Source organism: Ammospiza caudacuta, chromosome 9 (assembly GCF_027887145.1).
Source record: "Ammospiza caudacuta isolate bAmmCau1 chromosome 9, bAmmCau1.pri, whole genome shotgun sequence".
Lineage (NCBI taxonomy): Eukaryota > Metazoa > Chordata > Aves > Passeriformes > Passerellidae > Ammospiza > Ammospiza caudacuta.
In genome coordinates, this window is record NC_080601.1 from 17,704,989 (window position 1) to 17,948,781 (window position 243,793).

The 243,793-nt window shown below is 40.4% G+C and overlaps 7 protein-coding genes across 10 annotated transcripts in view; 4 read left to right on the forward strand and 3 right to left on the reverse strand.

Moving 5' to 3' along the window:
* Nucleotides 1-10,012, reverse strand: part of VDAC2 (voltage dependent anion channel 2) — a 13,753-nt gene extending 3,741 nt beyond the window's left edge. The window contains exons 1-7 of the mRNA XM_058810953.1: nucleotides 9,788-10,012; nucleotides 6,035-6,106; nucleotides 5,026-5,075; nucleotides 2,636-2,788; nucleotides 2,494-2,546; nucleotides 1,831-2,058; nucleotides 556-706 (exon numbers count right to left, since the gene is read on the reverse strand). Of these exons, the coding sequence (XP_058666936.1) occupies nucleotides 556-706; nucleotides 1,831-2,058; nucleotides 2,494-2,546; nucleotides 2,636-2,788; nucleotides 5,026-5,075; nucleotides 6,035-6,106; nucleotides 9,788-9,971 (891 nt within the window). The 5' untranslated portion in view covers nucleotides 9,972-10,012. The remainder of the gene's footprint in view (nucleotides 1-555; nucleotides 707-1,830; nucleotides 2,059-2,493; nucleotides 2,547-2,635; nucleotides 2,789-5,025; nucleotides 5,076-6,034; nucleotides 6,107-9,787) is intronic.
* Nucleotides 10,013-25,363: 15,351 nt separating this feature from the next.
* Nucleotides 25,364-42,644, reverse strand: SAMD8 (sterile alpha motif domain containing 8). Its single transcript, XM_058810361.1, has 7 exons — nucleotides 42,493-42,644; nucleotides 41,122-41,274; nucleotides 34,373-34,979; nucleotides 32,527-32,622; nucleotides 31,720-31,837; nucleotides 30,768-30,918; nucleotides 25,364-29,869 (listed from the first exon to the last, which is right to left on the reverse strand). The coding sequence occupies exons 3-7, from the start codon at nucleotides 34,945-34,947 to the stop codon at nucleotides 29,565-29,567; spliced, it is 1,245 nt and encodes a 414-aa protein (XP_058666344.1). The 5' UTR covers nucleotides 34,948-34,979; nucleotides 41,122-41,274; nucleotides 42,493-42,644; the 3' UTR covers nucleotides 25,364-29,564.
* Nucleotides 42,645-48,583: 5,939 nt separating this feature from the next.
* DUSP13A (dual specificity phosphatase 13A) lies at nucleotides 48,584-51,285 on the forward strand. Its single transcript, XM_058810298.1, has 3 exons — nucleotides 48,584-48,815; nucleotides 49,100-49,317; nucleotides 50,066-51,285. Exons 1-3 carry the CDS (start codon nucleotides 48,655-48,657, stop codon nucleotides 50,308-50,310), a joined length of 624 nt encoding a protein of 207 aa, XP_058666281.1. The 5' UTR covers nucleotides 48,584-48,654; the 3' UTR covers nucleotides 50,311-51,285.
* LOC131561144 (dual specificity protein phosphatase 13-like) lies at nucleotides 48,663-76,722 on the forward strand. 3 transcript variants are annotated; one of them, XM_058810300.1, is made up of 5 exons: nucleotides 48,663-48,815; nucleotides 59,383-59,411; nucleotides 73,047-73,242; nucleotides 74,364-74,584; nucleotides 75,708-76,722. In XM_058810300.1, the coding sequence occupies exons 3-5, from the start codon at nucleotides 73,076-73,078 to the stop codon at nucleotides 75,932-75,934; spliced, it is 615 nt and encodes a 204-aa protein (XP_058666283.1). In that variant the 5' UTR covers nucleotides 48,663-48,815; nucleotides 59,383-59,411; nucleotides 73,047-73,075; the 3' UTR covers nucleotides 75,935-76,722. The 3 variants fall into 3 exon arrangements, with proteins under 3 accessions (XP_058666283.1, XP_058666284.1, XP_058666282.1); XM_058810301.1 differs by lacking the exon at nucleotides 48,663-48,815 and adding an exon at nucleotides 58,523-58,646 and having other exon boundaries at nucleotides 73,067-73,242; XM_058810299.1 differs by lacking the exon at nucleotides 48,663-48,815 and adding an exon at nucleotides 58,533-58,646.
* Nucleotides 76,723-78,552: 1,830 nt separating this feature from the next.
* Nucleotides 78,553-102,516, forward strand: LOC131561336 (dual specificity protein phosphatase 13-like). The gene is made up of 4 exons (XM_058810609.1): nucleotides 78,553-78,758; nucleotides 92,457-92,648; nucleotides 93,331-93,551; nucleotides 102,160-102,516. Exons 2-4 carry the CDS (start codon nucleotides 92,458-92,460, stop codon nucleotides 102,372-102,374), a joined length of 627 nt encoding a protein of 208 aa, XP_058666592.1. The 5' UTR covers nucleotides 78,553-78,758; nucleotide 92,457; the 3' UTR covers nucleotides 102,375-102,516.
* A 17,412-nt stretch (nucleotides 102,517-119,928) lies between these two features.
* On the forward strand, nucleotides 119,929-146,370 carry DUSP29 (dual specificity phosphatase 29). The gene is made up of 4 exons (XM_058810176.1): nucleotides 119,929-120,116; nucleotides 127,236-127,449; nucleotides 137,240-137,460; nucleotides 142,730-146,370. The coding sequence occupies exons 2-4, from the start codon at nucleotides 127,265-127,267 to the stop codon at nucleotides 142,975-142,977; spliced, it is 654 nt and encodes a 217-aa protein (XP_058666159.1). The 5' UTR covers nucleotides 119,929-120,116; nucleotides 127,236-127,264; the 3' UTR covers nucleotides 142,978-146,370.
* Nucleotides 146,371-147,346: 976 nt separating this feature from the next.
* KAT6B (lysine acetyltransferase 6B) lies at nucleotides 147,347-240,396 on the reverse strand. Of its 2 annotated transcripts, none has more exons than XM_058810175.1 (16): nucleotides 239,532-240,396; nucleotides 199,028-199,136; nucleotides 193,447-193,562; nucleotides 193,208-193,289; nucleotides 192,083-192,215; nucleotides 188,087-188,142; nucleotides 186,165-186,286; nucleotides 184,698-184,813; nucleotides 182,598-182,739; nucleotides 179,400-179,561; nucleotides 176,995-177,088; nucleotides 155,935-156,166; nucleotides 154,057-154,216; nucleotides 153,194-153,460; nucleotides 151,693-151,993; nucleotides 147,347-150,023 (listed from the first exon to the last, which is right to left on the reverse strand). In XM_058810175.1, exons 1-16 carry the CDS (start codon nucleotides 240,150-240,152, stop codon nucleotides 147,538-147,540), a joined length of 5,199 nt encoding a protein of 1,732 aa, XP_058666158.1. In that variant the 5' UTR covers nucleotides 240,153-240,396; the 3' UTR covers nucleotides 147,347-147,537. The 2 variants fall into 2 exon arrangements, with proteins under 2 accessions (XP_058666158.1, XP_058666157.1); XM_058810174.1 differs by having other exon boundaries at nucleotides 187,760-188,142.
* Between the last annotated feature and the right edge of the window lie 3,397 nt (nucleotides 240,397-243,793).

Below are 243,793 nucleotides of genomic sequence, written 5' to 3' on the forward strand. Positions count from 1 at the left end.
CATGAGAGGATTCCTCCATGTCCATATTACACAGGAATTAGTATCTTGTCAGTCACACAGCAAACATTGGGTAATATCATCATAAACAATATATACAAAATTATTTATCTCACTTTGCATCACTTCCCCTACAAAATGATTCCAACTTTGTAACATAAAGGAAACCTTGCTGCTTATCAACTTTTAACCAGTATTGCCAGAGTTCTTACAGAATGTGACAGAGCTCCCCAAAAACTGGTTTAAAAAAATTGTGTAAACTTACAGAACCAGACACAAACATTTTTTTAAAATTGTGTTTTTTCTAAACTGTGTTTTTCATTTTATAAGTACATTAGGATCTCCAACATAAGCACATGTGACAGTCAGATTCTATGAGACTTTGCTGTAAGCAACATGACAGAATTTAAATACTGCTGGTTTAATTATAATTGCCTGGACTGTAAGAGTAATTCCTACAAGGCCTCCCAGCCTATTCTGTACTAATAACACAGGGATTCACAGCAACTGAAAATACACTGTACTTTGCACAACCCTTCAGGTTACAGCCGTACTTACTGAAAGAGAAGCAGTGGGATCCAACTTGTACTTAGCTGCAAAGCCAAAGCGAGTGCTGTTGCTACCTGCTGTCCAAGCCAGGTTTATAGCAGTTTCAAGAGACTCACTCACTTTTTGGTAAATTGACCCACCAAATTCGGAACCATCATTGCTGCATAAATTAAGAGAAAAGTTAGTTTTCCATTTGCATAATCCACTCCAGAAGTAGTAAAAAAAAAAAGGGGATTTACAAAAAAGATTTTTATTCAAATAAGAATTTGAAAATTTGAGTTATTTCAGATTTTTTGAAAAGAGAAGGGGAGATGAACAAAGGCTTTAGGGCAAAATTAAACTACAGTAATTCATGGAAATAAAAAGGTATTTTAGAGTGCTACAGCTAATTCTCATGTTAATTGCCAAGCAAAGTCCTTGAACAAAATTCTAGATCAAATCCTTACAAACTGACCAATATGTGTTAATGGTTACAAAATGGGCCTTCTGCACTTACGATTATTGAATATGTGAAGCTCCTAGAGAACTGAATGACCTTTCAAAAATCTGTCACAACGTTTTACATTAGCAAACTGAAATGGAATTCTTACAGCTCAGACTCTAAAGTATTTTATAGTTTTCTGCTATACTCCTCAATTTCCCTGAATTCAGAGAGACAATAATCCCCGTGCTTTCCCAAAAGCAAAACTAGAACTCCACCAATTTTATTTACTTGGATTGAAAACATCATGTTTTTCAGTAAGTCTTGATCAGATTGCTCTGGAGTAAGATCTAAAGGCAGCAAGTCTGAAGAAAGATGTCTTACACTTGTTTACACTGTTTCATGTAAGATGAACCTCCACAAGCAAGATGAACCTCCACAAAAAAGCCCAGAAGCAATGCTCTAGTCTTGCTCTAAAACTACTACAGCATTAATGCAACATTAATTACTACCTCTAACAAATCTACTGCCCTTAAATTGTAAACTGATACTATTCAATATAATAGGATAGGATAGCCAGAAAAAGCATTATGATCAGTTCTGCATAACTGAAGCACTGCACTTCCATTCTGCATGTACTTAAGTATCTGTACCACATATGCTGCAAGTGCTGACCAGTCCCTTGGGTTTCATTTTGAAAGAGAGATACAAAACATCATTTACATTAATTTTGAGTTTCCTATTGAAAAATGCACTCCATTAATGGCCTTGTAAGCACCTCTTGATATTTCAAGCATTTGTATTTTGACTAGAAGTTAAAGAAAGCCTGCTTCTGGAAAGCTGGAGAAGTTTTCAGTACTTACACATTAGTGTGCAGTTGGAAGTCTCCAGTCTTGTAACCCACAGAGAAATTATTTCTTGTCAATTTTGATTTGGCAGTATCAAAAGTCATCTGATAACCAGCAAGCCAGCCTTCATAACCAAAGACAGCTGAACCATGGACTGCAGGCCCAGCAAAATCAAAGTCAACATCACAGCCAAGGTTTATGCATTCACGTTTATATGCTGACTTAATTTTACCACTTTTCTTTCTGAAACAGAGAGAAGAGTTATGTTAAGCATACATGATCTTCCTCAATGATCAGTAAGATTCAAGCCCTATGACTCTACACAACATATCTACAAGTCTTGCACATGCATCCCCTGGACCAGGCAAAAGTAGAGCCAGCCAATTCAGACCCGCCAGGGCTATGGCAAGCAGGCATTTTCTGATGAGTGCAGCAACAGTTTCATGTTTCCTGCAATCTTCCAGTATTTCTATCCCAGAAAATAAGCAAAGTTGTGAAATGTGCAATACTAACCCCACAGTGATGTCATGGTAAAGAGCAGAAGCCTTTAGCGTTGTAATTTGCTATGCTGGATCAATAGCAAACCATACAAAAAGCTCTGTCAATACCACAGACCAGATCAATGGACCATGGGTGCTGTGACTCCCTAAGTAAGGTAAAAATGTTAACAATTCTTACCCCGTATTTGGTGAGAAAGTTGTATCAAATGTCACCTTCAAGCCTTTGGCAAGCTAATTGAAGGGGGAAGAAGATAAGATAAAGCTATAAATTCAGTTCTTACACAGAGGTAAAACCAATAAATATTTTCCTAATCTATTACCTGATCTTCAATTGCAATTTCTGTTCCCAGAGTGTTATCTGTGTTCCATTTTTCTGTAAAAGTCAGACCATACTCAGCCCACTTGTATTTGGTCTCCAAGCTTCCATTCACTTTTCCAGTGTCTGTGTTCGATGAACCAGATGTTGTGAATTCCTAAAAAGCACAGAAGATACTATGTAATGCTTTCAGGATCACATGTGTTTCCTTCAGCAAGCACCAAGATCTTATTACATGGAAAAAATTTAAAATCACTAGACAACTTGCAGGGGAGAAGGGAGACTAGCACAGCCAAGAAGAATTAATGACTCATGCCCACATGGAGGACTCTCCACAACCCCCATCTCAACTGCAGTGTTCTTGCCACTATTACAAAATGTACAGGTGGCAAATTAACTCCAAAGCAAGACAGTAGCCACCACAAGGACTTTCCTCTAAAGCAGCAACAAGTTCTTGAAATGTAATGTTCAGTCTGATACTCCCAGTGAGCAACTTAAAAATCAAACCAAGAGCCAAGAACATATTAGGCACGTATTACAACTCGAGTAAAATTCTTTAAGATAACATAAGTATTTTGTGATTTTGACATACACATATGTATTTTGTGATTTAGTGTATTTTTTACATTTTACAGTGTGCAACTGTAAAAGGTCACAGAATGGCATCATTTTTCAAACTGGGGGTGGGATGGGTGGTTTGGTTTTTTGTTTGGGTTGGGGTTTTAACTGTTTTTTAAAGAGCTCTTAGTCTGCCCAATGCACCAGCCTTTCACACTAGCCATAGGCACAGCTACTCTTTTCTCTGTTTCTAATGCACCTATAAAATTCCTATTGCCCTGGCACCTTGGTTCAATGAAACACGGAAATAATGTTTCAAGTGGGAGCTTAGCAAACAGGCTGGGTTTATAGTATGGTATGATCTGACCTGAAATTCTTCAAAGTAACTTAGAAATCAACAGTATCACTCACATTTCTTTATTAAAGGAAGTAAACGCTGATGTCTCTCACTATTTGGATTCTCACAAAGAACAGAATGAATAGTTTCTGTGTACCACTATCCAAAATCTGAAGGTAATTAGAAGTGAAAGCCAGGTTCGCAAATATCTTTTAAAGAGCTCTTTCCAGTGAAGTGTTATTGCCCTTATGATTTAAGAAGTCAATTATTTCAACTTTTTAAAACATATAAACAAACATTTTTATCTCTGTCTTCCTCCATACACTATTTTCAAACAAACTTTCCCACTCACCTTCCCCAGAAGGAAACAGATTTGAAATTGCAAGTCCTTAGGCACTCTTAGTAAAAGCTCCAGGAGCACAAAACAAACATGACTGAGACTGTTCATTAATGGTGGCTGATCAAATCTGATCATGTCCAAGACATTTATCTGTATGATGTTAGTGACACCATACACAGTTGCATAATTCTAGCAGGTCTATTTCTTGGCAAGGGATGGGAACTACACAAATACCTTCAGCTTTAACTTCCTGCTTTGTGCTATTCCTACTGCACAGGGTCTATGTGGCTGTAACCATTGGGGCAATAGCTTCAGGAGAAACCAATGATTATATTATCTTCTTATCTCTGCTTTAAAACATCTGTAGTACATATATGGCAGCAGTTTCTCCTCCTGGGAAGGATGGCTTGTAACTGATACGGGATTCACTTTAGGGCTTGGATTTTTCATAGAGTTTTTTTACCAGCATAAATGGTAGTCCTCCAAAGAAACAAGCTACAGTAAGAACAACTACCTCTGTAATAGTAAGGGCTCTTGCAAACTGTGTTTCGGTTGGCATACAGACTTGTAGAAAAAACAGAGCATACAACCCCATGAACCTTGTTTGTAACAGTAAGTTACAGTACTCAGGCTCCAGTTATGGGGAGAAAAAAAAAAACTACCATTGTATTCTGCAAAGTCTGCTATAGAAATAGATAAAAGTCACAGTGAGCACTGCTTGCATGGTAAGACATCTTGCATGGAACACTACTGCAGCGCTTAAGTACCTAGAAGAGCCAAAGATTCAACATTCTTATTCAATGCCAACTACTTCATACAAAAACCAAGATGCCAGAATTTTCCACCAAACAGTACCAAAGGGACTTCAGAAATAAAATCTGTATACTATAACTGGTATATTAAAATCCTTTATTTGTTTACCTTCACATGTAAGACCAGGGATAATTAATAAGCCCTTTTATTATAAGAAGATTACTAAACAAGGTAATATTCCTGATACATTCAGAACTTTAAGGGCTTCTGATATTATTTAACACCAGATATTTATCATTCATATAGCCTATAAAATACTTAACAGTATCTGAAATGTGCCCCTTTTAACTAAGTATCAGAACATAGCTAGAAAAATATATAATGAATAAAAGTTACTTAAACTCACCACTCCACTTGCAGATTTTGTTTTCACATCCAGTTTCACCAACCCAAAGCCTTAATAAACAGAAGTCAAAGTTACATGATTAACTAAGGCCCTGCACATTTTTGAACAAGCTGATCTTTCAGGCTCAGCAGTGTCCTACATAAATATGTATAAACAGCTATAGACTGACTTCAGCATACAGGTACCACAGCAGGTAAAGGAGGCCTCTCCAAAATAAGGCAGGGAAGTGCCTCTCAGTTCTGCATGAGTATATTTAACTATCAAATGATGCTTCTAAAAGGAAATACATTTTCTGTCCCTGGAATGGAACAGTTTTTATATAATAGTCAATGCCTTTTAAAGAGCTATCCCAACCCATAAACCACCTCTTTCTGCACAAAGACAAAATATGTCAAAGTAAAAAACTGTAAAAGCAAAGTCATTGGGAAATACAGAACCAATGGAATATAAGCAGGTTTTGTGAGAGTGTCAATTCACATTGCTATCCAGAGAGACAAGCAACAGTCTTAGTAAAAAACCCCCACATTTCCAAAGACCAGAAAGAAAGAGCACTGTAACAAAGAATGATTTAACTATGCAGCTATCTGGTATTAAAGCATTTTAAGATGTGGAAGGATTCTTTATCCCAACAGCCATTCCTTTTTCTAGTCCAAAAAAGGCTACATTAGACTGGTATATAACTCTTTCTATATCAACAAATGTTGTGGCACAGACAGAGCAGTAAACAAAGTGCTGCTAAGTTAAACTACACTTGCTGCTGGCATTCTTGCATACTTGTACACCTCTGACATTTATATGGCTCAAGCAGTGAGACTTAACAGCCTTCACATCAAAACAAGCCACAAAAAGCCTTCCACGATCAGTTTGTTGGTGGTAAAGATAAAAAACACAGCACACCTTCCTCCTCCCCAAGAACACTGGCATTTGATCATTAAATTTTCCATACAGACTTAAAAAGGCAATTCACTGTTGCACTTCAAACACCACTTAGAAAAGGTATTATTCTTACCATATCCTTTATTGAAGATATCTCTGGCAGGTTTGCCAAGGTCTACATATGCTGGAGGAATCGCCATTGGAGCTGAAAGGTAAAGGGTTAATTAATAATGAACCTTCTGCCACTGCACACATGAAAAAATGCTACCACAATTCTTTCAAGACAATCTTTAAGGCAGATTCTGCTACATAAAAACAATTAATAATTACATATTTAAAATTAATAGATACAATACTACAGTATTCTGTGAAATGCAGGTTTTCACTGAAGGTCACTGTGAACACGAGATGTTTTCTCGGCTTATGCAGAGAAGAGGCACGGCAGAGAAAAGGCATTACAAGACCATCCAGTTCTTAACTTTTCAGGTAGATTTATCCATACGTCTTTCATTACCAGGAATTAATTAATAACTCACATTTCCAGAGTTGGCATCGTCACTGCCAAAAACATGGACACTAGAAATCTAAAAACCTGTAATGCAGACAGTTATTCCCTGAAGTTCCACAAAGTCAAAGTTGACACATGCTTATGAAAACTACCTCAAAGTACTCACAAGGTTTTAGTTTTGAAAATGTAAAGAGAGAGCTCTTTATCTGCTCTCCAACATCATTTTTGCCCCATATTTTACATAAAAGACATACAATTTTATAAGAAAGATCTAATACCATTAACCAGCAATCAACCTAATAACATACAAGAGTTTAAGCTTGGGAAGTTGTCCTGTTAGTTTAGAACATCCAAGTAGGAGAAGTGTGGGGTCTGGGAGAAGACATCTCCTTACAAGTGCCTTTCTCAGACAGGGAGCCTCTGGTAGCCCTGCTGTTAAAGAACCTGCCAGTGCAGATGAGCTGCGGCCCCACGGACAGACAGCTGGCTAAGGTCTCGGGGAGGCCCCTATCGCTCTCCTCCCTGGGAACACGCACTCTTATCTGCCCTTCCTTCACACACTGTTTTCCCATGATTTCAACAGCAAGAGGCTGCTGTTACAGAGGCCCTGTATTTTAAAGTTGTGACATATAGCAAACAGAGGATATTAATAACTCCCCCCAAACTGTGGAAGAGGGGAAATGAAACTAACTAGACAAGGCCATGAAAAGGCTAAACAAATGCAAACAAAAAATCTTATCTTCTCAAACTGATTGGTCACATTGGTTTAGCTGAGAGACTCAGAGTAACATAATTGACTTTTTATCTTCCTTTAGTGCGGTGGATTGATTTTTTTTCTTTTTAAGTAAATGAAAAAACTATCTTTAGAACTTGAAAAATAACAATGGCAGTGTTCTCACATGTTAACTTCCAAACCCTAATTACATCTACCATATGCGGCCAAATTGTATTAAAAAAAAACCAAAATTAAAAAAAAAAAAAAAACCACCCAAAAAAAAAAACAAACACAAAAAAAAAAAAAAAAAAAAAAAAAACAAAACAAAACAAAACAAAAAACCAGAAAAAAAACCAACTACAAACTACTTTAGCAATCAACGGGAAGGCAGAAGACTGTTCCTTATTTTTCTACAACTCATAATGCAGATTTCCAGAGTACCCTACTTCAGCTCCCTATTGCCCTAAGGGGATAATTTCAACTTCCTCTAAGAAACAATATTTACACTCAGTTTCACACCCATACACACAAATTCAGAAAAACTTCTTTAGCAAAGATATCTAAACTCTACAACCAAGTCACTATATCAAGACATCTATCACTTGCTCAAGAACAAGTCTGGTTTCCACGGAGTTAAACTAAACATTTTTTTAAAGAGACATGAAAATGGCTTAAAGCATCTGACGCATAAAGAAGCTTAGCCCAAGTTCAAGTTCATAGAAGAACAGACCGTGATCCCAGTGACAAGCCACTGAATGGCTCCTATTATTTATTCCATAGAAAGCAGCAGCTGATAGACCAATTACAAGGGAGTGTGAGAACTCTGGCCTGCAGAGTTCTGCTGTACAGCGCCCCTACAATTCAGCAGTTGAACATCTTACACAGAAGGTTTAGCTACACATTTCCTCTATGAGTGCATATCACCTCTAACTAGCATTGCCAGAAAAATAATTATTTCTAGTTTTGGAGTTTTATATTAGCCTTTACCACAGACTTGCTTTTACAGTATAAATAAATGAGCTTTTCCCTTTTGTTTTCATTGTTTCCAAGCTGACTAGACAACCAGTACAGATAAGAGATTTATGCTAAGCAGAAATGTCCTGAGAAGGTAACAAACTTGTATCAGCATCAAAATTTAGAGGATTATTACAGTAAAAAGGATGCTACCGTTTTATCTGGCCTAGTTAAGCATCCTTACCACTTCAGGGAAACCAACCAGTATTTGTCAGACATTCCAGTCTACAGATACAAGTTGTGTGATAAAATGTTGAAAGGGAGTACAACTGTCACTCTGCTGTTCTAATAATATACTGTAATACTGACAGGGATGGATGAGGACAAAACAGGAAACCAAGAGTTAATTTTGGATATACTAAATGCCTGATAAACCAGTGGCACCGTCAGAACACTCATTAAATGATAACAGGGCCATAAAAAATCAGTCCTGTGTCCTTCAATGTTAGACAGGTTCGCAAATTCTTAAAATGACAAATAATTTTTTCCAACCCTATTTTGAAGCATCTTTCACTTAAAAACTACTAATTAGAAGTCACTAAACAATTAGCATCATTTAGCAACTAAAGGTTTGCTTTAAAAACTGTAAAATAATAGACCTGAAGTACAGAATATACTTGAGCCAAGTGAGAGCTCCACCCTAATCTTTGTTTCATGCCACCATGATGAAAAAAATTTAATTAATCTGTTACTCGGGAGACACAACCATGCTTTCTTCTGCGATAAAAAGAAAAAATAAGTCACCCCAAGAACAGAAAAATGCATTAATGTTATTGGAATTACTACATCAGAGTTCTCCTTGGAGGCAGTATTTCAAAACTCTCACAGTCGTCAATTAAAAAATGCCACAGGCCTCTATTAGGATTTCTAACACTTTTAAGATCTCAAGATATTCAAGATCAAACTAGAAACCATATCAGCCTATAATAGATTTTTTAAAGATCTGTACTCACGTAATTTAGAAAAGCAACAACTACGCCAAAATTATCCCAGTATCTCAATAAATAGCAGCAGAAAAATTAAGGTTACTTAAAAATTAATTTGTTAAAATATACCCGACACACGGTGACCTTCAGGCTTACACTGATAGTGCAGAGAGCTTTAAAAAAAGCCACCTCCTTACCCTTGTATTAACCGTCCCTCTATTCACAGACCGGAGGTGGACAAGCAAGTCTAATATCGGCCAGGCCAATGCAGAAACTTAAAGGACAAGATCTGGAAATGGACTACGGGCTCGGGAAGCGAGGCGGAGGGAGTAAGGCAGCGCCTCCCGGAGGGGAAGGGCAGCGAGGGGCGAGCGGGATGCGGCCGCAGCGCGGGCCGGGCCGAGCGGCGGCCCCAGGCCGGGCGCCAGGCGCGCCGCCCGCCCCGCCGCAAGGTGAACCGACCCGCTCGGCGCGGCCATCTTGGGCATCCCGGCCTGACCCGCCCGCCCCGCCGCGCCTCGCGCAACCGAGCCCGGCCGCGGGGACAGCGGCCACGGAGAGCCCCCCGCCCGCCCCGCGAACCCGGGAGCGCTGGGACGAGCCCGCGGCCCCGCAACCCCCGGCCCACGAGGCCCCGGACCCGCTCGCCGCCAGGCGAGCCCCGCCCGTCCCCCCCCTCCCCCCCCGTTGCCCCGCGGGGCCGGTAGCGGCCGGGGCCGGCACCTGCTTGTGCTGGTTGTGGCCGGTCGTCGGGGCAGGTGGGCTCGGGCCGGTCACGGGGGGGTGCAGTGGTGCGGCAGACCGCGCTGCTGCAGCTTTGGGCACTGGAGGGCGAAGTGAAGGAGACACCAGTCCGCCCGCCCGCCGCTGGCGTCCCGCAGGACCCCGGGCTGCCCGGGCCGCCCATCCTGCCGCCTGTCCCGCCCGCCGCGCCACACTACCACTGGCCCCGCGGCAGCCGCCGCCGCCCGCGGCCTAGAGCTCGGGGGGCCGCGGGCGGCGCCGCAGCCCCGAACCTAAAGCCGGACCGCGGCGCCGCGGCCCGGCAGGCGCTCGGCCGGGCAGCCCCGGCGGCGGCAGGGGCCTGCGGGAAGGCGGGCCGTGCGAAGGGGCGAGGCCGGGCGGGGCCGGTGCACTCGGGCGGGCGGAGCGGCTGGAGCCGCCCGCGGGGCAGGAGGAGCTCCGCAGCGGCCGCAGCGGCCGCGCCCGGGATCCTTCCGCCCCGGGGCCTGCTGGGCAACGTTCTTCTCTCCTTGGAGACGGGCGGCCGCCGGCCGTACAAACAACAGCAGCCGCGCGCCGCTGCCCTTCCTGAGAGGCTACCGGTCACCCTCTCGGGGCCCACCCGCCTCCCGGCCTGGCACACGGACTGCAGCCGCCCTTCAGCCGCGGAGAGCCGGGGCCTTTGCGCTGGTGGCGCTTGCCGGGCACAGCCCCTGCTCCTCGTTACACTCCCCAGGAGCCCTTTCCTGCTCCAGGGAACAGCGGCCGCGGAGCTCGGGGTTATGACGCAGTGCCCGGCATCGCTCCGCAGGGCTGCTCGCCTATGCTGCCCCACTGAGCACAGCACAGCTCACACGCTCCGCTGCTGCCCCAAGGCCGCAGACACACAGGGACATCTGCAGGATGGCTGTCCCATTGCTGCTCTGGCAGTTCTAGCCCATCTAACCAGGTTTCGTGCCTCCTGCAGACAAGTTACCACAGACTTTCCAAATGCCTAAGCTCCGTTTTTACCTCTTCCAGTCACCACCCACAGACGCCCCCCCCCCCCCCCCCCCTCCATAAGAGCACAGCATGTCTCAGGCCAAGAGAAGCAATGACCCTCAAAGCTTTCCTAGGTAGTGCTGTCTGACCATAAATCATAGCTGGAAACCACAGGCACACGACTATTGTGCAGCAGCTACTGCAGAGCTCTGCAGGAGGAATCACCGAGTCACCAATGCAGACCATTGCAAGGCCAAGGAACCGCACAACAGCCATTTCTAAAATTCATATTCTTCTCTCCTTGCTTGGATTATGACATGATCTCAAATTCCTCAAGAAAGTGAAATTCATTTACAAATAAAAAAAATATATTTGTGTGATATGAAAAATACATAATAACACAATTCATTTCCCAGAACACATGGTACAACAGTAATTATCCAGGATATTAAGAATAGAGCAGATTAGCAGCAAGGCCCAACATAATGCCAGTCAGCACCTTCTTGCTATAGCAAAAGATAAGCAACAGATTTTCTTTGTGTGTGTGCAAGTCCATTGCTTTCACACCAAAAGACCCAAGAGATGTTTCATTCTGACAGTTTTAAGTAACACAGTTTGGCATTGCACTGATAAATTCGTGTTGATGAATCAAGAAGGAAAGCCACATACCAAGAAATAACAGTAGGAAAAGAAACCCAGTGTGTCTTACTGTACATGGAAACATACATTAGGAATAAACAGAGATCTGATTAAGTAAAAATAGATTGTGGAATAGGTTGCTCATTATTTAAAGACATGCATTTATTATTCATACCAGTACTATAAATCCATTCTGGATAAAAGTTCTGTTGCTTATAGGACACATCAGCATTCTGCTTTTTCCCCCCCCAATTTAAAGATTAATATTTTAGTAATGGTTTGGCTTTATTTTTAGCAATCTAGGAAAGCAATTGCTGCCCTGCCCTGAGAAAAAAAATCAATCAATCACTTGCTTTGTGAGACAAGGCAAAAGCAATAATCTGAGACAGACAACAGCACACAAACTCCTCTGCATTCCGGGGTTCTGTAGCAACAGCCTCTGCCTGCCAGTGTTTGTTACTCACTCTTGCCCTGCCCCTGCCTTGTACAACCATGCCTTATTCTTCTCAGCATATCTGCTAAAGCTCAGAGCACCAAAAAGGCACAGCTTCAGGCCTGCAATAGCAAGCCTTCTGAATTACTCTGGACCTTCCTTCTTAGGAATCCCCTCATACCATTTAGTGCACACACTCCTATGTAGGTGCACTTCCTGTGAATGGGCTGGTTTTCTGTTGAAATTCAGCAGCTCTCAGGTTTAGGGGCCAGTTGCAGTTGAACTGTTACCATTTTGTGTGAATACAGCCATATTTGTGTATAACTGACACCAGATCACCTGTTTTACTGGCACCACTTGGAGAAAAACAACCCACAGGTCACTGCAAGTTTACTGCCATTTGAACACAAACTCTGCTTCTCTCTCCACAGTTTATAATCACAATTACCACAGTAGTGTGTATGAGCAACAACAAGAGAGCAAGTGCCTACAGTACATCCCAGTGTCCAGCACACAGTTCAGATAACTTACATTCACTTCTGACAGGAGCCTGAAGTCATTGTTTGCTCTCCCCTCCGGATGCAGATCTCCAGTTGATGATTCAGTGGAGAAGCCTTAATAAAGGTCTAGCAATGAACAGCTGCCTCATTCTGAAACAAGCTTCTTTAGGGCATATAGCATACAGTTTCACATTATGAAACTGTAACCAGCAGGGAAAGGGTGGAAAACAGTTGAAGCTACCAAGAAACAAATTCAGAACAAACAAAGCCAAGGGTTTTTTCCAGGATGGGAGGGGATTGACTGGATGCCTTAATATTGGGCTGAAATTCTTTTTGTAAAACTATGGTGAAGGTGTATTTGATATATCAAACTCTGGTTTTTTCCCTGTAGTTCACAGAATGCATTGGGTAGATGCAGTGTTCTAACTACAGCAGAACCATCAGTGTTGAAATAAGCAGATGTTGCAGTAGCTGTGATCCAATGAAAAGTTTAAACAGAGAGAAATGAGAAACCTTTCCCTAGGAACAGAGGAAGAAAATCTCTGTTCCCAGAGATGGATTAAAAGAACTTTTGTTTTTATGCTAGAACAGCTCATCCTTAAAAATAGCACCCCAATAAGCTGACATGGCCCATGAATGCAGCTGTGGGAAGGCTGCAAAAAAGATGGGAGGGGCTTCACGATTGCAGATTTCCAGGCGGCTGCTATTCATGGAAATTAAAAGCCAGGAGAGAACTGTTTACTGTGGAGGAGTCTCCATAGCATTGCAAGAGAGACTCTCCTCTCTAAGAGAACTGAAGACTATTTTAGAGGTTATAAACTGACTGAAAGTCCCAGGTTTTTTGTCTTCATGTTGCCAGCAGGAAAGAAAAGAGAGTGTGGAGGGAGGAGAATTGTTCTGAAGGTTTATTCTGATTTTCTTATAATTTTTCTTTTAATTTTGTTAATAAATTTTTCTTTATACCCTTTAAAGTTTTGAGCCTGTTTTGCCCTCCTCCTCCTAATACATATCTCAGAGCAGGAAATGAGTAAATAATTTCTAGTGCATGGGCATTTAGCCAGCATTAGACCCATTACAGAAAGTAAACAGAAACCAAATTTGAGAAAGTCAACAAGGGAGCCCGCTTGTTTGCAATACCTACTAAGACTAATGGAGACACAGAGCACCTTACAACTACATAACTAATGAAAGGTGATTGTCCAGAGCTCTACAAGCTAAGCAAACTAAAAATCCAATCCTACCTGTGGTGACACTGTGGCCTTTGGAGATTCTGCACACTCTTCTAGTACATGTTCAATACTAAAGCATCTTATTCCCAAATAAATAATAAGAAGGATGTGGAAAAGGTTCTGTTGAAGAGCAAGAAGAAACTGAAATATAAAACAACCCCATGCAGAAGAGCCTGTACTTACTCATTCTTCTGAATTTTGATTGATTATAATATTTTCCTTAAATTTTCTTTTTCTTGCAGTTTTCATTGCCTTCTTGGTTTTGGGGCTTTTTTATCTTCAAAGAATAAGACATTTTTGATATTCCTGATAGATTTACAAACCATCAGGTATCCTGACACCTAGAAATAAGTTAATTAATAGGCTTCATTCCTTGCAGGAGATAAATTCAAGAAAGGGTGGGGCAATCACACAATTAGATGCTGAGCTCTAAGCAAAACACAACAATTAATGCAAAGCACACTGAGAAGCTCAAAGAGATATGCCCAGATATGATGGCATAAGCGTTCCAAATCACTTATGCCAAACAATAGGTTGGAGAGATTGGTGCAACAGTTCTCACCTGAAATAAATATGAGACCAGTTACTCAGCTACTGTATTGTTGACATTCCTGATCATGGTGAAGGCTGTAGCAGTTACTGTGTCAAATGGATGCATGGCACTTAGTTTTAGAGGTTACAAATTTTTCTGTTGTAAGAAATTGACTGAGGATTATTACAGGTCTTAGAAAACCCAGGACACTTTACACCAAAGGAATTAACGCTGCAGAGCAAAAGGCCTCCAAGACTGTATTTGCCTTGCTGAAAAGAATTAGGTTGCCTCCAGGACACTGCTTTTCTCCTTGTATAGCTTGACCCAGTGAGGGACACAGGTGCACAAGATGTTGAGCAATGTTTCTATGGCCTTGTCTCTCACTGAAGCCACTCCAGGGTTAAACCTAAATGTTTTAAATAACAACTTGGTGGAAACAAAGCAAAGCTGAGCCATGGAGGAGGAACATGCACGGGACTGTGCTCAAGAGTTTTGTTCTGTGTTCAGAAGGGGGCTTGGAGAGGGGGAGTAGAGAACAGGCAAATCCCTCTCCAAAGAAAAAAAGTGCAATCCTGGCTTCACAACCTTTCACATTATTTACAGGGTGTCCTTATTGTGCTCAGAATATTCTGATGATGGTCATTATTGTAAACTGCTCTGATGTACAGCTCTAAACCTGAGAATATCTCTACAGTAACAGCACGTTGGCCATTTGCTTTTGAAGGACTAAGTTTCCCTCTTTAAAAAACTAACAGTGCTAAAATCCTAATAATATTTGCCGTCATACCAATCTTCAATCAATTTCTCCCTGCAAGTAGGTCTTTCTTAAGGTCACCTCTCTTTCTAAGGTGCCTGTTTGTGGCAGGCTTTACAAGCACAGCAGGTGACGGCAGGCCATGTACAACAGCCAGGCTGGGGGGCTCAGGCTGCTGGAACCTGAGCTCCTGCCCCAGATGGGCTCCAGGGACTTCGAGGAAGCTCCAGCCGGGCCAGGCTGCCTGAGCTGAGACACGGATCGTGCCTTGGCTCCGGAGGCCGAAAGGCACCATCGCCTCTGGCTGGGGGAAGGAAGATCCATGGGTCAGAGGGGAAAGCAGGAGGTTCTTGGAAGCAGATGTGCTGTGGGAAGGATGCTGGTGCTGTGGGACAGGACGAGGCTGAGCTGGCCGGCGGGTCCCGCAGCTGCGGCGGCTGTCGCGCTCGGCTTTGGGTGCGATGCCCGGGACCGGCCGTGAGCTGATCCACGGCCTTAAGGAGCGCGGCGTGGCCCCGGTTTTATCTGCGGGAATGCAGGGTGAAGTACCGGCCGAACGCTGCCGCTCTGTGCTGCAGCCCCGTCAGGGCCGGCGCTTCTCTGAGCGCTTCATTCCCGTCACTCCCTGACATTCCCGTCATTCCCCGGGCGCTGCCTTGCGGGAGCGCGGCAGCAGCAGCGGAGGCCAGGCGTTCCCGGCCGGCTGCGCCAGCGAGACGGTGCCGGGGGTGCCGAGAGACAGCCCAGGCACAGCGGGAGCTCGGGCTCACGGCACCGCCCTTCTAAAGCGGACTGACGGGCCGCAGCACACCGGGTGTTCTTGCGCTCCCGGACAGCGCCCACGGGGCTGACGGAAAACCCATTGGTCTGGGATCGGCTGCACTTTGCCCGGAGCAAGCTGACATGCTGCTTACCTGCGAGGGGAGGCTTGTCGTGATAGGACAAACCTACAAGAAGTCATTTATCTACAGCTGTATTCTGACAGCACTCATGCAAAGAAATATAAAAGTAGCGAATTTACTACTTTTTCTGCCTGCATGATTTTCTTGAAAAACTGTGTAGTCCACACCCTTCCACGGCATGTGGAACGTAAGCAGACTTTGCCAGCAATTGTGATTCATCCAGTCCTTTAATGGTTGCATTTTCATTTGAATATGAGATAATAGAACACACACCCTCACCCTCACACACACACATACACACACACACACACGTTAAAAAAAAAGGACCTGTGGCAGATTTTTCCTCTTTCACAGAAATTTGAGTGTATATGTACAGTCATGTTCTAGTTAGTGTCCAGGTGCTCAGTGCTGGACTCAACGCAGCACAGCTCATGATAGTGGTTCTTATAATTAGATCCACCTAATCACCACCAGTAAATGTCTTATTTTAGTAATACCTTATTTCATTGATTCATTTTTATTTCATCACATTGGAGAGTCTAGTCCAGAAATTTGTGTAAGTCAGAACATATTTTCTGAAGTTTTAATTAAACTGTTCAGTGCTTTATAAGGAAAAATGCTGTTTGCCCAATTGAAATAGTTCTTAAAATGATTTGAGACAGCTCTGTGTATTTCATGTTGAGGTGGGTATTTCAGATATCACATGAAAAAATTGCCCTTTTGCTGTCTAGTAAAATTCACCCACTCAACCTATAAACTTGAGGAGCATCTCCCCTGGTACATTCTGGCAATTGATTTCTGTTGAGGGTGTACTGATGGAGGCACACACTTAATCTCTGGTCTTAATGTAATTGGTCTCAGCCATCTCCCCAGAGCACCTGTGCACACTGCATCCCACAGCTGAAACAGTGAAATGAGATTTCTCATTTAACCCTGCATTGTAAATTTGGCTGTGGTGCTGAGCAGAAAGGACAGTCCCTACATGTAACTATTCAGGAGCATAAGAACTCTAAATGCCTTCTCTGTTCAGGAGGAAAAAGAAAAGGGTTCAAAATCCAAAGGCAGAAGCATGAGTAAGTACAAATACAAGGGAATTATGAACTGTGACAGGACTAAGGGCAAAGGTGTCTGCTGACAAGAATGAAGAAATCAGGGCTTTACTACAGGTTTACCTCAAGCAATTAATTTCACTTCTCTTTAAGAATCTTTGTCCTTCTGCAAAAAGGGAGTAATGGCATTGACCTCTTTTGTACAGCCCAGCACAAAGTGAACATTGAAAAAACTGTCCTGCTTTCCAACCCTTACATAACTGCAACTTTTATTTTTTAAGGTCACATTGAAAAACTTGCCTACCCAGGTGTAAGACTATCACAGCATGTAATAGAAAGACAGATAAGATATTGCTTAAAAATATACACACACTAAATTCTTCCACGTTCAAAGGAAACAAGAGAGGTACAACAATATGACATATCACAGTCTAAAGAGGCCATATTGTTTGTATACAGCCAAACCACCAGGACAAATCATGCACCATTCTAAAATAAAACTAAACCACTTCCTAGTGTCCCTTTCCTGTTTGGAAGGAAGACATGTCTAGGCAGACCTATTTCACACCCTCAGAACACATTCACCACATTTTTACAATTCAGACATTTCAAAAATTTCTCCTACACTATGGTTTGGAGAGACATTTGTCTGATGCTGCTGCCTACCAGTAGAAGTAGCTATTGCTAAAAATTGCTGCCTTTCAGATACAATATGCTGCAGGGACTTGAAAAGCCTGTGCTGTGGAAAATGGACAGTGTGATGTTACAGATGGGCTCACAGGTGCAAGCTGTGGAAAATTTCAGTGTCACTCACTTCATCTGTGTCACTTACAACCAGAACCCAGGACAGATCTTTAGGACAAAGCTCTACAAGCAATGATCCACAAAATACATATTTCTCAAAAATGTCACTGAGGGCTGTCAACCAAACAGGACATGGGCCAATGATTCAATTAACCCAGCAACAGATTAAGGAAGTAATAAACATTAAGAGGCTAGCCAGGACATATATAGAGAAATAGCACGTGGTTCATTGATCATAAGGAGTGATCACAAGGAAGGAATCCTTTCAGAGAGAGAAGTGAGCCTTTGCTCCATTTTTGTCATGCAGAGATAAAGTCTTCTGGTAGGATGTTTTCAGATCCAGGATGAAAGTTTCCACGCAACTCACACAATTCAAACAGAAAATATAACCTTAAGAAATAGAATATAGCAAAGAACTACAATTCAATTGAATAAATTATTATATACATTTTAACTTCACATTTCCAGCTGCATTTTGATTAAAAGTTAGGTACACACTGTGTTAAGTTCATGAATGTAGTAAAAGTATATATTTTGAAACAAGTTGAACATTTTTTTCTGAAATAGCTTCCAACATTTTAGAAAATTACCAAACATATTATAAACCCTGCTGTTCTGCAGTGGTTGTCTACAAATGTATTTTCCATGTGAACATCAATAGCTTGGTTGTGCTTCCTAAGTGACACTGACATTGGAGTATTACAGTCATCCAGCACATCCAAGGGTCTCCTTGTGTGAATCCATGCATTTTTGTTTGACAGGGCCCATGAAACTGAGAAATAGAAATGGTTTTGGTATGCTTCAGTAAATGTATATTTGACTTTGTGCATTTCAGGAGTTGAGAAACTTAGAAACTTTTCTCTCTATTGTCTTATTTGCACTAAATACTAAATGTCTTATTTGCACTAAAGACCTGACTTCTCAGGTCTTCAGTCCCATGTGCCAAACTGATTTAAGCTATCCCACCTCAGGTATCCTTGTGAAAAAAAAAAAAAAATTACTTCAATACTTCTATTCTTCTTGCAGGCTTGGAGATTCAACCAACCCACAGAAATTATAATTCTGAGTCAGGCTTCAGGTGTTGGGCTTTCTTGATAATACAGCTTTTCCCTATTTCTCCTGGTAAGAGGGACAAAATTTGTAACTTTTTATGACTGTAATAGAAAGCTACTAATTAGAATAACCTAGATAGATTAATTATTTCAGAGAAAAAAAAGGAAAAAAAGATCTTGCTGTACCAAGGTTCCAAGTAACAGAAGAAATAGAAATTCAGCTATGCAGGGAGTCTCATGGTTGGTGTTGGCAATTCTGTATTTCCAGTATCATTAAATCAGCAGCTACCCAAAAGTCATCCTTCAATGTGTTAGATCCATCCACCAAGATTAGACATTCATAGGAGAAGACTGTAATGAGATCAGAAGATAATAACATAAGATTTATTATACAGAATACTAAAATAGAAGCTAGAGAATGACAAAGATAAAGCTTGTGAAATGCTTTACATGGAGATCTTGGTTCTGTTTAGACACAGGAAACAGCTCCATCAAGCAGCAGCCAAACATGCCTCAGCTTAGTGGCATCATCATCCAGAGTCCTGCCATCACTAAAAATTCACCCAGCAGCAGTAAATTAAATATCTACACTTTGCAAGTGTAAATAAAGAGGGTTTTTTCAAACACTTTCAAGCCAGTAAGGGCCGAAGAATCTACCCTTTGAAAATCAAACCCTGTGATATCCAATATTTCTGACAATTTCTCAGGTTATGAAAAAGAAGCAACAAAAACAAAACCAAAAATCCTAAAATAAAGATGGCTTTTGCATTAATCAAATGCAGTTCCAGGCTGTATATCCACAAGCCCAGCCAGGATGACTGATTCAGATACAGTGAACTTCTGCACTTTGTGCCGTTATATAGCTGCAAACATTTGTTCAGCACTATAGCATATGATTAGCTGCACTAAGTGCCAAATATAACATGAGTCATGTTGTGTAGGACTTCATCCTGGGGTGTCTCAGCTGAGCTGGGGTCATGCCCAGGAGGGGCACATTCTGTTCCAGGCTTTCAGCCTCCAGCACCATTTTCAATGTAGTTGGCAGCTTTCTTCTGACACAAGTTGCAGTTACAGTGGTGTGAAGTGTTGCTGTGGATGCTTTCTGATACATCTGCCTTCCTGTGCAGCATCCAACCTGCCAACCAATGCACAGCCTTGTCTTCTCCATGCCTCTGCAGCTGGCACTGCCTGCAGCTCCCATCCCATCAGGCTCTGTCAGCTGGCTTAGACTGCCCCATGCATGGGACCAAGAACAATTGCACAAACATTGTTTTCCTCTCTCTCTTAGTTTTTTGGGTTTGATTTTTTTGGACGAGTAGAGGGGGAGGAGGCTGGGTTTTGTTTTGGGGTTTTTTTGTATGTGATTTTTTTTTAGTTTTACTCAGTTCCTCATTCCAGGCAGCTTTATTAGTAATGTGTTTATTTTCTTTTGTTGTAGTCCTGATTTCTTACAGCTCAGGGAATTTATGTATAGGAGATTTATTTGAAGATATTCTCAGTCTTTTAAATAAGCTCTCTGGGAAGCCAGGGCAGTATAATGGGCTTGTCTGATTAAGCCCACTGCAATATTTGGCATGCCTGGGACCTGCTGTGCTTTCATTTTCCACGAGGATGAATCTCAGATGTGCTTTGAAATCCTCAGAGCAGGATACAGATGTTCAAGTGACAAAAGCCAGTGCTCAGAAATCCTACTGCACAAGGATACTTCTTTTGGCAGGATCCTGGCACTCAAGCTGTTATTCTGACCTGCTGGCCGTCTGCTTTCCATTAATCACTTCTGGCAGAAGAAAAGGCCTTCCAAAAATCTTTCACCTTTGGCCTATACTGAGGCAGCAAACAGGATGCAGCAGCACACAAGGTTTGTGCCAGACAGATCCTCAGCCTGAGAGCACAGTTCTGAGGTTTTGCCATGAGATTCCCCACAGGTCTGTCCTGGAAGACTCAGCAATCTTATCAGCCACACCCCATCTTAGGTTTCTTTATCTAAATAGGGTGGTAGTCCTCAGTTACCCTGCCTGTGTTTGTAGCAAGCTGACAAGTTAGTTCATGCCTAGCACAGATCCTGCAGGACAACGTCCCAGGGAAGATGATTAGAAGATGGATAATGCCATACAAGCTTTTTCTTAAGGCTTTTGTGACTGAGGGAAGAAAAGGAGGGAAGGGAATCAAGAAAATATGGATCTGAATCCAAGTCAACTTCAGCCTTTTCTTTTCTGCACTTGGGAACATTAATGTACAAAAATCTTTAGAGAAAACTGAACTCTTCTTAGTGATCTAAAACAGAAAAATCCTTTCAAGAACACCACATATTACTAACCATTAAGCTAAAACATTTAAGAAAGTCAGCACTCTTGATTAAAGACCCCAAAATACCTTTATTTTGCTCCTGATAAATGTCTTCAAAAGCACTGAATGAATTTATATATCTGTCACTCCACCCTCAGTTAAGCTCCCTCATTTCTTACAAAGGGAAGTAAGAATTCCTCCTTTCTAAGCCAGCAACTTTGTTACCTGTCTGAGAATGAATTCTCACAGTTCTTCAGTGGTCAGACTGGCGTTTGAGATACCAAGGACCTGCATCCCAAGCACCTACTGCCCCCCAGGATCCCAATGGGTTTATACTCCCACATCTTGCACAGCTGGGTCTGGTGACCAGTGCATCTTAAGAGCTGAAACAAGAATAACAATGATAATGGTATGTGCATTTAGCCTTATGTGGGGGATTTCTTCCGATTAACTCAAAGAGCAGAGACGGGTCCTTAATCTTTGTGCAGCTCTAGGTGTAAATTCTTCCTACATCTGACATGGCAGCATTGGATTAGCTGGAACTGAACTTTGAACATCTGGGCAGAATGTGAATAAAGGTAATCTCAGGCTATGGTCTTCCTCTGGATGACATGCTCACCACACCATGTGCTACTGTGGCTTCCCATGGTGCTGCAGTGTCTGGGCTGTTCTGTCATTTAGTGCCAGCTCTCCCATGCCATAAGAAAAGCAGAGCAGGGACTTGTATTTATAAATAGTATATGGAACACCAAGGGCAAATCAACAGCCATCAGATGATAAAGTCCACATCCCCCTGGAAAGCAAAAGTGAAAATGACACAGGCTGTGAACCATCTGTGAGCCACACCAGCCAGGGCAGGTGCATTTGCATGTGGTAGAGATAATGCCTGAGGAGGAGCCTGCCTGTGGATTTGGCTGTTACTGTCCTGTAGGAGGCTGTTCCTGGAAGATGATAAAAGAATTCTGGCATATAAACCCCATTGCTGGTCAATGTGCACCCATCAGTACAGCCCTGACTCTGTCATGCCCTCACACCAGCCTGTCCCTGCAGCCTGAATCCCAGCCCAAATCATCAACACAGCATTTCTGCAGTGCTGGGATGAGATAGCACCTGAGTGGTGGTATTCTAGGTTCCAGCTTGCCAGAAGCACACACCAGCCTTTAACTAAAGCTCTGGTTTTCAGTTGTGGCAACCCACAGCTTGGGGAAACAGCCTGATTAAGAGAAAACCAGAACAACCGAACAGAAGGGCACCTTTGGGTAGGAGTCATCTCCAGAGCAGAGAGACCCTCAGCAAGGGCCACCTTCAGCAGAGCCTGCTGCAAACCTCCCTCCTTTCTCCTCTGCTTTCTCCTCATGATCATCCCATAGAGCCTGCAGGAGAGCAGGTGCTTTTCTAGGAATTTCCAGCCTCCTGACTGACAGCCTGCACCTGTGCCATGCAGGGCTGTTACATTCCCAGGGGGCTATTTTTAATTGGCAGGACAGAAACAAGAGGTAGAGCCTTTGGCCAAGTGTTGCAACCCTATTACTCACAGATTGAATCACTTTTTGGCACCCTCATTAAAGCACTTGCTTTGCTGTCTTTTGAGGAGCACTGGTACTGAGCAGTGCCCCACAGCACCCTGTAGTGCTGTTTGCTGGTGTGGGAGTGGGACAGCTTCAAATCACTCAGCAGGACACTGAGCTAAGGCACCATCCTCCACAGCCTGGTCAGTGTCTCACAAAAGAAGTCAGAGCTTGCCAAGATACACTGGAACTCACTGGGAAGCAAAATAAGGACTGTAAGAACCCAGGCCCAGTCTGGGCACTGACTAAAGCTTGGCTGGAGCCTGAAGCAAAAGAACGTTTGGGGTTTTACAGAAGATGAAGTTTGTGCTTTATGTTTTTATTGCTGCCTTCTCTCTCCATAACTTGGGCTCATCTGTAGGTCAAACTGCCACTTGGAGCAAACGAAATTCAGGTGTGCCTCTGAAAGGCCCTTTGGAGCCCAGTGCTGCCACAATCCTGCTCCTCCAGCACAGCAGGACGTGCTCCCTTTACCTTCTGCCATAACATGAAATGCAGCTTGGGTCCGAGCTTGGAGCACGAGAGGATGGACTCAACATCACTCATTGTACTTCTGGCAGAATCACGCACAGAAGTTCTTATGATGTGTCACAGGACAGCCTATGTAAACAACAGTCACATCAGGTTATTGTTCTGTACAGATTCAGTATTACAAACTTCCCTGCAGTACTAAAAAAAACACTAAGGAACCTTTTTTGAAGTGCCATTAGGATACAGAAGTCTTATCTACTTAACTTTGCCAAAAATACCCCACAAACCCCTAACATCACAAAATAATTTGAATCCAAAAACTCTGGAAGGGGCCTTTGTGATGAGACTTTTAATGAAGTTGTAAATACAGCAAAATTGCAGGGTAATGTTATCAGCCCCTTTCTGGAGCTTCTATTCACACATCAGAGATCCCTTAGTGGACAGCACTTCTTGAATATTTTTTGTACTCGACAGGAGCTTCACTGTCCACTCTCCTTCACAATATTTATGAATTGTTATTTCCTACATTGCCTAAAGACCCTTCTTCAGTGTTACCCTAAGAAAAGCAAACTTGCTGCCTGCTGTTTTCTCTTCTTCCTTCCTTCTGCCTCTTTCTTTTTAGGGCTGTTAACCTCCAATTAGAGTACTTGAGAATCTGTCAGTGATCAACAGACAGACTCAGTTTTGAAGACTTCATGTAGCAGAGTGAGGGGGTAAAAAAGTGATTTTTAAAAAATATTTAAATTGAATGATGAATCTTTGTTTGAAAAGCATTGCCTCTTTCAAATTGATCTTGCATTCTGTGGCATTAGAACTTGAAAAGAGCCTTTTGATAAACTAATGACACTATTAGAAAAAAAACAGAACTGTTACCAAATTGGCTGTCAATATTTTGCCCACATCAAATCATTTCTATGAATAGTCCAGTGAGTACCTATCCTATCCTAGTATCAGACTTCAGTACAATTTTGATAGCAACAGGAATTTAGTATTTGGCAGCTGTTTCCCTGTTCCAGGGAAAACCTGCAATTTTACCAGAATCTCTCACAGATCAGTGCCAAAAGAAAAAGCAAACCCCTTACAGGTAGCTGAAAACTTAAGACCACAGCTGCAAACCTATAATCCCTGCATCACCCAGAACAGTTACTTCTCCAGTAATGATTTGAAGTATATACACATACTTATAACAAATTCCCACAGCATGTGCCAATTATATTTTGTCAGCATGACTTACTTCCATACTGAAGCAAAACCTCATAACACCACCACACCTGTGCTCAGGAATACTTTCACAGTCACAGTGCTAACAATGAGCCATCATTTTGCATATAAAATACATCAAGCATTTGTCATCTTTCAAATATTTTATTTTAGTATTTTTAAATATGTTTAACACAACAAAGATATAAAACAATATATTAATTCAATCTGAGTTTAGAATCAAAACAATATTTACTTATTTACAGTATTCTACACTTCACTGGCATACCTTCTAGCCATTAGATAACACTGTTTTCTCAGTCAGGACAAAACTGAAGTAACAGATCCATGTGAAAAGCCAGGCTTCTACATCCTTATTAAGTACCATGTAGAATGCAGTTTGTGGTTTCTCAAATTTGACAAAATCTCTTCTTTTTTGATAAAAGTGAATTGAAAGAGCAAAACTAAGTTACAGTTAATCTTTCTAACTACACAGGGCCAATAAGTCAGGTTACTGTGCTCCACATTTTATCACCTTAAGTTCTCACACACTTATTACAAACTGGCTTTTAAAATGTGCATGTCACTGAATTATGTACATAATACTCACTGTAAATTTGTTAGGACATGAGTGGTAAGTCTGCAGGATACTGCTATATGGAAGGTTCAGTGTTCAATAGGTTCAATACTGTAGTTTTTGAGGAGTTGTAAGGGTTTTTCTGTGGTTTTCTTCATATAATGAACAAGACATCAGTATGTTCACTCCAAAGAACTTTTTCTCCCAGGAATACGGTTTCAATTAGAACAGTGACAAGGTCAAAGATAAATCAGAAATATTTTGTATTTTATAACTTTATAAACCAGTGGTCTATCAACCCTTATTGTTGAAGTCTAATGCACAAAATAATTCAGAGGGTAAGCTGTCTCACTGCTAGGACTTCTGTCAAATATACTTCTCTCTTGGAAAGACTATGCTGGTATCTGCAGTTACAGGTCAGATTTCTAAAAAGGTTATAAAAAAGAATCTGTACTGCCTGTAGATCACTGCAAATCCTCCCTAACTCTTCAGTAGAAACTACATGGACAGGATGTAAAACTATCACAGTTGGTTTACATTCCCTTTGTAACACTCTAGGTCCATAAAATCTACTGTTTAGGTTTTTTGTTGTTGGTTTGTTTTTGTTTTTTTTCCCATGACTGATGTTTAAAAACCAAAAGGGCTTTCATACATCAGAAAACTAGCTAAACAGTAATGGACAAGTCTAGCACTAAGCATGCAGGCAATGGTTAAAAAGCAAGGAGGTATTAACTGCTGCAAAACACTTTTACTGGTGTCTGAGCCCAACTCCTTCCTCTTTACTCTCTTTTTGGCACTACACAAGATACAGCTGTACAGAAAAGATTATAGGAACCTGTGCTTTTATCCTCCTTAGAGGGTTTCAGTAATTCTAAATTACATTATTTAACATGCTTGTATCAAAAATAACCTTTTGCCCCCAAATAATTTAACTGACCATTACTACTTAAAGCAGTTAATTATCAAGGTTTTATTCATTCTTTTGGTTTTTGACAGTTTCTTCTTTCAGAACCCAGTTATGTAGAAATTTCTTTGAAATCGGAATGTTTTCTTCTCCAGTAGATAGGAGGGGAGACATCAGAGAAAATCAAAAAGAAAGTGACATTACCTATTCCCATTACTGTAGGAGGATACCACATAGTATGCACTGGGCCTTATCCAAAAAATGTTTAAACTAAAATGGTAACACTCACTGAAGTGAAGAGTATTTAGTAATTTGCTTGAAGTTAAGCATACAAGTCAAGCAGGGCACTTATGGGATCCAATTCTTGCTAGTCTTGGACATTTAAAAACTTCAGGCCTATCTACATTTCTGTAGTGACATTTTGTGTGTTACCATGTTTGCCACTGGACATGCAGATAAATTGCATATATGGAAGCTTTCTATAGCATTGTTCAAGATCAGCTGGAGAACCTTGCTTAAAGATCCTTTAATAAGTTTTTGTCAGTGTAATCAGAATTTGTTAAAAACCACATCTATGAAGGTCTAATTCTGTGCAGGTGTAATGTCATAACCCACTTTAGGGATCTTTCAGAAATGAAAAATTAAAGGCAAAAGGTTTAGGAAAGCTATTATAAGAAACTGTGTCATAAGGTACAAATAAATCAAAGAAAAAGGATGGGGGAAGAGCCTGTGTGTCTATCATTTGCAGGTATGTGCATAAATATCCCCAAACTTATTAGGAAGAGCTCAACCCTATTGCAAAGTCTCAAATATTACTAAATTTGCTAAGCTAGCAAAAAAAAGTGACCCTCCCCTTCTTTTGTATATATGGTTACTAATTTCAGACTTTGCTACTTGATTCATTTGTGCACTCTGTAGTACTAATGTTGTTGAGACACTTGCACTTGCTGGCATTACACAGTAATTCATTAATTATTCTGGGTTCAGATTATGTGGGCACTCACACAGACCACAGAAGACAACTTAGCACAAAAGAGGTGCAACATGTTAAAGGAGAGCAGTGGTGGCATGTGAACATAAAGGAAGACATCCCTGAACATACTAAGCAATTAATCCAAGGCCCAAGGTGCTCTGCTGCCTTTACTTTGAAATGTTTGTCAGCAACAGAAGCAGCAAAATGCTTTTAAAACACTGACTCACAAGGAGGTACAAAATGTTAAACCTATCAGTTACCTGCAACTTGTTTCCATCTAATTAACAATAAAGCTTACATTCCCAACCTTACAGACTGACCTCTGCCCTCTTGCAAGCAAGATCACATTTTTCTGTCTTCTATCACCTTCAAGCTTTCCTCTTGCATGTTTACAGACAGACACAATGAACTTCCAAAACAGCTGAGGACAATTACCCTGACAATGTTTCAATCCACTCCATTGCTAACAAAACCAACCATTTTATATTAGTTATCCTGTACTTAGGTATCTAGCATCAAGGGAAACAGCACAAAAGAACAAGCTTCTTTTAAAAAACATGATAGACAAGGCTGATTTAAAACAGAATTTACTTAAAGGAATTTGAAAATTAAATTAGAACAAAGAATCCTTACGTTTCAATGTATATGAACTTCATTACAAAAAGAAAAATTGAAATGATAGCTTTACTTTCTGTAAACATTGTTACACTGGGCTGTACTTGAAAATTCTCCTGCATGACTAAGTTGCAGAATAGTATTTCAGTTTAGATGCAGTTATGCCAGTTACTACTCAAATGGTTATTTTCAGAATCAACTGCTTTGCAAGTTTAATTGCATGCCTCTCCATATAACTCAGATTACAATCTTGCCCATCCTGAGATGTTTCCTAGAGTTTAGAAAAAGAGCACTCATAACTGTGTGCATTGCAAAAGCAAATATAAGTTAACAAATAGAGCTCTTTCATTATAAAGTCTCAAGAGGAATGTTCAAATTGCCTTTCTGAAATCAGAAAGTTAAGAGCAGCAAATGGCAAGTCTTTAAATCTTTCAGAATATTTTCTCCTTTTTTTTAAAGTGTAAGCATACTCCCCCAATTTGGATGGCAAAAGCCATCAGGTTATGGTAGATTGAACAATATATTATTAAATCTGCAATTTTGCTAAAAAATTGGAATGTTATAAATATAAAAATCTCTGTAATAGTACAGTGTACATGTGCTCATTACAGTTGACAGAGATACTCCAAGATGCATAATTATTCTGTGGAATAGGAGCTAAATTAAGTTACAAAAATAATATCTACCATGAAGATTGTAAGGTAGTCAAGTTATTACAATCAAGGTATATAAAAGGAACACAATACAGCAAGGAGTAGCCCACAGTAGGTTACAAGCCTCCAAACACAAAACCTTGCAAATTCCAAATGGATTCATTTCTGTGCACACACAAGTACAAAGTGCCCATTAAGTCAGCTTGTACCAAGCTGGGAATTATTTGTGTAACTTTCTAAAGCTGATTTACACTACATTTGCGCATTTGAACTTGCAATAATCAAATTAAAATGTCTATGCCATTTTTATGATTTTGTACCTATCAGTTTTCATTTAGCACAAATGTAATTTCAAGGCTCTACAGACAACATTAGTATTGTTCCCTTACAATCCACTGCCCAAGAGACCAGCAACCCTTGTGTGACCCTGCTCATGCATTATGGACTGAGTGTTGCTTTGAGGTTTTGGGGGATGCTTTGTTGTGGGCTGTGGTTTAGTTTTTTTCAACAAGCAAAACTCAACTGTTTATGGTATCTTTCAGGGTAGTAAATGAGCAACTTAAATTAAGAACTAGCCTCTTTTCATAGTTGTTAGAAAAACATATACTGTGTGTTTATATATATAACCAAACATACTGTGCATATATATATCCAGAGATAGTCACCATATTGTTGACACCAGAGTGCTAAAACATACATCAACATGAGCACTATTTCCAATACTCACTATTACTACTATTCCTGAAAGAGTTACTACATGCATTTCCCCATCCATTTACAGGACAGTAAGATACACGAAGACAACTGTTCTTTTTTCCCAACATTAAAGAACTGCTCCTGAAAAGCATGCATGAGTTTGGGTATAAAGCAATTAAGACCACACAAAAGTTACTTTGTGCCTTTAAACTCACTAAAGTTTACTTCCAGTGGATGTTCCCCTTACTGTAACTCATTTAAACACAAAAGGGAAAACTTTCAAGTGCTAGAACAACCATACAGACAACAGATAGACTAGACTAAATAAGTTCTCATTTAAAAAAATATCATCACTGCACAGCCACAAGGCAGACTTTCTTTTTTGGCAACCTGTATGCAGACCATTTATACTGTCAAGACTTGTAATTTAACAGTTAAGAGAACCTCTCAGCATGGAACTATACTGTTTTCTTCATTATGACACAGACCTCCTCAATTTTTAAATATACACAGTTTGTTTTAAAAATTACATGTACGACTGCTTTCAAAGAAAGGCTTTATAAAGTTTTAAATTTTTTGTCAGTATATGTAAAGGCTGGCACTTGGGTAACAAAGATTATCTGGACCTGTAAAGGGTGTGTTATATTCAATATATATTTCAGGTTAATGTTCCATAAACATTCACACAGAACCTTGCCAAGGGTAACAGTATTCTGGTTTATATTCATGCTTCACTAATAGCATTTACCCATCCCTGCATTGTTTTCTGTTTTCACAAGGAGAAAACAAAACACATCCCTATAAAGTATGGAAACCCCATTTTATGGCTAAGAATCCAAGAAACAAGGCAAGGAGGAGATCATGGAGTGAAAAATGTTACTTGACTTGCCCCTTGTAGCTAGCCTTGTAGGACCTTAGTCATAATGCTTCATAAAAATCTGAACTGACCCACACAGTCTTCAACCAATTAATCTTTTTAGTATAGTAGGTTTTGAAAAGGGCCAGCAATACTCATTGGGAACAGTACCATTAACATTGCATTCAAAAAAAGAAAACATAGGAAACCATATCCTTGCCCTCCTACTCTGATGATATGCTCTAGTATTAGCCAATGTATGGTAATACAAAAAGAGCCTTGTTGTAATGTAAAAGGCAATGAAGACATCTATAGAATAATGTTCATGTGCAGCCAAAATGAAGAAGATTCCAAAGAGATTCAGGACCCAGGACAAGGTGTGCAAGAAGTTCCAGCTCCTTGGCGTATCTAAGAGAAAACAGAAAGTGATTAACCTTGACTGTCTCAAAATGCAGGCCCAGACATTCCAAACTTTTATACAGATTTTTCATCCAAAAATGAGATGAAGTTATTCTCTTCATTCAAAAATGTTGTATACAGGTCTAATAAATCCAACAAAAGCAACCACAAAAGTTATATATGTCTATAAGTTCATGACTTCATTTACAAATGCATTTCTGGATTAACAAGAGCATCCTTAAATGGTTTAGCACTCTGCAAATCAGAATTCTTTGTTCAACCAACTTTTTAATAAAAATCATGTCTTTTCTATGTTACAAGGAGGAAGATGTAATGAAAGCTACATTACTGTGATTGCAGTCATTACATCATAGCTGAACTCGAAGGAATAATCTTTGCTTGCTGTAACATGTATCAAATCCCTGTTGGTGTTTACAGAAGGGTACTGCTGTTTCATATATTCTCACTTGCCATGGGGCTTGGTGCTTGGCTTTATGGATTATACTAAATATACAGAAAACTCGCCAGATTTTGGCTGGCAGGAGTCAGTGGCAGGGACCTAGGGAAGGGAAGAGTAACAGACACCCCTAAGTATCTTCCCAAGTATTCTCCCAGCAGCAAGCCAGGAAGCCTTTCTAATTTCTTGGCTCACATGTCCATTGAAAAGTGCCTTATTCATTCCCCCATGGAAGGAGGTGGTGTTCCTTTCCTCACTGTGCCTTGGCTGTCACAAACTTGACAAAGAGCAATCTGAATTTGTATTTGTTTGCTTAAATGTTACACTTTGAACTTTTTGAGAAGGTCAAGGAGCAGATATTCTTAATACTTAAGGACATTCAAATGTTTACACTCTCACACCTCTGTACATACTCTTAGGGACATTTGAGTATTGACACTCTGTACTCACATTCTGTGACAAAGAAGTTGAGCATGGTCAGGACAACAGTGTGACCACTGAACATGTAATCTCCACATGTATGCACTCCAGTCAGAGTCATTCCAAAACCACTCCAAATTGCAAATGCCCGCTGGAGTTTGGCCCAAACATTGCCATACAACTGCAAAACAGTGATATTAACCTTTACTAAGTTCCAACTCCACGGCCCAAACAGTAGATCCCTAAAGTGAGCTCTACTGCACTATGTTTGTTTAATACTATTTATCAGGTTGTGTCTTTTATTAAAATGCAGGTTACACATCTTTGGATTTCACTGTGGCAATGAGTCACATTAGTAACTGCAATTAGTAATTGCATTCATCATACCTCTTATGAATACTGGAATTTAGAGCAAGTATTTTTTCTTGCAAGTGATTTACCCACAGAGCTTGCCACCTTTTTTTGAATGTGTTCAGTCTCCCAAATGTATCATTATCAAGCTTTCCATTTGTTCAGCTCAAACCTCTCCTAACTAAAAGTTAGGAAGAAACCATAAAATCCCATGTTCTAAGAATATCCCTTCTGAGAAGGGGTGAAATAGTAGTAGTTTGTTGGGTTTTCTTCCAAAACCATGCAACAAACAAGACAGAGAAACAATTACTTCCCTTTCAGTCTTTCTTTATGAATTTAGTAGCTTAAGTGCACACACCTCTTTGAATTTCTCTGTTTTACAGTGCGAAACATTCTGAACACCTTTCCCCAAATAGCCATATACTCTCCAGAGTGGCAAGTGCTTCTAGGATCCCTAGGGATGTTTGCCTGCCTATGGCAATAAATGCAAGGACAAGGAAACAGGAGAGAAATATGATGTTCTTAAAAAACATACGTCTAACACTATGGTTGCAACAAGCTCATTCATGTCTTAAGTATTTTTTTACAAAAAGAAACAGGAAAAATAATGTAAAGCACTTGAAGTTTTTACCTTTCCAGTACACTGCAAGTGCTGTCCTGGCACGGAGAGTGAGGTAACAAACATTGTAATGCAGCGTAATAGAAACACTGTCCCCATGAGGCTGCACAGCCTGCGCAGCAGAATGGATCTGGGAAAAGTACACAGGAACTGAGATCAGGGAAGTGATGATAGAAACATTTCACCTCACCCCAACTTAATCCCATTAAGTCCTGACATCATCACTGAAAGTTTCACAACAATTTCTTTTTTCCAATTAAGTAGTACTGTAAAAATAAGGTTCCACATGGCAGGGTGAGACATTGTAGCAAGCTTACTGTCACCAAAAGGTACAGCTCCACTCTGCAGCTACTCCCGTGCTAGCTTTGGCACTCATACCTTCTGTTGGCAAACTGGTAAAATCAATGAACCAGTGAAAATTTAACTTAAGATACGCATGCACACAAAAGCATTTTCTATCCCTCTGTGAAAGCAAATTGCCAGGCTGGCTCAGACATCCTGTGGTAATCCATTCCTGTGGCACTTTCTTATATACAAAGCTGTTATAGCATGAGTGTATATACTGACAACTCTCTGAAATACCTATGTTCTGAAGGAAATTACTTATAAATATGGTAGAAAAGTGAATTCAGATTACTCCTTTGAAAGATTCACAAGCCATCAATCTTGATGAAATCCTCCCTAATCCATTTTAACAGACATACTAGGAGTTGACAAGATTCTTACAGAATGGAACTTCTTAAACAATCATAATAAATTCTTGTTATGGTCTTTTCTCAGCATCAAAGGAGCAGTTAATTTGGATTTTGTAAAATCTACCTGTGTTTGTGAAGCAGAAGAACCAAGAGCCAAATGTAGCAAAGAATTACACCACATACTTCAGTCATAGCAAAAGCCCATGGTATCCTAGGGACGCTAAAACAAAAAGACAAAGCAGAAAGTTAATACAAAGGCTTAATTTTTTTCCTAGTCTTGGTATTGAAAATAAGGGCATGTGAGGTTCTAACCTCAAAACTTATTTGCATTCATCTCACAACAGTATAAGCTACAGTAAAAAATACTTTTGTTAGACTGAATGAAATACAGAATTTGAAATATATTCAGTTATGTTATCTCCTTCCTAATAATGTGCTTTCAGTTTCCACAGATTTCACTAAGGGAAAATCTCTAGTATGCTCTCTTAATTCACATGTGACATACTAACAGGATGTGTTCCTCCACTATTGTTTCACAACAACCTTTTTCATTCAGACAAAAACTTGCATCATGTAAATTATGCTGCTTATGCTTGCAAGAATGCCATGTCAATGCAATGAATTAGATACTGCAAGGCCAAAAATATTAAACACAGCAATGAAGCAGAACTGCACAGAAAAGTATCAGGGAAAATAAAAATTGTTTTCAAAACTTCAATAATAATCACTATATTAAAACATTTCAGCCTTCCCTGTCAAAAGACCTTCTTGCACTCATAAGGCACCAGTAACAATTTCCACTCTTCAGTTGCCAAAATACAGATCTACAGATTTCAAGGGGCTGCTCCTTGTACTTTTGTGCTCCCCCTGATACAAAGGGGTAGCAAAGCACCACTCAAACATGAGCTCTGTAGTAATCCTCTGTCACTGTTCTGTGAGCTGCTGCTTTCTGGCCTCCCCCATCCTCCTGCACACTGAATACCCAGGGAGCACCCTGGGAACAAAATCCAATAATGCCACAGCTCCTGTTCTCTCCGCCCTCTTCCACTCTGCTGGATGTGGTCTGTCCTTCATGAGTTATATATACATTTATGGAGGATTCTGCACTCTCACTCAAAAGATTAGAGTCTTACTGACTTCTTGAAAGCCATAAATGAAAATGGAAACTACTGGCAAGAACAGGAAGATCACAAAGGCTGAACTTTATAACAGTTTAGCTCATCTTTTAAAACTCCCTAGGCAGTTAAGTTCTCCATGGTGCAAGTGCTCTTTCTCAAAGGGAACATTTATTCTCTATTAAAGCTGTTGTCAATGACTAGAGTTCGACCTTTGCCATTTTGTCTCTTCTTTGCCTAAAGTGAAATATTTTCTTTTAAAAAATGAGCAGGTACTGCATAAGTCACAACAGTGGTTTAATAACCTGTTAAAAGAGATGCTGGTCTTTTCATTCAGCTTGAGTTTCCCTAGACCATCTTCAGCAAGCTGACAGTGGGAAGACAGTGAAAATACAGTACCAATGCTGTTCCCTTTCAGTTTTCTTGCTCACTCACAGATCGAAACATTCCTTCATCCGAAGTTTTTTTTTATATCAAGACACATTAAGCTTCATGGCAGAAACTGGATTTCAGAAAATGCATATGGCTGCATATCTATGCCAGCTGACCATCACACTTTTTACCAGAATGCAAGGATGGACAAATTTCTGTGTTGTAATGAGTTTAAGATGTAAAACTAAATATAAACTAGATAGAACAACAGCTCAATTTATTTTCCCCTAAACCCAAATCTCTGCATCTACCTGAACCACATTTCTTTTAGCAGAAGGACTTACTAGACTTTTATTACTATTTTGCAGAGGCATTTCTAGAGCACATGAAACTTTCTTCTAGAGCATATGATGAAAACAGATAAAAGACAGCCTGTATTTTAACCATCACATTACTATTGTGTTTAGAAAGAAAATGTCTTACCTATCTAGAAATATGTCCGGCAGAGGTGGATATGTTTGCATGTCAGGTACTCGCTCGTGTACTATCACCATGACAAATGATGTAAAGCCAAACACTATGAAGACATACACACAACTTAAAACTGTCTTCCAGTACTCTGGGTCCAGTCTTCGTGTGGCATGTTTGTTTTTTCCGTTTGCATATTGATACTGATCACCATTCAAGTCAGTCATTGGTCCATCATAGTCCCGAGGTACCTCACCATTACAAAACCAATCTCCCCCCTGTAGTGAACCAGCCGGGCACACCGTGCCAGCATGACCATCGCTGGTGTAACCCAGCTCTTCCAGGACATCAACGTGCTGCTTCTGCAGTTTGCGTATGGACAACATCAGCCTCTTGATATCCCCCAAGATTTTGATTTCCAGAGGAGGAGATCGCAAGTCATACTCAGTAAGTGTCAGCAGGGTAATTCCATCCAGCCTGTGTCTGTTGCACAAAAGATCCACGTACTCACAGAAGCCTTCCTCCTTCAGCCACCTGGCCACGTTCTTGGTGGTCCAGCGCCGAATGCAGAGCTGGGAACTGCCCGCCATCCTGCCCCTGATCCGCCACTCACGCTCACCTGCTGCACAGCCAAGAGATAGAGACACAACACCAGAGGGTTCAACACACACCACTGAAACGCCAGTGTCTCCTGTGCCATTTCAGATGCTCAATTAGCCCAAGACATTTTACATAAGAGATAGCTAAAAAACAGACCTAATTTCTAAGGCAAGTATTACAAAAATGCTTTTTTTTTGTTCAAGAAAAACTAAATTAAGATTATCTCATTTGCTCCTAAATAGAAACCTAAAGTTTCCAAGAAGCAGAATATTTCCTAGACGTATCCAGTATACTGTTCTAATTTTGTTGCAAATAAATAAATAAATCCTGCTTTGTTAATTACATTAGGCAATGAAAATCAAATACTACTCTTTAAATACCAGCTTAATCATTAGACTTTTCCACTGTTTGCAGTTCATCAACTACACGAGGAAGTACAGCCAGCAAATACACAAAACTGAATTAAAGCTGAAATAATACATTTCAATACAGTCCAATATATCCCACTGTTTTAAAATACGACTGAAGCTTTGATGACATGACATTCCCCCACTCCTTCCAAGTAAACCTAAGTCTAGATATCTGCAACAGTATTGGAAGTATGCTAGTTGTATGATGATGGTACAACCATCCTATTTCTTTGTTTGATCTCAATAATTAAGATAGATACTTACTGAATTGTGAATCCTTTAAAATGCTCAGCTTTCAAAAATAGCATTACTAGAAATGAAGTACTGGTTTAAGCTTCAAAGCATTTTTTAAATGGATATGGTAATAGATAGCATAGTAACACACCAAAAACAGAAGAGAGGTATTCTCTCGATACAGATTTCTCAATAATTGTGTTCCTGACTCTAGAATATTGCATGAAGGAAGGAGAGTCAGCTCAGCAACATTTTAGTCACATGGTGGTGACAAGTCACCAGAAAAACAACCAAGAAAAAAGTTAACCACAGGACATTATGTGGAACATGACAGAACTCTGAAAGGTTACCAGTGAAGTAAAAGTACTAAAGTGTTTATGCAATATTGAAGACCCACAGCAGTAGAGAATGGATTTGTGCATAATTTATATTTGGTGGCTCATGTACAGCTACCATCTAAGAAACAGCTACAATTTCACAGCTCTTTTGTACTCGAAAAAACAGTCTAATTAACTAAAATGCTTCAATCATGCCAACCAAATCTCAGAAAATACAAGGCACTACAATACACTACTGCCACATACATCATTCAAGGCTTTCAGAATGAAAGCAAAGAAACAGTGTATTTAATCTATTATTTAGCTGCTGTCTATAGTAAACTGGTACTCAAATCCATCATGAATATTCACCAGTTCTGCAACTTTTTCAGGGGCACAGCTCCTCCAAAAACAGAATGTCTTTCCTTTTCACTTTTTTTTTAAGGAGGTACAGTACCTATTGTGCTCTTAATATAATTACTGGATGCAACTTTTTCTTCTGGCTTTCATCTAACAGAACCACAAAGTATTTTATACTATGTCAGAAAAGATTCAATTTGCCAAATGAGATTTCCCAGCAGTGCAAAAGCAATATTTTAGAAGAAAAATGAGCACACAAATCACACTTACCCTTCTAAAATAATTAAGGGCATAATACATCTGAAGATATTCTCTCAGGAATATATGAAAACTTGTATATGAAAAGTATATGAAAAACTTGTACTTAATTAATTGCTAAAATTTCTCAATACCTCATATACAGTCAATAAGTATATAAGCTTTAACACCTTGATTTAAATAGTTGCCCAAAATCAAAAAAAACCCAAACTACTAGAATATCTGCATATGCTATATGCTTCCTTCTCCATATGAAAGGGTGTTTTCTCATGAAATAAATTATGATATTTAATTTCATTAAATGTCCTGGCTCACTCCCCCTGCAGTGGGATGGGTGGGGGGAGAACTGTAAAAAGGCAAACCCAAGCAGTTGAGGTAGGAACAGTTTAATAATGGTAATAAAGTAAAATACAGTAATAATTACGGTGAAAATAACAAAAAGAGAGAAGAACAACACCCAAGAAAGACAAATGATGCACATTACAACTGCTCAGCACCTGCTGACCTTTGTCTAGCCAGTTTCCCAGCAGTGGCTGGCCCCTCTGGGCCAATCTTCCCCCTCCATTTATACACCAAGCAGGGCATTCCATGGTATGGAATGTTCCTTGGGCCAGGTTCAGGTCAGCTGTCCTGGCTGTGTCTCTACCATCTTCTTCTGCCCCTCCTCACTGGCAGAACAGGGGAAAATAAAAAACTCCTTGACTTAGGGTCAGCACCACTGAGCAACATCTAAAACATGAGTGTATTGTCAACATTGTTCTTATACTAATCCAAAACATCCAGTAAAAATAAACAAACTTGAGTTGCCAAACTGAACTTCCAGCTTTCTTTACTCAGAAAAACAGATTACATACAGAAAAGAAAAGAAGTTGTTAATCACAGTGAGTTTTATAACATAGTAATCATCATGGGTTTTCTAAAAGCAGTGAATGTAAACTCATCACACAAACACACTCAACTTACTGATACTGTCTTCTAACCAAAGCAGCTTCTGAGGACAAAGGCAGGAAACTGTTCCTAACCTAAGAGAATTCTATCCACTTGTTACAAGTCAAGTAGCCTAACAGCAGCCTAGTCTTCCTTCATCTGGCATTGCTGGAATAAAAATCAACCCTTATCAAAGGTGTAATAAAAGTAACCTTACAACACTGAATCAGCACACCCATCAAAGGTCACTATGGGCTGGGCCTGGGAGAAAGTCTACATTAACCTCAAGATGCAACTGATAGGACCTGCTCTGTTTTTAAACACTGTCAACGAAAGTACACTTAACCAACTGGAAAAGACAAAGAAATGACCACAAAACACAAATTAAAAATATTACACAGAGCAGGTAGCTAATTTCATCTCAACAGCAACAGGTAAACTCATTTTTCAATGACAAAGCAACTTTTTAAATCCTGAAACTGCCTTCCCTTTCAGACTACTCAATTGGTGACACTTGTGTGGTTTAAAGGGTAAAAGGCACTCTCCCTAATAATTGGAACACCTGGAATACATACAGAACCCTGTGTGAAACTGCTCCTTTTTGAAGCTGAAGAATGCTGCATAACTCTTACACCACTAGACTGCTATGTAAGAATAACGCAGCAGAGGCCAAGTCCCCTAGATAACTGCAGCTCTCTTCTGAAAGGAAACAGCTCTGGAAACTACTTTGCCTTCCATATTACTAGTTTTATCACTGAACCAAATAATGGGTAACATTACTTAATGATGAATAACACACATGAGTAACACAAAGCAAGCACAGACCTAAGCGTCAGAGGGTAAAATATACTTTTCACCTGACATCAGCAATGTCTGTAGCTAGTTAGTGGATTATTTTCCTGGTACTGTGACTTAACACTTAGCAAGCCTGTCAACAGTATGTGTTGTGTGTCCCATTTTCTTGCACCAGCCTTTCAATTAACAGCATGAGCACAATGCATATGAACTGCATATGTATAAACATTTACTTTTTTAAAAGAAAAACATTACTTTGTAAGCCATAAACATTCCTACAATTTGGCTGTGGCATCTTAAGAAATAAGATGCCTCTGAGGGGCTGACTATACCCTAGCTGACAGCAAAATTTCCTAGATGTATATCTAGAGAAAATTAACCTCCCTTAACACGATTGCCCATGATTCTATCATGTTCCCATCTACTGAACTGCTGCCAGTCAGCCATTAATTCCCTAACTTTCCTAGCTTACAGACTTTGAGACTGTATATTGAGGTAAAAACGTGGGAAGTTGAATCTGCTTATCACTACTCTAGCCAAGGAAAAGCAGCATTAATATCACAGTAACATTAGGCTGCAAACTTGATTAGAGCAGTCATAGCTGAAGGGTTAAACAACCTAGTTAGGTCTGCAGCAGTTAGCAGAGCGCTGACTGGTTTTGTTTATTCTAGACACATATGCAAAATCTCTACTGGCACCATGACTGCTTTACCACCTGCCCTCAGGTACATGGGAGAGCCTTGCCCCTTGATTTTTTCCCCCTGGATTCCCCACCATCCTGGAGAGCAATTTTAGGAAGGATGCTGAACAACTACCAGATCTCAAGTGATTTAACCTACATTTCTGTGTGAAGGTTTCAAGCTGCAGTTTGGAAACAGGCCATCCCAACTCGGCCCCCCTTCACTGGGTCTGCTGGCCTAGGAGCACATCCCACACCTCAGGGGAGAGGCTGTTCCCTGCACAGGCTGCCACTTCACCCATCTTGGTGGCCTTGGTTCCCCAGCACAAAAAAGCTACACAAAAACACGTGCTGAGCCAGCCTGCAATAATAAGGCTACTGTCACACACCAACTTAGCAATGCTGTGCTGGAAAAAGAACACACAGCACTGCCTTGTTATGCAGCACAAGGCTCAGCTACTCTGCTGACTCTGACTTACATGAGAAGCTTGTCACCTGCTCTTCCTGGAAACTCTAAATTCTTCAGTGCTTATTTAAAGCAAATAGCACCAAAGATTTCACTGCCATATAGCATACAGTGGCTTAGTCCTTACTTCCTAAATGCCACCAGATACATATAATACAGGAGGTGTCTTGTAAGCAGAAGGACAGAAAGAACACATGCAAAAACAATACATGATTTTTCAAGTTTTGAAATACAATGGCTATCATACTACATATAAAATTGATCAAACACAGCACAATGCCCACCATGAGACAACATATGGTATTTTCCTGAAGCAAGAATACAATCATTTCAAATGCATAAATATTGCTGTAAAACTTGCATTGAGTTTTAAATAGTGACTTTGGTACCATAAGTGAGATGATCAGCAGTAGCTTAACTGTACTCAGATGTCTTAGTGCTATGTATGAAGGTAAGATAAGAAATCTCAAAGTAACACTAGCTTAGTCTTAGGTTTTAAGCCATCAAGGAAGATGAGCTTTTTGAGAATTATTTATTGAAGTGCAGCTTGTGGATCAAATATTAGCTGTATATTCTTAGCAGAGTCTTTCTGTTGAGACACCTCCATGCAAGAGTGACAGCAGCTACTACAGAAAGTCCTGAAAGTTAAACATGTTTGTCTTAAGAAGCACCAAGTACAGTTACATATTGCATCAAAATGAACAGAATACAAGCTGCTCCCTGACTCCCACACCTCATTAAGCCAAACAGGTTGTGTTATACTCAAGTGAACACTAAGAGCAGCTCAGCTCCTAATCTACTAACCAGCTAACAAAACAAATTTTTATACTACTGCCATAATTCAAGGCACACACAAGTGATTTTTAAACAACTGATCAAGTACTCCACCACTTATCTTAGGATGCCATTCACAGTACTTCACTGCTATTTGACTAAGTTCTTGAACATTTTACATGCTAAATATCAAGTGTCAAATATTTTTCTTCTGGTTTCAAGTAGTGTATCCCTTCTGTGACAGAACGTTGGCTGCTCTTTATCCCCATACAACTTAGGAGTAACAACTCAAGTTTCTTTCTCCCCTTTTCTTTCCACACCCTCATCTTACAATGGAGATAGGAGAAGACATGAACAAACTCTCCATCCAAATGAAAACCAGAACAATATCTGAAGTGAAACTATGTTTCATCTTACTCTCCACAAGTATTTACAATCTGATCTTTCTGGTCTAGTGAAAATCTAATAGCCTTCCTCATTTTAGATGCATTGAAATAGGGAAGAAATAAAACTACTTCTAAAAGGCATGTGATTATCAAAAAAACATACACAGTGTAATATGGTTAGTGGACCTCAACCAGCTAAGTGGGCTGCAAAAGCACGCTCTGTACAAAGAAAAGCGATACTACAGAACTCAAAAGATTACAGTTCCTACACCAACCTGTATTTTAATAGTATCTACTAAAATAAACCCCCAACCAGCCAGCAAAAACACCACCACACAGAAGAGCAAACAAGGTAATTTAAAATTCTTGTGCTTTACAAAGGTACAGGACATTTCCTTCACATCTAAGCAGTACTTACACAACAAAACCTTACAAAACCTTACAAAATTCCTTTCACCTGGTATAAAAATCACTTCACACTACTCCTACAGGTTAGTTCCACCTTTCTTCAACATCACAGAAAGCAAAAGGAAGAAAAAGACACAGCCATTTCCTTACCTCTGATATTCAGCAAGAAGCACCCCCTACCAAAGAGGAGGGGCACTTAAATGCCAGGAAATGTCTTCTGAGCTCTTGCCACTCCAGAGCACAGCATGATCAGCTGCTCTGTGGAGGTGGCACAGACGCCGTGTCCAGCTGCACAAGGGAGCTCTGTGGAGACACAGCAGACATTACCAAGTTGAATCTTGCCATCAAGTCATCTTAGAACACAGAATGAGCACTGCACATCAAAAAATTTTATAATATTAATTTTGCAAACTGAAGCCTCAAATACAAAACCATGAGACCACTTCAACTTATTCCAAACGTTAACATTAACACTACCTTTCATTTGCCTCTTCCACTAACTTAGGCAGATGGAAAAAGCTACCTTTTTGAAGTGTTGGGGTTTTTACTAGCAATCAGCATAACTAAGTGAATAAGGCCACATAATGCATCAGTAATATAGATTTAAGAGACTGAGTGGGTAACAGTTCCAGCAGCTTCAACTTCTTTATGCTCAGGCCCTGAACTTGCACAAACACTCTCCCCACAGGCAGATCCCACCATTTAACCCTGAAACTCGAAGAGGACACATGCAAACCCGTAACCGCACTGTTCCATGATGCCTTCTTAATAATCAAATCCTACACACTCAACAGCATTTTTATTCAAAACTGAACATTTTGTCCTCATAAAACACACCAATTTTATTTTAAAAAGTAACAAGAATATCTATTTTGACCGGTACAACCGTTTCGTTATCTGACTGTAAGACTGACACAAAGCATCTTTTCCAGGAACGATGTGTTCGCTGCGGAGGCTGACGCGGGATCACAAACCGCACGGGTCCCCTCTGCCCCCAGGCCCCACAACAAACCGCACAGGGCCCCTCTGTCCCGGCCCCCGCTCGATGCCGTCCCACACCTTCACACGCCTCTCCTAACGAGGCCGGCAAAGTTCCCCGAGAGCGGCACAGCCGGGCTCAAGGGCTGACCCCTCCAGCGCGAAGCCCGCCGGCGACGCGGCCCCAGCGCGCAGCTGGTGCTCCCGGGCCGGGCGCTCACGCTCGCCAGCGATGTGCCGGGCCGGGCGGGCGCGCTAACCACGGCGGAGCGGATTTTAGCGCGGACACACAGCACGGGCGGCTCGTCCGCCCCCCGGAAGGCGAAGCTGCTCTCCTCCCGCACAGCCTCTACGGCGGGGCAGCCCTTTCGCCCGAGACCCGCAGGGCCCGCCCGCACCCCTGGGGTTGACGCCGCAGCGGGGGCAGCGATGGGGACCCGGCGGGCTCCCGCCTGCGGGGCGGCCCCGCGGGAAGGAAGGAAGGATGGAAGGGTCCCCGCTCCGGGCCTCCCGGGAAGGGCCCCGCGGCTCGCCCCGCCTCACCTGCCGCCGAGTGGCGGGGCCGCCGCGCCGGCCCTGGGCGCTGCGGCAGCGGATCCTCCGCGCCCTGCCGGTGCCTCTGCCCGTGCCTCTCCTCGGCAGCGGCGGCGGCCACCGCCACCCCCCATCCCCCGTCCGGAAGCGGCGGCGGCAGCGCTGGCAGGCGGCGGCGGAAGGGGCGGGACGGGACGGAAGGACAGGGCCCCTGCCAGGAGGGGCTTCGAGCCGTGCTAGAGGTTTGGAATCGGTGGATCGGCAAATATTCCCATCTTTCAGCTCAAAGCATACGCAAGGACAGAATAACAGAGGAAACTTATAGGGCCTTCGTACTGTCAGCCTCATAGCAGGCAGTCATTACAAAACATTTCAGTTGCACCATTGCTCTTTACTGATGTCTGTATAAAAAGAATAAAACTGGCTGTCAGCACTTGGCCGGCAGCGCTCAGTCATTGCGTGGGGATCCAAAGCACAGATGTGAGCAGCGCACATGATTTAGGAAAGCTTCAGCATGGCACCGTAACTTTAGGAACTCCATAGCCTACAAACAACACAGGTGGAGGGGATAGAAGGAGACAGACAAACGAGAAGCAAATTGCTCCAGAAATAAATTTATTTTGGATACCCACTGTCTGGGGTAGATGCCAGCCCTTTGCAACTGTTTGAGTAACAGTCAGAATTTGTTTTGTTGATGATGTAATTACTATGAGGTCCAAAACAATCTTAAGTTGTAGCTTCAGTTGAAATAAAAAGGAGGTGCCAGTGTATCCATGAAGTTAATGACACGGCCTTTTTGCCTTTTCAGAGAAAGTGGCCGCCGGATCCTTGTTCTAAAAATGTATTGCAAAGTTTATATGCTGCTAATTGTGAAACAAGAAAATTTGCATTTCAAAATTCTTCAAAGCTAAGTCAAGTTGTCGAGTCATCAAGCAATCCTATGCAAATATGCACTCTTGTGCTATCTCAATTGTAATGGACTGTATATCTGCCTGATATTCAGAAGAGAAACTGTGAAGAAGATCTCAAGGCGTGAGAACATCTGCTCCTTTCCACAAGCCTTGGTTCAAAGATGCTTATCTCTATGCAGTCTGTTCTGTCCCGCTTTTGTTTTTTACACTAAATGATCTGTAGTTTCCCCAAATGAGTTGCTGAAGTTGGAGGGTGTGTTCCTCCGTCTTTGCTAGTTTAGCAGCATCTGCAAACAATGTAGGAATCAAGCGCAATTTCAGTCCTCACAATGTTTTCCTTCTTTGCCGTTAGCAGCATCTGCAAACAATGTAGGAATCAAGCGCAATTTCAGTCCTCACAATGTTTTCCTTCTTTGCCGTTAACGCACTAAATGAAAAACTGACGAATCTGAATCCACCAGTGACAAACACAAACATGTAAATCTGAAAAAAATCAAATGGACCTTGTCTTCCTGTTTATAATGGATCAATTAATAAAGCTGGTTGAAAATTGAAGTAATTTTGCTTACTCCAGTAATTTTTCTTACTTACACATATTTATATTCAAAAACCCCTAGCATGTATCTGACAAGGAAAACAAAATTACAGGAGGGCAAGGCAAGTAAATTAAATGAGATTTTGTGCTTCTCTATTTATGTGCATTCTCTACTGTTTTTTACATTAATTCCTCTCCACCAACTGCCAGTCAATCACAACTTTTTGCACACTTCCAAGTGCCAAGTTGGTACAGTCTACAATACATGGCTGCATTTGCTTCTATCTGAACAACTGGTTTAAACCAAAAATGTAAAAATAAGCACAAACTAAAATTAAAAATTGCTGCAAAAACAACTGTAGCAGGCTACGGAGCTGTCTTATCATAGAATAGGTCACTGTGACAGCCTTAAGCACGTGCCCTGAAGCTAGCTCACCATTTGAGATCTCATTCTTTCCAGGAGAGGTACCAGGAAACTGCTGCTTTGTTCACAGTGCTATGGCTTTGTTGTTTTATTTTACATATAAACATGCACTAGGGTCTACCAGCTCACCAGATTCCAGGAAGGAAACAAAAACGGAAGCAGAAGTTTCCTAACCCTGCTTCCCTGTGCTGTGGCAAAACCAGCAATCCACCTAAATGTTACATTCCAAATTCTGTCTCCAGACTTTTAGTCTGGGTTGGAAAATGAGCTGGATTTAGACATGCATGTTACTCCAGGACTATCTGAAGTTTACAGGTCCTAAGGTGTGTTATTCCAGCAACAGATTTCCATGCAGGGACCCCCTGACCAAGAGCTGCATCCAGAGCAAAGGTGAAGCAGACAGACAGACAGACAGACATATAGAGAGGAGAGCAGTCCAGGCCTGGCTGTGGAGGCTGCTGGGCTGGTTTGCAGAAGCGATTTGCCCAGTGACAGGACAAGGAGCAATGGCCATAAGCAAAGGCACAAGAAGTTCCACCTCAGTGTGAGGAAGAGCTTCTTTATGTGGAGGTTGGAAGAGCACTGGAACAGGCTGCCCAGCGAGAGCATGGAGTCTCCTCTGGACACATTCCAAACACACCTGAATGGTTCCAGTGTCACCTGCTCTAGGTGACCCTGCCTTGGCAGAGAGGTTGGACTGGATGATCTCCACGGATCCCTTCCAACTCTAATTAATCTCTGATTCTGTGAGCCTCAGCACTGGAAAAAGGCTTGATGGTCAGTTTCTATCTCAAGTTATCACTGCTAATGTCATTTTTCTGCTCTAATTTCATCATCTAGGAAATATTTTGAAAATTACTAAATAAGATCGCAAAGAAAAGTAAAGAACATAATTTAAAACTTGTAACACTTAGATATGTAGTAGCTGCTTAGTTGTTGCACTTCAAAACTGAAAACTACTTCTCCTTGCTAACATTTGATGCTCTTTAAAAGGGTGAATTATCTAAATAGTTGGTGCTTTATTTAACAGAAATTTCCAATAAACCTCATTCTGTCACTTTGACTTATGCCACTTCATGCCATGTGACATGAAGGCATTGATGTAAGTTTGACAGGCAGTGCCAGTGCTGACAAGTCAGTTTGAGAATTTATGACAAATTATATGATACAGATATTTTTAAAACAACTGTGGATTGCCAAGGAAAAAAAGAATGTTAAATGTGTAATAACACTGATGTATCTTTAGATTGAAAACAATTTATTCAATTCAAATGGTTATATTGATTTAATGTTCAGGCTGACAATGCAATAAAAGAAAGGAAATTTATATTGAAAATTCCCAACTAGCTTAGATTACAATGTATTATAGAGCAAAGGAAAATTAGATGTGTTAATGTAATGGGCTTTTTTTATTTTTTAAAACATTGTCATTAAGTAATATTGTTAGCATATAATAATTTGAAATAATCTATCTCAAACGTTAAGGACCTACACAGAAAAAAAAAAAGGGCGTCTGCTGAACAGAGAATTAATTGCTTATGAAAATTCTTATTCAGCAAAGAATACAACATGGCAAGGGGGGTATCTTTCACTAGAAGTGCTAGTTGATTTAAATAATGTTTTTTCCTTTTTCTGGGGTGGGGTTATTGGTAATCTCATTTTTCTACAGATCAAGTCCTGCCTTATAATTTCTTCACAATCTCTGTACTTCAGTTGAAGCATACTTAGGTCAGTCGTGTGAACTTTCACACACATCTGTTTTATCTTCAAATGTCTTAATTCTGTAATGGAAGAATAAGAGATTGAATGCCTAAGGACTAACCAAAGTAGTGAACCATAATCATTTTTCTAAGACAGAAAACATGCTTATTAGAAGAGAATAATAAAGGAAAAAAGAAAAATAATAAACTCCATGTCCTCAGTAGACAAAATTGTTCCATGTGTGAAAAACTTTGTGGTGGATCACCAGAAAATGTGTCGCACTTACTCACTCAGTGTAGCTCAAAATGTACCAGAGTTCAAATACTTCTATTCTTCTTCAGTAGTTAACCATCCTAAAAATCAATCCTGAAAACAGGCTAATGAGTGAAATGAGAAAAACCCTTTTGCAGCTGGAGATACTGAATCTATAAAATCCTAACTGAACTGTCATGCTGTAACATTTTCACTATAAAAACTGCTTTCTTTTAGGGTATGTGAAAGGTGTCTGGTTTTGCCTCTTTTTTTCAGTAGAGAGATGGCATGGCATCAGTTAGAACTGGTATGAGTATTTCCAAGGGAAGAAATAGAAGAGCCACCATGAATTTCCTGTTTCCAACTGCTGCACAATTTCCTGGCAATGCCATGTGCTACTAGAGCACCCCATGGCAATTTACACTGCTGCCACCTAATACATTATTAGCCAGGGACTGCTTGATTTAGATTATTGTACCAAGTGCTACCTTCTAAGCAATCACAAAGGCACAGTCTGGTTACAATGATGTCTGTTGCATGTTCCAAGATTAGGCATGCATTAATTTCAGCTAAAATAGCAGCTGTTTACTGTTCATATATAATTGCACACAAATGTTTGGTTTAGAGTTGCCCAGCATTCAAACAGCCAGATGAACCACCAAATGATTGGAATCTCAAAAAGTATTTCCTGCACAGAGTGCTAAATTTGCCTCCCTTCAGTGTGGCCATATATCAGTCTTGCTTTCTACATCCTTTCTTAGCAGATGTTGAAAGGGCCAGAAAAGAAGCACAGATGTAGAGGCAAATCCATCTGAAAGCCAGGTCTCTGCCTCCTGTCTGTTTCAAAGGCAACTCCTGGCTAAAAAAGTTCAGTGACTTTACCAAAGCCACATTTGCAGACTGTTAAATGTTTAGAAGATGTTAGATATAGAATGGCAAAGTTTTGAAATAGATGGATGCTATGCATACAAATGTTCGAGGCACAAAAGACTTGGGGATTACTTTTCTGGAGTTTCTGCTTTTCTGTCACCTTTCATAGCACAGATGAACTTTGAGTTCTTAGTCATTGCAACTGGTGAATTCTTAGTCATTGCAGTTGGTGGAGAGGCCAATAAAAGTTTTACAGCTGAAAAGGGCTAGACCTAGCCATGAGTTTCGTCTTTTTCACAGAACTTGATTAGCAACAAATGGGCTGGGGTTACATTTATAAAAAACTGATAGTAAAGCCTCACCTTGAGTCTCCACCCAGAAACCTGAGCAAAGTAAACTAAATTGAATTGAAATGAAGGTGGCTCAGACCTGACCACGAATTCCTCCTATTCATGACCTTTTTTTCTACAGGGGAAACTCTTAGCAATAAGCTTCTCCTCTTGGGTCACCTTCTCTCCTGGACTGCCAGGCTTACAGAGGAAAAGCATCACCATTTTTTTTGTTCTACCTTGTAGCTCCACTAACAATTTTGCAGCCCCTGCTAGGAGTCATCCTGCAGAAGCATAGGCACTGCTGTACTTGAAAAGACGCACTAATACTACAATTCCATATAGACTGGGTCTGCAATTTATGGCTCACCAGACTTTCCTATATAAACTAACTCAGTGGCTTACAAGTTTCACCTGATAACCATTACACTCCTGGCTTTTGTTCTCTTATCAACAGAAGAGGGAGGTATCATGCAATGTGTGGCAGGTGTACTGTATTAAGCCAGTGAAGGACTGCAATAGAAAATATTAAAATTAAGTACAGTTATGTCAGATAATTTCACTTTGTGAAAAAACAGTAGCTTCAAGAAATAAATTTCCCTTGATTATCAGTGGCATCATCATCATCATCCACTTGGTATTTAACCTCCTGGTGAAATACCTATTGGTGTATTTCTGACCCTTTCACCTCTGACTAAATGACGGACAATTGTTACTGGGACAGGTTGCTATTTTTCCTGTATCAGGTTTTAATTGCTAGTGATGAATGCCCAGATCTCGGTGGCTGTGTGGAGACACGGCTGGGGACAGTCACACAGGGTTAGTGCGTGTCCTGGGGGCAGGGGCTGTGCCACACGGGCAAGGCTGCTGCGTGGTAGAACAGTGCGGCTCTGGAGACGAGCCCAGAGAGGCAGGCTGGACCCAGCAATGCCCAGTTTGGTACCCGCATGTGTTTGCAGCGGCTGTGGCGGTCGGGGCAGGGCAGAGGCGAGCGGCCAGCCCTGGGACAGGCATGCCTGGCTGCCCGCACCTGCCCCAGCCCGTCTCGCAGCGCCCCCGGCACCGAGCGGGGCTGGCAGCGCCCCTGTGCCGCCCTGTGCCCTTGCTCCGGCCGGCGGGAGGGAGCGGCGTCTCGCCCCGGATCTCAGCATGGCTGGCGCAGGGGCGCCGGACAGCCCGGACCCTGAAGGCGCTGGGACATGCCCGGAGGATGTCCCCTCCCTCAAGGAAATAGAGCAGCTCCTGAACACTGGGCGGCCCTCTTGCAATCACGTTGATGAAGTATGGCCTAATCTCTTCTTAGGGGACCTGTAAGTACAGCTTTATGGACATACCTCTGCCATACCTTCTGTTAGTGTGCCTCATGGGTGCGGCTTTAGACAGTTCATAGTTTTGTTAATTGCTGTCGTTTACGCTGCAGACAGCACGATTTCCGAGATAAAATTATGACTGAGCTGGTATTCCCTTCTCCATTAGCCCTTAGAATCGATGCATAGGCTGGTCCTCCAGCAGTGGTTTGGGAGATGCAATCTCAGTGCTTCTGCTCTGTGAATATCACTGCACCCATCTTGATTTGTCTTTGTCTTTTCCTTAGAGTAACAGCAAACAATAGATTTGTTTTGTGGAAGATGGGTGTGACCCATGTTTTAAATGCTGCCCATGGCACATCATACAGCCACGGAGGCCAGGACTTTTATGGAGCAACCATTGATTATTATGGTGTACCAGCCCATGACCTGCCAAGCTTTGATATCAGCCAGTTCTTTTTCTCTGCTGCACAATTTATCCACAATGCCTTGAACACACCAGGAGGTATGGAATGATTGTTGGTCACATTTTGATGCATGTCAGCAGCCTCATGTAACAGGTCAGCTCCACAAAGCTCAGTGGTGGACAAGTCACTGCATGGTGTCCTACCAGGTGCTGGTCACCTGTACGGTGGGTGGCAGGAGAAGGCAGTGCTGTGTATGTGGATATAGCTCTGACTAGATCCCAAAGAGCTGATGTGACAAAACAGATGAACTGTGCAGGAGAGAGCCTGGGAGGGAGAGAGAGAATAATTTGGAAGGTAAAGCTCATTCGAAAGTGGAGAAGCAAAAACATGCATTGGAAATGGACACCCTCTTTTGAGACTGTCTTATTGCAAGAACAAATGAATAAAAAGACTAATGTCCTGATTTCTGCAATCACCTGTATAAAGAGGTTCCTAGGTTGCAGATGAGTCTCTTGTGTGAACAGAGCCTGCAAGGCTGGGCCTCCAAGAAGCAGATTTTAGTATTCTTCCTTGCATAAGCCAGCCTGCTGAAACTAATGGGTCTTCTTTTCCTCATGGTCCAAACAGAACAGCTTCATTACTCTGAGAGAGTTTTCTTTGATTTACCAGTATTTCTGAAATCAGTTTGGGGTCTCATGGCATTTCTCATACAAGTGACTGTAACAATGGCAAATTAGACTTAACTAATTAGCAGTTCACGTGATTTATCAGAAGAGAAAAACATTTAAATTAAACTTCATCCACTGTATTGCTTCTCTTGATGGTTGCATTTTTTTTTTTTACTAGCCAAAATATTGGTACACTGTGCAGTTGGAGTAAGCAGATCAGCTTCTCTAGTCCTAGCATATCTCATGATAAATCACCACCTCCCGTTAGTTGAAGCCATCAAGACAGTGAAGGAGCATCGATGGATTTCACCCAACCGTGGTTTTCTGAAGCACCTGCAAAACCTGGATGCTCAGCTACGGCAGAGGAAGGACTGGAACAAAGGAGGGACTGCTGAACAGGCAACCCCATCTACATTCACTTGACTGAGTTTCACCCTTCAGAACAGCTGTGCACATTACAAAAATGAAGACAATTATGCATAGACATAATTGGCCAAGAGAACAATAAATGGATTAATTCTGATAGCTCAGTTCCTCCAAAACCAGCACAGCCAGCAGCAGCACCATTACCACTGCACAGGGTGGAACTGCTGTGCCTTGAGAGGTGCTACTGGATGAATCCGCTGGAGTGGTTAAGACAGACCAAGTTTGTCCCTGGTTTCTGCTTGTGCCAGGGGCAAGTTCAATATTTGCATCTAGCTGTAAAGGATGTTTGAGTCCCCTTTATTTGGGAGTGTAACATAATAATCTTTCTCAGTTTGGTTACAATTCTCACATGCATGTTCTCCTGAGAAAAAAATAGTGTTTCAGTTTCAGGCCTGATGATGTGACAAGGACAGTTTATTAAGAGCCCAGGCACTCCTACAGAAACGTTCCTCTATTTCTGGTCTGCTAAATATTATGGTGTGTCAGCCACAAGACTCACACCATCAGAATAAATGTTTGTGATACTTCTGCAGCCTAGGTCAGCAAACCCCACGAGTCTTTTCTTGTTAAATATGTTTTCAAAAAGATAATGTATATCATGTAGTATATTGAGGATGTTAAAAAGACTATGTCATGTCTTCAAAGCATTTTGTAAGTTGGACTCCTCAGTTGTCTTGCACTCCAAATTATCCCAAATCAGTTCTGTGTCAGTGGCTTTGGATCACCTGTGGTTTAATATCAGGTAGACATTTAGCTTACATCAGTGGCTTGGCCTAATTGATACAAATTAGTTTTAAGATGTTTTGAGGATGTCAGTTTTCCTGTCACCAGTTAATCAGTACTTAAACCAATGTGATTTTTAATACAGCAACAGCATTTGAAATTCATGCTACCACTCTGCCTTAAAATTAGCTTGTTACCTTGTGGTGAACCATGAAGTGATGATCAAATTTGGTTTTGCCCTTTGCTGCTGGTTGGATTTATTGATTAGTTGACCTTAAAAGATTTCCTGACAGATTAAGTAAATACATTCCTGCTTGCTTGTTTGCATTTGAAGCATCAGTTCTGATAATTTTATTCTCTGCTGTAAGAGACTTGCAAGGTTATTAGAAGACTAATATAATGGTGACTTGGGAGCTGAACCTCTTCCTTTCCAGACCACATTTCCTTATTCATTCTTTCAGAGGTTATAACATGAATGCTGATTCTGCCTAGCATTTAGGGGAATGTAGAAATCCCTCCCTATTTCACTGTACACAAGTGCTTTGCAAAATAAGCACATTTAAGATCCTTTCAGACATCAGTTTGACTGTTGAGATTTTCCTAAATGTTGCAAAAGAGCTCCACTGATCAGTGAAAGATCAAATAGGAAATCACATTTTAAAACCTAACAGTACTAGGACAATCTTTATACCTCACAAAGCAGCAAAGCAGTGGAGGAGGAGCTTTGTTTGCTTTGAAGTTCACCATAAAAATTAATAGGTATTTATATGAGTTAATATTTCATTATAATTTATACTTCATTCACATTACAGTAGGTTTTAGTCTGGAAACCTTTTGAAGACACAGCATTGAAAAATCTGAAATTCATGTGAGTGAAATAATGCATCTTAATGGCTTTAGGCTGGGCAACATTAGACATATGTGAGCAAGATTAATGGAATCCTCCCATCAGGATAATGTTTTGCATGCCTCTGAGCATCTGTCCTACAAAGCCACAGCTGTGAAAGCTGCTCCTGTTGTAAATTAGTACCTGCTCTTGAAGATACTGCTGATCCTGGGAGAGTATTGTTTCACCAGGGGCAGGGAAGGGAACAACAGAGTGAAGCTGAGCCAGTTGGGCATCCATGCCACCAATGGCATGGTAGTGATCTTGTAAGCATGACTTACCTCAGTGGAAGGATTGAATTAGGTAGAAACTTTTTTCAAGGGCATTGTCAAATCACAGAAGTGCTTTTAATCTGTGGAGTCAGTGTTGCTTATATTTCCTGCCTGCCTCTATTGTGTCTTTATATACAGATTTACTTTGAGTGCACATTTGTGCAGGGGGAAAACTTCCAGTCAACATAAGCAAAAGCAGAAGAATAGTTCCTGTAACTTCTTAAAACAGAAAGCATTGTCTGCTGCAATGTGCTAAGAGGAAAAGGGACCTCCTCACCTGTCAATTACACTATCCATAATTCACATCATGATGTGACATGACATTAGTACTTCACTGCTTTCCACTATCAGCATAAAAACTTGTATTTTGAACGTTAGTTTGGCAAGTTATATTAAGGAACCAAAATGAAGGAAAAATACTGCCTCCCCAGTGGCACTTCATTCAGAAAATACACATTTGTCAAGAGGGTCTACACAACCTGGGAGAAGGTGCAAGTGAGAGGAACTGTCCCCACTACAGCTCTGGCAGACTTAAATCTGTTTACAGCAATCACAAAACCAGTGTCACCTGAAGGGACCCATGTAGAGTTCCAGTGAAAACATCTCTTCCTTTTATTTTCCAGTACAAGAACCGAGGGCATCAGATGAAGTCATTAGAAATCAGGTCTGAAAGAAAGGGAGGGGTTTTCATGAGCTGTGTAACACTTGCCACAGGGTGCTGCAGAGAGTAAAAGCCTATAGACATTGAAGTGGAAATCTTTGAGGGACAGAAATCCATTCAGGGTTACCAAATACTTAGAAACTCCATCCAGATCAGCAAGCTTATAAACTGCAGCTGGAAGCTGGGAGAGTGTTATTATTATTATATACACAAATATAATTCATGCTTGTGTGTTCTTACATTCACTTTCAGCCAGAGTCAAGCACAAGACAGAGGGCTTGGTGAACCTTGGGTAAGGCCCAGGACCAGTGTTCTCATGGTGTTTATTTTGAACTCGCCCTCAAGCTGTGCTGTCCCCTCTTTCCTGGTAGCTTATTATTAGAACTGGGTCACATGAGGCACTTGGGACTGCGTCTCGGTTGCACTGACATTTCTTTCACAGGGAAAGCTCTGTGCTGGCAGGAACAGCACCATAGCTTATGTGAGGATGGGAGTAGCATTTTTTTGCATAAGATTCACTTAAAGCAGAAGGTTCATTTTTCTGGCTGTTCCCCATTGCATCAGGGACGTAGTGCTGAGCTAATCCAGGGAGGCGTCAAGGCACGAGCTGTATTTAGAGTCAGCCACCTGCTTGGGAACATCAAGCTGCAGGAAGAGCCTGCTTCAGCAAAACCTTCCCTGTGCATTCCACAGCAGCGGCTGCCAGCAGGCCCTCCCTGCTCTGCCTGACTCTGCATGAGGCCTCCAAAGGGGTCAGCACCTGAAGACAGACCCTGTCAGCCCAGGAGTGTCTGAGCCTGGCACTCCCTCTGCCCAGGAACTGCCAGATATTTTGGACAGCTGCAAGGTGGAATTAAATCACGTGGGTGAAGAGTGGCCTAATCTCTACATAGGCAATATGTAAGTGTTATTTGAGGCTGAGCTGTTCTGAAGGGCTGGGGAATACAGTGCTCATTAACATATGCTGTCCAACTTTATATAATTAGCATTGGTAAACTTCATTGCCTTAAAATAGACAAGATTAGCACAGAAGAAAGCAAAAGGACTATCCATTAAAGAAAGAACCTACTGCACAGAAAAACAATTTAAAAGAGAATTTGACTCTTTTTATTGCTTTGTATTAATTTATAATTGTGCAACATATGGATTTTATAAATGCTACAGCATTTACCATACAAAGCACAAGACAGGCTCATGGTCCTAAGCAGCCTTAAAATTGAACAATTGGTTTTTACCTTTTTTGGTGTAATTTTAACTAGAATGGAAATTTCCACATTAAAAAGTATTCTGATTTTTGGCTGTTTATATGACAGCTTGATTTGCAGTTGAAATTTTGACAAATCTGTGGATATTCTGAATGCCAGCAGACTTCACTATTTCTGAAAACTGTGCAGATGTGTGTTTCACTCTGAGGATAGAGAAAGCATGCAGTCATCTGCACTCAACAGGCCTAGTGCCCAGTGTTATGCCAAAACAAGGGTTTTTTCACCATCATCAGGTTGCAAACTTGTTGAAATATCTAGAAATTACAATAATTCCTACAGGAGAGAAACAGTGGATTCTAAAAACCCTGCTGATTGCCCACTGATTACAGCTAAAGTGGCCATTCTTTTAGCCATGAAAAAGCAAAGCCAAAAAATGAGCTAGGTGACACGGGGGGAATAATCTGCATTTACAAAACTTGGTTTTACAGATGGCTGCCTGCTTCCCGATGTGCCTGGCTGGAGCGTGGCAGCCGGCAGGTGGCCCTGTGCCCTGCGGCTGGGGACAGCCAGCAGCTCGGGGCCCTGGCCGGAGCCTGGCTGTGCTCGGGCAGAAGCCACAACCATGGGCAGCGCTTTGCTGAACTCCTGCCTTGGCCAGGAGAGTGCGAAACCGACCCTTGCCTTTCCGGTTAAACCTTGTAACTACACTTGGAAATTAACTCTATTACTTCTTAGAACCATGTGCAGAAATAGGGATTTGTAGAATTGAGCCTGACAGGTACTACAGGCAAAGATTTAAGACAAACATCACTGAAATGGTGTTCTCTTAACAGCAACATTTGATTTTAGACAGCCTTTTATGTGCAGTCTCAAGACCTCCTTTAAATGCCTGTGAATATACATGTTCCAAACTATGCTCGAATGTTTCTTTCAATCACATTCTGTCTTGTAGGGGGAAAGAAGTGGTTGAGAATATAATGACAAAATATGTAGATAACAACAGTGTGTATGTGTAGTAAGGAAAAGATGAACTTTGAGAACATTCAGCTAACAGAAATAAAAATGTAAACAGGTTTCTTTGTTAATGGAACAGCTGATCACTAATATCAGCTTAAATACAAGTTACAGACTCCAAACAGTGAAACTGGAAGGTGATCGAGTACTACAGATGGAATTTTCTTCATTGTGCCAACATCAATAAAACAAATAGGAACAACACCTGAGAATGAGGTTTCATGGGCTCTTCATGAGATAGGAATGGAGAGAGTATGTGCATTTAGGGCCCAACCCAGTACTCAGTGAAGTTAATAAACAATGGATGTTTCTGTTACTGAGCAAACCCATGCCAGCATCAGGACTTGTGCCAGAGCTAAAATAACCCAGAGCAGTACCATACACTGTCACGTCTTGTTTCTGTGGAACCATTTATGTGCAGTTTCTGAGCAGCTACTTGGAAATCAAAGATCAATCTAGAATTAATGCTGTATTTTATAAGAAATATTTCTCCATATGCCTTTATCAGAAATCTGATGTTCAGCATCTTTAAACAAGTTAAATATATCATAAAATAAAGTAAGGATGGCTGACTTAACATGATGACTTTCATCCTGGAGGACTTTGAAGTTGTCAACAAACTGATTATTAAATATTTGTCTGGCTATCAGCCATTGCTGATATACAAGGCCAAGGCCAAGGCCAAGACCCTTTGGGTTTAAAGGTACAATGTTTTCTGAAGTGCTGTATAAGCAGCTGAGGGCACAATACGTAAAATATCCTGCAGAAGTCAAACTTTATGCTGATCTTAAGCAGGTAGGTTTATTAACTGGAGTTTAACAGGATCAGCAAAGCTAATATCACTTCAGCAAAGAAACATTGTACAGTTAGAAGCTATGCTAAAACCTTAGTGTGTTCAACATACATATTTCAAGTCCAGTTATAGAGCTACCTCCTGAGGTGAATTTGTGTAGGTTGTTTGGACTAGCAGTCCTCAATGAGATTTTGGCCAACTGAAGTCAGTAAAACTTGTTAAACTTACTTCTTTTCAAAAGTGAAATAACTTGGAATTCTGCATTTCCAGATATGAGTATATACAGAAATTGCAACCTTGTATCATTCTTCTACTACTTTACTTTTTCTTACATTTCTCAAAGGGGAAAAAATGTCTCAGAGTGTGGTGGACACTGGGCTCTACAGACAGGAATGCATTACAAGGCAACAAGATAATCTGAGCTACTTGTTATCATGAGCTTTCATAGTGGACACAGTCGACTTTGACCTTGTTGCACATTTCTGTACATTCTGTGTGCATTAACAAGGGCAAATGGCGAATCCCCATCCCAAAGGTAAACTGCTGCTCTTACACAGCACTCGCATTAAGCAATCACAAATTACTTTAGCAGCATTAACTAAATGTCACTCAACCACTCAGGTAAGCCTAATTATCCACTTACAGACATTGTCTTCATTGGCATGTGGGAAAACAGCAGGATCCAGAGAGATTAGGAGTGACCAACAAAACCATATCCACACCAGTGGCAAGGATCACACATAGAGACTAGTAACCATCAGAATGTATCATCTGTCACAGGAGAGAAAGAAGAAAAGCAATTATAAAAGGGAAGACAGTTTTGAGCTCTCAGTCAGAAATCACAAATTTTTTTTTCAGTTTTTTCTGTATTGATTTGTCAGAGTGCACAACAAAAATAACTAAAAATAGTTATTTTCTCATTTGAGAAATAGCCAAAAGCTGCAAAGAGCTATTGCAGAGACATGCCAGTTGGCCATTTACAAAGCCTAATGCCATGTGTTTTCTTCTGTTTCTGGACTCAGATCTCTAGTAACAAAAAGCAGTTCTTGATTTATGAAAGGGCTGTATGTAATACCCTGGAGGCTACTTTATCTCAGCTGCTGTAAATTGGATCTCTGAGATGAGATGAGATGCGAGTGAGGCAAAAGTACAAACTTAGGCAATCTGTGACCATAGCACTGTTCTGTGCAGCCTGGAACAGCACTATGTGTATTCCTTTGTGTTCTGAAAGGAAAAATTTTTATTTGCTGTATTCTTAGAAAAAGCAGATCTGCTTCCTTTATGCTGGCTTACCTTATGCTATTCTGCCACTTTCCTCTAGGCAATGCTATCCAAAGAGTTACCCAGTCATGTGCAATTCCATCAAGTTGCAGGGTTTACATACTGAACTCAGATACAGTATGCACCTACATAAACTCTAAACTCATGAAATTAAAAGAACACAAAGCAACAAAGAGAAATGTCAGACAAACAATCTGAGTATGAGATAAAGATGAAAGGAACATTACCTAAAGCTTTAACATCAAATCTATTTTTCCTCTCTGTTTAGGGTATAGAATGTTTCTGAATTTTGCATGCTCATTTCATTCCTCAATCTGTTTGTCAAATGAGGGCAGCAAATGTGCTAGGTACTCCTTTGGGATACATTCCTTATTTGCTGTCCATTCTGCTCATTAAAACGCTCAAAACTCAACTCCAAGAGAAAATAGGCCCCTGTTTAAAATTAAAGCTCTTAAGTATATCCCTGGACACAAAAAGATGCTAACCTGTTTTGCTGATTTGGATCAGCAGATGAAAAGGGGAAAATATTACCCAACCCGCACAAGTCACCCAGATGGGAGACAGTTTTCTACACTGGTGACAATAGATGCTCAATGGCTGAGGACTCTCCAGAGGTAACTTCTTTCTGCCATGCCCTCTGCCCAGCTCTGTCCCAGCTTTATGGACCTGAGAATTATTGCAAATACAAAAAATTTTCAGCCATAAATTAGACATTTCTCACATGCTCAAAATTTCCCATTCCCACCAAAATTCTTATTACTTGAACATTGCTGTGCCTTTAGCACTAGTGAACATGGAAAGAGACAAGTTATTTAATTTTAATGGAATATTTCATAAATGAACTGCTCTTTAAAGCCTATTCTGCTGGCTCAGAAGGCAGATTTCTCTCAGTACCCTGTCTTATGTCAATGTCTTGCCAAGGAGAGGGGACTGTAAAGAAAAAATTGAAACTTTTTTGAACTGTTGAAATGACTACCCAAATTGGCATGCTAAGATAGACCACCCCAGGGTAATTCTCATCTTAGAGCATTTGTTTGGAAAATAAACTGTAGTTTTACTCTGAAGTCCTAAATATGCAGAGGTAAAATACCTGGGGAAAGTTGCTGGTGGCAATTCAGCATCTCAGCAGAATTGCCACCAGAGTTCTCTTGCCACATGCATGCATTTCTGGAGAAGGTAATGCAGTGCTGCATCAGAACACCAAAGCTGGGGCCACACCAGCCCTTGTGGACACTCCCACCCCAAGCCAGCAGTGTAACCCGGGGGTGAGTCTGCCCTCCTGTTTCCAGAAGGAGACGTGTGCCAAGGACAGTATGGCCTAAGAGGCATGCACTGCTGGCAGGCTCTCAAGTGTCAAAATAGAGCCAGCGCTGCCGGCCGCACAGATCCTGTGCTCCACAGCCACACACAGACAAGGAAAACAATCCAGTTGTTGGGTGGAAAAAGCAGCTTCCCAGGATTGCTCTGACCATGGTGTGATTGTGATCAATCCACATTGGCAAGTACCACCTTTCCACGTGTGTTTCACCTCCTGCAGGCTGCCTGCGGAGAGCAGCCCGGGCAGGCTGATGCATGCTTGTTATTGCCGGCGTAAATATCTCTGCCTTGTGCTATTGTGGCACAAAGCAGCTGGACCATTTGAAAATCATTTAAAAAGCACTATAAAGTTAGGGCTCCAGTGCTCTTATTTTATGGCTTTCACGAGCAGCCATTGCCTAGAGAGAAATTATCCTCTTTATTTTCAAGGCTAAAGGTTCTTTTAACATTCATCAAAATCAAAGTGCACCCTTGGTAACACATAGAGCTGTTACTTATTTAGTACTGACTCTACTTTCTGCATAATATCACATTTGAGATCTCAGTTCTTCATATACAACTCATTTCATTGTGTCTGCTGTTGTTTTCACCAAGTGAATTTGCACAGTTTCAAGAGAGGCTGGATGATGCCCTGAAACATATTCTTTCCATAATTCTTTTTTTTTTTTTTTTTTTTTTTAATGGTTAGAACAACAGCCTGGAGTGTTTTTGTTTCTGATATTTCTATAAAAATGTCCAATTACCTTTAAGCAATGGATTTGCACAGACCAATTAAGCACTGTAAGTGAAAGATTTTCAAGGGCAGAAATAATACTTAGATGCATAACCTGATAGACTCACTTTAAAACATCTCTTCCCTGTGTATATTAAAAATCTGTCATTAATAATTTTATTTCTTTCCATTCTTGTTTTCACAGACAATTTCTTTACCAAACTGAAGAAAACGGTGAGTGAACCAATGCAGCATGAAAAAATGCAAACAGTACAAAAAGAAAGCCATTTTTTAGAAAAAACCCCACAGCTGTATCAACCATACTTACAGCTCATCTCTGAAGGGCTTAGGAAGAGACACTGCATGAAAGCATCCATTGGCCACAGAGGTGGCAAGTGGGAATGGTTAGGCCCTGCACATGCTCTGTGCTGCAGCTCAAAAGACCCACTGTGTGCCCTCTGTTATTTAACCTGCCTTACATATCTGTAAGAGACTGGTCACCTTATTATCCAGACATCAAATACAGACTGAAGATAAACATTTACAAAGTCATAACCTTAGCTCTGTTCTCATGGTTCCCTCTTTGGCCAGGATTTTGCCTCTATGTTCTCTGGGGACAGCAGGCTCATTCCTGTGAAAAAGGCAGCACTCTTTCCGATCCCTGCAAGGGGCGTGGTGGTGCTGATAGATCCTGCTGTGAAAGCATGTGCAGCCACACAGAGCAGCTGTAAAGCCAAGATGCACCATCCTGCCTGCAGGGGATGTAACCAGGCATAAGGCAAGGCTGCCTGTGTGCAAGGGAGCTCCATCCCCATACCAGCACCTCTGAGAGCAGAGAGAGTTTGAGTTTTTAATGGCAGAGATTTTGCCTGTCATCACCCAGTCTGTGATCCATCAAGGGAGTGGTTAATCTAATAGAGGGATGGGATGAAGTTGCTTGGTAATCACTATTGCTTCTGACCCTAGAAAGGCAGAAAATGGGACAGGCATAACAGACATCTTTATGGAAGAAGGAGGTGGGACAGACTAAGTCAGGATAAGAAAAGCACCTCAGCTCTGTGACACATTTTTCTGTTCCAACAGTCAGCAGCCACCTTCCTGTGCCTGACAGTCTCAGAAATAGAGAGAAGGGCCCAATTAAGCTCACATAGCTATGGGCCCCTGCTTTTCAGAACAGATTAGATTTTTGGGTTAAGACTGACCCATCCAATCTCAGCCCTTACTTGTGGCAATAGTGAAAAGTTGCAGGAGAAGAGCAGAGGTCAGTGTAGCCTCTCAAGACCTGATCCAGCACCATGAGTGAGATGATGTCACCTGTGCAGGGGGTCCCTCCCTTTGGAGCTGACATGTACATGTGTTTGTTCCTTCTCAGGCATATACACCTTGCTCAACAGAACAAAAATTAAAAACTCAGAGTTTTTACCTGGTAGAATAGAATTGAAAATCCCTTAACCCATTAGAATAGAAATAGGAAATCCCTTCTACCCAGTGATTTCAAATTCCTGGACAGCCCTTACTTTGTGGATAAACTACCTGAGGTAAATAGTTTCTCAGTATTATTTTCTCTATAAAAGATAGCAAATTGACACTTGCAGTCAATGCTTTAGTGCTGAAAGGGGAGAATTTTCCTTTCAAGCACTGAAGGGGAGCAGGTGTCTAGAGAGTGTTGTTTTCTCCATACACACATATCTCCTAACACCTCCATCTCTAAAGTCTTTCTCACCTCCCATCCAGAGCAGGATTAAGCATGCCCTGGAGCTGTTTTGACCTAGATGATCAGTCGCTGAAAGCCTGGCAAAAGGACCCAGGTTGTAGGATGTCATGCATGAGCTAAATTCAAAGTAATTTTGTGCTCAGTTTAAACTATTAATTTCAAGGAAGGCTTAATTTACCTTTAAATAACAGGTGGGACCCCATAACTCAGAGGTGGGCAGCCAAAGGGCAAAAGAAGGCTCCTGGATTCTGGCAGTGTTCTTGTGGTGTTGCCAGCAGCTGCAGACCTTCCATCATTTGTTTTCCTCACAAAATGAAGCTGCTAATCGCAGAATCAAGCTGAGACCAAAGTAATTTTATGAAAAGAAGCAACACAAGAGAGAATATATTAAAAATCCAAATAGGATCAGAATCTGGAAAGGTGTGAAGGCATTAGGATCTGTTTTAGCATGGGACAAGGGTGTTCCTGCCCAGGTGATGGGCACCTGTATTATCAGTTCCTTTTCCATCATCATCATCTCAGCAGTTGAAAGTTGCTGTAAGCATTTTGCTTTTGCTTCTTCACTCTTGCTGCCTTGTCATTCTCCTCCATGTTTTCACTGTGAAATGAACCTTGGTTCATAATGACAAATGTATTGCCAGCCTGGGAGGCAGATTCTGGATGTTTGGTGCGCATTTTATAGAATTCAGTATTTAGTAATGAGTAGTGTAGACACAGCATTCATAAGACAAGTGGGAAGAGCCAATTCAGGGTGGGCCTGAAGGACTGGTTCCATCAGGCCAGATCAGAGTCTAGAGAAAGCCAGCATAAGAAACAGGACATCTGTGTATCCTCCAGCTTTTGGCTTTCAACAGATTAGTTATTTCTTAAACCTCTTGATACTTTTAATTATTACAGACTGAATAGAAGAACTGGTCCTAGCACAAAAGTTCCTAATTTACCTTATGCCCCCAACAAGCCCCTTGCCTCCATCATTCCAAGGAGAGATGAAGGTTGTGGGGGAAAAAAAGTAAAGGAGGAATGAAGGCTGGGTGAGAAAAAAAGGTGAATGGATAGCTGAGGAGCAGGCTGGATGGGTGAGGAGGGAGGCTGGATGGATGAGGAGGAAGGCTGGATGGATGAGGAGGAAGGCTGGGTGGATGAGGAGGAAGGCTGGGTGGATGAGGAATAGGCTGGGTGGACAAGGAGCAAGCTGGTGCTGGATGAGCCTCTGGGGAGGCCACTGCCACAGGGCAGCACAGCTGCCATGACCCCATGAGCTTTGTCCCCTCACCAGACAAACTGCAAGGGCACTGCTGAACGTCCTCCATGTCTCAGTGAGGGAGGGCCAGGCCGGTGAGGCCAGGCCAGGCCAGGCCATGCGGGGAGCAGCAGCATGGCAGGGCCAGGACCAGGACCAGGGCCAGGGCCCACCAGGCCTACACAGTGCTGCCTTGCACAATTAACTTCTACCAGTTCACGAGCTCCAGGTGAACAATAATCTTTGTGAGTTTTCCACAGCTTTCTTTTATCTGTCAGAAGAATGGAGGGGAACCACCACACTGGCTGCTGAGGAGGAATGTCTCTGGGTAACTCCAAACCCCCAGCCAGTCTGGTTGTACTTTCCAAACCAATTTCTGTTCTTGTAGAGGGTTTATTTCCCTTAAGAAAAGTATTTGAAGTGAAAGCAGCTGGGGAGAGAGCATGAACAGCACAGACTCTTCCCTTCCAGCCCTCTTCCAAAGCCCCAGCAGCTCCTGTGACACCCATACTGACATTAAGTAAGTCAGGATAAGAAAAGCTCCTCACCCATTGCATTGAAGGATCAGTTTTCCCAGGAGAGCAGGCAGGAGGGACACGGATTTGACCACAGTGCCCAGCTCAGCAACACAGTGCCACAGCCTGTTAGCACCCAGGCGTGCCCTCCTGCCCAGCTGCTGTCCCTCGTGTCTCCCACTGTTCCCAAAAGCCAGAGCAGTGTCCTCTAGCTGGGCTCTTTTCCTACTATGGCTGGAGGAACAGGAAATGGGAAGAGAACCGTATTTGGAAGAAGACAGTACAAAAGACTAAAGTAATCACCCTGCTTTTTACTTTAGGTGAGTGCATTATGTCTTGGACTGGTTTGTACAACAGATTGTGCCAGCAGAACAAAACCAGGCCAAACTGAACAGTGTACAGGAAAAAATGAGCACTGCCACAGGCTTTTCTTATACACAGAACCTACATAGGAAAGGATATGGTGTAGATCTTTTGATGTATACACTCAGGTCAATACCAACCTAATTAATTCCGTATATTTCACATTTTTCTTCCATCCAACGTGCAGTTTCTTGCAAGTTCTCCCTTTAAATGCCAGTCAGGAGTGTATTCCGTTCTGTGAGGCCCATCTCTGTGTATTTTTAAATCCCCCAACATTGTTTTTTCCTGCCATCTTGTGGCAGCAGGAAAAATCACAGCGTTTCACAGGCCGCAGCGCTGCCCACTGGCCTAAGAAAAGGGTTGTCAGTATAACAGTCTAATCTAGAATTAGATTAGTTGGCATCACTGCAAAAAAATACAGCTCCTCTTGCATATTTGAAAGCTTGACTAATTTTTCCAGCTCCACTAGTTGATCTTGTAGCAGGGTTTCTTTGGTTATCCCAGAGCAAAGTGTCTGTTTTTGTAGACCTTTGTGTTTTCTGCTGCCTATAAAGAGCAAAGGAGAGTTGCATAACAGGTGAGACTTAATTATGTTATGACAAGACTTCATCAAGTGAACCCTAAATATTTTGAAAAGGCTCCTTTTGCCAGTGTTGCTCTCAGGTCTTCATAGCTCCTTAACAAAGCCATCTTTGTTTCCTATCAAACCATAGGAAAATCTTGTCTGATAGGCATGTAAAGCTTTTCCTTTTACTGCAACCAGTATTGCTGTCTGGTCTCTCAATGTAAACACCACAAAACCTGCCCAAACATCCTGCATTATTTCCTTAATTCTAAACCAAAACATTTTCATTTTTTGTTAAAAATGCATGTAAGATTTATATAAGACTGAATCTAGGTTCCTGGGTTTTTCCCTCTTTTCCTGCAATTGCACAGAGGATTTTTGAAAATGAATACTTGTGATCTCAACTGTCCTGCCACAATAGCTCTTCCCAGACAGATGAGGTAAAAATATGAAAATTATATATGATATTTTTTAAAAATTCAAAAAGAAAAAAATGCCAGAATTTTCCTTTAAAATAAATGCAAAATTCAGGGTCAGTAAAAAAAACTAGTCACTACTAAGAAAATTTCCAGCCTGCAAAGAGAGTGTTAATAAAAGCTGTTCAAAGCTTTGTTCATTTTCACTGGCACCCGCAAAAATGACTGCTTGGATTGCAGGCTCAGGAGAGAAAGGATGTCAGTGCTATTTATAGCTCACAGGTGACTCCCATTGCCATTGTACCTGAGAATGTCGCAGTCCTTAGTGCATTCCTGCCCCCAGCAGCTTTCTCGGGCAGGGGACAGCCTTCCCAAGGCTGTGCTGAAGGCACAGAGGTTTGCTTTGGGAAAATGGACCGTTCTGTTTGGGTGTTCCCAAAGTGTCTGCTGTAAACCACCTGCAGCAGGCACAGCCTCCAGCAAGGACAAGCTCCTTCCTTCTAGCTCTGCTCAGCTCTCCCTCTTGGGAGCCCTGAGGCTGCTGCTTTGCTGGAGGCTCTTCTCCCCTCCATCTCCTACCTGCCAGCCTTGCCATCCACCTACATTCCACACCTAGGGCATGAAACAGAATCAGAAAAACAACAGCATAAAACCTGGCTGGATATAGTGAAACCTAGCAATAAAATGAAAACACTCTCCAAAAATTTGCTGGGACAAAACAAGCCTTGCTTCTGCCCTGCCTGACCAACTGCAAGGCTTGCATAGCTTCAGTCTCAGAAGTGGGGCAGCACCGTGCTGCCTGCTTCTCACAGAGGTATTGCAGCAGGGAAACTCCTTCCCAGTGACCCTGGGCTTTGGAGCTTCAGGGAGCAGAGCACATCCCCACTGCCCTCAGCCTTCATCCTTCACAGCCTGGAGAGGCAGCTGCACACCCTGCTTTGTCCACAGCCCCTGTGAGGCAGCTCCTACTTCACTCTGATTTACCTGGCACCCTGGTACCAGGGAGGTGCAACAGAAAAACCACTCACTTGTATTTCTTCAAATTTAAGATAAGAAATGAGGAGCATATACTCATTAGACACATAATCAAAAGCAGCAAGAGACAGGAAATCCCAGTTCTGTGTCTTAATGTCTCCTTTTAGTTATTGTCATGTGCTCATCAGTGGTCAATTCCTTTGTGACATACAATCAGTCTTCTTAAAAGATGACTTAATCAAAATCAAATAATGTTTTTAAAGTCAGCACTTGAAAAAAAAATCAAAAGAAAAACATTCCCCTCTGCCCCAACAAGCTGAGAATGTCACTGGAAAGCTCTATGATATGCCTGAAAAACTCAAGTGCCAAAATAGATCTACTGCAGAGTTTTGAAGTTTGCTCTTGATTCCATAGCAAAGAATTTGTACAGCTTTGTCAGCCTTAGAAAAAGGTGCCTTTTTTGTATGTACCCTTTCAAGAAAGGCAAAGCAAGGAGAGCACTTCTCTACTTATGTTAAAAGTGCCGGTAGAGACAGCTCAAAGCTACCCTGCCAAACGACTGAGGAATATCAAAACCCTTTTCTCATGCCTTCAAATATTCTGAAATCTTGCAAACCTGACAGAGTTGTCAATTTTGTATTGATAACAGCAGTCATATATAAATCATTTGAGGAGTAAATCAAGGAGAAGAAAAAAACCCGTTTAATCCACAGTCACACAAATCCATACTGCCTGCAGAAGTTGAAGTGCTTTGGAGGCCCTTTTAATAGCAATATATTAACATCCTTGTTTGTCTTTCCTGAAGCTTGCAAGACATTATTTCCCCACATGCCTCTCTCAGCCTGGCCTCTTTGACACCATTTTTATCAGAACTGACCATAACTTACACCTATCGACAGCCTGTGACGCCAGTGAAGTCTTGGCACAGCACTGGCTGTGACAGCACTCACTGAACTGTTATCAATATCAAGGTCATTTTGTTTTTCTTGCTCTCATTGCAGCTGCAGCTTCTCTGCCCTCAGGGCATGAGCTGCCCAAGAAAGCTTTCTAAGCTCCTCAGAAGCCACAGCCTCTCTGCTCCATTACTGGTGTTATGTAAGATTAGAGTGAAGTTTCTACTATTAGAAGCAGTTAGCTGCATGGTGATTGTGTGCTCCCCTGACTACAGCATCCAGCACAGTTATGGCTGCTGGCAGCAGGACTTAAGACTAGACAATTTTAATTCAGGGAGAAGCATTAGCACAGTTGAGATGCATTAAAAAAAAAAAAAAAAAAAATCAGTAGTTTTGGGGGGCTTGAATTCCAAGCTGTACCCTGGACAGAAATGCCCCAGAGGAGAAATAAAGGGGAAAGCACCACCCTAGGCTCGAAGATATCCACAGGCACTTGGAAATTGTGCAAGGAGCCTGTGGAGGGCAGCGCTGTCTTGCTGGGGATGGTTCATTCCATAGCTTAGAGATGCCAGCTGCTAAGGTAATACTTATTTTTTTATCTCTTTTGAATCTGAAAGCTGCAGATGTAAAAGCTGGCGTCAAGCCACAGCCATGACCTGTCACTGCCGGCAGGACCCCCTATTTTTCCAACCAGTGCCTCCATTTTTAAGCCATCCTTTCCTGCAGCCTTAGCCACGTCCATGGGCAAGTGCTCCTTCCTAGGCTGCGTGACTCAGGAGGGTTGGGGGAGGTGGGAGAGGGCAACACAAAGGTTCTCCCCCTTGGAATTACAATTTTGGGAAAATATGTGCAGGTCTATTACACTGCGAAAAAGAGGAAATGCTCTCCAGGAGCACTTCTGTAAGGTAGCACCCCTTCCCAAAAACTAGCAAGGTGCAGGTGAAGCTCACCCCACTGAGCTCAGCAAGCGTGCCCCTCCCGGGGGCTTGCCCTGTCCAAGGACAATAGTGGCAGTGTGACCTGGGGTGGGGCTGCTGGGGGGCCTCACTGGGGCTCCCTGCCTCACTCAGAGGCCCCTCTGAGCTGGGATGCTTGGGCTCCACCTCCACCTACATGCCTGTGTCTAGCCATGCACCCCCTTGTCTTCCCACTTCATCTGGGACCTGCTTCACCTCCAGGAGCTCTTCTGGCTATCCAAACCCTCTCTGAGGCTGATTCCTAGCACCTGCCCTGCGATCACTCCCTCTACTGAAATGGCCTTGTGCATTCCTGCTTTGCCCAGGTGGAGGCAGCTGCTGTGGAGCACAGCCCCTGCAGCACCATGGGCAGCCCTACACAGGAACAGGAGGGCTCACAGAGGAAGGAGCCTTTAGCTTTCCAACCCAGCTCAGACTCCTTGCAAGCAGAAGTTGGTACCTTCCAGCTCAGTTTGGAGAAGTGAGGGGGCCCCATCATAAATACACAAGGCCCCATGTGAATGGAGATGTCAGGAGGGAGACCAAGCGGTGACGAGGTGTGAAGACTCAGATTTTCTCCCACCCTGTAAAACACGGTTGCCAGTGTAGGGTGAGGGGCATCTGCAATGTGAGCTGGGCTGGGCTGAGGGGGAAGTCATGGAGGAGGCTTGGAGGGCTGCTCCTGCTCTTTCCTGACACTGCGGTTAAAGGGCAGGCTGTGTTTTCCAGAGCCCTCCATCTGGCATCTCTCCCAGGTAGTAAATTCTCTTAAAACCTGAACCAAACAGAGCTTTAATTGTACATTCTGCTTTTCTCTTCACTCCAAAATAATGGCAATAGCATTTATATAGTGCTGCATTGAACATGAACCTGCACAGAGGCTGAGGGACCAATTCTACTTTCCATTATTCAGGGGCACTGCCTCTGGTGAGGCAGATCAGAGTTTGAACACTGAGCTGGAGCAGTGAACTTCTACTATTCCCTGCTGTTTGACTGTGGGCAAAATAAAAGGCCATAATATATGATGCAGTCAGCCAAGAAAGCAATATTGCTCTGCCATGTGCACAGTCTACACCAAGACAAGTCCAGGATCTCATTTCTAAATTCCCATAGGTACCTCATTTAAACCATCAGCCATAACCTGCTTCTCATTTTCACTACCACTTGGTATTAGAGCTGCAGTGAACTGCTGGTGAGAGATTCTAATTCCTGCAAACAAGCCCCTGTAGGCTTGCAAGGAAAACAGAGAGTTCCCCTCTTGGTTGCCTGCTAGGTTCCCATCTGGCTGTTTTAACTTTGCTATTGCTTTTAAATGTGCCTGTTTCTGCACACCAAGCTTTCAGCTCTACCTCAAGAGACTCCTGGGCTCTCTTAGCGTCAAATCCTGACCAAAGCGTAGAGACACAGACTGGGTCTTCTTAACAAAAAGGAAGATCATATTTCATGTTACAGTATCTAAAAGATTCATTCCACTAACATGATCATTTCCTCGTGAAACACACTTCTTTCCATCTGGAATTTTCCATCAGGAGGACAAAGAACCATAGTGTTAAACATTACCTGAGAGAAAAGAGCAAGGAGTGTAAAAGAAGAGTGCAGAGATGCTTGCTGAGAAAAAAGAGAAGAAAAAACAGAGTAGATGGCATTTTCAAATGCATCGAGAGGCTGGTTTTTAATTTTTTTCCCTTCCACATGAATTATATAGTGACCCCATGCTTTGGAATTTTGAACCATTTAGTTTGTCAGGGTTTTGATACAGGGAATTTAGGATATTTGGCTGCAGGAGCTTTCTGTATCATGTTATTGTTAGGTAGTGTTTGTGCTATTGTAGTATCCAGAGGCCTTGCTGTGCCTGAGGCTCTCAATAATCTCATGTAAGGACTTGTTACTGAAAGACACCTGTCCCCATCTGGGCTATCAGCATAACCACAGGCATAGCTGTGCCAGCCAGGAAGGTGCTAGCAAAAGGGAAGGAGGAAAGATGATTTGGGTCCAACTAATGTCCTGTCAGACTCCTCTTGGGACTTCAGACATTCATTTAATCTCTCTGCATCTCAGTTCCATCTTGAGGAGACAAGGGAACAACCATGGCAAAATGGCAGGGAGTTACAGAAGTGAAAATTTGGGTTAGGCAAATAGGTGGCTATTCAGTCTGTGTTCATTGTTAGTGAAATAAAACATATTTTTCTCAACCAGGAGCAAGCCATTTCATCTTGTTTAATGCTTTAAAATACTTTATGCAATGCAGGAGAACAAATTGCAAAACAAAGTAACTGAATAGAAAAATGGAAATGGTAATTTTTTTTGAAATAGCAAAATTAACTATTTAATATCTGCAATATTTGAGTGTTTGCATTTTTACTCCCAAAACTTTGCTGAGTTTTTTTCCACTAGAATCTTCTAATGCAATGCAAATCTATTAAGTGCTTTAGCCAATTCAAGTCACTAGGGGGTTTATGTGGGTTTTCTTTTTTCTTTTTTTTCCAGAGATGTTCAATAGAAAAGGGCAATCATTTCCACCATAGAGAAAGGAAGGAAAAAAAATAAACCAAACCAATAAACGAAAAAACAAACCAAAAAGCTTTGCAGACTGTAGTATTCTAGTGGCTAGACAATACTGGGGAGATACAAATCTCCACTAGGTTGTTGTAGACAAGGTCCTGGCATGACTGAGTCCCTCAGGAGCTGTCCCAGCTGCATGCAGACAGCATGGAGTCATCCACAGCCCTTCCTGGGTGCTCCCTGCAGCCAGGCAATGTCCCCCACGGCCACCTGCAGCCTGGGCTTCCAGGGCAACTTCTGGACCACTGGGGAAACCCAGGCCCCACAGGCCAGACAGGGGTCAAAGCTGGCCCTGGCCATTTGGGCTGTACCCCAGTGCTCCAGGTGGGTGGGAAATGATGCAAAATGACAAGACAGTTTTAAAGCTTGTGTGCTACCTTGTATTCTGTGGATTGCCATTAAAGTCTCTGTCCAGCCTCTAAAGTCTCCCATAGGTTGAATTGTTTTGTTTCTGTTGTTTTACTTTTAAGCAGAAAAAAATAGGAAAGAAAGATAGAATGATAAGAAAGAATGATAAGAAAGAGAGATAAGCAAGATGAAAGAAGGAAGGAAAGAGAAAAAGCAAGAAAGAGAAAAAAAGAGAAAGAAAGAGAGAGAAAGAAAGAGAAAGAGAGAGAGAAAGAAAGCAAGAGAGAGAGAAAGAGAGAAAGCAAGAAAGAGAGAAAGAGAGAGAGAGAGAGAGAGAAAGAAAGAAAGAAAGAAAGAAAGAAAGAAAGAAAGAAAGAAAGAAAGAAAGAAAGAAAGAAAAGAAAGAAAGAGGCTAATGAGATGGCTACAGTTTAAAAGAAAAGTAATCCTATCCAACTTGCATGGTTTAGATCTCTGCAGAAAATGTTAGTGGCCTTGTAAGACAGAATTTTTCCCTCTGGTACAGGGATTCCTGCCCTCCTACTGTCACTGTTTTCAACTAGAGCAGCTTCTGGGAGCCACCCAGAGGGAGAAGCTTAGAGAAATGTAATCAGTGGCAGCACTTTTGCTACCTCTGCAGTATCTTAAAGTAGAAGGTGGGGGAAAACCTTCACCAAAGTCCCTGGCCTTCAATTAAAAAATTCATATTGCTTTCCTCATTAGTGCAATCATCTGCTATAGCTATTTCCAGGCTTACCCTGAAGGCCCTGCAGAGCACTCCAATTTCAGGCAGTGCAGCGCAGGCGGGAGCTGTTCTCTTGGGAGGAGCCGTGCTTGTGTTGACACAAGGAGCTCACTTGTCTGACATCAGGCATGTGAATAAAACAATGCTGTTACACCTTTTGGAAAGAGGATTGCTCTATGAAATGGAGCTCTGTTGCAAAGCATTTCCCTGGCTGCAAAGGCCAGAGTCATCTGTGAAGTGTCACTAGCACCAAAATGACTCAATTTTGGGAGAACCTCCTCAAAGTCAGGTCTTGAATAGGTGGCCACACAATCTAATTATCTTTGCTCATCATCTCCATTACTGTAACTAGCTGAGAGGCTACAATAGAAGTTTAAAGCAGCAGGGTCTAGGAGAAATGAAAGTTTGGTATCTATCTGCTCCACAACTTCAGCCCTTAAGCATTTGCAGCAACTCAGAGTCAGCCACACTCCTTGAAAGTGAGCCCATGGTCCTATTAATCTCCTGATGTAGAAGCTGTATTATCTTATTCTTGATTTTCTTTAACTGCTTCAGCTTAATGTTCTGTGTTGGTGGAAGTACAAACAGGTCATCATGAAGATGCTAGCAGTAGCTCTTGAGCACAGTGCATGACTTTCACAAGGCAGTAAAACTTGTAGGGCAATGCACACTATCTCTTTCTGTGCTATTCTTCATGCTAATCTGGGCTAGGATTGCACAACATACTCCTTTACCAAAGCTCTTGATCTTATATTATCTGCCCTGAAAAATTCATAGGATTTTATCTCTATATTTCTCTCTACCTCCCTGCAGTTCTTCCTCCATCATTAAAAGTAAAACCAGTCTTCTTTTTTCTATGTCTCCCATCATCTTTATTGTGCTTTTCATATCTTGCTTATTAAGTAGTTACCCTAGGGAGACCTCTTTCTTATTGGAACATACAAAAAGCTATAACTGCACTTAACATTTGTAGGGAGGAGGAGGGAGGAAGGGGCAAAGGAAGCAAATTTAGACTGAGGACTCAGAAATATATGTGTATGTTCAGTAATATGCCTCACATCAACTCCACTTCCTTTTCTCTAAGCAAAAATATATTCTCCCTTGTTTTCTGCTTATTCCCCAAATCAGCTTACACTGTTAAAATAATGTACATGGACAAAGTTGTTGTTTTAGGAGCAACATCTGTATGGCTGCTGCTGCTGTGGGGCAGGGGAAGACCAGATGACTTCTGAAGGTCCATCTACGCTTGTTTTCTAAAATTGCTGAGAAAATAAACCCAAACTTTAGATTTAGGCATTCAGGCATTAGAGTGAAAGCTGATGCCATATCAGAATAAACACCATTTACCCTACTTTGGGAAGAGTTCTAGTGTGCCTTCCACATTGATTATGACTTGAGTAAGAACAAGCAACCAAATAAAGCTCACGAATAGTTTCAGGGGGCAAGAATGGCAATTCAGGATAATGAGACCCAGGCAGGAGAAATGTTTCTAAAGTCTCAAAGGAGGGACTGCTTGGATATCTTGCTCTTGACTGAGCTTTGCTTCTAGCTGAACCATCTGACCTGGGCTTGCTGGGTCTAAACCAGCAAACAGCATTGCAAAAGGGTTGCCCATATTCCACAGCATGATTTGTGAGGGTTCAGAGGTCTGTGATCTCAGAGACCTGTGAAGGAGCCCTAGATGGATTCTCAACAGGACAACAATGCCAGAACTTTTAGCCCTATAATTTCAAAAATACTATTTTTTTCTCACATCCTGGGTAAGTATCCTGCCCCTCAGACAAGAAAAATGGCCCCTCTCTGGAGGGAAGTAGCTATCACATTATTTATACAAAGTGGAACAGCTCCCAGAGGAGAGATTGAGATAGACAGGCACAAGAATACCAGCATAGCTGAGTGTCCAGGGATATTCAACTGAGAGAGAAAAAACTAGTTCAAATCCTCTCAATTTCTCTTTCTACATACAGACATATACAATATATATATGTTTATAGATGCATGTGAAAATCCTTTCCTATGTATACATGTATGTATGTGTGTAGGTGTGTTTAAATGCATCACTATAAATGAAATAATATTGTATGTACACATTGTTTCTATGTGTGTACACATGCACCATACAGATGGTGCTCACATACACATCATAAGATTTTCACTGTGGCCCTAGAAACTTTGTAAGTCAATTAACTGATACATTCAAAAACTTCCAGTTTTAACTAATCAGAATCAAGTGTATACAAATACTCTGGTAGCACTTTAACAAAAAGAGAAATGTTACCTGTGCCTACAAGGTTCATCCAGTCTGCATTCAGGTGGTGCAGATGTTCTTTACCAATAGTGTTACTGGACAAGAAATTAAATCACATTATCTTATGCTGCTCTCTCAGGGGAAAAATTACATGTCTGTAGAGTCCTACCCCTGAGTCAGTCCTGCTCTCTGGATGCTTTTAGCAACACCTGCCGGCCCTGCTGCACACACTAGTTCTAATAATGTAATCCTATTTGGAGGGTAATGAACAGGTCTACTTTCTAGGGAATAGTATTTCTGTATGAAAATTTCCTTTCAATTCATTTCAGAAAACCTGTCTCTGATACAGCCTGAGTGCATGCAAAGGAACAGCAGGATGCTTCGCACCAGAGACTCTTCACCTCTGACTAGGAGCCCTGCCTACGAAACACCGTCACTAACAGATCTCCAGCAGCTCCTGTGGCTCAGAGGAGGCTCTGACAATCATGTGGACCAAGTCTGGCCAAATATCTACGTGGGAGATGCGTAAGAACATATGGTCCTATTGTAAACTGTTATCAGTCCCTGGGAGGAGGAGGAGGAAAGGGCATGGTACTACTGGGGAGCAGCTTTTGGGTCTTCAGGAATGTTTTTGTGATACAGGCTTCCAAACTGATGATGTAAAGAGCTTGGATGTCAAGAAACATATAACATGTAAAATGGTGACTTACTCCTAGCATGTCTGATTTGGTTTTTTATATTTTTTGAGCCACCATGAATTTAGCAGGGTAAAAATTATTTGTATTCTAGACTAAAGTCTTCAAAAACCTATGCCAAATTGATGTCAATTCTGAGATGTCTTATGTGGCCTGGAAATTGTGGCCTCTAAGGCAGCAGACAAGAGGCCAGTAGACCTAACACTCAGATAGGGGTAGCAAGATTAAAACCCAGAAGGAGGAGTACCCAAATGAATTGTGCAATAGTGATCTTGACATTCCAAATCCAAGCTTTCTTTCCAAGATGATAAAACTGAAAATATCAAACATTAATTTCATGCAAATACCTTATTCTTGTGACCAATAATATTTATTGCTATTTCCTTCCAATTGGATTACTGCAGATTACCTAGATCATTAGCTCATTTTCCCCAGCTCCTCCTCCTCATGAATATATCAGTTAAGGTTCAGAATCCTGTTGAATGGCTATAGTCCTAGTTTATGGTGGGAGGTGGGGTTCACCTAGCTGGTGAACACATTGCATCCACTTCATGTCCAAACCAGGAACAAGATGTTGCTGCATCAGTGCATACTCTCACTCTTGAGACGAGGTACACTGCAATGAGAGATTAGCTCTAAAAATTCCTAAATAAATATTTAAGGAAAATCTTGACGACTTCATACAGTAAGCCATGTTCCCAGGGATTATCTGCTGGGAGGCATTTGCTTAACTAACAGTAACCCAGTGGCAAGTCTGTGCTCCCGCTGTTCTCCACCCCTCCATATGACATTCATGTGCAAAGCACTATGTGCTTCTTGAGATTTGCTCCTCTGTGAGCAGGGTGCAGTTCCTGCATCCTTCCATAGTGGGAGCAGGCACTAACTTTAAACCATGCTATTTTTGCAGAATGTTAGGAGCGTTGCCAATGTGCCCTTCATGTCTTTCAACAGGTGGGCTGCTAGGAGCAAAGCTACACTTCAAAGCCTCAAAATTACTCATATCCTTAATGCAGCAGATGGACCATATAACATTGACACGGGAGCCAAATATTATGCAGATCTGCAAATAGAGTACTATGGAATAGAAGCATTTGATGATCCTGCCTTCGATTTAAGTGTCTTCTTCTATGATGCTGCCAATTTCATACGCAAGGCCCTAAACTCTTCAGGAGGTAAGAGAGAAGCAAAGATAAACTTTGAGGGGAAATTTCGACACAAGCCAAATGACTTTTCATTGCAGTAACAGGCACCAACAGAGCTCACAATCAGCATATGGTTCAAGGCAGCACAGACAAAGCCACTGAGCAGAGGATGGAGAAGGGTGCCTATGCCATGTGCTGCAGGGAAGGTGGCTGTGCCAGGTCCCCAGGAGCTGCAGAAGACTGCCTGCTCCCAGCCCAGCCTGGTGGAAAGAAGGGCAAGCTCTGAGACTGGAGTGTAGAGGGAAGGGCAGAGGTTATGGCACTGCAGATGCTGCGCCATGGGCCCATCCTGTAGGGATCAGCAGGATCTGTGTGCTCCCACACGTCCCTCCCACCCCTTGTACACTGCCAGGGGCTCCAGCTGGGGATCCTGCCCTGCATGCTGCTCCTGCTCCCTGGGAGAGCAGCAGCACTTCAGTGCTGGCTCGAATGCTTCACACGCTCAAGTACTTCACAGAATTGCAGCTTTATTCAGCCTGTCTATTAAGCTAGAGAAGCAGCAGAAGTTAATGAACTAAGTCAAAAACTACGAGCCTGACCTGCAGCCTGCTGAATTTTTGTCAGCAGAGTTTGGATTAGGGCCTAGTTATCATAATTTCCATTTGTTCCAGAGTTTGCTCTGACTCTGACTGGCTGCAGGATCTGCTGCTTTCACTGGAGTGCTTTATTAAATCCTCAGTTATAGCTCACACTGGGCTGCTGAGATACAGTAAATTACAACTCCATTTTTACAGGCAGACTATCGCACAGAGTTTGTGGGACTTGCCAGTGATCATAGTCAGGGCTGGGCCAAAGTTTTCTGCCAAAACTTTTTTTTTCCACAGAAAACTATACTAACAAGTTTAGTCACAGAAAGCTTCTCCTTCCACAGAAAATTTCAACTATTTCACTCTTAGGCCTAAATTAGATGCAGGAGGTTAGTATGAAATACCAGCTTGCCTGAGAGGTGATCTTCCTGAAAGCATGAAGATCCACTAATTGTCACCATTGTTTTCTTGACTTGTTTCTACTGCTTTTTTTCTCCTCCCTTTGTCTTATCCACTTTAGAAATGATAAAGCACACTCACCTTGCTGTGCCTATTTGTTTGTGCAGGTAAGGTGTTCGTTCATTGTGCCATGGGAGTGAGCCGCTCAGCAACTTTAGTGCTTGCCTTTCTAATGATCCATGAAAACATGACACTCGTGGATGCCCTGAAGACAGTGAGCACTCACAGAAACATCTGCCCAAATATGGGGTTCCTCAGCCAGCTCCGGGACTTGGACATTAAACTGAATGAAGAGAGGAAAAAACACAAAGCATCTGCCACCACAGGCCCATAATAGAATATTGCTGAAAGAAAGAGGACAAAATCCTGCCTGCATCTCCTCTAGATGAACTGCATTTATAAATTTAGGACACAAGTTTATGGGACACCAGGACGCATGCTATTAATAAAAGTAGATTTTGCTTGATCTTTCCATTTTGCAAAGCCTTCCTAGATTTATATTTATGATTGCTTGTATACTCTATCCTTCACTCTCCACCTTAAAACATTGCAGTCTGCTAGCTTAAAAGAAAAAAAAAAAAAAAAAAAAGAAAAAGAAAGAAAAAAGAGAAAGAGATCAGGTTCCACTTCAGAAATAGCTGTGTTTCAGCAACTAGTGGAGCTCATATCACTTTATGAAGTGCTAGGCTATTTGAGGTGAAAGATGCCATATTATTTATGCTACAATAATGCTTAGAAGTTTTCTTATGAACCTGCCCCCCACCCCTTCACTCCCTGTATCTCAGAGGGTTTGTATTTTGAGACTTGAATCTGGCACTGGTTAGTTCTTGCTTTTACAATTGGTGGAGCTCCTGAGTTGGGGTAAGAGGCTGTTTAAAGGCAGAGCAGCTGGGAAAACAACGTAAGCCACTCTAAGAAATTATTCCAGGTATCTCTACAGGCCTTTCCTTTTGGCTGTTCATTAGAGCTTTTTTCCTCCATGTAAATACATTTCCTTGAGGGGGTATTCAAATATTGTTCATCTTACATACTAAAAATCATCCAGGAAATGCTGCAGAAAATGCTTCTAAAGAAGAAGGTGGGTTACCAGCTAAGGCTGGTGCAGGAAAATATTTGACAAAGTTCAATGTATCCCAAATTTGTCTAGTAGTTCAAAATTACAAAACTTGGGATTTTCTTTCTCAAAAATAAAAGGTTATTAACATTGCAACATCATATTCTGTGGCAGTTGCTTTTGTGAGGTGGACTGAAGTGAAAACTGAAGACACACAGGAATGGCAAGGGAGGTGTTGACAGGCATCAGGCTTTCATCTTTGTGTCTCTGGGCCACCATAAGAGCACTCAATAGCTACTGTCATCTGATGGATCAGTGCTGCCTGGAAACTATGTGAAGCACATCTGGCTTTTGGTTCCCAGCGGACAAGCATTTGCAGCACAAAGCCAGCTCCAAAGCCAGCTGGGGATGGCAGTTTGTATTCCTAGTACCAAACTCAGGAATGTAGAGGCTTGAAAACAACCCCATTATGTGAGCTGGTTACTCAAAAACAGCACAGCAGCAAGGGAAAACATTCCTTGACATTTCCAGCATTGTCTACAAGGCTAATTTCTGCCTTCAGGAAAAACAACTCAGCACCTTTTATAATGCTCTTAGGTGATACCTACATCTTCTCTGTAGGCTAGACTAGAGGAGTCAGAGCACAAAGCAGAGTATTTGGCACTGAGGATCTGACCATCATACCAAGGATGTCTCAGGGGACTTTACTTTGGACTAACCCTGTAGATTGGACATCCCTGAGCAGCAGTAGAGCAGTACAGGAACATTTCTTTGCTTTAGTTCCCTGCATAAGGAAACCATTTTATAAGCTCTAGGGCTGCTCTACAAAGGCAACAAACCCTCAGTAAGTAGGAATAGCCAAATTAAAAGTATGCTCCAGGCCCAAATCAAAATTTAATACGAATGTTTCCATTACCAATTAAATCTCACAAAGTGATTCAAACTTAGAGAACAAGTCAGGAAAAACCCCCAGTGTATATGTCTATAGAGATGCCTCCAGCCTCAAGCAGAACTATATTTTCTTATCCTTTCCCCTCTCAAAAGCAGGAATCAACCAGCCATTTTCGGGATGGAGCAAAGGGCAGAGCTCAGGAGTCAGTGAGGATATACTAAAACAGGGGCATATTAAACACATTTCACAGGATACAAACTTACCCTGCTTTTAAAACACTGACTGGAACAACTGGAAATCTGGAGCTTACTCTGATGGTAAAAATACTGTAAACACAGCAAAGTAACAGACAGAATGCAACTTCTCAGGCGGCATTGCCTTGCGGGCGGTTTTTCTCCCAAAGGCATGCTCCGCATCCCATCCCATATCATCCCGCATCCCGCATCCCATCCCATCCCATATCATCCCAATCCCATCCCGCATCCCTCTCCACATCGCATCGCATCCCACCCGCGCCCGCGGCTCCGGCTGCCGCCGCCAGGTGGCGCGGTCGGCCCGGCGCGCTCCCGGTCGGCCGGGATTGTGCCGGGAGGGTCCCGGCGGGGCCGCGCCGAGCGGCGGGCGCTGCCACCCAGCCCCGGACCCGCTTTGGCCGCTCTGTTCCGAGTTCGGGTCAAATCCCGGGGAAAGCGGTGTAGGCGATGCGGGGCCTGTGCTCGGGAACGCGCTCGCCCTGTCTCGCCGCGGGCGGCCCGCGCCGCCTGGCAGGCTCGGGCACGGCAGGGACGGACCCGCTGCCTCCCACACGGGCTAAGGCCGGCCATCCCCTCACGGCTCTCAGCCGGGCTGGGCAGCAGCTGCCCTGCAAGGAGCAGTCGGGGCACCGCGCGCTGGCGGGGCAGCCCTCGGGCTCCGTGTCCCGGCAGCGGCCGCGCCCCCGGCCGGTCAGAGCCGCTGGCACCGCCTGAGCTCCGGCGTCCTCCACAGCCCTGCCCCGCAGCTGCCTCACCCCGGCTGCTGCTGCAGGTCCAAACAGGGTAGCGGAGCACGAGTTACAATTAACAGAATTAAAAATAGGCCTTGAATAAACTGAACACCCGGAGAGGCTAGAAATTTGCTGTGCAGGTGGCACGTTAGGAGCAAAGTGAGTGGTATTATTCAAACAAAGGTAATCCAAGACACCGCAGCGCGGGAGCTTCGACTACCTGTAAGGCAAGTACCTTTAATCTTGTTTGCAAACCAGCCCCGGTGCGGGCAGCGCCGGCACCGAGCAGTGCGAGCCCCAGAGCAGCTCCGCCAGCAGCGGCCCCCGGCAGGGCCAGCCCGGAGCTGGGCCCTCGTGCTCAGCAACTCCAATATTTGTGAAATTCCAGTTTGCTTTCCAGCTGCACTTACGGGCTGAGGATCTCTCTCTGAAAAAGATGCTAAAAAAAAAAAAAAAAAGCCCATTTTATTTAAATACCAATCTGGCTTGTGTTTAAATTTCTTACAGATCTATCTTTAAGATAATAGCCATGAAACACTGGATGTGGGTTTCCTTCCTCTCAGCTGATGTTCACAAGTCGATCCTGGGAAAGGAGAGACTGTCCAGCCAGTTACACTGGAGAAAATGTGAAACAGACTATGAATAAAATGCTGTGCAGTTCAAAAACAAAACCTGGGAGAAACAAAATGAAAGAGTAAGCAGTTTGGAGGGGGTGGGTGTATTTTATTTTAATACTAACTCTTTATAGTTTGGGCTATTTATGGATTATTTATAACTAGGATCGAATTTTCAGACAGAAATGGAATTTTTAATATCAGCAGTCTTCCTCAGAAAATTTTTATTGAGGAAACATGCTTGTTTGGCTGTGGAAGCCATTGTGATGATTGGAGTAAAAGACTACAGAAGGAGAAGACTGGGTTAAATTAATTCCTTCTAAATACCTACCAGAAGACTTGCTGTCTGTATAGGGAGCTGGAGACTGAATTGTACCAGGGTAAAAAGGATAGCATGGCTATTTATAGCGCTGCCTTCAACACCATAGGAATTCAAAGGAAAACTCCAACTCAGCACACAGTCCTCTCATCATCTTCTTCTGTCAAGATTAAATGGGGCCCGAGATAATTTCCCCTACAAATCCTTTCTAGGAAGGATCTGTTCCTTTGTGCAACAAGGAACTACCATGGTACAAATCACTCCAGAGGCCAAGTCCTCCTCACCCAGCCAAATGTCACCACTTTCCTTTTGGTAGTCTGAGGAAGAGGAGAAAAAGACCCTTAGAAGCCTCAGCACTTAAACAGGAAAGACCAAAACATTTTGCCTGCTGTGCATCCTTTCTCCCTGTACTGCCCCCTGCCCTGCTCACACCGGCTGCTCTGGGAGACTTGCAAACAGAAGGGCAAATGTAGCTCCAGCACAATCCCAGTGCCAGGCAGCAAAGAGAGGAACAGGAGCACAGTACTGGCACACAGTCATGGTCATTCTGGTGTCACTTCAGAGGAGGCCCTTACCCTGAGTGCCCCTCTTGCCTCTGCAGAACCATCCATCTCTGGGGAGGAATGGGCTCCAGTAGGTGTGTGGGACACCTATTTATCAGTAGAAATTAGCTCTAATATTGAGAGTACAAATGAAAGCAGCTTTGGAAAGGGTATTAGCAGAAACCCGACTGCCACTCTAAAAAAAAGATACACTCCTGGAGTTCCTTAGCTCCACTCTTCTTTTAGCATCATGGTGCCTTAGATCTTTCCTTCTCATCTTCCACCTTCCAGTTTCTTTTTAATAAGAGCTGCTTTTTCATTCTTCACAAAGTGCTACATACTCTCAATGCTCCTCTTTTGTAATTCTGTTACCAAGCTGTCTGCTAGGTGGGGAGCAGAAGGTGCAGGACTTGGTGCTGCCTTTGAGGTACAGGTAATTATTATGTGCATCTGTTATTGTGATTGCTGCCTCAACAGGTGGAAAACATGCTGTTCTCTGATAGATTTGCAGCACTCCATGCTCCTGCCTTGTCTTTTCTCTAAAGCCAGTCGTGTGGTGTTCCTAAAATAATAAACACAGCCTCACTGCTGCCACAAAAACCCCTGGTAAATATATTTTTATGGGAATGAAGTATTAAAGGATTTGAACACTTACTCACTGAAAGCAAAATATGAGCAGTAAGGTTGGGTAAAGATTCAAAGGCTGGTTTGCTTCCTTTCCCTGGGGCACATCAAGGCTGTACTGTTTGCACTTCAGAGATGGATAGTGGGGAATTACTTAACCTGAAATGATGGAAACAATTCAGACTATAATAATACAGCATAAGAGTTTCTCATATTACATCTATTCCCCATACTGCTGGCTATACTCTGCCTTCAGATTCACGTGCACAACTCTCATTGGAATCTGGAGGAGCTGTATTTGAAGCCAAAATGTATTTCATTGTCTTTCTGAAGTCTCTCTGCAGCTTAGTGGCTAAATTCTGAGCTCAAGAGCTGGGAACAAAGCTTGTCTAAACATTTCCCAGTGTCTGTCTCTGTGAGATTCCCATCTGTTGTGTTTTATTTTGAATTTCATCTTCCTACTTTCCTAAAAACACAAAGCAGAAACACACATTTCCTCTGCCCTGGAGTGCAGGAGTCACCTAATTTCCCAGCAGGTTCTCTTAACAACATACAGTGAATCCAAGTTTGTCTAAAATTGCTACAAGCCCTTTGTGGAGAAGAAAGGGAGGAGACCAGAAATGTGGGCCAAGTTTCTGAGTGTTGTGAAAAGCCCCTGCCCCCCAAAGGGACTCCATTTCCTGTTTCCCCTCTCCCAAAAATGTCACCTGGGCTTGGGTTTTGTTAAAAGAAATATACATTGCCAAGTCCAGGATCTGGGTCTTTGGTTTGTGCTTCCTGCTGACACTGCAGAGACTACAAGAGCCATGAAAGCTGAGTCTGACTTTGGGGATTCACATTTGCAATAGCAGAACAAATTAAATGGAGAGCATGTTAAGTGAGTTGGGAGATTGTTGTTGACCAACAAATCTTCATTAAGTTCCCACACCAAGCTGTGCTGCACCTCTAATGAAACTGATCATTGTTTTTCCTTCTATGTTTCAACTATTTGCCACCAGGTTTGAGAGAAATTCAGACTTGCTTAAGGTTTAATTAGAAATAAAACACAATATGAATCCATCTTGCTCCATACATGCACCCAGTTTGGAACGGTTGGCGCATCTTTCAAATAGGCCAAGTTTCATTCTGTTCCCCACCTGTACTTACTGCCTTTTTTATTTACTGCCAGTGACTCATGGAGACTTTGTTCACAGGTTTATGGTGACTTTCTGGATCACTGGTTTGCATCACCAGATGTTTCAGCTCAGGAGTTGCCAGCATGAACCCCAAGAGTTCATATGACTTGCACCTCCCAAGAGCTAAGCCTGTGCCCAGAATAACAAGCTTTCATGGGATTACAGCAAAGTCCTGTTCTGATGATTTTTGTGACTGAAGTGAGGCTACCACAGCTGGGCCTCTGGAAGCTTTCCCTGCAGACCATTAGAGCAATCTGGCTCCATAGGTATAGCTCAGATACCAAGTTACTCTGCTGTATGGCTTTAAAAACACTCTGTCCAGTTTAGGAGAGAGGTTTAAGGGAAAAATACAAAGTGAACAGGAGGAAGTACTCAGCAGTACTGAGAATGACACAGCCTAAGCAGAGCAGGATTCTCTGCTCCAGATTGTTTTTGCCATGAGGGAAGAAACAATTACTGTCTCTTTTAAGTATAACATAAGAAACAAAATGTACATGCAAATATAGTAAAAATGGGGAAGTTAGCCTTCAGTATTATCCTTTGACAGATACCCTTCATGGTGGCCAAACTACTTGTTGGCCATGGAGCTTGGCCATGCCCCATACCACACTGTCCTCTGAGTCAGATAACACTCAAAAAATTTAGATGGCCCTCAACTTTTTCCATACATAAAAGAACATATCAATTATTTGGATCTATGCAGTAGCACCCCAACACACAAACTTATGGGTTTCCGGCACACGGGCACTGCAGCCTCCCCTTCACAAAGGTTCCTGTTGTGTCCCAGCTTGCACTGAAGAGTGCAACCACAACAGCTGTCTTTTAATAGGATTTGATTTCTTTTTTTTTTTGGGTTTGGATTTTTGGGGGTTTTTTGGTTTTTTTTTTTTTTTTTTTTTTTTTTGTTTTGTTTTATTTTGTTTTTGTATTAGAAATTACCTGTTGGCTATTCTATGGAAGAAAATATGTTCTGTTTTTGTAGTGGGTGATCTTTGACATTTGGGGACATATTTTTAACTGCTAGTTTGTTTTAGAAAAATGGTAAGAGTTAACCTGGAGGACAAATTATCAGAAATACCTATAATCCCAAGAGCTGACACAATTGCTGGGAAATTCTAGACCTCAAATCAGCTCTGCTATAGAATATGATGAATTTCTATTTTTTCCCCTCCACAGACTTAGTAGCAAGATTTTACAATAAGAAGAAAGCAATTTGCTTAGCTGACTTGGTATTTAATCTTCCCTTGCATCTCTTAGACTATACACACATAAGCAAGCAAGTTTCAGCTGTGTTCAGTCCCACTCTGACCTCTGTACTAACTTGATTTACTGGTTTTAGTTCTCAAATAGTGTATTACGTTATAACTCAAAGGATCTGATTAGAGCTAGCCGGTATTTTAATGATTTATGAGAGGCATCTGCGACTGCATGGGTAGCATATACATTGTGTCACTGCTGTAGGAGGAATTTGCATTGATCATACCAGCATGCTCCAAGACAAGAGCGTGTCAAATTCCTATCAGCCTGAGTTCACAAACTGCATCTGACAGGTGGCCAAGCTTGCACTGGGACTGACCATAGTTCTCATGGTGGGAATAAAACAAACCAGCTGGATTGTTTCTAGCCATTGCATTATGAGCAGATTTCCATTCCTTTCTGTTGTTCTGTCTTGCAGTGCTTAAGAAGGTGTTTATCCTTCCCAGTTTTGTAGCCAGAAACCTGGGCCACAGGAACTTGCAATCAGCTCTGTCTGTGGTTTATCCTTCTGCCAGAAGACACTGGTGTGAAATATAGGCTACTGGAACTAACCTTCCAGACCTCTCCACGTCTTGCCATGGCTATCAAATTGCTAGCAAGTCTCAGATCAGAGAGGCTGGGGTGTGAGAAAGATCAAGAAACAATTAAACAGCACAGTTGCTTTAAAGCCATAATGTCCCTGCATTTAATAAGAGATTATACTAATTTTTTTAAAATAACTATAATAAAAAGACTTTGCAAACACAGAAAGAATTGTTTTAGGAGCACAGTGATAAAAGGTTCTTATTCTTGGTTTGACTTTATGTGTTCTGAATTCTCTTTTGAGTATTGAAGTCAATATCTGCCCAAGCATTCCTAAAATCCTTGTACCCAAGAGCATGGAAGTCCAACCTTGATGGTTACTCACCTCCTGTTGTTAGCTGCCTTTTACTCACTTGTGGTGAGTAAAGGCTTTTGACTCACGTTAAACCCAACAGCAACTCTTCACTCAGGTCCAGCTATCGTTGCCACTCTGCCCTTCAGCTGCCTCCAGCTCAGACCTGGGGAGAGATACAGAAAAATCATCAAGCTTAACTTCACCATCTGCCCCTGTGCAGTGGAAACAGCCCTGTTCCTCACAGGATCACTGAAGTAACATGTATGAAAGTCATTCCAGTGCCCAAGAAACACCAGGGAATCTTGGCTGTCTGCCTCCTGCTGTTTCCCATCTTACTCCCTAGCAGGTTACTCAACCCTCCTGCTATGCCAGTGTAGGGAGTAAGTGTCTGCTCTCTCCTCTAAGCTGGGTAGCATAGAGCTGTCTTTGTGGTGCTGGTAGAGACCACAGGACAAGAACAAAGAGCAGTGAAACTTCTAATGCCCTCAAACAGAAGAGACACAAGAAAAAAAAAAAAAAAGAAAAAGCAATATATTGTTTTTAAGATAGAAGAACATACCAGAGCTAGTCACAGGGGAGAAAGGCTTTGCATTGTGCCATCCTTTTGGTTAGATCCTTGGGGCAGAAACCATTTGTAATGGGATTCTTTGAATTCTGAAGCCTGATGTTTTCAGTTCTGGGCTGGAGGACACTGCTGTATTAGTTATTGTTAACAGCAGCCTCATTCACCTTCAGATGTGGGCTGCTAAACTCTCTTGGGCCACAGTATGATGACCTAAGGGACTGCATTCCAACTGGGTTTTGTGCAAGGCACAGCACAGGAAATCCTTGGTGTTTAAACCTTGCCAAAGCAGGAAAGAAACATGACTTCAGGTCATATAGAAAGTGACCTGGGAAAATTAGATGAGGCTAGATTAAGAATATGCAACATGGAGTAAATCTGAGGAATGAAACCATAGCTGAGAGACTGGAAAAAACACCCAAGTGACACTTTGTCCTTCTTTGAGCAAGCTGGATGCAGGACGCCCAGCAACCCACCTGGCTTTCTCACATTGTGTTCAGTTGGACATGTGCTGTCCAGATCAACACCCCTTACACAGCAGACTGTATACAGAACAGTGTAGGACTTGGGCTCTGTGGTAGTTGCAATTTCAGCCCCAACAGCCATGGAGATGGAGCAGAGCTTGGGCTACAGCAGGAACAGGCTCTGTCTCCCACACAGTGACAGTGTGAGGCTGAAGAGCATCACAAAGGTGAGTCTCCAAGCCACCAGGTCTGCATCAGAGAACAGATTCAGCACATTTCAGGCCATCTGTGAATAAATCCAAGCTTGTATGTCTCCCCAGGGTCATGCTGTACTAACGTCATCCAGTAACAAAAGCAACACATGCTCCCTGCAAGTGCAGGCAGCAAATACTGGTAAAGCATTGCTACAAGCCATGAGAAAGCAGCTAGGATTTATGTTGTTCAGGAGGGGTGAGGACTTTGGAGTAGTTGTACCAAAAAACCAGTGTCAGCCAGACAACCCAGCTGGTTCTGACTGGCAGCTCCAAGAGAAAAAGCGGCACATGTTGCTCCTTATTTAGAGCAACCTGCATCAACTTGCCAGCCTGTCTTTCAGAAATGTTTCATCCTTCAACTTTTCAGTAAGCTTCTGAGGGTGCTTTTAGGAGGAAAAACAGAGTTTACCAATTCAGGGAATACCAGTTTTCACCCCCAACACGTTATTGCTGGAGGCAAGAGAGATACAGTGATGTAACAATTCATGAGCCCAGAAGAGCCAGCCTTAACACAGAACAACTAAATTTTAGGTAAGCTTGTCTTCAAGTGTAAGCATAGTGATATCAAGAGTGTTTCATAGCATGTCTAAGAACCGTTTAGTGCTATAATGCTATAGATTGGAATTTCTGTTTTCTTAAGAAGTAGTGAAAAATGTCAGTATTGAATGGAGGAAGGAGTCAGAGACTGTCAGAACTGACAGTGAAGTCTGATGGCTGAAGTCCATTGCAGGAGAAGACACCAGCAAAAATATTTGAGTAGGAGCAGTAGCCTGGCTGGGAGCTATAGAGACTCTCAAATGTGGGCATGGTGCTGTAGTCATAAATAGCATGGAGATGTGGGAGATGCATTTTGAACCAGCTGCTGTCTTTGGGTCATATGAAGTGTGTCTGCTGGTCTGCCAGATCAGGTTGGGTTAACGGGGTAAGGATGCAGTTGGCAGCTGAGAGCAGAGGTACCAATGGGCTCCAGAGGGCCTGGTCTTGCAGCTGAACTGTGCTCACAGCCAAAAGTCACATCTTTGCTGGGCCTAGGGCTGGAAGGGAACCAACTTTGCTTTACTTGCTGTTGCTTGCCAATAGCCAAGTTCAGGTCCTTAGAGCTCTACAGTGCTCTTGCTCCAGTTGAAGACTTCATGAACACCTAGTGCTGGGAGCAACACAACTCCCTGTACACCCTTAAACTCTCTGTTTCCCTGAATATGCAATGACATCATTACCACCTGAGGGCCCAAACTCTGCTCTTGGCAGGTAAAAGCCTTTTGGGTAACCTAACATTGGGGTTCTTGCTCTCAATGCATATTTATGTAATGATTGCTGGATGGCTGTAATTAAATGACTGTAAAGTACTACCTAAAATGCACCAGTAATAAATTCTTAATAGCTGATGCTATAACAGGCAGTTACACAAAAGAATATATCGTAACATGCAGATTGTTAACAGTGTCTGGGCCTGTTTAGTGCTCAGCTTTAAATAGTTACAATGCACACCATTAAAGAGCATGTAAAATTTGTAACTAGTAAATAAAAAGTCCAATTCAGAATCAAAATATACCCAAGCTTCAGTGGTGAAGAGGGCACAGAAGAGCTTGGGGTGGATAAACTACCTCTTACCTCTACAATCCTTGTGGTGGTGCTACCTATCAGCCATGGATTCTGTAAAGCATACTTCATGTACATTCCTCTGCCTGGCAGAGATTCTGTCCATGCCTCTGTCCTGACTCATAAACATGGTTAGGATCCCACTTACATTACAAATGTGTGATCAGGTACAGCAACCCATGGTTTTGCATTTTGTGAGGAAAGGATGGGTCAGGGGAAATTAATTTTTTTGCTCATATTTTTCACTTCTCTTATCCACTCAAAGCTGCTGTAAGGGAAATAACTCTACAGAGTTGGTTTCCCATGGCTAAAGAATAAAATAAACATACCTTCAAGACCCAGAAGAGTTAACAAAATCAGCAGGTGGCCAGGTTTTGCACACTTGGTACAACATTGCTGCACATCAAAGGATGGCTCAGTCTGTCTAGCCACTGTCAGGAGCTGCACACATGGCTGGTAAATACAAATGTACTAACCAGCTGATGACAAGAGAATATTTTATACTACAGTCACAAAAAAAAAAACCAACTCCAAGGCCACCCTGCCTTGGGGCCTGCATGCTAATGTACATCCTGAAACAGTCAAGACTATTAGGTTTGAGAACTACAGCCTGGGCCACAGACATGCTATGAAAAAATTAGACATTTTTGAGGCTTCTGAGGCCTGGCAATCCATAACATCAGTGGAAACAGCGGTAAATTCAACATATTTGAGAATCAGGATGGGTTGATTAAATTGTTCCTTACATTTGAGTTGTGCTTTGTATCAAAAATGTAGCTGCTGATTTCCCTGGATGGCACACAGAGAAAATTTTCCTTTGACAGTGGGGAAGCATCATAATTCCTCTAAAGTTAGGACAGAAAATGTTCACTAATGCAGTACTGAGAGGAAGAAAAGTCAAATGTTTTTGCCTTCTGCTGCCCAAAGCTGTCCAGACTAAATTTCTTTCTGTAAAGAAAAATTTAGTCTGCTCCTCAGCAGAGGCCCTGTGTGAGCTATGGAGAGCAAGTCCACCTAATGGATTTTGCCTCATCCCACCAAGTGGGTGCATTGCTCTAAATGCATAGCTGGGTTACACTTATGGGTCTGGAAGCCTCCACTAAATTTGGAAGTGCTGTTCAGATTACATCCTCCAGCTGCTGAAGAGATTTTGTTACAAACAGTTGGCTACTCAAATACCTTGTGCCTCCCTAGACACTGCCTCTGTCTCCGCTTTCAAGTCCAGCCAGCCCTACCTCAGTCATTGCAGTTTGATTCATACCATCTATATCTCGTAGTGCTCCTAGCAATTGATAAATTATGACTCCAGTGAGACTATTGGGTTAAATGCTAAGGAAGAAAGAATGATGACAGTAATACTTGTCATATGTGTGGCCGTGTAGCAACACAAAACCTCTCTCAAACATAGGTTAGCTTGGAGGAGCCTTTTCAGGGGATAGGCTTTCTGAGAAATGTTTATGGCTTTTGAATACATGATAGACATGAACTTGACATGACCTACTTGGCCAAGCCCTGAGCTTCAGCCTGGTCTTTTACCACCACAAATCAGTGTATTCGAAGTATAGCCAGACTGATATCTTCACTGGGACGGCAAGGTTATAGCACATAGCAGCTTGAGAAAAGACAGGATGGAGGCCGCTTTGTCCTCAGGATTTAAAGACTTGCAAATATTTTTACTAATGTCAGAAGAAAAATGGCTAAGTTCTACCCATACAGAAAAGCCAACATAGGCCCTGGGATGATTAAAATATTTGACACTTGATTGAAATGAGTACATTAACATTTTTCTAGTATACACAGATCCCTCCTTTATCTTGGCATTGGAAAATGCAAGTTAAAACAGAGGTTGTAAAGGCTTTCTACTAAATATCCTAGACACAAGAGTTGCTTTTTCCTCCTGACTTACCACAGCATCACGCTGCAGGATTTTCTGCTGCTTCATCTCAGCCTTCATTCCATCCTCTCAATTTGATCTTGTATCAAGGTAATGTTAAATTGTCAAATTGCGCTGACTTTTCATTTTGTTATTTAATTAAATATCGTGGAATTGGAGAAATTGGATAAAAGGTGGCATATGTTTCCAAGGACTGAGACACCTGTAAAGGAACCTGAAGTCTCTAAAGGCCCTCTCCCCAGCACAGCACTGAATAGCACCAATTCTGTTACAGATAAAGCTGCAGTCAGTGAATTAACTGAAACCCAACCAAAGGTGTATGCAGTCCGTAGGGGCATTCCCTACTGGGCAGATGGGAATCCTAGTCAGGAAGGAGATGTTATCTGGGACCACTCACAGGGCCACTTTCCTTTCTTCCTGGGATAGTTGATATATAAGGAACCATTGACCTGGTTGCTCTCATCACCCAACTGCAGCAAAGCCACTAACAGTCCAGGGAGGTGGCTACAGGGGCAGGCAGGGATGGTGGCACAAACAGCCTGTGTCACACTCTGGGTCACTCTGCATCATCAGAGTGACCTGCTTGCAATAGGCCTCTGGTTGCAATCCTCCTGCTAGTTGTAATTAAGGAATTCTATTGCATAGTACACATACAATTACAGTTGCAGTACCTGCTAATTCAAAATTAATATAAACATAATGGCAAAATTTCTCCTATGTAATTGAATAATTACCATAATACAACTCCAGCAGAGGAAAGATCAGGAATGTCTCATGTCATCATCATCCAGCATCATCATCCAGAAACCAGCATTTTAAAACTGTATTGCCTGTTCATACAACACACATCTTAGAAACAGATCCACTACAAAAAGTCAGTATAGAAGAAGTGAGCTGAGAATCATTACAACCATATTTTTTAAATTAACAGCCATCACATTATTACAAATAACCTTTTTCCTTTCACACTAATTTTTTTTAATCTATCCATGTTCATTATAAAGCATTACACATTACATAGCATTGTTTTCCTTAAACATGTCATTTTAGTAATGACACTTGATTGTATAAATTTAGTGAGTTAAGATGATATACTGATGCCAGAACTGAGTACTCATTTATTCAGAAAAAAAAAAAATGTTTTTCTGTCTGTAAATTTTCTATGTAAAGCCATTCTTTTTTCAGTGCATTCAATATTCACCATATTAGTTGAATAGTCCTACTGAGGCCTCTCTGATTTTGAATAATTCACAGCCTGTTAGTTACAGTCATTTCACATTTGAAATTTGAACTCTAGTCCTTCCTTTTTATTGGATGTAGACTTTACACAAACTGATGCTATTCTCCAATTAAAAAAATGTGACCAGAATGAAAATGAAATAAGTTATAAGTTATGAAATAAGTTATGCTCCCTTTTAGAAACAAAACAAAACAGTCTTTGAAGGAGCCCTTTTCCTTAGGTGCACTATATGTCACAGTTATCTGCCCAGCTCCTATGAGGCTTAGGAAAGCAAGGCTGACAGCAGCCTTCAGTCCTCTGAGGTAATAGGAAAATCAAAGTATTTATACAGTGGAGAGGGCAAGGGAGAAGGATAACAGGCAGTACTGAATAAGAAAAAACCAAAACAGCTTAAAGCAACTTTACAGGGAGTGAGAAGTGGCCTGGAGTGGCCATTAGACACACTGCAAGGAATTAGGTACATCAAAAAAGGGGAACATTTGCTGCAGATATTATGAGGTGGGAAGGATTGGAGAAAGTTGTTATTCTTGAAAATACTTAATGAACTGGCAGATGGCCCTGTGATCATGGCACAGGAAATCCAAGCCCCATTTCTGCTGCAGATCTCCTGTGTGGGCTCAGAGAGGTGTCCAAGATCACCAGCAGGAGCCAGGCAGAGCTGGCACAGGGGACACTGGGGTGGCCAGTGTCAATGCAGCAGTCAAAATCAATGGCAAATGCCTGTTCCAGTAGGGAATTCCTCCATGCCCCCTCTTGCATAAAGCCATCCAAAATGGGCAAGAGCATCTGCTTTTGTTTTCCCAGCAAAAGCTGACACTGGAGGAGATATGCACATTTGGGAGGGGAGCACATTCCACGGTGGAGCTCTTTGTAATGCTCTTGTAACAATGCAAGACCATTCTGGGAACATCACTTGGTGAAAGCTTACTGTACCCAAGAGGCCAGAGCTGCCATGGAGGTGGCAGGAGAAGGTGTACAGAAATGACAGAGGGCTCCTCTTGACAGCTGGGTGGCAAGGCAGATCACCTCATGCATGGCAGAAGGGTGACTTGTAGGGACCATTCTGTGGCCTGACACTTCCCTCCTTCTTTTCTATGGATATTTCAGGGAATTAGTTGCTTCATTTGCCCTTCAGCAAGGCACATATTAATATGAAGGTGCAATGAGCTCCCACAGCAGACTAGTCTTCAGAGCCTCTTGCTCAGTCTTTGTGCATGCAAAATAAAATTACACCAAAGTGTGAACTTAGGGCTAGAGAAAATACCTGGGTGGGAAACTAGGAGAACATTTCACCACAGTGTGTGCGTGAAAAGAAATGGCCAATGAAGGTGCTTGACCTTAAATACAACCTATTCGTTAACAATAGATAGGTTCAGCAGAAAGATGCAAGATTTCAGGTTTGCTGTCCTGGACTGTTTTACCCCAAACCACCCCTCAAATCATTTATGTAGAAGACATGCTTCAGGCAGTACCAGAGCAAGGCTTTGACTCACTACAACTTCACCCATGTCCTAGACAGGTGTTTCTATTCCAAGGCTCATGAGTTGACAGACTTCCTACTATCTCTGTAATACAGAGATTTGGGTCATTTTTAGAACATACAAGAAAAGAAGTATAATATTTTCTTAGAACAGAACCCTGGGAAAAATGTAATTTCTATTACCCTCTTAAAAAATCCTCCCAACAGTTCAAATCCACAACTAACACTGTAGAGGAACCACTATTTCAAAAGAAATGTACCATATGGAAACAGAGTAATTCCAAAGATAAAGTGATGCCTAAAAAAAAGTGTTTCTCCTTGTAACTGAAGTACTTGCTTCAAGATTAGAAATGGGATAGTTCTTGGAGGGAGCAGAGAGGAGAGTAATGCAAATTAAAACAACTTACTAAAAAAAATTAGTCCATGCTCGTATAAATGCTCAGCTGGAATCACTGTAACTCATCCACATTTTTCTAACATGAACATTTCTCATGAGGACAACCAGTATGGCCCGTAAATACCATTGGAAAGAACCAAACTACTTCTTTCAGAGTTTTCCCCATTGAAGTTGACAATTAATTAACCAGTGAATAAGATTTTGCATGACCGATTCTACTCTGTCCAGATCAGTTTGTTGAGCAAATCAGAAGACAAATCAGATTAAGTATATATAAGAAAGCCCTAGTTACCTGGTTAAAGGAAAACTTCAGCATACCAGGTTAATTCTTTGTTTCTACACCCTTTGAGTAGATATATTTAAACAAGACATTTTCCATAGCATTACCTCTTTCCATGTGAAAGCAGAAGCCTTGTGCTGGCACATCAAGGGCTGGGCTTTTTCTCTGTGCTAATAATAGCATGTAGAACTCCAGAACAGTAGTAGGAACTTCCCCATTTCCTATAAAGAAAATAATCTTTAAAAATATAATGAAGTTTAAATAAACTTTTTGACAAGGTAAGAGGAAGGAAGGAACCTGTCAGAAATATCTCTGGCTGGTGGTGAATATCTTCTCTCACCTTTCAGGATGGCCTGGGACTCCTTGTGCAGCCAGGACTTACGGCGGCCTAGGATAAGAAGTGCCTCAAGCGGGATGCCCGACTGTGGGAGCAGCACTGGGACACCGTCCCTGGAGGAGCTGCGGCGCCTGCTCTGCACACGCACACACCCCACAGGGCACGTGGATGAAGTCTGGCCAAACCTTTATGTGGGAGACCTGTAAGAGACAGGAAGGGCTGAAGGTTATTGCAACTCTTCCCCCAAATCTTCCACTCTTTATTTAAAAACAGAGAGCTAGGCAGTAATCTGGGACCTCTCACAACAGATCTGAGTGTTGAACAAGATTGAACTATGCATAGGATGCTGTAGCATAGAGAAAATGCATCCCAGCTGACTAAATATCTCCTGCCTCCTGGTTTCTCCTCCTGCATTAGTGCAGGAGTGACACACTGCAGCAGCCCACTGGAGCTGTGGCATTGCTACTTCAGGCAGTCATGCCAAAGCTGGGTGAAACAGGATCGAGCTCATTTTTCTCCTCCTCACTTTGCCAGATGGCATCAGTCCTCTGAACTGATGAATACTCAGCAGAGGTGACTTGGTGAGAAAGTCTTTGAAATCAGAAAACCCTTAGCTTGTGCAGAAATATCTCCACCACCACCTTTCATCAACTGAGAACCATCTAAACATATGTTTGGGAAAAAACTGAGGGAAATCTAAGAGTTAGTTTCTTAACAAGTCATTTCTGTCTTAAAGCATTCTGATGAACACTTTGAACCTGATCAACCTGTCAATAAAATAGCCATTACCACTTGCTGCAGTTGTAACAAACTCCCCATCAGCAGCATGTTCTTCCCTGCGTGGCAATGCAGCAGGCAAATCTAATTCCCCATCTTTCCTCCAGGTACGTTGCTCGCGACAAGGCGCAGCTGAGCCGCCTGGGCATCTCCCACGTGGTGAACGCCGCTGCCGGGAGGTTCCGCATCAACACCGGGCCCAAGTTCTACAGCGACCTGCCTGTGCATTACTATGGAGTAGAAGCAGAGGACAACCCCAACTTTGATCTCAGCATTCACTTCTATCCAGTTGCTCACTACATCAGAGAAGCACTGAATTCCCCAAGAGGTAGCTAGACTATCTGTGCATGTTGCATATTTTCTGCATAGTAGATAAGCAGGGAAAGGTATTAAATATTATTTAACATAGACCAACTCACCTGCATGTGGGTAAGAATGCAGATATCCAAATAAAGTAGCATCCTACCTGCCTCCTCAACTCCTACTGGTAGTTCTGTTTCACTGAAACAGGGAAGGATGCACTAAACAGGCTTTTAAAGGGGTTCTCCCTATGCCTAGTATTATTCATCAGCAAAAGACAAAACAGCAAGTGTCCTTCATTACCTACAGTGACACACTGCCCTGGGAAGAAGCACATTATTTGATATTTTCAAATTAGTGATGGGATTTAAAAAAAGACAAGGGCAAGTGTAATATTTGAATATGAAGATTCAACTACAATGCTACAATCTGTGCAAGTCCTACAAACAATAGGGAAGAACTTACAAGAAAGCAATTCTATAGAAGGGAGCAAGCAACATCACCAGCCTAGAATAATGTCATGCTGTTGCTAGAAAATAGGAAGACAACCCACTAAAGCCTTAGATTCACTAAATACGTGCCAGGTGCAACACCAGAGGCTTGGGGCCAATGGGAGATCATTATTATTAAGGGCAAGCCTTCACAAAAGCAAGTCATCGCTGTGCCATAAAACTGTACAGATACTACTCAAAAGTAAGTGATTTAATAACAGTTGCACACTCAGTAAAACTGTTTGCTTGCATCATGGTGAGCTTTAATTGCAATCAGGTTCCTAAAGTACTAACTACCCAGCTTAATTGTATGCATTGGTAGATCTGATCCACACCCTACTAGCTACGAAGGGCAGGCACAGTAACTGCAAACAGTGTACCTTCATGCTAGGTACCTGTGCATTTCCTGCTCTTTGGAGGGCTTGCTCTGTTCTGTTAGAAAATATTTGCCCTTGTGCAACTTAGGGCTGCATTTGGGGAATTTGGATTTTCACCCATTTTTATTACAGCATACGCTATTTGCAATTGAAGTCATTATTGGCAGTGCTCCAGAGAAAGGTAAGATCCAAAATCTATTCATGTGTGTAAAAGCAAAGTTCCAAGTCAATTGACTAAAGACTGAAAACAGCAGATGAATTGTAGAAGCCACAATAGCAAACAAAACTAGTGCTTTGCAAAATGCATGCCGAAATACTAAGTTATGAATGCAGAACAAGTTACAGCTCAAGGCATATTTGTCCCTGCTCCCATGCTTTTAGTATTGTTTTACTGAACTCCATATGGAAGTAGAGTTCTGGGAATGGAGACAAGGTGAAATTTAATCATACGCTGTCCAGCTGTTGCTGACATTCATCATTTTAAGGAAAGACCAACAGTTTAGAAAATATATAAACAAGATGTTCTGGAAGCATAATTTTCTGAGGTACAGAAATTTAGCAGCTAAATACCCATGACCTGTGCAGGGATGAGACAGGGAGAGGATTGTTATTCACATCATTTAGAAGAAGAAAAAAACTGGTGTTTATTATAAGCAGTGAAATTGAGCAACAAAACAAAATATACCAGGTGACAAGAGGCCTGTCCATATTAAATACAGGATGTAACAAGGTACTACTGCTTGGTTGAGAAGTCATTTAAGACTACTGCTTAACTGTTACAAGCAAATTCAACATCAATTTTTTTCTTTAACATAAATATATTACCCTTTTTACCTAAGAGGACGAGTCAAAGTTAAGACTGTATGAGGCACAAATGTATTTAAAACTAAGAAGCAAGTACTCATTAGAATTAGATAAGAACTGTTATTTCCATCATGCTTGAAAAAGAAATCTGATGCTTTATACCACAAGTCCAGAAAACAGCATAGACAGATTTATTCCAGATTCCTACCTTAGCTGAACAGAATATTATCTTTGATGATGTTAGGAGTTCATTTTTAAGGCAGTTTCTTAAAATGGAGGTGTCAGAGTGTGAGCAAAAGGAAGCAGAGACTTGCTCCTACTTGGGAGCTGTTCCTGTCATAGTGGTCAGCGGCTGCATTGCACTCTGACTTCCTTCATAGTCTTTGTTGCAGAAATTAGACAACATGTGCACTACTATTGCAGCCATGCCACATCAGCATTATTTTATGATCCCTACTTCCTTGACTGCCTTTCCTTCAGCACAGCCTGGCAGTTTCTTTGCCATGTAACAGAGCTGTTTGGGAAGGCTCAGACGAGAGTGAACAGATGCACAATCTGTCCCCTTTCCTACAAGGAAAAATATGGACTTGGGAAAGTATTAGCCTTCTCCCTCATGGTCAACCTCAAAGGACAACACCTTGAATATCAATCTTGACCCTTTGAATGGCCACCTGTGCAATTTGCATTTCTCTGGAGTGCAGCTAAACCTGAAGTAAATCAGCGAGGCTTTGTGAAGTCTAACAGAAGGAGGAAGGAAAGAGAACTTGATGAAAGCATGTCATGAAAATGATTAAACTAAGACTGTGCTGAGAGAAAGATTCCCAAGTAGAGAGCTTTGCCTTTTATTGACCTCTGAACATGTTTAAAACAATCAGGTTAAAACCACCCATTAAAAGCTTGAAATGGCAGACTCTCAAAGTCATTTCCCTTCCTCCATTTCAGTAGAGCAAATGAAAAGCTAGGCTCCCTCTCCTGTCACCTTCTTGTTGTGGGAGTTATGAAAGCTGCTTAACTTTGGAGAAAAGGGTCTTCTTGCTTGCCTCCACTGTGTGTGCATTACACACATCAGTCTGACCTCCCACTCTGCAGCAGATGACAACTCTTACCTGCTCTGACTTGCCACTATTTAAAGCTCTCTGTAGGCTTCTTGCTATTTTCAGCTGTGACAAAACAGATACTGGATTAATCAGGAAATAGGCAGTGGATCTGCACCTGGCTAAAATCTAACAGGAGATGAGAAAATAGTAGAACAAGCCTCTAGGGCCTATTAGCCCAGCTGAGCTCTCCTGCTGAGCAGAATACTTCAGCTGGATCCAATGGAGTGAAGGCAGCTGGGACATTGACTATGGGTGACAGATCTGGAGCCTCATCTTAAGCCAAATTGAATCCATCCTGCAAGAAAGCAAGGGCTAGTTTAGGACATTTATCTCATTTAATGATGATTAGTAAAAGGACAATAAGTTATTATGTGTTTTAATGACTGATCTTGTTCAACAACATTGAATTTCCTAACTTGAATTTGGCCAACAAAGTTGAATGTACAAACTTTATCCCTAGTGCAAACCCTTTGATGTTAGTAGAGTTACAGCAGGCATGAGCTGGATAGAATATCCATAATCCGCTGTTAAAAACCAAGTATTATTGTTCTGCACAAATCCCAGACAGATGACAGTTATTGTCTGCCTCTGCAAAAAGTAGCTTGAGATGTGTGGTGCAAAATTTCAAATAAGGATTGCAAGATTTAATAATGCCAGAAGCTAAGTGCCCCTACTTCTCCTCAGTTAATCCCATTATTCCTAAGGGATCCTGTTTCATGTTCAGAGAGGAGGTTGCAACATGGTCCCCTAATGTGGGACCAGTCCAACTTCTTTTTGCACTGTATGTTAAATCAGATGGGGGTAGGGAAGACAGAGTTGGAAGCTGACAGCTCATGGCAGGGATTCTGTGGTGTGGGAGATGTGGTTATAACCTCCTTGCCTACAAAACGGCAAGGGAGCTCTGTGAGCGCTGCTCCCCGTGGCTGTGCTCCAGCAGCCACCAGCAATCCCAGCCTGAGTGCTGGGACCTCTCAGCTGCCTCCTGTGTGGGGCCAATGGAAAGGCTGGAATCACCCACCGCAGCCAGCCCACCACAGCCAGCCCACGATGGAACGGCTGGAATCACCCACCACAGCCAGCCCACCACAGCCAGCCCATGAGGGAACAGCTGGAATCACCCACCACAGCCAGCCCATGAGGGAACAGCTGGAATCACCCACCACAGCCAGCCCATGAGGGAACAGCTGGAATCACCCACCACAGCCAGCCCATGAGGGAACAGCTGGAATCACCCACCACAGCCAGCCCATGAGGGAACAGCTGGAATCACCCACCACAGCCAGCCCACGATGGAACGGCTGGAATCACCAACGCAGCCAGCCCAAGATGGAACAGCTGGAATCACCCACCACAGCCAGCCCATGAGGGAATGACTGGAATCGCTCACCACAGCCAGCCCACGAGGGAACGGCTGGGATCACCCACTACAGCCAGCCCACGATGGAAGGGCTGGAATCACCCACCACAGCCAGCCCACGAGGGAACGGCTGGGATCACCCACCACAGCCAGCCCATGATGGAAGGGCTGGAATCACCCACCACAGCCAGCCCATGATGGAAGGGCTGGAATCACCCACTACAGCCAGCCCAAGATGGAAGGGCTGGAATCACCCACCACAGCCAGCCCAAGATGGAAGGGCTGGAATCACCCACCACAGCCAGCCCATGAGGGAACAGCTGGAATCACCCACCACAGCCAGCCCATGATGGAAGGGCTGGAATCACCCACCACAGCCAGCCCATGATGGAAGGGCTGGAATCACCCACCACAGCCAGCCCAAGATGGAAGGGCTGGAATCACCCACTACAGCCAGCCCAAGATGGAAGGGCTGGAATCACCCACCACAGCCAGCCCATGAGGGAACAGCTGGAATCGCCCACCACAGCCAGCCCGCGGAGCAGACTGCCTCAGGCGCTGGTCACATGCAGGATGCCACCAGGGGTTCAGAGTGTCACTTCACCCATTTGCAGCCACTGCTAAGAGACGAGGGTCTGACCCTGTAAACAGAACCAAATAGCAACACAGCTTTTGTTTCCTTACTCAAGTTTAACATTCAATTTGTTTGCTAAAAATAATCAGACAGTAAATTCAAATCTGCTTTCATTAGAGCAATTTTACATTAATTAAATCATTTCACATGACTGATTTATCTGCAACAAACAAGTCATTTTATTGTCAGTGTACCAGCATTTATCATAGCCCTTGTTTCACTATGCACAGAGGTTAACAGTGTTTGAATACATATTGCACTTGTAAAAGAGATAATCTACCTAATCCTCATGGGAACAGGTGATTAGAGAACCATGCAGATTAGGACCAAGGTCAGTACTTGGGGCTTGTCCAGGTTTTTGCTGAGACACCTTCTAAAGCACTTTGCTGATAGAAGAGAACTCTTCTGAAGTGCAGATAAGCCAGAGAAACAGGGAAGAAAAATCAGTGCATTCTTTTTGGACACAGTCTTCTCTTAGACACAAACACAAAACAATAGAGAGCCAGCCTGTACAAGCAGGAGTCTGGCATTTGTTCTGCTTTCTGTGCCTCCATCAAAAACACAACAGGCAATATTTAACAGCCACATTTATACCTGTGCTCAGTTGAGTCTTCAGTTCAAGACTGCTAGTGGGGCAGAACATTTTCAAAGGCAGAAGCCTTCATACAGATGAGGGGGGAAGGACTCAAACAATTTTACAAAAACTAGATTCAGAACATCAAGTCTCCCATCTCCCATCCAGTTTATGCACAAATTTAGATTTAATTTCAAAATATATAGTGATGCAAAATCAAATCTAACATCAAGGCCAGTTCTTTCTGGTATTTTTTTCTCTTTTTTTCCCTTATAATGCAGTTCAAGCCATAAATTCTTTTTGTTTTAGTTTGAGAGTGCTGGTAGCTTAGAAGTTTTCAGACAAAGACAAAAAAAACCCAAAAAAACCCCAAAAAAACCCCCAAAAAAACCAACCAAACAAAACCCCCAAAAAAACCAAACAACCCAACCAAATGAAAAAGAGTCGTTCTGATTCTGAGAAAAATTTCAGAACATTTTGTTTCTTGGCTTCTGTTATGAGAAAAATTTCAGAACATTTTGTTTCTTGGCTTCTGTTATTTGGGGTGCACATTTTGGGTGAATATCTGGATTTCCCATTCCTGCCAACACACTGCATTTAGGCCTCCTGCAAACTACTGAGGTAAAGATTTTTCAAAAATCTTGTGGCCTAGCCCTTTTTGCAGTATTCTTCAAAGTGAAATTGTTCTCCTGATTCCTTTATGCTCCTCTGAAAATCTCAGACCAGGGTTACTTGGATCCCAAGTGCCTCCTCTGGGGAAGATAATGCAGCATACATACCCTACACGGCTGGTGGAAAGGCTAATGGAAGCGCAGCACACTGAATAAGAAGTCTGATGGAAGTTCAAACTAGCATTATCTTTTAGCAGGGGTGCAAAACATTTCTCCATATGCCCATAAAAAGCAGGACTTTACTTCCAAGAATTTACATGAAGTTAATGGAATTGACAGACATAAGCAATTTAACTGGAAGAAGGGCATCAGTATCTCAGTAAATTCTATGAAACTGCATCTGGATGAGAAAACAGAAATAGAAATTCTGCAAACTGGCCTTACATTGGAAAACCTCTTCCTTCTCCCAAAGGTTTTGGTGCCTGGTCCAAGTCTGCTGTCACCAGAGCTGTTTTTGCCACTTCCTTAGAGACTATATTTGTCCCTTTATTTCTACTGAAGACGTGTCTATCTTTAGAGCTGTGCTCAGATTTCTCATGCCAGGATAATGAGAGGTGGCTGTGTCACATACATTGTGGAATTCAACACTTCTCTCAACCTGCTGGCCAGAGCAGCTTTTCACAACACATGCTCACCCTCTCTGAGCATGTGGCTGTGCCATCATCATTAGTCAGAACTAGAATGGTTGCTAAATACATACTGTGTCATAAACAGAATGGGATTTAAGATTAAAAGCTGTGCACAAAGTACCCAGAATTAACACCTAGGGCGATGGGGGCAATCAGTCTGAGGGTTTTGTCTGGATCTAGGCTTATCATTCAACAAGGATATTTTTGTCTTGCTCCCTAGTAATAGAGAAATTAAGATGCTGTAAGCACAAACAAAACAAGGAACTCGTCATGAAAAGCTGTCTGTTCTTTCTACCTCTCCTTACATTTTGTGGAGAAGCAGCATTTGAGATAATCTATTCCATGTCAAGAGGAAAAAAGTAACATGGGATTGTCGTCGCTGATTTTTCATCTTTTCTGGATATAAACTGTACAGCCACTAAATTGCATTTTGTACAGCTATACAATGAATCAACAGGAGACCACACATGTGACAGTCTAAAAAAAAAAACTTAAAAAAGTAGAAAATACTTTGTTTCAAACTTGTGAAGATTTCCAGTGAAGAAATGTTCAGAAGTTTCCATGCTAAAAAGACATTTTCTTCAGCTGTTTTAATGGGAGGTTGTTCGTTTGGTAGTCAGAAGTTAATATCTGCTTCTAATCACTTGTTACTCTACTAATGCTGAGTTGCTGGGTCACAGTCTCTGTGAGAAAAATAGACCTGATTGCAGCAAAGGACAAGAGAACTTGAAAATGTTCAGGCATGATTATAATTGAGTAGAACAGTTATACAGCAATTGAGTTTCACTCTCAATTAAAAATTTCTCATTTATCTTACCATGTTTGTGAAAGTTGAAGCATTTTACAATATTTACAGGATGCAAATTTTCAGCTTTTGGAATGAGCTCTTTGTTTATATCTAGAGGGAAAGGATCACAAACCTGAATTCTTCCATCTGAGGGCAAAATTTTCCTTTAATTAAAAAACTTTCTTTAATTTCAAGTAAGACCATTTAAAAATATTCATCTCCTTCCAATGGATCAAAGTCACACATTAGAAACCTAGGAGGCAGTTGCAATACAGAATTGAGCTTCTTAGGCTGCTTCCATTCATGATCACCGCAGGAAAACCAAAAGCAGAGCAGGGGGAAGGAGGGAGTTACCCTGCTGGATCTCTGGAAGGTGTTCCCTGAGGCTCACTTACAGCAACAGAGGAAGGATTCATCATGTTACTCTTAATGAACTCCTAATGAAGATGCACACCTTGTACTGAAATCTCTGGAAAACTAAAAACATTTCATACACTGTCTTCCTATGGTCACTTAATAAACAGGGGGAAATAGAGGCATTAGGGAAGGACAGTGATTAGTATGGGGTAGGCTACAGAAATAAAAATGCATAAGTGAGCTGGTGCAAATGCCATATACAAACAGCTGTTCTTAATGATAACGCCTATTTTCTTCACACTCTTGCAAAAAAGCCTGAGCAGCAGTCAGCACCCTCAGAAAGCATTTCTGCCCTAAGCAAGAAGAAAGAAGAATTTGTGGAAAACCAGGAGTGTTGCTGTAACAGCACTGAGCAATCCTGAGCATTGCACTTCTGAAATCCCAAGTTTCCAGGCCCCTCTAGTAGTAAGTAACCTGCCAAGGCTGCTTCCCACAGCACGGCCATCAAGCGTGAACTCATGAAACTTTGCCAGCAAGTACATCACTCCCAAAACCACACATGAGCAAGCAGGGACACAACGGATGGCAGGCTGGGCAGGAGGGATAAGAGTGTGCTGTCAGGCTGACAGCTAACCTCAAACAAGCAACCATGGATCCTGGAACACAATTAGGAATTTTCTGTCCGCAGTCAGTAAAAAACCCATGTTCCCCAACCAGGGGAACTGTGCCAGGGCTGCTCTATAAGGCTGTACACACCTGCTTGCCCATCTCTAATACCAGCTTCCATCACTGCTCCAGCACAATAACCCCCACCATGAGGCATGCTGGCATAATTGCAACTCTCTCTCCTTTTCCTAGGCAAAGTTCTGGTTCACTGTGCAATGGGAATCAGTCGGTCTGCAACTCTGGTCCTGGCTTTCCTAATGATCTGTGAAGGTCTGTCCCTCACCGCCGCCATTCAGACTGTGCGCTCCCACAGAGGCATCTGCCCCAACTCCGGCTTCCTCCAGCAGCTTCGGGACTTGGACCTCCGGTTAGGGAGGGGCTCAGGCAGAGGAGCAGAGGCCTGCTAGTGCCAAGAAGCAGCTTTGTCTCCTGGCACCAGCCCAAGAGATGCTGCCCTCTCTGAAGAGTGCAAGGATGCTGTCAGGACTGCTCTGTAGCTGCATGGAGAAACTCTGGGGAAAGGCTGAGCATGAGCAAACTCTTAGGAACTGTCAGGCATGTATTCTTTGCATAAGCACACTAATTGGAAAGCAAATGGAATAAAGAAAGATTCAAGCTGGCAGTTTTGCTCACCTGGGCCTGTTTATTTAACTACCTGTTGGGCAGGGCACAGGGAGCAGCTGGGTTTTCATATAGAATTAAAAGTCAGCACAGTCAACTTGAAAAAATACTTCTTACTTGCTTATAATTGCATTTATTTGGCAAGAGGGAAAATGACTAAACTAGTAAAATAAAAGGAAAGCATAAGGCTTTTAAGCAAATCTTTAACATTTCACATCCAGCTGGCTTAGGGTGAGACTGCAGGTTTTGCAAGCTGACATGGTCCTTTGGTCTGACGTGGTGACACTAGTCAGGATCCAATTCAGACCATGGGCTCCCTCTGCTACAAGCCATGGAGGTTTTTGCTGGACCTTCACAAGTCCTTTTTGCTTCAAATCTGTGGCAAATACTCAGAATTTAAGGACCATGAAATCCTCAGGAGCCAACTCGAGCTCTGAAGCAGACGCTGCACCCTGGGGCCCAGCTGTCGACAGCTTCTCTGCTGGTCAGAGAGAGGAAGGTGTCCCCTTGCACGCATGGAGCAAGGAGCACGCCCAGGGCACACTGCCCACTGGCACACTGCAGGGCAGCACAGTGCCAGACAAATATCCTCCTCTGAGCTTGCAACCCGACACTTGAAATCACATTCCCCAGATTTCCCTGTTTTAATGGAAAGTCAGAACCTAGTGTCGTCATGTCAGAGCAAAAATGAGCAATGCCTCTAACAAATCCAAAGCAGCAGCTCTGCATTTCAATTACTCTTTTACGCCCAATTGGCCACATTTAATCTTGTGAAGAACTCGAAGCAGATATTTGCTTCAGTGCAATTACAGCCACATACAGAACATTGGCAAATGCAAACAATATAGAATTTCCACTTGACGGCAGATTAATTTGGTGTGATGTTTTCCCTCGAGAAGTCTTAAAGGCTCTCAGTTCTGAAAGTACCCTGCAGTTTGTATTTATAGCACCATGGATGTTGAACAGAAAGAGGGAAGCATATACTTCTTCTGAACTGAAGTTTCTTTTACCTCCATACATTAAAAATATTAACTGAGCATAGCACACCTTCGCTGCATTTCTCATAATGCAATATGGAAACATGATTTCCCTGCAGAGTCTATAGAGGAATTCAGGTGGTATTTCCACTTTCATAAACATATTAAGCAAAGCATAGCAATGCTACAGACTAATTTCCTCTCAGGGAACAAAGGCACAGGTCTTCCCTCCAGAAAGGGTCCCATCCTTTGAGACTGGAGTAAGCAGTCAGAAGCAAGGTCATAGCTAATGATGGAAAAAATCAGGTTATAGTTTTCACAGGCCGCTTATTGCCTGCCACAGCAAGGAGATTAGATTTCAGTACACATGATGACTGAACCACTCGTGGCACTTGGGTCTCTTCCACCTTGGTCTGTCTGGGGATTCTTTTTTATTGCAGACCATGCTGAAGCTGTTTTCTGAGTGGTGCTTTCAGTTGCCTTACTAACCACTCCCTTCAAGCCTCTGTAACTCGACCCATGCCAATCCCTATATTAAAGCACAAGGGGTGTATGCAACACAACAGTCCAAAATCCCCATGCATTGAGCCCATCAGGACAGGTCATAATTTCCAGTGCATTGCACATCTGGAAACATATGTGGCTGCAGGGTAGAACTTAAATGAACAACTTGTGAGATTGACTGAGCCTAAAGTTACCCCAGATGAGGCCAGCAGGCCATTGCATGACTATTTTAGCCAGCCAGGGCAGGCTATAGATTTCCCTGCCACCCATGACTTGCAGCTGGGATCAGTACATCTGTCTGGAGCTACAGTGTGCCAGGTAAGCTAGGGCTCTGGCAGAGCAGGGCTTCTGGCTCTTGTCAGCATTACAGGTGTACAGTAGAAGCTTCCTCTTCAAAATGGGGAAAAACCCAACCAAACAATAAAAACAAGAGGACCAAAAAACTCAAGGCCAAAGAGAATAATCCAATCTCAGAACAAAAAAATTCTTTTCTAGATGTGCCTGAGCTATTCTAAGTGCTTTGCATAGCTGTGAAGTATAGACAGTGAGAGGCAGGTCCCCCATCTCCTTCCAGGTTCTCCACCCTTCAGGAGACAATGCTCCTGAACCCACCATTAGCTCCCTCTCTGTGAGGGTGGCAGCACCATGGAGTGGCCTAGCAGGGGCACAGGGGCAGGGTCTGTATTGATGACAATTGAGTCCTAACCTCTGACCCACATGTCCTGCAAACTGAGGTTTATTGCCTCTGTGCTTAGTTAAACAAAAGCCTCTTAAAATTGCAGCTGAAATCAAGGCAGAATGAAAACAATATTGTTGCAGATACATCTTGTGGTATAATTTCAAGACCCAGAGTTGTAAACCACCAGCTCAGTCTGAGAACTGAGGAAAAACTTCCTTCCCCCACAGCCACCCATGCTAGCATGAGGTGTTCAGTCCTGGCTGCAGCTGCCCATTGCAGTGCTGTCGAGTCAGCTGGAAGGAGCCCCACTCAGCCCTGCAGGTTTGGTGCCTCTGTAGCACTTGCCCAGTGCCCTGGTAAAACATTTCCTGCCCAAGCCACATCAGTTGAGGCCACAGGCAGGGTGGACACAATTGGAACAGCAGAGATGTTAATGGGCAGTGGCAGTGACACTGCTACCATTTCCATGAACACCCGTACCTGGTGCAGAGCAAATGCTCAGGTTTATTTATGAACACCTGCCCATTCTGTCCTTGTGAAGGAGAAGCTTTGAGCATTTTGGTGGAGTTGGTATGCCTCCCTCACAAAAACTCTGCCAGGAAGGATAGGTGCCTTAGCCCCCTTTTGCAGACAGGACACCTGAAGTTTGCCTGAGCTGCAGCAGGATATTTGGGGAAAAGCACAAGAGGATTGCTCCCCAGCCTCCAGAACTGGCACAAAAGCATGAGAGGAGTTTTCTCACTTGAGGTATCTTGCCTTCACTAACTTTTCCTCTCAGACTTGCAGCAGTGATACAGAGAGTATTGCCATGAGCATGTCTGCACTGTGTTATTTATCCTTTGGATTTGTGCTTAGGGTTTTATTTGTAAAAGGAAAATGAGGCCATAAATCTGCTGTGCAAGGAGCCAAGGGAAGAGAGGACAGAAATTTTCAACAAGTTTCATGCAAAGAGATGGTGCCAAGGACAGGTTTCCCACTGAAAGAAATGCCAGCTGGGATATTGTCCAGGTACTCACCATGTGTAGTGGCAACAGCCGAGAGTGTCAGCCTTTTTCTCGCAGGTGCATTCATTCATTCCTCCTTGCACAGGTAGCTTTGGAGTTGCTGCAGCAAGGATGGCTCTCCTATGGGAGCATCTTGATCCTTAGCTTTTGCTTTCAGCACACACAGGACTGCTCTTTGGGTACAGCACCCTAAATTACCCCCCATGGCTGTAAACAAGGGTGGAGGGGAGCAGTGTCGAGCAGACCCCAGTTCTGCATTACACTGCCCTGTTCCAAGTTAGCCCATGGCTCCAATTCCACTTTAACCTTGGCACTGCCCACCAAGCCCAGGCAACATTCTCCAGCATTGCCCTGATGCCTAGACCAGATCTGCCCAGCTGCTGCCAGCCCCACCACAATTGCAAAGCACTGTCAAGCCCACTTGTGAGACTTGATCCTCCTCCTATTGTCTTTTGTCCTGTATTTTTCTGATAACAATGAGATGCATTACTGTGGCAAGGGGCTTCAAAACAGCTTGTGCTTTGCAAATTTACTTCGTAGTCTAAGGTTCAAGCAGTATGTGCCATTTCTGAAGCCAAGTCAAACAGGAATCTAGGGCCTATGGGACTTTCAACATTTAAGTTTTCTTTAGGCTACAATTATTTTGCTTAGAACCTAGACCCTTGATCTGTTGCAGGAGGCTGCAGTTTAATAGAGTCAAACAGTTTGCTCTTTGCAATGTACTATTTGCAGTATAAGTATCATTGAGTTACGCTGCTCCCCCTCACCACTGCCTCCTGGAACCTCAACTGTTTATATACAGAAAGCACTCTCAGGAAGCACTCTTAAAAATACCCAGCAATGTTAGCTGAGGATTTGGCTTTGTCTCTCCTCCGCCTGCTTCTGCCTCCATAACATCCTTCCGTCATCTTGATGCTCAACAGCCCCAGCTGTTCAAGCAAACTTTTCCCTTCCTCATTCTCTAAAAATTGTCCTTTTTCTTCCTCCTCTGCCAGTAGCTATTCTCCAACCTGCCTCAGAGCAGCTTCTGTGATATTGCCCTATCTCGTCTTATCTAGATTTTTCTCATTTGATTACTAAATTAAAGTCCCTGACAATTTCTCCAAACTTTTGAGCTCTGCCCACATTTCAAACAATAAGGTGGTGGCAACTGAGGGTGATAACAGTACCTGAAAAAGAATCACATCCTTTACCTTACTTTGTAAAGGGGCATCTGAATATTGCAAAACAAGATGCAGTATTCTCCACAGTTTAACCTTTGAAGCAACTCTCAGGGAAGTTACTCTGAAGATAAAGGCATATCCCAATGGAAATATCATTTCAAATAAAAGTATTTTCACAATAGTACAAATAGAAAAACTGCACAAATAAGTCCAGTCAGCTGATAAAAACATCAGTTTTTAAACATTAAATTCAAAAGCAAGACTGGGATTCAGCTCACACTTCTGATCTGTCTGTTGCTTAAGATGTGGGCAGAGCCTCCTCTCACACAAAATGTTACTTCTCAAGGAACAGGGTCTCCAATCGCTGCCAGTCATCGTCATGACCACAAAGATCTTCCAGCACATTATGCAGACATCTAGACAGACCAAGTTCATAGCACCACAAAGGATCTTTGATGCTTCTGTCTATCCACACATCAGCTGTTGAGTTGAATGTTTCTCTTCTGTAGGTATTCAGCTGGCAGACACCAAAAATGAAAGCTCAGTAATTCTGCTGTTGTAGAGAATAAGATCTAGTGTAGTTATTTCCAGAGTAAAACACTTCTGACAGTTGCTGCTCTACAAACCATTTTCTATGAAAACAAAGCATCTAATTCCTCCTAATTCAATAACAGTTATAACTCATCAATTAATCTAATATTAAATATAAAAAATGAAATATTCATAAACATTTACAACCAAAATGATCCATCAAAGCCCTTAAGATTGCTTTTGGAAGATCAACGGCTCTTCAACAAAAATTCCCAAGAAGCACAGAACTATAAGTGAGACACTGAAAATTTTTGCATCAACATCATTTAAGTTGCTTAAAATGAATAAATAAATAAATCAGTTCTTTACAAAAACCCCACCCATCATTTGAAAACCATCAGCCAGTTAAGAGTAAGCAAGAAATTATTTGCTCAGCTCTGGCGACAATTGGCTGTTACTGGAGTTATTCTGACACATTGTTTTCAAGAACATCTGTTTCTACTCTGACTCCTTTAACTTTCAGATGTGAAAAACAAAAGCTCGTTTTCAAGCCATGTCTCCCATCTTCAGTTGGCAACAGTTGCATGATTATGAAGTTATTGTTGTGCTGGGTGATCTGTTTGTCAGTTTATATTTTCCTATCATATCTATTTTTAGCTATTCATTAGTATTACTTGGAGCCTCTCCTATAAATCCTAAACATTTTTAGCACATCTTGACAATTCATCAAATGGAGCCAACCTCCAAGGAAAGGAAACCAAAACCACTTCCCCTGCTCAGCTGAATGAGATTCAGATCCTTGTCTTTTAAACTTGAAACTCAACATTTTCCCATCTGCTCTTTATACACAACAGCCCTTTGCTCTGCATCAGTATTTTATTCTCCATTCATAACTTTTTACTTCCCTCCAGAGGTTTCCTGATGCTTTTAGTCTGCTGGACTCATAGAAGACTTGGATTTTGGAGGGTTTCTCCCCCCACACTCCATTGAAGGGGAAAAATAATCATTCAGCAATGAATGGCCACTTTTCATTGCTCATTCACAAGAGAGACACATCAGGATCCCAGGGCTGGACTCAAAGACAATTTTCTTTGCTATTCTCACTAGAGGGAAAAACATTTTATCAGAGGCTATTCAAACAAAGAATATTTGGAGAATTAAATTTACTTTTTGCTCTATTCATTGACTTGCATTTCCAATCCTCTGTGTATGTGTGACTATCAAAAAGCTGCACAGTTTTCATGGCTATGGCCATGCTTGGAGGTACCAGTACATGTGACTTGGCTGGGTCACCCATGCAGAGAACATTTCTACAATGGCCAACAAGATGAAGATTTAAAGAAATAATAACCAGAAGATGTTCCCTAGCCAAGGGCTTTGCAGAAGGAAAATCTGCACTGGTGAAGACCTCCTCTCTTCATCCAGGCAGCACTTGGCTGCAGGGAGAGGCTGCATCCCAGCTCCTGGATCCTGGGACCAAATACTGTCACAGGCCAGGGGAGACTGCTCTCCTCCTCCCCAGCTGTCCTAGGAAGTCTCAGCTTTGCAACCCCTGCACAGGTGAAAGCTAAGGAACACATTTCTCAGATGCAACTGCTAATTGTCTGCAGGTAATTTGCTTATACCTGACTAGAATACAAAACTGATTAAAAACCAGTGACCATCTTTTTCATTTCCTACATATTTGAATTAATCAAAGGAGACATAATGTAACAAGAAATGAAAACTGTACCAAGGAAAACAGTTCTGACATGCATGTTAGTGTCAGAGTGCTTTTAATTTAAACAGCTCATCTGATCAGGCAGAATAGCAGGATGTGGCTCTTCAGGGAGGTAGGGAGTGCTTGGGAGAAGTCAGTAACACAAAGGAGTATCTAGATGTTTACAGCCAAAATTGTTTTCTGTCAATTCACACCATTCTTCAATTTGCCTGATGTCTTTTCCTACTGTCAATTTTTTTTGCAAGAAAAAAAAATTAGTTTATATTTGGTTATACCTCCATGTGGTTACATGCTGATTTTACCATCACTATTAACCTCCAGCAAGTCCTCCAGTTTCTAACCCAGCCTGTTTCACACTAGACATATGTCAACTTCACAGCATCTCTGCTATGCCACTTCCTTTTGGCCAGATGTCACGTACCAGTGCCGTAGCAGAATGACTGGACAGCCATCCAAAAGCATTTTAACAGACAAATACTAAAATATCTTTCTCAGGCTGGTCACTCAGTCATCCCATTGCTCAGAAATGTTTGCCTGCCAAACAATGTACTGGTCTGCTAAAAAATAAAGTAATTTTGGGCTACTTGGGAAAAATATCTCAAAAAAAATCGACATATTCCAGTAGTTTTCCCATGCAATGTATTGGGAGAGCACTTCAAGAACTCTGTAACTATGCTGGCAGAACATTGCACCACAGAATATCAACTTACAATGTAGAAGTTATATTTTGAAAAGAAAAAAGCAAACTATGCAGGCACAATGATTCAGAGATGAGAGATTACAACAGCAAACCCAAGCTTGTCAAAGAAAGCACCATCATGTCAGCATCCCCTCCCCATTCAAACCACTCTTCTCATGAAAAGAAGTATGCCAAATGCTTTACAATTCTTTCAAATTAAAACAACAAGATTAAACTGAAGATTGACACAAACTACAAGGTTCAAATTCTATCCAGATTTCCCTTAGCACTAGACACTTACAACTCTGACTTCTTAAAAATTTATTATGGTAATGGCAGTCTTGAATCCTGGCTAGACTCAGATACATGCAAATAACCTCTGTATGTACCTAAGCAAGAACTGTATTTCTGCCAGCCACAGATGTTTAGAACTCTTGTATCACACACATACACATCCCTGCCCATTGTGAGAATGCCCTTATAAAGCATGGGATTTTATTATTTGTCTTAAAGTTCATTGTTTTCATTATTTTCTTGACAAGGGCAGTAAACTTAAATTCCACCTCCACTTCCTTGTCAAGGAAAGCTGAGAATCTCTGGTAGATTTAGGAGTATGTACCATGTTACAAGACATGGAAAAAAAGCTCCAAGAGTAGAGTCCTGCCACCTGGCACACCATGTCCTAGGGCTAAAGCAGCTGGGAGCATATGCTGTTTCATTGATTTGGCTATGCCTTATAACGAGCGGTGCCAGGGAAGGATGTATACACACATATATATTACAGCATCATCAACATCCGTGACATTGGGACACTTAAGAAATCTTTTCATTTACCAATGCCTCCAGTTCCTGCTTTGTTAGCTCTGGGAAGGAGCAATCCTCTGTGAGCTGTTGGTCACACTAAGTTCCCTACTCAAACCAAGATGATTCCCACCAGAAAGTGGAAATTTGACCAAGCCCTGTGTTATCACATACAAACTGATGGAACAAATCCCTGTTTCAGTTTGAAGGAGATTGTTTCCTAACAGAGCCATAGCCAATCAATTTTTTTTAAACATATGGAAAGACTGTAGAATAATATGATTTATTCAAGGCTTTAGTCTTCCAAAGGCAGATTTAGCTACATTAGCCCATAAGATGCATGAATTGCCCAATTTTGGAGCTATCCCTTTAGCAGTGTTGTTTATACACACTCGCATGGGTGCTCAGCTGCAAAAGCAGAGAGAAAGTTTCGCGCCACTAAAAAGTAAAGATTGTAATATGAACCACTGCATAGTCTAAAGGAACTCATCAGTAACAATGAAAACATCGTAATTTGGTTTAGTAACTGATGGGATAAATATTCCATAGCATCAGGAAACATAACTCAGAAACAGAAAGCACTTGCAATCACACTCCACCCCAGCAGGATGCAGGAGCTTGGGCCCCAGCACCACCAGGACCAGGAGCTCGCAGCAGGGCCAGGCACCCAGTGTGTGCTGAGCCACCCCCTGAGCCTGCCTCACAGGAGAGCCTCCTCTCACCCCCACGGCCCTCAGCACAGAAACAACAGACACACAAACGCAGCAGGAGAAAGAGAGAGACAGGAGAAGGGGGCAGGGCACAGTGGGGACCCCAGGAGGACAGAACCCCTGAGTCACTCCTGTGAGTCTCAGCTCATCTTCTCCAAAGGCCTGAACTCCCACCAGAAAACAAAGATGCTTTGCCCAGGTTGCTTCTTACAAACATAAATTCAGATTTGATGCTTTCACTGTCCTCTCATGGCTGCCCAAAGGACTTAGAGTTCAGGCTGAAGACTTTTAGTAATTTCTGCCACGGCAGCATAGCAGGGCTCTGGAGACACTGATGGTATTTATAGCAGCCTAGAAATTGTACCTCTTCTCACCAGCTGAACCAGTTCCCTGAGCTGACTGCTGCAGCTAATTGAAAGAAGACTGTCATGTACCATCAGCTAAATTTACAGCTGGTCCTCACGATTGGGTTTGCTGACTGCATTGTGACAGCAGTGTCTAAAGGGAGGTCATCTTCATTTCTACGTTTTCTCTCTAGGAACAAGAGCTTCTTCTGTATCTGCACCGCTAGGTTTCTATTTATAGGCTTGAACCCTGTGATGTAATCTTCCTTTTTGTTTCCAAGGAAACAATATTTCATGTATTCTACTTTCAAGTTTTTCTTCCTTTAGGTTTTCCCCCGTCCACCTGCTCTCTTCCTCTCTCTTTAAAGAGACAAGTAAATAGGTAAAACCTGTATTTATCTTTGGCATGCCATGTAGTTCTCTTTCTCTAAAACCAGACTTATTCATAGCACTAAACAATTCAAGATATTTCAAAAATATGCTTAGCAATAATTTTATGCAGCATTTATACCTATTACTTTTCTGATAGCAAAAGAGCTATAATTGCATTAGGCAGCAACTCCTGTTGATAGTTCAAATTTTTCAAATACTTAGGGTCTACATCTCATCCCCAAGTCCTCTTCTCCTGCAAAGATCCTATAAAAGCATCTTACTGACTGTCCAGCCAGTTTTGCCCCAGTTTCACTCCTTAAAAGTTCCTGATGGCCAGTCCTGTCCCCTGGCATCCCCTTTCTGGCAGCAAGTCATCTCCTGACACCTCTTTCCATGCTCCTTTTTGCCACTGGGTTGTGCTCTCAGGTCTGTGGTGGCTTGGAGATAATTTTCATTCAAGCGAAAATCCTCTACATTAATATTCTTTTATAATAATTTAAAATTTTAAAATAATAACTTTACTGTCTGTAAGTCAGAAAAATACAGAGGACCAACTGCATAATTTACAGTGAAATCAGCATTTGTAACAGATGGAGTAAGGTGTGTTGAATGGATAGTTGCACAAGTGCAGGTGCTTCATGTCTTACTGGAAAAGCAGCAGGTCAAGTTAATAGCTTGTCTCTAAATTTTCAGCATGTGTTTATGTCTATGGGTTGAAAAATGTGGGAGAGACTGGCTGTTTTAACAAGAGACTATTTTAACACTGCAGAAAAACTAAGAGCAACACTGCTCATAAATGTAGGTGATTAATTCTGACTGGGAAAACTACTCTCATTTTTATTACTACTGCCTTGTGCCTCCATGATATAAAAACAATAAATGAGTTGGACTGGTGATATTCTGCTCAAGGAACAACAAAGTAACAGACAAGATTTTTTTAAGGACTGCCCACTTCAGAACATAGAGCATGTAAAATTCCAAGCGAAAGAAGAGGATGTGGACCAAGAACACTCAATAACAATTTATGTGGTGAAGGGGAGAAAAGGTGTTAAAGCATGATAAAGATATCACAGATATAGATACAAATTTTATGCTGTCAAAGAAATTATGAAAGTAAGCATGGAAATGACCTTTAGTCAGAGTCTTGCATTTTGGGTCATGTCATAGACTGGTACCCATCCCTTCCTGTATCAGTTCCAAGGAAGGCCAGGCTCTGTTGAAAGGTATGTGATCTTGATTCAGAGGCAACAAGTCTTTCCACAACATCTCTGGCTCATCACATAAAAGGATGTGCAATGGGAACATTTACATGATCTAGACCTCTGCCAATATCTCTGGATTCTTTTCAAAAATTCATCACAGTCTTTCCTCAGATCCCAAAAATAAGGGTTTCCCACACTCTGCAGTCCTACTGGAAGTTATTCCAGGAAGCCACTTGTCTCCTCTTTACACCTCCAAAGCTTTTGTAGTTTTTTCCCAAAAGACCATGTTTGTTATCAAGCTTCCCTATCTCCTAATCTGGCCATGACTTAGTAGCTTGTCCATGCTCTCTCCTTCCTAATGGTTACTCAGACTCAAGAACCTCAGTAAAAATCACATTTGACAGGCATGGGAAAAGTAGCAAGGTTCAGGTGTTTGTCACTAGGTTTTGTTAGTTTATTTCTGAAATAGAATATTTCTGGTAGCTGAAATGCAGAGCACATTTCATGGTCTGGCAACGCATTGCTTTAGAGATTGTGGCTCTGTAAAAAAAGCCTTATGAAGTTTGTTTGCTTCTCAAAGACAATCCTTGGCACTGGACAGGTCCTGTTGGGTCTCAGTAAATCAAAAGCTTATTTGATGTCAGTGAAACTAAGATGCAACTGCTGTTTTGCTCCAGGTTGTCAAAAAGCTTCTCAGTAATCACTTTCAGTCAGAATAGATGCTCAATTGTTCTTTCCTGCTGCAAGGGGGGAAAAAACAGCAGCTTGCTCTTCCTCAATAATTCCCTCATATTTCATTTTTAATCTCTTAAGCAAATTACAAGTGAAGACCTTTGATGTATGCGCCAAACTCATTCATTTCTCAGTACTTGCTGGACTAGAGAGGATCTCCCGTTCTTATGCATGTGGATGATAATAACAACTTCAAAGCCCCCAGGCATGTGTTAGCTCTCCCCAATTTCCTTTATAAGCATGCATTTCATGGGCCAACACCAGTTAAGAACCATATGCAGCTGTACTTGAATGCCATCTATTAAGGCAGTCTTGCTATCTCTCTCATAATGTAACAACCCTATTTCTGATTTGCAGATCTACTCAGTCTGGATTTTGCATTTTTCCTGAAATGAAGTACCTAATTTCCAGCATTTATGGTGTTCTGAGCTTAAAATAGTCTGGAACATGATCAAACTCAGAGCAAAAAGTCATTAAAAGGCACTTGCCCTGAGGTGGTTTGGAGCATTCCTGGTGGATTATGAAGCACTGCTTTGCTGTTGTGGGGTTTTATGACATGAAGTGCAGCCGATTACTTCTAGAAGGACAGTAGGTCATAGCCATATGGTACCACAGGACCAGATGTTCCAAGTACAGCAGAACAGCTGCACCTGAGCAGTGGCTGGGTAAACTTCTCCAAGCTTGCTAAGGAAGAATGAAAGGGGACATATTTCAAACCAGTTAGTGTTACAGTTGTTATCATTATTTAGTTTGTCCAACTCATTATCAGAACACTTGGAGGCAAAGACCATAGAAGAGTTAAAGAGAATATAATGTAGTCACATAAATAAGAAAAACCACCATCAGAGATAATTTACACTGGAAGAAAATAAATAGTTTTGGAAAAGATGTAAAACTTCAGGCTTTCAGCCAAGCTTTATCTAAGGAGGTGGAATGGAAAGAGTAAACAGTTTTTCACTAGGGCAGAAAATTTATCCCATAAGTGGGGAGCACAGATTTCATGTGATTTCCTTTAACGGGTTTGTTACTGACCACAGTCAGTGGAACAGACACCAGACCAATGGCACCAGCACAGCAACTCTGGCGTTTCCCCATTTGCCCTGCCAGCAAGCCAGAAGCCTGTACCAAGTGGACTGCAAACATCAATCCAATTTCTGTCTCCTGGCTCTATTTAAGTCTAGATTTGGCACTCCATATACCATGAGATTACTCTGACCTGAAACCTGCTCTCAGCATGTCTGGACAATTTTTCTGATCAGAGTTACGTACTATGTATCTATTTGTGTTTATTTTTTTAAGTGTGCTATGCTTAGGAAATAGGTTGGACCAGACATTTTTGGAACCTCTGCAGCAATCTGTTATTAATAATACAGAGAAGTAGAAGAAAAAGAGCTTCTTATCCCCATGAATAGCAAGAGCAGAAACAGACCATGGCAGTTTCCCAATTCTCTTGTCAAGAGAATTAGGTGCAATTCTCTGTGTGTTACTGTGGTAAATTAGGGACAAAACCCACTTGATTTTTGGCAATGCTGTTTTCTTTAGAGGTCAGTTTAAGCACTGACCAATTGCAGATGCCCCATTCTGGGGCCTGAGGATGCTCTGCACAGCACAGAATGAAGTACTCACTAGGTACTCTCTATAGGATTCCTCTGTAGGTGCTCTCCTTGCAGAGCTTTCTCTTAGCAGTGACTGAGCAACAGGAGAGTCAGCAGTTTGGGGCCCCAGGCTCTCCCTGTTCCCAGCATTCTTGGTTAAAGGGAGGTAACAAGGAAGACCTCATCCCTATTTTCCACATTACTATGCCTTGGGATCTATACTCCATTTCAACACAAATCTCCCAGAACATTTTTTCTGCTGACAGTGAGAGGAAAAGCAGAACAGTGAACAAAATGCCTTTCAGAGCCCTGGCCCCAGCCTCACCCCACAAACTCAGGGAGACTTGTTGGGGATTGGGGTCCTGCTTTCCTAATCCCCAGGGAACTTGCTTTGTCCCTGTCTCACATAGTCTCTTACAAACACAGGCACTACACTGGGCTCTTAGCCTGGCCACAGAGATAGCAAGAGAAACACCAGTCAGTAAATTTGACTCCTATCAGGTCAAATCCAAATTACCCTCTTGACAATACTGCCTAAGAAGCTCATAAAACAATGTGCCTGCTTGTTATATTACTTGGACAAACAGCATCAACCTTTATCTACAAGAACGTTTGCTTACTGAGTAAAAAAAGAAAACCACAAAATATGAAGTAACACACCACAAGTCTTTAATTTCTGGTGGACCTTTAAGTTCCTCCTATTTTCAGACTTTTAGGAATGCTCCTTAATGTGTCAACTTAAAACATCAGCCATTGAAATCCTTACTCAGTGAGGTAAAGCTACCCCTTTGATTTGATTTGCAGAATGGCCTCACAAGTCAACATAATTCTGATTCCCCTGCTGATAGCAGCAACACAGCCGACGTCTGGCTGAAATGAAGTAATGAACACAACAGACAGTGCTTATTAAAGAATCAAATAAAACTCTGAATACATCAATCAAAAATAAGCATACAACCAATATTTTCTGGCAATCCAGAGCTGGGAGATGAAGAGGGAAGCACAAACTCAGGCTCAAACAGTAGGTTACTTAGGGCAGCAATTGTCATTTTTGTTTTATGGGTCCGCAGTGCCTGTCTCAGCAGAGCCCCAACCCTGATGGGGGCCATTAAGCAATACTTCAGTATAAAGAGAAATTAAATGAGTAACGCCCAGCAAGATACTCCTGCACGCAAGGTATTGTCAGACAAGTTTTATGTAGAGCTTTATAAACGCCAGTTGACTTCAGCAAGAATCAAGGGCATGCAGCATTTTGTGAGGAGGGTGCAGTCACTTAAAGCATTTCTCTCTATCTGCAGTAATCAAAACAAGTTATAGCCAGGCTACAACTATATGTCTAGTTTGAAGACTGCTTGTCTGTGTGAGACAGAACCATCTGGATTTACTTTACAGTTAACTTTAAAATATATATATCAGATTTCTTAACTTTTGCCAAACAACTGGAAACATAATGGTTTCTGCATGCTGTTAGCATCTCACTACAGCTGCAAATGTCCATTAGGACAATCTTATATAATTATATACTTATTCTTCCCATGAAATTGTTAAAAACCCAGCTTTTCCAAATAAGAGCATATTTTGTAGCAAAGAGGAAATCTTCCAGTTCACCAGGTTGGAATGGGGGAGGGAAGTCTTCTAAAGCAGAACTTTACTCAAAGCTTTTTCTTTAAACTAACATAAAAATTACAAGTCTTAGTGTGTCAGATTTTTTCAACTTTACCTCTAGTGTGCTCCAGCCAGAAATCTACCATTTCTTTCCCTTTCCTTTGTGGAAGAAGTTCATTCCTTCTAAGATTTTTTTTTCCAAAGAAAAAAAGTAGTTTTCCCCCCCCCCCGCCTTTTTCCAACTCTTCCCTGTGGATGGGACTTTAGTTCTCATCCTTACCACAGTTCCATACTCTTGTTCAACAAAAAGTGTCAGTGGCACCTGGTGCCACTGGGTGACTGCCCTTGGGAGCTGATCCCCAACAGCAGGGATCTGCACACAGAACATGAGCAGGCTGGATGCAGGCAAGGCTCCAGGAATGGGGGGTGATCTGTGTGTTCAAAGCACCATCATCAGTTTTGCTACAATTTTCAGAAATTACCAATAACACAGTACATGTCAGTTTTTAGGAATCCAAGGTAACCATTCAACTTTCCAGAAGGCAGGTGCTTACCTCTTCCAAAATAAGAGCCTTCCTGCTGTGTTTTCTATGTGTCCAGGCACAAAGCACTCCAAGTCATTGGCTACTCTCAAAACATCTCAGCAGCTCAGATTTTTTAGTTAACAAAAACAAAACTAATGGAAACACAAACAACTATTCCTAAAAATTGGACACAATCCTGTGCAATGTGCTCTGCAATGACCTTGCCAGAACAGGGAGATTGGACAGATGACCACTGTGGTTCTTCCAATCTTACCCATTCTTTTCCAGGAGGTGACTAACCTTTCTGCACGTATTCTCAGGACCCTACAGAGAAAAGGTAACAAGGGCTCATATTGTTTTGACAGCCATTCAGACATAAAAACCACTTCTTTTTCAGTTGCCTGCCTGAAAATAAATACTACAAAATGCTGTAATGCTATTGACCTCATCAGAAAGACAACCTTGGTCAGAGACAAGCAACAGACCACTGCCCATCCTTGGGGCACACAGACCTCACAGAGCAGCCTCCTCTCACCAGCACTGCCAGTCTGCTGGATCATCTTACCCATGTTACCCATACTGCTAGTTTCTGTTATATGGGCTCTGTATCTCATCCTCCACAAAGTTTCTCTGTTATCAGTATAGAAATAATTTGCACAACAACTTTACAAGTTATCTTAGAAAGCACAGCAGGTTTCTAGCATCCAAGGTCTTTCTCATTTTAAGAGTGACTATCTAAATAATTGGCAGGGAGGAACTTGGCTGCTCTATAATGCAGAAACTTGGCTAGAGTGATACTGTTAGCATGAAACAGCAGCAGATCCAATGCCCAGAACTTGAACTGAAACTGTTTGTTATTACTTCACATCTGTACTGCAGCATTAGCCACAGGCCATGACCAAGTCTGGCCCTGGTCCTTCTGGGACGAACTTCTATATTTTAAACAGACAGGGGATGACAAAGGTGATTGAAAGGATTTAATGCAACATTAAAAATAACTGACAGAGTCAGGAATTTGTGTCTCACTGAAAATTAATGGCAACTACCATAGGACTCGGGTACTTTGGAAAAAAATGGTCAGGCATCCTGAAACCTTGGTAGGACACAGGCATTTGCAATCACAGAAGACTCTGTTCTTGCAAGAAATGAAAAAAGTTCCACAAGAGGTTTCTATCAATAACTGGCTGCTTTTTGCAGGCACTGGTGCAACAGTAGAGAGCACTGTGAGGCAGAAAGATAGGTAAGCAGTGATTGCAGGTCTGCTCAGAGATATCATTTCCAGGATGGTCAATTCAACAGAACCAAAAAGGTCCAGGTACCAAAGGGCTGCTTCCAGTATCACACACTTGCCCTGACTAGTCTCTTTGCCTCTTTTTCCCACTCTCAGGCAGAAGGCAAAGATCTGAAGAGGTTATTTTAAGAAATATCAATTCTCACATGACAGCTGGATCTTAGACGCAAGCCTAGCTCCAGCAGCACCAAAATCTCCTCCTAATGCTGTGGTTCCGGTTGCAGCTCTAGGGAGGGTTTGCTGCAGAACAAATGCCCAGGCAGAGGATGTCATGTGTGATCCCCAAGCCCTTCAGCCCTGTGGCCATGAGGGCCACAGCAGATGAAGTACTGGAGTGGTAGAGGCTCTGACACCAGGGGACCCAGCTTTGATCTTTGATGAACCTGGCTGTGATTTACCAGAAGAAGTTTTAGGCTTTCTTCAGCAGGAAGTCATGGAGCTCTTCAGGGAAGTAGAGAATTTTTCAAAGGCTGGAGGGCATGCCTCTGCTTTTTTTTGGCAAGCTGTCACCAGAACTGAGCCATGCTGAGCACTTTGTTGCTCTTAGCAAAGAAAGGCATTTCATAAGTTAGATGGGTACTGGAAGTGTTGGCACTGGAGAAAACCAAAACAAGAAGCAGGGGAAGATGGCTTTCTGGTGGAGCTCAAGCAAGAGAAAAGGACCTTGTCAGGATGCCACCTCTCCCACTGCCCATTGCTGTGCCAGTGCCAAGTCACTTGTGCACAGCATGACAGGAAACAGCAGTGCAGTGCTCCTTACCCGTATGCAGCAGTAAACATCACATCGGCCTTGACAAGAGGACAACATCAAAGATTATATTTGTTATATTATAGTCAACATGCAGGCATCATGTTATCTTAGTCACACCAAGACTAGGTAACTAAACTGCCAGGTCTAATGTTTCAGGTCACATCAGGGAATAGTTTTACCAGCAGATGTAAAGATCGTCATTTGGAGTGGGCAGCACTCAAGGTCAGAGTCAGCAAATCCTCCTCTAAAAATAGACTCTACTTGCACAGTTAGTGAGGCTTCTTTTGTCGTTCTGCTGCACTTCACAGGACCCAGTTACTTACTGCACCCACCTAAGCCTACAGGTAAGGCTAAGCAATTTGCATTTCCTGCTGTACTTCTGCTCCTTTTTCCTTCCTTTTGTAACCTGGTTTAGTAAAGCAGGGACTTAGTAAAGCAGCCCAAGAACTGGAAAACTTGCCGAGGTAACTATTCATTTCATTAGCTTGTTGCAGAGAAAAAAAAAATAATTATTACAGATTCAAAAAGGTTTTGAAAGTATAATGTATAATTTTAGAAATTTTAGAAAACCAAACTTGTTGTGTTACGGAAATCACTTTATAAATTAGGAAATTCGGTGCAGAAAGCGTAATTATCTTGGAGATAATTTCATTGTAAAAGTTAGGGAATGAAAATGTAATTCTTAAGGACTTTAATATCTGTCCCAGAATATTTTGCTTATTCTTCAGTAATTGCTCCACCCTCTAGTCAAATCTAGCTTTTCCAATTGAATTAAAAAAATCTCTCAGATGATGCTGTGTTTTAAGTTTCCTTGGACATTCTAATAATGTTTAATAAAATCTCAGTTTAATCTGTTTTCAATTAACCAGTCCACTCAACAATAAAGAATGAGGGCAAAAATAAGTTTTTAAAAAGTCATATGTGGCTTAGAAATTCATTGAAATAACTGGTTAGTTTTGAATATTCACAGCAGGAGGTTCTGGGAAATAATTGCACAGAGGCTACAATTATTCTGGTTTTAAGCTGTTTAAAGATGACTGCAATAGATGAACTATTTTATATGCTTTAAGCATAAGAATGCAGGGCTAAAAGAAAGGAACTGAAGTAAATGAATTTTGGTGAAGACTTGGACAGGAATAGGGAACACAGGATTGTACTTTTTCCTTAAGTATCCTGCAAATCCAGTTTTGGAATTTGGCAAATTCTTTTTGGGGTATTTCAGAAAAATATTTTTGAAAGACTTCTCCATCACAAGAAGTATTTGTAAAAAAGTAACCTTTTTGGCCTAGTGTTAGGGAAAAAATCCCCAACAAAACAAAGCAAGACATAACCCCACCCAAGGAGCTTTTGCCACAGCTCGTTGCAGTGCCCTGGGGTGTAACAAGTGTGAGGTTACAGGGGAAGCACACGGCTCTTCATGGCTGCTGACAGCCTTCCCAGGCTGAGCAAAACAGCATGGGGTGGTGTATCAGGGAGCACCATTCTCAGTGCATTGCATTAAATCATCTGACAGAGCGAGCTTTTGTCACTGCAGTGACCAGCTCTCAGCTCAGCTGATGTACTTTGAGTTACAAAAAGCTTAGAAACCAAAGCACTGTTTACCCTCCTCCCAAGTGCAAACACTGTGCTCCAGACATGTGCATTGGCTTCTGCAGGAACTTTCCAGTTTATAAAACAACCCTCTGCTTAGTCATACTCAAAAAGGGCAAGCACTTTTTCACCCTGAAGGGAGGTATGTGTCTGGCATGTGGGCTGGAAATGGAAGAACGGAACATTTCTTAAAAATTCAAGAACTTGCTGAGTAGATCCTCCCTCACTGTTTCTGTAGATTCTCAGTCATTAGGTCTGATTTTTTTTTCTGAATTCAGCACTGAGCTTACTCAAAGACTGGTTACTAAACTAGATTCAGGTCTTCTGCATGTTTTTTGGAAGTGTAGAACTAGTGTAGGTATTCTCCATCCTTACCTTCTCTTGGGTCCTTCCCTCTTGTACAGACTTGTTACGAACATTGTTCCTCACATTGTTCCTCCATGAGTTCTTACCTAAGGTGGTTATTAAACTGAAGGAAGGAAGGAAGTAAATATAAAACCATTAGTTTTGCAGTTGTCTGTAAGGCAAAGTCTCAGTTTTTACTCCCAGGAGAGTAGAAGTCCAACAACTTGAATGGTGTTAAATTCTGCCTGATAAATAAAAACATTCAAATAAGTCTGCCCTGTATCCAAGATCAGAAAAGAAAATAGATTACTTTCTTAGTAACAAGCTCTTCATGCACAGAAATGATTTCTCAATAAAAGTTCAGGGGTTTTTTCCTCTTTTTTGTTCTTCTGCTGGATTTAGTGTTCATGGCAGTAGATTAACTACTTTAATTCCTATGTTTGAGGGTGAAGCTACCAAATAATTTCAAGGGCACTGTGTTTATCTCCTGTTGCACTGGGGTGGATATAAAGCCCTGTAGATATGTCATTACTTTTGTGGAATCCCCATCAAAAGCTCAGCACTGATAGGTAGTTCTCTTTGCTTCCCTTGGCATCTGGGAAAAGACTTCTGATGATATCACAGTTCCACTCCTTTTTCAGAGCTGACAACAGGTAAGAGGGAAATCTGAAAGCATCAGAACACGAATAAGATTAAAATCTGCCTCCACATTTACAAACAGGTTATATATTTAGGTGTTTGCTAAATGCTAAAATCTTTCACTTCCCAGCTAAACCAGGTGAATTTGTGATAGTCTGGTATTTTCAGGGAGAAGTTGCTTATAGACAACTCTGAGTACAAAACCAAGGCTTGTACACATATGCACATCAAATTAAATTTAATAAAGCCAGCATCAAAATCACCACTAGCACGAGTGATCAATGCCATAAGAGCTGGGAGAACTTCAAGAGCAGGACACGTGGGTGGCAAAGAATATAAACTATTCTGCTGTATAAATATGGACTGAAGTGGGCATTAAGGCAAGGAAACCCTGTGCCCTGCATGACAGAACAGCTAATACTTCTAAAGAAAAGAGTAAGGACAATTGTCTTCTCTCCATTTTTCTTCCCAGTTTTTACTTGTTTAGCCTCTCCCATTGCATATTTATGCCAAGGCCACCAGGCTCTGACTTTATTGAAGATCTGAAGCTTCAGGCACACAAATAAAGCTACAAGTTGGCAGCAGAGTACCTATAGTGGGGACAACAGCAGTGATGGAGGAACCCCTTGTGCCAGGGAGGGGTTCAGAAAAGGAAAGGATATATAGGCCCTTGCACAGAAACAAGGCAAATGCAGTCCTTGGCTGTGCATGCCTGATTTTTTTCTAAGTCTCTACAGCTGACTTGGATCCTAACTCCCAGGCATAAAACTTGCCAAATTGTTTGGCATCTTTATACACAGCACTAGGGCTTGCACAGCACATTGAGCAGAAAATATTAATATTAAGAAGCACAGTATTTTGTAATGTAGCTAATGACTTAGAGCTTTCAGTCTCAAAGTACTCAGAAACTTCCACTACACATGGAAAACCAGCATTAGAAATGTACCCAGCACCACCAAGGCTCTGATGTTCACATCTAGATAAAAAGCTGAGTTTACCTCCCCCATCTGTGGGAATACCAAACTGTAGAGCTCATGACTGACATTTCCAAAAGCATTAACTCATCCCTACAAATTTTGTGGTGGGACTGGACATCCCTTCAATTGAACAGATTTGAAAATGGGCCACTACATTCTGTGACTTCATAGGGCCTTACTGGGAATTTTGGGTTAATTTGAGTAGTTCAAGGGACTCCAAACATGGCACAGAAGGCAAATCTTTCACTGCCATATTGGTGCTCCCGCCACTAGACTGTGTGCTCTGTCATGGTCTGAATTAAACAGCAGATAGACTGGCAGATTTGTTTTTTTTTTTTTTTTCCCTTGCACTTTATTTCCTCCTTCCCTGCTTTGTTAAAAATAAAATAAGCTAAAGAGCTGTATAAGAAATTCCATCTGGCAGCTGTAGAGGAGATAGTGAACATAAAGAAGAGATTCCTTTGCTGTGCCTAATGCATGCTGCTTATCCAAATTAGCCACACAATTACTTCTATCAATGCAAAACTAGTTTAATGTTTTTTTTCCTAGTGCACAGCACTTGAGAATGACTTAAAATGCAGTGTAATTTGCCACAGTGTATGTCCTGAAGTGGCTCACTAATGAAAAGAGGATTAACTCTCCATTATTCTGAATTACCATTTTGTGAAATCACTAACAATATTTTCATTTATATACATATAACCCAAGGGGGACAAATATTCCATCCATCCAAGCGATTAACAAATAAAATTTATTAGATAACATGCACTTTGGTCTTATTTATGAAGAGAAAGATTAGGGTATAAAAATACAGATGACTGGATTTTTATCATCCTTGTTCTGATAATACCCTTAAGTCCATGACAGCAGAAGTGGGGAGCAGTTCGGTGCTGTGTGCACACTGCAGTGAGGGCAGAACCCACAGGATGCCAGACCCAGCAGGCACAGTGTCACAGGGTCATCTTCAGCACCTCTGGGGCCCCACTGAGGTGTGCCCCACACCCAGCTCTGGCACAGAGAGGCAACAGGGAGGTCCCACCAGCTCACACAGCCTGCCCTTGGCACAGGACAGCAGAATGAGAGGGAAGCTGTGCTCTGGGCACAGGGGAAGGGTGGGATGAGCTACAGATCGCCCTGCCTCACTGGGAGGGAACTCCTGGCCTCAGATACAGGGCTCTGTTCCTCAGTATGCCCTGAAGCTGCGCTCAGACCCTCCTGCTGGGGAGAACCCTCTGGGACAAGGGCAGCTCCACAGCCAGCTGACTTTTCATCCCTCCCCCAGGAAATAAAACGGCTGTCCTGAAGCAGCAGTTCCAGGAGCAGGCAGGGTGCAGAGTTCTTTATGCAATGGACATTAGGACAGTCCCTACTCCAGAGAGCTTCCACATGACCCTGGGATTAGCTCAGTTGGTCAGAGCAAGGTGCTAATAATGCCAGGCTCACAGTCTCCATGTGAGCCATTCACTTACAATGATTCTTGTGGGTCCCATCCAAGTCAGGCTGTTCTGTGATCTAAGGTTCTGTGTCCCCACACAGTGCAGTGCCATGAGGTGACTGCCAAGCTAGCACAGCACTGGTGCATCATCCAGCCTGCACTAACTCATCTACAGCCCACATGAAGCACCACAAGGGGTGGGAGCCTGCTCCAACAAGCCTGTGCAGAGGTAACCCTGCAATCTGGCTGCCATCTGACTGCACTGGGTGAGCGCTCTGCAAGACATGGTCTCCTCTCCACACAAATCTGCCAGAGAAATCTGAGATTTCCCTGCCTGGGTTTGTGCTAAACATTCATCTCCTATACCCACAACAGCATTAAGAACAACCCCACAAAAAAAATCTAATCTACTTTTCACTCTTTATTCCAAGAGGGCTGGCCTAGGAAATAGCCTTCCTGGAGCTGTGTTTGGTGTATGTAAAACAACTAATACGAGATGGGGTTAAGCATCTTTGATTCCTGGGAAGATGCAAGCCCTTCTGCCCCCAACCAAATGCTTCATGGCGATTATTTCCAGAGTTGAAATAGCAAACCAGCCCTTTTGCCCCCTTTTCCCTCCTCCTATTTAAACTCTGTTACTTCTTACATAGTCTAGAGTCAAATCTGAAATACATGGTTTATTAGAGGAATTTCAGCTGATGCTTTCCTGTGCTCTAATTCAATTTAAAAATCCCTGCAGCAGATAACATTGGCAAGGCAAAAAAGAACATAGCATACTTGAAAGTTCAGGGAGCATGTGGCTTCCCAGGACAGACAGAAACAAGGATTTCTCAGCAGTGGTCGAGCTTTCAGAGTGTTAACCAAGCTCAAACTGTGCCGGTGTTCCAGTACCACAAACGATCATTTGCAGATGTAATTGCCCTGTTCTGAGGTGTAACAAATCAATGCACTGTGGCCACCAACTGTGATTACTGATTACATTGTGCTTTCTCTTCTTCCTTTCCTCCATCCCGAATAAAAGTAGTCAGTCCTTCAGCATCAAGGCAACAGGCTCTCAGTTATAATTCCTTACTAGACAAATAGCAGTTCTTATCAATTTCTAGATAACAGCCTAATCACTCCCCAAGTCAGACTGACTTAGATTTGTATCTTTGTAGACAAACATTATCTACACTGCTGAGTCTGCATGTAGAATTAGCATAATTCTGGCACAGGAAACAAAAAGGCTCTCTCAGAGCATGGCTACTGGGGCAGATAGATGGGACTTGGTACTACACATAAGCATGCAAGACAAGCCCAAGGAAAATTTACTACAAGTTGGAATTCTCAGAGCCCTTTAAAAATCTCAAGAGAGGACCACTTAGCTAAACATCATCATGTTTTAAGGAGCTTGGCTGAAAGATAGATCCCCTTGCCAGTGAAAGCAAGCCAATTTTTGAACAAAGGTGTACACTTGCCAATCAAAAACAGACTCCACAATCTTACACAGCTTTGGAGTAGGAAAACAGCAATCATTTGGCTTTTTCAAGCTTTGTAGAGAAACAGAACATGACAGGCACAAAAGAGCCCAAACTGAGCAAACAAACCCCATGGGTACTTGGGATGTCAGTGAAAAATGGACATCCTGCTTTCAGCTCAACAATAGCCACATGAAAGCATTAGCCAGATTTTTTGAATTAAAAGGACACAAACATTCAGCAGCCAACAGACACACACACACACAAAAATTGGGAGCAACTACAGGATTCATTGCCTGCAACAAAGGTGGATTTTTGGCAGGCTCTACTTGCACACTTCATAAGATCAAGCCCAACTCCACATCTTGTTACAAGTCTCTTACAGAGCCACAAGGTTCAGTTTATCCCTTCAAGGGAATGAGACATGAGCAACTGCTACTCTGAGACACCAGAGAGCCCAGAAGAAGAAATAAAAACAGAGCCCACAGGGAGATGCAGCAAACAGGGAATCTGCAGCTGGCAACTTTGGAAAATAAGAGTAGAGGAGAGTACAACAGTACACGCAACATTCACCTGAACAGACACATTTTCTCTCCCTATGTTGCTGAAAATCACAAAGGATGAGCTTTTAGGGGGGTCTTAGTTAATGATAAAAAACCCCAACAACTTAAATTTGCACTCAGTTCCTCTAGGTTCTTTAGATCCCTAGGCTGTTAGACCTACCAAATTCTTGCCAGTAGATTTTTCAGGAAACAAAATCCAGACAGACACTGAACTTCAATAATCTCAAAACTCTGAGTTTTGTTTCCTTTGCTGGTGAGCTCATCCAACAACATATTCCTCACCTCTCTCTGGAGAGGCAGAAATCCGGGTGCAAGTCTGTGTTTGCCACAGAACAGGTACATCTGTCTCAAGCAATGCTCAATCCCACCTGGTCAGTGCTCCCAGGATGCCACAGTGAGCAGGAGTCACTGGCTTTGTGCTCCCTTGGGTTAATGTTCTGTTTTGGTTGCATTCCAGTTTATTGCACATCCTGAGAGCGCTACTTCATGGACAAGATGTCATCAGGAAGCTGGAATGCTGGCAAGAAAAATGCATATACAGCAGTCAAAGTAGATCCTGATGAGGACTATTGTACCCCAGGGGCATTTGAACTGGAGAGGCTCTTGTGGAAGGGCTGCCCACAGTACACTCACGTCAATGAAGTCTGGCCCAACCTCTACATAGGAGATGAGTAAGTGTTCACAATACCCCCTGTGTAGCAGCTAAGTGTACCTACTACACCTCCTCTACACAGGAGAGACCAAGCTCTTCTAAACACAGCTCACTGACAGAGCAAAGTGTTTGAAACCACTGACAGATGTCAGAGCCTGGCATGGCCCTGGCTGTCACTGCTGCTTCAGGAAAGAGCAGAGGAAGTGCAGCCAGATCTGCTGGTAAAGACAGAGTGACAGCACTGGTTGTAAAGACAGAGTGACAGCACTGGTTGTAAAGACAGAGTGACAGCACTGGTTGTGGCACCAGTGTAGGCTGCAGAGGTTGAAGCTCGTCATGATCTATTTTTAAATGATTAGTTTCAAGGAGCAATTTGTTATTTATCTCTGAGTGAAAGTTGTTCCACAGTTACAGAGCATGGCCTGGATGTGTTTGCCACACCTTAGGTTGGTTTAGGCCTAAAATGTAATTCTTGAAAAGTGACTGAAGAGACAGCTCACCCTGCAGTAGTATTTCTGCATTTCCAAGCCTGTGCTTGTGGACATAGAACACTCTGCATTTCCAGATTGCTCAAGAGATTAAAGCAAACAGAACCCTGAGGAAGGCAAAGCTGCAGAGATGTGTCTCACTGATCTGACCAAGTGTGATTTAGAAAAAAACCAAACCCACAAAACAGACTTAGTCCTGCTGAGCAGAGGACTAAACTAGAAGCAATCTATTCCACGAAGCAGAGAAGACTGCTGCAGCAGGAGACATGCCATCAGAAAATCCCCCAGCCCAAGCCCTGAGCAGAGCAAGAGAGCCTTTCTTATCCCTTTGCCATTATTGGTCCAATTCCCATTTTCCTCTACACCCTGCACTAACATGACATATATTTTTACATCATCACTGAAAGACACAAGTAGGAGCCCCAGTGGCTCCAAAGTTCTCAATAATTTTTTAAAAGGTCCTAAAATTCATCTGTTGCCAGCTTATAAAAGAGGAAAGATATACAGTTTTGAAAGTTACAAGGCTCCTAATATCACCCACCAATTACTTCTGTGGCGCCAGAGGCAACAGAAAGACACAAGAGTTCTGGTTTTGTACCCAGCCAAGGCTCCCACTTTTAGAGACAGGGATGGGAGAGAGTGTGTGTGTGTATGTTGTGTGGGATAAAAAAATTAAACCATGGGAACAGCCTGTCCAAATGATTCAGGAACAAAAGGGGATTGTGTTTTTCTCTCGACATCCTGCCCTGCCCCTTCTGTTAGATATCTCTAACTCAAGATTTACCATAAAGAACAGCCTCTTCTGGCATTTATTTCCTACTTCATTGTTTAGAATCACCATCAGAATTATTCTGAATGAAGCTGTTAGAATAATTTTCCTCTAATCTCTGTGATGAAGCTATAGCTGTGCCTGCTGAGCAAAGGGATGTGACCAGACAAGAAGTCAGTCTCTCAGCCCAGGACAGCAGTCACTGACTCTTTCCTGTAATTTTCCTGTGGCAGTGGCTTCTTACACCTTGTAATTTAGTAAAAGCTAGAAGGTGTGACTCTGAATACACCACACACCTGGCACTTCATACAAACTAACCAGAGAAACAAAAATACAAACTTCTTGACAGGCACGTAGAGCTACAACCTGTCATGCTGGGTAATGTGTTTCTGCTGAGGACTGGTCTTAAGTCAAGAGGAAAACCAGTGGTGCTTCAAAGGAAAACAAGTTCCCCACCATGACAAGACAAAAGCATGAGAAAACCAATGGAGAAGGAAAAACAAGGAGCAGGTGGGGGGGAACAGAAATAAAACTTCACCAGAAAATGGAACTCCCCAAAAGAGAACTACTATTGTCAGCCAGGCAAGGGCAAACTTGACATGACAGAAAATCTGTGAACTAGTCTGCATGCAAGATGCAGGCTTTCACTACCTTAACTAAAATTTGCTTTGGAATAGGCAAAGTCCATGGACATTTATATCTTTCCTGGAGCCAGCTCCATATCTTACTCCTGACCAACAGCCTACCCCCTCAGTGTGGCAGGATTTTTGTATTGTTTTAAGATCTTGCTTTAGAACTAGTGGCCAAAGAGATGCCACAAGCCATGAACACATGTTGGGTGCATTTGCATCTTTAGCCAAGCTAAATTAAGGTTGCTGTTGAAAGAATTTGGTGGAACTCATCAACAAAATCAAATGAACACATACATCCAGAGTTTATCTTCAGAGCCTCCACATCTGTGCTTCATTCCTGCCTCCTGCATTTACAAGGTTAACAGGACTTGTGACTGCTTATGGAAATGCTAATTAATTACCCTGACTACGTAACCACATCTTCCTTCTAATGCAATCCAGGCTATCAAGGAACCCTGTGAGGCCACTCCATCCTTTTGTTATGAGGCTTCACTGCAGATGTTGCCCAGAGGCAATGAAATCTCTATGAGCCTGTCAGACCCAGAATAATCAAAGCCTCAAAATATAACATGCTGTGTTCAACTCCAATTGAAATTTTCCCCCAGCAAGTTCCAAGGGCTTTTAAAGACCAGATACTGGAATTTGTATGACACAGCCCAGCAACAGGAATAAAACACTCTTGGCCAAGATTTTGAGTCAATTCCTACCAGGATTAGTGTTTGCATATATCCTCCTCATATTTAGAAGTCCTCTAAAGGGATAGAAAGCAGCCTTGTTTTTCTCCTTTGTTTCTCTGGCCACCTGGTTGCTTGGAGGCAGTTTTACTGGCAAATCCCAAACCTGCTTGGTTCACTGGGATCACATGGAAAGTCTCTGCCAGTTACTCATCTTGTAGTTCCTTCTTGCAGCTCTTCAGTGATGGCCTTATTATCTGAGATGATGTTTAGGCTTCCATATTTCTGAAGTTCAAAGAATATTTCAGCTGAAGACAAAGGCCTCCCAATTTGTTTTCCTCTTGAACATGCACTAGATCTCCTTAGGATTTAAGGCCTGATCACAGTTTCAGGTCTTGCCATGTTCTCAAACTACTCCCAGAAAAAAAAAAAAGGTCTTTTGAAATGTAATTCGTTACAAGCATGAAAAATAATTTTCTGGGTATGCAGCTGAACTGAGCTTGCAATTCACAAAAACTATGGTCTGTGCCTATGCCTTGCCATGGCTCATGGCCTTCAGAACTGATGCAGGTAAGGAAAATGAGTAACCCAAACCCACAATTTGGAATGCATGATAATTAAGATAAATAACTAAACATGAAATGTATACATAACTAAAACTCATTCACTCCTCTTACCTTTCTGCAGAGAAGCAATACAGCATGGATTTTTCCAAATGACCAAGTAAAAAGAATTTACACTAACCTAGAAGAAAACAGATGGGACTCTCTCAAGGCAAGAAAACAGCTACCTCCCATCGTTTAGCATTACAAACTCCTAGCATCTACATCAGTATTAATCATATAAAAATAGAAGCAAATACAGATTTAGATAATAACAACACTCTTGAGGACATAGTTTTAACTTGGGTAGAATGAGGACCTGCCAATTGTAATAGCAGTTTAACAATCCAGAAAATCAGATCTTTAACAGCGGACAATAAACCTCAACGCTCCAGTGGTTTCCGAGACAAGTAACGCTTCTCCATTCTATCAGTGATCTCTAACATTTGATAAGTGGCTGAAGTCAAGACCAGGAACTGACTGACCACAGCATGAGTGCTTGGTGCCTTTGCTGTATAGAAAGCAGAGAGCTATTTCCTCTATCTAGGTTGTATCACTTACAAAAACTACATCCACCATTTAGGGCTAGAGGAAAATCAAATACTAAATATTTTCCATCCCATATTCTGATGGTCTTGCTCACTGTTTTCAGTGGTACCTAAAAATTCTTTTAATTCACACTGAGCAGGAGGTACCCAGAGAAGTGGAGCAACACCTCAGAAGGAAAAGGGGATACAATGCGACACTATCTCCAGACTCCCTCAGTGCTAGAGTTACCAAGGAAAATTGGGTCAGTATTATTGGAAATTCTCAACATCTCTCCACAGGAGGGAGAACTGCCAGATTTTCTTAAGAAAGTGTCAATATTGCCTATATTCAGCAAGCTTCTTTCTGACACTGACCATCTGGTAAATTATCATCCTGCACTGAGCTTTCCTTTAGCGCTTAAGAAAACAGAAAAGTTCGAGAGAGGCGATTCCTCTCCTAGTAACATGTTGCCTCAGATTTCCTGGTGTTTTGTCAATCTGGGTCACGTCAATCTGTGGCTTTAACAGTCTATACTGAAACACGTTTGCATTGCACAACCTTTGCATGAAGTTTAAGAGACTTGGCTTTACTTAAAGTTGAAAGGCACACCAGTCATCTGGGGTGTAGTACCAGCTGAATGGTGCTAACTTACCTGGGGAGGGAGTTGCTCTGCCCACACCCTCCTGAGGTATTTTGGAGGACTATTTCCTTTAGTTGCATTTATGTTTTCCTCATATCTTCCCTTTGTTAGCTGCTTTCAGTACACTTAATACTGTGTGTGAAGGTGCAGACTGCAGTGCTTGCAAGCTCTTTCCCCCTGTCTTCCAATTCCATTGATTTGGGCAACTTTCTAACAAAAGCAGCTGGAACTAAAGCTTGTCATGACAGTAGTTTTGAAAAGAGAGAGGGGATTTGGTACAGTGGAGACAGCAACCTAAAAGAAAGCATTCTTTTTCATGTTGTAACTACTTACACATTGTTTCTTCCAGAAGAACACGGAGTTTGCTGCAGCACTTGCTATTGATCCTATGAAACTTAACCTTAAAACTGACAACAGGCACAGTTAAAGTCTCAGACAAGCCCTCTACTTGCCCTTGCACAACCCAAGAGAGGTAAACAGTCTTTTGGGAACCATCTGAAAATGGATGACACTTTTGTCTGGGTCAGTTTCTCCTTTTGGTGAGTCTGATAGTATCAATATATCCATATGTGAAAGTGATTTTATCTCCAGTTTTCACCATTAAGGTGGGATTCCCACATCAAAGTACTCCCCCTTGCCTCAGAACTTTCAAAACATGTTTATGAGTCCATCTGCCCTACAGTAAATGCAGGGTCAGATTCAGCAAAGCGCTGAGCTTTTGCTTGGCATAGAGAAAAGGACTTCTGGGTATACTTAACTTTTAGCATAAGTTTATGTGCTCTGAACTGAAGAGCTGATGAGCTTTAGCATGGGACTAATCAGCACAGGCCATCTCTTACTAAACTGAATTACATTGAAATTTTCATTGTTATCTCCCAGTGCCACATTTCACCTTCCTTGCATGGGAACACATTCAAGGCAGACACTGGAGACCACAGCTGCACCATGTAAAAGGAAATCAAGTGCTAATAGCACAGATGGTGGAGATATACAAAATGAAAACAATTGCTAGAGTAGCCAAGTGCTTCCAGCTTCACCTACACTGGCATTTGTAGCAAACTCCTCTTTACAATGGCTGCTTAAAATTCAACCATAATCACAAAAATGGAAGTATTAATCACAATTTAATAGGAAACAGCAGCACCCAAGGAGGGGAAAAGAAGAATGTTGTTAGCTTGACTATTACACTCTGATAGTGAGCAAATTGCAAGGAAAAAAAACCCCGATGCCTTTTCTAGTCAAAATTGAATTAGAAATGGAGCCATAAATCCTCCAATAAGGTAGTGATTCATATTGCCCTGAACAATCCTATGCTATTAGTAACCTCAACCAATCAGATATTCACAGATATTTATGCCTGATTTATTTCTCTCTTTCCAATATTGATACCTCAGGCACAGTGAAAACTGCAAGCAAGGCCAAGAGCATTCTCCTCTCCTTGGGGTGTAATCAGAGGCATCATGCATGATGAAACAGAGCAAACCCCACAGACTCTGGTTACAGGGTACAGAGGGATGCTTTCTCAACAGCTTTGACGCTGCACACTCAGCGGAGGGTGGAGAGCAGCCCAGTCCTTCCCACAAAGGCAGAGCTCACTGCTGCCTGTGGGCAGCCCAGGCAAACATGTTGAGGGACACAGCAACATTTCCATTTACAGGCACACAGGTCCCACACCTGGGGCCTCACCAGGCTGTTGCTTGCTCTGCTAACTGCCCACCAAGCTGCTGCAAACCCACTGTGACCCCAAGTTTAACTATGGCAGTGTCAGTCTCAGCACAGGCCTTCTCTGCCTGGTCATGTTTATGATCAAAGGACAAAGTACTGGCAGACAGGAGGTAAAAAGCAGATAAACCTGAGCCAGTATGACAAGTGGTGGTCCAGCTGGGCTCTTGCCCTAGATTTTGGGGAAAGATTTTACGAGGAAAAAAAAGAGGAAAAATTTTCAAAGAACAGTAGTGAAATCTCTTATGAAAATATAATTATCAAGTATAAGACTGGGGGACAGAGAGAAAGAGGAAGGAGCTAAAGTACTTTCTAATCTCCATATTAGGTTTGAAACCAAGCACTCTTGCTCTTGAAAAAGACTAAGTGTCACTTCAGCTTTCTTCACAAGATGCAGATTCTAAAGCCCAAGGCAAGCACCTCTTGCAGTCCAGTGAACCCTATTTTCTATTACACAACAACTGTTTCTTCATCTCTCCACACAACAATATTAGTAACCTTAGGAAAAGCTTTCCATAGATAAAAGTGTCCAGGCTATCTGCTGTAAGAAAGGTGCCTGACACCCTCTTTACAGACTGTGTGCACTAGCTTGGCCTGCAGATGCAAAAGCCACGTGGCCACAGGACTGTACTGACCCTGCTCCACTTAGGGCAGGTATTTTAGGTCTTGCTTCCACTAACAGGTTCTACAACACCTACACACACTTTGAGTGATAGCTATTCCAGTGAAAATGTGGAGAACTTAGCAGATTTGAGAGCTCAGCACTGAGCACTCATTTTCTGGAAGTTTTTCACATTAGCAATGTCAGTAGAAAAAAGAAAATATGCATCCGTATAATAAAGAAAACAATTCCATTGGGTAAGGTTCTATTCAGTTCAAAGGCTATTGCCAAATCAGTCTGCATATCAAGCATAATTAGAAAGCAGATAACATCTTAAAGTCAGCCTAGCCCAAGCATTGAGGAAAACAGCATAAATTCCTTGGTACACGTGTAATTTGCTGTTTTTAAAAAAAGTTATTTCACAGAAGATGATAGAGTTACATCTGAGCATTTATAATGAATTTTTGCAACACCATTCAAGGTTGATACATTGCTGCTTCTGAGTCCATTTCCAGCCCAAGTTGGGAAACAAACAGAGTAACAATGTGTATATTCCAAACCTGCCACAGGTCAAGGGCAAAACATCTGCTAATGCATTTGTGATGCAAAATGATTAAACTGATTAAATAAAAATAATTCCATCCTGAGCCTCCAATTCACAAAATGCAGCCACAGGCAAGACTGGGAGATGGAAGGGGAAGTTCAGAGGAGCTTGGCCAGGCTGAGATGACTGCTTATTCAAGTTACTGAAAGACAGCATCCCTTCTTTCTGAATATGTACTGGAAAATTGAGGCCACCCAACATTGCAAAATCAGGTTGTAGGAAACAGAACAAGACTGTGTAACTGTCAGAAAAAATGCATTAGTGGCATCCACTGTGTCAAAAGGCAATCAACAATCAAGGAAACAGGAAAATTTGATTTCATATAAAAACAAGTGTCAAATGTTAATGACTGTAACCTATTGTTTGACATTGTCCTTGCTCAGAACAACTTCATAATTTAATTCTAATGCTATTTTTTAGCCTGAGCAGTGCTTGCAGAAGCCAAAGTCTGATAGTATGTACAGTCCATGAAAAAATTTGGTTTTCTACTGAAAATACTCTGCAGTCCTGCTTCCTACTCAGCATGTAGATCTCCACTTGCAAGGGTTCCCCTTGTGCATGGGTCTCTGACCTGAAGCCCTCAGTCTTACATGGTTTGTAGGATAGAAGCTTTGGGCCTGTCTGATGAACGAAAACCATTCCAGCATCAGGGAGATAAAACAAAGACAGGCTTAATTTGAAAACAGGAACTGTAGCTCACCTCAAGGACATCGAAATGAAGGCAGTAGTTATTCACTGCACCACTTCAGCCAGGACATTTAACCTGGTTGATTTTAAGTACTCTCCATCCTTTCAGTATAGAACTGAAGTGTCTTTGCTGGCAATATTTACATACAGGGAATCCTAAGGCACAAAACCTCCTAAAAGGAGGGAGAAGAAAGCAAGTCTCTCTCAGTCAATCACTGCTATGGGAATGCAAAGGGAAGGAGTAGGCATTATTTAACATGAGGTGAAAGTGGCAACGTACACCATTAGCAGTGCTCCAGGGTCTACTAAACTTATTAGGTAGGCATCACCACACTAAGAGAAGCTTTTATTTGACTTTTACATGATTGGATAGCAGAGGTGTAGCATTATTTCATGGCAAAAATACCAGTACTGTCAAGACATTATCATTCCTAACCAGAAAGGAATTTCTGCAGGGCAATATTTACTCAGAGCAGCCAACGATCATGAGCTTAATTTAAGTAAAAGCAAGCATAGGTAAAACCTTCAGTATCCATATCCCAGTTAAGTGCTCTAATCATTAGGTCCTTGACTGCTCAGAGGGGGTTTTGACTTAAAGCTTGGAAAGGCAGTCAGCTTCAAGCTATTGTGGGCTGTCACCACTAGAATTATAAAACACAGCAGGTAGCCCACCACAACGTCCTGTGTGACAGCAGCTACATTTACACATGGAAGTGTTCAGGAAACATTCATGGAGAGAGGTACTTTTGTTTGGAAAAAGCTTTTTTACATCATGCAGTAGTTACGTGAAAATATATTAACAGAATAAAGGTTATGCCATTTTTTCTTTTTGTAAAAAGCTTTGTAGTTTTCCTAGGCACTAATGAAACTTTACAGCTTTTTCAGAACAAAATTTTCCCAAACTAAAAGCTTTCTGTAATGGAAGAAAAAAAGTTTTTACATGCCTGGCCATGAACTCTACATCTTTTTTAGGAATTTTATGCTAAAGCAAGTACCTACAGTGGGTATTGAACATACAAATCTAAGCTTTCCTCTCTTCTCTGACTTCCCTTGTCCAAGGGAAGAGAGGACAAGAACAAATGAGAACCTCTGGCTAAATACATGAATTCCAGCTTCCTCTGAAGGCTAATATCAAATTTCCTTATATAGTTCTTTTTGCTTTAGACCTCTGGTTTGACCAAACAAGATAGTAAAATGGAGTTGTAATAGGAAGTTATATTCACATAGGGATGGAATTTTAAAATTGTATTCATTTTTAATAGAAATTGAGAAGAACTCAGTAACCTCTTTTAGGGAAGAACAGTTTCTTTTTGAATCCCAGACGATTTTACTACTCACACATTACAGACTCTTATTATATCTGCAATATCATTTGATAGGACAGAAGGGGAAAACAGCATTCATGGGTCCTATTTCAAGTTCTGCCACTGATTTCCTTTTCTGACTTTAGATAATTCCTTCTATTTCTTTCTGTATCCCAAGTTTCTTCATGTACAAGATGGATGGAAGCCAGTATTGCCCATGTGCACAGGTAACGGCAAAATAAATCCACATTAAACATGCTCTAAGGACCCGGGGGAGATAATTAGGAACTGCAAAAGAATGACAGCTTCAAACAGAATGACAATATCTTAAGTTCCTTTAAATGGTAAATTATGCATTGTTAAAGCATTATCAGTTTCACTAACATTTAGAACATACCAAAGCAGAGGTTTTCTTAATTTTCTTTTTCTAGCCTTGGAGAAGGTTGCCGAGTTACATGGCAGCTCTTGTTTTCCCAGGAAAACGAGAGGTTTTCTTAATTTTCTTTTTCTAGCCTTGGAGAAGGTTGCCGAGTTACATGGCAGCTCTTGTTTTCCCAGGAAAACGGCGCTGGACCGCTACAGCCTGGAGCAGGCGGGGTTCACGCACATCCTGAACGCGGCGCACGGGCAGCGCAACGTGGACACGGGAGCGCGGTACTACAGCAGCATGGCCCTGCAGTACCACGGCGTGGAGGCCGACGATCTCCCCACCTTCGACCTCAGCCAGTTCTTCTACTCGGCTTCCAAATTCATTGATAATGCACTTCAGGATGAAAGAAGTAAGGAGGGTGCTGAAAATGGTTCCAACCAGGATAATATTTACCACAACTAATTCAAAGCATAGTTCCATGGCATTTTACCTTGCAGGAATGAAACAAGTCCAATATAGTTTACCAGAGACAATACAGCTAGTAGTAGGGAACGAGTTTAAGAGAAAGCAGTGATGTATTTAGGACCCTTCCCAATAATACCACCCTAAGAGCCTCTTAGCAAGCACTTTTGTCAAAGTTCTCATCACAGCTTGTATCAAGGGGCCCTGTCTGACAGATTTTTTGTTGTTGTTTTGACTCCTTCAAAAACACATGAGACAACTGGAAATTGCCTAGGTGCCATGAATATGCTGTCTTTTCCTCCTAATTAGCCCCTATCAAGACAGGGTTAATAAATATTAGTTGCATAGTGGTGGGAGTAGAATACAATGGTCTCAGACATTCCATGCTATCATTCCACAGCTTCATGCTCTGCACCATTAGATTCCCTCTATAAATATAGAAACCACCCCTCCTACCTGACCATCAGATCTACCCCAACCTGTAACATTTATTTCTCTGCCATCTTCCAAGCAGCAGGGAACTGAAACAGCTCTGACAGCAGTAAACTAGAAACATTTCATTAAAGTATTTGTAATTTCTCAGCTTGATTACTACAATTCATTATTTGCTGATCTCCAGCAGTGTTCTATCAGAAAGCTTGGCACTGATGTCAAGTGCTACAGCCTAGGCCTCACACTGACTTTCAATATTACTCCTACTCCTTCCCCTCGCATACTTTTAAAAAAAATCACAGCAAGATATTTTACCAGAAACCAGTTGAGAAACTTAAAACTTTACTGCTGACCTATAGAGACCTTAATATCAGAGGGTCACATATCAAGTTTCTAGCCTTGTGTCAGCTTCTGTTCTTGGCTGTCTAGCTCAGCTGCAGGCAGTTACTACCTGACTTGCTTCCAATAGCCAGCCAGGTCTTTACACTTCTGCCCTTTCAACAAGTACAGACCACACAACAGTCCCTTCCTTTGCTCAGGAGAAAACCTTGAAAGCAGATCAGTTTTAAAAATCAAAGTCCTAATAGTAGGAGAAACTGCTTCAGGAGCTTACTTGCTTATGAAGAAAGATACCCAGCATTTTAAAAAAGTGTGTCTGCAGCAGTGCCTTTGGAAAGGAGAGGATAACTAGCACACACCCGTGCCTAGCCATGGCTGGAGGCCAGAAGTCAGTGTCAGACTGGAGTAGCTGGAATAAGAAATGCAGACTTCCTCATTGCCACCACCCTCCTGTTCCCATAAGACTTTAGTCTGCTGCATTGAGGTAAAGAAACAAGCACAAGGGAAGCAGCAAGGGCAAGAAAAAAAGCCTTGCTTCCCAATAAATGTTGTAGGAGGAAAGGATGAGATGGGGGGGATATTAACCTTTTTGTTTCAAAATCACATCAAAGTCCAGGAAGTCCTGAGACAGTAGCAAGCATCAGCCCAGCACTGGAACACAAAATCAAATTGGACTGACTGGGTGAACAAACAAAAAAATCTGCGCTCAAGTAGATACTACAAATGGCAGTGATTTCTGTAGCTGTAGTAATTTCTGCCACATTCAAATGGCTTTTAAACAAGTTAACTAGGATCTTTTCTGATGAAGACTTACTGTAGCACTCATGAAGAAAAAGAGCAAACTCTTAGCTTTCTCACGAGAGAAAAGTAAAATGTGTGTATGTACACCTCTTATCCCAGCCAGAGATGTGTAAAGACACGATGCATGGCCCAGGATGACACAGGTTTAAAGCACGACAGTAACTTTCCAATACACATTTACAGAATAGAATGACTCCAGAAGCTAGACTAAATTGTGGAGTGATGCCTCCTATGGAAGAAAAGACTAGAGGTACCTAGGGCTCTCCTCCAACAACATACATGTGTTATTTGTGAATGCACATCTAGTGCAGAAAGGCGTTCTGCATTTCAAGTGCCAAATGAACAGGCAATGAAGGTGCACTTGTGTGCTCCTTCCTGACTGACAAAGAGCATCCAGATTCCTAAACAGGATTTTGGATGAAGTAACCAAGCACCTGCCTCCAGTGGTAATGACATGGGACTTCAGTGTGTGGTGCTCAATACTTCTGATCAGTAACAGCTTTGCATTGCTTTGCTGCTTTGTATTAGAGCTGAGAAAACACAGAGAGGGAAAGGGGGAGAAAGGAAAAAGCCTCAGCTTGTGTGACCAGAATCTGTGTGTTGATGAATTTGCTCTGGCTGTATCATGTCCTAGCTGTATCTGGCGTAAGACCTTCAGCCAAATGATCACATTCATTGAATAGATATCTTTAGATAATGACTTTTGCGAGGAAGAGGCTCAATAGTCAATGCTGTTGAAACAAATTGTCATTCTAATGAAGAAGGCCCTCTCTGAAACAGACCAGAAAGCTTGGCACTTTGGATGCTGTCAAAACAGTCCTAATTCTGACTTAACATTTAAAATCTTCATGATGATGAAGAAACTCCCTGATCAGAACAGTATTTGTAGGGTTTAAGCGTGGGCTGATGGCCATAAGAGCAGTTATAAGGGTAAGATTTAGAGGCAAACTCTAATGAGTCCCAATTATGCATGCTGTCATTCAGATGGGCAGAAAGCTTTCCCAAAACATGCAATTCAGACCATAGAACAGCTTAAAATATTTATCAGTGAGGCCTGTATAACATGAAAAGAAGACATTATTTTAAGATTTTTTTTTAGGTTTCCTACTAAGCTACAGATTTAATATTCATTCCCTTGAAATTTTAGTTCCTCAAAATGTAGAATAAAGGGGAATGGCATTTTCACTTCACGTTAAAATGTCAGGGGAAAATACACAAAAGACAGATTTTAAAAGAAAACGAAGTGGGAAGAAACATATCAGAAAATGACAAAGACCTGAGGCTTTTGACCAAAGACCTCAACATTCAAGGCTCCAAATGATTCTGGAAAAGTAGTACTGCATCTAGACAAATTTTCAAGAAACACAAACCCAAGTCAAGCGAACAAAGTATTTCAGAGATCTGTCACCACTCAGCAGACCTCTGTCTCTGTGCACTGATGCTGAATATTCTGGCACACCTGAAGATATAAGTGGTCAGAATCCAAGACAGCAAGAGCAGACTCCCTTTTGGGGAATGAGGGTTCAGAGTGGTCCTTATATAAGAATGGAAGGGACTACAAAATAGTACAGAAAGGATGTGGCTCTGCAGAAGAGTGTCAGTGCTCTGCTGTAACAGGCAGTTGGCTCTTGACTATTCACACAGAGCAAGGACAAACTTCCTTTTCTGCAAACCAGTGGACATTTCAGAAGATTGTACAGCCATTTTTTGCCTTTGTTAACGCAATACAAAACTGTATTTTCTCCTAGATCTCCTCCATTTGCCACCCACACAAAGCAAAGTGCTCCTTGTCCCATCACCTATTTTATCACCTCAACAGCAACAGATTTACAAGGTGGGAAGCTCTAAAGAGAAGCACTGAAGGGCTAAACAAATGTGTCTTTTCATCCACTTCAAATATTTGCAGTAATAATAGAATGGATTATCATTTTCCAGGAGAGGAAGAGGCACTTTTAGTTATCAGAAGGACTGGAACTTTGCCAAGATGCCTCAAAGACTATCTGCTGGGATTAGGATGCAGACTGTAACCATTAATCCTTTAGTGTTGGCAGTTCTTGATGCATCCATTACACAGCAATGCTGCTTGTGCCAAGGCATCCTCTTGTGCCTGGAAGCAAAGGAGTTAATCTGCAGGAGTCATGGCTTTGCACCCAGCACTTCTCACCAGGCATAGCTGACAAAGATAAACTATTATTGGCTCTGATAGCAGAGTTTTTATTTTTTTCTCCTGTGGCAATTCTGCTTAGCAGGGTGTTAGAGAGTGTGCTCCAAATCTACTTCCTTCAGCAGTTCAACCTTTTGTGAGAACCCCTCGAGGGCTTTGAATCATTTTTGGAAATCTTTTGAAGTATTTCAAAACCTGTCAATCAGACCTGAACCCACTTACTATTTTCTTCCTCCACCTCCCCCAGATACTGCTGACAGGGAAGGCTCCACAAGGCTTCCAACCTTGTTACTATCCAAAGCCAATGACTTCCTGCCTCTGGAAGGCCCAAGCTAAGCCAAGCAGTGTCACAGAGCTAAACTGCAGCATGTTTATTTGGAGGTGAAAACTCTTGGCAGAGACTCTGCACTCACAGGGGATGAGACAGGCTCCTACTGCAGGGAGATGATCATAATAGAACACTCACATGATGGTGGTGGTGAAACATTACTTGCATTCAACACAACAGGGTGCTAGCCAGAAATTTCTACAGCAGTTTTTCTATAGAGTAAGAAGTGGTTTCTTTCCAACTCCTGGTTATATGCCTGGCCTTTTTTATTGTCTGCCCTCAAAAATTGGCATAAAGTGATGTGATCTAGATCTCAAAAGACATTATTGCCCCAACAAAACCCAAAATCCAATTTGGTTACTTTGTGTGTCTAGTTAGTAGAAATGGGAAAGGCACTCCCCATGCATTCCATTTTTTCTCATGGAAGGACAGTCTGAGAGCACACCAAACCCTCCCACACCCTGGTGCTTTGGTTATTATTCCCAAACACAGAATTGCAAACACAGAGTTTGTGAGGCATATAAGTCAAGGCCGCAGCAGGGCTTGCTATGATACTTAATGCAGTCCCCAGGCCTTCTCTGCAAGCTTTGTCCACAAATAAAAAGATATTTGGTGTAGAATTATTTTGTCATCTTACTGCAGGCACTCCATACTTCCATACATTCCATAGGTTCCCTCCTATCACAAAAGTTCCATACCTTCTTGGTGCTTCTCATGGGCAGCTCCTCAGAGCACTGACTCTTTCTTCTTCACAAAGCAGCCACTGATTCCAGTTCCCATCTCACCCAGCCACCCCACTCTTTTATAGCACTCTTCTTATTGGTTACAGCTGTGGCCTGTTAAAGTCATGCCTGCTCCTAATCTTTGCTAATTGGCCCAGCTGCAACTCCTTAGGGGTAAGATTACTTTCTACAGTATCTTTATTTTCTTATATTCTATCCCCCTACAGAATTAAATGGATCATCCCTACTGTAGATGGTGTTCAGCTGTAAGATTTTTCACACGAGGGAAAACTGATGCTGTAGAGAGGCTTACTGAGTGCTGGTGAGGGGAGTCAGACACCAACCAGAGCAGGGGCACTACAGAAACCTTCACTGCCAAGAGGAAAGCAGCACCCCGTGTCAGCTGTGACGTGTGCCTCTGTTTCCACAGGCAAGGTGCTGGTTCACTGCGCCATGGGCCGCAGCCGCTCCGCCACGCTGGTCCTGGCTTACCTGATGATCCACAAGAACATGACGGTGGTGGATGCCATTGAGCAGGTGGCAAGGCACCGCTGCATCATGCCAAACAGGGGCTTCCTGAAGCAGCTGAGAGAGCTGGACATAGAGCTGGCACTGCAGAGGAGGAACAGCAAGAACAGCCCAGCACCTGCTGAGCAGCAGAACAGCACCACCATCTAGCACTGCCCTGGCACAGCTGTACTGCTGGAAAAGAAACTCCATAAAAGGAGGGGAGGGGAAGGTGTAGTTAATTACAGAGTCACAGGGATCATTTGTTATTTGCTAGGAAAAAAACCCAAAGTAATTTCAAATACAATGTCAAGATGAGAAAGAAGGGAAGCCAAATTTAAAAATTATCATCTTAGAAAGTTCCAGCCTTAGCAGAATCCTTTGTTACATCAGCAAGTAAGTTTTTCTCTCTGCAAAAAACCCCAAACATCTACAACACAAAAGCAAGCACAACTTAAAACTCTCTTCTAGCTAAGTACTCCCAAAATTGTGATCCTAACTTAAGTTCCCAGCCTTTAAAGGAGTGCAGATAGGCACTCCTGAAGAAATCTTGCAGGAAAAACACTGAATTGTTTAGTCTGGAGTCCTGAACAGTTTCACAGGAGTTTGCCTTTTTGTGCAGTTTCCTGGCAATTTGATTTGTTTTTTCACAGTGATAATCCAGGGCAGCACAGCAGTTAGAGAGCCTCTACATGAAGGATCGACTACACCATGAGCATTTGCTTTACAGACAGGAATTCTGTATCAAATGATAAACTAAAAGATAAATATCTGTGAGGATTTCCCTTTGTCAAGCTACAGTTGTCTTCTTTCTTGTATCCTGCATGAGAGCTTGATGACTGCTGTAAGTGAAAGAGGATTTGTCATCGATTCACATGCATAATTGATGACCCTCAGCACTACAGAAAATTGCCAGGGCCATTCCTTCTATTTACCATGCTGATATAAATGGAGTTTGTTTCCATCAACCACCCTGCCAGATGGACAAATTAAACAGCTTATAAAACTGAGAGACATAGACAGTGATCTAAAATGGAAGATTAGTACCTTTAGCAGTCCTTCATTTCTGCTTGTATCAGAGATTCTTACACTGTTAGTAAAAAACTGGTTGCATTTTGCCCACTGCTGGGGGATCAGGCAGCCTGAGCATAACAACACTTACCATTCCTGTCTTTACTAAGGGCTGAGTGCAGCTTCCAGAACTGGCATTTGGCAGCTTCCACATGAACTATGTCCTGCTCCAAAGACAAGGATCTTTCCTAGAACCAGGTCTTGCCTGAAGGACTCTGCTGGCACAGCTGTGCCAATTAAACACTCCTGAAGTAAACATACTTTTCATTTACTTCCCAGCTTTTTATTTTTGCCTACCATTCTCTCAGAATGAATGAGAGTAAATCAGAAAAGCAGAACTTCTGGAACACATGACTTACACAAAGTGAGGCAGCTCTTGCAAGCTGCTGCTTCACAAGTGTCAGCAGCACTGACTCAGCTCCAAGCCAGCTCTGCAGGAAACACACACTGAACAAGGCAAGTTGATTTCCTTCTTGCCAGCCACCAGTGGCATGGAGCATTCTGTGACAGTGCATAGCCAAAGAGCCTCTTGCCGTTCACAAGAATCACCTGTTGCACTTCTGTGAAGAATTTTTTGAAGACAGTAAAAGCAAGAGCTCATTCCCCTGTGGGATAGTGCTAGAGGACACAGTCAAAACTGACACTGCAAGGTGCATACAAGATAGAGAACAAGTACATCTGCCAAGGAAAAAACAACCTTCTTATTTATCAGAAATTTTAGTGCCAAAATGCAATTCACAGCTAAACAGTTTTTATGGGAAAAGATGTAGGATAGTTCCTTGTCCTCCTAAAAGGAATTAAATTCTGAAATAACAAGATTATAATGGAAACTTGCCTGCTGTGCACACACTATGCATCATTTCCCAACCAACTCTTAACCCATATATTGTAAACACAGAATTTTAGCAATATGCTGGAGTCAGGATGCTGTTTCAGGCTAGCAAATATCTGAAGTGTTAAGAAGGTTTGATTTGCTTGTATGTTACTGGCTTCATAACTTGAAACTGAACAGCAGCAGATAAAGACCCAGATGCCTTTTTCACTCACTGTAAAAACACACAAATGAAAAATCACAAGACATAAAGCTAGACACACCTGAAGGCTGCACATAACTGCATCAAGTTCCACTTTTCTTAATCATAAAGAGGTGAGTTACTTTGTAAAGATGAAAACGAAGTTTAATATGAATACTCTCTGCCTTCAATCAACAAATTTAACAATGTAAGGGCATGAACCAAGATCCTTCTTGTATGGTGTTCTCCTTATCAGGTGTTCTGAACTCCTAAAACTCAAGTTATTCCAGATCACCATTTGATCAGCAATTTTAGCTCTCATTCAGATTCACTATTTTAGACTGCTGCTCCATTGTATTAAAACTACAACAGGTCATGCACATTGATTTGTACTATCAATTTCTTCATTTGGAACACCACACAGTAATGGTTTTATTTAAAGAAATACACATTTCTTTGACTTTAAGATATATGAAATATTACCTTTAAAGCTGCTTTATATACTGGAATGGGGACAGTTTCAGTCAAGATGGCCACTCCTTTTACCTTAACTAGTAACCTTACTGCAGTGAGAGTGGCAACATTCACATTAGAAGCATTCTGAACAATTATTACAGGGACCTTTACTGGTATAGGTTCACACATCCCACATTTGAATTTGTCCACTCAGGAGATCACATAGAGACAGCCTTCTTGTCTTTAACAGACCTTCTGTTGTTACATGAGAAGTGCTCATCTGTGTGTATGTTTGTGTGTGCCCACATACATGCATATACACAGAACCCATACATTTAATGCAGAATTTGCATCATCTTGTCACCCAGCAACAAAGACAATGGAAGAGATTACAATTCTATCATTAAAATACAGTTCAAACACCATGTCTGTTACTATCATATATCCTTTTATATAGAGATATATATATTCACACTTTCTGTAGGAAAGAAGTTTCATACATTTAATATTGACAACCTTGTAAGGTATTAAATACATATTTATTCAATATTTTATTAAGATCATTAAAAAAAATAATCTTAGGTATTCTTTATTTTCACAGGGTGTATGCAATTATGATGAGTAACCTACACTTAGGCTCTAAACAGCCTAATCCAAACCCCACCGACTGTAATGGGCTTTAGATCAAGCACGTGAGAGCACTGTAACAAACACTGTTTCAGGAGGTAATTCCCATGCAACATCAAACTATGACAAGACACAAGAGGCTAAAAATGGCTCATCATAATTTATTTTATGTTAAAATGTACAGCTTGGGGGGGGGTGTAGTTTTTTGCAGTTTTTATTTTTGTTGCTTGGGTGTGTCTTTTGTGGGTATTTTTTTAAGTGACTGACTAAAAAGATAACAGATAAATACAAGAGTGTCACTGGGTCCTATTTTTACATGTATCAAGCCTCTTCTCTTCGGCCCTTACAGTCACTCTGTACAGGTACAAAGGCTACAAAAAAGGAAGCAATATAAACAGACACAAATAACTTTTGCCTTTTTACATGCGATCTGTAAGCTTAGTTTGAGCTATTCACACGCTACTGCTCTATTTTTTCCCTTAAAAAATAACTCCAATATTTTATAAAGATAGAAAAATCTACAGATGGAATGAAAATGTAAAGTTAGAGGCATTTCCATAAAATAGCAACTTTACACCAAATTCACTACTTTTTTTTTAAATCCTGCCAAGTATTTGGACATATACGAAAATGTTTCAAAACTTGACAAATAAACACTGAGATGTTTCAATCAACAAAAAACTGTAAGTTATTATAAAACAGAAAGCTGCCTTTTTTCCTACCCAGCCCCAAAGAAACTGGTCACAAAAATGGAAAAGAGTCTCAACTTTACACTAAACATACAGCAATAAAACCCTTTGAACTAACCAAAATGTGAATAGCTTTTGCAGCTTTTTTTTATTATTTTTACAAGTTTTATAATTAACAAAAATATAGTTCTGGTTTTTTTACCCCTCAAACTAGGGTAACCTAATCAAGGCAAAAAAATTAAGAAATGGCTTACTGTTAAGCACAACACTTGTACAGTACTACAAAATGCACTGTCACTAACAAAGACATTAGCGGCATGCAGAAGTGTCACCTTCAGAAACAAAATAATACAATAAAAGAACTGCTAAAAGGCATTTACATGTGGGGAAAGGAGAGAGAAAAAGCTCATGATCCAGTACTGTCTGATAGTTTTGGAGTCTATTTATCCACATTTTTAATGGGAGCAGGCACATAAAATGGCTCTGAACCATCAGCTGCTGTGTAATTGCAGTTCATAGAAAGAGTTCTTCCTTTCCAGAGAACTTCAAGCTCAGTGAAATAAACAAAAAATGGAAAACCACCTAATTCCCTCCAAAGAGAAGTTAAATCTCACAATGTTAAAAGAATAAACAAAAAACCCCAAAACAGAACAAAACAAAACCAAGGAAAAAAAAAAAAAAAACAACAAAAAAACCCAACAAAGCATGAAATAAAGAAAAACTTGTATAAGGCTTTCTGCTGCATACAGCTTTTAAATGGTGCCAACAAATGTTTTTGCATTCACACCAATTGCTGGTTTTGAAATCATACTCTCCAAAGGTATTTGTGCAGATCAATGCCATACGCCAGTTGGGTAGCGTGTCTCTGCCAGGGCCTACCTCCTCATGTAGGAGCCATTGAGAGACTGCTTGGACATGCCTGTGTTCATGTAGCCGTGGTGGCCCGGGGGAGTGTACATCATGTTACTGTGGGGGGCTGTCTGCATTGGCTGCTGTGCATATGGCTGAGTTCCCATCATTCCCATCTGCATCTGCATAGGGTACTGAGGGGTTTGATTCATATACCCATGATTACTGTGATACCCACTATTCATCATTGGCTGGGACATACTGTAACCATTCATGGCGTTAAGGGTGTTCATGTTCATGTTCACTGAATTGACATTATAAGCAGGGGCTGGCATCAAATTTACACTCATGTTCATGCCACGCTGCATCGTTAAGGTCCGTGCGGGCCCTTGCATGGCCACAGTCTGTGATGCTCGCCCATAAATCTGGGGCTGATGGGCTGCAGCAGCAGGTGGCAGAGGTGTGGATTTGGTTCTTACAGAGACATGACCTTTGCTGGCCATCTGAGTCTGCAGTCTTTGGGTGTGGGATATTCCAATATTCGATGAAGTCATATTACGCTGCAAAAGGGGAGGTGGCAAATTCATAGGAGGAGGAGTAAGGTTGGGGGGAGGGGTCATGGTAGCCTGTGTTTGGGGTCCTCCAGGAACAGCGTGTGGAGACTGAGAAAGCTGAACAAGCCCTGTGTTACTTAAGGGGGCAGACAAAGAGGCACTGTTTGCATAGGAAGTTACAGCAGCTGAATGGCTGTAAGGCAAAGAATGATCCATAAGCGTGTTAGTTAACTGTTGCAGTTTAGCAAGGCTGAAGGTGGCAGATGGCTGTGAGTAATGCCCTGCTCCAAATTCACTCTGCCCCATTCTTTCATATAATCCAATGTTGGCATTGCTAGTCTCAGGGATTTCAGTCAACTGCATAGGTGGGGTGAAATTAGCAGCCATGCTGCACTGGGATAACTGTTGGTTGCTGCTTGGAGGCCTTTCAACAACACAGCCTTGGGGAGATTTTACATTACAAGTGGGAGGAGAATTGATGTTTGCTTGTTGCATCATACTGCAGCTTCCATTAATGTTAGATATCTGCTGGGTCACTGCGCAGCTACTCTGTGTTAGGTTACTAGATGTAAGGCTGCTGTATGAGCAACTGTTTTGAGAAGAGTTGTTTCCACAGATACTGCTACCCATCGTAGAATCGTAACTGCTTGGGTTTTCATAGTTTTCTGTTGTGCTCTCAATACTTCCTAAGTCACTGAACCCACTATCCACAACTTGCTGTGAATGATCAGAAACTGAGGGAACATCCATCATTGGGCTGGTCTCCATGTTCTGCAGAGATGGCACAGAAATGGCACTTTGATCTGGGCTGATCTGAGCATAGCTGTTCTCTAAAGGAGCAACATTTGGACTATTAACAGAACGAACTGACTGGCTGGGATGAGAGTGCACAGATGAAACTGGGCTGCTGTGGTCAGACTGCTGACAGTCATCCAGTGTGGTCATCTGGGGACTTTGGTCATTGTGGGCATAGTTCTGCAAACTTCTACAGGCCTCTTGAGTCTCTGCACAGTCCTGAAATGTATCTTCATGTTCACTTGTCTCCTGGGTTAGGGACTGTACTGCCTGAACGGTCTCTGAGTCAATCTCCATGGTCTCAGTACTTTCTCCCTTGAAATCGGAATGTAGTTCTTCACCAGCTTTTTGGTCCTGGTTGTTGTCTGCATGATCATCATCGGATTCAGGCACTGGGTCTGAATCTGTAGCAAGTTCTTTCTGATCACTTGCACACTCATCAGCTGCAAGGTCAACACCACAATCCATTAACTCCTCCTGATTTGAATTACCAGTTTGAACATTTACGTCTAAAAAAGATTGCTGAGTTTCCAGCATTTCTTTGAAAGCTTCACCAGGCAATTCCTCTTTCTCCACTTCTGTTGAACCCATGTGACTATCATCTTCATCATCTGCATCATGATCTTCATTGTGAGAAGGTTCTTCATCCTCCTCCTCTTCTTCCTCCTGATCCTCCAAATGCACAGACTCCTCTTTCTGCACAAAAACTTCTTCTGCTTTGTCTTTTTCTTGATCTTTTGAATTGCTTCCATCTTCCTCTATGCTCCTTTCTTCTTCCCCAGCTTTCATAGTATCATTTTCTTGTTTTTCAAAGGGTTCACTGGGTGGGTGCAGAGGTTCAGGTTCTACTTCTTTCGCCTCATCATCTGGTGGTGGCAGTGCTTCAGCAGGTTCTTTAATAGCTTCCTCTGTAACAGCAGGAATTGAACAGGGCTTGTCTTCAGCTACTTCCTTTTGTTCTTCCACCTGCACCTGATAGTCAGGCTCCATGGGAGTCTCAGGTGGAGTGTACAAATTAAGCTTAAAGCCAGGTTTTCTTTCTTTGCTTTGCCTCCATTTAGATGGACCACGTTTAACTCCTTTGGGCCAACCCTGCTTACTCTTTAAAGGTTCAAGATTGTCTTTAGTGCTTTCTTCCAACACAGCTACATCCTCTGTATTATCTTTGGGAGGTAACAGAGACAAAAAAAAAGTCTTAGCTTGCAGACTAATCAATATTTTCCAATATAAACCTGAAAATAATTTATAAACTCAAATGTATTAAGAAAGTAGGAAACAAGAGTTATAAACAGGTCTCAAAGCACAGTAGGACAACGTAGTATCTACAGCTCAAACACACTACACAGATATGTTATGGTTTGGTGGCCTTTTAACAGACACTATCAGAACCACCATTTATACATGAGAAAAATCCCAGAGATTTAAATGACAAGACATGTAAACTAAAGCAAATAGTGTCCAAATATTTGATTTTCCACCTTTGGTTTCAGAATAGAAGTATGCCTTCACTTTATATAGACATTGATCTAACACACATTTATCTTTTTTGACAGTAATGATATGAAAGTCTTGAGTTTCCTCTTTGACCATTCTGGAGGACAAACCATAAAAAATATATAATCATCCTTTAATACCAATATTGAAAAAAGGTCGTTCAATCTAGTACTTTCTCATGGGCAACATCTCATGACATGGTTCACAAGAGATGACAGAATGCAAAAGATAATTACAATTACACACAGAGTGCATCAGAATACTAAACTAATCCACTGACTAAAAAAAAAAAAAAAGAACCCAAACACATTTGCCTCTTTCCTTTCTTCCCAGATACCACTTACACATACTTCAGAAAAAAGGAAAATTATCAAGACATAAGATATTGCACTTGGGATTGTAATGGCTTCAGTGATACTTCTATATTGTGATGATGTGGTCCATAGGCAAATAAAAAAAACCAGTCTACTTAAAACTGTGCAAACCTGACCACTGGGACAGAGCTGGAACTTGCCACTATTAGTTTAAGCAGTTTCTCTTGAGAAGCTGGAAAAAGTGGTAATATTCTAATGTACCACATCACACAAGAGCTGTTTGAAATAGAAACCAGCCCATGATCCCTAACTGAGGATTGCAAGGATGGAACTTCCCATGCAATTACACAAATACTGAAGTAGTAGCTACTGGCGCCTTAGAGAAAATACACAGACCTGAGACTCCAGTCATTCATTCTGGAATTAAAACTTATAAGCATAATTTGAGGGCCAGGAGGTCAAGGGAAGAGTGTACATTCAGAATAGCTCATTAGTAGTTTTACTATCCATCCATTAACTTTTCTGCCAGGAAATATCCTTGAAATCAAACTAGAAAAGCAGCTTTGAAAGGACACAGTTAAATTTGTCTCTTTCATGGGGAAATAAAACAGGACCTGGTGCTGAGGATATAGTAAGCCACAGAAGCACCAAACATTTTGCTGAATTACCAACAATATTGAATAGAAAGATATTTGTGTAAATCAAATGTTACTTTTTGCTTGTATCCTGCACCACTGACACAAAAACTATACTGGACAATATTCCAGTGATACCCTTTGCACTGTTGAATATGAAATGCACTGCTGTAGGGACATAGAAGTTGTTTTTGACAATATGACAAGAACTTCAATGCCTCAGACTGAATAAGATTTGTTTCCTGAACACAAAGAGCAAATTGTTCTAATAATAACAGCTAAATACATCTCATTAAAAATTTCCAGATGCATGACAAAAATAAACACTTCTTTTGAAGGCAACCCAACAAAATTATTTTTATGAAGATGTGAGAACATTTTAGGTTTACCTGTACAATTTTCATCGCGCCTGTAACAATGAATATCTTTCTCCTCCTTGTTCTGCTCTTCCTCTTCCTGTTTCTGCTGCCCAGGTTGATACTCCAAAGCTTTTCTAATCACAGGCTTCAAGTCATCATCTTCTCCATCCATCTCACAGGTGGGTTCCAGCTGTGGCATGGGACGTTCTTCATCTGAGTTATCAAATGGCTCATTCAGCACCTCGGTTGTTTCAGAAATTGTCTCTGTTGTAACACTGCTGTTTATTCTCCTGCGCTTACGGCCCCTTTTCTTTTTCAGTATGAAAGGTCTCTGAAAAATAATTCCACAAATCAAACTCTTCCTACATTCCTGTTCATTAACTGATTCTGGACATGAATTTTTGTAGAGCAAGTTTATAATAATCCATTTACTCACTGAAAAAAACACCTTACGTGGCATCAAATTCAAATGTAGACAGAATCTAAAAGTAAAATGTCTAAACAGTTAAAAGAGGTATGTATACAAACCTTTCCATAAGTAAAAATGAAGACTAGAATTTTCTTTATATTGTAGTATCTTTTACCTTCTTCTGTCAAATAATATTCACAGCACTGTTACATAAATTGCACTCACACATTTTTCCTCTGTAGATTTATAATTCCACAACAACCTTCACAAGTACCAAAGCTTTTTCTTCTACCTTTTGGGTTTCTGCTATTTTTAGAAATAAGAATGTACACAGAAAAACAGATAACATCGAAGAAGTGCACCTCAAGCATCCTACAGTTGGCTGCTATAAGAAAAAAAAACCTGTTCAAGATTTTGTTTTCCTATTATTATACATACTCAGAGATTTATGGTTACTTAATGTAAGCTCACAAAGTATAACCAAAGGGACAATCCAACTTCCTAATTCTCAGCAGAGACACCTAAATATAAAGGCTAAGGTGACTGCTTTAAGATTTTGGGTTTCTTAAGTTTACTAATTTAAGCAACTCAAAGAGTTGGTATTTTTAAGGAAATTAAAAAATTATTGCAAACATGGCAGTAACCAGAATTTAATGTTTAAATGAGAAGAATACGGGTAAAAAACCCCCGATCTGTTTTAACAACATTTCTTTCGAAAAACAATATTCCCCTTTTAGGAGCTTCTATATAAAAAAAAAAATATAAAAAGACAAATCACACAAGCTTGGACTCCATCTTAATACAATAAAAAGAAAGAACCATTAAGATACTGAACCAATACCAATGCCAAACACCAGAGGGCAATCTCTAGTTTAAAAATTAACAGAAAATTCAGATTTTTTTATGTCACTAGTATTTTATAGTTCTGTGAAAAATTCAAAATATAAAAACTAGATGGAGTGCAGAAAAGAGAAGAAAGGAGTAGTTAAGTGTTCAAATAACACATAAAGGATTAAAACAGTCTAATAAATGTTTGCAAAAAACCACGTTGTTACTTGGATGGTAGGGATGTGATTGAAATCAGAGACAAATGGCTTTGAATGAAGCTCTAAGGTAACACACCTTTCTCTTCATGGCCAGGGACTGGGGCTTGGTCAGCCGGGGAGGCGAACTCTGCTGATTCTCATCCCCGCCATCCTCCTCACTGCTCTCCTTAGATTGTTCTGTGCACTGCCCTCGCTCCCCCACCACGGCCACACTTTCTGGAGATCGCAAATATTTATTTTTAGATTGTACTTTTGCAGGTGATTGCCTACTATTAGTTCTTGTGGAGAATATTTCTTGCTCTTCCTTTTCCCAGCAGCTAGCTTGTTCCATAAGACGCTCAGCCTGAAGGGTTGAGGTTAAAATAACAGGTCACTGAAACAGCATTTACTTAGCCATATCCTTTACATGCAGCTAAATAGTTAAAATAAGTCAACCCTGATTAGCACTGCTGGCTAACCTAACAACAACATTTCAGCTGAATCATCTAGTTGCTCCTTTACAACAGTTAACAGATAACAAACCAAAGAAGATTGCATTTCATGGGATATTTAGCACTATTAATGATGCAGCGAATTGATTTAAGCCCTTTAGCACTACATTACATGCCCACTGACTGGATCACTTTGAGCAAGTTGAGAACACAAAGAATCGATTGAAAGTGCAGCCCCTGAGCTCTGCACCAAATTTGATCTGATTACATGCTCTTTGACTACCTCCAGAGTGATAAATACAGCTCTATGACAAGTGATTCACATTTTAAGTTTTCATATGCATCCCCCCAAAGTTACCATGTGTAACAGCTTCCAAAAATTCTGCATTGCAATAGCAATATGTAGTGGTCAAAGCTAAATCTGCTCTATTTAAGGCAGTCTAATGTTGAATATTCAGAGTGATGAAAGCCAAAGGAAGAGAAACTCAGAAGATATCTCTGATATTACCTCCTTCTCTGCTTCCCTCTCTTCTTCAGAAACTGCAGCATTAGGAACTAACAAAGGAGTCCACCTCAAGCTTTCGGGATCTACTTCATTGATACGTGGATTCGCTTTCAGTTTCTCCATATGACTTGAAATCAGCTTTTCCCTTCTAATAATTACAAATCTACAATCAAATAAACAGTAATTTAATTTAGAAAAGGATCACCTGGAACAGCCTTTCTATAGTTGACATCCTTTTGCAAAACAACCTGTGAAAAAATACAGGTTAATGAAAGGATCCATCAAACTAAAAATACACACAGTGATAACATCCTTACACTACTGACTGTTTACTGAGAGGAAGTGAAGGAACAAAAGTTTATGAAGTGAAAGTTCAATATTAGCCATCACTAGGGCAACAGACAGCAAAGTAAAGGTTTTATAGTTGACTACCCTAAACCTAATTCAAGAGGTCTAGTGCTGGCACTTCACTGCCAGAACAATTTCTAATTTTAATATTACATACAAACATACATAGAAAACTCTGTGGATCATCAAGTCAAGAGTGAGAAAGTCAATGTTACAGCTGAAGACATAAGGGGACAAGAAAGCAAGTCAGAAGCACAGGTTTTCTAACGAAGCATACAAATATACTTTAGTTCTGTGCTAATGAAGTACAACATGACCTTCCAATTACTATGAAGTGGCATATCAAAAGTAGGCAAAGACTAATAAAATAGCACAGTATGCTAATATATATATATATATATGTACATATCTCACCAAACTCCCCTGTTACAAAGAACTACACAATTCTAAACAACAAGGATTAGCAAGCATTTCAAGTGCTTTAAAAATCAGGTTGGTGAAGTAACAACACTCTCTCAGTGAAAAACAAAGTTTAAGAAAAGAAATCAGGTCCAGAACCCTTTTCCAGAATATGGAAAAACTTCTACTTCACAACACGTACAAAAAACTTCCCTTGAAATAGATTTGTCCTCAGGTTGTCCATAACTAAGTATTCCAGAAGAGGTTTAAGGCAATGCCAGCACTCCTCTTACTACTCTCACACACCATCTTGTAAACCAATCTCCTTTTTGAAGACTTGCATTCTTACTGGTTCAAAAATTACTAGTTTTGAATACTAGTGCTGGGACACAAAAATTACTGAGGCTGAACTTTTTCTGATTTTAATTTTATTGTTTTGGCAGGCCAGTGTTTGTAAGGCAGCTTTGCTTAATTATAAAGTTTCTATGATGGGAATATGCAGTAAGAATTAAGATCATCTTCAGAAACACAAATACCATTGAAAGCCATTTAAGACATTTTATGGAAAGAAAAAGACCAAACAAGAACAACAACCCAGAAAGTTCTAAAATACCCATCAAGAGCATGAAGAAAAGAATTCACAAAAAAGGAACTCACCTTCTCAGTGCACATTGATCATAACATTAAACAGAAACTTGTATTACCAGTACCTTGAAAAGGAGCACTTCCTGTAGAGTTGATCTGATCAGCAATGATTGAAAGAGGAGGTGTGGAAAGACAGACTGCCACCCACAAACACCAATTTTTCTCTTACCAGTATTCAAGCAAAATAATTGCACAGCAAGAGCTGGGAACACTTAGGGAAGATTATACTGAATGAAACAAAACTCTTAACTGAAAGTGCTTTTAGCTGGCCACATACTTCTAGTAGCCATTAACATGAAGGAGCATCCAAAGAATCCCCAGGAAAAAAAGCTCTGTATGTAAAACCCATCTGCACTGACTTCTACAGTAAGATGGTTATCACTCGTGTTAAAGTCAAACTTTCACACAGACATTTTCCACACCAACTGTTTTGTAAGTAGAGAATGTTTTGTCTCAGTTTTTAGAATTTTTTTTACAAGATTCACTGACCTATCTTCTCTTTTATCTATCATGCTATGTTGCTGCAGAGTTGTGGCAATATCATGTGGACACATTCCAGTAGCTCGGCTCATCCCTTTGATGCTGATTTGTTTTTCATGGTGACAGTTCAGGTATTCCAATATGACACTTTTCCAATAAGCCAAGTAGGAGAGACGACCCAGATCAGACAATGGCTTTTCAGGGGATCCTGCTTGACCCTCTCTTCTAGAAAGTAAATAACCTAGAATAAAAAGAAACAGGATACCTTATGGAGATAACAAAAGCAAGGAATTTTAATTAGCCCATAAGAAAGCTGGAATTAATACAAAAGATCATCAGCATGACTGATTGAACTGCTTGAATGTCTTGCAATTAAATAAATGCTCTCTATAAAAGAGATGAGTTTTCATCATTAAAGTGACATAGGAAAGATTAAATTCTTGTGAGTGACTCAGAATGTTATGAGAATCAAACATTAACCAAAGCCCCCTTTCTAGCAGTAAGGCAAGCATGAGAAGACAAAGCCAACATGTTTTGGAACAGGTCTAATCATATAAGTTCTCCCTCAGAACTACAACTCTGGTCTTTTGAGAAACATTTACATCAGTGTTACAGAAACAGTGTTACTGTTAAATGAGTTACTGAAGCCAAGAAGTTGCAGAAGAATCTCAAGAGAAAGTATCATGGGTAATATCAGTAAAGTCATTTTTCTTCAAGAAGCCCCAAGTGACACAAGTTTTTGATTAAACAGTGAGAAGTTGTATTTTGGAGGCAACATAATTCACAAGATAAATTACTCAGAGAATTAGTTAAGAGAAATAAAAAATAATCTCCCTTAATTCACTTTTAAGAACATTCACATAATTCCTGCTTGCCGTCTTCAAGACAGTAACTGATCCACTATTACACAACATACCACCTCCATTTTACAGTCTATGTATATTGTGAGTACTTTTTAACCCTCCAGCTCTAAAAGCATTTTACAATTTAGAGTAGAATACACCTGCTCGGAGATACCAGAAAATGCCACCTGTAAAATCAATTCAGTATAGAGAAAAAAATGCCATCATTAAAAACAGGTATCCTTTCATAGTAATTCATCTCTCTGCGATACATATTCTGCATTGTGCCTTTCCAAAAACGGCCAACACACAGGCCTTAAACAACCAGGTAAACAAAAAGCTTCCTCCACCATAAGTACAGGTATTATGTTTATGGAATTACATTACTTAAATTCATTTGGAATCCACCAAAATATACAGCTCTTGTGCCTTCCAATATTCTTAAAACACTTTTTTCCCCTCAAATTTTTCAAAGACTGATGTAAAACATATCTAGTAGAGTCATGTTATGTTCATTAAACAAATCCTACTAACCTCTTCACAAAGTTTCTCCCAATCCAATCATCTATACATCAAAAACATATTATTAACAGGTTGCATATGATATCCAGGTTGAAGAGAAGCAGTGGCTGCTTCCTTATTTTGCTGTATGGTCTACCATACACAAACCACACACAGATGTATTTTCCTTAGATAAAACCACACAATACACATACAAATATTTTTCTATTTACTCTGCCTGAAACATTGATCTTCCCTTTCTTGATCCACAACAGAATTTAGAAAAAAACATACACAGATATACATCATAGTCTAATCTCCAGTTTGCCTAAATAAATTTACATAGAAAAGTAGACATCCTACTACATATCTCAAGTGATCACAACACAGATACTGAACTAAGCAGTGTGCCTTTCATATCCATTAGCATGATTTGTGATAAAATGCCAGAGCTTCAGGAATACCATCCCACATCTGCCTACCCCTACAAAGCTACATGAAGCCTGCCTACATCTGCATGGTACCATGGAAACTCAGCAAGTAAAGTTATTTTGTTTTACAGAAGAAACACTACCATAAAAATTAAGGTATTTCAGCATTTAAAGTTTTTTATAGCAAAGCAGTGCACCAAATGCAATTTACAGCCTTTGATTTCTGTCACACAAACCTCCCCAGAATCACTGAGGTTTCATCTTACCCAAGATTTAAAACAATTAGAAGAAATGCAATCTGAGGCAGGGAAAGTTCATACACATACATAAATTTTATGCCTTCAACACGAATTAAGGAGATAATTAGGCATTAAAACATTTAAACAAACTGACTTGTAATTATCCAGTAATTTCAATCTATAGGATTCCTAGTAACACCCCTGAAATAGCTACAGGATCCACAACACACTTATGTGAAACAGTAATATATGTGTGCCAGTCTCCAGAAACTTTCAGTTAGTTAACTACTGATTTTTTTTGATACTTGGTTCTGTATTTTCAAACAAGTTAAATAGCACGAGATGAGAGGCCTAAGCTTGATAGCAGGACAGTGGCCAAAAGAGAAAACCAAGGGACAATCTGAAACTGGCAACCACCACCTGAAACACAGGCAAACAATTAGTCTGGCTTCATCCAAACAATTGGAACCAACCAGGCAGTTTAATGTCCATACTTTTTGGCATTTTTAAAGAGCTTGGTAAGACTTATTAAGTATCACTCCCTTCTGCAAGCAGTGCAGAGTCCATCTTCCTCCTCCATTCACTGCATTTATTTGTGTGTTCACTAGGAGCAATTTATTGTCATGTCTGCTATGAGGTAAACAGACTTACATCTCATCAGCTCTCTCCTGAAAATCTTCTAAAAATCAGGATCAGATCAGCCCCCTTTCACTCCTATGGCATGAAAGCAGTTTCATGCACACTTCAAGTTACAGAATGCTGAGAGCAGCTATTTCATTAAGTCTCATACCTCCAAATGTCCCTGACACATCCGTCTTTCCCTACCACACACACTTCTAAACATCACTACCTCAGCTTCAAAATATTAAGCAAAAATCACAACGTAGTTTTAAATTTAGCTTGAGACAGCTGAATTGAATTTTTTAATCTATTGAAGGAACACATTGGTTCTTTTGCTTTTAATATGGTGGCAAATGCAGGCTAGCTTTCAAAGGTGTAAGACAACACAGACACAGACTGCACAGAGGCCAGTGAAATACAAAGCAGCAGCAAACAAAGGCATTAAACAACCGGTACACTGGGAAAGACCAAATGAACAAACTAAAACTGACAGAACAAAGTCAAATGAAATTTGAAGATTTTTTTAAAGACACTCCTGCAATCTGAGTGCTCTCAATACATGTTTTATCTTCTATAGCAATGAACAAATCAATTTATCATTTCATTTTGCAGAATAGTTAAGGTTGAAAGGGACCACTGGAGGTCACCTTCGCCAACCTCCCTGCTCAAGCATGGTCCTCCTAAAGCATGTTGCTCAGGATTGTGTCCTGACAGCTTCAGAACATATCCAGGACAGCAGACTCCACCACCTCTCCAGGCAACCTGTTCCAGTGCTCAGATCCCCTCAAACCCACAATCTCTGATGAACAGTCAAAGAACAGACACCTAGACTGAAATGTTCTGTTTCCATGAGTGCAATTAATACTGACCATAATAATTATAAAGCCATTAGGCTTTCAGCAAGCTAAGGAATTAATCCTGATGCAAGCAAACCAAAAAACCCAACTTATGAACTGGTTGTAGGTGTTTGAATTACACTTGTTTGTGTTCACACAAGACTGCATGGTCACACTGTTGCTCAGTGACACACAGCAACAGCCAAACAATATTATGCATATTGCACAGGATTGAATGAAGACTTGGCTTCCCATCCACCTGAGAAGCTAGGGAACTCAGCTAATATGAAAGTTTGAACGAGCATTTTTGATGCAATTACATTTATTATTTTTACTTTAAAACCACCTAGAACATGCTGTATTTTAGTCCTAGGAATGCTGTATTTTATATTAAATACCAAGATTACTTTGTTTAGCTTAAGAGCAAACAATAGTCAGTCAGTTAGCATCCACACTGGAAAATAAATAATCATAGCTGAGTAGCTTCTAAGAAGGTGAAATGGAGGGTTGTAGTTGGCTTGTAAGTGTATCACTCATCCTTTTATGAAAGGGTAACAACATTTCTTGCCTTCTCCAATGAACAATAGAGTTGTACATTTTACTGAAAATTCCACATAGCCAGAATATAATCCATCCAGAGCATCCTGAGGCAGCTTCAACACAATATTCTCCAGAAGATGCCACTGGCTGAAACTTTAGTACTATTTCCTGTGTTCTATTAACCGTGTGCTCCCTTAAGGGAGGATCTGACACAGCAACCTCTCCACAAATAACAGTGACATATGCCATGGACACTGTGCAGATCTAACACAACTCCTCCAGTCCTTGAACTTCACTGCTTACAGACAGGCAGGTTCTTTGACAACAGTGCCACAAAGAGAGGCACTTCACTCTTGAGGGCACCACGTATGATGTTCAACTATTGTTTTGAAACATCAGTGCATTGCATTGTCTTCAAACGTACCTGAATGGAAAACAGAGCACTGAATCTCATTCTGTGCCTGCACAAGCACTTGAGATTGCAGTTCCTTTTCTCGTATGCTACTAGCAACACATCCATGTATTTGCTTTTCACTTAGGGAGGCTAAAAACCAAAACTAACAGTCTTCAAAGTGGACCCCAAGGGTAAGGATTAATGAGTCCTGCTTTTTAGCTAGAACAGATTTTTTTTTTGTCTGCTACAAAAACTCTGGAAATAACAGTTTACACTGAAAATCTGAAAAGTATTTTATCTGAGAGCCTGTGATCAAAGAAACAGTTTTGTGTGTCTTATGTATCAATCACATCATGCATTGGAGACAAACATAGTTCTGATCTTATTTAAAAAGTGATGTTCAATATCACTTCCTAGGAAATGAATCATATCAATCTCTACAGACAAGAAAGTTACAAATACTAGTAAAGTACTACCAGTAAAGGAAGTCTGTTATATTCTTGTAACTGAGACAGAGCTCACTTTACAAAAGAAACGGCAAAAAAACAGGTATCTTGAAATTATGTGTCCTACCACAGTATTCCAGCCCTTATCTTGGATTAGCTTAGTTGTTCTAAAGAACAGAATTTTCTACTCAAATTTTGTAATTCAAACTTATATCTTCACTTTTCTCAAAATACCTACAGAATAGATAGGATTTTACCTTAAAGAAAAGCTGCAACCAAAAAGTCTTTCTTTCAAAAACAGAACTACACCAATGGTAGCTTAATGCAGAAAAGGAGAGCTTTGCTTCACTGCAAAAACTCATTACAGAGAAATGTTTACATCTTGTTTCATAGCTCCACATTCACAGAATTATCAACAAACTTTACAAAAGTAGCTCTTCAATAGGAGCAACTCTTACAAGAGAAGAACCATAGAGAAAATGCAATATAGCAAAGGTCCCTAAACCAGAATTACTCCTGAGTCTTACACGAGTAACCCTGCCAGTGGTTATTAACCTACTATTAGCCTTTGAACAAGAGAGGACTTGGTCTTAAAAGCACAAGAAGCTGTCTTGATGAAACCCTGCTGAACATAATAAATATTTTCTTTTTGCTATCATCTTCCATGTGTCCTGGTAAAACTACATGAGCATCATCATGGCACCTTCAAAGAGAAATTTCTGTTTTTCTTTCTTGGGAATCTTTACTTCATTTATATGAAGGCAATTGAGGCTCCATCTCTTACAGTACAAAGGATCAAAATTTAAGAGAAGTATCATTGCAAAGCCCTTAATTTATTGCTTATGTATTAAAAGAATACAAAATAAAGACTGCATTATAATTTTGAATAATCTTCCAATAATTTTTAAACCCAGAAAATCAGACTGTGTGCTTGTAATATGTAATGACAAAGAATCAGATTGAGGAATAGACCATATGAAGAAGCAAATTCAAATCTGTTAATCTGGCTTCCGACACAGAGTCTCTTTTGCCACTGTCATTTGCCTCACAGCAAAACAAAAAAGCAAACTTATATGATTCCAAACTTCCTTAAGCCTAGCCTGCATAGAAAGGCCATTTTAAGATCAGGTTTCAGCTGACAAGCAGGAATGACATCGCTCAGAACAAGTGTCAGGTTGTCAGTCATGGAACAGCTCCTGAGCTGCTACAACACCCAGCAGCCATAATAAGGGGAAGTGGCAGCAGCTCCCTTTGCCTGTCATTGGTGTGTGCTGGGATACAGCAGAGCTGCCAATGGCTGAACTCAACCAAGGACAGCACAGACACAGTGTGCCAGTCTAAAGGACAACCTTGCTCTGCAGCCATGCACTAAGGCCACTGCAATCAAATTCATCTGAACAGCTACACAGAATTGCAGGCAATGCATAACTCCATTTCATCTCTCTCCACCTGTTCAGCCATACTAACAACAGGAAAACACCACTGATCCTATAAATAGGCTGCAGGAAAGCTGCCAGCATTAAGTACCACATTATCAAGTCCACTTCAAAATGCAGCTATGCAAGACAGTGCCTCAATGACAGCCTGCTGACAGTACTTTACTTCCAAACTTCCTGAAGCTTACTTCAAAATTCTCCTATCATGAGGCATTGTAATGCTAACAACCAAGTTTCAGAACAGAGCACATAGGGAAATACCTGTAGACAGAATTTATACAGACCTATGTTATGTGACTTCCACCAAGGCATATGGTCTATAACCATTTATTGCACTCATTCATCTTCCTAGAGTTTTGTGAAGATGCATGTAACATTTGTGATCCTTCAGTTACTGAGGATGTTCCCAATTGCCCTGACTTCTCAAAGCCAATGGGGAGAGGTGCTGGAGTCATGTCAGCCAGTTTCCCAGGCCAAATCTCACCATTTTACTTAAGTACTCTGTAACTTGATCTTCCTCTAGCAAAGATGGCATCTCACTCTGTTGCTTATATTCTGTCACACCTGAGAACAGGTCCTGCCAAGAAAGTACAGAGTACTTCAGATCCCTTCTGAGACCCACACGAAGTCCCTCTGTTGTCACACCATGCTTATTCCATTCATCAGCAGTGCCATGTTCTGCTTACTCTTCCTTTGGCTGTCCACATACTTCTAAGAGCTCTCCACCTTTTGGTACTTTCCACCTCCCTCAGTTTCAATTCCAACCAAGCTTTGGCTTAACATTGTTGTACATGTAAGCAATACCAATGCCTTTTGGAGAATTTGGCTTTGCTAAAGTCAAGAACTCTCCCTGCAGCCCAGCAGGCTTACTGTCATGCCTGCTATTGTCATGAACAGTGGAATAAGTCATTTTTGCAGTCTAAGGAATCTGTCCCCAGAAATCAACATATCCTGTGCACCTTTGCCTTCACAGCAAGCCTCTTGAAGGACACCACTTAGCAGGTCTTTAAACAAGATAAAATTCTGGACCTTAGTCTGATAGTTACCCTCCTAATTTTGCTCAGGATCTGAAACCCTGCTATCTCCCACCACGACAGCCTGGCTGCCAAATACAAAGCATTTGCCCTAGCAGGTCCTTCCAAAATCTGTGTCTAAACAGTGTCCCAAGCATCTTGCTGTCCTTGCAGAATAGTTTCAAATAGTCCTTGGGAAAAAAGGCCTTTCACTAGCAGGTATCACCCAGTTCCTTGGAAGGTTCATCCTCTTCCCTCTTTGTTGATCAGGCTATGTATAACAGATGTCCAGCACAGCATTAATGGCTGCTGCCTTGTCCCCTGACTCTGAAGCATGCTGAAGGCTTGACAGGGCTATGACCCATTCATTCCACAGCAGAGAACATGCTTCCAAGTAATTCCTTTGTGTAGAGGACAACCTTGGCTTCCCTGCCTGTCCCTGAAGAGACTGACACACATCCATTGCAGCAGCTCAGTCTTGTGAGCTGCTCACTGCACCTCTGTAACCCCAGTGAGTTATAGCTCAAGGACAAAGTACTGCCTTCTTATTCCACCTTTTGCCTACAGGATGTGAGAAACTGGAATAATGGGATCTCAAACGCAACACAAGGGGGCCCCCTTCCCCTGTCCACTCCAATCACGTTCTGTCTCAAAAATCCCATTCTCCAACAAGCCCAAGACCAGGATGGCTATTTATTCCTCTAGAAAAGCTGTCCAAATTGATTTCTGATGTGCTAGTGTGGTCATTCCAACTGATGCCTGTGACACATCACCCTCTTTACTTCTGTCAACTCCTAACACCTCTCTGACCTTCAGAACAACTGATTCTGGGCCAAATGCTCCATTAATGGTAAGGTTTGCTTGTGTTTGTCATTGATGCCATTCACCTGTATAACAAAGTTCAATCACCTTCTGAACTCAGGATCCATCAATATGCTCCCTCCTTCTATGCTATGCTCCAAAACGCATTAGGATGGAAATTTGTTGTATTTCTCCTTAAGCACTACCACACACCTCTAAAATGCAGTACTTTATTCTATTTTCTGCTATTTAGCCTAAATATTGCCCAGTATAAGGAACCACTATCAATATTTTATCGTATTTTACAGTGTACTGAGATTACAGCAAGGGTCATTGCATTTGCATCTTTTCCTACTGTTACAAAAAGGGAAAAAAGCACTTAAAACAAGTTTGAATCTCTCTATGAAGTGTTAAGATATACAATTATAAGAAACTTCACCAAGAAGTAAGCATATACCCCTATTGGGAAGAATTCATCTTGGAGAACACTTCCTATGTACTTCTATCCAAAGGCTGGGAAGGGTTTAAGATGTCTGTGCTTTTAAATTAATATTCTAGATGCATTTCTGCCCATTTTAAACATTATTTTTTATATCAGAAGTATTATATCTAGCATGAATATGCCCTATAAACAAATTAGAGCAACAATACCTGTAATTAAGAATTTGGATCATTTGGGTTATTAATGTCTTCATGTTGTTAAGCAGTCAGCAGTCAAGTCCACTGCTGTGGTCTATCTGCCAGTGAAGTCAGAGCGAAACCATCACCACTTGGCAAGAGCTGCTGGAGGGCAAAGGGGTAGGAACTGTGCACTAATGTCATGCAAATGGAGTCAAGTAAGAGCAGGTTTTTTGGATCACAAGAACAGATTTTAGTCGACTGATCTTTTCACAGTTTTAGACTGAATGTAGCCTTCACAGCAGAAATCTTTTAAAAACTACATACACACGAAATCTGAAAAATAAAGTAACACCATGTAGCTAAGTAACACTAACATTCTGGACTTCAGTATGATTTATAAGGATAACAACTTTTTGCCATGCACTGCTTAACTTAAACCTGTCAATCTCAGGTTCATATTTATGTATGCACATCAGGATCACACATACCAACATTTACATACAATTCCACACGCAGCAAAGGGAACTCAACACCACTGAAGTAAGTCTTCTACAGAAAACAATCAAGGTACTTATGAAAGGCTTCCAGACACACACCTGAAAGATGCCAATACACAGCTGAAAACCATGAGCAGACAGGAGTGTCACAACAAAATTCAACTACTGCTGGGAGCTGGAAACAGCTTAAAAATCTGCTTCTCAGAGACCACTACTCCCAAGTCAATGTTTTGTGGAAGCTCCTATGCAATATCTTGTGCTCAGAATCTAACCCTTACATAATCAGCACTATTAAGCTCCTATTTATATTTTGCTAATATAGGTGTCAGAAGAAAACATAGTCCTGAGAATCCATCCAGAACAAAAGAAGCAACCTGTGAACTGTTACCCTTCTATGTTTGGAGTTCCTCTCCATCTCTTTAAAGGCCATCCCCCACAAATTAATTACCAGACTCAGGCAGATGGAATTAAGTACTTTTCCATTAAAATTTGTTTTGTTTGAAACAAAACCAAGTAAAACAAATCCTTTAGTATGACAGGGAAGAACTTGTGAGCTTTCATGTAATGTTCTGTATCAAGCCAAAGATCTGAACGAACAGCAAGTACTAGCAACTGTTTTAATAATACACCAGTAGCTGAACATTTACTGCAAACCAACATTTCAAGCTATCCTAAGAGTTAACATTTTTTGTCATACAAAACATCCCATCCTCTGTTTTGATATTATATGAACAAGCTGAGAAGACACAGGTTCAAAAGGGTAGTCAGAAATATCAAAACAGCTGAGTATTCAGACAGGACAGTTCAATACATACAGGTCAGCTCAATGCTGCAAGTTCAGAGGTATGACCATGAATGCAAGGCAGAAATAGGTGAGGTGAAAGTGTGAGCTTATTAAGACTTACAATTCCCAAAACTGTAATTCACGTTACTATTTTTTCCATAACTATTCTGTGTGCCTCTGAACTGTTCTTGTCTATGTCAGTGGGAAGAAGGTCAAAGATAGAGGACCTTAAATAGGTGTTAGTATCCTCTTTGAAAGCACTTTTGAATCAGCTTCAAACGACCCCAATCCCAAGATCCACACAAACACTATTTAAAAAAAAAAAGACTAGCTGTAACTTGAGATGCTCAGATCACTGAACAACCTGCTACATTCTCTTTTCTTTGTCAGAGTAAAGGAAAGCTTTCTTCATGATGAACAGAGTAAGCCAAAAATTCTCTCATTATTGTTACAAGAAATAATGCCAGCTCTCATTCCTCTCCACATCCTCAAGTAAACCCAACGCAGGAGGCCCAAAAACCTTTAGCTCCTTTACAGAAAGCTTCACAGAAGAGGTTAGGGCTAAACAAACGTCCTTCATGAATAAAAGGAAAGGTAAAGATGACTGCATTACAGTCAGACCTACAAAAGGCACCCTTTGAGTGAATTAATTTGCTAACACTTATTTTACCTGTGCCAGTTGCCAGTAACCCCCTTGAGTGGAGATTCTGTGTATGAAGTGGACTACTTACGAGCAGAGTGAAAGCATAAGCAAGAGAAAGAGAACTGAAGTACCCTTAAAAGCAAGACTTGTATGTGCAGAGGGCATCAGTTTGAATACCAATTGAATGAATAAATTTGTCAGTAGGTTAAGTGGCTTAGAAGATCATTAACAACTCTGTATTGTTCTTGGTTTTATAAGCAATATCTTAAGTTATTTAAATTTACATTTTAAAAAATATTCAATAAATGACACCAAGAAGTAAATTGTTTCTACAACTGTAACTGCTGAGTGAACTCCCTTCAGGAACTGCCTTTACCTTCTGGTGTTTAATGCTGACAGCACATGAATACTGGGTTGTAAATATATCTGCTGTGCACATTAGACATTACCTGCTTGCCTTACAGGCTCTATGTACTCTACAAGACCAAACTGACAAGACAGGAAGATGGACCAGGAGGTTTTGCCTAATATAGCGAGTACAGTGAATATTCTCGGAATCTTCATAGGGCACTGAGGCCAAGCGGAACAGACAGATGGCATCCATACCATTAAGCTCTGACTCTCAGCTGGGGTGTTAACCTGGCTGTTAACATAATCCCCTCAGACTCATGGCTCAGGAAGATTGTTATCACACTTGGAAAGTGACAGATGCCCTGGACAAAAACTGTATCAGGGACGGTTTTAGAGGAGATAAAGTTCCAGAGCCCAAGAGCTTTTCCTATCATTATTTTATGCATACCTACAAATGACAGCCTAGCAGTACTAAACAACATGAACAGAAGTGAAACAGGGAACTGAACACTGAGAAGCCAAAAGACATCTAAGAAATCACTGCAAGTGCTGTGTTTGGTCAGGTCAGTGGTCATGACACACATAAGATACAAAAGATGCAAGCTGTATTTGTCTGACAGGAGCAGCAAAATGTCACTGCTGTTCATTTGCTAAAGCATGCTGTACAGGGAATTAACCAAATAAGACTTAGAAGAAAAAAACCTTAACAGGTGAAGAAGATTATTATTAAATTTGGTGGTAATAGCTGGTTAGTCACATATACAGAAATTGCCTAAGAAAGGGCACATTACCTACCAAGCATCAAACACAAACGTACCTATTACAGCACACTTCAAAAAGCTAAGCCCAACACACAGTAATCTGCTAAATATCTACTGTGACTCAAAACAGCAGTAAACAAGGGAAAAATAAAACTTCTTTAAAAGAAGGTAGAACTGACTGATAAAAATGCTGGCACTGGAAACAAGGCCTCTGTTAAGGAAGCCACAAGGCTCTCTGTGCCTCAACAACAGTGTGACAGGCCTTTGCCTTCTACGGTCTGGGCCATGCGTTTGGAGCAATCACTGCTGAAGACCAAGGCAAGAAAGCCATGGAGTACCTCAGCCTTCTTCATATACTGAGTAACCAGGTCCCCCATTTCCTTCCAGACAAGGCTCACTTTTCCCTATTCTTCCTCCTATCATCAATGTATCTATAGATTTTTCTTGTTTCCCTCAATGTCCCCAGACAGATTTAACTTCAGCAGATGGCTTTCCATGTTCACTAATGCCCTATAAATACAGCTTTGTTCAAAAAATACTTACTATCATTCTTACCGTGTTTAGCCTTGCCTTTTCACTGTTTTCATTGTTATCTGGAATAAAGATGCTCTTCAGTTAAAACAGCCTTAGCTTCTGCATCTGAAGTGACATGTCTGCTTTCTTTTGCAATTCTGATAAATGTACAGTGTCTTAAAGCTATATAAAAGTGATGCCCAGAAATCCCAAGAGGCTGATTTTCTTGGAATAATCTTAAGTCAACTAAGCTTGATTCAAAATCCATCTTCATTCCCCCCTCATCTAAATCTCAGCTTGACAGAATGCTCCTTATTAGTTATTTAGGAGAGGCCAAACTCAAGCCTTGGGGTCAGCAACATAATCAATCATCAAGAAAAGAACAGAAAATAAGCAGCAGCAGTCAGGCTTCCTCACAGATTTACAGCTACCACAGTCACTTTAAATTCATTCCTAAAGAAAAAAAAAAGAAGGAGGAAAAAAAGAAGAAGAGGGCAACTCAACCTTTCATCTGGACACAGTGCATCTGTAAACATCACCCAAAACAATGAGGAGACTGACACAGTGCTCTGTACTGGGGCACACAAGTCACTCGGTCAAGCACAGAAAACCCCACAGCACAGAATGATTCAGCTGGGCCACCACATTTAACAAACTAAAGAGGACTGTTTCACACAGATCCTTAAATCTTTATAAGTGTGGTTTGAGAATACACCTTTCCAATAAAGTCAATTAAAAAAACCACTGTTCCTCTCCACCTCTGGTCTCGCATTTTCACCTTCCACTGTTTGCCACAGCCCCAGCAGTAACAAAAGAGTACTTTCAGGATTGTAATGTGAGAAAGGAAGTACTCTTAATTAAAGCAAATTTTATCTTAAAAAAACCCCATGGTCCCACTTCATCCACACCTCAATTCTGTTTACAGACCACAGCAAAGTGTGACTGTGAACAACTCTTAAAAAGTGTGTTTATTCAGACTGTATTTCTGTTATATTTCAGTATTTGTTAGGGCAAACTGTAGAACATCTTAACATCAGATTTTGGAAAATAACAGTGCAAGAGCTGTTTAATGAATGCGTTCATAATTTCACAGACAATCTAACTTTTAAAATGCTATTTCTACTTCATATTCATTTTTGATTAAAGTAGTTAGACATTAAAAAAAATCCATATGATTTTTAAATGCTTAAAGCATTTAGCAAAAAGTAACTTTCACCAGAAAGTAACATTTACCAAAATGTTACTTTCTGGCCAACGAATTATTTCTCATAAAGAGATTAAGACTATCACTGTTATATAAACACATACCACACAAGTGGATCCAAGCACTTAGAGCCTCCTGCAGATCAGGCCTGGCTCTAAACTGCAGGCAGGTATCAGACAGTGGCTCTCAGCACTTCCAGAAGCATACCAGAACCTAAACGCCACCTGTGAACACACTTCCTCTGATCTCTCCTAATACATTGGTTTCATTATATCATCCACCTTTACATTTTTTAAAATTGCTTTGTTTTTCAGAAGTCAATTCATTAATTATTAGAAGAATTTAAGTTTTCTCAGTTCAGGATCTATGTCTTGTTTCCATCTGAATAGTTTAAAATCCTCTTTAACATGTTACTTTAAAGAGAAGCCTACACAGGTACTTACCACCAAGTAAGGCTACACAACACAAACTGTGTGAATTCACCATAATGAAGAAGAAAAACACATTTTCATGACTTCTACCCTCTTTTGCCCTCACAGCACTTTTCTGTTAATAGTTTGCCATTGTTTCCATTTTCAAGTATGCTTTAAAGAAGAAATCACACAATTTCTGCATGTAATGGCTTTTGCTCATTTACCTCATTCCAGCTTCCTCCCAAAAAATGAAAGCACTTCAATCAAGAAAGCCTTTCACCTTTTCTGAGGCTCTTCCCTTACTGATATACTAGTTTTTCAGAGGCCCTGTAAAAACCTGAGGCAGCATTTTTACTCTATTCCACCACTTACTATCAACATGTTTATTGTATTTAAAAAGTGATTCATCTTCCAAACAGGGTTGACATTTTCCCAAATGCTACTATCTTACCAGCAATATGTTGCCCTAAATGAGAGGCCACATATTAGTCCATTACTAGTTTTAAGTTTTGCTCAATTAGATTTTTTTGGATGGCTGCACAAACATGGTGCTTCACAAAAAAATCACTGCTTTTCAGGTTTCCACAAAGGAATAGCCTAATTTGCTGTTAAAGCAGAGAGCCTGGAAACACTACAGTGAGAACCACAGATAAGTGAGTTATAAAATAGATCTTTTGGCACAGAGACATTTTCAAACTTTCTTGATACATTAAAACACCACAAAGCCACTTTGGAAGATGAAACTAGAAGAGATTATTGTCCAACTAGACATGGAAACCTAGACTGACTCCTTCTGAAGATACTGCAAAAACCCAAGACATAGTAATGCATAAGAGAGAGAAAACTAAGCCCAAAATTGTCTACAAGGAATTGTTGCTTTTAATCAAAAATAACCTTTTGTCTGTATCAGAAGACAGAGCTTTTCAATTAGAGGAGCCAGAAGGAAGTTGGAAATAACTAGCTGATCCTAGAAGTGTAAATGCTGTTTGAATTGAGCATATTAAAAAATAAGGGTTTTATTTTTGAGCTATATGCTCATCTTCAAGCTTAGCAGAAAGCCAAATCTTTTCCTTTGACAGAAACATTGATTTTACAGGCACCACCAGCTCCTTAACAAACTTGATGGAAGAACAAAACTGTACTAACCACCGGAAGAAAATCTTATCCTTTTCAGTCTCCTTTAAGCTGTGCCTGAAGCCTAACCTAGGTTTCATGGAATGCAGTTTTTTCAGCTTGTTTCAACAGTATCTCAGAACTGCTGAGGTGTAAGAAATAAACACACTGTTCCCATTCTCACCACTAGAGGTTAATGCTACCTGTAGACACTTGCGGGACAGAAAGCTTCTCTGCCTACAGCAGCTCTCTGGGCTCAATGCACAATGCTTACCACTTCTGCATGGCTGGGCACTAAGCAGGGAACATCTTCCACATTTCCATAGAGAGATGCAGATCTTCTGAAACAAGTGCAGACTGGAAGGAATTCAAGAATGCACTTTACAAAGCTATGCATCTTTTTTTTTTTGCCCATTCAGTACCTCATCACCATCCCTCACTTCTCAAGGAAAGTGCACACAGGATCATGTATAACACTTTTGAGGACATCTGTACTAACTCCCCACACACTGTCAGCCCAGAATATTTCTGGGCTTTTGTGCTCAAAAGCCCCTCAGAGGTTAATGTGAACATGAGATTGTAGCTACTTGCAGTCAAGAGGACAGAATTAGAACTGAGAGCAAAGAAATGAGCTTGAGTTTCAGATCTTCAGTCAAGTTCTTCAAAGCTGTGAACCACAAATAAACACTACTAAGAAGCAATGTAGGCTAATGAATGTTGCCACTGACCAAGCAAAAGAGCAGCTACCAATTATAAAACATCACTAATGGTACTGACCTCCTTTATCACTGCCTCTGATACTTACTGATGAAAAACTTACTCATTTAGGAGGAAAAAAAAAATTTTTCCTTAACAGTTTTCCCTTTCTTGTAGAGCAAATTTTTTTGCTTTGGAAACTTGCCTTCCCTGTGCTATACCTTAGCCTGCTGCAGTGCTATTATTGCTGCTGCCCTGCTGCTTCTGCACATCAGGACTTGAAGATTTACTCACCTGTTTGAACAGAACAATAAACAAAAACCAACATTTGACCAGGAAAAATACCAGATTTGGGGAAGTGAGCAAACAAGGACACTTAACAGAGCCGATTTTCCTACATCACAATAGAATTTCTCAGGTAATATAAATTCTGTTTGTTTCTTCCACTGTCAGATTTGAATTACCTTTCCCTATTACGGTTTTCTCACAAAAAAAATCTGACCTACACATGCTAAGTCCTAAAGGTAAATCAGGGGTTAAGTCAAGCTAAGGAAAAAAAAATCCAGCCTTTTCAAGTTGCATGCAATAAGTGATAGGAAGGTTTTAAAAGTTAGCATTGACTTTCCCACACAGACAAATGAACCAAAAAAAAAAACCCAAAACCCCACAAAACAAAGAATGTATTTAGCCCAAACAGAATCCCAGCATCCTTAAACATGTTTCATCTCTTGAGCAAGAACAATAATTTCACAATGAACAGATAAACCAAATAAAAACAAGGAATTCTGAAGGGGAAGAAGAAACTGCTACAATCAGCTGGACCAGAAACAGCCTCAAGATAAGTAACAAAAGGCTACCAAGGACTTTGCTTCTCAGCATTAAGCCCAGTTGTTTCTGTAATGCAAATGAACTGTCAACATCCTAGCCAGCACAGTTGGAAAGGTTTATCCTAACAGTCATATGCATTTCTTTTCTTCCAGCTGCTGGCTAGGCCTCCAGCATGGAATTTGCAATCCAATATGCAGAAATGTGAGACTGTGACAAGATGAGCTTTGTGAAGTAGTATGGATCAAAAGACGACTTTAAACTTACAGCAAACAAATATGAAATACTGCTGTATTTCATTCTAGCAATAATGAACTCTGTGTTAGGTATGCCAAATAAAGAAATACTAGTATGTTCTGGCACTGCAGTCTAATGAATAGAAATAGAAAGCGTATGAAGATTGCAGGCTTTGCAAGAGCTCAAATCAGGAAAGCAAAGAAAAATGTCTTGCATAGAGAAGCTGCTAAAGTTTATAAAATAAATGGATCTGCACAGAGAGAAGCTCCAACCCTGTGTCTTCAGTGCTTGCACTGTCCCCAGCAGAGCAGCAGTACAGGCTGAACTGACAGGGCCAGCCAAAGGCTCACCTAAATGTAAGCACAGGAAAGCAATCCTTGGGACAGGAACCATAGTTGTGCATCACTGCAAGGGACTTGAACTGAAACAAACCCACAATGGGCTCTTAGGCAATAAAACCCTCTTTCTGCTTCATTTCTGGAGCAACTTCAGCTGGAGCCTACTTGCCCAAAAACTTGATTTACAGCAAATAGATGGATGCAGAAGTCAATTATTCTCCCTCAGACAAAACCCTGTAATCACAATCCTGTAAATCCCACAGAATGCAAGAACAACAAAGAAATGAGAACAAAACAAACAGCCCAGACCCAAAAAGTTTGGCAGGAGCTTTCAGTCCTGTAAAAGGCAGGAAGGTATAAATGTAACAAGCAAATTAAGACTCCTATTCATTTTCAGGAAATGCTTTTTATGTTAGCTACACTCCAAGTGAAAATCAGATTCCCTATGCCTATGTAAAAAAATCAACCAACTGCTACAAAATAGTATTTAATAAAGCATACTTAATGTAAACAAAGTGCAGACTTCATGTAAACCATTTTGTCTTCAGTATAACATGCTTCATGAAAATAGAACAGGTTAAAATTATTGTCTTAGAGTGAATGAAACAAAATGAAGCAGTATCAAGTCTTCAATTTTACAAATAAATAGTTTAACCATTTGATAAAATACTTAAAACTAAACTTTTCTTAATTTCTAAACAGCCCAACAAGTTTCTATCACAAAATCTCTAACTTTGCCACAATTAATAATAATAATAAAAAAATCTTACCAGGCTTTAAAAACACAGTTACAGAGAACATTTTTTAATTTTAGTAACATTTCTATTTAAATGATGAATGATATACAGAAAACTAGAAATTAAATTATTGCTGAAGCCACTTAGAATAGCAACCTCAGGCATTTTACAGCATGCCTGCTTCTCATAAGAGTTAATTTCCTCTTTTAAAAACTCCACTTTCCCACAGGTGAGATTATAGATTCCTGAAGAGACACTCCAATAGACCTTTATAGTGGTGTCTACAGAGTAAGAAATACTGCTATTACCAGTTTGGATATGAAATACAGGTAAGTTTAAATGTAGTTCAGAAAATGTTAAGGTGAAAAAACTAAAAATCAGTGGTCAGAAGACAAATATGTATTTTTCCTTTAGCAAAATTAAAGAATTTATTTTCCCTTGCTAGTTACAGCATGACCATATAAGACTCATCTGTGAAAATTAAATTAGCTCAAGACAAAAGAATGCATCACAATCTAAACAAACAAATTCATTTCACTTACCAAAAAGAAGCAAATTTTTACCACAAACTACATTTTCAGCAGACTGCTGACAAAGCAGAAGTTGTGTAGTGGCTTAAAGGCTGTGTTCTTTCCAGCCTATCAAGTGTCTGGATATATACAAAATAATGTGAGCAGTCAACTGCTTGCACACAGTTTTTAAAATCTTCCCTTCTGTGGTTTGTAATCATCACTTTCTGAAAATAACTTGCTCAGTTACCTTTTTATTATTATAGTCTAAACACTGTTCTGGTTATGGTTATAAAAAAAGACAAGTACCAGTGACTGCTTCACAGATTTCAAAATAGAGCAGTTTACAAGCATTACCCACATAACAAATGAAGACTTTACATTCAGAGCATAAAATTTATCTTGCTACGACTTTATGAGAACATGACAGTCTAGATAATGTCACAGGCAAAGAATGCTTTAAACTATGATAAACTTGATCGGTTCAAGTTTAGAATAATAACTGGGGGGTTTATATCATATCTTCTCAAACCATTTAGAGCAATTTATACTCAGGAGACCACAAGTGAACAGGAAGAGTAAAGCACAAAGAAGATGGGAGTTAGTCCAAAGGCAGAAACACATCAAATTACAAGAAAAAGAGTAAATAATTAATTCGGAAGGGTTTTCCTGTAAAAAAGGTTTTGGGGTCACTAATTCAAATGAAGCTAATCCCCATTTCATGGCATTCAGCCTCCCTCCTGAAAAAAGATACGAATACATTGTAGGAAAATTAGCCTTGAAAGTTTTTCCTTCCCTTCTACATCTAGCGAAAAGCAGCCACAAGCAGTTCCCTCACTACCTTTTAGGTAGTTTGCACCTTACTCACAGTACAGAGCCAGACTTTCTCAGTCATCTCTTGGTTCCTCATTCTGTTGGCAAATGAAACAGACTGATTCCCAGGAAGTTAAGGGAACCTCTGTCCAGAAAACAAAGGGGAGGTACTGAAGGACTGCCTGTGTGCTACTGAAGTGGGTGGTCTGGTAGCCACAGCAGAAGCCAAAGGTGTCTCTGGGTTGTGCCCAGTTTGTACAGCTGCAGCCCTCACCTGTGATCTGAATGTGTCTGCAAAGAGGAGGGTCTAAGAATAGCACCAGAGAAGCTCCAAGAAAGTTATTACATAAAACCTAATGATTCAAACAACCCCATGTACTTTCAGATTTTTCCAGAAGGACAAGAAGGCCAGAACACCCTATTGATTTTCCCAGACTGAGCAGCACAAGGCACAGTGGCAGAGCACACATCCAGAGAGACCCAGCATAGTCATACCCTGACCTTCTGTGGAATCCACAGGTTTCATGGCAGTGCCATCAGTTTTGTATTTATAACCATTGCAACTTCAACCAGAATAACATTTTTTGAGAGGGAGAGAGTGATACCAGAGAGTAAGAAACAAAGGAAAAGCCTGGAAGTACTTACCAGTGCCCACTTAAGAACTCCTCACCTCCTTTGCAAAAAAGAAAGGATTCTAATCTTAAAACAGGGCCAATTTCTACCTAAGTAAGCTTAAAGTTGTCTCCACAGATCCAGAAATACACGGCACTTCTCACAGCCTTTGCTAAAAGGTTGCAGAAGGCACACAATGGAACAGCTGCTGTGTTCCAGTCCAGTGACAGCTACATTTCAGTGGTGGATTAAGTGGTCCAGAACCATTTTTACCTAACTCACAGGGGTATAGTGAAGGCTGCTTATAAAGCCATGCAATGATGGGACATATTAAGTATCTTTATACACTGTAACACAGTCATGCTGGGTACAACACTGCAAGAACAGAACTTGAAAACTCTACAGTTACAAATGATTGTCTTTGTCCTGCTGTTACACTGCAATGTATTATTATTTGCATTTTAATGTTCTTGCATACACCTTCAGGGCAGGAATCCTATTATCTGAACTATCTCTACCCTCATGTAATTCTACAGTGCCTTATAAAACATAATAGTGAAAAGCAACCACATACAATATACACTAACTCCTTATCATCCTCCCTCTAAATTACAGTAGATAGATAGATTCAGGAGTAATGAGGACACTCAACTGAGAAGTTTCCTTAGAGAATTTTGTTTGGAGTTCCCTTGCACAAGAAGATTTGGGGAATAACAAATCTATATTTAAACCAGTGTGCCTGAAGCCTTCTAACAGGTCAGACAGCTCAGCAAAATAAAGCAGCAAGTACGTGTACAGCCACTAACACCTACACCCTTTCTGGCAACAATTTTCACTAAGAAGGTGATGAAAACAAAAACCAAAATACTTTTCTTCCATGGGGCAATTCTTCAATTAAAGCTTTTTTTTTTTCCTAAAAAAGGATACAAGCTAAAAATATTAAAATGGAGAGAATGCCTCTGACTAACACCTTCTTAGCTATAATCACAAATAATTGCCTCTTCTTATACTAATGAGCAAAGCAAAATGGAAAGTAATTTAGACAATTCATTCAGGGTAATAGCTTTGTGAGCTAATATTACTGCCGAGAGATCCATTCTCAATTTCCTCGAGTACAATAACAGAGCAGCACTAAGTTTTTCACTTCAGGGAGCTTTTCTATCCTATGTAAATATAAACAGAAATCCCATTATCTATTGATAAAAACAAGAGAGTGAGTTAAATAAAGTTTCACATGTTACACTTTCATATAACAGCTATCAGCTCCTTGGATCACAAGTGTAAATAAAACACTTCACTTACTGAAATCAATGAGAAACCTTCCAAATCCTTGCCTTTGGTATTGGGGCATGATCATTATGCAGGAGACATTGTACTTCTGCTGGCAAAGCTTTTCCTGTGGGAAGGAGAAACAGATCAAGTATGTCAAAGCACTGCTGAAGTGGGCAATTGCCTGCACCTGCTACTGTCCTTGTAAAATATCCCAATAAGGTGAACAGATGCATGGGTTCAGTACCAAAGTCAAATAATTCCATGTTAATGTCTAATTTTAAGAAAAAAGTATCAAACATACCCTGAAGGGTTGTCCACCATTTTTTTTCACTGTCTCTGGCTTGGTGGGGGGGGGGGGATGTGGGGGGAGCAGTAGGTCACCTCTGATGCATTGAGTGTTTTGCATGTAATCACTGTCTTTTATACAATTTATTAGTATTGTTGCTGTTACTGTTCAATTTCTTATCTAATTGCTATTTCCTGTAAATTGTTATTCCAACCCATAACCTCTGCATTTTGCCTCTCTTTTACTGGAGGGAGTGGGGACTGGCTGCATGGGGTTCAATTTCCAGCTGGGCTTAAACTACAACGATGAGAAAAAGGCTGAGGTATTTCATGCCTTCTTGGCCTCAGTCCTTAACAGCAAGACCAGGGTACCCAGCTCCCTGAGCAGGAAGACAGAAACAGGGAGCCCCTGTGATGCACAAGAAAATGCTAAGTGACCTGTCATGCCACTTAAAATATCTACAAGTCCAGAGAGGCCAAGGGAACTGTTGGAAGAGCTCAGGGAGCCACCTTCCACCATTTACCAGCAGTTCTGGTTAACCATAAAGGTCCCATTTGACTGGAGGTTAGCAACTGTAAAGCAAATAAAAAGTGGCAGAAAGAGGATTTGGGGAACTGCAGGTCTGTCAGCCTGACCTCTTGAGCCAGGGGAAGGTCACAGAGCAGATCATTTTGACTGCCATCATGTGGCCCATGCAGGACAACCAGGGAATCAGGTCCAGCCAGCTTGGGTTTATGAGAGGTAGGTGCTGCCTGACTAACCTGATCTCCTTCCATGACAGGGTGACCCACTTGGAGGAGGAGGGAAAGGCTGTGGCTATGTTCTACTTGGGCCTTTCTCTTATCCCCAGTAAGCAGTGACATCAAGGGAGCATCAAGGGAGGTTCACATTGCATGTTAGGAAAACTTGCTTCACTGAGGGTAACAAAGCATTGGAACAGGCTGCTCATGGAAGTGGTAGAATTGCCATCTCTGGAAATGTTCAAAGTACTTGTAAATGTGGCACCTGGGAACACTGTTTAGTAGCAACCATGGCAGTGCTCAATGGACTGGCATGGCAGTTGGACTCAATGATCTCAAAGGTATTTTCTAGCATGAACCATACTATGGTAAGGAACAAAAAAAAACAAGAGACTCACTTTAAAGTGCAACACCTTAAGTACATGGAGAAAATACTTGGCTAAATAAAAGTTGACATGTCTGTCACAACAAGTTCTGACTGACATTACAGACAGTGCAAATTGTGCCTACATGTCTCACTTGAATTCCAGCAAGGCCCACCTCTCAGAAGGATGTGGCCAGACATCCAAGAGATCACTGTATAATATCCAGATACTCTGACAAGGCTTCTCCTACTATTTTCCCACAAATCACTTATTCAAGAAAGAAAACATATAGTCAATAGGAGGCAGCAATACCAGGATCAGCAAGTAATGAGTTTTTGAGTAACTGTACCTATTCAACACAACCCTTAGGGGCAAATTATGGACAATAATGGAAGCTTTTCCCATTGCAGGCACATCTAACTATAGTTCTCCATTTTTCTTGGTCATCTTTGTCAAGATAGTTCACTTAAGTATTATTTTTGTCAATAGCAGTCATCTATTACTTGAAAATCAGTACTACAACTGAGACATCCACTCTAAACAAGGGAGGCACCACATGCATTTTTACATAGGAGCAGCAAGTAACTGCATTAGATCAGACTGCACACAAGAGAGCAACAGCACTGCCCATTTACATCTAAATAGCCAGCTGGAACTGCCAGCAGTCAAGCCATGAAAACACATCAACATTCCAAATACCTGCAACTTTTACAAGTTAGATTTGGCATACTAATGCAAAAATCCTGGGGAAGGAAAAAGATTTAAATATTCAACTGAAACCACAACAAATTCTGGAAACAAAATCCCCAAACAAGAAAAAGCCTGCCCCCATCCACATGGCTGAGCAAATTCTGAATTTGCATCAGTCAGAGGCAAGAAAGTACAATATATTTGAGACAATGCACATAATATTCAAGATCTACAGAGAGGCTTTCAAGCTTATGGGGTTTTTTCTGATTTCTGATTTTTCTTTGCTTTTGGGAGAAGCATTAAGGAGAGCAGGATATTACAAATATTAAATAAACCCACTTTTAAAATTTTTACCTTAGAGAAATATCCAACTAAATGGCAGCCTTTCTCATCATTTTTTGTAAGTACATAGAAGAGGAATGGTTCAACATCATAATACAACGTTTTGTGGTCCAGAAAGAGCTTAGCTAACAAACAAAGATTCTGACAATAAATTTTGCTCACATTTCCATCAACCTAGAAAAGAAAGACAGATGCAGTTATTTCCATGGCACTAACAAGTTAGGACCAAACAACTTATTCAATCAGTCATATCCGAGAAGGAAACATGAACAGTGTGGTGTTACAAAAAACAAACAAACAAAACACATCAAGGTTCAAAAGAGAAATGCCCCAGTTTCTTCTTAAATAAGAACCCTCCAGTAGGTGCTAATTACTTTCCATTTTAAACTAACCTCTGAGTATGTGGATTTATTAAACAAAGTAACTTCACCTTTTAGCTGCTCAAGACCGACTTACCTCTTTCATTTTATTCCTGGAATGAAAATGAGTATGACTGGGTATGACTGGCTAATAACAAAAACGCACTAGTTAAAACTGCCTGAAATTTCGGTTTGCTAGAAGGCAGTGGAGTACAGCAACTTTTTAAAAAATCCCACACAAAGAAGTGTATTATGTTGAATCCTTAAGATGTAAGGCCAATAAATGAGTAGCAAATTACGTATCAATCACATCAATGTTTTGGATAAATTAGACAAGACAAAATTTCCATGCCAGGCTAAAATGCTATTGAGCGAGAGAGGTAAATTTCCTGGCTAAATACTACAATTAGTCTAGGTATATTATGAGTGAAAAGAGTCAAGCTGTGATTCAGACAGCTACAGAAAAGCCAGACACAAATGCAGATTTCCTAGATCAATTAGGTACTTCCTGAAAGGCTCAGTCAAAGGCAACACATTTTTGAAATAATCTTAATGGAAAGGTTTGCCTGTACTGATGTTTTTGATAATGACAGTAGCTGTATTTCATTCAGAGAGAGAGACAAATTACAGGAACTGTGCAGAAAAAGAAGACCATCTTCTATTCTAATTTGTTTTGCGTAAAAATCCTAGTTACAAATCTAAGCAAAACCCATCCTTTTGGATATATTTAGCAATTTAAGGGAACATCAGTAGTATAGCTGTATTAAGTGGATTGAAGAAAAAACATTCAATGAATAACTACTGCTCCTTAAGGCATCAGGATAAACTTGTATACAGCTCTTAAGAGCCTATTGAATACATCAAACTCTCTCACAGCACACTCTATTGTCCAGGTGCTTTTTATTACTTTTCACACTTATTAGCAAGTGTGCAAATTAAATGTGAACACTAAGCAAGCAGAAATCACCACTGGCTAAGCCTGAAAATGCAAATTATGTGAGCTGTCTTTTTTAGTAAGAACATTTGTACAGAAATGTAAAAAACTTCTTAAATTTCAGGCAAACACAGCTTGTTCATCAGTTTTAAATGTGAAAAGCAGGGAAAAAAGAGGGACAGCAAGCTCAAAAGGAAGCATCTGTCAAAAGTTGCTTGGCTACAGCATAATAGTAAGCTATGTCAAAGTCTGCTCTCAAATCTGTCAAAGTCATCCTCTGGGCAGAGGTACATAAATCACAAAATGCCAAACTTATTTCCATTTCTCTCAAAAACACAAAGCATGAAGGAAACCACAAACTCTTCACTCTGCCTAAAAGAAAATGGTTGCACAGAATTCTTGAAAGGATCTATGAAGAAGGACATCAACTAATGACTAAGTTTCTACAGCAGTCAGTGACAACTGACATTAACTTTTGAAATAAAAAGACCCAAACCAACGACATTTATTTCAGAAGGGTTAACACAAGTGCTTATTGAAGCACCCAAAATAGACAAAGGGAACAAAAGCAGTGGAGAAAGGGTTGGGACATTGCTTTCACAATACTTTTTTTTCCATGTGTTTCTTGCAGCAATCCCCCACCTTCCCATCCCTTTCTCAGTATTTCTCTGCACTTTATTTTCTTAAGAATTTTTCATTCACATATTAGCAGTAGTTAATAGAAATAAATGAGAAAGCACAATTTGCCTTTTGCAAGCTCCACAGTACTTAACACCTGCTAACAGAGAAAATCAAGTTATTTTAAACAGTCCAGGACAATTTCATTCTTGATAGGAAAAGAGGTAAGTCTATTTACAACCTAAGTCTTTTGCTGGCAGTTCTTCAATATTTATAAAAACTGCTCAAGTCAGGAAGGACACAATCTTGATGCAAATAGTTATTTTTTAATAGCACAAGCATAACCAAAAGAACCAAATACAAAGATCTTTTCTAACTTAAAAAAAGACTTCCAGACTGCATCCACCATTATTTGAACAGATAATGGCAATGACAAAGAACAAAGGACATTTATACAATTTGAAAATACAAGTTTGAAGAAGGATATGACATCTGCAATTAAAGAGAAGTTATCAATACATGCATCTCAATAACACTGCTGAGAAAAGAAGTCCTAGTAACCACCAGTCTTTTGTGTTATGACTGCCTGTAATAATGCTTGAGAAATTGGAAAATTAGAGCATAGTTTTAACTGCAGGTCTGCTATTAGAAACACAGAATTCTCTTGTCCAGGATATACATAAAACCTCACACTCAAAATAAGTCATCTCCCAAAAGGAAAACATAGATTAATAAAACATAGATGAATAAATCCAAAGTTGAGGTTGTACAATTTTTTTGTATCTTAGGGCAAGCTTCTCAAACATCCAAAATGAAGGCAGAAGCACTCAGGAGCTACATTTTTGATTTCAGAACACACAAGAAGTTGCTTTACTTGCTTTTGTACTTTGAGAGCACCTACATTATGATCAGACTTCTCCCTACACCCAAGACTCTCAGGCAGCCAGAAATGCATGGGTGTCAAGGGGTACTTTTGCTGAGAAGGGAAAGGCAAACCATCCAAGATGAGAACTGCAAAGGAAGCCCCAAGATTCATGCCAGTCAAGTATCTTAAAGAGCTTGGCTAAGGCATGAAGTACAAGTAAAGAACAATCATGAAAGAACATGGCAGGGTAGAACAGACTTGGGAAGATGGATTTGTTTTTGCACTATCGGCAGAATCTCAACTTGGTTTTGCAGTATAAAAAGAATCTCCAAGGAAGTGCTTAAGGATGTTAAAGTTCTCACTAGTTCTGCAGCTAGTCTCTAACATCTACAAACTGGTTATTTTCCAAAAGCTTATACTTTTGATACACCTACCTCAAATACTGAAAGGTCATTTCTTCTGTAGATTTCGTTGGCTGGAGGATGAAACCAGCCACATTTCTCTGAGTGCCTTAACAAAATGTTTTTACTTTTCATGTATTTAAGACAGAATTCACACAGGTAAAGCTTTGGTAATCTGTAGGAAAATTAAGAAGATATTTTATACAAAAAGTTTGTTACATTCCATAAACAAAGTCACCACAAATGAAAACCCTTTCCATTCAAATATAAGGTATCATACATAAATGCTGCTAAAGCATAACTAAATAAGTAAATAGAACATTAGAGTGAATGATTAAACATTCACACACTACTCATCAGAAACAATCAGCTTCAATCAATCAATCAACCACATTGAACCTAATTCCATAGAGTTGTATTGTGGTCAGTTTGTGGTTCAGCCTCTGGCAGATCTCAGTTACTTCCCCCTTCCCACCCTAGCTTTTCCTGTGGTCTCCATCAAAGTAAGCACACTGGAGTAATACTTCAAATTTCATCTTTGCTGCTCCTAGTAAATATAAAGGAAGACCAAATCAGGATACAGGGGATCTCCTTCCCTTCAATTTTCCTTATTTTGCTTCTGGGGAAGGCTCGGAGATGACTTTTCTTCCCACTGTCTTCTAAATACTTGGGCAAGACAGCAAACTGGTAGGATTTCACCCCCTCACCTCCACCTAAGCTATCACTTTACTACAGAAGCAAACCTAGAGTTCACATAAAGGCAAAACATCTCCTCTCCACAATCTCCACAGCATGGCAACACAGACAAGTGCACTTCTAGGGAGGATCCAGTTCAGACTACATGCAAGTAACCCACATGCCCTGTGTTCCACATACCATCATAAACCACTCCCTTTGGTAATTTTTATGGCTACTTACCTTCATTTTTAAATTACTGAATCAGTGGAAGACTGATCTAGAAATTACTTAGTCTGCAAAGTTTTAGAGCAGAGGACAATCTTTATCTGCTCTGAAGTTACTAGCACATGCTGGGATTACAGCCATTGTTTGCACTGTTCCACTATCCTAAGGAAGTTCATCAACAACATAAAAAGTAGTTTGAACTATTTGTTCAATGATGTAATCCCACTGCACTCAACTGAGAGCCACAGTGCCTCCTACAGTGTCATCCCACTCTAGCCTCATACCAATAATTAGCCATCATTATGCTTCTATCTAAGATTCATTTACTTGATGGAATAGGTAACTCACCCTTTCACAATAAATTGAAGGAAAAAAACTAAAACTGAAATAAAAAAATTAACACTACAAAAACTGTGGTTATAATAGGAAATTAAAATGCTCTCCACACTTTTTTAGCCCCTGATTTCTATATGATGGATACATGACATACCCCTTATTCCCACCACACAAGCAAAAGGCAGTTTAGAGTACCACTATGCAACAGCCTTTTGGAACAGATCATGTTGCATGCTATAGCAGCAAAGCTTGATAAACATACAGTTCTGAATATCTTCCAGTGTGCCACAGAGACAACAGATTAATAAAACATTGATTTTCAGCACACCAAAAACTCTGCAGAGATCTGCTGAGCACATGTACTAGTCCAGGCTCTCTTGCCTGACTCCAAGGTACACCCTTGCAAAGATGGTCAGAAATGGCAAGCTGTTACCACTTTTACTTCATTTCTTTTGCATGACATCTCCCCTGGTCCATAGAAAAAAGGAGGTTAACAAACACTGGACCACAACCAAAAGCAATTTGTCTCAAGGGCAAGAAGTCATACATACCTCATTGCAACGGTGTAAGAAAAAACAAACAAACAAAAAACAACAAACCAAAAAAACCCGAGACAAAACCAAACATATAAATGAAAACAAAACCAACAAAACAAAACCACAAAAATAAACTTTGAACAAAACCACACAGATACATGCTACATATTGACATTTCTACAGGACTAGGAAAACTACTTTGTATTGCATCTTTGATTTAGAACTAGTAAAAAAAGAATGACAAATCCCTGTTCTCAGGAGCTTTAAACTATAAACAGTTACAAAAGAGTAAAAATAAATTGCAATGTTCACATCAGAAAAATGCCAACCATGTATGGCAATCTTGACAACTTCTTACCTTGCATATTCCTGTGGGTAAGGTGAAGAGTACCAGGTCTGGATCTCATATTTTCCAAACTCAATCACTGAAGGGTATCGCCCACTTGTTTCACCAGTGTTTTTACACCCAATTTTCTGTCAGGTGCAATTAAAAAAAAGTATTAGTTATACAAAAGTAGAAGCAGCTTCAGCTTTATATAACCAATTTCACCCACTGAAAGCATGAGAAACCTGAAATATCCAAATCAGTTGCTTAAACTCTTTAAACTCTGACAGAGGACAGAGTTTTTAAAAAGAAAATATAAACAGCAAAAGCCCAGCCAAAGAAGAGGCACAACAGCCTCAAATCCTATTCTCTCACAGCACCTAGTGTGATGACATCCCTATAACTCTGGGGCAAACTCAAAGCTGTCCTTTTCTCAAAAGAATGAGAGAAAAGGTATCAGCACAACCCTTCAAGAATTTACCTCAAAGAGTCACAAATATGCTAACACTGATTTCAGCTATAAAACTGCATTTAAGCTGATCAGAAAATGACTGCTAGGCTCTAAAGGGATGGCAAAATATAGAATAGTAAGAAAGGTGGGGGAAACCAAGCAATTTCTATGTCAACTTTTAGAAACATTACCACCTAACATTTTCAGGGACTGCATATGAAAGATAAAGAAAGCAAGTAGTGGGAACTGTTTCCATGAGGAAGCAGAAGTACAAGCTAATAATGAAATGGAATCTTTAAACTCAATTTGAATTTGTTGGTTAACAAGCTGTGAAAGAAGACTGCAAAAAAGTCATTGTATAATGTCAGTTCTTGTACACTAAACCTAAAAAAACTTGACTTGTATTACTGAAAAAAGTACAACACACAGCCATTTATGATGTCATTTTGAGAAAGCAGCAATTGAAACATTACATTCACCCACCTTCTGATCTGGGTTCTCACAGACACTGGTTGTTCATTTCACAGACAGAAAAGTAAAAGTCTGGTTCACTAGTCTGATTCAGCTCAAATATTATCACTGCTAGATAAAGTCTACAGTATTTAAACTCAAAGTGTGGTGACTAATCGAGTAAAATGAATTTATGGACTCACTGAACCTGGTTTCCTGCCAAGCAGTATTTTCTGGGAGTGACTTAGCTTTTCAGAATATCTGCTTCATTTGCAGAGGAAAATCATTACTGACCAATATCCTCTCAGTCCTGACCAGGACATCAGCTACTTTTCAATTTTATGTTTGATCCTGTAGTCCTGTTTCCAAAATGCTCAAGTGTATCTTTCAAAAATCTATCTTAAGTGTCACTTATCATCTGATCCATTCCAGCACAATGCCTTGTCTCCTATCTGCATATACAGTGTCTCCCAAACAGAATTCACAGCAAGCATGATGCATTAGATTAAAAGGAATATATCAGAAATGAAGATGAAGAGACTTTTTATTTATAGTTTATATTTACAGAAATAACTATATTTTGGCAACATGATTCTTACCTCCAGGGAAAGTTCTCGGGCCTGCTTAAACACTTCCAAATCCTCCTGTGTAACAGTGTCCTTGCTTCCCAACAGAAATACATCCGTATTTTCTTGTTTGATGCTTAGTTTGATTTCAGTATCTGTTATTTAAAACCAGCAAAAAGTTTATTCACAGACATGAAGGTTATATGTGCACTAGCACTACTAAACAGGATTGCAACTATGGCTGTTAACAACTCCCCATTCTAACCAAATTTGGGATTCCTAAGTAACAGAAGTGAACCCTTCACCCCCCTTATTTTGTAGTTTGCTGCTGCACAAGGCATTTTTTGGTACTTGCTTGTTTGTCTGTATAAGCCTTTATAGTCCAGTTCTAACAAATTAGTTTTGAACCTCATGAAATGGAGCATATTTGATTGCTAGAACTATGCCACCTGATAAATTCCAGTATACTCTGGAAGGTATAAAATAAACACAGGAGAAAAAAAGTGGCCCTTAAAACTTGAAGATTAATGCTAAACTAAGCCTGCATTCAAACATTATAAATTAGGTTTTTTTTCTCAAATAAAAGTAATAAAAAGGTAGTTCACAGCAGTAGAGATCAAGTGTTGTGGAGACTGCAGCACGATGGAACTGTTCATGAAAAAGCAATGGAGCAGAGGGAAATGAATTGAAATGCCCACCATTATAAGCACTGACAGCACACAATCATGATGACAGCACTACTGCCACAGGAAGGGCAGGGGGAGAACAAGGAGGTGGCATGACAAGTGGCTACTCATGCGCTACTACACAGCCAGAAGCAACATTATGAAGGCATTTGGGGCTCCTAGTGTCACTACAGATGCAAAAAATAAAAAAGTGGTGTGGTATTAGTCAGGGAAAAAAAAAAAAACAACAAAAAAATGTTTTGGAGATTTAGTCAGCATTAGATAAAAGGTCAAAGTTTTGTTGTTTTTGTATGAAAGTGAAGTAAGAACAAGAGAAATAGCTAAGGCCTATGTGATAAGAGTTCTGGTTTTGGACGGGACGCAGGTTTGGTTGGCGCTTCGACCTTTGCTTACCATCATTCTGATCAGGTTTAATCCTTCCGTCTGTCAAGCTCCCCTTCCCTGGTGAGGGGGTCCCCATCTGAGGGGTCATTTTATACTTTAATCTGCCTAGAATCCTGTGCTTTTTAAAGAAAACTGTTCTCCTAAGGTGAGAAATTGCTTTAAAAGCATGTCCTCTAGACACACCCCATCCAGAGGCACAGGCATGAGACACAAACCTACTCCTAACCTCTTTCTTTCCACAGAAATGACTTTTAGATGTTGATGTGGAAGGTAATTCTGGTTTACTACACAAGTGCTTGAGGGGTGCATAGCTTGGGTGACGCTTTTTTCGAGACTGTTCATGAGTGGTATAGATATGAGAGAGTCCATCAAAGAGTCCCTTTAGCTGACTGCTGCTAGGAAGGCTACTAAAGGAGGGTATGCTTGACTGACTGGAAGAACTTTGGGGAGAGTTAAAAGAAGCCAAAGTGCTGGATTTTTGAGAACTGGGACTCCGACCAGAGATGGGGACTGGGGGTAAAAGTGAAGAAGGTGGAGGTTTTAGCTTTTGTGTGGTACCTGTAGCCAACACAAGAGAAGTGCATGACTGTTTCTGAGAGACCTTTTTCCTTGGACGATAGTGCTTTGAAAAGTCTATTATTTCACCTCGTGATCTGCGACCATCAGGTGATGGTGTAAAGAACTTAGTAAGGCCATCAATGAGACCTTTGGTTTTCTTGTTAACTTTAAGTGTAGAGGCAGATATGTAGGTGGAGGTGGTGGTGATTTTGGTGGTGGCACCAGGCCGAGTGGGGTCTGTAACAGGCAATCTGCTGCTTGAATCCTTCACAGATGCAGCATGACCAGATGAAGGTGTGGTACAGACTTTAGTCTTTTGACCCCTACCAGGTGACCCCCTTCCTGTGAATGCATTCACGGATCCTTCATCACTGGTTACAGACCTATGCAAAAATTTGAAAAATAAAAATCAGCATTCAAAATCTTTACTGTCAAATAGCACTATAGTTTATATAAGTTACCTGGAGCACTGTACTCAAAAATATCTTAAGAAATTTAAAGACACATACATTCGGGAAATACATTTCAATCTATGGCATAACAATCACCTTTTTTTCCCCTTCTCCTTTTTGTTCCCCCTCCCCCTCTTATCTCTAAAAGACAGTCCAAAGACATATAAAAAGTGCTGGCATAGCAAGATCTTCCAAGTATAGAGCCTCCTCATGTACTTTTAGGCATAGCCAAAGTGTGCCTCTTTGAAAAAATATCATTACATCATGTTTGTACAACAACTGCTCCGTCACCATAGAGTTTATTGTACACACAGAGAAGATGAATGTTTTCACTGTTAATATGATATCAAAACAGTTAACTTCAGACTACATTTGCTTAAACTGTAGAGAAAGTCTATTAATCCTTCAAAGCAAACAGTCAATCTTCAAGAAACTGCTTTTTTCCCCACACTCTTGTTGGATTATGTAAAACATGGCAATAAAAGTTACCACCAAAGACCTAAAAGCCAAACAAGGTAGTTTATTAAGAGCATTACAACAGAACCAAAGAAAAAGACTCTTTAAACATTAAAAATAGCAAAAACCAGAAATAGCAAAGGAAAGCAAAGAGCAAGACTAACCAAGGTGCATTTGCAGAAGAGCCATGAACTAATCAGGCCTAACACAGATGGTGTTAGGAAAAAACAGAGTAGTGAATCTTATTTAAATGCTAGGAAGAAAAAGCGCATACTGAAAGCCAACATTTGTGAGAATAGAATTACAGGTTTAACTAGTTGCTAATAACTGAAGAGAGGAACTACACTGCAAAGTAGTACATTCGAGCATACAGAAACAGAACTTTTGAAAATATAAAAGAAATAGTTATCAGGACATACAATCAAATTACAAAGCCAAACAAAGTACACAGTGGTATCACATGCTTTCTTTCATTCCCTTTTCCATCCTGCTCTTTGAAGTTCACTTATTTACTTTGCAGCAGAAAGTTTTCTTCCACAGACTTCAGTATCTCAATTAAGAGGGTAGAAGTAATTAATTGCAACAGGTTACTTCTAATTAGGGATTCAACAGCCAAGGGCTGCCATCTGGTTACTGACCTCCAAGGGCCCACCAGCTTAAGAACCAGCCCTTCTTCCACCCACACATCCTTAAATTTGGTTAGTTCCTAAGAGGCAACAAAACCAAAAACTTCTAAATCTTTTGAATCCTTTGGTGTCATACACATAAGTCCATCCCAAGACCTGTTCTCAGTGCCAGATGTGGGAACCACCAGCAGTGCCAGAGGCCAGCACACACCTGGTTTAAGTTAATCTTACACAGTAATTTGCCTGTGAAGGGCTTCCAACAGATGGTCAACAGGCAAAAAATTATTCCAGTACCACTTGAAAGATTTTCTTTGTACTATACAAGCAGTAAATGGCATTGACTAACCTTCCTGTGTTTCATGTGACTAGACACTTTTTATGTTTGACACTATTGTCTTCCGTACTCCACAATCACTTTTAAATAGGATTTCATGCCAAGGAGTCTTTTCTCTTACTCTATCTCTAACCACTATTTTTCCAAAGCAAGATTGCTTTGTTTTATATATGAGACACTGAAGTAATAGAAATGTGCTGGCAGTATTGCAAATATTTATTTTACAAAGTGCTTCCCAAGCACTCCTGTAACATGCTCATGCAGCTCACATGCTACAAAGAAAATCTTTCTGAAAACATTAATAATCTTCATATAATACTAAAAGAACTTCTGCATCCTTTAGCATGATGTTCACTATAAAAGTTGCAGCTCAACATCTCAACAGCAAAACATAACAGGAAAACCCTCATAACATTCCCAACCTTTCTATTACATGTATGAGGAAGGAGGAGAAGCAGAATTAGTGTCCAGGGGTACACTGCTGCTAAATCCACCCCTCGGGAACCCAAACATGCATGACTGCAGAGAAGAAAGATGACGGGACTGTATTGGAACCGGTCCCGGTTCTGGTCAGGGCAGGGTGAATTTTTACAGTAGCCAAGGGGAACATGTCCAGGACTCAGTGGTTATTCTGTACCACCTCATGGGCAGGAAAAGGGACTCTCTTCCAGGGAGAAGGGGTTCTTTGCAGTTGACTAAGCAGGGAGCAGCTGGGTAACACCATGTCAAATAATCACATGTGAATTGTTTTGCCTGTCTTGTACACTTTGTTATTGGTACTGTAGCTGTTACTGTTTGCTTTCTTTTCTCACTCCAGTTTCCAGTAAATTGTTCTTATCTCAGCCTGGATCTTTACTTTTTGTGCCTTCAATTCTCCTCTCCAGACAGTGGCAGGAGGAGGGGGAAGCAAGAGAGCAGGAAGCCTCAGCAGTAGCACTCAGCTGGGGAGTATCACTCCTGAACCACAAGAGAGCCCTAACCTCCAGATCAAGGTTTATCTGTTTTCAAGGGTAAATAAAACCAGAGGTACAACTAAAGTCCAAGGCATAGCTGCAGATATAGGGAATATTTTTATTATGCACACACAATGATATATAGAAATCTCAATGATGTTGAAATTCCTAAGCTATTTATTCAGGAGGAGAATGGAGAAGTACAATGTTTCACTCAGTCTAACAGCATGGTCTCACCAGCCAGTACAACTACATCTTTTACTTTCATGTAGTGTCATACTTTATTCCTGTCCTGAACTACTTTACTAGAGCAACATACACTGAACTTCAGGACAAGAAACAAGAAGGCAAGATGAAAGATTCTGGAAGAGAGAAAGGCAAAAGACAATACAGAAAGATGCACAGCATCAAGTAAATCAACTTGACTAGTGCATTATAACTGCAAGTACTTTTCCTTCTATTTTCACATGTGGGCTTCACTGGCTTCAAAAATCCTTGTTTTGCAAAATGCCAAGTTTTACAGCAGCTCCCATGCAACTCTGAATAATACAAGACAGGTTTTTAAACTGTAGAGAATAATGTCATAATGTACAGAATGAGTAGTTGGTAGAGTCAGAAAGCTTTTCAGCTGCTCAGTTGACATAGCCAAACAGTTAAATAATACTTAAATAGGGGCAAAAAAAGGTGTATGTGGCTAGGAAGATGTGTTGGAGGGCAACATGCTACTGTAGCTGACACAGAATCTGTTCCTACTTAACACTCAGTGTAACATCAACTCAGTATTTCAACGCTACTTAAACAATCCTCTAACCAAGACTTCTAATCTCCAGCTACAGTGTTTCCTGGGAAGATAGATGGTAAAAAACACTACAGCACACTCTTGTTTTGGATAAACACAGTCCCGAGAAGCAAGAGGAATTGCAATCTCTTTTCCTAGTAACTGGTAACAGGTTGACAGCAGAATTCAAGTAATCATCTTTTCCAGAGTACCACTGAAACCACAACTTCTCTGTTACTTGTATAGTTTGCTTTTTGGAATGGGTTTTGTGAGCTGATATTAACAAAGTAATTTTTATAGAGTTTTCAAACCGCTCTTTGAGCAGAATGGTCTCCTGAAGTCGTCTATCATAGCTTGATATTATCCACTTGGTATTCTGTAGATACTACAATTATCTGAAGCTACATTTCAAGACAGCATATGTTATTATACCGAAGTTTATTTGCATCTGCTATATGTATATAAGAATTTTTGATAAAAACTTATGGAATCTGAAAAGTCAAGTCACAGTAATTTTTTTATCACCACCTGACATGACACCAAAAGCACCTACTATAGTATACAAGTTATTGAACATTGGGCTGAAAGGCACATAGAAAATCACTCATTATCTGTTTTCCCCAATTTGAAACAGAGTTAAAAACTCTGCTTAAACATATATGAAACTCTTATCTGACTACATTCTCAGAAACATCTAAAGAAATAAAAACCAAGAGAAACTTACAACATTCGTTGCTTTAATTTATTTTTCGGTCGTCCAATTGGTTTTGCATATCGTCTCCTTATTTGCGCAGCCTTCTCATGAAGCAGCTTTCTCCCTTTCTTCTTTGGTCTACAGACCTGGCAAATCCACATCCCTATATATAAAAAAAGTTTAATTAAACACAGTTTATCTAATCTGTACTGCAGGTGTGTACCAACATACATACCAAGTATATACAAAGTCAGCAAATTATCTCTTGAACAAGACATAGGCAAGGGAATGTGGACAGAAAAAGTGATCCACCTCTATCTATACTCTGAAATTTTTAAAAGCAAAGTGCTCATGGAAAGGAGGATACAAGAGGCAACAAGAATCACAGGAAAGATTATGAGCAATTAGGTTTCTAGAAGAATTTCTGTTCTAGTTTGTCCCTCCTTATACTACCTAGATCTTTCTCCATACAGAATTAAGACAGGGTAAAAAATTTACATGTGTGATACAAAGCCACTGAGGTAGAGCATGCTAAATATACTACTTCACACCTATGGTATATTTGTTTTCATACACAACTTGAATTTAGCATCCTTTTAACATTAGGTAGCCAAACGTATTGTAGATGAGGCTGGGGACTGGGAGGGGAGGAACTGAAAAAAGTCTTTAATATAACTTTAAGATTAAATAGGAAAAGCCATAAATATGTAAGAGCAGAAGTGAGAGGTGCCATAGGTAAGAAACCTAGAGATTAGAGAACCTGAAGACAAAACATGCATTTTGTTTTGTTTGCCTGTTTTTCCAATCACTCCTACAAAAGGCAGTAAGAAAAATCTCTTCTACATGTTCCAAGAACTTCTTTGTCAGTGTATATACTCCAAGCATTTAAACAGCCTTTCTAAAATTTCATCTACAATAACTGGGGCAACAACTCATTACACAGTGAATACATCTGGTCAATTATATGTAGATATTTTTTATTTTCCTGAGGAAAAACACCCTCATATAATGACAAGTAAAATTTCCTTTGATATGAATGAAATCATACTATTTATCACTGAAAATAAAAACGATAATAGCATGCTTGACAGGTTTTGTCACTTAATACAAGACTGCAAATGGAAGTACTGCCATGGAAAGGAGTTTTTAGATCACCTTTTGGCATTCGGGATAGCGGCGGGTCACAGCACTCCATGTGGAACCCTCGATCACAGGAGTCGCAAAAAAGCATGTTATCCTGGAGGGGGCAGGGATGAGGGGGTGGACAAAAGGAAAAAGGAAAAAAAAAGACTTAATACAGCATTGTTAGAAGCTGTTTGCATTTAGACATGTGCTAATTATAAAGCTACTATAAACAAAGAGAAGTGCAGTAACCCTGAACAAATCTAACTTACTGCATTTTTGCCTTGGATCCTACATGCACTGCATGTCTTGCATTCAATACACTGCCACCTCAACGCCTTCACATTTGTTGTTAACTCGGGACAGAATTTCAAACATGATGGATGTCCTAAAAAACACCAAAATGTTATTGAGAGGTTGAGATTTAAGATGGGTTAGATTGATTCTGAAGTTCAGCAGGATGTAGCCAGCACCACCAGAACCCTGCAAGTACCATCTGCTTTCGGAATTTTGCAACACATTATTTAGCGCATCTACTTTATACAAATATACAGAATAATGGTCATTAAACCAATTCATGAAGACAAGTAGAAAACTGACTTTTACTGTAACTGACACCAGTGAATGGTCTACATAGGCATCTAAAACTGAAATTTTTATTTTCACTAGGTTATTTCCATAGCATATTAAACTGTCATTGGTTCTGAAAAAAATATATTTATAAATTGACCACATTCCACTTTCATAGCAATGCAAAAATAAACAGAGGAAACCTTCAGATTAAATTGCATTAGTTATTTTTCTAACTATACTAAGTATCTACCAGAGAAACTGAAAAGCCAAACTATATGCATTTCTTATTTCAATTACTTAATTATACACAAAGAACAATTTCAGAGTAATAAAAAGAGGAAAAAAATAATCTAGCAATTGGCATAAGGAAAACATATAGCAATACAAGGTTTAAAATTGAGGGGGTGGGTGTGGAGTATTGAACTACCACCTCCCACAAAATACAAAAATTCCTTGGCAGGACCACCCTCTTTTCACAGTAGTCTTGAAGGCCAGCAGGACTTTCCCAATTAACAGAGGCTACCAGGCAACTGAACACATCCAGCACCTGAGGCAATATGGGCAGAGATTTTTTTCACGTCTTCAACAACCTCGGAGCGTAGCCCTAATCCAGACAAGATAAAAGCACTGCTATATAGGAAGGGATAAGCATTCCCAGGGAAACACTTGATGAGAGTATTATGTTCAGAGATTATCTATCATGAACATAACCACAGAAGTTGTCAGAGAGAGAAGAATCCCTGATGCCATGCTGCACTTAGAGATGGCTGCAGCGACGTGGCACACATCAAAGGTGCTTTCCTCTCACTGTCAGAGTTGCAATGAGTGCTTTCTTCTAGGTAATGCTAGAGCTACAGTGATTCAGACTTTCTCCATCTACTGTCTCTCAGTCCAGGACTGAGCTAAAACACCACAAATGAAAATACAATCTCATCTATGAGCATTTGCTATTTTTGTCTAATGGACTGAGGCACAAATGGCAAAGACTGATGGAATTCAAAAGCCACCGGAATAAGTGACAATTTCAGATTTTACTTCCTTTTATTCTATTTATCCAAGGCTTAAACCGCTTTATAGTTAAACTTTGAAGGACAACTGTGCATTTTCTCAAAATAAAATGCAGAGATATAATTTATTAGGAAAGAGTAATCAATAATCAATTCAAAGAGTAGTTTCAGAAAAATATTGAAAAAGCATAATAATTTGATTCTTTGCATATACCAACATTTTTTAGGGTTAAAATTGAGTATGCACTTCCAAGAATGTGACAAATATACTACAACAGCAGAGATGAGTTCAATGAGATATTACTCCCTTCAATGAAACCCCCTAGAGAGGCTGATATTAGTAATCAATACCACATAAAGACTTATTTTATCAACTGTGACTTAACCCTATTAACACATTAAAGCATAGTTTTGAATCAATCACCTCCATGTAAATGTATTTAACTCGAGTTATCTACTCTGCACAGAAGTGATTTATTTCAAGGAGCAACTAAGTTGCAGTTCAAACTGTTGATTTTAATTTTGTTTTACGTAAGTAACTGATGTATAAACATATGGAACACCCATTTTCACTGGTTGGTAACCACTGCTTGAACAAATTAAGTATAACTGTATTAGTTTGTATCTCTTATCTACCAATGGAACATTTCTCTTTCAAGCAATTACACATCTTAATACATTTCTTTAATCACTAGCTCTTATTATCAGACAAAAATTCAAGAAAAATAATCCACTGGTATTAAACATGCCTGCAATTCCTAATCCTTGAGCCACAAGTAACTAGAACTGGAAGGCTGCAAATGAGAACCATCACTATGGATTTGCCATATTTTTTTCACTATCTTTTCTAGGTATGCACTAGCAGAGACAGCCCAGGAACTTGTAGATTTCAAAATACTGTATGATATGGTTTTCTAATAGCTGATAATACTCATTTTAGATACAAATTGACATAGTGCAAATGTAACAGTAACATGTATAGGGTCATGCCTACCAGACATTAAGTGGTAACCATCAAGTTTCAATTTTAAAAGGAACTGTTTAACTACATTCATAGCAGTTACACAGATTTTGTAGTTTAACAGATTTCAATAGTCATTTGAAGTTATGGTGCCCTTCACTGATTTTACAGCTAGCTTTTTTTTTTTTAATTGGAGAGCTGAAGGAAAGCATGTTTTGGGCTCCCAAACTTGCAGTATTTCACCTCTAACTAACCTAAACTCAAATTACAAACATACTCTTTTCTCCACATCCAGAAGCTGATGAAACTCCAAGAGGTTTCCAACCCTAGTTTCAAGTGTTTAAACTGGTAATTTCTCCTGGCTCAACCACGTGACTTTCTTTTAAAACTCAGCAGCATCAATATTTTAATGTATCAAACAAATTTACCAGATTTCTGGAAATGTAGACCTTTGCAAGCTGGAAGATTTCACCAGGAATATATACAGGCCTACATTAAAATGAAACACTTCAGAATTTGTTCACCCATGTTTGAAATGGTTAATATTTGTGATACACTGACGTGGCAGAAATAGGTGAGACCAGGAAGTCAAAAGTGAGGGTCTCAATCACTTTTGTGTCTTCCTCACAAAGCTGAGCCTTTTTTATTCGTTAAAGGATTTGATGAAAAAGCTAGTCTTTTAAAAGAACAAGCATTAGATCAGTAACTACAATTAAACACAGTGCAAAATAAGTTATGCTAATATCTCCGGTTATTTTTAACTTAAACAAAAATGCTGGGAACTACTGTGTAGATAATTCACAAAAACACCCCCTCAACTTGTGTCTGATCATCTTTAAGGTACATAGTGTTATCATTATTTAGGGAGACGAGCTATGAGCAGAGATGGTCAGTGCACCTGTCTTGGGGATGTACCAGTTTTTACTACCTGCAGCTTTCTTAGCAGTTCATTTTATCCAACTAACCTGATATCCTTATACAGACAGCAATAATTAAGACAGTTGCTATATTTCACTATTACTAAAGTATACCTTAAATCTCATTTAGAAAGTGATCTCTGCCCAGTTCTTCCCAAATATTTTCTGCCCCTATTCCCTCTGACCTGAGTCCAGTGTCTCCGTTGCTCTGCTGTCCAGCCTGCTCTATCCATCTTTGATAAGTAACCCTCTTGCCTCCTCAGGATAACATCCAATTTGAAAGGAAAATACCCATAGGTATTCTACTTTTTGCTATTTTTGTCCCCTTTAAAAAACATTTATTATAATTTTCCAGTCACTCAATTTTTTCCCCTCGTCATTCTACAACTTCAAACCCTCATAAAAATCTGTCAGCAGCATTCATCTTCAATTGCTTCTGCACATCTTGTTTGGAAAAAACAGAAGCAGAGTTCAATTCCAGTTCTCAAGTGTATTGATTTTTCAAAATCAAGAGATAAGGAAAAATGAGGAAAAAAACCCCAAACAAACTACAAAACCAGAATGCAGAGGCACTACCTGAAAAGACAAAAGTGACTTGACACAAAAACAAAAAGGGAAAACAGGCATGCCAGTAGTGGGCACTGCAATTTAATCTCTGATCAACTGAACAATTTGCTTGCTGTGCACAACATGCAATTTCTTTTCTATTTGTTAGACAGCAAGACCAGCTTTGAGATACACTGCAATGTGCAAAATTACAAATCCAATTACAATAAAACTCCACTTGAGTGAAGTTTTGTTATTTATAAATTGCACTGAAATTGGTTTTTATTTTAGTTAGGCATCAGTAGCTAAAGTTTAACCATCCAGCAAACTGACTGGCAGTCTCACTATTTCATTCCTTCTATCTAATACATCTGAGGAACTAATTAAAGATAATTTCATCTTAATGAGGCAGAGAGAATGTATCGGTGTTAATTCAAATAGAAGCTGATCCATGAAAGTCAAGACTTCCAGTTCTAAAGTGTCTTAAGACCCACCAGGGAATTATTACACAACAGAAGAGTGGCTGATATCTAAGCTCACCTAATAAATTTAAACTCTCTGCACCAAAGTCGACCCAAGTATTAATTTTGCAAATATCACAAAACAGATTTGAAAACAGAGGAGACCTGTAACCTATAAACCACTAAAGGAAGAAAATTTCAATTTATGAGGTTTACTGTTGCATACTGGGTTAAAAAAGTAATTTTCTTATTTCAGAGTATAATAACTGGGTAAAATACACTAAAAAAATACACTGGCTAAAATACAAAGCAACTATCAGGGTGACAATTGAGAAGTAGATAACCAATAACATTTCTTGATTAACTGAAAATATGTTTTTATCCATACTATCTCTATTTTTACTCAAGTACTGATGTAGCTGGACCTGAGAACTGCCATAGCTACTGTCAGCATACTGACAAAATGAAGATACTCATGGACTCCAGATGTACAGAATCACAGCATGTCCAGAGCTGGAAGGGACCTGCAAGGATCATCAAGTCCAACTCCTGGCCCTTCACAGGGCATCCCCAAGAGTCACAACATGTGCCTTGAGAGTTTTGTCAGTCTTGGTGCCCTGGAGAGCCTGTTCTAGTGCACAACCACCTTCTGGGAGAAATTTTTCCAAACCTTCCCCAACCCAAGTTCAGGCTGTTGCCTCAGGCCCCCGCACTGGTCACCACAGGGAAGAGAAGCACCTGCATTAGGAACAGCCACAGTCTGCAAGAGCTGCTGCAGCACACAGGAGTGAGGTACATGCAATCAGCAGGGACATTATCTTGTGCCTAACAAGCAACCAACCAGCTGCCCACCTCATGTGGTATGTTACTTAAAATATTATTCAAATTCCCTCTTGAGTAACACAATCATTTAATAAAAAAAATGAACTGAATACACAAGATGTGCAGCAGCAAAGACTGCTACATAGTCTTTATTACCATGATTATTCCTCAGCTTCTGAAATGCTGTAAATCTGTGCAAGCAAAATTCTTGACCATCATTTGAGTTTTCAAAGCCCACATAGATCCCAAACAACAACTGAATTCTTGTATTGTAAAAGTGTAGTTTCCTCCTCTTAATTTACTCAGCAGACCTATACTTTGACATAAAGATTAATTCATACCTCTCAGTTGTAATTATCCTAAAGATGACAAAATTCTAGTTTAAATAAACCAAACAAAAACAAAACAAGCAAACCAAGAAAAACAACAAATTCTTCTGTCCCCCTGGTTTCAGTTCTTGATCTATGTTTGTTCTAAGAGAGGATATGGTTCACAAGTTTAAAATATTTTTAATATACATACTAAAACATAAACATTCCTAGTATTTGTAAATTCAGCCAACTTACCACTGCTGCCACAATCTGCACAAGACAAGAGCTCTTCTGGCTTTTTTTCACGATTTGATTCTTTCGTTCCCAAGCAAAAGCTACATATTGGGATGGGATCAGCTCGTGGCTAGATTGAAAAATAAACAGACAGTTAGCTAACAAAAAAACTCCAAACCAAAACCCACCAGCCTCCAAGGCTTTTACTTGGTATTTTACTGTAGAACATACTAATTGGCAAGGCAAATGTCCACTTTCCTAACTTGGTTACAAAGTTTTCATCTTAACATACTTCCTAAACTTCAAGTTGGCCCATAATAAGCCACCCTGTATATCCACCCATGTAAATGTCTCCAATACAAGAGTAACGTTAACAAAAACAAGGAAAAATTAGAACATGGGACACTATTCTTGCACACAATTGCAACTCCAGAACACAATTGCTTGTTCTTCAAATGCAACAGTGCTCAAAGATGTAAACTAGTCTTTATTATAGATAAATATAGTTCCTTTACACAAGACAAAAACTCAAATTCAAGACATACTTTATTACTTCGAAATTCAATACAGCTCATACCCTCCTCTGAAATTACCATTTTAGGTTAAAAGCACTGGATTTAACAGATCAAGGGTTATCCATGCCAGTCTGGTGAGTCCCATCAGCTTTGACAGACATTCATTAAAAAAATGCAAATCTTTCAATGTCTAGAAGCAGTACACAACTCTTCAGAGAATTACTTCAGAATGGATACAAATCTACTTCCCATCTTCCTTATCAATTACATAACAAACAATCAGAATATTTATTATATTGTTTCTGCATTACATTTTAGAGCTTTAAAGAAAACACTAACCTGCAACATCCAAAATATGAATGTATTAACAACTACATGGAAGTATTTGTAAACAGGTCTGTAACAAATAAAATTACATGCAACTATTTCTCCCAAATGGGATAGTAAAATAACAGAGTACCTTCTAGCAGAGAGTATCACAATAACTCAGATTAAAATGGTTTCTTTTTTCTGTGAATTCTGAAGTGAATTCACAGCTTCCAGATTCAGGTATGCAATGCTGTTAGTTTAACATATCAAAGCAATCATTTATTGCCTTTACCTTCATTTTCCATTTCCTCTTTATGGTACAATATTTGAAAGCTGGCAGGCTATCTTCACTTGACCTATAAATCTGTATTCCATTACAGATCTGGGAAGTGGGGAATGCTTGTTTTTAAGGGTATTCTTGTGAAAGAATTAGTTCCATGGTGATATGCCCTTATATCTCAACACAATATAACACAGAAATATTGAAACTACTTTTATGTTATTAAGCTTTATGATCATTTTAAGTCAAGCAGCATGAAGAATGCTGACACCAGGAAAGTAAGTTTGTCCTAGCCATAGAAGAGGAGCCCACATAAACATACTTCGATATAAACATACCCCAAGGCACCGTACTTTTTCTGAAAACTTAGTCCTCAGCAGGTCTGCTCACTGTTCAACTCTTCACAATCCAATTACTGAAATACTGACAAACTTGTATACCCCAAAGAATACACATGAAAGATAAACAGAGCTGAACTTTTCAAAAGTAAGGATATGTGTGTTCCCTTCCATCATCTACAAGTGGGAACTGCTGTACCCTCCTTACAACCAATAGGAACAAACATCATCTGCAGTCTTTTGTCTTACTGAGCTCTCCAGTACAGATTACATGGTCAGCTGAAATATGAAATTGCTACTTGGATAAAAACAACTGTTTAAGATATACAACAGCTTTCAAAAATGGTCATGCTTCAAAAAAGAAGCATTATTGGTGTTGTCACTTTTAGGAGGATGACATTGAATGAGATCTGTAGTTCTAGAGGTGAAAAGGGTTGTACCAACTACTTGCAGGACTTTTCACTGGATAAAAACAATGTAGATATAAATAAAATAAGAAAGAATTAACTAGTTACTATTCTTGCCAGTCAGATATAATTCAACAGATCTTTCCCATAATTTTGTTTTCATCAGATATGTCACTGGAGCAAAATGATACTAACAAAAAACCCAAAGTACATAAACTATGCTAATAATAAGCAGCAGAAAAAGGGTCCAGAGCTATTCAAACAGATTTCACACCATTGTGTGGACATTTCTTAACTGCTACTTAAAGCTTAACACAGATAATTTTAAAAGACAGATTATTCTTTTAGCAGAATCCAGTAAAAATCTCCTCTTGGCAACCATTCCATTCTCTTTCCCTTCAATGTAACAGTGCTTTAGCCATTCCAAAAAGGCTTGTGCTGATAAATAATTTAGAAAGCTTACATGTCATTCAAATCCAGGTCCACAATCTCATCTATCTTTCCAAGATATTTTTTTTTGCTCTAGGAAAAGACATGGCCATTAGCCAACATTCATTTACTTCCCTATTTCAAACATGACCCCACCCCATCCCCCCCTTTTTTTTCTGAAGGTAAAATAAAGGACAAAGGTTGTTGGCAGTTCAGGGCTACAAAGACTGATGTTCCCATACCAAAACTAATCACAAAGAGCTTGCAAATCCTATCACCTCATATACAAGTTCCTAGAAGCTTACAAGCTCCAGTATATTCTTTGAAGCCATTTACATTCATAACTGTATTACAGGGTCTGTTCTCTCAACTACTGAAAGTTACAAACACACACGCACCCCTGTCAACACACTAAACAAGACATCATTTCCATTTGCTTTAGCTTGCACAGTCAAACCAAGCCTGAATTCATACTGCTAGTATTAGTTCTGGCTCACAACTGCCTCAATTAGCATCAACTATGGGTGTTTGGGGTTAATTTTTTGGGGGGGGGGGGGGGGAGCTAGTGCAATTTTTTAGCTGTTAACAACAGCAGCATGTCATCCAAACAGCAGTGCACTTCCTACCTTAATCAAAGGGAACTCTAAGAGAAATTAATCTATTTTTCTAATCAGTAGCTTATCTTCTAAAATATCGCCACCACATATCTTTTGAAAAACAACGGTTAGTCTTCAGGAAGGTTAATTCCATTTCATCTCTTACAGAATGAGTTCTATTCAAGTCAGTTATTCAATACTGCAGTATCTTGTACCAGATGAGCCAGTAATACTTTTGGTGTTAATATTTAATATTAATATTTGTGTTACAAAAGCTTTAGGAGTAGGGTGTCTGCTCTGTCTCACAAGGGAGGTCTGAATAACTCTTATCCAGTAACACACTACTGCTTCAACAGAACTAATAACCTGAGAAGAACTTTTCATCCCTTTAATTCTGTGAATAAGGTAAATGACAACTTGCAAAACAATTTCATTCGCTAGGTTGCTAGAAACTGAACATTCAAATTCAACAGACTGCCTTGTTCTAATAACTGTATTCCCAACTACAGTAAGAGCAAATTTAGAGAAATTCATCCCTCACGCCAACATGCATTCAGAAATTGAAGTTGCACAAAGAGCAGTCAGGAAATTCTATTTTTAAAAAATTAAGATAGACACACCATGGAGGAATAACAGACCATCAACTCACTCAGCACCTGTAAACAGGTTAGTTTTTATTTTACTTTCCAAGTAGAAATTGAACCATACTTATTTAAGTATCACACATTCAACTGCCATAGTCAATCAATCCCTCAAAAATCATACATACAACAACTGCAGTCCTTCAATCCTCTAAACAGTGTAAAAACCATTAACTGTGACAATATTGTATCACCAAAAAACACCACCAAAATCCCATTTTACAACATCTCTAATTTCAAAATTATTCCAAACAATAATTGATTGTGATTATTCTAATATTTGAAACCATTGTCACTAAAAATTCTTGAATGTGTGTACATTCAATTTTGTTTATAGCTTCCGTATTTCAGTCACTAAAGAACACAAGAATAAAAACCAAGTTCAATATAAGTTTGTGGTACAGATAAAGACTAAAAAAAAATAATATTTGTTTAGTGCCTTCAATAAGTGTTCTGTAATTGATGCAACTGAAAAAATCCACCCCAGAGCCCCCAGAAAACCCAAAGCATTTTAACTATTTGACATAGTTTACACATGGTGAAACATTAAGGACCCACTATCCTTACTGCTCACAGTCTTTACATATTCTGCATTCTGACTGGTCCACAAAAAATAAAGAACCATAGAATGGTTTAATTTAGAAAGAGCATAAATCTAATTCCAACTGCCCTATGATGGGCAAGGACACCTTTCATATCACTAATTCAGAAATGACAATATAGCGTTAGCATTTACCTGAACCAGTGCAGTGTCCATTTTTAAGCAAAGACTTGGAAGCCATTTATGCAACCAGCAAATTGTTTTGTTTATTTTAATGACTCACAGCTATCTATTCTAAAAACTAACAGCCTTGTCCCTGCACAAAACCAATCCTTGGTAAAAATTCAGCTGGACTTCTATTACTTTATGTCAGAACCTGTCCCAGAACTAAGGCCCAAACCAATTTTTTTTCCTATGTAGTTTCTGTGCTTGTGAAATTTATGTTTATTTGATTATGTTTATAGTGACCATTAAATTCTTAAAGCACTTAGTACATTCTAACATCCCCCCCCCCCCAAAGAGTCACATTAGGTCCCGAAAAGTTTTATTTTACTTTATTTTTGAGTATGCAAAGTTACCCAAAACTATAAATCCCACTCAAAGCAAGCAGATTCCTATTTGCATTGCTATAGCACTCTGAGGTTTTAAACAGATTGTCTGAAAACTGTTAGGCATTAGCTGTGTACACACAATTACAGTCTTAAGTGCTATCTCATTAAGTGTTATGCACACATTAAAAGAAATTAAAAGTTTCACACACACTCCCAAGAAATTTTACTAGCAAACCAAAAACCTCAACTGTTCCCATTAGCAACTGCCTCTCCATGCCTTTTCAGAACCACCTCAACATCATCTGACTACCTGTTAGAAAACACATCCTTGTGCATGATACCCAAACATTAGATCTCTGTTATCCTATGAACAGAAACAGCATGTAAGTAAGTACAGGGCTACCAGCAGAGAGGGGCAAATTTTACTGAAAAGTGAAGCTGCCATGACCTTCAATACAGATCCACTGTCCTGGTCCCAGCCTATCTCCAGCCTTAGGAAGGACAGAAGGAGCAAGCTGGCTTTCTCAGAACACCTACATTTTTATAAAGTACCTTGAGGGCTACCTGCAGTATTTTATATTCTTTTTCCTTTTTTTTGTTTTTACCATGGTTTGAAAAAAAAGAAGTCTCTGAACATGAAATACTGCCAGAAGTATCTCTAAATACTGTTTTTTGAAATATTAATATTGAAAAGCAAAAGCTTTATCAGCAACAGGTACTGATTTCTGACTCATCTACTGAAGCAGCTGCTCTTGGTCCCACACAAGACAAGGTTCTGTGAACACTTGGAGCTGCAATCCCTTTCCTGCATCCATTCACTGTGTGTATGAAACAGTTTATTTTCCACTTTGAGAAAGAAAATCATCATGTTTCAGGAACTATAAGTTAAACTAAATTCTGAATTTTTAAAACAACTTGCTAACTATCCAGTAGTTCCCATATTAGTCCTACAAGCCTGCAAAGCATGGCAAACACACTACCTCAAATCATGGTAAACATCCTGACAGGCAGAAGTGTGGAAAAATTACACCTGCTACAAACCTTAACACAGCACTTATGCATTCAAAGAGCACAAAGCAAAGGCCAGTACAAGGGCAGTTCCAAAAAGAGAGGACTGACCAGGCTGTGAACTTTGTTTATTACACTTTTAAATCAACTAACTGCATAAATGGTGTGTATTGAGGAAAAAGTACACATGGAAACTTCTCCTCTTCTCCCCAAAGATTATCATCACTGCTAGAATGCAGGTTTGTGTGCCTTGTATTTGTATAAAATTTACTTCCTTACTACACAGTGGCTTTGTGGCTTTCTCTGCTCACACCTCCCTCCTGTACTTTGAAAGATATCTCTCTAAGAGCATCGTGATATATAAGGTAACCATCAGAGATACCTAGAACTATGCAAAAAGAATAAATTTAAAACCCTTCCTGTCCTACTGGACTCACACACCTCAAAGCCATCTAACTGTAAGAGTAATACTAGATTAGCTTACACTTAATTGGCTGCACATAAGCCAACCTGCATTCATGTTTCATTTGTAGTTTACATCCACTGAAAATATCAAAATTTCACTGTCCGTTGAAAAACCACCCCCCAAAGCAAGCACAGAAAATATCTAGAGTAAGGTGCAAAGCAGCAGCTCAAGTGTCCTGGTCCTCTGGAGGCTCAGCTTTCATTTTCAACAGAATTAATATAAAGCCTCTACACCTACAGAAGGGAGGCTTTCCAACTATAGTCCAGATTCAACAGACACACAGAATTACTGAAGTCAATCTAAAAACAACCCCTGGATATGTGTAGGCCCTGCTACTGTTTCTGTCAATAATCTCCGATACTTTATTATTTAAACTGCATCCCTTCTGTGGTCTTGCATTAATTTCTATATGCCATGGTTTAACCCCAGCTGGCAACTGAGATCCACACAGCTGCTCACTCATTACCCCCACATGGGGATAGGGAGAGAAACAGAAGAGTAAAAGTGTAAAAGTAAAAAGAGTAAAAGTATCTCAACTCATAGGTTGAGATAAAGACAGTTTAATAGCCAAAGCAAAAGCCACATACACAAGCAAAGCACACCAAGGAATTGATGGCAGTGCCCATGGGCAGGCAGGTGTTCAGCCACTGCCAGGAGAGCAGGGCCCCTTCACATGTAATGGCTCCTTGGCAGGACAAACACCATCACCCTGTGTTGGTGCACCCCACTGCCTTCTTACTCCCACTTTATACACTGAGTGTAACATTTTAGGGTATGGAACATCTCTTTGGTCAGCTGGGATCAGCTGCCCTGCCTAGATAACCTCCAGGGTTCTTGAGGGTACCTATGTCTTAGGTGTCAAGAAAATGGAACTGAGTTATCTTTATGTAAAGTCTAACTCAGAGGTAAAGTGCATTATATGTATCTAGCTTTCAACAATCCTGCTCATCACATGATAACTTCCACAATGTCTTCATCTCAGTTTCTTTATATGCTTAGGAGACTTCCAAACATGGTATACTCTGGTTTTTGTCACATGTATATACAGTTGTTCAAATGGAGTTGCATTTCCCATCTCCAAATTTTATAATTTACTGCACTGCAACTAGAATGTAGCAGGTGATGCACATAACCACAAGGTAAGCTGTGGTGCAATTCACAGACCATGACCCCATGGCCATGTCAACTTTTATATTCTTTGGGGAAACATATTGTTTTTACACAGATTAAATCAACTCCAGTATGAAAAGCACATGCTTCATTGCTATGATATTATGTTTACTCAGATGTTTGTATATATGCATATTTTTATCCATAACTTATTACCAAAGTCATCTTACATAAATGCGTATAATGTTTGCAGCGTGGCACAGGATAATTATTAGTTGTCTTGATGCTAATTGCTCAGGGAAAATGTTTAATTGCATATTAAATTGATCATATGCATATTTTATCTAGTTTACTCTTTGGGGCAAATTTACTGTCAGCACAATCTAGATTTGAATAGCAGTATACTAAATACAGAAGCAGGGTTTTTTGAAATTGGGCTACTGTTTGAAATGCAATTCTAAATAAAACAAGCAGAGCCCTGTTCTACTCCAAGATGAAGTAGGTGAATTTCTGCACAAAGTCAAGACATACCCTGCCTGGTTGCCTCATATAAGAAAAAAATATTAGGACCAAAGCAAAATTATTACAGCCACAAACTCCAGAACCTGATATGGGCTTACAAGAGAACTATTTTTTAGATTTCTTCCACTGATATGACTAGGAAGTAGAAGCTTTAAACAGAGAGCACATGCGTTTTGGTTTTGTTGTATACATTTTGGGTTTTTTAAACAAAAAAGCATTTTGTTTTAACTCATGCTTATAACTTGACATCCTTTCTGCTCAACTATTTCAAGAACAAATGCAGTATAAATTACATCACTCTAAATAACACAGCCACTTCTCTTACCAAGGCCCAAGCAGGGAAAACATGACACAGCTAAGTTCATATTCTTGCAGGGAACAAGCAGCAGCAGCTTGGCCACTGACCATTTGGTTTTTAGTCACTGGTTTCTATCAAGTAAAAAACACAGGCACTACGATACTTCTCTACCAGGTGAGCTGCCGAGTAATACAAGTCATGACAACCTACTTCTTTATCTATTTATTCTTTTAAAAATGAAGTACTTCCTGGTCTCCTTTCCAAAGCAAGAGGATGTGGACAAACAGCTGATTAAATGCTAACAGCTTCATTTTTTTTTTCTCCTGACAGGAACTGAACTTTATTCTTGAGAGAAGCAAAGCAGTTTATTCAACAGCCAAGACACTGAAATCACTTGCAGGAATTTACCTTTACAAGCCATTGCCCAAGACACAAAGCCATTGAAAATCTGCCAGCTCTGTAAAGTACATACACAGTGCATTTTACACAAGACTGGGGAGAGCAGCAGTTCTTCGCTTGATCATGTGCTGAAATCCATGGCAGAGGATAATAAAGGTGAACAGGCAGGGTAGCCCTGTACCCCAAGGAGTTACCTAAGAGGCTGGCACTTCCAATAAATGACACAGATTGCTTTGTCAGTCTCTGCTTCTGCCTATGTATAGATCATGTTCAATAATGACAGACTATCAAGAAATCACAACCCCCAAATCAAAAAGAAAAATTTTAATTTCTTAATTAAAAACTCAGATCACTGTAGGTCATTTTATAAATAGAGTAAAATAATCTCCCTTATAATATAATAAAGCACTAACTAGCCATGTGATGTAAACCAGAGCTTGAACAGCTCAGAACAAAGCCAGTAAACATTTCACAGAAGACCAGTTTTTCTTAGAAAGGCTTTTAAGTAGGCCTATTATATAAAATTAAATGAAAGTCTCTTGAAGTAAAGAGGCTTAAAATTTGCCTTAAGTATTATATTTAAGCTGGGGGACTAGAGGGGAGGAGGGGAAATGAAAAAAAAAAATTATTGCAGCAACTTGTATTGTGTGGCTTTTAGAAACAAGTCCAGTGAGGGTCTCAAGCACTGGTTCCAATTTATCTTCTACACTATTTCCAAGTATTAAAGTCTATGAAGCCCATGAGGCCATTCTCTGTCCTACCAATAATATTAAATTGCCATGTTACTCAAGGAAAACATGCAAATTCTAGCATCAGCATTTGTGCAAAAGGACACCAAAAAGGACAGGAGCAAGGTCATAAAGTTGATTAAGTCAGCAGCTTGTTGACTGTAATTTCATGAGGGATTTTTTAAACAGTGCTTCAAAGGTAGCTACACTCTGCTTCAAAACCAGCAATGGCCTACAGAAGGTGATAAGCAACTTCAATAAAAAGGCAAAACCAAAGGAAAGAAAGAATTAGAAATTATGACTTAGCAAATCCATCTAAGAGCACTCTTGGACCATACCCAAGTTTGAAATTGAAGTCTTCTAGAATCAACCTCCTTTCATCTCTGACAGGAAGCAGTTCCTGTTTGCTTCCATCTAGTAAAAGAACTATCCAATGAAATACCCTGGACCTACAGCATCATCCACAGTCAAGTGCCCTGGCCATTAAAGTAAAACTCTCACTAGTAATACTCAAACTCCTTTTACTGCAAATTTTCTTACGCAGTGGAACTGCAAAAACACTTTTCATCTAGTTCCAAATGAGCGCAGAGTATGGCTGGGACAAGACATACTGATATACTCATTAAAATACATTGCAGGAATCCACTTCATGACAAAATTTTCTGTGCAAAGATGCTTCCCTTGCCTCTTCCTTCACACAGGAATGTGAAAATACAGTATCTCAATGGAAATGGACAAACAACATGATAAGAGCCACCCTGTATAACTCACTGAAAAGTCTTTAGGACTGGATCAGCCTGTAAAACCAAGAGACAAGTAAACAACTCAGTTTTATATTTCACTTTTTCAGTTTGTGCATGCATTATTCAGCTGCTTTAGCACCAACAGCTAAGTACAACAAAAATGTGATCATTGCAATGAAGCCTGTAATTCCTATCCTTACAGAGTACATATTTCAGGCTCCCATGAGCAAAGCACCTCCCTTCACCACTCTGAAGCACCAAGTAGATAGTGGATCCTAAAACACAACCAGCAGATTGACTATACCACTGTTTCTTAATAGTCTATATAAAATTATTATTTACAGCTCTTGTCTGTTCATGCCTTAACTTTCCAGTATTTACAACAAAGCATGACAGTAAGAAACCATAAGAGAATGTTGTCAACTTAGAGAAAACAAAAATTATATGTGGTATTTTTTAACTGCAAAGCTGGTTTAAATGAGTAATTACATTTAGGATGGGCACAGTATCTCCTTCAAATTTCCAAAACGCAAGTATTGGTGAAATTGCATTTGAGTGATGCAAATCAGAAGTTTCAAAGAGGACAGAAAAAAAGTTTTGAAAACTACTTGTCTAAAGTATGATCACTTCAGTTAGAGGTTAGTAACACCTCTCTGTAGCCCAAACCAAGGAGATGCCTTTTCTCTTTATTTTGATGCTTACAATAAAACCTAGATGTGTCCATTACTAGCAAGAATTCTTAACAAGTAAATCAACATCTGAAAGGTTCAATATCTATACCTTTAAATTTTCAGGTTATAACCTAACTCCACTAGGATACTTTTTTTTTTGCAGAGGGGAAGCAAAGAGAAAGCCCTGCAGCATAAACAATTGAGAAAGTTCCCTCCAGACTTCAAATTCTGCTCGAGATCTTGACTCCACTGCCACGAGAGCTGCGCCATTCATGTCCATACAGTTCAGAACTAACGTAGCATTACCCCATTTTCTAACTTCCAGCAAATTTTCTTTGAGTATGCCATTTAAAGGGTGCTCAGTTTTAAGCAAACAACTATAAATTTTACAATTTGGGAAAAAAGGAATACCTGCAGCCCTAACTCGTTTCCTTAAAAAAAATAAAATAAATATGAGGTTCACATTAAGTGACCAATAAAAAAGACATACATTTCATGTTCCAAATGTAAACAGGTAATGTATAGAATAGTTAATACAAAGCACTCTGAAGTTCCTTGATCTGACCAGAGTGCCTTCTACCCCTGCCAAATAAATAAAAAATATGATCTAGTTATTCCACACACACTAAAATAGTTTTGTGATAGGCTAATTAATCATGAACATAACTTTTCAGACATTACATAATTTCACAGACTTGCTTGTAGCTCCTGCCAACAAAAACAACAGTTTGAATGAGAAATAAATCTACACTTGAATAAATCTACACTTGACAGTGACAAAATATGACGACAGTAGGAAAAAGAGGGGGGGAAAGGAAGGGGAAAGTATTAATATCGCATAGCCCCCCTGTATAACTTTATTACTCAAAACATAGCAAAGCTTAAAAGCCAAAATACATGAATCAAGCAACTGAAACTAACTTCTCACTCTAATCTTTCTTACTTCTTTAAAATTACAGACTACTTCTGGAAATTTTGTTTGATACAACTTGAGAAACAAACCTAAATCACACAACTTATTCTGGAATCAGGAACCTCACTGTAATAGCCATGGGTTAATTTCTTGTTTGGGACACATCTAGAAGCACTCAGACCACTTTTATATTTCAAAACGGTCCCAGATCTATATTTTCAACCTGCCAATAAATTAATACTTGATTAACTCAAACTACATATTAAAGAAAGTCAGATACAAAAAAAGGTAAAAATGAATTTTTCTTGACAATGTACTTTTAATCCCCCTTGTAGGCCCCTCTCATAACAAATTCAAACCCCAAATGGCCAAGGCCCTCTGATACAGTAAGACTATACAGGCAGACACAAGTGTTGATTCAGGAAGTCAGGAATTTCTACTGTTATGAAAAAGGCTTTCAAAAGGTCCCTCCAAATCCTCTATCAGTGACAGCCCACACAATCTGCAGATTTATATTCCTTTTAATTGTATCATTGCAATTCAATGATTGAGTATTCATATGAGAACAATTACAAGTTTGACAGTTATTCACTGAAGTAAAGTTCATTGGTCAAAGAGTGCTGGAAAAGACTGATGAGAACTAATAACTTGGTTACATATCATGCCCCTTGCCACACTAAAAACAAGGTGAAAAACACCTCCGTATCATAAACCACCGGAAGAGAAAACAGCAGCTATAAGCAAAAGCTGCTGTTACTATAGTGGTTCTGTGAGTATCTGCTAACATCATCTCTTTTCCAGAAGCTCAGGAGAAAGAAGCAGCACTGTAACATGCCCAAAACATCAACTTTACTCATAAGATCTTTCATGCACTGACAATATTCTCCTTCACAGTAACTACCTTAGGTACACAAGGAAGGAAAGTATTTTTTACTTTTTTTTGTATTTTACCTTTTCCAGGAGGAAGGACATGACGAGTATTTTTCTACAATTTAAGACTTCTGTTTCCTGGGAGAAAGGATGCCCCTGCCCCCCCATAACCAGAGTTAATTGTGCAGTACTGTCACTACTCCAGCACTGCTTTCTAGGAAAAATCAACACTTTCACCAAGACATCTGCCCTACTCATGTGAATTTGCAGAATCATAGAATGGTTTGGGTTGGTAGGGACCTTAAAGATCATCTACTTCCAACCCTCTGCCACCGGGGTGTGTGTGTGTGTTTCACTAGACCACCTTGCTCAAAGCCACATGCCACCTGATCCTGAAAACTCACAGGGATGGGACATCTCCAGCTTCACTGGGCAACCTGTTCCAGTTCTTCACCACCCTCACAGTAAAGAATTTCTTCCTAGTATCTAATCTAAACCTTACTCTAACCATTTCAGTTGAACCTGCTCTTAAACCCTTTGAATTCAAAGTAATTTTCCCTTGTCCTATCACCACACATGCTTGCAAAAAGCCCTTTCTGTAGGCCCTCTCAGGTACTGGAAGGTGCTACACATTCTCCCTACAGCCTTCTCTTCTGCAGGTGCAACAAGCCCAACTCTCTCCTCCTGTCTTCAAAGGAGAGATGCTCCACCTGCTGCTGCTGAGCATCTTCATGGTCTGCTGACCAGCATCCTCTAGAGGATCTGCACTGCTTGGAGGGGAAAGGTGGAATCAAAGTGTAATGGAATACTGAAGTCATCAGCTGAGGGAAAAGGTATTCTCCATACAAACCTATATACACTCCTGGAAACCTAAAGATGAATGACTTTTCCCCAGAACACCTCTGCTGAATCTTCTCTGGACACACCATAAAAGGAGATAAATTCAGTGTAAAAACACAAATTGATGTCAAGTCAGACAACAGGGAAACAGAGCAAATCAATATCAGAGTCCTGAACACTGACAAGGATGGAGATTCAATAATCTCTGGGCAGCCTCTTGATTTTCTCAAGCATAAATCCTTGTATCAATCATCACAAGCACATTCTCTAAAAGCCTAAAATCTCTGAAGCCAAACAGAAGTAAAAGTCACAACCTACCAGCAGACAAATCACAATGGTACCACCTGACAGAGTTGCATAAGATGTCAGAGCCATGTTGCAACTTTTGTTTATACAGGGGCATAAATTTCTTACTGCATTAGTTAATCCCACATTCCCCCACTTGAAATTTATTTCCACTACAATTCTGAACAACGTACTGGGACATTTTTACAGCTTTCCTAAGTCACATTTAATTGAAAGCATCTGCATAAAGCTACAAACAGCTGCTAGAATAATAATTCAATGAAGAGCTTCAGTTTCTGTTTTGGATCTGTAATTTTCCTCCTTCCACACTGCCTCTGGATAGCTGATTAAAGCATCACCGTTAAGAAAAAAACTCAAACCCTAAGGACAGTTCCTTGCTCTTCCCACAGCATTTCAATACCACTGAAGAGAATCCAGCTCTTGGGAGCTCTGGCCCTATCCCTTGGAGCTGAGGCTGAACATGCAACTCCTTTTCAGTTCTGCACAGAGAGTCACCATGACAAAGTCAGTGTAGACACATATCCCCCAAATGAAAAAGTAACATGATACAGATACCTTTGTGTGTAACAGGAGGATGAGATGGGACATAAACACGAACTGACTTTCACTCCAAAACATGTCATTTCAGAGCAGCTCAGTGCCAAACATAACCACCAATCAGATACCAAAAAACTGCAGGAGCAATGCCCCAACCCTCCACCAGTGAAAATATCAGCATTACTTCCAGTGCCCAGACTAGAGAGCAGTAGTGAACAGGGATTTAGGAAATTAGAGAGATGAGACGTCATTTTACAGCTGTTTACATCTGTTGTGCAGAAAGATCTGGTTCATATTTATTAGCTGCATTTAATTTACTGTAGATCTAAATATTAAACTTTTGTTTTGTTTTGTTTTATTAGCCTATTATTAGTTACACAAGAAAACCAGTATTGGACTCCCCCATGCCACCTCCCACCAGCAATACTCCACTTGATACTCATTCATCTCCAGGATTATCATATAACTACCAGTTTAAAGCTGGATCAATGTTTTTTCACTTCACTGAACAATCTAATCAATAGCAACAAGGACATTCTGCTGTCAAAAGCAAGCTGCTGCTTGTGCTGCTAGTCCCCCTGGGCTTGGTGTTACAGAGCCATGTTAGATAGATCTGAGCACGCAGCACTCAGAGTGACACCGATCGCTCTGCAGGCACGGAGCGAGCTGTTGGTACCGAGTACGCAGCTAAATCAACACAGCTAATTGCTGGCACCTTCAGAAAATAAAGCTGTAGTCATGACAAACAGGTTGTAAAATTATCTGCACCTCCTACTGAGGAAACTAACCTAGTCTGACTTCTGGTTTAATTACCTACATATGCATTGATTTTTTAGGAAGGCAAATTAAATGGAGAAGCTTGTAACAAAATAATTCAAAGGCATTTCTCTAATATACATATGTAAACACTACATATGTAAATTTTAAACATTTTCATCCCAACCACTGGAAAGCATACCACTCTTACTACAAGTCTACAACTTCTGCAAAGCCTGCAAATCAAAAATCTCACTGTACACTTCTCAGGCAAGAATAATGTTTTGTACTTATATTACACAAGATCTAAGAGGATGTGGGTAGTTATATATACAAGAGATTCCAGCTTAATCTCTTACAAATACTTGCCAAACAGTGCAACCAAAGCAAAACCCACTCACTGGGCTGTCTATTTTGTATTCAGTCTATCTGTAGCAACAACAACAACAAAAAATCCAGCACAAAAATACAAGAGTAAAAGGGCTTAAATTTGACTCCACAATCATCTTATTAAATAAAATTAAGCAATTCCTAGCTGTGTTGCATCTTTCATTAAGGTACACAAACAGAAAAAATGTGTGGTTTGAAACCAGTTTTGTATAATGGGAACAAGATGGGAGAGAAAAGGTCAGAAAGGCCAGAAACATCACACCAAAGAAATGAAAGCATTGTTCCTCATTATATCTGACTATCTTGGCAAGCTAATTGCACAGAACATGTAGCTCCTGCTTTTAAACAAGATGGCGAAATCTGTTTCTGTTGCTATAAAAGCAGAAAAACAACACTCAAGATTTCTCTCTTTATTCTAGCTATGAAGCATCCCTTAAACCCAAGAGATACTGAAAGTACTTAGTTTCACACTAAGAAACATTAACTTAGTCTAGGATCTTGGACATTTATGAATAGTTCATTCCTCAGCACAACACATATAGCAAAATTGGCTTCTGAGTGGATTATTGATCTTCACTACCTCCTCAGCTACAAATTTTCAAAATGTATCTCTCATGCCCACACTTAGAACCCCAATATTTTTCCTCCTTGCTATTTACCTACCCTGGAGCTCCATCTTACCAAGAAGGAACATGTGCCACATATAATCCAGTATCATATATTAATTCTTCATCTGGCTACTACTTCTACTATTATGTGAAATACCAAACACAAAGATCAAGATAGAGAGCTGTCCTCCCTCCTCTTTCAGCAGTAATGATTCAAAAGACATCTACTTGCTACTCTCAATTTTCATAAAACCTGCTTGTCATTTTTGCTTGAGTAGAAGTTAACTGCGTGATCTGGCCATTAAGCTCAACTTTACTGAGGGAAGATGGACAAAGTACATCTGACTGACACTGACTGCAGGTGCAAAGTAACTGCAACTGTTTTCTTTCCTTTTTATTTTTTAATGTAGGAAAGCAAAAAGTAAATAAGCAAGCAGATATCCTTAACAAGTGTACCAAATGTAGCACTCTCCCCCTCAGTGGAATTGTCACTCCAATACCACTGCTACTTCTGTATATTGGACCAGACTCAGCTTAAGCATCTCCACCCAATCCAGCAGTGTGTATCCAAGATGGATTTATTTCAGAATAAGCTAGCACTGCTGAAAGAAGCATAGAAACTAGATACTTTCCATCCATAAAAAACCTGACAATCTGCCTCAGCACTCAAATTACAGGTTTTTTTCCTCCTGCTTATGAGAAAAATGGGGTGATGGTTCAATCACATCCAAATCAAGTAAGCCTGAGTTGACGTCTCTGTCCTATCAGCAAAATTAGCTGCTACCTCTTGGGTCTTAGAAGCAGCCATATCTGTGGCCATGACTCAAGCAGCAACTAAGAGACAATTACTTGCAAGGTCCCAGGTCCTACCAAGAAAATGAGACAACAGAAGAAACCTGCCAGCTTGCTAGGGTATCACTGCAATAAGCCTGGGAAATGTGCATTTAGCACACACAGCAAGTACAGCAAATGGAGTGTGTTTATCAGGAGCTTCAGATACATTCTAAGAAATCAAGCCAGGAATTACTCTGTTAAAGGGCATTACCTTCACGTATGTCCTTTGCCACAAGGAATCAACAGGTCAGACTGTTGAAATTTGCAAGACCATGAAATGACCCTGATTAGGCCTAAAGCAGACACCTGTTCTTAAAGACCTGGACTGAGAGTCCCTGTCATTTACATCAATCCTCTGGAGGTCAAAGACACCACATCATCAGCCTTCCAGGGAAAAGCCATGCAAAAATAAAGTGCCAAAATGCTGCTAGCTAACATTTCTACAGCCAAAGCAGAATCTGAAGAAGATCCACAAAAGCACAGAATGCAGCTGAAGCCTTGCCAGAGGTTTCTAATACTAACAGAGTGCTGACAGCCACTTTCTGTCACTGAAGTCTGTACTTGAGTACAGTTTCAGTAGAAACACAAGCTTCAGAAGAAACAGGCTACTGCACAAAACAGCGATGACAAATCAGAGAAGCAACCTCAACATTTCTTGAGCTTGACAAATCATGATCAAGCTCCCAAAAAATAGAAACTATTAAAATCCCTAAAGATAAGGTGTCAATAAAATGAGTAACTTATTTTAGAATTTGTTTCCCTTTCTTCACCCACATAAGTCAAAGACCAGCAACAACTACCTTCAGCAAGGTCTGAACAGCTATTTCTTTTTAATGCCTCTGCAAAAAAATGATGACTGAAGAAACGACCGTGTCTTGGGTCCACTCTGGGCATCAGTCAGTATTACTGCAATTCTTTATCATGCTTTCAAGCTTACCCTGATCCGTTGCTTGATTCTAGAACAGAAGTGTTGAATGCATGCATCCATAGGTATCATGTTTATCAACTGCATCCTAGGAATATGAAGAAAGCTGTAATAAAATAACCTAGACCAATACAAATTCTATTACATTTAAACTATAATTACCTTACTGAACTTGAGAATAAAAGTTATGTTTTGATAGAGTGAGAAAAAGGGATTTTAATGAATTATTGTTTTGTTTGGCATAGTGAGGCACATTTGTTACAGCATGTGGAAGCTTTCTTGAAAGCAGATGCAGTCCTTGTTTAACATGTACTTTCAAGCTATATTAATACTCTTTAGCAACAAACAGACAATATTTTACAACACTGTGTTTTAAGGGTAGCTGTATTTCAGAGTAAAAATTCTGATTTTAGTATTGTTATTTAAAATACAGAGTTTTTGGGATTACTAAAACACAAGTTTAATCTTGGTAAACCAGACAGTCAAACTGTCAAATCTGATGGCAAATTTTAACAGCACTGCAGTTCTGTCCAGCCAATCTTCAGGAAAGGTAACAATTTTATTAAGTCCTTGAATAGACACATGGAATTAGGCAGATATGGATCCTGATGTTTTTCTCTCACTTCATTCCCAGCTTTGTGACTACATTTAATTAATAAGAACTGCTCCCCTGTCTTGGTACTACAGCCTACTTCATTTAGAGCCCAGATATTATGCTGAAATCTACTTTGATACTCACATTTATCTTCTACTTCACCGCCACCTCTTTCCACAAAGTTTTAGCTGATACAGTGACACTTGTTCACAAACATTGAAGCCTTTGTTTCCCCCCCACCTCTCCCTGGCCCATTCTTTTCCAAAACACGCCAAAGAAACACTGTTGCAGGCACAAGCAGGAGAAGAGGCAAAACAAAAAAACACCACACAAACACCAACAACAACCAAACAAAACCTTGAAGAAGCATTCAATTTGCCTTAAACTGATGCAAGCTCTGACTTTACTGAGTTCAAACCAATATACAACACTCTAGAAACAGAGCTTCCTAGCCCTAAGAAAAGTTCTGGCAAGAGCTGAACTACAGTACAGTAATTGCCAGAAACATGTAATCAAAGAATGCTGAAGACATTCAAAGAAAGCAGGTATCTTCTAGAATTCCTTTTTAACCTATAATCTATGACTAGCAACTCTCGTACAAAACTTCTTTTTTTATTATTTTTATTACTTCATCTGATTAACATCTTTTTTAAGAGCAGATACCAAGTTTTTCCATTGCAATAAAAAGCAACCCTGGCCAAGAAAAGATTTGCCCATTAGCTGCACTATCTCCACAAAGACAGCAGCCTTATTAAATTACAACTGTTTGAACAAGGTCAAGCACTCAGGGTTTAATTCAAAGTGTTTCCAGGTATAATGCTGTCAGGTCAACTTAAACAAGCCAACAGAGGCTTTGAGCTTGATTAAATATTAAAACAGAATCTTTCACATGTGTTTTTACCCAAGGATGAAATTACTGTACATCACTTCAACCAGCTCATTAATACACTAAACACATATCTTGCCTCAAAAGGTTACAGGAATACCAATGCTTTCAGAGTGCCTGCAGTGGAACCTACACAACACAGCTAGAAGTGAGGTCACTGCATATTTCAGCAGGATGTCAATATTTTTTTAAAAATGTGAGAGGCAATCAGTTAGTCATAGATACATTTTAAATTAAAAGATGGGAGCCCCCAGTGTAGCTAAATCAGTTGCCTTTGATCTGAACCTTTTAAACGTTCATCTTATTTTCTTTGATAGATAACTTGATAACAGACACAAAACAGAAAGTTTGATCCAACAGTAATTATGTTTCAAGCTGGAGAGCTGTTATGCCCAACTAGAAATCTGCTTTAAAAAAAAGAACACACAGCACAATTTTTAATTGAAACATAAAAAGGTCTATCAGGATCATCTATTTCAACACCTATCATTTCTAACGATCCTTTGATGGCATGTTTGGGTACGGGCAAAGAGAAAGCATTTGAGGATACAAGTTATTTGACAATGATAAAGACACAGTATTAACTACTCCACATGGCATCTGCAGCCCTTTAAAACACAACCAAAAAACAGATACTCCCCCAGCATTATCTTTGTATGAGACAGGAGACATTAGTCAAATCATGTTTCCTAACTGCAATCCATAAAAAGCAGAGACAAATGAAAGTCATCTATTTAGAGCAACAGATGTACAACACAGGACTTGGAAGGGAAGCTATGGGAAGTGTTTTGCATCTATACCATGCTTAGTTCAGATAGAAAATGGTCTCTGTTTATGCTGAAACTGAACTTTAACATCACTTGTAAAATAAAATTGAAAAAAAACTAGCAAATTTGCCACAAAGCATTCAAATCTACTACACAGTCTTAGCAGCATGCTCTTAGGGCAAGGCAGGAGAAAAACTGCTTGAATATATAAGTTCTTACACAATGAACAGGAGAAACCTTAACACCTCTGAAAGTCCAAGCATCTCTTGAGGATTCAGAACTATATATTTTAAGCAGTGTTAATAAGACATGAGATAATTTGCTTATGACAAAATAAAATTCCAATACAACACAGTCTTCTACCACCCACTAATCTACACTTGAACAATATAATCAACTAGACCAAACTATGCTTAATGTAAAGTCAATAAATTCTTTTTTGGCAGTTGACACAAAAGTCTACTGGGAATTAAACACTTGAGGAAATTAATCATTATAACACACTGGTTCAATGCACATCTGTACTGAAATAATTTGGTCTTTAATTCACTTTATTTGTAGTTGGGTTTAAGGCAGTAAATTTGATAGAAGCAAGCCTCATTAAACCAATCTAGTTCAAACTGCTTTTCGTTAAGCTTGGTGTATTTGAACAAAGTCAGAAAAGATTCATTTCCTTTAAAACAATTGGGCATTATAAAGCAACCCAAACAAACCAAGACCATTAATACATAATATAATAAAGACATTTACATTTGATCTGAGCAAAAGCCAACATTAATGATCTGTTTGCTTCCAATACATTTTCTTGAGGCACAGACACTCCAATTTTACTGCCCACACAGAACCTCACATGGACCAGTAGCTGGGAGACCACCAAAATAAAGCATCTTAGAAGCTCAGCCTATTATGACAACTTCACAGCTTCCTGCTTTAAGAGTTATGTTCTGTACTTTCAACACAGACACAGTTTAGCACCGTGGCTCCCAGATTTAGTTAGCTTGGCAATCAGCAGCAGCAACAGGTGGCTGGTGCAAAGACACCTTGGGAGACACCACATGCATGTGCTGGGGAAACCTGGGCTGAGTTACCTGACTGCACAAAATGACAGATCCAGCTAAGAGAATCATACCAACACGCCTCTCTACAGGAACTCCAACCAGCAGCAGCTCTGCAGAAGGTGGCAGCAATCACAGCTCCATATGTAACTGCCAGGACACTAAGCAGCCCAGCAGCTTGAGCATGTCTCCAGCTTGAAGTCCTCACCCCAGTCTCTCTCAGGACAGGGCAGGGTGTCACTGCATATTACCACAGGAGCCCTAGTGTCAGCATAACACACTACAGGAACATCTGGCAAAACAGAGACAGTTACACTAAACATGCACATAAAGACATGTGCAGTAACACATCAGCATAATGTTAATCACTTCCACACATATTTACCTCTCTGTTCTGTTCAAGTGACGTAGCAGACAGCACATTCAATGCCAAGAGACTGCTTGCTCTCAGGTCGGCACAGAAGCAAAATCCTAGCTGGTAGGAATAAGCTGATCTCTCTAGAGACTTTTATTTTCTCCAAGTACACACATATTCCAGATAAAATAGACTATTTTTGTGATTTCAAGAGGTGAAGAACTTTTCAAATTGAGTTTTGATCTTTCCAAGACAACACTGGGCTCTGTCCCATCCCCCTGCTTTCATCACATGTAGCTCATGCCTCCGAGTCCACTCCTTTGGAAACAGAAACAGGTACCTGTGTAATTTCAGCCTTACTATGCCATACAGTAATTTACAGGTAATTTACTATGCCATACAGTACAATACCTATGCTACAACTGACTTGTAGGTAGCAGTCACATGCTAAACTGGGTGGGACTGAAGGAGATAACCCAGCATGAAATAAGAAAAGTATTCTTAGCAATTAAAAAAAAAAAGGCACAAAACCCCCCACTCAACCTGAACCCTTATGAAAGTTTTCTCATTCTTCAAAAAAGTACCACCTTCCAAGGCTATTTAGTCACACTACTTTCTAATCAATCCCAGTTATTACTACAGTATTAGACCAAAAGAAAGAAAGGACATAAATAGTCCGCACTCCTTATAACCATTAACTTTCCATAAGACTTAGTCTGATATACTTCTGTGGTTCCAGGATCTGAACTGGGATGTAAGTACCTAGAAATCCTTCCCACCTCCAAAAACAAACATCACAGGTTTATTCAAGTGACTACCACATATTCCATAAACAAGCAGTCAACAAGCACAGTACTGCAAAGACAACTCCTTAAGCTCCTACAGTTAAAAGAAGAACCCACAATGACCAGAATGGCTCTACTACAGAGTTTCTCCCACCCCTCATATAAATTGATCATAAAATTACCTCACAGGTGAGGAACCCACTAACACTACATTTTGCTAGTGATTTCAGAAGGCATCAAACTCATCAGTAACAAAGTTCTGGCTTGCTACAATTGGACATGTTGCCACATTTGATACAGCACCCCTCATCTTCTGGCCCAAGTATCTGAAGCTGGCTGTAAGCTAGTACCAAGTTACTCAATTAACTTGACAAGTCAAAACCTCAAAGCTGCTAAGTGGCTGACAGCACCTGCAGAAAGGAAGCTGCTCTCAGTAACACACGTTACCATTACAAAGTTTACAGCAGACAGAGCATTTTCTTCTTCTGCCTTTCTTTCATTCCCTGTAGTCTTCTGGGTTTCTCTTCTATCCTCACTCAACCTTGTACCTCATTTTTTCTGTTTTTAAAATCAAAATCTTTCAGTCTTCACAACACAATGAGGTTGGTAAATCATTGTATAAAATGAGGATGACACAAATAAAATACTGTATATATACATTTGTGAATGAATATGTTTTAAAGTAGAGTACCTCAAGGCAAATAAAAATCACTTCCAAGAAGAAAATTCTCTTCCCTGAAAGTTGTTTAAAACTGTTATTTCCATCAATTCCTGAATTGCTACTGCTAAGTGGCATTAGAATATAAAATCACACTCTACAGTTTTCTCCTCTTGAGATTTACAGTTAAATGATAAAAAAAATACTTCCTGGTTAAATTGGACAGATAATGCAATACAGCTTTTATCAAACCAATAAATATGTTATAATACACAAGCCTCTGGCCCTAAGAGACTTCCTTCTTCAGGTGCTGGCAGTCTATAAATTAGCTCATTTGTAGCACAGAAAAGCTCCATAATTAGTACCTAGTTTATCATTAAAACCTTGCACTCAGTGTATGATGTCACAGACTACTGAGTCTGGCTCTCATTTACACACTCAATTATTTTCTGGCATCCCAGTACAGTTGATCCCATTACTTCCTATATAATTGACCAACTTCAACAGCTGCAATTCTTCTCTTGTAAACACAGAACATATTGTAATTGACAGGATCATAGTTATCACTCTTAAAAAAATTCCACATAACATACAGTTTAAATTTGACAAAGCTTAAGATGCTTTGCCCTGCAGCCAGCAAAAGTTTGATTTAAAAAGCACTGTACAGTAATTAAATTTAAACCACAGAATTACTTAAAGCACCATACTCATTGACTGGTAGAGCTTTTATTGCAATAGATTAGACTCATTACTTAAGAGTCTGAACAGCAGCTGAAGATCATTTACCTCTGGTACTAGAAATTAATACACTTACTTTTGATTACAGCTGTGAATGAGACATGCAGATAGCAGTTCTGCAGATCCAAGCACAGCCTGGACCAATGGAGGGCAGGAAGTGTCCTAGCTGATCCAAATCTCACCTAGTGACCAACATGCTAGATTCTCGTAAATCCTTCTGGCAGAACCTAGGATGCATGCTCTTAGAATTTCTTCGACCCAAACAGCTTGAAATGGCAACCCCCTGTAGTGCAGACATGTAAGATAATGGACAACTCAGTAAAGTACCTAATTTCACACGGTCATGAGAAACCCTGAGATGTTTTCTCCCATTTCTGCAAAATCATTATATCCAAGAACAAGAACATCTGAGAAAATACCTTCTTTAGCATAGAACTTCTCCAAATCTGAAAGCTAAGTGCTTTCTTACTGGTCAAACGTATCAAAAACGGTCTTAATGACCATTAATGAATCTAATGATTCATCAATCAAAGGAGAGCACAGAAAAGACTCAACAATCTGCAACTGTACTGTGCAGGAGTGTTTAGCCCTACACTTCAAAGGCAGAGGGAAAAAGCAAAGTTTTGGAAATCTAGCATCTTGTACTGTTGTACATACACATGGAAAACAACTTGCATGGGAAGGTGGTATTTCGCCCCTCTCACCTCTATCCTTTATTCTATATAATGAAATAAAAACCCCTCCTTTTATGGTTTTTTCCACACCTTCCTTGGAATGCAATGGACAATAACTGTTAATTGCATTATACAGCCTTCTATTGTGGATTTAGGGTTTTGTTAATACTATTTGCACATCAGGTATATTCACAGTGGCTTGGAATTTCAGATAATTTTGAGGATTTTTCTTTGCATTAACTAGGAGCAACAAAAAACCCAATCCCAAAACACAAGAAAAAGCAACAAAGCAGCTTCCTGTTAGGAGGCAAAAAATCCTGCCCTTTAGTTGTTGAACTGCTAATGCATCACTTGTAAACCCTGACAGCCAGGACAGAAAAACCCATTAGCACTCAGGCCATTTTCCTCCAGAGCCAATGTATTTTATCAAGGAGAACACAGTAGCCAAATGACTCCAGAAGCTTTCACAGGTAGATTGCCACCAGTACTGATGACATTTGGAAAGCTGTCTTGGGCATCTGCTGCTGTGGTTGCACTGTCTGAAGCATTTTTTCCAACAAATCCATATGATCCATGGGGAAAAAGAAAAGAGAGAAACAGGGAAGATTCCACCTCAAAACCTGTACACAATAAGTTTTGATTTGGCTTTCCTGTTCTACACCATTAAAGATACCTCAGGTTCAGCATACAAAAGAATGCAAATAATTTAGGTCACTAAGGATCTCACACGTGAAAATCTGTACTGACCCTATTCAGGAAAATAAAATCAAGGCAAACACCTCACTCCTTTCTACAGGATGGCTGCAAGATACAACAGCATAGCAGTTCAACAGAACTGCACAGCACATCATCTTTTCCTTCAAGCCCAACATTTTATCACTTAAACTATTTTATCATTTATCAGTGTACCAATGATGACATATTTGCATTAATCTGCTACAAATACAAAAGCAAACCTGCAGCAAAGCCTTACAGCAAAAGAATACTTTAATCACATGGAATTATAATTTCAGTATGCTCTAATGAGAAAGAAAGTGACCTTTGTGGTGGAATGTTGGGCAAAACATAGGAAGTCTGTAGTGCTCCATGAAAAATATTTGAATATTTCTGTTCAAGACAAAAATTCAAATAAACCAACCTCAAGAGAAATGTATTCCTTAGACATGGATTGGGCAGCTGGTGAGGCTATTCTTTGCAGTCCTGTAATCAGTGACCACTAAATAAATTCCAAGTTCATTCATTAGCTACGTTAAAATATTAATAAAGCTAAGGATAACAGTATGGTCCTCTGTATAGAAAGGTTACTTTTAAACTTGTTGTATCATGGAGGAGAGTCAGGATCTTCTTAAATCAGGTACATTTCAGACATTAAACAGAAGAAAATTGCAGTAATACAGAAGTGCTTCTGCAGCATAAACAAGGCTACTCAATTCCAAATAACGTGCTAATAACAAAATTCCATCGTTCTTTATTTCTTTGCAGAACAGTGCTTGCCTGTAATCTAGCTAAGAACCTTCCTATCTTCAAACAGAGCATCTGCATCATACCTCTCAAGACAGAATCTTCTCCCAAGTCAGAGTAATTAAGCATTAAATTAAGCTCTTAAAAACTGTCTTCACTGCATTCACTGGGTCTTTTGATTCTACTCTAATGGATTATCTATTTAATTTAGTCAGAATTTAATTCAGTGTTACAAGTCATGACCAAAGAAAGATTATTTTAATCCAGCTATAAAAGCTTGAGCTCTTGAGCCAACACACTAGATAGACTATTCTTGAGCTTCACCTGTGCTGCTATACTAGCACTGCAGATCCTGAAGCACAAAAACCTTGGGAAGGGATTGATGAGTCCTGACTTCAGACTTTGGAAACATAAACAGCATGTAAAGCATTTTCTACTCAATTTTACATCAGTCAAAAAATACACACACTGAGTCAGGACCTCAAACCAGCTATGTTTTTGAGCTGTGTGAACTGATAGCGGAAGGCAGGTAGGTGCATGGAAAAAGGTAGGGCCAATGAAACAGGTGAAAAAAAACCCCATTTCTTTACTCCAGCAGATGAACGGTCCAACACTTCCCATATATGTGTCTCATTTTCCCAAATTATTGTAGGCTAAATATAAAACTATTAAACTCTGGAAAAAAACCTAATAGAGATTATTGCATGACAGGAAACAGCATGAACTATACTGTGTCCTATACCACAATGGCAAACTCAAATCATAGTTGGCTTTTTCCTTCCCCTAATTATGAGCAGTCAAACCACAAAACCTATGTTAAGATCTTATCAGTTAAGGTTCCCTCATGGGAGCAGTTCAGAAACAGCTGTACACAGAATCACTGCTGAGCTTCAAGTCTTCAAAGTAGTTACAAGTTTAGAAGAAGGAAATCTGTCCATTTCGACATAACATTTGGGCTTCTTCCATCACTTGAGATATCTGTATTAGTGACTTCCTAATTAACACTCTTGAGAAGCATTCAAAGCAAAACAAAAGTAACAAACCCCGCAGTATACTGTTTTTACTGATATTGGTATCACCCAGGAAGTACAGAGTCTGAATACAAACTGGTAATTTGGGCAAACTAACCCAGAGAACGTAGCTAAATTGTATGTCATGTGAACAGGTTTTATACAGATTATACATTACTGCCTCTTACTTTCCTAACAGGACACTTGTCAGTACCCTCAATAGAAGCTACTGTTCATCCAACACAATTCACAAAAAATATATCTTCAATTTATTTCTGCCAAATTGCCAAAATATATATTTAAAAAATACTTTTTTAAAGTCAAAACAAAACCCCTCTGTGTTTTGCTGTTGTTTTCACTAAGTGGGTTATCTGTTCTAAATTATGCTACTCTTGGACAAGCCTGAAAAAGCACATCTGAGAAACAAAAAAACAAGCATAGAGCATAAATACCAAACCTCCCTTCTGTGGTACTAACCACAGCAGGAGTAAGTGCTGATGGCATAAGCTGGATCAAACAGAGCTGTGATGGAATTTAATAGACCTACTAAGAAAAAACTTTTGTAGACTAATTATTTACAGGTTTGTGAATACAAATGCATTCAAACTGCAAATAAAATATAAACATTGCTTTCTCATAGTACTACGTTAAAAACTCTTAGGACAAGTGATATTTGTACTTGTATATAAAAGTCAGCATATCAACAGAATATAGCAGAACAAATACAACTTCACAGAGCTCTTAACAAGCAAGAGCTCTGCCTTGGTTTGGAAGGCAGTTCTAAGTCATGCTTCCCCATTGCTGTTTTCTGTGAATCAAAACAGTTGTCATTCTACCTCTGCTAATATCAGCCCCAATTAAGAATTTAATTACTACCTTACTGGCTTTATAGTCTAACAGCTCATTTTCAATGAAGAGTGATATATAGCAATATGCAATATTCCCTGTGGTACCTCCTCCCAGTGAAACTCATTCCAAGAAAACAGTTTAAATTTAAAATTACAAACTCAAGGGCTTTTTCTCCAACTGTAGCATTTTGCAATATTTTACTAAAAGCTATCCAAAAGCAAACACCCTTGATTACAGGCCTTACAAAGATCAGAGGTGAAGGTGACTGCTAGATCACATAACTGAGTTCCAAGTTGTTACAAGTACACACAAAGCTTATCTGGGCCATTTTGGGCTAGACTGTAAGAGCAGCAAGGAACAGCAGAGCTGTAACCCAGGCTGTGTCAGGAGCTGCCCTTTCCAACTCTGATACTGGAAGCTGTATTTTTGAGGTCATCATGCAACCTGCCTTATAATCATCCTTATCTCCAACAAGGCCACAGTCACTCACTAGTGAAAGATACCACTGCAGGAGCTATTATATTTTGGTCTGCTTTGCCTGAAAAGAGAATTAATATCAGTTTACCTTAGTCATGCAATACATTCTAAGGAAGGTCGCTAAGAGGCTTAGTTTTCATATATCATATTATGCAATTGTTAGTTTTAACACTGAGGCAATCTTAAGAGATTCTAAGCAGACCATTCTTTAAAGCTATGACAATAGCTCAGATTTTTATAATTAATTCAAAATACAAACCAGGTGACAAAAGAAATCTGTTTGATAGGAAGCAGAGGTAGAAAGGAACTATTGGAAATGTACTGGAGTTAGAAGTCAGCATTTCAGTAAACTAAAAGGCAAAGAAAAAAAATCCATAAAAACTCCACTAGGTACAGGAGAAGAGCAATTTCTTCAGTCTGAGAAGCTATTTTGAACATTTATGATGGAATGTATTTCACTAAGTGTCTTAGCACTGTCTTCAGAAATGGAAACCAATTTGCTTATTAGGGCAAAAATATATTGGGGGTAATGAAACAAATATGAAGTTGCTTCCTTTTTTCCTAATTTCAAAGGTGCATCATTAGGCTGTGATATTTCTACAGCAGAAAAAAACCACTTCAGTTCCTGGGTTTGAGAATATCATATCCCATTGTGTTAAACCTTTATGTAACAAAATTCATTTAACATAGATTCTTTTCATTTTAATCCTAGCATTAAAACAGAATTTCTAGTTTTTGAACAATATAGTTTCTACAGAAGCAGCCCAACAACACTGCCTGAAACTGCATGGAAGATGGTCAACTGTTTATTGGTCAAAGTCCAATCTGTGTATGATGTGGGCTGAAAGGAAACCTAAGAACCCCGCAGAACATTATGTACTTGATAAAATAAATTAACCTCCAAAGCTTTCAGGAATGAAGTCAAAGTGACATCTAAACAGGGCAGGGAAGATGAGCCTAAACTGGATCTGAGAAACATTTCTCTATAACATGCCTTAACACCAACCCTCAGACGTAGGGTCTATATGAAGAAGTGTCTATTACACCCTTCTATTTAGCAAGGTACATAAGCACACTCCTTTATGTATAGCTAACAGAATAATACCTTATTTGATTTATATTTTACCCACTGAATTTATGAAGCAATTGAAATATTCTGAGAATAACTCACTTTCTGATCCTTACAAAACAATTTTCTTGGACAAAGCTTTACTGATCTGAAGACCTTGACTGTTTTATGAAAAAGTGTGTAGACACTAACAATCCAGAAATGTTTTCTGCAATCCAAGTACTTTAAGCTTGGTCTGGGGAATGCTACAATTCCTTCCCCAATCCCTTTCCAAAATCATTCTAGAAATTAAATACTCCAAATCCTGAAAACAGTCCTTAATAAAATTCTGTGTACTAATTTGTTTTCTAAAGGATGGGGAAAACAAGTCTACATGGAAGCTTTAACATGACAGTGAACTATGACCTTTAAATATACTCCCATAGATTAAGTGTACACTCATAAATGTAATCCAAAGTAAATATATTTATGAACTTGACAATCATCAGATTGCTTAAACTATATTTTAGGGAAGTCTAATCAGACAGAAAACAAGAGCTTGTCCCCTTGGCAGCACTTGAAGAAATGCAGAGCTTTCAAAGTTTGAAAATATCAATAAGCATGTGGTGACAACAAAGTTGAAAAACTCAGTTTAGTTAACATGTTGAACACACTAACCAATCCAGTAAAAACCAACACTTAAAAGGTAGTATGAAATAAGAAATTCTTACAGTACCTAGAACAGGACTAAACACCTTTTATCATAATCTTTGTATTCACTAAATCCAGAATGTAACAGCAGAGCAGCTGCTCAGTGCCTGCTCTGCAGAATTCAATGAACAACAAAAGGTTACCTTAATTCAATGAGATAATCAGCACACATTTATCCTCTACCAAGAGCTTTCCAACCATCTGCAAGGCGGCAGAGCTGACTGCCTATAAAACAACTGGTAGCATGCTGACATGTCCTCACATCACTCATGTCAATGAAAATTTATCTCTTAGCAACAGCTAAAAGAAGCTGAACTTCCAGAAATATTTTAGATGCATCACGAGCCAACAATTTCTTCACAAGTGATTTTGATTGCTGCTGATCTCCAAACAGATGTCTACTCTAATTGGTAAAATTTATTAAATACATATCTTAAATAAGAAAAAGTCAAGTTGTCATGCCCTAAGAAAGCAATAACAATGGAAATCATTCTAGCTGTGCACATAAAAGACAAAAGCTAACCTTATTTGAAGCTGCTGGTCTCACAGTATCAGTAACAGTGAAGGAAACATGCATGTGTTGTGGGGAAAGGAAGGAATTTGCTATTAAGGTTGCTGTCAGAAACTGAAAGCTAAGACAGAAGTCCACTAAAACAAAGATAAATATTTTTGACAGGAAAGCAAAATAAGAGATTAGATGCTAATACCACTTAGTTACTAAAACTATTTTATGATTCCCTTCCCTGCTACATGAGAGCGAATACAAAATTTTAAAGTATTAATCTTTATAAGTAAATTCCATACAAAACCTCTGACAAAATTAGAAATACACTTGTTTTAGCAAAACTCATTTGCATTAGCAAAACATCAAGCAAATTAGAATTTTAGCACCAGACGGATATCAGGAAATGGAAAAGAGCTTGTTCTCAGCTATATTACAAGCTCTTCTCTAGAAAACAAGTCATGCAGAGGCCTCTTCAAAACACATCCAAAGACAATATTGAGAAAGAAACATAAATCATTCAGATTCTGGTTCATGTTAGCAGATAATGAGTAGTTTTGCTTTCTTCCATCACTAGTATTTTCCAGAAGACATAAAACAAAATCTGTCAATCCTAGGCTGAATAAAGCCACATTTATTTACTTGAATTCACAGTCAGAATTGAGCTATCATCCTGAATTCACAGCAGAAGAGGAAGTTGGGAACACAGAGGAAAGATTCCTGCGGTGGGCTATTAATCCAAACAAAAGACTCCTACCACCCATCTCATGTTCAGATCAGAAAAGATTCCTGCAACTCTCCACTGACAGACTAAAAACATGCCTGCAAGAAGAGCAGCTAGTCACTGGTTTTTAAACACAGTGCACAAATTCATAAAGCAAAAACAACTGCCCATTGTCACAAAAACTCCCAATGGCAAAGCACAGAACTTACTGAACACAAGTACCAGGAATTCCTTCCTTAAGTGCATGGCAGACAAGCCAGTCAAGTGAGCCAACAGGAGCATTCTTTGACTGAGCCACAGTCACTGGCTTCCAGGAGAGCATGAGCCCCAGTTTGCATGGAGCTAAAACATCCATGTACAGGCACAGTAACAGAGCATCTTACAGGGACTCAGCACCTGCTGCTGCCTTGAGAACCCATCCTGCCTGTGGCTCGAGGCATTTCTATATTCACTGATTTATCTATAAATTTCAGACCTTCAGAAAACATCTGTAACATCCAAAAGCCTCCTTTGCTAGATCAGCAGAATGCATGCCAAACATATAAAAATAAATACATTTTGTTTACTATACAATTTTTCAATATTAAAGGAGATTATTATTTGCAAAACAGCATTAGTAAGTTTTTTGTGACATTCAGCCTTTACAACTGGATAAAGAGGAAAGGGAAGAGAGCTAGACAGTTCAAGGCAGAGCAAAAACATTCAGATTGGAAAATACCATGTTTATGTATAACCCCATTGTTTATTACATTAACCTCTGTGTTTATCTTTATAAACTGACTGATAACCAAATACTTACTTGCAGGAGTCAATGCACTGTCTTCTTCCTCTACCATGAACAGATTTTTGTTAAACCAACTCCTACAGCAGGCATACTAGCATTCAGAGGTCAAGAGAGAAAAATCAAAGTAGGACATGAAAGCTGAGTATCTTTAAATTTGGAATAGAAGGGAGTGATACAGAAGCCTTCATAAGCATAGAACTTGTTAACTAGCTACTATTAAGTTCAATGATCATAACAGAGCTTACTTTGGTCCTAATCTTTGCAGACTCAAACACTGACTTTTTCATCACCCTTAACTGTATTTTTCTATAAAGTCTTTTCTAACTACTGCTCATTATCCACTAATGCTAAACATTTTAAAGAATTTCACACTACTTGCAAGTAAGTGTTATCACATTTTTACCAATCAGGTTGCCCAGGACATTGCCTATCCAGCTCTGGTCGCCTCTGAGGATGGAGATTCTGTACCTACTCTGAGTCCCTGTTCCATGTCTCTCCATCCTCATTTTAGAAGATTTTCTCCTTCATCTATCTTCAGTTTCCCTTGATGCAACTTACAACAGTTACCTCTTATTATTTTGCCATCTGAAAAACCGCAGTCTCCATCTTCACTATAATCATCCAACAGATAGTTCTGAAAGATGTGCTTGAACACAACAGTCCCACACATTAATGGAAATTTTATCTTGACTGTACTGCTTTCAGCTGTTACATGTAAATACTTCCTGCTGCCTCGGGAAGTGCTGGAATCACTATCCCTGGAAGCCTTCACAAAACATGCAGAAGCAGCCCTTAGGAACACAGCTGAAGGGTGAACATGGCAGTGCTAGGTTAACAGTGGGACTCACTGATCTTTGAGGTCTTTTCCACCCTAAATAATTCTATAGTTCTACTTACTCATTAGTTAAGAACTGCCTTGCCTGTACTCTATATCTGAAACACAGGTGCCGCTGACATTTGTCTTTTATTGAGCCAAATGCAAACACTGCTGGTTAGTGTTGCCATGGATACATGGACATTACATAAAAATTAGTTCTTAAAACTACAGTCACTCATCAGCACCATTTTGGAAAAAACAGATGTGAAATTGAAGCCAACTTCAAAATACCACCAGTGATGAAATTAACTCCTGGAGAGCATGTGGAAAACGTGTGGCAAATTTACAACAGCTTAAGCTAGCTCTGCTCCTATTCTGAGATGAGGAGACATCAGCCATGCCTACCAGACACCTCTGAAAAAAGCTGAGATCATACACAGCTTTTTTCCTGTGCCAGAGTCCTGCTTGTAATTAAAACCAGAAGACTCAAGCCTATGCCACCTAGAACTGCTTTAATTGGTAACTGCTGGACTGTACCACCACAACCACGAGGGTAGAAAAATGGGACTGTGCCCCTTTAGACACAAAAAACTTGACAAAGCAGAAATTCATGCATATTTGCAGCTAGTACTGCAGTGACAAGGCATAAGAGTAGACAGTTTACAAGCCTGCAGTTTCCCTCACCACATGGGATTTTTCCTTATGTAACATCTTATCTACAGCACAACCTGAAGTCCAAATAATCCACGCAGACCTGGAACTAAGCCCAGCAGCCCTGGAGTTGCCTGCACAGGCATTCCTGTAACAGGTCACACCCTTTCATTTCAAGAAGGCTGGCTGTGCCTGCAAATTCAAAACTTGGAGCTCTTCACAAAGAACCTGGAGAGGGAAAAAAACCCATAAAAAGATCCATGAGACACCAGTAATAATATTCCTCAATGCGGGATACAAGCAGATTGGGAAAAACAACAATAAATACAAGTAATTTTGCAACTGAAGGAAAACACACTAGTTTAAAGGCTGATTTGACCCTTACCAGGTAACCACAAAGGACAGCAGTGGATCTGCTAGCTAAGAGATGCCTGATCTGATATGCCATTATATTCAAAATTCTACAGTCACCATCTGAGCCCTAATACTGTTGCTCCAGTACACAGCAGCACTCCATCCACCTGGTTCCATACAGTACTAGTGTCCTGGCTTGAAACAGGCCCTTAAATCATGGTTCTGTCCTTACACCCAGGCAAATATAGTCCTGAACACAGAGAACCAAGCTGCTAACAGGACCATAAATGGATTTAAAGTTGTAAAGAAAACTTTGGAGTTTTTACCAGTCTTTTCTAAATGCTAGCTTGAAATTCTTTCAAAAGTGAGAGTCTTATGCCATTTACAACTACCAAACTGGAAAACTGCAGTTTGACGAAAAATATGTCAAAAATAGCAGACAACTTCAACTGCAAGTTATCAAGATTTTTCATCGCATTTTACAATAAAGTTCCTGCAGCAATAAGAAACAACATGGAATTGCTGTCACATTTCAACTGACACAGAAAAAATACCCAAGAGTCCAGACCACCACTACTATTGAATACTGAAGAGCAAAGACACTTTGAACAGATAAGAAAACAGCACTGAGAAATTATGCTATGTAGCTCTCCTTATTTCTAAAGCAGCCTACTGGTATTGTTTTAGAAGGAATTTTGATTTTGACCTGTGCATTAACTAGTTGAAGAAAACTTAGTCTGGGAGGAAAAATGCAAAGAGTAAAACCACTAACCATAGTTTAGGAATTCAATGTCACTCCCAGTTAAGAGAGAGGAGTTCACAGAAAATAGCATAGATGAATGAACACCAATAGAACTGCTGGAATTACACAGGATTTCTTTAACTCACTGCTGTCAGTTTCAATACAGGACTCATTGCAGAACCCCACACCAATTAATTTCAAAGGGAAACAACAAAAATAATCACATTTTAGCATGCAGTATAAGGTTTGGAATCACTCCTTGCAATAAACAAGAACCACGTGCCCATCATGCAGAACTATGCTCAGAATATCTTGCTTAGGGGAGAACAAAAACAATGAGTAGGGTCTTCCCTCAGATCTTTAGGCTACTGCAAATATCACCCTATTTGCAGAAAATAAGTCACATCAGAAATTGCAAACTAACCTCTACCCTGCCTTACAAAGGAACAGACCAATCTAACTCAGGAAATAGCAGTATTTAACTTACCACTGTACAATTCAAGACAACTTTTACAAATATGCTTCTTGGGTTGGTCCAAACACGCTGAATTGTAAAACACAAAAATAAGCCCCCAAAGCCATATATATCCATCTGTACAGTGGTATGAGTTTCTTCTCCACAATATGGGATGATGAGAATTTTCCACTTCAATTTCTGGTAAGCTCAGGTATCTCAGGTGTTAAAAGGACCTAACTGTTCTCTTGGCTTATGCACAGAGTTGGCACTTGTAGCATTTCAGAAGCTACAGGTTTGGAAAAAAAACAAAACAAAAATATAAACCACTACACACACAAGACAAAACCCCCCAAAATAAAACAAACATCAACAACAAAACCCACCAAAACATCATTCCAAATCCAAAACTTAACCCAAAATGCAAGAGCAGCAGAATCTAGCAATCATCTCAGGATTTCCAGGACCAGATCTACACACAGTTAAGGTGTAGGCCACCCTTCCAAGAAATAAAGGTAACTTGTGAATTGAAATAATGAGAAACACAAACATGAGACTTTGTGTTTGCCAGGTAATTCCAACACTCCTCAGTACTTTGTCACCATGAAGATGTTGAGAGGAAAGAAACAAAGGCTGCATCCTAAGACAACAGTATTTTATGGACTGACAACTTTGCCATCACTGTATTTTGGTGCTCAGACTCACCCTCAGAAGCCCAGATGCCACATAAAGGCATCTCTCAAAGTTCAGCATTACGAATATCCCCTTATGTGTACATCTGAAAGACACATTGTGCATTCATTTCTGCCTCCCTTTTCTGTTTCTGCACAGTGGAAATCTAGAGGACAGAAGCAACAAGAAATCTCAACCAACACTCTCTTGCTGCCTACCCACAGGAAGGCAGGAAGCTGAAAAATTGAGCAAGGAGGAGCCTGAATGCCAAAAACGCAATTCGCTATAGATTGGCCCTTTGCCTGAAAGACAGAAGGAGGAACACCCAGTGTCTGCACTGGCACAAGACACATACCAGAAAACTGAAATTCAACCCATGCCAAGTTACATTTGAAAAGCTAAATGTACATAGGCCAGTGAAAACAAAATTAGATAGGAGTTCAGGGTAAGAAAAATTAATAAAACAAGTTCAGTTTTGCATGAAAGTCAGCTTAGAAAGACAAACTGAAAGTGAAAGAGATTAGTAAATTTTTTCATGCCAAGAATCAGATGAAAATCACAGCTGAGCTGTGCAAGAGAGCATTGAGGAGAACCAACATCAAGCCATCTTCGTTTGAACAATATCTTTGAAGTTTAAGTACTAATTATTCTGAACATGGCAAAGATTAAACTGCTGAGATACACTATGCATTCCCACAGCCCTCTGATAGTGTTACAATGGCCACTCCCTCTTCATCTTTAAAAGCTCAATTTATCTTTTAAAATTATGTCTAAAAATAAGCAAATAAAGAGCTGCCTACACAGCCTACAAATATTTTTCTTTGCGTTTATAGTCACACAGCACTTGTGCTCAGCAGATGGCTAACTCCCAAGACTTACTAGGTTTCATGCAACTCCCAAACTGCAGAACCTTCCTAGTGCTTGTCCAAGTGACAAAGAAAACAGAGAAAACATCAGCAAAATTGCCATTCTACAATTGACACCATTCAAGTTCTTAGAACTGTAAGTTTTAAATGCCACTTTGCTGCATTTACAGAAGTGCATTTTAATGCTTCAAAGGCTTACTGAAAAGCTAAGTATCACTCAATTTTCTTCTCTCTTCACACCCTTCCCTACTATGTAACCAGTTTTTACACTGCATTTTCTGGTTAACATATTCATACAGCCCTTTTCGGGAAATGCTTGGTGAGAAAAGGTGTGAAGCAAAAGGGAGCATAAGGAAGAGCACATAAGAGCAGTTAAATTGTTTAAATATGCACTACAACACAGTGAAGTGCACGAGATCAAATGGCTGCACAACAGAATGAATGCTTTTTCTGCTTTCTTGTGCATGTAGTTTTTTTGGCTTTTTTGTTTCTTTATTTGAGGAGGATTTTTTTCCGTTTTTTTTTTTTTTTTTTTTTTTAAAGACACTGCAAGTCTTCATCCTGAAGGATAACACTGTTCTTAGTCTTCCTTCACTTTTAAGGCAGCTCCATCTCTGGCTGGATGCTGTCCTTCACACACCCAGTTAACACTAAATCTGGCACCTTTTGATTGCATTGATTCAAGTCACCTGTCCAGACACCAAGTGAGCATTTACCTCAATGCCACCAGAATCCTTCAGATAACTGAAAAGTCCTTTATATAAGATATACTACTCATGACACTTAAAATATACCACCTAGACACTATATAGCTGCCAAAAGCTCCTGACCTTCCAACAAGATCTTATCTTTCATACACCTTGTACTTGTATCTCTTCATTTAGAGATGGAAAAGCAACCCTCCACACACAGGGGAATGGAAAGGGATTGAGAAGGGGAAAATTTAAACAGCTGCACTGCATCCTTTCTCTTGCTGTAACTGAAGAGTTGATACAACTTTGGCCAAACCCAGAAAAGCCAGGATAACACTTGAAACACCATTTTTATCCAAATACTTTCTTCCAGGCCTATGGATAACAGGAGGAAACATGGCTGCTGTATTTCTGTAACTAACTGCAGCTATTTCTGAATCTAATGAAACAAGAGAACTATATCTAGTTGAACTGGATCACTCAGTTAATAGGGATGAGAAAAGCAGCTCCACAGCATCACCACTAAGACAAATGTTTGGCACTTCTAGCTCCATGTTCCAAGTATTCATAGAATGCAAATCACTCAACACTCCTGTCACACAGTCAACGCTCCAGGTCTGCAAAACTGAATTCACTGACACTGAATTTCAACAGTATTTATCTTCTCAGTGCACTACATACTCAGATGCTTTGGGTGGGTGATTGAAGCAAGCAAACAAAACCAGAAATCCCAAACCCAAACAACCAAAAAAACTCCAAACAAGCCAACAACAACCCCAACACAACACAACCACAATACCCCACACAGGCCATACTGCATCTCTTCTGATCACCTTTACTCAGGAAGAAAGGTTCAGAGTCTGCATTTGGTACTCTGAGTGTGAATGTTCAGACTGACAAAGGGAGAGCTCCAATGCACTTCTAATGGACCAAGTCTTCTGCCTCATCCTGATGAGCTGCTAAAAATTATGCATTAAAGAAAGATAATCAAAATTATTCAAATTTGCACCATCATCAAAACATATTTCTGTGCACCCTTACATTTGTTCTTTTCCTCCAGGAAAGTCAACAAAAAACATACTAGAACATCACCTCTAGTATGTGAAAATAAAAAAGCCAAAACAAACATACAAAAATAGCCACCCCAACAGAAATAATCTCTTACTTGTGCTAGCTATAGAAAGTGCCAAACAAACTTTAATATATGCCAATCTTGTCAAACAAGACAACTACTACAACTTCCTGAAGGGTGGCTGTAGTGAGCTGGGGGTCGGCCTCTTTCTCCGGGCGACAACGGATAGAACAAGAGGACACAGTCTCAAGTTGCGTCAAGCTAGATGTAAGTTAGAAGTAAGAAGGAAATACTTCACAGAAAGAGTGGTCAGAAACTGGAATCATTTACCCAGTGAGGTGGTAGAGGCATCATCCCTTGAGGAATTTAAAAAAAGACTGGATGTGGCACTTGCTGCCATGATCTAGCTGAACAGTTAGAACATCGGCTGGACTAGATGATCTTATAGGTCTCTTCCAGTCTTGAAAATTCTGTGATTCTGTGATTCTGTGAAATGTTAGCCATTCCCAAGAGATGCCAGTTGGATACATTCATTGTATTAATTTCAATAAATAATCTTGACATGCCCCATACAGTCTCTTAAATGCTTCCAATAATAATAGCCTAACAGTTTTCTTGCAATGTCACCCTGCTTATGTACAAATTAACATCAATTTCAAATGAAGATGCAGTCACATCCCAGTGACAGGGACAACCTATGTACACTTACTTTCAGAACTGTCCCTGAAGTATTTAAAGCCATACATAGTGAAGAACAGTAAAAATCCCATATTTAAAACAAGTCTCTATATATTTGCTCAGTAACCTCAGTAACTTAGCACAACTAAGTGGTAAACTACAGTAACATGGAACTACTGATTCACCAACCTCACATCAAAACTATTTTTGTCAGGAAAAGCCGTATGCCAGTTTTTAAACACGCAAGTCACACTGCTAATTTTGAGGCACCCAAATGAAAGCTCATTTCTTGCCAAAGCACTTGCTAGAGAACAGATTTGTTTGGCTAACTTCTAGAAGACAGACTTATCCTTATACCAGTATTTTAGTATGGCAGTAATGGCTTTTTCAGCACCATGACCCAACTAACATTCCTTGCAAAGGCTGCCAGTCTCAGTAGGTAGCCCAACATGGGAGAATTTTGTTTCTACAAAATTCAAGATACTTGGGCTGCTCAGTACTCCAGCCCTCAAATTTTAAATGTCATTACAGTATCAGAATTACAGTAGAAACCCAAAGTACTTAAACAGACAGCTTTACCACTACAAGTAATTAAATGTTTATAGTGTACAGCTACAGCAGTAATTGCACAGTGTGCAGCACTTCTGAATTTCCATTCTGATTATAGAGCGTGAAGCTCCATGCATCCCTCAAACACCCAAGAAGTCCAATTTGACAGAAATAGATATCCTTACACAAATGCAATCATATTTAACATACATTTAGAGAAGCTCACAAAAATAAAGCTACAACTACTCACTTTGGACGGTTCCCCAAACAACTGTTCCTGAAGACCTCACTAAATCATTCCAACACAAGCATTTTCTACTCTGCACCCCCCAGCATCTCGCCATCAAAGGAAAAAGACCACTGAAAACCATCATGCTGCCTCCAGGAGACACTGGTGGCACCTTTTGAATAGCAAAGCTGTCTGGACTCCTCCATGTCCAAAACAACTGCCATGAAACTTGACCAGTCAGAAGAGGAAAACAAAAAAAGGAAACAAAGAACCCCAAACCACCAACTTAGAAATATTTTAACTAAGTCACTTCAACTACAACAGGTAACTTTCCTTCTTCCAAAGAAAACTGAACATTCCAAACACACTTCACCATACTAAATGGGAAATGATCAAACAATGCCTGCAGACATCTTTGACACTATCCTTTCATAAACAAAAAAAATAATTGATAGCCCTTTCTCCCCCAAGGCTGAAACTCTGAACAATTAACTTCAAAACAAGACTCAAGTAATAGCAAAAATAAATCCAAGTAGGGAGTGCAACAAAAGTAAAACAGAAGGAGGATACTGCAGTTCAGCTCAAATTGTCACTCTGACACCTCCACTTCTGTTCCTAGAATATTAACATTAATTCCAGTTTCTATTCACTGACATTTTAAAGCTCACTATTTATATACAAATATAATTTAAAAAATAATAATTCTGTCTTAAACATCCTGAGTCCTATCAGTGGCATCTCAGGCCATCAAACCACAACAAAATCTGTATATGCCAGCAGAAAATGAAGGTAAAAGGCCACAATCAAATCACACTGCAGATTTTAGCTACGCCAGTCTGTCAGGCAAGACAGAACAATCTCACACCTACAACAGAGCATACAGCTGTACTCTTCCCTGCTGCTCTGCTCATCTACTGCAAATTCACAAAGCAAACTATCCAATGCAGAATGGCAGGACATAGGGAGGCAAGTAAAATTTGTTTACCAGAACTGATTCTGCATAAATCTTGGACATGTATACCCATTCATACACAATTAAATGAGTAAATAAAGCACAAGAAGAACCATTCCTTTTCTATTAGGTAAATAAACAAAGGATAACAAGAATAGTTTTTCATTATTACATTTTTCAGACTTACCTGGTCTTTTTCATGGGGTAACAGGCTGACAGGTGGAAGGGAAGCTGGGAAGGTGCTGGAGTATTTTGGAGCTCCTTTGCTTTCCAAACTGCCATAATTCACTCTATACTGGGGACCATCCTTCAGTAACCTCCCATTGTTCACAGCACGTTTGGCCCCCAGCCGCAACCTCTGCTGAAAGGCAGGATTGTTGAAAATACTTGCTAGGTCATTTTGACTTCTCAAATACTTTTCTATGTTTTTCAGGGAGGAGCCATTAGGTTCTTGAAGCCCTTCAATTGCTCTTCTCAAGAGTTTATTCCAATCCACATTACGAAGCTCATTACAGGCTCCTCTCGATCCCTTAACAGATTTAGGAATAGTGCCAGGTTTAACACATGAAAACCGTCCAGGATTATCTGGGTCCTTGTAGGATGCAAGACCTTTGTTAGTGACTTTAAGAATAGAACCATCTTGAACACTAAGTTCCAACTGTTCTGAAACAGTCTTCTTATCTAATCCATGGGAAGCACAAACAGCATGACATATTCTCTCTTCAGAAGGCCTTTGCTTTTGCTTTTTAACTTTTTGTATAGCTTCCAGAATCCACTCCGTATAAAGAGGGTTGGCAAGTTTTACCATGGTTGACCAGTAATTGTTTCCAGCCAAGAGTTACCCATAGAGGTTCCTCCTTATCCTTTTAGCAGATCTTTCAGATGCTGTTCACACCTCAAACACAAATGAAAGGATTCCACACGCTGCTTGGACACATGGCAAAAATATCCACCCTGAGGAGTCGGAAAAAGCAGGGAAATACCTCCCCACTGAAACTTTCCAATTATGTTACTGTTACTGAAACGTAGAAGAGGTTCATCTGTGATGACACTGGTACCTCCTTAAAAGAAAGTTTGTTGCAACCTTTAAAAAGAAAAAAAAACAAGAGGCAGGGAGAGAATACAGTTAATACTGAAGTATTAAAAACTAAAAACGCATTCAGACATGCATTCATACTATAGATGCTGCAGTACAGAAAAATCTTTGTAATTTTATATGAAACATTTGTCAGTTCCCACCCCACACCAAACAAGTCACCATAAAATCCTTCTGCTTCTCATAACAGTCAGTGGATTTAGCTTTCCTAAATTCCATTACCCCAACACTTAACCTACTACTGACCTGTTGGACAATTTCCATTCAGTCAGGGATCTGAAAACACTCTCTAAAACAAACTGCCTCCAGATCATTTCTACACGGATTACACATGCACTAGAAAACCCAAACGAACAGAAAACCAAACCCCAAGCAATAAAAGATAAAATACTGACAAATCCCAATTCCTACAGTATCCCGTCTCTAAGTGTCCTGCCATGTTGATTACACAACTTAAAAATCAAAACCAAAGATATCAGAACCAAGTTACAAGTATTACATCCTTCATCAATATTTAGGTACCCTACAAAACCAAAAGGCATCACAAAAGCACCTCTCATTTTCAGGCCTGCAACACAGAGGCATTTTTGATACAAACCCTTAGGAACAGAAATGAAAACAAACTAACAGGAGGCATCTTCACATAAACAGGTTGTCAGCACAAAGATGCGTAAAGAAATTACATTGAAAAACATTTCATTGACTCACAGTTTTCTTACTTTTTATTTTTTTACTTATTATGGAATACCACTCCAATAGAAAATTCAGTGGCTACAAAAACTCATTAAAGAAACCAGAAAGAACATCTTGATGAGGAGTTTATTCATTCTGGGAACACATGAAAAAAATAAAACCATTTTAAAGTCTCACAAATTAAACTTAGACAGGAGTTGCATAATGAATAAACAAATATATTTGAAGCATTAGTTTTTTCTGCCATGAAGTATGAGAACTTTTGAAGGCATTGACAGAATTGCATAATTACTTCAAATCAAAGGAAAACAAAAAACAGAAGAGAAAAAAAATCATTCTCAATGCATGGGTTATCTTGTCAAGTAGAAGATTCACCAGTTTCATGGCAAAGATTTGAAACTAGTTAATATGCAAGTATATTTATAAAGCTATGGCAAGCATCCTACAAATAACAAAATCATCTACGATTACACAAGTCCTGGACCCCATTTTTTAATATGTTTATTCTAGCCATCCTGCATTTAAATCATGTTCAAAAACTTGAGTAAATTATAACTAGGAAAAAATATTTGTGTAGTCTATCCTGAACTGATACACTAATCTAAATTATTTTCAACTTCATATAAAGATTCCTCTGGAACTACGAAGATAATAGAGTACTACAATACATACTTTTGGCCCTAAACATCTTTCTTCTTCTACCCCTTGAAAATGTCTTTAAATATAAATTCCAACTCATGTTTCACACATTATTATACCTATACAACAGAATTACTACCAAAAGTGCAGCTGGTTACTGATGAGTATAAAATTTTTCTATACCCAAACAGTCAATATTAATCAATTCATTTTATTAATCTGTCTTCCTCAAACCTGATCAAAGCTAAAACAACTTCAGATTTATAAATATGAAACTTCAAGTGACTGCCAGACTGAAACAGACACATTCCTGATGCAAATGCAGGCCCTAAATGCTTAACTGTCTCACATACTGAACCCTATTGATCTACATGGATTGGATCCTGTTTCTTGCTTCCAGACCGTACTCATGGAAGCTGAATTTGACAACAGTTTTGTGCATTTCAAGTATCTGTAAGCAAACAATAACTTGTTCTGTAAACAGACCTTTTTTATTTACTCCAGCTAGCAAAACCCATTCTTTCCCTAACAGAATTGTTTATATTCACTGTTTTCAGATAATTCCAAAATAACACCATAGCTACAAAATGCACACAAATATAGGGAAGGAAAGAGTTTCCATGGTATTATAAACCCTACAAATTCTCTCACAAATCTGACACTGAAAATTCAATAACACAGCAAAGCAGAACCCTATATATAGTGGAGGCTCACTCACATTTAGGCTATTTTATACACTCTTCCTAGATTTCAAAGTTCTCTGTAGTTACGTATAAAGCCCCAGATTCCTAGAAAGCTACTTTTAAAGTTATTTAGTTAGTCTGTTCCACTCTAAGTCTTCATTAAGACAGTCACAACTTAATTAAATGCTGAACACTGCATTTGCTGAGTCAGACATACTTGTCTCAGTTTTACATCTTCTGCAGTACTGTTGTATTAAATTTCATACAAGCGACCACATCACTTCCATTAAATTCCAGAACACACAGTACAGGGTCTGTTCCAAGCTCCTGGACACTGATGAACATTTCAGTATAAATGCTATAACATGTGGGTTACAGGAATTTTTATTGGCCAATGACTGTGGCAAAAGGTTAGCATAAACCTGTATCTTCATATAAAGCCTACTGCTTGGTACAAAATTTCACAGCCATATACATTCAGAACTACATTTTCACTTATTTACTTAAAACTCCTTACGAGTAATACAACCTCCTGCATGCTAGCACCTACTAAATCAACTCCAGTGGAGTGGATCAGCAGGAACAGAGTTCCCAATGCACTGGACAGGATATTTCAGGAGCAAAAATCAAGACATCTTAAATAGACACCTTCCAACAGTATCCAAGTTCACTCTGCCTTAAGGAACCATGCAAAGTGCATGCAAGCCAAGTTTTAAATTCTTTTGCCACAACTCAGAGCCTCTCTTACTCTGGCATTTTGGGTGCACATGAACTTGATGTGCAGCCCCCGACCTCCATGGCTGCCATGCCAAAGCCTGCCACACACTAGAGGCAGAATAACTCCTCACCAACAAACATCTTCCCCAGCAAAACAATTTATATCCTGGAGCTATAAATTAAGGAGATCTTTCAGAAATCAAGACAGACTGATCCAAGATTGGCAGTACAGAAATACACACATTTACATGCAAAGTTATTAGATAAGACAAAACAAATAGCTTTAAAAACAACCTTGCAAGATTCAACCTAAAAGGATACTCAGAAATACAAAGTTACATTCAGGTTTCTAAGTTTAGAATGCAATTCTACCAAAACTACAAAAAGGTGGCCATACATAATTTAATATAAAAAGTGTGATGATTAGCGAAACAGATTTTGAGGAAATACCATTTTAAATAAGTGATTATAAATTAGTCTATTTAGGCACTCGTGTCTGTTTATTAATCTTCCTCCCCTCGTAATTAACTAACTTTTAATCACCATCAGCAGCACTCATTCAATCACAAAATAGATTTTCCATACTCTTAAACAGGACAACTTCCAAGTTTTATGGCAACA

Excerpts from the sequence above, each read along its gene's own strand:
- SAMD8 (XM_058810361.1), bottom strand. The coding sequence starts at position 34,947 with ATGGCGGGCAGTTCCCAGCTCTGCATTCGGCGCTGGACCACCAAGAAC. Across the intron at positions 31,838-32,526 it reads CTTCTGCTTCACAAACACAG|ATCCATTCTGCTGCGCAGGC; the intron begins GTAGATTTTACA and ends TACTTTTCCCAG. Across the intron at positions 30,919-31,719 it reads ACTTGCAGTGTACTGGAAAG|TTGTATGGCAATGTTTGGGC; the intron begins GTAAAAACTTCA and ends ACTGTTTTGCAG.
- DUSP13A (XM_058810298.1), top strand. The coding sequence starts at position 48,655 with ATGGCTGGCGCAGGGGCGCCGGACAGCCCGGACCCTGAAGGCGCTGGG. Across the intron at positions 48,816-49,099 it reads AATCTCTTCTTAGGGGACCT|AGTAACAGCAAACAATAGAT; the intron begins GTAAGTACAGCT and ends TCTTTTCCTTAG. Across the intron at positions 49,318-50,065 it reads TGCCTTGAACACACCAGGAG|CCAAAATATTGGTACACTGT; the intron begins GTATGGAATGAT and ends TTTTTTTACTAG.
- LOC131561144 (XM_058810300.1), top strand. The coding sequence starts at position 73,076 with ATGCAAAGGAACAGCAGGATGCTTCGCACCAGAGACTCTTCACCTCTG. Across the intron at positions 73,243-74,363 it reads AATATCTACGTGGGAGATGC|GTGGGCTGCTAGGAGCAAAG; the intron begins GTAAGAACATAT and ends GTCTTTCAACAG. Across the intron at positions 74,585-75,707 it reads GGCCCTAAACTCTTCAGGAG|GTAAGGTGTTCGTTCATTGT; the intron begins GTAAGAGAGAAG and ends TTGTTTGTGCAG.
- LOC131561336 (XM_058810609.1), top strand. The coding sequence starts at position 92,458 with ATGGCCTGGGACTCCTTGTGCAGCCAGGACTTACGGCGGCCTAGGATA. Across the intron at positions 92,649-93,330 it reads AACCTTTATGTGGGAGACCT|GTACGTTGCTCGCGACAAGG; the intron begins GTAAGAGACAGG and ends TCTTTCCTCCAG. Across the intron at positions 93,552-102,159 it reads AGCACTGAATTCCCCAAGAG|GCAAAGTTCTGGTTCACTGT; the intron begins GTAGCTAGACTA and ends TCCTTTTCCTAG.
- DUSP29 (XM_058810176.1), top strand. The coding sequence starts at position 127,265 with ATGGACAAGATGTCATCAGGAAGCTGGAATGCTGGCAAGAAAAATGCA. Across the intron at positions 127,450-137,239 it reads AACCTCTACATAGGAGATGA|GAAAACGGCGCTGGACCGCT; the intron begins GTAAGTGTTCAC and ends TTGTTTTCCCAG. Across the intron at positions 137,461-142,729 it reads TGCACTTCAGGATGAAAGAA|GCAAGGTGCTGGTTCACTGC; the intron begins GTAAGGAGGGTG and ends CTGTTTCCACAG.
- KAT6B (XM_058810174.1), bottom strand. The coding sequence starts at position 240,152 with ATGGTAAAACTTGCCAACCCTCTTTATACGGAGTGGATTCTGGAAGCT. Across the intron at positions 193,290-193,446 it reads GGATCCAAGGCAAAAATGCA|GATAACATGCTTTTTTGCGA; the intron begins GTAAGTTAGATT and ends TGCCCCCTCCAG. Across the intron at positions 188,143-192,082 it reads AAATTAAAGCAACGAATGTT|GTCTGTAACCAGTGATGAAG; the intron begins GTAAGTTTCTCT and ends ATTTTTGCATAG.